Source organism: Oryctolagus cuniculus, chromosome 10, assembly GCF_964237555.1.
Source record: "Oryctolagus cuniculus chromosome 10, mOryCun1.1, whole genome shotgun sequence".
Lineage (NCBI taxonomy): Eukaryota > Metazoa > Chordata > Mammalia > Lagomorpha > Leporidae > Oryctolagus > Oryctolagus cuniculus.
In genome coordinates, this window is record NC_091441.1 from 36,301,524 (window position 1) to 36,589,881 (window position 288,358).

General features: G+C 37.1%; 1 pseudogene; it reads left to right on the plus strand.

Annotated features, from left to right (window-relative positions):
• Nucleotides 1-277,202: 277,202 nt before the first annotated feature.
• Nucleotides 277,203-278,030, plus strand: LOC100354530 (destrin pseudogene; annotated as a pseudogene).
• The last annotated feature ends 10,328 nt before the right edge of the window (nucleotides 278,031-288,358 follow it).

The window sequence follows — 288,358 nt, forward strand, 5'->3', positions numbered from 1 at the left end:
CCTATTACCTAAGACAAGAGTGCTTATGTCATGCACTATAAATATTTTGTGTGTGACTGATACTATAAGCTTTTAACTCTACAAAGTCTTTGCTGCCAGCCAAATCTTTCTAGATATTCATGTATGGAAAAAGAGTCTACCATTATGAATGACATGGCTTAGTCAAGTACTATCACTGTTTCCTTCTATTTCCTGTATACTCAGCAGTTGTTATCAGAAATCTGCAGAGACAATCCAGATCTCATGTTACCATTCATTTTCTGGGTTCTATTCAAAGGAAGGAGATTTTTTTTTCAACATTCATTAATATATCTTGCCTCTCATGGACTCCAGAGAAAAATGTTTGGATCTATTTCCCAGAAATAACTGAGAGTTAAATTTCTTTAGCTCCTAGTACAAAATCTTGCTCTCCAAAATCTCAAACTACATTCCTCTAGTCAAAATATGGACAGGATCCCATGCCTATCTCTTTGTTCTGCTATTTCCTTACAAAATTGTCTTAGTGCTGGTTATCATTCTTAGTCATGTGCAAATTAATTCATCTTAGAGACACAAGTTCCTCATATTAGTGATATGCTAATCTTTTTATCTACATCATTGCAATAATAATTTAAAATCCAAAGAAAAATTTTCTGTTGTACAGTAAAAACATTAGTCACTTTTACTTAAACAAAGTAAAAACACTGATTTCAACTATGTGTTGGTTAAAATCTTTTGGGGGGCAGTTTCTAAATCTCCTATAATGTGATGGAGTTTAGCCCCCTGATTTGAATCCAAAATTTATAATACTTGTCTATTATCGTGTCTGATAATGACTGCTGCTGATCACGACACACAGCACAGTATTTTTTGCTTTCTAGCCTCTTAAAAAAGAGTATCTTACAACTTTTTTCTGTAAGCCATGTTATATGCTCATGTTTTCCACTTGAATCTATACAACATACATTGTACTTCATCTCATGTACACACTATCTGCTTTATGTAGATTTTTATAATTCTGTGTCCATTTCTTATTTTCAGTGTCTTTTACTCTTCTAGTACTAAGTAAATGATAATAATTGTGATCAAACTCGTCACCTAAATACGGATGACTGTGAGGAAAAAATGACATGAGGCCTAAGATATAAAAGTTTATCCTGTTTTTGACATAAGCGTCAAGGCAAACCAAGAGTTGCCCTTGCGACAGATAATTAGGAAAAGCTGTCAAGCCTGCAGCTTAATCCTATGTACATCTGCTCCAAGTCAGCTCTGAAAACGGTGGGATCTAAGAAGACAATCTTTTGTAATTAGCCAAGGCCACTATAATCCATAAAAACATCTGATCAAATTGATTTCCAGTCCATCAAGTGATATCTGTCAACAGCAACCTTACTGATCATCCTAGAGCTGTGACTACCTCATGTAAACTTCTAAGGTCATTTAGAGGTTTTTGCTTTTTAAATATAAAATCATTTTCACTTTTTGACAGACTGACTTTTCACGTAGGGTAGTAAGGAAGAGGAGGAGTGAGAAAAAATGAAATGAAAGAAGCATTCACAAACCATTAATATCAGAGATGCAGAAATCTGCAAACCCGCAAACTGTCTTCTGGAAAAATGATGTTCTGCTAAGGCATAAGCAAAGATATGCCTACTTTATAAAAAGAGAAAATTACATCACCTCTGCTTCTGATCTGGGGATCTTGACTTCATTGCTAGGGTATGTATTGTGTGATATCCAACCATGTATCTCTGGATATTTGTGCTGCTTCCATCTCCTTGATTAAACTGATTAATTCTCTTTATACTCTAGTCTCTAGAAAGTCCCAAATACAGATGCTGAAACAGTCTTCCATAATCTCAGTTTTTTCAGAATGGATTGAATCATGGCCTTTGCCTTCCTCTTTCTTGCCTGCCTTGTCTTTTCTAACCCTTTGACTATGCCAATGTTCTGTTCACATCACTTTAGCTTTGCATTGTTCCTATTTGACCAAATGGACACACATAATGCCTCTCAGGAAATATTTTCCTCATTTATTTCAAAATTCCTGTTCTGAATCTGCTTAAAACATCATTTGGGGAAGATGTTTGGCCTAACGGTATGTTACTAATTAGGATGACCACATCCCCGGCAGAGTGTCTGGTTGCACGTTCCTGTTCCAGCTCCTGATTCCAAAATCCTGCTACTGTACACCCTGGAAGGGAGCAATGTGGCTCAGGTAGTTAAGTTCCTGATGCCCACGTGGAAGTTCTGGATTGAGCTTCTGTCTACTGTCTTTGTGATGCTCCCTCATGGCATCTTGCTCAGGACACTGAGGAGTAAATCAGTGGATAGAAGCTGTCTCTCTCTCTCCATCTTTTTTGCTCTCTGTATCTCTGTCTCTCAAATAAATAAATAGAATTTTTAAATTAAAAAAAACCCTCCATTTTCTTCCTCTGAATTCCAATTGGACATGATCTTTTTGCTTTGTGTATGTATGTATGTTTTTTTTTAAATCGTCAGTTTGCTTTACTTTTTTTCTGTTTCCTGGACGCTTATTTCCCTGGTATTGGCCATCATTGCTTCTTGAAACTGTGCTGAGACATTTGAGTGCTTTCTCTTTTACCTGTTTTTTCAAGATCTCTTTGTAAGACCATCCTCTAAGTGAAGGATACTTCCACAATAATTCAAACACTTAATTTTCTGTTTTCCTTTCTGCATTATCCACATGACTCCTACTTTTCTAAGTTCATGACTCATTTTGTGTCTTCAGCAGCTTGAACTTTGTCCCACATGTTCAATTGCCTAAAAGCATCTCCTCTTAAAAGACCTCATATTCCCACACATCTCAACATATTCAAAACTGAATTAATCTTTTCTCCACAATTGGATTCCCTTTTCAAATTGCTTCATTTCAGTAAGGCAATTGTCCTTGGCTGATATCCTTTCCTTGTCCATATTCAATTTGTCACTAAGCTACTTAATTTCTTCTTTAAATTTTTGTCATACAATTATTATTCCTCTTCTTTTACTGTCGTGACCATAGTAAAGTTTAACATCACCTGCTTCCCCGAATTTAAAAGTTATGTTAGATTTCTTTAGTAGTATGTAATTCATGTACCATAAAATTTACCATTTTAAAGTCTACTTTTGTGGGTCCTAGTATTTTCATAAAGTTGTGAAACCATCACCATTATCTAGAAACATTATTCATCACCCCCAAAAGAAGCCCCATACTGATTAGTAATCATGCTATATTCTGTTCCCCTTTGCCTCACCCCTCAGCTGTTCACAGCCATTAATCTACTTCCTGCCTCTACGGATTCACCTATTCTTGACATTTTGCAGTAATATAACTATACAGTACGTGGTCTTTTTTGTCCTTCAACTAGCAATCTTTTCAATGTCCATATATGTTGTAGCATGCACATCTATACTTTTTACTGTTGATGAATATTAGAGTGTATGAATGAATCATGTTTTATTGATCATTGATCAGTTCAAAAACATTTGGGTTGTTAAAACTCCCAGGATGAAAACATGAAGCTTACCATAACCAGTAAAGACATGTTGATGGAATGAGTGTGAAGACTAGCATTTGTATTTGGAAGTACAGTTAACTGGGTTTGTTTGTGTATTGAAAAAGAGGGATGAGAAAAAGAAGATTAATCCAAGAAGATTCCAGATGGTTCCTCCATCCCTAGAATGGCGAATTTACTGAATGGCATAGAAAAAAATGTGCCTAGTGGAAAATACCTGGAGTCTGTGTCTTTGTTTTTTGGTGATAAACACTTATTGTCTACATTTTCCTTGGGAAAGTTTGTGCATATAAAAGGTCAGTTGAATATTTATATATGAATGTCAAAATACGCAACTAATACTGAACATATTGCAATGTCTCCTAAAGACACTCTCTTGTGATGTGGTTTTTGTCTCAGTTGTACATGTCACTATTTACCTCATCATACAAACTAACAAACTAGGACTCATGCTTGACTATGGTCTTTCTCCTAAATCTACTCAGACTCCGATTCACTATGTTCTTGTGATAGTCACCAAATTCTGACAATTTTACCACAAAAATGCTTGGTATAATAATGCATTTCACTCATATTCATGCCTTTACCCCTATTATTTCTTACATATACTTAGTCTATAATACATATGTCTCTGGGTCTCCAGATGTGCCCCTTAAATATGCCATCAGAACTACTTCTGGCATTGCCCTGATAATACATAACTCTGACCTTTCTTGACAGAAATTTTCTTATAGTCCCCAAGCCTACTTCCCCAAATAAACTGCTTCACAGTGATATATATAGCACAGATAGCACTTTGTAGACACCATATTATTATATATTTATATTTTGTTTTCTTTTTCATTATCCAAGATAAAAATAAAAATTGAAGCCTATTTTCTAGAATTTGACTTATAGTAGGTTTTAATAAATGAAAAATTAAAATGAACAAATTGTGCAGATTATGTTAGAATGAGGCAAACTAAATTCTTCAAAGTTTTATTTCTGATTTATGCAAAAATAGAAATAATACCATGTTCTGGACTGGAAAGACACCTCATAAAACAACTGAGTGTCTGAACTCCATTACTTTAAATCTAAACCCAATAATACCTATTGAACTGTCGTTTAATAGAGCAGCTAATAATATAAGCAATTACAAAGTATCTAATAATTTAGTGATTAAAGTGAAAATGTTTTCATGTTTTCTTATCTTCACATTAATTGTGGAAATGCAAAGGGGAAAAGCTTTAACAGAGAATTATCTGCTTTAATAAAAAATACACATAAGAACAAAAGTGTGAAAATTATTAGGAGAGAAATATCACATACAGAGCTCCAAATCACATTTTAATGAAGCAAGCAACCTTTCCAAAGACAAATTTACCCTGAGTCATTTAGAAACCTGGTTATTACATTTAGTTGATATATTATTTAATTTGCTTTCAGGCTGAAAATTAAACACTTCAAGCATCAAGGTTGCTGATCTTGAGGCTGTCAGATTTTAAATTTGGAAAACCTTTAGGTAATAGCAAGATTTGTAATGCAAAGTGTTATAAAACACAGCAAAAGCCGAAAGGATTTCAAGTTTACTATTTAGACTGATTTTTGTGCTTCTCAGTTCCTGGACTTTGTAACCTTGATCATTTGGGTTAAAGTGTTTGTTAGTCTTCCCACTCTACAATGGGACATATAAAAGATCTTACTGTCCAATAAATTCTTCCTAGATTTCCAAACTAGTGTAGTGTATAATACATCAGTATGTTGATACTCATATTCTATTCTACTTCTCAAACAAGACTCTGTTAATTCATGTGTTAATGTCCTTTAGAGTTAATCACATCCCACTTGTGTCAAGAATCCAATTAATTAACTTGATCACCGTTTAAAAAATCATGTCCCTCTGTTCGTTATGGATGTGAATTTTTGGTTTCTTGTTTATCTAATGTGTCTTCTTGGACTTACATCATTACTAATTCCCAATTTTTTCTTCCAGATTATAAATGTGGTATTCATTATGTTGTAGATATCTTTGGGCACATCCATAGCAAAGCTTGTCAAGTCTCATAACATTGAATTTCCCATCTCATTGTTCTTCTCTCTTGAGGAATTCTTTGGTACCAAAGGAACTCTATTTGAGGTAATAAATTTCCAAAAAAAACTCTTGTTGAATGGAGCACCATGGTGTTGTGACTTAGAAATCACATAAATATCAAAGATCTGTATGAGAACAAGGCAAAAACCATAGGCTGTGAATAGATAACATATTTCTTCAGCATTTTCCCATATCCTTATTCTGAGCTCTACCCCTCCCCTTTAGGAATTCTCTCTTTTTTTTCAGGGCCTTGATGTTGACATGCTCTTCCCATCCCACTGCACCCTCAATGTTGTCTTTTTCTCAGCCACATTCTTAGAATGATTTCCAAAGATGCTGAACTCTCCTTTATATCTTTCTTGCTTCAAAAATTCCTTACAGGACCATTTATTTTCTTTAGATCTTTATACACACATACATGTCCAAATGCAAGGTATAGTGTATTATCTCTACGAAATAATTTACCTTTTAATAAGAGTCTGAAAGACTCAATGTGATAGCAAAGCCTTGAAATATATAAATATATAAATATATATATATAAATAAATAAATATATAAATTCTAATTGGAGAAAGTCCAGATACTGTGTTTGGTTAGCAGAATAAATAATTTTCAACTAAAAAGGAAATATAATACCCCAAATATGTGGCATATTGTATTTGTTTACTGGCTATGGACAACATTTTGGAGATTTTAGGGTCTTCTTTATAATGGAACAAAAAGCTTTTCCAAAGCAATACCAAGTTACCTTTGCTGCTCTTCATTCAGATAAGGAATAAAATGATTGGGGTGCAGGATGGCAGAAGGCAACAGGAGAATAAATACGTTTGGCACTCCTGTCTACATTTGATGATGTAGAAACCCATCTCCCGCTAGGTAAGTAGTGTAGCTGTTGAACCCAAATGCAGGCATTCATATATTTTTACAGTTTAGAACTTGTGAATGCTTGTACTTTTACCTTTTAAAAAAATTGAAAATTCAGTATGTCTTCAGTTATATAAGAATGTTCATTTAAAGATGTATTGATAAGTGTATGTTTTAGTATAAAAGTATATGGATATCCATTTGGTTATAAAAATCATTAGATTGTTCCCATTAGTTTAGTAAGGAAGACATTCATTCTTCACTTTATATTTATAAAGAAAATACCAACAATCTATTCTAATAATTGTCCTTGACCGTCAATTCAGGGTCTTTCACTTTGGAAATACCTCACTTGTCGGCTAACTTGAGTCAATACAGAACATAGAGCTCTTTGGCATAATTTCAGCATTGTCACACCATGTCATATCCAATAATCACAATAAATCATTAATCACTATATTGTCTTGTCAACATCTGGATTAGTGCCTTCAACATGATAGTATACACATCCTATTATTTGATTTTGGCCATAAAATAAAATCGTATAATCTCTGAAGTCATTAGGAAGACAACTCAGAATGGTTTAACTTAGTTATACAGATATTTCTTTATGGTATCTCTCTATTTTAATTTTTACTTACATGTTTTCATTTATTTAAAAGGCAGACACATCACACAGGCAAAAACAGAGAGATTTTCTCTTCTCTGGGTCATCCCAAATGACTTCAATATTTAGGGATGGATCATGCCAAAACCAGTTGCCCAGAACTCAATCTGAATTTTCATATTGTGTCAGAGAACCATCTATCTGAGTCATCACCTGCTGCCTCCAAGGCATGTATTAGCAGAAATTTGGAATGGAAAGCAGAACTGGTACTCAAATCTACACACTCGAATATGGAATGCATGCATCTCAAGCAGTGTCTTAATCGTTGAGCAAAACATCCACCCCAAGAGTGTAATTTTAATACTCCTTTTAAGAAGATGGTCTAATTTAATACTGAGTTTTACCAGTTTATGGTTGACAGAGTTTTGTCTTTACCCCAGAGATTTTTCATTATCTAGAATTCCTTAAAGCTCATCAGCTTTGAAGACTCATTGAAAACTGCACAGTAATCTGGAATCTAACTTTATGATTTGGGCAATACATATGCATTAAAGAGTCAGAAAACTGAAGGAGGCATAATACATATGAATAGAAGTTACATGTGGTATGTAATATTAACTTTGTACAATGTTAATAAATTTTTCCAGAGAGTTGTTATATTTTCTAGATGAAACAGCTACAGAGCCAAGAATTAGTTATCTGCATGAGGTAATACTGATAGTATGATTTCATACCTGTGGCTGTCAGACTGACTTGGACCTGTGCTTCAATATTGGAGAACTTAACCTCTTAACCCTGGGGTTCAGTTTCCTCTTTCCATGTTTCTTATACTTTTGTGTTTATTTGTTGACACTTTCTGGAGTCAGAAACAATCTGAAAGGTTTTACATTTTTTTATTTACTAGCATCAGATCACTGGCTTCAGTGTTTGAACCAATCACTTCCTTATATATTTGGGAAGAAGGGACTTTCTCCTCTCCCCTGACACACAATAAAGCTGTAGTTTATAAGCTGTTGTATGCATATGTCATTACACACACACGTATATATACATATATATTGAGAGGCAGAAAAAAAATTCATGGAAAATTGGATTAAAAGATGTTTATTTTAGGAAACAGGCGTTTAGCCTAGTGCTATAGATACCTGTGTCGCACATCAGAGTACTGGATTTCATTCCCAGGTTTGATTTCCAACTCTTTCTGACATCAGCTTACTGAGGATACACATTCCAGGAAGCAGCAATAAAGGCATAAGGAGTTGGGTCCCTTCCACTCACCTGAGAGACATGGGTTGAATTATTTGCTCCACTTCAATCTGAGCTCAGCATTGGTTCTTGTGAGTATTTGGAGAGTGAACCAGTAGATAAATTCTCCCTCTCACAATGTAGTTCTAGTTCTAGCTCTAGCTCTAGCTCTAGCTCTATTTCTCTCTGCCTCTCAATGATTGTCAGCTTTTCAAATACATACATTTTTTTTAAAATATTTATTTTGGTGCAATAATTTTTGAAATTAGTTCATACTAGAAGTCTTCAAAAATTCATGGTAATTGTGAATTATGAACAATGGATTCATGGATTCTAAAAATTCTTGCACAAAAGTAAACATCTTTTAATCCCATTTTCCAACAGACTAACTTTGGAGCCTTCTTGCATATATATTCTTCCCCTTCTTGTGTTTACATTATTTTTGTTTGCTGTTTTTTTTTTTTTCTTGTATCTCTCTCTAATCTTGATTTCTTGATTTTGCCTTTAGTCTTCCAGGCTAAACATATGGATCTAAGATTTTCTTTTAATGTTTGTTCTGTGTGATAGCCCTGTCTTTCACCTAACAAAGCTCTTTCCTACCCTATTTTGGGGAAATATCCTTGTTCATTGACATCTTGTTATTATTCATTTAATTATATTTGAAACACATTAGTTATTTAGTGAATGAACAATAAACTGCACATACTTACATTCTAATATTTTACAGGCTTTAATTTATGTAAAGATCTGTGAAACCATCACTACCATTATAGTAACAGACTCTCAACATTTTACTCATTCCCATTTATAATCCATGCATTCACAAGCTCATCCCTCTACAGCCCATCCTCAGGCAAACTCTGACCAATTTTTTGTCACGATAGATCAGTTTTCCTGTTCTAGAATTTCATAGGAATAAAATAATACATCTTTCATCTGATTTCTTTTACTATGTATCATAATTTTGAAATCCATCCGTGTTACTGCACATATCAATAGTTTCCTTACTTTTACTGCTGAATATCATTCTATTATATGAATAGACCAGAGTTTATTTATTTATTCACTGTTGATGGACATTTGCATTATTTCCAGTTTGAAGCTAATGCAAATAAAACTGCCATAACTACTAGAGCACAAACCTTTGCGTAGCTATTACTTTCATTTTTTCTAGGATAGGAATGGCTGAATCATAGAGTAGATATATGCATGAAAATTGAAGAAACTTCAAAAATGTTTTCCAATGGACTTATATACCTTTATTTTTGCACCAGTTTGTGTAACAGTACCAATTACTGCATATCCTATAATTCATTAGGAGGATTTACAAGCACAGAATTTAATTTTAAATTAATTGTATCAGAGTTTATTAATCCCATTTGATTGGGCATTTATTTTAGCAGAGATTGTATAAATTTTTTTTGGAAAAATAATTCCCTCTATTGAATCATTATCTTCAGCTTTGGATTAGACTTGGAGTCTCATGTCACTCCATCATCCAAGTGACATTTTTCTCTTTCTCCATATGCTCCAGTCCCTGATTTCATAGGATGTCTGTACATATGCAGGCTGGTTCTTGAGATGAAAGTTCACATAACGTCTTTTTAAAATTTGATTTTAAAGATTTATTTATTGATTTATTTGAAAGAGTTACAGAAGGGGTTGGGGAGACATAAAGATCTTCCATCTACTGGTTCACTCCCCAGATGATTGAAATGGCCAGGCTCAGCCAGGCTGAAGCAAGGAGCCAGGTGCATCTTCCAGGTCTCCTGCATGGATGTTAGGGGCCCAAACACTTGGGCCATCTTCTGCTACTTCTCCCAGGCCATTAGCAAGGAGCTAGATTGGAATTGAAGCAGCCAGGAATTGCACCGGTACCCATATGGGATCAGGTGACAACTTTACCCACTCTGCCACATTGCTGATCCATCACATAGCATCATAAGCTGCTTCTTATTCAGTCTGTGAATCATGTGACACAATGGGCATTTCCTAGAATAAAAATGTAATCTCCTCCACCTACCTATGTCTAAGTTTTTGAATGTTTCAGACTTTTTTTATCAGATTTATAGTTCTTTTGTACAATTTTTCCTAAGTTTATTTCATTCAAGCCGTCTCTGTATAGATACTATAAAATTGTTGCTCTTCTTTGATCTCTTCTCTGAGAATCAGATTCACATATCCAATGCACATTCAACTTCTCCATGTGGCTATCTCACAGACATTTTAATTAAATCTCAGTAATTCATCTTTAGCATTTCTCTTTTTTCTCAGTCTTTGCCCAGTCAATCAGAAAAAAGGTATGGGCTCTGCCTCTAAACAGAATCAAGAACCTGTCCATTTTTATTTCCTTATTTCTCACCAAGTCTAATTTTACCCTATGACACCACCAATTCTCAATTGGATTATTAAAAGTAACTCTTATTTGGGCTTACCTTTCCTATTATTGCCATTCATTGGATATGTACAATAGCCTTTCTGCTTCCACTTTTCCCCATATAATATAATGGCTAAATGGTAACCATGGTGTTCTTTTAAAACATCAGATCACATTCTTAGATTTAATGCTTTAATGACTAACATATCCTCATTGACACTGCAAACTTTTCACTTGCTATTCTGTTGTCTTCTCCTTTTTTTTTTTTCTGCCTAAATTTATCTCAGCTATAATTGATAATGTCTCTTTTGGTGGTCTCCCCACAGGTAAATGGAGAAAAATATTTTTTCTATTTTTTCCTTCTATATCTAATTATTAAAACAGTGACTGACACAGTAAACATTGTTAATTAGAATAATGGTTGAGCAATATTTTCTTACTGACTTGAGTCTATTTGCTAAATTCAAAGCCTGTCACTAACCATCATGTTACTTCACTCCTTACTACACTTTAAAGGCATAGCGACATCCTGGTGCTTCTGTCTTCTTTTTCCTTGTTTTTTTTTTTTTTTTCTTTTTCTTCTTCTCTTCCTTTCAGTGTTCCTATGAATAGTAGATTTGTTGCAAAGATATCCCCAATTTTTTACCCTGTCTCTAAGTTTTTCCCTCTTTGACTTTTTAGCTCTTTCCATCAGAATATGTTTTCTGAGTCTTTCTCCAGTCTTGTACTTTAAATTTGAGGTAAATTTGTATAGTTCTGGTCAACAGTAGAAAGAAGTAATACTCTACCATATGAAAAAGGCTGAACCAGTTTGCCAGAGGATGTGCGACTGAAGATAGAATCCTATTGCTCCATTTGAGCCATCCTGAGCCAGCACAGGGTCACCTGATTGTCAGACCTATCAGTGCTCAGTTGAGGTTAAGAGAAAAAAAATGAGGCAAAGATGACAGGAAAAATATCTGCCATTATACCCACCTACAGCTTTTTGATTATGAGTTAATGTTTATTGTGTTACACTCCTGTGTTTTAGGATGCAGTTTTGCATAATAATAACCAGATGATATACTCTTATTTCCTCTTCTTTCTTCCAATTAAAATGACTCAAATGGCAATTTTATAAGCAGAGTGGTGTATTTCTATATAAAGTTGCATTTTAAATATGTAAATTTCTAACAAATTGTACTTTTTCATGTATGTTGGAATCTCATTTTTTTTATTCTCAGGCTTTATGAATTTTTCTCCCAAGTTCCATGATATATGGCATTAGATCTCTTATTCACCCAACACAAGGTTCAATTCATAACTTTATGAGTGCTTGACATATGATTATAGAAGGCATGGAAAAGTGTTCTTAAAAATACATATATTTTCTAAATTATAGTTATCTCCCAAATTATTTTTACAAATCATCACTCATGTTTTAATGGCTCATGAGATATTTTCCAATGTGTTTCACTGCGCTTCATCAATGAAGGAGACAGACAAGGTCCCAGATCTCAGGAAATTTAGAGAGCACTATGGAAGAAAGTTTTAAATACATGTGATCAGAATTATGAGGATATGCATCTCTATTTTCTTTTATAATCATTTCTCTCATATGGTACACCATTGTATACAGTAATTTAGACAAATTTCTTCTGACTTCTAAATATAACAGTTTGTAATAATTTTTGATTACCTTGTTTTGTATACCTCAGATTGGTATTCCAATAGGATATCTCTGTACATTTGTTCTATAATTGAACTTTCCAAACAAACAAAAGCATATATCAGACCCTGTGCTGAGTGCTGTCAGCTTATATGAGTGTATGGACTACCCTTTCTCCTCAATAATAAATACTCTATTTTCTTCATATACATTTCTACTTGTGCCTAGAGCTACCCTGCAACTGAGAATTCCAGAAAGAAGTAGCTGGAGTAACCTCAGGCCATCCTGCTCACAGAATATTCTGTATGTGTGCTTATATATGTGCAGGGAGGAGGTCTAGGGCTGGCAGATGGGATGATTTTGCTTCCTGCAGGCTTCTTCCAGCATCTGAGTTAAGACAACAGTTCCATTTCCTCGCACTAGAGAATTTCACTGACCACCTCTGGCAATGCCTGATGCTAAGAAGGGGATGGTGTTGTTCTAGTGTTGAAGGGGAATTTTACCCTTAAGAAAGTGCACTGCCTGAAGGAAAAGCTGAGTGAGGATTGCATGGAAAGGAAAGAGTGAGTGAAATCATTTTTGACCTTGATATCTGAGCTACAAATTTCCCCTAAATTTTATTTGATTCAATTGTTTAGTATTTCAAAGTGACTTTCTCAAATAGTGTATCTGGCTTTAATTTTAAGGACAGCAAATGATCACAATCCTTTTCTTAATGTTTTGTAATCCTACTATTTTTGATAATGCATTGGCATTTATAAAAAATGGATCAAAACTTCTGTGATTTATGAGATGTAACAAAATACCATGGTGTAAAGCTTTCCTATATAATTAATAAGACTGTTTTGTTTTTAAAAATCAAGGAACTGATATTAAAACTGTTCTCTCTTTTATAAAGTGACTACTTCCTGAGTTCAGTGCATGGACTGCACCATTAACTCAATAGTTCTGTGTTCTACTATAAGCTCATCATTTCTGCATTCACTGTCAATTAAAAGCTCCAGCAAGTTACAGAGTTATTTTTGTTTTTAATATACAGTTAGAACATTGGGACAATATCCTGCAGGATATCATTGGTTAAACATAATGTACCAGACACTTTCACAGAATCCAAGGAAGCCAGGTGAAATACCACAGTGTGTGGCATTAGTATAATAATAAGAAAAGATCTATTGATGAAGGAAAAGGCATTGTCATGTAACTCCTCTACCAACTCCAAGTAACAGCATAAAGACAGGTGCCTGTTGCTTTGGTGACGGAGTGGGAATAGTCTTGAATTTTTACATGGAAAGTACCAAGCCTGATTATGTCAAAACCTAGAGTCACAAGGGGTCCTAAAGACTTTGCCCCCAGGCCACGCTGTGCAGAATGAGTCTTTGGACCCTTTATAGCCAAAGGCCTTGGGACTGTTCCACAACAATTTCTCCAGCCACTGGCAGATAATGAAGCAACGCTCTAGCCACTGGGGAGTGGGGCAAGAAAGTGAACTCAGGGATTTACTTTAATGCTCAGAGCCAGACTGTGGTAGTGAGACATAGCATCAGATATTTCCCAAAGGTCTCTATCTCTAGAGTAGCACTTAGAGATGCAACCTCTAGGTCTACCTCACTCTCAAGTGAAGATTTGAGCACTTGTGTGATGGACTTGTTTTGACTTTGTCACCACCAGCCTCAGGCAGGCCAGGCCTATACCCCTGAGAGTGTAGAGGGACTGGTGACTGTGAGGCTTACGTGTGACTCAGATGAATGTCAACCTGCATGACTAAAGAATGGCCTCCGCCACCCTCTCCTCGGCCCTCAGCAGTCTCCAGAGATTCTCACAACTGGGGAGGAGGACAGTAAAATTATGTTAGGATTTTGGTTTGAAGCCAGTACCCGTACTAGTGCAATAAGACCCAGCACTAGAAAGGGACCAGTAGTCTTTATTGCCAGACCAGTATTTGTATATAGTCTCTAGTCCTACGTTACCATCAGATGGAGACATTTGCCCTTGCAGGGAAGACACATGTTTCAGTCCACATCACCTCCATCCTCTCTCTGGATTGGTTTGAATCCACATGATGCCAAGAGACCATACAGCTGTGAGATTCAGGAACAGCACAGGTAGGATCAGCACAAGTGGCCAAAGGAATACCTTCACCACCCTACCTCAACCATGCACAGACAATAAACACGAGGATTGCAACCACTGGAGAGTAGGTTACCAAACTGAACACAGAGCTGCCTTTTGGATCTGTTGAAACCATAACTAAGCAGATATGAATTATACCTGGCCAGTGCTTGTGAATGGAATTCCTGTACCTGCCCCATTCCAAGAAGAAAATCATGGCACTAGTGAATTTAACTTATATCTGGGCTATCATCACATGTGGTTGGGTTCAGAGGCCTCAGGCTACAAATCTACCTTAGCATCAGAAAGCCCAAAGCAAAAGTATATCTGGGCCCTACTCAGTGCTATCTGGGTGTCAGCGGAGCGTGGACTCTGGGTTTGATCTTGCATGTTGATGCAGGTGGCTAAAGGACTTCTGCAATCCTCTGCAAATTTTCATAGTGGGTATTTGGCAGAGCCATTTGTCCACCTCAGGTAGAATATCACAGACCAATTAATTGATTGAGAAAAGAAAAGTTAAGTGGATGGCAAGACATCACATAGAAATCGAGAACTGGCATTATGGAGTCTCATGGGCTCCCACCAGGTTTGAACTGGCACTACTGCTATTCTAATCATGATCCCATCAATGCTAATGGGAAAAGCCCTGCCAGGACTCCTGGATGGTGCCGTGCAACCCCACTCTCAATGAACTGAGTCAGTGCCCTTGTGACTCTGGATCCTGCTCTACAGGTTGCTACAAAGACCCAGTGAAACACTGTTGAGTGTGATACCGCCACTATCATCAATTTCTGTGGACAAAGATATATAAGACTACATTAATATAGGGGCACAGGAAGCATGAAAAAGCAAGACAATATCATGTCCCAAAGGAACTAAGTAATACTTTGAAACAGACAATAAAAAAAGGATATTGATGAAATGTCTGATGAAGAATTCAAAAACAATGATAACACAAATCTTCAAAGAGATGTAAAAGAATACAGAAAAACAGTCGAGAGGGACCAGAAAATCAGCGTATGATATGAATGAGCAATTTAGTAGAGATAGACATCTTGTAAAAGAAACAAATATAAGCTTGGAAATGAATAATTAAATATATCAAATAAAAATACAGTTGAAATCCTCAACACCAAATGCCAATGCCATCAAAGAGAAGCATATATTAACTTTAAGATAAGTCTTTAGACATATTCCAGTACGACAAAAATAAATACACATAAAGAAGAATGAAGACAACCTCCAAGATCTTTTGTATAACATTACATGAAAAAATTTTAATTATAGGGAATCCTGAAGGAAAATAAAGAAATTGAGGCTTATAAAAACTACTCAATGAAATCATGGCTGAAAACATCTCCAATCCGGAGAAAGATAAGGACATCCAGGTACAGGAGGCCCATTGGGTCACAATTACATATAACCAAAAATATCTTCACCATGACACATTATTGTCAAATTCTGAGTACTATATACAGAGATAATTATAAAATTGGCAAAGAAAAAGTACTAGGTCACTTACAAGGGAACTCTTTTTCAATTGTATCAGACAATTCAACAGAAATCTTTCAGGCTAGGATGTAATAAAATAGTATATTCTATGTTCCAAAAGAAAGTAACTGTCAATCAAGAAAACTACCTAGCAAAGTTGTCTTTCAGATACAAATAGGTGAAGACTGTTCCAAACAAACAAAACTGAGGCAATTCATCATTCCCAGACCTGTCTCAGAAAAATTAAGGGAGTCCTACAAACTGAAGCAAAATAAAGATAACAGTAATCATGAAAAGATGTGAGAGTTTAAAATCCACTAGAAGTAGAACACAGTACTGAAAGTTTTAGTGAAGACTATTAAGCAAGAGAAAGTGATAAAAGGCATCCAGAGCTAGTGTCTTGGTAACAGCTTAAGCCACATTGTGATCTCATATCAGAGTGTGAGTTTGAGTCCAGGCAGCTCTACTTCTGATTCACTCTCCTGCTACTGTGCCTTGGAAAGCAGTGTAAAATGACCAGAGTATTGCACCCCTGAAACCCAAATAGAAGATCAGAATGGAGTTCCTAGCTCCAAGTTGCAGCCTGGCCCAGACCTGGTTGTTGTGGCCTTTTGAAGAATGAAACAGCAGATGATTATGTGAAACTAAGAAGATTCAGCACAGCAAAGTAAACAATCATCAAAGTGAATAGATAACTGACACAGTAGAAAAAATATTTTGAAACTATCCCTCTGATAAAGGACTAATATCCAGAATATATAAAAAACACAGAACAGCTCACCAGCAAAAAAAAAAAAAAAAAAAAAAAAAAAATTTAGTATGAGCCGATTACCCTGATCTGATCAGTTCATATTGTAAATATGATGGAAAACTCACTCTGTAGCCCAATAAGTATGTACAATTATTGTTAATAATTTAAGAAAAAATGAAAAAGGCCAAATGATTTGAGAGGACATTTCTCAAAAGAAACACAAATAACCAACAAACCCATGGAAAGAATCCTCAAAATTACTAGTCATTTGGAAATTACAATTCAAAATTATATCACTCCAGTTAGGGTGACTATTCTTAAAAAGACAAAAAGTGCAAATTTCACTCAGCATGATGTGTTCCAGATTCCTCCATTTTGTTGCAAATGACTGGATTTCGTTGTTTCTTACTGCGGTATAGTATTCTAAAGAGTACATATCCCATAATTTCTTTATCCAGTCTACCGTTGATGGGCATTTAGGTTGGTTCCAGGTCTTAGCTATTGTGAATTGAGCTGCAATAAACATTAGGCTGCAGACCTCTTTTTTGTTTGCCAATTTAAATTCCTTTGGGTAAATTCCAAGGAGTGGGATGGCTGGGTCGAACGGTAGGGTTATCTTCAGGTTTCTGAGGAATCTCCAGACTGACTTCCATAGTGGCTTGACCAGTTTGCATTCCCACCAACAGTGGGTTAGTGTCCCTTTTTCCCCACATCCTCGCCAGCATCTGTTGTTGGTAGATTTCTGCATGTGAGCCATTCTAACCGGGGTGAGGTGAAACCTCATTGTGGTTTTGATTTGCATTTCCCTGATTGCTAATGACCTTGAACATTTTTTCATGTGCCTGTTGGCCATTTGGATTTCCTCTTTTGAAAAATGTCTATTGAGGTCCTTGGCCCATCTCTTAAGTGGGTTGTTGGTTTTGTTTTTGTTGAACATGGTGGTGGGAATGGGAGAGGGAAGAGATGTATAATTTGGGACATGCTCAGGCTGACTTGCCCCAAGTGGTGGAGTTGGAAGCATACCAGGGGATTCCAATTCAATCCCATCGAGGTGGCATGTACCAATGCCATCTCACTGTTCCAGGTGATCAGTTTCAGTTCACAGTTGGTCATGGTGGAGGGACTGGGAGTCAAAGGGAGCACATAGACAAGTCTAGTACCTGCTAACGCTAACCGGTGGAGTAAATAAAGGGGAGAGTGATCCAACATGGGAAGTGAGATACTCAGCAGACTCATAGAATGGCAGATGTCCTAAATAGCACTCTGGCCTCAGAATCAGCCCTAAAGGCATTCGGAGCTGGCTGAAAAGCTCATGAGAGTATTTAAAGCATGGAAAGCCAAGACACTCTGGCAAAAGATCTCTGCGAGTGAGATGCCAGTGGAAAGAACAGGTCATCAAAGAAGGAGGTACCTTTCTCTGAAGGGAGGAGAGAACCTCCACTTTGACTATGACCTTGTCTAAACAAGATAAGAGTCGGAGAACTCAGAGGGCTTCCATAGCCTTGGAAACTCATGACTGGAGCATAGGGAGATTACTGATGCCATAGACAGGAGTGTCAATTGGTAAAGTCAACAACAGGAGTCACTGTGCACTTACTCCTCATGTAGGATCTCTGTCCTTAATGTGCTGTACATTGAGATTTAATGCTATAACAAGTACTCAAACAATATATTTCACTTTGTGTTTCTATGGGGGTGCAAACTGTTGAAATCTTTACTTAATGCATACTGAACTGATCTTCTGTAAAAAAAAAAAAAAGAAATTATCAATTCCCAACTTGACTCTCACTGGGATTAAACATGACAATAGGTCTGATCTGATTTCATCATCATCATTTTAAAAAAAATCATCTATTATTTTTCACTTAATGTTTCTGTGTTAGAGCAAACTGTTGAAATCCTTACTTAATGTATACTAAGCTGATCTTCTGTATATTAAGATAATCAAAAATGAATCTTGATGTGAATGGAAGGGGAGAGGGAGTGGGAAAGGGGAGGGTTGTGGGTGGGAGGGACGGTATTGGGGGGAAGCCATTGTAATCCATAAGTCGTACTTTGGAAATTTATATGCATTAAATAAAAGTTTAAAAAAAAAAGACAAAAAGTGGCAAATGATGAAGACATGAAGAAAAGAGAGCCTTTATATGCTGTCAGTGGGAAAGCAAATTGATCCAATCATCCCACTTCTGGGTATATATTAAAAGGAAATGAAATCAGCATAAGAAAAGATAACTGTACTCCTATGTTCTTTGTGGTGTTATCTAGAACATCTAACATATATAATCAAACTGGTTGTCAATGGCTGAATGGGTTAAAATGTGGTATACATAGACAATGGAATATTATTTAGTCATAAAAAGAGTGAAATTGTGACATTTGCACCAAAATAAATTGAGGTAGACATCATTTTGTTAAATGAAATAAGCTGTATATAGTTTCTCTTGTATGTGGACTATAAAATCAAAGAGGCAATTTGAACTTGGAGTAGTAGTTACTGGAGTTTGGGAAAGGTAGGTGGAGGGAAAACTGGTAGGTGGAGGGATGTTGGACAAACAGTACCAAAACACAGAGAGGAGGAACAAGTTATAGTTTTCTTCAGCACAGTTGGATGACTTTAGTTCAAAATAATATATATATATATTTTTTTTTGACAGGCAGAGTGGACAGTGAGAGAGAGAAACAGAGAGAAAGGTCTTCCTTTGCCGTTGGTTCACCCTCCAATGGCCGCCATGGCCGGTGCGCTGCGACCGGCGCCCCACGCTGATCCAATGGCAGGAGCCAGGTGCTTCTCCTGGTCTCCCATGGGGTGCAGGGCCCAATCACTTGGGCCATCCTCCACTGCACTCCTGGGCCACAGCAGAGAGCTGGCCTGGAAGAGGGGCAACCGGGACAGAATCCGGTGCCCCGACTGGGACTAGAACCCTGTGTGCCGGCGCCGCAAGGCGGAGGATTAGCCTAGTGAGCCACGGCGCTGGCCCAAAATAATATATTATTGATTTCGTACAAAACTGGAAGAGAAAAGCTAGTAAGAAAGATACCAATACAAAGAAAATACATGGAAATGTGAAGGTTCATAGCCTGATTTGATTGGTTTACACTGTTTATTTATGTGGAAAGTGCACAGAATCTCATAAGAATGTACAAGTATTGCATAGTAATTCAAAAAATTTAAATAAAATAATTTTGCTCAAATTCATCCATTCTTAAAATACATCACTCAAATGATCCCTTACATCTCATTTTTGAATAGAGAGATGGAGGGAGAGAGGGGAAAGAAATAGAAAGAGAAGGATAGAGCAAGAGAGAGGGAGGGAGGGAGAGAGAGAGAGAGAGAGAGAGAAAGAGAGATTGTATTTTGTTGGTCCTTAGATAAATCCCCCTGCCTCATCATATTGTTTCTGAATTAGGATATATCTTGCAATAGATGACTGCTAGATTTAATGAAATACAGAACATATACAATTTTGTGTGGTTTGTTCCTAAAAGGTGTGTTGTGATATTCTGAAGGCATATATTTTTTTCCTTTAATTTAATAATCTGACCATGTTTATCCATTCATATTTTTAGAAGACAATTTACTGGTTCTGCTACTTGGTGGGGGATAGAAAAATTACTTCAATCTAACATTTTAAAAACTTCCAATAACAGATGCAAAATATGAAAATAAGTGCACTCAATATTTTTGGTTTTTTAATTCATAGAAGTTGTGCCCTTGGGTTATTTTGTTAGTTTTTTTTTTTTTTAGAAAACTTTTATAAATAAGGGTGTCAATTTTTAAATCAACAACAGAAGTTTTTTTTTTTTTAATTCCTTTTCATAGCCCACTTTTCTTCTGAGAAATAGGCTGTTTTGGTACAGCTGTGTTTCTTCTTTTCTGTAGGATTAAAAATAAAATGCAAAAATTCTATTTATGTCTCACCAGTTTTGGGTGGTTATTAGGGTTCATTAAAATTATCAATTCCCCCATATCATAAATAATTTAAAATGTACAGTCATTGTTATTGTCTATCACTTTTCCCTGCTCCACCTTATATTCCCACACAAATGTAATACTTTTTCCACTGGTTTCCCTCTCTGCCAGCCTCCTTGCTTCTCTGCTTCCCTCCATGTTTGCCCCTTCCCTTTCCTTTGGGTGTGAATCCAGTTTTTGTGTTAAATATAATCAAACTATATTGGTGAGACCTAGGTTTTGTGTGCATCTTTTTGTAATTTACAATATTATGGGAAATTTTAGGTTTCCCAGGCTTCTGATTCCTGTTAAATCATGGGTTCTACCATCTAAGATTGTGGCTTGTTATGTTGAAAGAATAGAATACATGTGAAACAATGATTATCTCATTAAAAAGAAGAAAATCTATGGAAATAATATTCTTTTGTATTTTATAATTTTAAGCATTTCTCATGTACTTCCTTTCTTCAACCCAGGATGTCGTCATGGACTTGAATTGTAATCTTAGTCAATCTGTATTTATCAGGCTTGCCTTTCCTGTGTAGTCTGGATTAGCTTGAAACCCAAGAAAGTGTAAAAGAGGGTTAAGTATTGGAAGTGAGGTAGCAATCATATTTCTTTCACAGTCAAACGTTTGCATAGGTGCTCTTGCTCTAGTAATGCTTTAGGTCATACATTCCTTTATCTTTGGGTTTAAATTACTAGTGTGGAATGCATCTTCGTCCACAGCTCCTTCTACTTTTAGATTTTGCTTTACCTTTTCTGATTCCTAGGTCCAGTGCATTTTTAGCTCACTGAAAAAGGGCACCAGGTTCCCCTGCAAGTAACATACATCATCAAGGTAGAAGACATGGACTTGGTGGATTCCACCACCAACTGGAGTACCACTGATTCCTATGATTCCCAATTTATCCTTGCTCTTCCTAATTTTATAATTTTCCTTTCCAAATTCTGACATCAGGCTCCAGAACTACCGGCATAAGTAACAGGTTTATATACACTGACTAATCTGCTTCCACATTTGTAGAATTAAATATTATGATAAATTCCCTTTCTGTATCAGTCCTGGCACCCTATTCCTATTTTTTTTTTCTGACTGATTCTTCACTGACAGAGATATATTAATAGAACAAATTAGTACAGGAATAAATGGAGTCTCAGGAACGTTATGTAGGTAGTTAAGTGACACACATGGACAAAACCCAGGTTGATATCAGCTTAAGCACTACAATAATTTAATGAGTTAAGAGATCAGGGTGGGATAGAATTACTGTAGGTGTTGGAGTCCTTGCTTGTATTCTCAGAAGTAGAGTGAGAGGATAGTTACATAAAGAAGAATTCAATCACAAATCTAATTCTTACTTTGGAGCTTCCGTGTTCAATATCTCTAACAAATTCTCTTTGTTCCCTTGCATCACTGACACCATCTTGCTTTCCTTTAACTATATTACTGAAGGCAAATCTAAACTAGTAGATTTTTATTTTCTTCTTCTAAGGGGCAATTCTTTCTTGTGATATTTTCTATGAAATCAACTTATCCTCCATATTTACTTATTGCTTATGCCTGTGGTTGTCACTAGACAGATTATTTTGGCTTTGGATCATCAGTTTGGATATAACACTCAAAGATAGGGAGTTTATTAGATAAGCAAAACTAAGACATTTATTATCTAGTTCCTCTATCACATATAGTTAGATAGAGTTTCAAATTCAAACAGGCCACATAAAAAATTCTTTCTTTACAAAAGAGAAAGAAAAGTAGTGTATTTCTTTGAAGACAATGCTTTTATTTTTTAATGTATTTCCAGTTTAATATTATACAAAATTGTTGGTCTTGGATTCTAATAATTCTAAATCCATTTATATAGTTTGACATAAATTTGCTATTAGTATTTCAGTAGCTGTTTATTTTGGTTGTTAAAATAAATATTACTGTGAGAGGCCAGAGCCACACCATGACAGGCTTCTCACAAGACAAAAAAACTGACTAGGCCCAGGATGTGCCTGGTGTGAGAAGATGAATCCTGACACCGGGCAGTGCTTGGTCTGGTCCGCAGGACCAGGTGGAGGCAACCAATAAGGTGGGTCGTCCTTGGTCCTGCAGGGCCAGGGGAAGGAAGGAACGCGGACGTAATACTTGTTTGCCTTGGAACTATAAAAACCCCAAGAACAAAGAGAAGGGGATCTTGGTCTCCCAGCACTACAACGAGCAGAAGGTCAGGCCCCAGCATGCTGGACCTACAAATAAAGTCCCTTTGTTCTTTGCATTACGGTGAGTCTCGCTGGTTCTTTCTATCTGGGCAATTCGGAACACAACATCTGGGGGCTTGTCCGGGATATGCCTGGTTGGAGAGGCCTGCGAGAAGTGGCCCCTCACCATAGTGGGACTTTATTTGTAGGGTAACACACCAAGGCCCAGTCTTTTCATAAGAGGGCCACAGACTCTAGGAGAAGTCTGGAAGGCGTAATAGGTAACACACCAAGGCCCAGTCTTTTCGTAAGGCAGCCACAGACTCTAGGAAGAGTCTGGAAGGTGTGAGAGGTAACACGCCGAGACCCAGTCTTTTTGTAAGAGGGCTACAGACTCTAGGAGGAGTCTGGAAGGCGTAAGGGGGAGACTGGTGTATGGCCAGAAGCGGATGCACTGGGGGCCTCAGTCTGGCAGCAGGGAGACATCCCTGCTGGCCAAGAACCCCAAGGTAAGGGTGTGCGCACTGTTGACTTTAAATTGTTTGGACTAAGATAAAGTGGGTCACTCCCACAGAGCAATATTTATCTATAGCATAGTTTACGGTCGTCAGTGAGAATTTGTCTCCTTTTCTACAGTCCAGAACATATTATTGTCTTGTCTTTGTGTGTCTCTGTGTTGTTGTTTCTCTTCATGGCTTTAACTTTCAGAGAGTGGCAAGGAATCATGGGCCAGCAGGTAAGTACACCACTATGCCTTTAGCAAGTGTTAAAAAAACCCCTGTATGTTCAAACAAAAGTGGCCTTTTGAGCTTTGACCTGTAGGACTCTGTGGGGCGGGGCGGGGGGGGGGTGAATGGCTTGTGGAGGATTGGAAGGTACACCTCCCAACTCATTCCTTGGAATCCTAACTCCTGGAGCTGTACCCATCCCCCACCTCAGACTGACTCTCCATGGCCAACCAAATGGGGCAAGTGGACAGATCTCCTAAACTTCAGGACCAGGTAAGTCACCCCATGTGCTCTGTACTCAGGCCCGCCTTTGTGCAAAAGGGGAGGCTTCTTTTGCCCCCCCCACCCCATGAGGTACCTGTCTGGTGTCTGTAATGGAAGAGAGAGTGCATGTAGTGTGAATGTGTTTGTGGCTCCTCGGCCCTGTGGCTACGGAGTCTGAATGAGCCCTAACCTTTGACTCTGTGTTCTCTGCAAAGAGAGTGGCTAGGCGGGGGAAGCAATCACAGTCCAGATCAGTGCCTGTTCTGGAGGTCTTTGTCTCTTGTTTTGCATGACTAAGGGAGACACATTATAGGAAAATTCCATTCAAAACCAACTGTTCTAAAACTGTATGATAAAAACTTTAAAAGGGTTGCAAACATAAAATTGTGTTCTAAGTAAAAGAGGGATATTTTAGACTTTTAACTCTCTTTGGTTTGTGGTATGTTATCTCCTCCCCTTTGCTGGGAGTGGGGGAAAGATGCCTACCAGGGGGCATGGGGCAGTGATACTTGAAAGACTCCTAAATCAAGTTATCAGTCTCTAGTGAGCTTTTAACCCATGACACCCCAGGCCCCTGGCCACAGTCACTCTTGGGACCCGTCTGTAGCTGTCGGAACAATTCTGTTTCAGAGACGGTACCAAGTACCTGACTGCTGACTGGGTATGGCTTGGGACATTTGTTTGGTGAAATTCTAGGCTCAACAAAACTTATAGTCTAGGGAGACATACTTGATAAATAACAATCTCATACATAAAATTGCCAGAGTTATGGCTTTTATGATAATTTGGTAAAATGTAACTAGACATCAAGTTTTAAAAATTTAAACTTAAAACCAAAAAGGCCACTACTTTAAAAAAATGTTTTTGCTGTGTAATCTGCCAGGCTTGTTTTGTTACTGGGTTTAACAGGTCCAGCAAGGTAACAATGGGTAATCAGAGCTTTATTATGGCCTCTAAGGTGGACCTTACAGGGTTAAAAATTTTTGGTTTAATTTAAAAGAGTCTATAAAGTAAATGGCCTACTTTTAATGTAAAATAACTATCAAAGGTCACTTCCCATCTAAAATAAGGGCAGAGTCCTCACCGTCACTGCTGCGGCTGTGGCTCTTCAGGGAAACCTGTATAGGGTACAGAGAAAAGAGTGGCCATGGGCCACTGGGCCCAGCCAATTAGATGGCCTGGGGGCCCAATGCGTTCAGTGCCAGGCATTGTGGAGGGCAGCAGGGGGCCTGTGATAGTCACTGCCTCTCCCTCTCACCAGGGAGCCCAAGCCAACTGCTGGTCCAGCAGGGGGAAAATGCCCAGGTCCTTAAGGTTGCAGCTCTGCTGGGCTGCCAGGGTGCTGGAGCCCAGCACAACAGCTCCCGAGGTCACTGAAGGTATACCTGGTGACAACCAGAAAGGCAGAGCACCCAGATGAGTTCCTATATAAATTCTTGGTTATAAATTGCATTAATTCAACCTCCTTGGGTATGGTCCTGTGCTAACAGACAAGAACAGAGCAAAATTCTTGTGACCACTTGGTCACAATTGCAGCCAATTGGGGTGTGAACCAGTGGATTCAAGACCTCTCTCTCTCTCTCTCTGCCTCTTCTCTCTGTATAACTCTTTCAAATAAATAAATAAATCTTTAAAAAGAAAAAGAAAAAGATTGCTAGATGCCATATAGATGGTCACTCATTTGGTAAATATTTTGAAACGTTTCTGTGTATGAAGAGTTTTCCTACATTGCAGAGACATAATGGTAGGTCATTAATGATTCATTGTCCTAGCACCTGATATTGGAGAGGAATAACTAAACACTTTTGTTGTGCAACGTGTTTAGATTATGATTAGATATGAATAAAGTAAAAGCCTAAGGAAAGGACCATCTATATCACTCAAAGGGGCCAGGAAGGTAAGTGGGGATTGTTTGTATGAGATGTTTTTAAAGATTTACATAATTACCTGAGAGGCCTAGTTACAGAGAAGGAGAGGGAGAGATGGGGCGGGGGCGGGGGTGGGGATACAGAGAGAGAGGTCTTCCATCTGCTAATTCACTCCCCAAATGGCCATAATGGTCAGAGCTGGGCCAATCCAAAGCCAGGAGTCAGGAGCTTCTTCCATGTTTTCCTCATTGGTGCAGGGGCCCAAGAACGTGGGCCATCTTCTGCCGCTTTCCCACGTGTACTCCCAGGGAGCTGGATTGGAAGAGGAGCATCCAGGATTTGAATAAATGCCCATATGGCATGATGGGGCGTCAGGTTAAGGCTTAATCTGCTACACCACAGTGCCAACCACTGTATGGGATTTTAAAAAAATATTTATTTATTTATTTGAGAGACAAAGGCAGAGTTAATAACAGAGACAGAGAGAAACAGAGAGAGAGAGAAAGAGAGAGAGGTCTTACATCCATTGGTTCACTCTTCAAATGGTTGCAACAGCCAGAACAGGGCCTATCTGAAGGCAAGAGCCAGGAGCTGCTTCTGGGTCTCCCATGTGGATTCAGGGGCCCAAGCACTTGGGCCATCTTCTCCTGCTTTCCCAGGCTACCAGGACAGAGTTGAATCAAAAATGGAGCAGTCAGTACTCAAACTGTGCTCATATAGGATGCTGGCACGGCAGGCAGATGCTTAACCTACAGCACCAACTCCTGTATGGAATCTTAATACAGAGAGCATGATTTATATATCAAGCCAGGTGGGATTACAATGTGAGAAATATTTGTCTTTCCAAGAAAAAGGAAGTTCAACTCACATACTGTGCTTAAAACTGGGACATTCCTAAGGAAAAAAAAAAGAATATAAATTTAGATAAATGAGAAATGGCAAAAACATGACTTATTTTTAAACATTCTGATCTTGTAGCAAAATATTAAAAAGGTAAATGGTAGAAAACAGCCTTATTATCAAATTAACGTATATTTTCCCTTTAACTTTGTTTCCATTATGTAAACAAGAATGCACAGCTGAAAACTATTGCAATATATTACTATGAAATTTATTCATTTTCTTCAAAAGAAAATCATACATTTAAAAACATCATAATCATCCTTTAAAAACTGTTTTAAAAAAATTAGTTACTTTTTGAAAAGGCAGAGATAAAGAGAGAAAGGTAGAGGCAGACATACCCAAGAAAGATCTGTCCAGGGGTTTACTCTCCAAATGTCCTTAACAGCTGGTATTTGGCCAGATCAAAGCTGGGAACTCAGAACTCAAGCCAAGCCTCCCATATCAATAGTAGGGGCCCAACTACTTGAGCTATCACCATTGCCTCCCAAGATGTGCGTTAACAGGAAACTGGGAATGAAAACAACTAGAGCTGAACCTGGGCATTCTGGTACAGAATGGGGAAGAGGGAAGCATATGAAGCAACATCTAAAAGACTACACCAAATACATGTTACTCACTGTTGAAATATCAGAGTCATTTCATCTTCTAATCTTGAATCTAAAATACAAAATTCTGGAAAGAATGATAGGTTTCTCATATTTTAGCAGGGGCTACATTTTTCATAAGGAGATTCCTAACCTCACTTTTCCCAGAATTTAATGACATATGTGCAATGGTGGCAAAGGAAATCTAAAATGAATTTGCTGGGAGGTGGTCCTGCAAACTTAGAAGAATGGTATTGGTGAATAATTGTTCACATTCCTAGTTTTTCTGCTTCCCACCACTACTCATAGTGTCACAAGAATGTGCTGATTGAGATCTGAGTTATGTGAAGCATATCAAAGGGCAACTGTTACATACAACAAAACAAAATAAAAAACCATGCTGCCTATATTTGAAAGGACTCTACCATCTGGTGATGTGGAGGTATATGGAAGAATACTGAACAGTAAGACTTTCTTGGTGTGCATTGCTAATTGCAATAAGAGTTTTACATTCTTTGGCAGTAGCTGTACAATCAAAGCACAGTATATCACTTGAGATTCATTTTTAGGCAACAGACTTTGCACGTATGTCCTTAAATATATATGCTCATACTACACACATACTCATAGCAGTGAAACCCACTCTTTATGAATCACATGAAGTTAATGGTAGAAATGACAGAAGAATGGCATCCAAGCCTTTGCAAAGACCCGAGGTTAGAAACAGGAATTTATTTAAAGACACCAAATTTGTTCTTCAGAAAATCCCTCAGTTCTTTGGCTTTGCCTTACTACAAATCAGGAAGGGAGGGAGGGAGGAAAAGAGGCAGAGAGGGGAAGGGAAGGAGGCACTAAAAGAGAAATCTTTTATTTTTTTCATCTCCCTTTTCCATTTGACCTTGTAGAGTTGCAGAAGTTAAATGGAGCACAGGTTGGGAACATCCATTGTTCTCATCCCAGCTGCTCTGAACTCATAGAGCACATTGTCAGTGAAATGGAAAAGAAATTAGCAGCTCATTTTGTGCAATGTGAACTTTCTCTCTCGGTCTTGCTCATGCTTGATGGGCACACTCTCTTTGATAAATCAGTCCTTATGCCTTATTGCCATGCAAGAACTGGAAGTAAGAAATGTCAACAGTGCTCCCCCTCTTTGCGTTAGAGCTAATCAAGTTTTTCATCTGCCGAGGTAGTAGTTAACTTTTATTCAGATGTCTCTTTTGAGGGGATCAGGTTGAGAGGATAATTAGGAAGATAATGCAAGATAGATTACTTAAATGCCCTAAACAAGTAGGCATTGAAATAGTTATACGAGTATGTTATATATGTTAGCAGTGACTGGTGAACTGCTGACTGCATGCCTTTGTGAGGAAACTGTACCTTCCTGAACACTTCTAGATTCCTTGCACACTGCAATCAATTAGCAATTAAAGGTAGATTCAAAGAGTTTTAAAGAATTAGTCCATTCTGAGACCTTTATGGGAAAACTTAATGTGGTCATGTTTGTTATAAATTGGCACAGGTCTTATCTGTAGCAAGATCTATGTCCCGGACACTATCCTAGGCTCTAGCCCCCACTGCCATTGCTAGAAGCCAGCTCACAAGATGGCCCAACCACAGGTGTCAGCTCCACACGCACTCTAATGGGATTTGCTGCTCCTATTGCCCTGTCCTTGCAAAGGTATAATAGGACCTGTTTCTCGCCCATGTGCCCTCTCTCCTGATCTTTTTCTCTCTAACTCTATCACCCGGCCCATTGGGCTTCCCTCATCCACCAATAAACCTTTCCTCTAACTCCGGTGTTTGATGTGTTTTGTGATGGCCTTACAATGTTTTTAACCAGTCCTGGAAAGGAAAAAAAAAAGTCAGCAGGAGCTGAAAGTGCAGATGTGGCATCATTGGAGCATCTAGAGTTGAGGACAGACTCAGTATCTGCTGAGTAGCCAGCAGTTCCAGGACAGTAAAGGCTGTTTTAAGGTCATAGAAATCACTGTTGAAATGCAGCGCATTGGCAATAGCAAATATTCAGGGAAAATTGGTGCTCAACAGAGACTGAAGGTCAGCATTTCTAGGAAAATTTTTTGAAAGTGAATATGTCCCTTTATAAATTTGCATTTCATGAATAATGCCATGGAAAAGGTGACCTCCTCTGGCAATCCAATATAGGGCCACTGTTCTTAATCACTCTTTTGTAAGTCTCAAAGTGCATACCCTTTAAATGATGCGAAAAGATGAGCTTTCTGCAACTATGCCAAAATATGTTTTGGGCTCACTGGTGAGACACTTGAGTGTTTGGGAAAAAAATAAGTGGTATGTCAGCTTTAATGACTCCAGAACTTGAGAGAACTGTATATGTGGGGAGCAATCCGGACTAGACTAAGTTACTGGAATTAAGACTTATTCTATGCATCTGCTCTCCTCTGTGGGGAGCAGCTCGGACTAGACTGTTACTGGAATTAAGACTTATTCTATGCATCTGCTCTCCTACAATATGGCGCTGGGAGAGGAGAAAACAGCTTCTACCCAGCTGCCTCCAGTTCAACTAATAAACTGTAGGACTTGCTCCTGATTGGAGGAGAGCAGCGTACTCGGCGTGTGGGCAGCCGAGTTGGGATTGGCGGAGAAGGACTATAAAGGAGGAGAGAGACGGCATGCACCAGGAACATCTATGGGAAACATCTAAGGGGAACACCTGTGCAGCCCCCAGAGAGCCGGCCGGCGGTGTGCCGCTCCCCTGCGGAAGTGGGGAATGCGGCCAGGGGGAACTGCCCTTCCACGGAGGTGGAAGGGATAGTAGCCAACCCGGGAAGAACCAGCAGCAAACCCGGGGAGGGCCGAGCAGATGAAAGAACAGCGCAGGGTTCTGTGTTGCTCCTCCACGAAGAGGGGGAGCGACATAATGGTGCCGTGACTCGGATATGAAGCCTAGGCAGGACTCTGTGTTGCTCCTCCACGAAGAGGGGGAGCGACATGTATAAACTTTTTTTTTTTCATTTTTTTCTTCACTGTGTCAGTAGGAGTAGATATGTAGAAGATTTTTCTTCATCAACAACACCACAACCCTCATTTATAGCAGTTAGAAATTGCATTTGAACGCATGTGATAGAGACCTAACTAGAAAATATAAAGACCTAAATAGAAAATATAATAGAAAATATAAATATAAAATATATAGAGACCTATATAGAAAATATAAAGGTAGATTTTCACACTAAATCATGCATCCATGATCCTTACATCTGTATTTTGCCTATATTTCCTATTGTTTCCCATTTGTAAACCCAAAGATAAGTGATGATGGCTCAGTCTTCATGTCCATATTTAAGGGACAAAGCAGGAAATACAGGAGACTTATGCGTTACAAAATGGCAAGTCTTAAGCCAAACACTAAATGTGTTTCTTGCTAAGAGCATATAATTATATAAAATATTAGCAATCATATAAAGTGTTAAGGAAAGTGCTGAATATAGTTAATTAATAAAAAAGAATATTTGTAACATTAGTAAAGACAAAATTTCAGCAAAAAGACATATAGAATAAACAAATCTTCTAGTTTATAAAATAGTTCTTGGCATACAGATATATATATATATATATTAAGTGAAAATATTGGAACATATCTTTACTTATTTATTAACCCTTTTGAAGAATGCCTACTAGCTACTAGTAGCGATGTTAAAGACTTCATGAGATTAATGATGTATTTTGGAAAAAGGACACTAAGATCAATGAAATACCAATGCATCAAGAAGGTATAACAATTATAAACAAATGTAATTAACAACACATCACTAAAAATATGAAGGAGAAACTAATAGAATAAAAAAAGAGAAATAGGCTATTCATAATCATTATATAATTCAACTTATTTTTTAAAATAATTGTTGATATAAATATTTAGAAAATTAACAAAGTTCTAAAAGACTTGAATCATAATTTGATCACTATAGATTATTTCATCCAACAAGATAAAATATATATTCTTTTCAAATACTATCCAGAACAGATCAAACCTTAGACCATATGATAAACATTAACAAATATGTAAGGATTAAAATGATGACAGGGATTTTCTTCAACCATAATGAACAAAAATTAGAAATAAAAAGAGAAGGAAATAGAAAAGTTTCTAAATATTTAGAAAAGTAAACTACTAACTTGTGAGCAAGCAATGGGTCAAATAAGATATTACAAGGGACAAACTCTTGAAAGTATTTTAAATCTAATCGTATTAGAATTTATAGAATTTAGCAAACCCATTCAATGAAAACACATTTAGAACTGCAAAGGTGTGTAAAAGAAAAATTCTCAAATCAGTTGCACAGGCTTTCATTTGTCAAACTAGAAAAAGGAAATTAACTTATCCAAAAGGAATGATAAGGAAGAAAATGATGAAGTTCTAAGTAGAAATCTTTGAAACACCAAAATGATACAGAAGATATATGAAACCAAAGTTGTTTGTGTAACAACTAAAATTTCATGAGGCAGAAAGAGTGAAGGCACAAATAACAAAAATCAGTAAGGAAAAAGGAGACACCACTAAGGGTCCTACAGAAACTAAAAAGATTTTAAGGAAGTGACATGAGCAACTTTGTGTCAACCAAGTTGATAATTTGGGCGAAATTAAGAATTTTCTAAAGACTTAGATAATAAAGTTGGCTCAAAAGGGACAGAAAATCTGAACAGACAAAAAAAGAAACTAAAGACATTTCAACACTAATTCAAAGTCTTTCCTTAGGCAAAGAACCCACAACTAAAATCCTAGGATAAATTCTATAAAATGTTTAAAGGAGAAATTATACCAATCTCTGACAGGTTTTTCAGGAAACAGAGAAGTATAAAAAATGTACCAACATATTCCAGAAGACCAATGCTACTATAGAAAAAAAGGCCATAAAAATCCATAGAAGAAATTAAAAAAAAAAAAAAAAGAATCTTGTTTTTAATTGAAAAGCAAGGCAAGGTGAGGAGGAGAAACAGGAGACAAAGAAAGGGGTCTTTTATACATTCTTTCACTCTCCAAATGTCCGTAACTGCCAGGTTTGTGAAAGGATGAAGCCAGGAGACAGAAATGCTGCTCAGGGTCTCCCAAAAGGGTTACAGGGTTCCAAGTATTTGATCCATCATCTGCTGCCTTCTCAGGTGCCTTAGCAAGAAGCTGGATCAAAGAAGCAGAGTAGCCAGGACTCAACTCAGTACTCTTTTATAGGATACCAGTGTTGCAAGGATTGACTTAATACACTGGTGCTTCAATTTTTGATATTTAGGTTGAGATTCATTCTTTCATTCTATTTATTTATGTTTATGGACATCTGACTGATTTCATTGAAAAAGAATATCCTACTTCTAATGAATTTTCTGTATCTATGTAAAAATATAAATTGATGGGTTTGTGGCTATGTTTAGGGATTTTTTAAAGCCTTCATTGATCTTTATGTCCTCTTCCAAGAATAGCACAGTGTTTGTAGTATTGTAACTATAATGTAGGTATAAAAGTTTGGTAGAGTGATTCCTCTGATTTATTTCTTTTTTCAAAGTGATGTTGATGGTAGTTCCTTTGCCTTTCCATATATATTTTAGAATGAGCTTATTTATTTTAAAAATTATACTGGGATTTGATAGAAATTATAATAAGCATAAAGATGAAGGAGACAGTATTTAGTTTAACAGTTAGGATGCCCACATCACATATCAGAGTACCTGGATTGTATTCCTGACTCCAGCTGGTGATTCCTGGCTCCTGCTGTTGTGTTCCCCAGAGGCAGCAGTGATGGCTCAAGTAACTAGGATTCTGTCAGTGATACTGGAGATCTGGATTGCATTCTAACTCATGGCTTTGGCTGAATCAATTCCTAATTGTTGCTGGCATTTGGCGAGTTAACCAGTGGATGGGGATGCACTCCCTCCTCCTCCCCTTCTTTTTCTGTCTCTCTGCCACCCTCTCTCCCTCCTTTTCTTTCTTCAACTGTGTCTTTCAAAAATAAACATAAAAAGGAAAGAAAATCTTAGAAATAAATGTATGAAGAGTTGTTATTTTTAATTGTTAAATCCCTTCATTTATTTAATTCTTTCATCTGTATTTTGTAGTTTTCAGTATACAAGTCCCCCTTATGTTTTCTTAAATCTATACCTGTGTGTTTCATATTGCTTTTAGGAATTGAAATGGAAATTTACTATATTAGGATCCTACATATTCCTTGATTATTTGTAGAAACTCTATTAATTTTTCTGTCTAGATCCTGTATCATATAATTTTGTTGAACTCATTTATTAGTTCTGAAGGTTTTTTTAAAATTATTTAAAATACTCTATAAGGGTTATCATGTCAAATGCAAATGCAGACAACTCATTTCAAATGTGTGTGTTATTTATTTCTATTTCTGCCTTATTGCACCTGATAGGACATTTAACACACATTTTTTTTAATTTGTTCTGCCTACTGATAAAGTAGATTGCATTGACATTTTTATTTTCTGAATACTGAACAAGTCATGTATCCTTGAATCCCTGGAAAAAACACTACTTAGTTGTGATATATTACTGCATGAAATTAAATCATATTTTGTTGAGGACATTTATGATAATTTTTATGAGGGATCTTGATTTATAACTTTTTCATTATTTATTTTCTTTATCTTATTTTAGTATTAGAATAATATCACTTTCATTAAAAGAAGCTAAATAGCTTACCTTTTCTCTTTTCTGGAATTGATTGTGTGCAATCACTACGAATTCTTTAAATATTTGATGGAATTCTTTAGCGAAGTAATCTGTACTTTGGGATCCATCTTTTAAGAGTTTCACTTTTTGCATTATTCTAATTATTTGTCTTGTATTAGGTGAATTCTTATAGTTTATGCTCTTCATGAAATTGGTGTACTTAATCTAAGTTGTCAGGTTTTTATTTTGTTCAAGGTTTTCCTTTGTCATCCTTTAGCTGTCTTTATCGCTCTCAATGAAGAGCCTTCCTAATTTCTTATATCAGTAGTTTGTGTTAGCATTTTCTTCTCAGTCAGTCTTGCTAAGTTAGTAAAATTTAATGGATCTTTTCAAAAAGCTAGCTTTGCTGTGTTTATTTTCTGTATTATTTTTGTTTGAAATTCATTGATTTGTGCTGTTTATTTCTTTGCTTTTGTTTGGCTTGGATTTATTTTGCTCATTTTCAATTTGTTAATGTAGAATATTTCATTATTTATTTGAAATCTGTTTTTTTTAATTTAAATGTTGTGTTTTAAGTATCTGCTTTAGCAATTTTTTAAAGAGATTTATTTATTTGTTTGAAAGTCAGAGTTACACACAAAGAGAAGGAAGGCTGAGAGAGAGAGAGAGGTTTTCCATTTGCTGGTTCACTCCCCAGCTGGGCACCAGGAACCAGGAGCTTCTTCCAGGTCTCCCACACAGCACAGGGGTCAAGGATTTGGGCCATCTTCCGCTACTTTCCCAGGCCATAGCTGAGAGCTGGATTGGAAGTGGAGTAGCTGGGCCTTGAACCAGAGCCTATACGGGATGCCTGCACTGCAGGCAGTGGATTTACCCACTATGCCACAGGGCTGGGTACAGTGTGTCTTTTTTTGTTGTTGTTTGTTTGTTTTAATATTCTTATTTATTTATTTGAAAGAAAGATTTACAGACATTGAGAGAGAGAGACAGAGAGAAAGAGAAAGGCCTTCCATTTGCTAGTTTTCTCTCCAAATGGCCGCAATCGCTGGAGCTGAGCTGATCTGAAACCAGGAGCCAGGAGCTTCTTCAGGGTCTCCCTCACAGGTGCAGGATCCCAAGCACTGGGGCCATCTTCTACTGCTTTCCCTGGCCATAGCAGAGAGCTGAATTTGACGAGGAGCAGCCAGTACTCAAACCGGTGCCGATTTGAGATGCGGTTGCTGCAGGTGGAGGATTAACTTACTGCACCATAGTGCTGGCCTCAACTTAGTTTTTTTTTAACTCACTTCTATATGATTCAAGATGTCACAGTTTAATATTATTCAATTAAATCGATTTTTATCTCACTTAATGCTTACTCTTTGGTCCATAAATTATTAGAAGTATGTTATTCAATTTCAATAAATTTAAAATTTTATTATTATTTTCCTGCTATTGATTTTGTTATTTTCACTTATATAAACAGAACACATGTCATGTAGCACGTAATATACACTCCACACTGTCACCATCCTCCTTATTTCATTTATTTTTTCTTCAATTTTTACAATGTCATACTTTCAGTTTAATTTATAATCACATGCTCGATCCTTCACTAAATAAAGATTTCAAAAAAAAACTATTTTGCAGTAGTATAGACAAGGATGATAAACAATAACCAAATCTAAAGATGTCAATTTGACTCATTTATGTTACTTCTTTTGTTTTATTTTATTGTTGTTGATTTCATGTTTGATCCTTTTGTGATAGGAACTCACAGTGTATAGTTTCATTATTTTAGATATCCTGAGGTTCCTTTAACAGCCAAAATATGGAAAAGTTTGTTCAGCTAGCAAAATTATAAACTATTAGTTTAAACCTTAATATAAACTATAATAGCAACTTAAGTAAGGGAACACATGAACAATGTAGACTAATGTGAAGAATATAAAAATAAATAAGTAATTTGTCCTGAAACTGAATAATAATGAATTCTGATTTTTTTTTCTGAATGATTTGGATAATCTTATTTTTATTTCAAAATGACTACAGCAAAGAGATTCAATTACTAGAATTTTTAGTGGTAATGTCAATTTTTCTTTGTTAACATCCATTCTCTTTCCCTAATAGAATCCTAATTTTCCTGCTGGGACAGCATCTATTTCCAACCTTGATTTAATTATCTGTATATGGAGTTCAGTGAAGAAGCAGATCAGTGATCAAGTTTTTAATCACCTTGTCTGAGAGCTTCATTTTTGAGCAAATGCATTGAAAGATTGTGGAATGACTAGGGACAATTCATATCTGAAGTTGTAGTTAAATTTTTCCTTATGTATCATTTGCATTGTTAAGCAGTTGCCCCAATTGTCTTTTCCTATGTTTTAGTTCTTGCTTATTGTCATTTTAAAATTTTTAGGCTCTTTTTTCCATTTTGATGAATAGATACTCAAATCTCCACTTATTTTCATGAAACTGGACTGATATCTATATCCTTCCACCGTAGCCCCAAATTTAATTTCAAAGGAAATAGTTATAGTCATTGCATTCAAAACCTATTTGACTAAGACAATAAAAGGAATATTTAACCATTGGAGTTGCTGATAGATAGCATGTTCTAGTGTTTAGAAGTTCAAATTCTGTCATTTTCTACTTGAGAGATCTTATTAACATTACAGAGGCTTATGATCTGCCAGTTTCTCATTTTTTCAATTGGGAATATTAACATTATCTATCTTGATGTGTTGTTATGAAGATAGCATGAATTAATAACATTAAAGAGTTTGGAACAGTGCCTATCTCATATAAAAATTCATAAATATATCAATAACCTGTTTCTATCAGTTCCTAGTAATAAGCCTCTCAAGAGCTATATAATTTCAGGAGGTATATCAATATTGGAAGAGGGTCAAAAGAAGTCTAATCATTACTGTGGGAAATGTGTTGAGGAGTGAAATACAAAAAACTTAATTTATCATTAAATGGAAATCTTTAAAAACAGACTTAACTGAGTTAAATTTGAAGATAATCTGCAAATGTCTTTAGGTCATAAGAGAACAATGTTTCAATAGAAATTGAACGCTAACTGTAGAGGCTTAGGAAATACTTGCATGCATCAATCCTTACCCATAATTCAAAATTATGCTTAAATCTACCTTCACGTTTCAACATTTGCCAACAACTCTCTTCTTGACCTTAGTTAACACAATAGTCTGGCAATTAAAAATGGTCTGCAGAAACTCCCGAAAAATTTCCTTTCTCTTTGTCCTCTTTTTTATTTACTTTACTAGATGTGGACTTCATTCCCTTTTCTATAACTCTATTATTATTCCTCTAATCCTGGCCTTTGTCATTCTCCTATTGACTTAGTAATAGTGTATCTTCCCACTTCAGATTTGACCTGTCTTCCCCAAGGACTAAGTTTTATTTCTCCCCATTTTTCAACCTGTTATTCATTCTGTTGCTGAAATACTGCATTTTAAAATCTACAATTGCCACATATTCTCCAAAACTTTTTCTGATACTTGTCTCCTACTAAGAACTTATTGTTGTCTTAAACAGCACTCTGGCCTCACAATCAGCCCTTAAGGCACGCAGATCTGACTGAAAAGCCCATGAGAGTATTTCAGGCATGGAAAGCCAAAACACTCTGAAAAAAAAAAAAAAAAAAAAGACCTAAATGAAAGATCTCCGCGAGTGAGATCCCAGTGGAAAGAACAGGTCTTCAAAGAAGGAGGTACCTTTCTCTGAAGGGAGGAGAGAACTTCCACTTTGACTACGACCTTGTCTAAATATCATCAGAGTTGGTGAACTCAGAGGGCTTCCATAGCCTTGGCAGCTCATGACAAGAGCCTAGGGTGATTACTGATGCCATAAACAAGAGTGTCAATTTGTTAAGTCAACAACAGGAGTCACTGTGCACTTACTCCTCATGTAGGATCTCTGTCCTTAGTGTGCTGTACATTGTGATTTAATGCTATAACTAATACTCAAACAGTATTTTTCACTTTGTGTTTCTGTGTGGGTGAAAACTGTTGAAATCTTTACTTAATGTATGCTAAACTGATCTTCTGTATATAAAGAGAATTGAAAATGAATCTTGATGTGAATGGAAGGGGGGAGGGAGAGGGAAAGGGGAGGGTTGCGGGTGGGAGGGACGTTATGGGGGGGAAGCCATTGTAATCCATAAGCTGTACTTTGGAAATTTATATTCATTAAATAAAAGTTAAAAAAGAACCTATTGTTAGCTTCAATGTATTCTATTTACCACTTAAGAAGACCTATTGCAGACTGAAGATTCAAGTTTTCTTACCATTTTTATGATATTTTGATTTTATTTTCCTTTTATAGGATTTTTAAAGTGCTTGCAAAATTTATTTCAGGTATACAAATTTCACGTATTTCATTTATACAAATTTAGAAACATAGTGATACTTTCAGCTCCACCCTCTCTCCTGCCCACACTCTCACTTTTCTTCTTCCTTCCTCTTATCCCTCTCTTAAGTTTAACAATGACCTACTTTCAGTTCACTTTAACTCATAAGTTTAGCCCTACATTAAGTAAAGAGTTCAAAAAATAGTAAGAAGAAAAAAAATACTGTTCCTCAACAGCAGAGACTAGGGCTATAAACAATCATATATTCTCAAAATGCTTTTCTACAAGCACAGGATATGTTTTATTACTATTTGCATCCCTCATATTTTAGCACTATATTTTTTACATAGTTGTACTGCCTGAATACACTCTAAGTTGAAATAAGTTGTTACCCAATTGTTGTTTACTTTTGTATCTTCCAATTTTTTCTTCCTTGAGAAAGTAGATTAGACCATTTTTTTTTATTCCCTCTATAGCACCTTGGAAAATATTGTGCGTAATGTTTCACTCAATTATAAAATTGAATTGAGCAGAATTGGAAATATTAGGAAAGGGAAGAATAGATATCCAAATTATTTTTCTTTTATTTTTGTTGCTTATTTACTGCAAATTTCAGGTAACTCACCAAAACACACAGTATTTAATTTTTCTTGCCTCATGTGTGTCAGTAATGATACTTGCATCTCTGGTATAAATGGAAATAATTTTTAAGTGCTTGGAGAATGCTTCTGAAGAATGTTGTTAATCATCAGTAAGAACAGAGAAAAAGGTTTGTTAAGTACTGATATATGCATGATTCTCTGAAGAACAAGAGAAGAAGATAGGTTCCTTACTCTCTTGGAGCTGGCCAAAAAAACCAAAACAATAAAAGCAAAAATCATCAGATCATAAAGGGTCCAGAGCTTGCAAACTGCTGGACTTGAAACAGAGGGCAGTATGTGTGTGTGTGCATGTGAGTGTATGAACATGTGTGCATGTGTGTATGTATATGCACAGTGGAGTGCTGGCAGAAGGATATAGGAGACACAATGTGGAGAAGCAACAGAAGAAATGGTTTACTGTGATGTATGTATAGCCTACTAGTGACTCATTTTTTTAGATTTAATTATTTATTTGAAAGGTAGAGTTACAGAGAGGCAGAGGTAGAGAGAGTAAAAGAGAGAGGTCTTCCCTCCTCTGATTCACTCTCCAGATGGCTGAAATGGCTGAAGCTGCACCGATCTGAAGCCAGGAGCCAGGAGCTTCCTCTTGGTATCCCACACAGGTGCAGGGGGGCAAGCAGTTGGACCATCTTCCATTGCTTTCCTAGGCCATAGGAGAGAGCTGGATCAGAAGTGGAACATCAGGGACTCAAATGGGTGCCCAAATGGGTGCTCATATGGCACTACAGGTGGCAGCTCTACCTGCTATGCCACAGTGCCAGCCTCTGATTATTATTATTATTATTATTATTATTATATTAAATTCAGCATGTTTGTTTAAGGGAAGGAGAGTGCCCTTAATCACCAGAAAGCTGAACTGGAAGAGTTATCTGGGAGTAATAATGGTACAAATAATTCTGGCTTGAATGAGATTATAGTGTAACATATTCCATGTTCCTATGAGCTAATCAGATTTTTTGCTATCCCACCTCATGATATGGGCAAATCTTTGGGATTCTCAGGAAAATAAAAAAAAAAAAACAGAGAAACTGAGTGTTTAAGCAGAATTATCACATAATTAATTGATTGCAAGGAACAAAACAACAACGAAAAACCATACTGAGTAGTTTGATAGAATGTTCAGATTTTGACCAGCCATGCTGGTCGTGTGTGGATACATAGCCACTGCTCTGATTCCTATTAATCCTGAGCCTAAGATAGTACACAGTGGTGTTAGTCCCAGAAAAAATTGAGTGGGACTATTTAGCCCCTGGCTGCAATGGGCAGCTCAGGTCTAAAGTGGCTGCTTTTTGAGTCTGTATTCCAGGGGGCTGGCAGGACCCAGGGCATTTCACAACTGAATCACTTTGACCCAAAGTCATTTGTTCAATCATGGCTGACAAAAGGTAACAGAGACTTTCTACTGTTCGGAAAACAAATGGATCTCTTGGCTGTTTTCATAAAGATCGACGGGGACTTAAAATAGCCTGAGGTTAATATTATAAATCTTTCTAAAAGAGATTTTCAGAACATATTCTTTATCCCAGCATTGGATCAATCTCACAAAATGACATATTTTCAAACTACAGTAAAGAAAAACAACTTATTCTTAGAAAAGTTGAAAACATTAAGAAATCTTTTCCTTTCTTGGCTTTTTGTTTGTTTTGTTTATTCTTTTATTCTTGAACATAAACCAAAGAAAGAACTTGGAAAAAAATTTGTGCTGAATACAGATTGACCTTTCAACAGCTTTGTGTCTATTCACCTAATTTTTACTGGTGTCCAGAGAGTTCTTGAATGCCCACAGTGGATATGAACCTGTGATAGGCTGGTGTGAGATACAGACTTTTAACAATGCATAGGACAGTAAAATCAAGCATAAAACCAGGATAGGATAAAAGAATCCTATTCCTGCTCCAGATAATCATGAAGATTTGCTAAAAATTAAAATTCAGTGGGAATGTTGACCAGTAAATATTTCTGACACCATCATATACATGCTAATTACATAAGAGGAGAGTTAATAAAAATTAACTTTGATCTTTAGATGAAAGTGTATTTTGAGAAGATAAGAAAGAATCTAAATTAAATTTGAAGCAATAAATATCAAAGCAAGGATATTAGGAAAAAATAAACACTATGGGCAAATAGAGGGGACTACAGCACATTTGTACCATTTCTTGATAGATTTTACCTATTCTATTTTATAAAATACTAAAACTGGGCCTTTCCTTTCCTTTTCAAAACGTATTCATGTCTTCTCTTGTGTTAAAAATTTTCGGAAAAACAATGGCCTAATTTTCAGTTGCAGTAGCCTCACTTATTGGTATAGCTACAAAGTATGAACCTTTAGGCTATCCTCTGAATGTCAGTCAGCCGGGTATTTAGCCTTGGCCATATCCTTCTTCTTGCCAAGTCTCCCAATGTAAATTTGCTGATTATTCCTTTTTGTGTGTGTGTTCAGAAAGGACAAGTGGGTTAATTTCTTCCCATCTGAACTGTAGTGTGGACTGAAATCATTTCCTTTGTGGTTGGAAGATAATCATAGAAGCTAGGTTATTTTAGAATGTCTTGCCTTTAGATTGTCTGGCTAAGGACTTCCATCATGAAAGAAGTCTTGAGGGTGTCTTCACAAGCCCTTATAAACTGGCCATAAGACTTTTATAGGGAAGATAGTTCCCCATGCTGCTTGCTTTAAAACAAGTCAAGCATGACCAAGAAAACTCTCTATGAAAAGTATACAATAAAATAAAGGCATTTTTAGTTATAGTGGTGAAAGTGAAGAGCTCTACTAAGACAGTGGTTCTTATCCAGAAAATGTAAACTTTAGAAAAAATTTTAAAAGTAAACATCAAATTTGATGATTTTTTAGATTTCTGATACAAAATGAGCACAATATATATGCACATATACATAAGGGCATGCATTTATAAAAATTGATTGGTGCAAAAATTCTTATCAAGTAATATATAAAGTTCAGCAAAAGTTTTAGAGTAGTTACCTGCAGTGTAAGGGTATGTGTTGGAGACTGCTGGAGCTCAGTAAAAATGCATTCAAGAGAAATTTGTTTTAATGATATTAGTCATATTTATAGATTCATTAAAGGTGTGAAGGGGTCATTTGGATTTATAATACTTTAGTACTTTTATCTGGTAAATTAGGTAAGAATAATATTCAATTTGAAGGTTATAGACTCTCTTTTTTAAATAATCTGTGGGAGTTGTTTTTTCTCTTCTTGCTATTGCTTTCTATATCTGTATAGTGTCTAATTTAGGGTCAACTGAATGAGTTTTTCATCAAATTGTTATTGACTGTAACACAACTCGAGGAGAAGTTGCTTTCCTCTCCTTCGCTTCTTTGGAAATATGGTCATCAGTAGATAAGTCAGATCTTGGTTTCCAATTCTGGCTCTCATCTACCACTTTTTGAATGTGAGGCTTCGGAGTCTCAATTTTATCATCTGTAAAATGAGAGAATGGAGTAAAGTTATCTCTCAAATCATCTTTAATCTTTAAACAGAAAAATTTATTAAAGAGAATAAGAAGGCAAAGACATATGATACTGAAGAATGATTGAATACTCATGCTCCACAGTCTGGTAAGGATACACACTATTTGTCATTCTCAGATCATGCATGACAGAAGATGTACTGGAGAGGTAGCCAGAGGCTTAGGCTTGTTCCTTGTTTGTAATGTAATTTTTATTTGGTGCCAGGTGGGTGCACTATTTGCCAGGCATTCCTACATCAGATATACAACCTTGTGCACCAAGACAAAGGGCTTAGTTGGAATGTTTTCATTCAGTGAACAATTATAATGTGTTTGTTTGTTTGTTTGTTTGATAGGCAGAGTGGACAGTGAGAGAGAGAGAGAGAGAGAGAGAGAGAGAGAGAGAAAGGTCTTCCTTTTGCCGTTGGTTCACCCTCCAATGGCTGCTGCGGCCGGAAATTACAATGTATTTGTAATAAGTGATAAAAACCTTCCCTGAATGTAAGGCACTGCAGTAAAGCACAATGTGTGTTACACGCCTCATACAACAATGCAAAGCTATTCTCCTTCACTTACCAGTTGTTATGGAGCAAAGACAGTGGAAAAAGAATTGGGACAGCATTAAAAGAATGACCCAAGTCTCCATCAAAAGCTCAAATGTTAAATATATTGCAGTTTTCAACTCTAGGTGGAAGTTGAGACTTATGGAACTTTGTGGAATAAAAGGAAAGGACATAGGATCAATAATTTGAGAAAATGTTCTTGATCGCTAGAGTCTCTTGGGCAATCACTCTTCTTGGATGCATTAGAAACTCTAGTTCTTAGTTGATTTCCAAAGGGCTTTCTCAAAGCCAAGGTTTATAGATCCGGATGATTCTTTTAGCCATGTATTTTGCTTTCTTTGGCAACTTTTCTCTCAAGAGAGGGATACTCAGAGCCATGCCCCTAAAGCTGGAGAGAACAGAAGAGCTGCATTCCTACAGATGGGTCATCCTGGTAACAGTCTGCTAGATTTTCTTCACCATGTATCTCTAACGCCACAGTAAATTTTGCTTTATGCTATTCTCAAGTGTAAACTCAGAGACAAAAGACTTTTGGAAGAACTTTCTCAGTTCCACTAGGTATTTGCCATTCAACATAATTTCTGCTTGCCAGAAAGCTATATACTCTTTTGTGACTTCAACTTTGTTCAATACTTGAAAAAAAATCTCTCAGCCAAAGCCATATTTTGTTTTCTTCACTCAAAATTTGCAGCATCATTTGTGATAGGAGCTGTTGTGTGTTCAGTGAAGGCAGGTCATCTCTCATCCAGAAAGAGAAAATCAATTTTAATTCTTTAAAGAAGAACAGCAAGTGATATTTATTATTTATATTTTTCAAAGGTTCATTAAGCACTTTTTTCTCTTTTCCTCTACTTAGGGCCCTGAAAACATTCAGAAAGCAAATATCTGTGGACTGGGCTATGCAAATGCCTTTGACAATATGAGAATTATTCTAAACTAAGAATTGGGTAACAGAAAGGCTATCTGACTTTCTACTGTTGAGTTAATTGGCAGTCTGTAGATCATACCTTTTATCTGAATCTGTATTGTGACATATTTTGTGTAGTAAAGTTTAGCTTTCACATAGAGGGATATTTTGTTCCAAACAAAATATCTTTGAAATTTTACTTGTAGCAATGAAACTCTATGTATATTAGTCACTTAATTATATTCAATAGTAGAAACTGTTAAGAAGTAAGCATTCTATATGTGTTTGAATAAATGACTTATTACATAATCAGTGTTCTGGGGAATGTGGGGTTTTGGTGCTCTCAGTTAACCTAAAGATATTATCTTTTATTTTTAAACTATAGTTGATTTTCCATTATTTGGCTTTCTTTTCTTTTAAAGACTAATTCTTCATCAAATGAACACATAATAGTAAAATACAAAAACTGTGAAGGCATGCACTTACAGGACTAGGAGGCACCAAAGATACTAAGATAGTTGATGCTCCCATTCTGAGGTCAGCTATAGTCTAATATATTCCAGAAAAACTATAAAAGTTTCAGATAAAATATGGTATCTTGCTGTTAAGTGGTAAAGTGTATTTTCCACTTAGCAGAGTAATAATATTGATGAAGGAACAAATGTGTCCAGAGGTGACAGCAGGATGAGTGTACCAATTATTAAACAAATAAGTGCTGATATTGAGTTTCTAGCACAAATATACATGTAGCATAATTAATACTTATTGGAATAGTGTATAATAGTTAGATAAATGATTCCTAGATAGTGTATAAGCACACTGTCTAAGAACACAATTTAGAGTCAAACACCCTAAAGATGGAGTCTATATTCAGAGACTTTCTATCCCTGAAATATCGGGAAAGTAAACTTAACCTTTACAACTTCAACTCTAAACTGGGATAGCAACAGTTCATCTTCTGGGGTTATAATGAGAATACATACATGTGTCTATTTATTTAATTTATATGGTTATAGTACTTGGGAAAAGTCCTAAAAAGTAAGATAAATGTTCAACTATTCAAATGTTCAACTAACATTGTTTTGTTTTCATAATTTTTTATTATTGTTAATAGTTCTAACAGTTACAACCTATAATGGAGACAACTTATAATTTTTAGCTTTGAAATTTATAGAATATTTATGAACAAGAAGTTATGTCATAGACAACTACAAATGTGATAAGTAGTTTTGGGCAATTAACGAAAATGTTCTCTGAACTTAAGTGATCCATTAACTGTTTCTCTAGGTATAAATTTACTATCTCCTAGTAGCTTAGTTCTCAACTACATGCTCTATGGATTTCTAAAAAACCCATTTTAGCTGAGGAGGTACACTTACACACGTTAAATCTGTGAGACTCTTAACCTGGAGTCCCCAAGTTTCCCAAGAAATTCAGTGGGGAATGAATTCGAATGAAGGAAGAATTTTGTCTTTCCCTTTTCTAACACCTAGCTTTCATTTTCTTCAATTATGAATGTAGAATACAATCCATATTGGTGTTAACATTATCTTTTGTTTTTAACTTTAGTTGATTTTCCATTATTTGACTCTTCTTTTCTTGGAAAGGGTATTTAATTCTTCATCAAATGAACAAATAATAGTAAAATACAAAAATTGCGAAGACATGCACTTATAGGACTAGGAGACACTAAGGATACTAAGATAGTCAATGCTCACATTCTGAGGTCAGCTGTCAACAGTAGATACCACCAACATTTTCATATAACATTGCTGTTACTGCAGATACCTTGCAATACCATTTAAACTTATTTGAAATGCTGATGAATTGCATTTATATGTGAGATAGTCATACATAGTACTATGTCACAAATCTGACATTTATATTTGTTGTAATCGTTTTTTAATTTTGACATCAAGTGTAATCTTATGTATTATATCACTTAATATCATTATTCTGAGAAAGACTTATAACCTTTATCTTATTGCTAATAAGCTTTATGGCAAAAAATAGATTAAGAATCTTAGGAATAAAGCCATGAATTTGGATCAATAAAAAACATAATTATTGCTTAATTGAATTGGGCAAATGAATAGATATGTTAAGTAGCTGTAAAAAGAAATCAGACTTCCTGGGTGTTAAAAAAAAATGCTCACCTAACAATTTTCAGGATAACCTGGAAAGAAATGAATTAGAATTACAATAATTAGTAATGTTTCTAGCAAAAGGTTCTTCACACTAGTTTCATAATATACATTTAAAAAGAGAATTTTAGATTGGATTCTAAACTTTCTTTTGTAACTGTAAATAGCTAAAAGTATGTAAAACTGTAAATTTTGTTTTAAGTAAAAATATTTTTAAATAAAACTATTGCAATACTCTGAAATTATTAAAAATGAAATCAAAATTAAAAAGGTGATATACTATTGTTTATTTAACATTTTATATAAATATGGGTGTTTTATAGCTGAAAATTTTATACCTGTTGTTTATAATTTTAAATTTAGATTTCTATTCCTCTTTACTCTCAGAATGGTATTTTCTAAGAATTGTACAATCAACACTATTTATTAATATTTTATTGATCAACTTATCTTTTCTTCAAATAAAATATTACATAAATTAAATTTTAAAAATTTTCTCTAAACAAAGAGCTCTGAGTGTTAAAAATACTTATGAAATGAATGATCATTAGAGTCATTATTATTAAGCAATGAATCAGTTGGAAATTCTTTATACATATTTCAGTTGAAGAACTCCATTCCAAACAGAAGGATATGATATTATAGGGTCTAGAGAAGTTTGAAACAGGAGTACTAGGAAAACCTCAGGATCTCAATATGTGTTCATTTATGGAGGTAACCTGAGCCATTCTAGAGGTAGGGCAGAAACATGTGCTACCCTGAACAAAATAAATCAGAAGCCAGAGAAGTTGAAGCATTGAGGTATCGGTTTTACCAAAAGATGCTAATTCATTTCAGTGACTGATGAGTACAATAGTCATACCTCATGGATTAAGGTCAAAAACATTGTCATTGATTTGTCAACTACTTGCACATAATACATGCACTGTTTTCATTTTTCAAGGAATTCTACACTATGATATTATCATCATGTTATAAGTAAGAATAAACAGAAAGTTAGAATAATTTATCCAAGAAAGCAGTTGGTGACTAAAGTGAACTTCAATGGCAATATTACCCAAAGCTAATGCCATGATGACGGCAATGTGAGTATGAGATTGGATTCACTCACTTCTAGGTCTCCAATTGCTAGTGCTCATAAAATGCTAGTCTAAGGAAATCTTCACAAGCATATGATGCTGAGTGAGGTCAATTAAAAGAGAAATTATTGTATGCTGGCTGCATTGGAGAAGGCTTCTGGAAGATTCAGAACTGGACACACATTGTCTAAAATGCATATAAGTAAGTAAATGAAATATATAAGGGTGATTCAGATAAAGTAGAAAAATAAGAAAAGCATAAAACAGAAATTACCTTCCTTTTCTAAGTTTCATTGAGAGTACTGATGTGGCTAAAGAAGGAGTGAATACCTAAGTGAGAGATCCAGATCATATATGACAGGCTAAAAAAGATTACAGAAAGTCTTGAAAGTCAGACACATATTTTGTAATTGAAATCTTAATGATCTTTGCTATAGATACTGAGAAATGTTTTTAAAATGACCTTAAAGAATAGCTCTTTCAAAATTTTGTTTTTCACACTGATTCTCAGAACCATATATAGTGATTTCATCAATTATCAATATTTTACATATATATATATATACACAAAGTATATGAATAATTTTTTGGTTCTTGAAATAGTGTGTTTATTTTTTTAAAAAAGATTTGTTTATTTATTTAAAAGACAGAGTTACAGAGAGGCAGAGGCAGAGGCAGAGGCAGAGAGAGAAAGAGAGAGAGGTCTTCCATCTTCTGGATCATTTTCCAAATGGTTTCAATAGCTGGAGCTGAGCTCCGAAGCAAGGAGCCAGGAGTTTCTTCCAGGTCTCCCAGGCTGGTGAAGGACCCTAAGGACTTGCACCATCTCCTACTGCTTTCCCAGGCCATAGCAGATTGCTGGATCCGAAGTGGAGCAGCCAGGACTCGAATCAGGGCTCCTATGAGAGGCCAGTATTGCAGGTAGCGGCTTTACATGTTACACCATGGAGCAGGTCCCAGTGGGTCTATTGTTTTATCTTTTAGCAACTGAATAACTGAAATTAATCAAGGGATTTAAGGTAAAACAAAAATGAAATGGTTTCAGTGTAAAAGAAGTCGTGAATTGAAGAGAAAACAGTTAAGGAAGATTATAAGAGATCTCACAAAAACACCCAGATCCAAGAGAAGAAAGAACTCCAACAAAAGTCAAGATCTATATATATGAAATATATGAAACTTGTATAACTTAAATTTAAAAAAAAAGAAAAGAAAAAGCTAATAGGTAGGCAGAGCTTAGAGGAGTGATGGGGGAACTCAGCAAAAGGCCAAAATGATTACTACTCCAAAGAGATTTATTATTAATCTTTTTCTGTCTGTGTGTCTGCCTATCTATCTCATCTATCATGTATCTACCAGCTCTATCATCTATCTATCTTCTCTCTATATATTTAATCATCTATCTTTTTTTTAAAGTTCTGAAACTTCCAAAATTAATACCAGGAGAAATACCTTTGTAGTCTGATTTTTGGTGGATCCTCTTAATTTTGTTGTTTTACAATATGAAAATTATAAATATTTATATTTTAAAATACTCAATACTCATGTTCCATTTGTGTTACCTTTCTGCAAAACAAAATATAGCAGAGAAGAAAATAACCTCAGTGGTGATTCTCTCTCCCATGTTAGGCATACCCAAAGATCTTGTCCTTGTGAGTACTACTCCTATTACATGGTATATGATATCAATCAATAATTGAACAGTTAGTTTGCACTAGCCGTATGCATATCATTTAATTCTTCAAGTTCACTGCAAATTAGGTGTACTTATAGTATTCTTATTAAATGACAATAATTTCTTTTTTTTCTTTTTCTTTTTTGACAGAGTGGACAGTGAGAGAGAGAGACAGAGAGAAAGGTCTTCGTTTTGCCGTTGGTTCACCCTCCAATGGCCGCTGCGGCTGGCGCGCTGCGGCCGGCGCACCGCACTGATCTGATGGCAGGAGCCAGGTACTTATCCTGGTCTCCCATGGGGTGCAGGGCCCAAGCACTTGGCCCATCCTCCACTGCACTCCCTGGCCACAGCAGAGAGCTGGCCTGGAAGAGGGGCAACCGGGACAGAATCTGGCGCCCCGACCGGGACTAGAACCCGGCATGCCGTCGCCGCAAGGCAGAGGAATAGCCTAGTGAGCCGTGGCGCCGGCAAATGACAATAATTAATCAGGCTGAAGAAATACATAAGGTTTGTAGTGGGACTGAGATTGAATCAATGCCAGCAACTTTCTATGAAACCAAAACAATATAAGATGACCCAACTCTCTTTGTATACAATGCATTAAACCTAATATAATGAAGGCTTGTGTTGTGACAGTGTGTTAGATCACTGTTTACAATGCCAGCATCCCATGTCAGAGCAAAAATTCTAGTTCTGGCTACTTCTCCTCCAGCTTCCTGCTAATATGCCCGGGAAGGGGACAAATGATGGTCCAAGTTCTTGGTCCCCTGTCGTCCACATTAGAGACCAGGCTTCAAACTGGCTGAGCCCTGATTGTTTCAGCCATCTGGGGAGGGAGTGAACCAGTGGATGGAAGATCTCTTCCCTTCTCATTGTGTCTGCCCCTCCCTTTGTCATTCTGCCTTTCCAATAAACATACAATGGAAATTCTACAGAAGGAAGAATGATGTCATGGATAAGCATGGAAGGTTCAAATGTGCAAGAAACCACTCATGATCCTTGCAGCTAACAGCTGAAGGAGACGCCAGCTTTGGAGAGCAAGGTGAGAGTAGACTGCAGTATCCCATGCCGCTGGTGATACTGCTGGAAGGACAGCTTTTGTGGACCATACTGTGTTTGAGTTTGGCCTGAAGCCCTAATGGAGAGCAAGGTACCTGCCCAATCCAATGATAAAAAAGGCACATTTCTTTCCCTCTAACCTCCATGAGAGTGCCTGTCAATCAGTAGGGATTCTCCACATTTTGATGTCAATAACAGCTGTGGAGGATCTTGTTCAGATGTATTTATTGAGAGATTTTTACCAGAAGGAAAAAAATGAGATCCCCACTAACTTTGAGTCTGACATGGAGGGCTGACAGGGGGCTATGCACCCATGTAGGACTGTGAGGTGATCCCAGCCTCTGAATATATCACATACTTGTAGGCTCAACTCACCAAGGCAGAGCACCCACAGGCAACTGGCTCTGGGAATGTCTTTGCTCTGTCGTGTACAGGAGAGGCTATTGAGGTGAAACAGATCCTCTGTACCCTTTGATTGTGGAAGACTTGTGTGATGAGACTGTGGGAATTCTGCAACAGCATGATAAGCCTTAGGGTGTAGCTTGTTCTCTGGGCAATCACTGTTTCTGGTGCCAGAGGCTCAGAACTCCTGGATTTCCTGGGGTGGGCTATTTCAGCAGTATGCGTGCTCACACTGAGGACAGCACAGATCCTTTGTGCAGTTCATGCAGCAATATGGGTGAGTGTTGAACTCACTGTGTGCTAACACAAGGTATTGATCACCTAGAAAGAGAGGAGGTGAGGGTGCAATTATGCTAACAGAAGTGATCATACCTTACCCATTACTGACAATAGAGATCTACCATGCCCATCTTGGGTGTCATCATGGATACTCACACCACCCTGGAGCACTGATAAGAGCTTCCTAGTCACATCCAGCACACACCTCTGTGTATTCACTAAAAGCAGACACGCTGTTAAGCCACAGAGGCATAGTTCAAAAACAAAACCATCAGAGGAGAAAACCGACAAGTATCTCCACATTGACTAAAAATAAATGCAGACATTCAAGAAACAAGAATAAGGAAGACAACATGATTCCTCCAAAGGAACACACCAACATTGCAATATTAGAATGTGAAAATGAATAGATTAATGAAATGCCTGAAAAGAAATTCAAAAGATTGGCTATAGGATTATTCAGAGGCAATGAGAAGGAAATTCATCAGTTAAAGACATGCATACATGATATCTTAGAAATTTTTTCCCAAAAGATTGAAATTTTGAAGAAAAATCAAACTGAAATAAGAAATGAAGAATTTAATATGTGAAATAAAATATACAGTGAAAACCCTTAACAGGACTTGGTGAGGCAGGAGAAAGAATATCTGAGCTAGAAGATGTCGCTCCCCCTCTTCATGGAGGAACGACACTAAACCCTGCCTAGGCTTCATATCCGAGTCACGGCACCATTATGTCGCTCCCCCTCTTCGTGGAGGAACGACACAGGACCCTGCGCTGTTCTTTCATCTGCTCGGCCCTTCCCAGGTTTGTTGCTGGTTCTTCCCGGGTTGGCTGCTGGTCCTTCCCGGGTTGGCTGCTGGTCCTTCCACCTCCGTGGAAGGGCAGTTCCCCCTGGCCACATTCCCCACTTCCGCAGGGGAGCGGCACACCGCCGGCCGGCTCTCTCGGGGGCTGCACAGGTGTTCCCCTTAGATGTTCCCCTTAGATGTTCCTGGTGCATGCCGTCTCTCTCCTCCTTTATAGTCCTCCTCCGCCAATCCCAACTCGGCTGCCCACACGCCGAGTACGCTGCTCTCCTCCAATCAGGAGCAGGATCAGCTCCTGGAGGTCATCACTCAGGTTGGCAAGAGGCAGCTGCGTAGAAGCTGTTTTCTTCTCTCCCAGCGCCATATTGTGGGAGAGCAGATGCATAGAATAAGTCTTAATTCCAGTAACTCAGTCCAGTCCGGGTTGCTCCCCACAAGAAGACAATTTTTTTTACCTATCTTAAACAAAAACAAGAAATTAGAAAAATTAAAAACAATATTCTATCAAATTACCCAATATACATGTCTAAGGATTTCCTGAAGGTGTGGAAGGAGAGGATAGACTAGAAGGCCTATTAGGTGAAATAATTACAGAAAACTTCCCTAATGAGGAAAAGAAATAGACTTTCTACTACATGAGACACACAGAAATTTGAATAGATATGACCAGAAATGATCTTTACCACAACATATTGTAGTCAAACTTTCTTTAATTTTCAATTAAAATGTAGAGAAAAGATACTATATTGTCTGTGAGAGAAATGCCAGATTACTTCCAGTGGATCCAATTAGACTCACAGCTGATTTCTCACCAGAAACCCTACAGTTTAAGAGAGAATAGAGATGCATAGTTAAGTCTTAAAAGAAAAAAAAGGCTGCCAACCAAGAATACTGTACCCTGAAAAGCTCTAACTTATGAATGAAGGTGAAATAAAAACCTTCCATAACAAATAGAAATTGAAAGAATTTGTCACCACTCTTTCAGTCTTACAAATGATGCATGCTTAATGATATGCTGACAAAGAAACAGAAAGATAATCATCATTATAAAAGAATGTGAAGGCAGAAAATCTTCCACAAAAGGTACAAAGGAAATCCAAAGCAAAAAATTGGATTATTTATGGAAAATGGAATGGCCAAGCTGTTACTTATCAATAGTAACCTTAATGCAAATGGCCTAAATTCTCTAATTAAAAGATATAGACTGGCTGAGTGAATTAAAAAACAAGAATCAGTAACTTCTGCTTACAAAAAAACATAACTCACCAACAAAGATACACACTGACTGAAAATGAAAGGATGGAGAAAGATAATATCAAATATCTAATATCAAACAAATTAGACTTTAATGCAAAAACTTTAATGCAAAAAACAAGAGACAAAGCAAGGCACTATATAATGATTTAGAGATCAATGAAACAGGAAGGTGTGACTATAATAAAAGTATATGCATCCAATGCCAGGGTGGCTGGCTATTTAAAATAAATGTCAATGGATCTAAAGAGAGACATAGACTCCAATACAAAGTAATGCAGGACTTCAACACCCCACTTTCATCAATACACAAATTGACTCTACAGAAAATTAACAAACAACAGAGCTAAACTACACTATGGACCTAATTGATCTAACTATATCTGCACAACCTTTCATCCCACAGCTGCAGATTAAACATTCTGTTAATCATGGAACTTTCCCTAGGATAGACCATTTGTTAGACCATAAAACAAGTTTCAGCAAATTAAAAAAATTAAAATCACACCATGCATTTTTTCTGACCACAATGGAATGAAGCTAGAAATTAACAACTCAAGAATCTCTAGTAAACACCTGTAGATAGAATAGCATGCTGCTGAACAAACAGTGGGCCATAGAAGAAATCAAAAAGGAAATAAAAAAATTTTCTGGAAACTAATGAAGATGACAATAGAATGTACCAAAGCTTATGGAATACAGCAAAAGCAGTGTTTAAGAGAGCAGTTTATAGCAATGGGTACCTACAATAAGAAATTGGAAAGGCAGCAAACAAATGACTTATCAGTGCATCTCAAAGACCTAGGAAAACAAAACCAACCAAACCCAAAATTAGTAGAAGGATAGAAATAATTAAAATTCAAGAGAAAATAAAAAAAGAAGCCAAAAAATAAAATATCAGTGAAATGAAGAGACGTATTTTAGAAAAAATAAATAAAATTGATACACTATTGGTACAATTAAACAAAAAAGAGAACACCTATATTAATAAAGAAAATTAGAGATAAATATGGAGATGTAATAATGGATACCACAGAAATAAAAATGATCATGAGGAATTACTACAAAAAGCTATATGCCAACAAATTGGAAAATGTAGAAGAAATGGGTAGATTTCTGGAGACATACAATCTACCAAAATTGAATCATGAAGACAGAAAAAAAAGCCAAAATAACCTAATAACCAAGACAGAGATTAAGGAGCCAGCACGGTGGGTTAAGCCATGGTCTACATAACATATGTCTGCCAATTTAAGTCCCAGGTGCTCCACTTCTGATCCAGTCCCCTGCTAATGCACCCAGAAAAGCATCAGATTATGACCCAAGTACTTGGACCCCTGCACGGATGTGGGAGATCTGGAAGAAGCTCCTGGCTCTTGGCATTAAGCTGACATAGGACTGAATGGTGCAGCCATTTCAGGGGTGTGGGGGATGAACCAGCAGATGGAACTCTCTCTCTCTCTTTCTCTCTCTCTCTCTCTCTCTCTCTCTCTCTGTAACTCTGAGTTTCAAATAAATAGAATCATAAAAAAAGAAGGGGAGGGCCAGCGCCGCAGATCACTTGGCTAATCCTCTGCCTGCGGCGCCAGCACCAAGGGTTCTAGTCCCGGTTGGGGCACTGGATTCTGTCCTGGTTGCTCCTCTTCCAGTCCAGCTCTCTGCTGTGGTCCTGGAAGGCAGCGGAGGATGGCCCAAGTGCTTGGGCCCTGCACATGCATGGGAGACCAGTAGGAAGTACCTGGCTCCTGGCTTCAGTCTGCGCAGCACGCTGACCATAGCAGCTATCTGGGGGGTGAACCAACGGAATGAAGACCTTTCTCTCTGTCTCTCTCTCTCGCTGTCAAAAAAAAAAAAAAAAAAAAAAAAAGAAGGGGATTGAGTCATTATTAAAAACTCTCCCAACAAAGAAAAGCCCAGGACCAGGGAAATCATCAGAAGATGGCCTGGAAAATTGCAAGTTAGGGAGTGACATTCTACACAGGGCTAGGGAGAAACAGTGAGAAGTGTAGTAGGTATACATTCAACAGAGGTTAGAAAAGAAAACCACCCAGGAAGCCCCACAGAAGGAAGGGAACCATCTTGAGCTGGCACAGTGAGTGTTGGCACATACCTAGAGAGCTTGAAAAACCAAAGCCATGGACAGCCAGAGCTGGCAGCATTTTTGAGACAGGGCAGGGGCCAGGACACATGGCAGCAGCCCATGGGTATAGCATAGTGCAGTCTGGTTGAGAACCCAGGGAGATGGCGATTGCTGGCAGGCACCTGAGGTCCAAGTGGAAATGCGGAGAGGCGATATATTCAAACCAATCTCTCCCAAACAAAACCCATGGCCCAGCTGAGAGATATTGGATGCCATCTTAAATAAGGAGTACAACTAGGGAAACCTGCAGGAACACACATAACAGCCTACTGAGAGAGTGCCTGAACACAGCACTGGCGCAGTGGTGGGCAGGTGTTAAACCAGTGTCTGTAACCTGTAATTCAGAGCAAGGAATGCAGGGAACAGCCCACAGCCCCAGTTTTCTCAGAGATAGAAAGGGAAGTGGCTGGGCAACTACCAGAAACAAAGGTCCGCCCATACCAATAGCATCTGGGAAAACCTTAGGTACTGGGACCTTGGGGCCTACGTGACTATATAAAAAGCTGTAGGGCATAGCTGGGAATCCTTACCAAGGAAACCTGCCCTACTCTAGAGCATTGACCATAGCCCTAGGCCACACCCACCACACACCTCCTGGTATTTACTGAAAGGCAGACATTCCAGGAAGCTGCAGAAGCATAGCCTCCAAAATAAAAGTCAATAGAAGAAAAAAATTAAAACACAAATCCAAAAATGTAAAAAAAAAGGAACAAAATTCAAATAACAAGAATAATGAAGTCATCATGAACTCCCCCAGAGGAATACAACAACATTTCAATATCAGAATGTGAAGATGAAAAGATCAAGGAAATGCCAGAAAAGGAATTTAGAAAATAAATCAGGGGATTATTAAAAAATAATCAGAAGTAAATCCACAAACTAAAGAAAACTGTACAAGATATGAATGAAAATTGTTTTCAAGAGATCGAGAATATAAAGAAAAATCAAAATGAAATTTTAGAAATGAGGAATTCAATGAACCAAATAAAAAAATGCAGTTGAAGATTTTAATAGCAGACTTAATAGGTAGAAGAAAGAATATCCAAACTACAAGACAAATCTTTGGAAATTTAACACTCATACAAAAAAAAAAAAAAGAAGAAAACAGAAAACTTTAAACAGTGTTGGAGACTTGGGATACTATCAAATGAATGAAAAAACAAACATACAGGTCTTAGGAGTACCTGAAGTAATGGAAAGACAGAAAAGAATAGAAAACTATTTAGTGAAATAATTACAGAAATCTTCCCCAATTTGGAGAAAGAAAGGGATGTTAAAAATAAAGGAAGCATGTAGAACTCCTAACAGACATGACCAGAAAAGATCTTCGTTTTGACATATTGTAGTCAAACTCTCCACAATAAAACATAAAGATTCTAAAATGGGCACAAGAAAAATGCCACATTACTTTAAGAGGATCACCAATTAGACTCACAGCTGACTTCTCATCGGAAACACTACAGACTAGAAGGGAACAGCAAGATATAGTCCAAGCCTAATAGAAAAAAAAAACTGTCAAACCAGAATACTGTACACCTCAAGCTTGCGTTTATGAAAGAAGGTGAAATAAAGGCCTTCCATAAAAAAACAGAAATTGAAAGAAATTGTTGACACTCATCCAGCCTTACAAAAGATACTTAAGGATGTGTTACACACAGAAACACAAAGATAGCCACCACCATGAAAGAATGAGAAGGGAGAAAAATCACCAGTAGAAGTACAAAAATATTCCAAGGTAAACAATAGGAATAATTGTAGAAAAACAGGAAGACCAAGTAGTCACTTATCAATAGTTACCTTGAATGCAAATATCCTCAATTCTCCAGTTAAAAGATACAGATTTTCTGAAGGGACTGAAAAAACCAAAACAATGCAAAAGTTGTACTTTGTAAATTTACATTTATTAAATAAAAAAGAAAAATAATACTCTGAAAAAGAGATGAATAGACACTATGTAATGATTAAAGAATCAATCCAACAGGCAGCTATGACTGTAAATACCTATATGCACCCAATTACAGGGCATTTGGCTATTTAAAAAAATGTTAATAGACCTAAAGGGAGACATAGACTCAAATACAATAATAAAGGGAGAATTCAGTACTTCAATTTCAGTAATGGACAGATTAACCAGACAGAAAAACAGCAAGGAAACGAGAGTTAATTGACACTATAGACCAAATGTACCTAACATATCCTCAAAATCTTTCACCCCAATGTGGCAGACTAAACATTCTTCTCATCAGTGCATGGAACTTTTTCTAGGATAGATCATATTTTAGGTCACAAAGCAAGTCTCATCAATTTAAAAAAAAAATCAAAATCATTCCATGCACCTTCTCTGACCACAGTGGTATAAAGCTAGAAATCAACAACTCAAAAATCTCTAAAACACACAGAGACTGCACAACTTGCTTCTGAATGAACAATGGGTCATAAAAGAAATCAAGAGAGAGATAAAAATTATTTCTGGAAACAAATGAAGATGAGAATACTTCATATCAAAACCTGTGAAGATATAGTAAAAAAGTGTTAAGAAGGAAGTGCATAGCAATCAGTGCCTGCATGAAGAAACTGGAAATGTACCAAATAAATGAGCTATCAGTTCTTCTCAAGAACCTAGACTATAAACAAGAAACCGAACCCAAAAAGGAAATAAATAATTAAAATTAGGAAAAAGGAAAGAAAGGAAAAAAGGAAAGAAATAAACAAAATTGAAACAAAAAATAATGAGAAATAAGTGAAATAAAAAGCTGTATTTTAAAAAAATAAACAAAATGAATACACCATTTATGCAACTAACCCAAAGAAAGAGAGAGAAGACACAAATCAACAAAATCAGAGATGAAAAAGGAAATGTAATGACAGACACCACAGAAATAAAAAAAGTCATCAGAATTTTATTGCAGAGAGCTGTATGCCAACAAACCAGGAAGACTAGAAGAAATGGATAGATTCTTGGACACATACAACCTACTAATATTGAGCCATGAAGACATAGAAAACCTAAACAGACCCGTAACCAAGATGGAAACTGATCAATAATAAAGACCATCCCAACAAAGAAAAGCCCAGGACTAGAAGGCTTCATTGCTGAATTCTACCAGACATTTAAAGAAGAACAAACTCCAATTCTTCTCAAACTAATCAAAACAACTGACAAGGAGAGAATCCTCCCAAATTCTTTCTATGAATCCAGGATACCTTAATTTCTAAACGTGAAAATGATAAAACAGAGAAAGAGAACTTCAAAACAAATTCCCTGATGAACATAAACATAAAAGTCCTCAACAAAATAGTAGCCAACCAAATCCAACAACACATCAAAAAGATCATTCACCTAGTCCAATTGGGATTTATCCCTGGTATGCAAGGATGGTTCAACATTCACAAATCAATCAATATGATACACCACATTAACAAATTGAAGAACAAAAACCATGTTTAGGTCGATAGATGCAGAGAAACCATTTGATAAGATACAATACCTTTTCATGATGAATACTTTAAGAAATTGGGTATAGAAGGAACATTCCTCAATTTATAACAAATGCACAGCCAGAATCCTATTGAATGAGGATTAGTTGGAAGCATTCCCAGTGAGATCCTGAACAAGACATGGATGCCAACTCTCACCATTGCTTTCAATATAGTCCTACAAGTATTAGCCACAGCCATTAGGCAAGGAAAAGAAATCAAAGGGATACAAATTGGGAATGAGGAAATCAAATTATCCCTATTTGCAGATGACATGAGTCTATGTACAAAGAATCCAAAAGACTCCACCAACAGACTATTGGAATTCATAGAAGAGTTTGCAAAAGTAGCAGGATATGAAATCAATACACAAAAATCATTAGCTTCTTTATACACAGACAATGGCATGCCTGAAAAAGAACTTATAAGATCATCCCATTCACAATAGCTACCAAAAAAAATCCAATACATTAGATTAAATTTACCCAAGGATATCAAAAATCTCTATGATGAGAATTACAAAACATTAAAGAAATAAATAGAAAAAGACACAAAAAATGGAAAAATCTTCCATGTTCATAGATTGAAAGTATCAATATCATCAAAATGTCCATACTACTGAAAACAATCTACAGATTGATCATATAGATAGGATTAAGTGCTAAAGGAATCAAATATATAAAATACATTTCTCATAATAATGATAGATAGAATTAAAAAGTAGAAAATGTTCCAACATGGAAGCAGTCCACACAGCTGACTCATAAAATGTCAATAGATTTACATGATACTCTGACCTCAGAATCAGTCCTTAAGGCATTGATGTCTGGCTGAAAAATCCATGAGAGCATTTTAGGAATGGAAATCCAAGATACCATGGCAAAAATGCTCTACATGAAGGACCTCTGTGGGTGAGACCCCAGTGGAAAGAAGTGGTCATCAAAAAAGATGTCCTTTTCTCTGAAGGGAGAAGAGAACTTCCACTTTGCTTATGACCTTGTCTAAATATTGAAGGAATTTCTAGATTCAAAGGGCTTCCATAGCCTAGGTAGCTTATGTCAAGAGCCATGGGGGATAATTGATGTCATACATGAAAGTATTAATTGTTAAATTAACAACAGGAGCCACTGTGCACTAACTTCCTATGCAGGACCTCTGTCCTCAAAGAGTTGTATTATTAGGGTTAATAGTAAAATTTGATCTCAAAGATTCACTTCACTTTAGTGTACTAAGTGAAGAATATCCTTATGCCTCGTAAGTTTTAGATAAGCTTAAGTGCCCAACTCCATTTGTATTTCCTTAGGTGCTTCTTTCTTCAATTAATAATAAAACTAAATTTGTTCTCAAAGAAACAAAATGTATATTATTCCCAAAAATTGAAAGAAAAAATAGGAAAGGAAACTGGAGAAAGAGTGAGAGTGAGGGAGGAGGGGAGAATAGGTTGGGAAGTGTCATTATGTACTTAAATTTTTTTTCTCTGAGATACATGAAATTTGTTCCATTTATATAAATAAAAAATTAATAATAAAACAGAAAATTTAAAAAAGAAGACCATGATGAAGCACCTGGCTCTTGCACCTGGCTTCAGTTTGGCCCAGCTCTGGCCATTGCAGCCACTTGAGCAGTGAACCAGCAGATGGAAGATCTTTCTCTCTGTCTCTCCCTCTCACTGCCTGTAACTCTATCTCTCAAGTAAATAATAATAAAATCTTGAAAAGAAAGAAAAGTCCAGGACTAGATGGTTTCACTGACGAATTCTTCCAGACTTTTAAGGAACTAATTCCAATTATCCTTAAGCTATTAAAAAGAGTTTAAAAGCCTCCCAACTCCTTCTTTGAGTCCAGCATCTCAATCATTCCTAAACCAGAAAAAGTACAACAAAGAGTAAGAAGTTTAGTCCAATAACCTTGATGAACATAGTTGCAAAAATCCTCAATAAAACAATAGGTAATCAAACTCAACAACACATTGAAAGATCATTCACCCACACCAAGTGGGATTTATCCCTGGTATTCAGAGATGGTTCAACATTCACAAATCAAAAAATGTGATACATAACATTAATAACTAAAGAATAAAAATCATATGATTATCTCAATAGATGCAGAGAAAGTATTTGATAAAATATAATGTAGTATAATGATATAAAGCTTAATTGAATTGGATTTAGAAGGAAAATTCCATAACGCAAAAAAGACAATTTTTGACAAATCCACAGCCAGCATCTCACTGAATGGGAAAAATTCGGAAGCATTTTGACTTAGATCTGGAACCAGAGAAGGATGCCCACTTTCACCATTGCTAGTCAATATCATCCTGGAAGTTTCAGCCAGAGCCATTAGGCAATAAAAAATCAAAGGGATACAAATTTGAATGCAGGAAGTCAAATTATCCCTAACTACACATAACATGATTATACAGGGGAACCCAAAGACTCAACTAGGTAATGATTGCAACTCATAAAAGAATTTGGTAAAGTAGTAGACATAAAATTAACACACAAAAGTCAATAGCCATTTTATACACAGACAATGCCATGGCTGAGAAAGAACTTTGAAATTCAATCCCACTCACAATTGCTACAAAAAAGTTAAATACCTTGGAATAAATTTAACCAAGCATGTCAAAAATTTCTATGATGAAATTACAAAATATTAAAGAAAGAAATAGAAGAAGACACAAAAGATTGTAAAAAAACATCCAAATTCATGGATTTGAAAGTTAGTATTATCAAAATGACCATTCTACCAAAAGCAATGTATAGATTCAATGTTATCCCAATCAACTTATCAGCTACAGTCCACTCAGGTCTGGAAAAAATGATGCTAAAATTTATATGGCAACAAAAGAGATCCAGAATTATTAAAGCAATCTTATACAACAAAAATAAAGCCTGAGGAATCACATTACCAAATTTCAAGACATACTATAGGGCAGTTATAATCAAAATACCTGACACTTGCACAAATTTAGATATGTAAAGCAGGGGAAATTAATAGAAAGTCCAGGAATCAATCCCTGCTTCTGCACAAATTAACCTTTGATAAAGGAGCTAAAATAAGTTCTTGGAGAAAGGACATTCTCTTGAACAAATTATGTTGGGAAAATTGGATCCCCAGAAGCAGAAGGATGAAATAAGATCTATACCTTGTATATTATACAAAATTCAGCTAAAACTGGATCAAGGACTTAACTCTACAATCTGATTCCTTCAAATTATTAGAGGAGAATACTGGGGAAACTTTGCAAGACATTGGCATAGTAAAAGACTTCTTGGAAAAGACTCAAGAAGCATAGGAAATCAAAGCCAACATAGGCAAATGAGATGACATCAAGCTTAGAAGCTTCTGCACTGCAAAGGAAAACTAAACAAAGTGAATGGCAGAAAATATTTGCAAACTATGCAACTGATAAAGTATTAATATACAGAATCTAAATAGCTCAAGAACCTCAATGACAAAATGAACATTCCAGTTAAGAAATGGGCAAAGACTTGAGCAAGGACTTTTCCAAAGGGGAAATTCAAATGGCCAACAGACAAAAAGAAAAATGCTCAGGATCACTAGCCATCAGGGAAATACAAATCAAAACTATAATGAGGTTTAAGCTCACTCCAGTAGAATAGCTTTCATACCAAAACCAACAAACTAAATGGTGGCAAGAATATGGGGAAAAAGGTACACTAATCCACTTTGGTGGGAATGTAAACTAGCACAGCCATTGTGGAAGGTAGTATGGGGATATTTCAGGAAGCTGAAAATCAATAGATAATATGACCCAACCATTCCACTCATGGGAATTTATCCAAAGGAAATGAAATCAGCATATGAAACAGTGATCGGTATCCCACGTTTACTGCAGCTCAATTCACAATAGCTAAGATATGGAAACAACCCATATGCCCATCAAATGATGATTAGATAAAGAAATTATGGTATATATACACTATGTAATTTTCCTCAGTGGTAAAAAAAAAATAATGAAATTTGGTCTTTTGCCATAAAATGGATACAACAGGAAACCATTATACTTAGTGAAATAATCCAATCCCCAAAATACAAAAGGCATGTTTTTTCCTTGATATGTGGTTGCTAAGAGAGTATCAAAATGTAATGTATAGGAGTGAAATTGACATTTTGAGATTCAATGATTTTTTGCAGCACTTGTGTCTACTGTTGGGAACCAGTCTTTTTTCTTCTTACTGTTTGTTGAACTCTTTACTTAATGTAGGGTTAATCTTATGAGAATAAAGTAAACTGAAGATAGAACATTGTAAAAATTAAGAGAGGGAATAAGTGAGGATAGAGGAGGAAGGGTGGGACCATGGTTAGGAAGGAAGGTAGGGTGAGAAGTATGACTATGTTCCTAAATCTGTAGATATTTGAAATACATGAAATTTGTTTACCTTAAATAAAAAAACACTTAAAATGGAAAGAAAAATATAAATCTATCTTTATTTAAACAAAATATATTCTTTTAGTGTTATGCCATTGCTATCCTCCCCAGTTTCTCTGTCATTTCTAGCAGGGATGAAAAGAAACACAACAAATACATATTAGTGAATATCAATCAAGTAGTTACCTCTATGAATGTTTACTTGTGCTTCCATATTGTGAAATGAAAATTGTGTCCTGTTATAATTTTAAGATATAAACTTTAAGTTTTCTAAGGGCCAGGTTTATTATATACTGTTTTTGTTGCCTTTCCAGTCTTTAATCACTCTGCAGACCCAAGCTGACAAAGCTGTTTTCAACCATGGCCATTTGGACCTAGAAGGGTTGTTGCTCTAGGTATGAGCCTGTCCTTGATGTGCTATTGTCAGCATATCCATCTAATTGACAGCATCTTCAACTTTGCACAATTCTTGGATTGGCTTCCTTTTCCACCAAAATTCCTTTCTATTTTCAGAGTTGACTTAGGAAAGAGGGAGTGTTCTTATAAATATTTGGACCACCCTCGATTTGTCAAGCTGTATCTAACACTTATTACATTCTGCCTTGTATTAAAGCTATCCATTAGTTCTGTGCTAGTTGATTAGTTTTCTATATGCAACACTGTCAGCATTCTGAAGATGTCAATTCTGCCTGAGTAATTTAGTTAATAGCTCCCCAGGTATACAGTAATCATTCAAATCCACCCCTCAAACCATGATATCACAAACTTCCTGGGTATCTTTGCCCTGAAGTTTTCTTTCTCTCCCACATCTGTTTTTGATGTACTTTTTTCAGGTAAATCATCTCTTCCCAAGCTCCTCCGCTTGTTTCAGATTAACCAGACATCATTGACATGATAGCTGTACTCAGTCCACTACCTCTGAAAGCCGGTACTCAGACAAAAGAAATTAAATCTCTGAATAACACAGTATATAGTACTTTATACAATCAGAATCATATTTCTGAAGCCACTTCCACTACCACAGGTTTTTCCCTTATTATTTTCTCTGAAGAATCTCCATTTGTTTCACGTTGTCTAACTCCAAACTCACCCATTTTCCTCTCCTTCACTTCAACTGTTCCTTCTCATCTCTATCCCCAGGCATAATAATCTCTTTAATCATAGGGCATGCCGTGAAAAAAATCTCTAAAGTTTTAAAATTGTCAATAAATATGAATTAATTAGAAATTAAGAAATTCAAATTTGCCTAAAAATAATATTTTAAAGCAATGTTTTTTCCCTTTTGTTTCATTATCTGCTTTTCTTACCCTTTCCCTATTTGTCCTGCCACAAATAAATGAAGTATTCTAGAATTACAATCTAGATCTCGAAAGATTGTTTTCTTCTTGTTCAGCAATAATATGATGATGAAATTTTGGAAACAAACAGCAAAATATTTACAGTTAATTACATTATAATGTAACTACATTATAAAATACGGTGTATCTGTAAAAACTGTTTTAAATAATATTCAACTGTATTAAGTTGTTCATTAACAGTCAGGGCTATGCTGATCAAGCCACCGTTTCCCATAGTGTCCACTTCACTCCAACAGGTTTCCCTCTTGGTGTTCAGTCAGTCGTCACCGATCAGGGAGAACATATGGTATTTGTCCCTTTGGGACTGGCTTATTTCACTCAGCATGATGTGTTCCAGATTCCTCCATTTTGTTGCAAATGACTGGATTTCGTTGTTTCTTACTGCGGTATAGTATTCTAAAGAGTACATATCCCATAATTTCTTTATCCAGTCTATCGTTGATGGGCATTTAGGTTGGTTCCAGGTCTTAGCTATTGTGAATTGAGCTGCAATAAACATTAGGGTGCAGAACTCTTTTTTGTTTGCCAATTTAAATTCCTTTGGGTAAATTCCAAGGAGTGGGATGGCTGGGTTGAACGGTAGGGTTATCTTCAGGTTTCTGAGGAATCTCCAGACTGACTTCCATAGTGGCTTGACAACTTAATACATTATCCCTCTTAGTAGTTTTTTTATCTGTTCTACTTAATATGACTGGTTTAGATCTGTAATTGATGCACAGTTATTCTTAAGTGTTGAAAATTAACTGAGATGTGATCCCTGTTGAACATGGTGGTGGGAATGGGAGAGGGAAGAGATGTATAATTTGGGACATGCTCAGGCTGACTTGCCCCAAGTGGTGGAGTTGGAAGCATACCAGGGGATTCCAATTCAATCCCATCGAGGTGGCATGTACCAATGCCATCTCACTGTTCCAGGTGATCAGTTTCAGTTCACAGTTGGTCATGGTGGAGGGACTGGGAGTCAAAGGGAGCACATAGACAAGTCTAGTACCTGCTAATGCTAACCGATGGAGTAAATAAAGGGGAGAGTGATCCAACATGGGAAGTGAGATACTCAGCAGACTCATAGAATGGCAGATGTCCTAAATAGCACTCTGGCCTCAGAATCAGCCCTAAAGGCATTCGGAGCTGGCTGAAAAGCTCATGAGAGTATTTCAGGCATGGAAAGCCAAGACACTCTGGCAAAAGATCTCTGTGAGTGAGATCCCAGTGGAAAGAACAGGTCATCAAAGAAGGAGGTACCTTTCTCTGAAGGGAGGAGAGAACCTCCACTTTAACTATGACCTTGTCTAAACAAGATAAGAGTCGGAGAACTCAGAGGGCTTCCATAGCCTTGGAAACTCATGACTGGAGCATAGGGAGATTACTGATGCCATAGACAGGAGTGTCAATTGGTAAAGTCAACAACAGGAGTCACTGTGCACTTACTCCTCATGTAGGATCTCTATCCTTAATGTGCTGTACATTGAGATTTAATGCTATAACGAGTACTCAAACAATATATTTCACTTTGTGTTTCTATGGGGGTGCAAACTGTTGAAATCCTTACTTAATGCATACTAAACTGATCCTCTGTAAAAAAAAAAAAAAAAAAAAAAAAAAAAAAAAAGAAATTATCAATTCCCAACTTGACTCTCACTGGGATTAAACATAACAATAGGTCTGCTCTGATTTCATCATCATTTAAAAAAAATCATCTATTATTTTTCACTTTATGTTTCTGTGTGGGAGCAAACTGTTGAAATCCATACTTGATGTATAGTAAGCTGATCTTCTGTATATTAAGATAATCGAAAATGAATCTTGATGTGAATGCAAGGGGAGAGGGAGTGGGAAAGGGGAGGGTTGTGGTTGGGAGGGACGGTATGGGGGGGAAGCCATTGTAATCCATAAGCCGTACTTTGGAAATTTATATGCATTAAATAAAAGTTAAAAAAAATATTCAACTGTATATTATTTCTATCATATAACATACTTATATTTTACAAACACACATATATAGAGGCAACTTAAATTTTAGATGAGTGAAATATCCATCTAAATAATATGAAATAAACATTTAAAATATTAATAGGGGCCAATACTGTGGCAAAGTGGGTAAAGCTGCTGACTGCAGTGCCAACATCCCATAATAGGTACCAGTTTGAGTCCTGGTTGTTCCACTTCCAATTAAGCTCTCGGCTATGGCCTGGGAAAGCAGTAGAAAATGATTCAAGTGCTGGAGTCCCTGTGCCCACATGAAAGACCTCGAAGAAGCTCCTGGCTCCTGGCTTTGGATCGGCACAGCTCTGGCCATTGCGGCCATCTGGGGAGTGAACCAGTGGAATGAAGACCTCTCTCTCTGCCTCTGCCTCTCTGTAACTCTGCCTTTCAAATAAATAAATAAATCTTTAAAAAAATTAATAAAACATAATGTGCATGTAAGGTAAACAATATCTGTTCACTAAAAAAATTCGTACCAATTTAGACTTCTATCCATATCATTAAAAGTGTAAATTGTCTAAACACTTGCCAAGCTTATTTACCTCCAAACCTTAAAGTTTGATAGTTAAACTGGACCTTGATCTTTAAGGAACCTTTTCTATAATGTTCTGATTAATCAAATATGATACTTAGAAACCATGGAATAGAAAAACAAAACTGCACTCGAAGCATAAAATGCTTATTTGTTGCAAACTGTAAATTAGATAGATAGCCACGAGGACATTGATTCCTTTATGAAATAGCTCAGACAGTATGCTGGTGTGTAACTTACAATTCTCTTTTCCTGGAGTTTAGAGTAGTAGAGTTTTAATAGGGAATTGAAGTGGCACAGGCTTGAAAGATAAATTTCATGACAGAATTTCCAAATGTCAAGGCTAATTCACTGGTTATCCTGATTCAGATCAATTATATGATATGATTAATTTCAGGCATTATGATGCTTATGCAGTATTGTGTATTTTCTTTCTCTCTCATTATTTTACATACTTACTTCCCACCTCACCCTGAACACATATTTGTCTCATACTTCTTGAGTTACAGAACAGAGTTCATCCTATACAAGCAAGTCCATTCAAATATACTAATTGATTGCATCCATCCTTCTCTCTTCCCTCGTGGAAGAACTTCTCTCTCCCTTGCACCTTGGGGTGCATTCACTGCCTCATTGGATAGAGGAGGTTGTCTCTTGGTTTGGTTACAATAATACTACCTCTTAACTGTTTTCTAACACATAAATAGCTTTAAACAAGTTCCCCAGTGAGGTATCATTGTAATTGAAAAACAGGTTCCAGCTTTTAGCTTTCCATTTTGAAGTTAAAAACAAAACACATCCTGGCCTCCCCAAAATAATAACAAAGTAATAATAATAACCCGTATCTTTTATAGTATATAGATAGGTTCATAAATTCCTTCTAAAAATGTTCTCAGTAATCCTTATTTCTGTATATTAGAAATTCAGTCTCAAGGTTGGCCTTTTGTATGTATGGTAATCTCCCTTTTTGAAAATGAGAATGAGAATAGAGGATGCTCTTCTATTTAATTTTCATCTAGTACTTTGTTATAAAATTTCCCTTAGTTTTATTTATCATGTGAAAATGTGCTAATTTCCAGCAAGACAGCTAATTTTTTTTACCCATGTTCAGAAAATCAACAGTGAGGGAAATATAATGCATTTGACAGCCTCATAATTTTATTAAAACTATTTCTTCATAGATTTTCTTGGAGTACCTGAAACCATACTGAAACAAAACAAATAATTATTGTGAAGAAAGGAACTATTATTAAAATAATAAGACTGACAGAGTTCCACAATAAAGGAGAGGTTCTGAGTTCTTTCTGTGTTGGAGCTAATGTCCATATGAGAAATGGGGAAAGTATTAGATACATTGGAATAAAGTCATGCTTCCTGGCTATCTTGACTCTCAGAAGCTGGAAAACCACCACAGAAGGTATTTGATACAGTATGGAGAAGTTCTTCCAAAATGATAATTAAGGATTTTTCTTTTGAAATTCAGAAAATGGTTTGCAGTGGACTTTTATTTAGTATTTCCAGAGTAGCAATGAAATTTTTCGTGTATGTGTCTTTTGGAACCAGAAAAGGAATTGCATGACTAAGGAAAACCTCTGAGCCCAGTGAACAGAATTAATATATATTTTTATCACCCTCAATTTCTAACAGATTGCAAGAAATGACTGGATGAAAAGTCAGTGCATCTCTGAAGAACAGAGAAAAGCCATATGAGGCCCTGGTGAATTATTAGATATGGTTGAGTAGAACCGATTTCACACAGCCCTTAAAATGTATTCCTTTAGCAGGATTTCTAGCAGATTCTATAAATATAATGCATAAAGTGAGCCAAGAAGATTCATCCAAAATAAGACAAGGTAAGTACAGGGTGGTGAATAATTATATCCACTTGAAAAATAATTTAGATTAAACACATATTGTCTTTCTTTCCCTCCCCACCTGTGCTGAAAAACCTAGAGAATATTGGTTGACATAGTTGCATAGGTGATATTAGAATCGGTCCATATCTTAGTATATTTAACAAGTGAGTCACACCTAGGTGATGCTTATGCTCTTAACTTCACCTAAATGCTGTGGGCTTATAATATAGTTTTGAGTACAGTAAAAATAACCTATTCTTAAACTCTTCATTGTTGCAAATCCCAGTCAGGGCCTGAAAATCCTTTATCTTCAACCTTTGGCTTGACCTCTAGAACATTAGCATTTCTTATCAGAAGAATAAGTTCTGATCAGTTATTTACCTTGAATCTTAAAATCTGCATTTTTTAATGATTACTCTCTTGCTTGCCTGCTGTTCCTGACACTGTCCTTAAATCAAATTCTGGAACTACAGGGATGAGGCTTGTTCTCATAGTTGGCATCTTAATTTTATCTTTATATTTATCTTTATATTCTCAATTGAGATCACAGAGATTCCACTTTTTCAAAGTGAATTATATAATTAATTTCAGTTAATTTGATATCCTGCTATATACACTCCTGTGAAGCTGCTAAATTTTATCCAAAATAAACAATTTTCATTATGTATATAATTTATTCCACATACTTCCTCACCTGCCTCTAATTTTCTTTTAATTCCTTTCATTTATGTAACTTTTTATCTTCTATTCACCCTATCCTCGTTTTTTTTTGCTTCATTTTCTGCTATATTTATTATTATTATTCATTATTTGGATACAAGCTTTGAAAATCTACTATATCATGTCCCCTTCTATGCACTCCTGCCTTGAGTGCAGCTGTACCATTTTGAGCTATAAAAATATCTATTTAATAAAAAGCAGCAATCTCACTATTGAGGCCAAACCACTAAGATTACAAGGTCAGAATGGATATATCCCAATAGTATCACTAAACCTACCTTTGGTTCTTATTATAGAAGAACATACAACATTTACTTATCTTAGTCAACCTTAAATTTTATATTAACTTCATTCACATATATTCTATGTGATATAATAATCAATAAATAGCGTTAAATAAATTAATGGATATGGTCTAGTTCATTGCTAGGCATCAGTACAAATGACTTTTTTCTGTAAACTTCTCAACATTTTGTTTTATGGCATTTTGCACAGAATTATTGTTGGATATTCTATGCATATGTGCAAACTCATCAAAATGAATAATAAGCTGTTCAGAGGCAGATGATGGGACTTACTCTTTTTTATCTCTATGAGTTTCATGATCAGTGTATAGTAGGAATGTGATGATGATTACAATGATGATGATGATGATGATGATGTTAAAGACAATGTTAATAAAACACCTGTAGTGAGAAAAATTTAATTCCACTATCAACTGCTCACTTGCTATTTTCTATTACTTTACATAAAAGTTACCATGATAAACGTTGGTGCTCATTAACACAATCACAATAGCAGTGGACCTTAAATTTGTCACTACTTCAGTGCATGTTGAAGAGTTTTTAGATCGAGGTCTCTGATGAGTACCAGTGTTTACATGAGCTAAAGATCACAAATGTGCCCTTGTTAGCTTACAAAACCATCTAGTGGTTTTCAGGGAGCCGAATGTTAGCCTGAGCTAGATTTATTACTAGCATGATCTGTTCATTCACAATTAAAATATTTTTACTCTCAATTTTGCTAGCAGAAATATGGTATTTTTGAAACTTTATTTAAGACCATTTTGACATAAATAGAGTAGAAATAAAATATAATGAATCTAGAAATTTAGGGAAGGATGAGGGCTTCCTTACTGGAAAGTGCTAGAGAAGCCAGAATTTTTTTATAATCACTGCCTGTTGAAAAATATAGCTTATTTTCTTTATCACTTTATTCACTTACCAGGTATTATATACAAATCCTTCATCATTAATAGTTCTTAACCAAGTTAAAGAGTTAACATAGCCTTTGATGAGTAGCCAGAAAGCAGAGAATTTTTGTGAAACTCACTTTCTAAGTATCAGTTCATTAAAGATAAACCATACTAAAGTCAGTAAATTTGAAGAGAGGAAAAGATTGTGGGTTATGAGTGCCTCTTTCACTTTTTCTGTTAATTGCTTTTCTTTTTTTTCTTTTTTTTTTTTTTAAGATTTATTTGCTTATTTGAAAGAGAGAGGAGAGAGAAAGACAGAGATCTTCCATCTGCTGGTTCATTCCCCAATTGATCACAATTGCCAGAGCTGCACCGATCCGAAGCAAGGAGCCAGGAGCATCTTCTGGGTCTCCCAGGCTGGTGCAGGGGCCCAAGGACTTGGGCCATCTCCTACTGCTTTCCCAGGCCATAGCAGAGAGCTGGATCGGAAGTGGAGCCGCTGGGACTCAAACCAGCGCCCATATAGGATGCCGGCACTGCAGGCGGCGGCTTTATCCGTTATGCCACAGCGCTGACCCCTAGTTGTTTTTCTAAAGCATGCGTTAGACCTATTCACTCTGAACTAAACATGATCAATATAGCTTCTGCTGTTTCCCAGATAAGTTTGCCATAAGTGAATATTAAAATTGTGATATAAAGTCATTTAAAGTTAAGAGGCTGTTGTGTTCATTAGAGGAGACTCAAGATGAAATTCTGAAAATTGGTCAGTTTGGATCAAAGTTTTAGCTCACCAATCAACTCAAGTTGATATCTTCAGTATGAAGTAGCAATTTCTCCTTTTAAGCACTTCTTTTATTATTATTTTCATGTCGTTTAAATAAAAGGCACAGTTTTTTCTTACCCGTCAGAAGAGCCCAGCTTTGTTCTTTTCTATCCCTTCCTATCAACTTTTTCTTGTGATTTATAAGGGATATGACTTTTTCCGCTTCCTTAAAATAAAAAAAAAAATTCTAAGTCATTGTAACTTGACATTTTATTTTGAACCTTTAAGAAACAAAGATGTACAAGTGAACCTCAGATATTATAAAGCAAACCACATATGCACTGATGGTAATACTGTTAGTTTGTCCTACCTTTTTAAAAAGCAAAATACAAAAACTAAAAGAAAATATAAGACAGATTTTTGAGCCTCAGAACAGTGCTGGGTGTTAGAATCAAAAAACAAGCTAGTCTAAGATTTCAGGTGAGGAAACTGAGACTCACAAAAGAACTTTTTTAAAGCCTTGGAAATAGTAAGTGCTGCAGCTAGGAAATCATCATGACTTCTCATTCTGAAACTCCTGCTGGTCCCACACAAGCTTCCACTCAACTTTAATGAAATACTGAAGAAATGGCCCCCAAATACCTTTGAAATAACAACTTCAGCTTGCATTTTGCATGCAGAGTGTATAAGAGTCGAGAATAGTCTGCTTTTTTCTTTCACAAACAGAAGCTGTTGGTAGTCTATAACACTTCCAAAAACCCAACAGGCACTTATATTACAGTGGTGTGAGTATATATTTTTGCGACCCTTAGAATTCATATTCATCCCCAATCTTCTTATACCTGACCCTATAAGTGTGGTTCTGCATCTCTTCCTATTTCTTAGGAATTTTCTCCAGACAGAAGAAAAGGACTTGTCAGTGGGATCAAAAGAACAAATTGAAAGGATGGACCTTAATATATATTTGTAGCACTCTCTAATACCATGCAAATTCTATGTGATATAAATATGTTATATATAATATTAATTATATAGAAAATAGTAGTAACATGCTCATTATCATATTTTAATAATTTAATTCACTTAGTAATAGAAGCCAGTTTTTGGGAAGAAGAAAAGAATGTTATTTCTATTACATGTAAATTTTTGGTCAATAGTTATTTAAGATTAATTGCCATTAACTGTGTATAGTTTTATTAAAAAGAGTTCTTTTATCAGTGTTATAGACAGAGTTCATAAGTGATGAGATGAAAACACTTAGGGAGAGGTAAATTTTCCATTTTATTAGTATTCAAGATGCTTTCTCAGTTCCTGTTCACAATAGATATGTACTATATTTATGTGCAACCAGTACAATCATACAATTTTCAAAGAAAAAGATTGTCTTCGTGCACAACCTCTTTTGTAAAGTTTAGTCATGGTGGTTCCCTGTTGAAATATATCCTTGCTGAAATATTTTAGGAAAAGTTCTTTAAACCATGCAATTTCTACGCCCTTTGCCTTCATGAGTACTTTCTCTGACTCTGACACTCCACTCCTATTCTGCCTATGCTTCCCTATAAACACAAACCTGTTACTGAGGTCAGTGCTTCAGAAGTGGGCTGATCTGTACAAGATACACCGGAAGTATGCTTACTAAGTCAATGAAATCCATACATTAATAAAATTAATTAGGTATATTTGCATTACATGGTTTCCTATTTACTAGCAGCAACTTTAAAATCACAGATCTTTTCACAGGGGTGAATTTCATGCTAGGTTCTTGCTATTCAAAATGTTATCAAACTAAAAACTACAAAAGGTATCCCAATTTTGCTGTATCTTATTGGTGATAGAACATCATTTCAATAGGAAGAATAATATTGGATCCAGAGTTAGCTATGGATTATATATTTTTCTTGGTTTTGTATAATCACAACTTTGATAAACTTACATTTTTATCATCCTTTAAATTTTTGATGCCTGTACTGTAGAGTCAATATCAGAATTGTGGAAACAAAATGTAGAAAATATTCTAGGTAGACAAATAATTGTTATATAACATTTTATTTTATTTATTTTTATTGAGAGAGAGAATGAGCAACAACTCCCATCCATTGGTTTGCTCCACAAATGCCTTTAATGGTCAGCATTGTGCCAGGCTAATGCTGGGAGATGGGACTCAATTCAGCCTACCATGTAGTGGCAGAAAAACCATTTAACTAGGATGTTATATAAGATTTTGAGAGAAATTTAGTAAAAGTAAATCAGCCTAGACCTTAAGAGTTCATTTATTTCAGTGAAATATGTTATAAAATGCTTACAGTGACAGTGTTGACATGACAAATTCAAACTGATTCAACATTTCTTTAGTAATGTTCCACATAATATTAATATAATAAAAAACCAAAAATCTCTCATTTCCAATGTCCATCTTTCAAAATATTTCATTTTGACAATAGATTTAGCAGTATAGGCTAAAAGTAAGTGACATGAATTTGCTTACAGTTTGTCATATTGTACTTTTGGTTTGTTGATTATTTTTAGAGACATTTTCTTTTATTTCAAGACTTTTAAAAATGGATAAATGATTCCATGGTATATGATATATAGAATTTTCAGGAGAACTTTTTTTTTTAAATTATGAGGTTTAACTAGATCAGATGTTGAAAGACATTCCATATCCATGGGTCAAACTTTTCCTGTAGTCAAGAATATGAAAACAAACTCCCTGGCAGGAAAGGTTTTCCATATAATCCTTAAGTTTTTGTCATTAAAATATTTTGAAATTCTGTTTTCTATAAGCATTAGCAAGTTATTTTTGGTGTCTTTATTTTCTTTCTTCTAGTATTAGTTTATTTAGTGTTAATCACCCAATCAAGCAACCAACTAACCAATGAATCAAAGCAATAATAGTAGCTTATCATTTTGGGGAGTTTATTCATGGGATATATTGTAAGCTCACTTGTGCAACATTTCTGTCCTATTTTCTGTCCTGTATTGTGATGAAGTGAGGGTATACAGGAAGTTGAAGAGGTTCAGGAAGGGAATAAGCAGGAGAGTCAAGTAGATCTTCATGTCCCTTCATTCCGATCATTATTAAGTCCAAGGTGCTTAATAAGACCCTAAGTTTAAGCCTTCTGAGTCTAAATGCAATGGATGCAGAGCTCTCTGTTCTTTCAAGAATTAAGGTAGAATCCAAACAGGAGGTACATGACTTGCACAATAGTGTTCCAAATATGCAGCAGAAAAGAGATCCATAAGAAGTCAAGAAGCTCAAAAGAGTGGAAAAAGACATGACAAAGAGTTGGGAAGAGAAAGACCATGAAGAACTAATTAAGAAGCAGAATTTAGCATCATCTCTGACATATACAAATGTATATAGCACTTCAAGTACTTTTGGACTAGATTCTTTTAGGGGTAGAAATTCTTGGCTTTATATGAAACTTGGCTACTTGTACTGGCATTAAAAATAGATTCATCTGCACTATTATCTTTTTTTTAACTCACTCATTTTTTCTGTTTCATAGTGCTACCCATTCTGCCAAGAAAATTTGCTCTCAATTACTCATATATCATAACACTTAAACATTAGTTTCACTTGCCTCTGGTTAATAACTCACCTTATATTCAGACATCCATCAACATAAAATCAGCATAACAACATTTATGAATCCCTTTATCATCAGCACATTCTAAATGCTTATGCAATTCACTCTTTGGATTCATATAGGAACTTGCTTAATAGCCCTTAAAGTTACTATAAACCTATCCTATCGTAGGAATATTATTCATGTTTTCACAGTGAGCACATTTTTGGTAATTGTTAAAGTTTCAAACCACTGGGATATAGATATAGTTATCTTTGTAATCTGAAAAATCTTTTTTTTGAATAGTTATGAAATCCTCAGAATCTTCAGCTAGCTTCTCTCTAGTATGAATTCTTCATATCCATCTTTACTACAGATTTGATTGTGAAGAAAGAAAGAAAGAAAGAAAGAAAGAAAGAAAGAAAGAAAGAAAGAAAGAAAGAAAGAAAGAAAGAAGAAAGAAAGAAAGGAAGGAAGGAAGGAAGGAAGGAAGGAAGGAAGGAAGGAAGGAAGGAAGAGTTTTCAAGGCAAAAAAATTCTGAATGTCTCAGTATTTGATTTGACATAACAATGGAGCAGGTGATTCTGTTCCAACTTAAGGTTAATTCATGAGTACACACAAAACCTCATCTCGGTTGCCCCATGATGGAGACATTGAGTGATATTGCTGAGAGCTGAACAGGTTTTTAGATAGCCAAAAACTCTAAATGAACACTATATGTGGATAAAAGTATGCTTTTGAAATGAGTAAGTGGACATAGAAAGGGAATATAGGTGCTTGCAAATGCCAAATTTTCTCTACTTTATTGTACTCAAGCCTATCCTTGAATGATGCTGGTTATTTTCCCTGAAATTCAGCAACGATGCATATGGAAATGGTTGAAGCAATTTAAAAATAATTCCATTCATTAAATATTGTGATAAATATGACAAATTTAGATGTCATTTTTTTTCTGCCTAGAACTAGCATTTTCACTTTATCTGGACTATTCACAGAGTAAGACATCATTTAACAAAGTCTGAGCCCTATAATGAAGTTGTAATGTTTCAATTTCAGCTCAGTCTATATCTTCAAAGTGACATATAGCAATTCTTTGGGAAGAAACGAAACACCACATAAGATGATCACATCTTTCCCTCCATTCACTGAACACAAAATTGTAAAATAATTGTTGCTTATCCACACCATACATACCTGGATTTACTACTATAGAAAACATAAATACCCCTAAATAACTCTCATCTGGCATGCAAATAATACATTACTATAATCAGTAAAATAAATTTAGTGAATTATCATAATTTATTATGATGACTTTAGTCTGATTTCAAATCATTTGTCTTAACGTTTCTTCCTTTGATAATTAGATGATTTTATAGCCTAATGATAGCCTGTTACATGAAAAGTTTTCTGCTAATTTCTGAAGATATAACGGGATCCCAGTGCCACAGGTGGAGGATTAACCTACTGGGCCATGGCACTGGCCCCGTTTCTTATTTTTCAGGTCTATTTTCCAATCCTCTTCTTTTTCTTTTAAAGATTTATTTTATTTATTTGAAAGATAAGGTTATAGAAAGAGGTAGAGACAGAGAGAGAGAGAGAGGTCTTCCATCCATTAATTCACTCCCCAAAGGGCCACAGTGGTCAGAGCTGAGTTGATCCAAAGCCAGGGGTCAGGAGCTTCTTCCAGGCCTCCCATATGAGCTCAGGGGCCCAAAGACTTGGGCCATCCTCTGCTGCTCTCCAAGTGCATTAGCAAGTAGCTGGAACAGAAATAGAGCTGCTGGGACTCAAACCTGAGCCCATAAGTGGTGCTAGCACTGCAGGCTGGGGATCTAACCCTCTGTGCCACAGCACTGGAACTCCAGTGCTCTTTGATTAATGTAGAGAAGCAAGTATTCTTTGCCTCAGAATATACTGTGTGAGCAAACAGATTTTTCACTTTAAAGTCAGTAGGCTTCCAGTGTTTAAAGATTATGTTTTCACAGAAAATTCTGTAACTCGATCAAGGTTGCAAATCTTTAAGACTCATGATAAATGAAACTCACCCCAACAAAGTACTTTAATCTTTTTGCCTGACGAGACACTTAATCTAAAATTTGTCTGTAAGTGAAGAAAATTGTTGATTTCTGATTATTTGAAGTTGAAAGACTTGGTCAGTGAGCAGAGTGGCCTCTGCCAAGGCCCAGTGGAAGGAAAAAACAGTGAAACTCTAAGAAGTGAGTTGCCCTGGGCTAAGTAGTAGATTCTCTAATCATAAGATAAGGAGAAAGGAGAGACTAGGATAGGAGCTGGTTCCAGAAATGCAGGTTCTCGCTAACTCTTTGACAAACAAAACCCTACCATATATAAGGTAAAGCCAAGTAGTTAAGAGCTATCTGTTATTTTGTGAACATCTTTTAATAGAACACAATATAGGCATGCACAGGCAATAACATACAGGGAATTTAACCACGCAGCAGTGATTTTTGGAACTTAGTCCTAAATGAACTTGACCTTTTTTTTCTTAATGAATTCCAGTTATTTGTGATGGAATACAAGCCAGAAAGGAAGACATAGATGTAAGACCTGGCTTTGAAGAGTTACTCTTAACAGCCTTATTGTATGACAGCAAGAAGCAATGCTAGGTTAGTTTTATTAGGTCCCTTCTTTTTATCGTGGCTTGTGTTATGGGGAAGCAAGGTGGCTAAGTCTACAAAAGCGAATAAATTCCATTTAGTAACTCTTGAGAGAAGTCAAATATTAATTAAAGTGCTCTAATTATATGTGTGCCCCACCTTGCAAAGCACATCACAGCAGTTACAAAACTAGATAACCAGAATGATATACAAATGTAGGAGAAATGAGTTGCTTTGGAGTCTTGTTTAACAACCAAATTACAGCTGTGGATATTGGGTTCCAAAGTATCCCAGAAAGGGATCAATTTTTTAGTGACAGGAGGAAGAAGTCATCCAGTGAGGTCTGAGTTTGGCATCTTTGAAGGTGCGAAAAAGCGGAGCTTAGCATGAGACTATTCTTATCAGGATGAAATAAAGCAAGTTATAGAGAAATGAATGAGCACAGCATATGCTGAGTGACAGTGAAATGACAGCAAAATATATATTACACAGAGAAGTTGTTTATGCATAATTGTTAAAGGGACAGAGCATAAAGAAATTTATGACAAAAGTTGCCTGTATCTAAAGCATCTCATCAAAATGAACATTGTATTTTAAATAGTATAGCATCTATCACTCATACTACACACTGCATGTGATTTACCATTATTGGCCAGGTACACATGAAAGTGTACCAGGGTGGTATTTATTGCATTCATTGGACCAAGCCCCAGTTCCTCTATTTAAACAGAATAAAGTCCACTGTTAACTTCAATAATTCAGAACACAACAGACCCTGTTCGGAACCATTGCTTTTCATGTTTCTAGAGGCTCTCGCCCTCCTGGTGCTATACATGTAGGACACTCCTAGGTTGAGCACTACACAGAATGTGTGGCAATAGAGGGTGCCTCTGATGGTAACAAATCTTTATTATGTGTGTACGTGTGTACGTGTGTGTGTGTGTGTGTGTATAAGTATATGGGTTGCCAAAGGAAGATGTCCGGGATTTCTTGGGCAAAGCATTTTCCTGGGCTCTTTTTTTTAAAAAAAGATTTATTTATTCATTTGAAAGGCAGAGTTACAGAGAGGCAGAGGCAGAGGTGCAGAGAGATAGAGAGAGAGGAGAGAGAGAGAGAGAGTTATTCTGCCTTCTAATTTTCACTCATCCTGCATCCACTGGTTCACTCCCCAGATGGCTGCAATGGCAGGAGCTTCACTGATCCTAAGCCAGGAGCCAGGGCCTCTTCAGTGTCTCCCTCGTGGGTACAGGGGCCCAAGGACTCAGACCATCTTGCACTGTCTTCTGAGGCCATAGCGGAGAGCTGGGGCTTGTTTTCAGACAGTGCTTTGTGTGGCTGTGTGGGTGCAAATTGTGGGAGTCTTTGCTTGGTGCTGAGTTGGTCTTCTGTGTGTAGAGTTGATTGAAAACGAGTCTTGAGGGGCAATGGGATAGGGGAGGGAGTGGGAGGTGGGATGGGAATGGGGTGGGGAGAGTGGGTAGAGGGGGGAAGAGCCCTTATATTCCTAGGGTTGTACCTGTGAAATCTGTATTCATTAAATGAAATCTTTCTTTAAAAAAAAAGAAAAGAAAAAGGAGTAGAACAACTGGGAATTGAACAGGCACCCATATGGGATGCCAGCACTACAAGCAAATGGTTTACATGCTACGCTACAGCGCTGGCCCCAATTTCCTGGGCTCTTTCGAGATGTTGTTTTATGTTATTTTCCTAAAAAGCTTGTTGAGAATATATATATCTGCATGTAGGAGATGAAAACCTAATATTAATGTCACTTCTTCTCAAAAGTCAGTTTTGTACTTAGTGAAACTGGGTTTCATACCCAGATCTATTTTGATTATTGCTATATCAGGAATTTAGTATATAAGTGTGTAGGTTTGTGTATTTCATCAGGAGGTGGGATGTAAATATTATATGCATAACACTGTTTCTTTAAAATGGAACTTGTTTTCCTGGAACTTATCTAGCAGAAACAGAGAGAAATTACATAAGAGACTGAAAAAAAAATAAAAAAAGCAAGTTATAACTTATTAACTGATGAGCCTTTGCAACATTAGATAGTTTGAGATTTTGCTTCCAAGGATAGAGGGACTATAGTATCAAACATTAATTCATTTATACAATCACTGATTTAGTAAGTATTATATTAATTTGTTGTACTAAGGTGAGAAAGTGATTATTTTAAAAAAATCTTTGTTTTGCAGATTTCAACACAGAGCTAGAACTTTGCTAAGTCGTTCGCATGAGAGCATTCTATGAAGTATTTTTTTTTTAAATTTATTTATTTATTTGAAAGTCAGAGTTACACAGAGATAGGGGAGGCAGAGAGAGAGAAGTCTTCCATCTGATGGTTAACTCCCCAGATGGCTGCAACGGCCGGAGCTGCGTTGATCTGAAGCCAGGAGCCAGGAGCTTCTTCCAGGTCTCCCACGTGGGTGCAGGGGCCCAAGGACTTGGACCATCTTCTACTGTTTTCCCAGGCTATAGCAGAGAGCTGGATCGGAAGAGGAGCAGCCGGGACTCGAACCGGCGCCCATATGGGATGCTGGTGCTTCAGGCCAGGGCGTTAACCTGCTGTGCCACAGCACCGGCCCTGACCTATGAAGTCTTGAAGTATCACAGAAGTGATATTTCTAAGTCCTATTCTGAGTGTCTATTTTGTTTTTGTCTTCTATTTTTACTTTCTTTTCTTTCTTATTAGCATAATGCTCATATAGATATCAGATGAATGTGGTACTAAGGTTGATTCTTCTTAAAAGGTGAAATTTTTTTAAAAGATTTATTTACTGGAGCTGGCCTTGTGGCACAGTGAGTTAAGCCTCCATCTGAGAACCTAGCATCCTATATGAGCACCAGTTAAAGCTATAGCTACTCCACTAACAATTCAGCTCCCTGCTAATGTGCCTGGGAAGGCAGCAGAACATGGCTCCAGTGAACCATTTAATCTCCTTTCTTTCTGTCTCTGTCCCTGTCTCTCTCTCTCTCTCTCTCTCTCTCTCCAAATGTATAAAATAATACAAGAGAGTTTCTAAGGCTATAGTCTTAAAAAAGGATATCTCTAAGTCACATTAGATATGTGTTTAGTAAGATGAATAAAAATAGATTCATTATTCACGGTTTGGCTGTATATCTTTTATAAACAATAATTTTTACAAACTACATGTATACATATACACAAAGATGAATCTCATATATATATATATATATATATATTTGTTGTTGCTGTTGGTATTTTGCACTTGAACACAAACTTGAAGGATTCCAACTCATTGTCTTCTGACCATAGTTTATCTCCCAATCATCAGTGTTCCATCTGAGTTAAAAAATAGAAGAAAGAAAGCAAATGAACAGTGTTCTTGTTTCAATGTTACCCCCACAGGAAACAATTCTCCACAAACTATTTGGAGTTCTGGGTTTATAAACTTGCCTGCAAGACTTAGATTTCTTTGATCCTAAGGCCCAAGAATATAACAGAGAAAATAAGCAATTTGGTGCACAGGACTGCTGGCATAAATGTGAATTAGAGCTTTGTGATGTGTGGAACACTGGGTCTTTTTACATTTATCCCCATTATTTTATGCTGGAATCACCTTATCCAGTGACACACTCATCTAATCACTCCTGCAGTATACATCTTCCTAAATATCCCCTGGCCTGAAACACAGAAATATTGTCATGATCACATCTGATTTTACAGTTTTTTTTCAATGTAAACTTTTACTAACTTCAAAGAGAATTTGCAGTATGAATGTTACAGTAATTATTCATTTCTGGGCCATGGGCATTATTTCACCAAGACAGTACTTTTCCAGACTGATGGACATTATTTTTATAGTTGCTCATAGAAAAATGAAATCACTTACTACAATTTGATTTTTATGTTGCTGTGGCTCAATAGAGGTTAGTGTCAGCCACCTTGCTTTTAGAACTGAGCTAATCTGAAACAGTTTACAAAAACTCGTGATCTTACAAAGGGAAAAAAAAAGAAATATAAATGTGGGGTTTGAATATAAGACAATAAGCACTCTAAAATATGCAAACTATGGATAATGAAATCTGCTTTTTTAAAGTTGAATTTACAAAACATATGTCTAATATGACTTAGAGATACAATATTTAAAAACTATTTCTTAGAAGCTCCCTTATCTATCTATGAAATGCTCATTCCTGATATTAAATTAGTCAATCCTGGCAATTGAAGTTTATGAAAATGATGTGATAATATAGGCAATGGTTCTGGAAAAGGTTATGGTCACAGGAAAATGTTCCTCCAGAGAGTGCAGGGATCTGTAATTGGTGTCCGGGACAGGGTTTACTGGGATAGGATGAATGGCTTTGTTTACTCCTCCAGCGTTTAGCATGAAAACCTTAAATTGCTGTAGCACATAATCAGTACTGTACAGCACATAATCACATTACCAATGAGTACACCATCAAATATTATTTTTCATCTATGTGATATACACATTCTTCAAGTAGATTGAATAGTCTTTGAGGCTTACAAGCAGAGTTGAAGTTAACTATGTGTCTGGTACAAAACACTATACCTCAGTGAGTCTGTAAAATAAGTTTTTGTAAGAATTAAATAGAACCTTAGAAAATATCTAGTGTATGCTAAGTGGGAAATGAATAGTTTATCTTTTTCATATGAAGCTCCATGGATGACTAGCAGAATAGCTGAGTCACAGAGAATTTGAATCATAGGTGTTAGAGCAGACTGGGTTCAAATTTGGGTTCTGCCACTTACTACAGTTAAGAGTGGACATCATATCTGTGTATGTTTCATCAACTATGAAGTGGGGGCTATAAGGTTTCCTCTCTTATAAGATTTGTGTGGAAATTCATTTAATAGTGGGTATTAAATGTATTAAATGACAATTGCAACTTGCCATAGAAAGGCTTATAAAGGAATTCCTCCCCAGAAACCAAAAGTACAATAGTGGATGCCAGAGCTTGAGGATTTGGGGAAACAGGGAGATGTTAATGAAAGGCTACGGACTTTTATTGACAAGATGAAAAAGTTCAAAGATTTAATATAAAGTATGGGTGGTGACAAATGTGTTAATTCATTTGATAATTATAATCATTATGCAAAACCTGTGTGTTTTAAGTCATCACAATTTGTACCTGGAATATATGCATTGTTAGTTAAAAATTTAAAACATAAAGGGGAGAGAGAGAGAGAGAGAGAGAGAGAGAGATGATTACATCGATTACATGTCCTGGGTTTAGGTGCCAGAGTTTGTGGTTGATGGGAGGAGATCCATTCCACATGCTTCAGGCACATTGAGTAAAGAAGGAAAACCTCAGGAGTTCAATTGAACAAGGATTCTTAACTGGAGAAAAAAAATGTTAGTCAATTCTTTTGGAAAACAATTGAGAATTTGAGATTTTTTTAACTTTTATTTAATAAATATAAATTTCCAAAGTACAGCTTTTGGATTGCAGTGGCTTCCCCCCACCCCATATCTTCCCTCCCACCCGCAACCCTCCCATCTCCCGCTCCCTCCCCCATTCCATTCACATCAAGATTCATTTTCAATTATCTTTATATACAGAAGATCAATTTAGTATATACTAAGATTTCAATAGTTTGCACCCACACAGAAACACAAACTGCAAAGTACTGTTTGAGTACCAGTTATACCATTAATTCACATAGTACAGAGATCCTACATGGGGAGTAAGTGCAGAATTTGAGATTTTATAAAGAAAAGTGATTACCTTTGTGTTTATTGTTAGAAATAAGCTCTGGTTCAGGTTTCCACTGAGTTACCGCTACATGCCAAGGAAGACTGGGCTGCATACAGCCGGGATACCCAAGTGAAGATCTTCGGACACAAAAAAAGTGCAGGCTTATTTCTTACAATATGTTTGTGGCAAAATAGGCCTGACATAAACTTCTGGGTACAAGGACTACCAGATTAAGGGCAAAGTAGGATTTCTATCACCTAGACTCAGATTTCACCATGCTAGATAAAAGAAATACAACAAAATAGATACTTCCAAATTTGGGAGCATGAGTCAAATGAAACTGAAGTTGCTTTTGGATTAAATACATAAATAAAAACAATGCACTGGAATGGAAAGAATGGAACAAGTCACAAAACTCTCTAACTTCCATTTAGTATTGCCATATATTGTAGGATGTTCAATGGAACTGAAGGTGGATATCTTTTAAAGGATGTCTGTCAAGATAATGTGGGAAATGTAGACATGTGAAATGGGAAAGCAACAGGATTCAGGTCAAATTCAGGATATTAAATCCCTATTTGCTATATCTTCTGCAGACAAAAATGGAACACATGTCTTCCTTCTGCCACTCCCTTTACCAGCTGCTCTAAGGATTTCTTCTAAATAGATTATCCTGTAAGTATATGGTCACCCTATGATGTGTGATGTTTGCATTTCTATTGGGGATCCTAAGAAAAAAAGAAACCATCTAATACACAAAGGAGCATCGAATAATGGTAAATTTTGGAGCAAGACGTGGTCATTAGGGAGAAAGATGCTCCTTCCATATAGATCAGCTTCAATGCAGGCCAGATACTTCTTTTGTCATGTCCACCTTTGCATGAAAGAAGAGCATTTAGGTCACTTCAGCCTGGAACATTAAAACAAATGCTGATAGTTCAAGGTTAATAGATGCATAAAACAAAAGTAATTCCATGTCAAAGCTGAGATGACAGGCGATTTGACTTGAGGCAGGCTTACAATCACTCTTTTACACGTGCTCCGTGCTGAGACCAGGCAAAGGCGTTATGTTTCTGACATTTACTTGTCAGGAAGCTATGACAACAGAGATTGTTTCTATCTCTGCTACTCCCAGATGTTAACCTTCCAGCTTTAGTTTGTAATTGGGGTTCTGTGGAGCTTTAACATTTTCTATTGATTCAATAGAAGCGATAACATTTCCAATCATAAGACAGCATTATAGAAATATCAGGCAATTCACATATCAGAATGTTTGATAGCTGGGCTCACCACATTAATTTCTGTCACCTTTGCCAGGAACCCTTTATCCTCTTTTTAATACTGAAGGACACTTGGGAGTAGTTGCTGCCACTTTTATTGTTCAATAAAGTAGACAAAAGTTTCAATTAACAACCAAGGGGCCTCTAGGAAATTGTGAATGAGAATATATTTTACTATATTTCTTTTTTCTAATGTGCCATTTGTGACTTTGGGGCTATACTTCACTCAGTACACACAGACACACACACATACATACACATACACACACACACTCCTCTTAGCTGGTTTGATTTATATTAAAGCATTCAGCCAAGTAAAGCCAAAGTGGGCAAGTGATGGTATTCAGAGAAATTTGAAATAAGAAGAAAAGCTCAGGTCGGTGTAACTGGAGGGATGATTTCTATGTTTGCGGGATCATGAGGGAGGAGGTCCACTGGCTCTGTCCCTGCTTTTGACCCTAAGCAGAAGTACCAAAAAATCTTCTTCCACTATGCAATTAATATCTCTTGAAGAAAGAAAATAGTGTTTATTATTTATTCACCTACAGTCTCATTTATTTACTAAATATGTATATATGAAGGCTTAAAAATTTTATTAACAATAGTTTGATGATAATGAATAGGAAAGATATTGATGTAGAAAGTAAAATTAAATATATGACAATAGTACGGTTTTATTAGATGACTTGCTAGGTCTCCAGGAATACAGCCTTTGCCCCCTTTATGAATAGTCTCTACCATGCTTTTACAATTCCATGAATATTTTTGATTCCTTGCATTTCCTTTTGTAATTCCTCTCAATACCAACTAATCAGCACACGTGGTGTCAATGTCCCATCTTTTTTATCTGTCCACCCATATCTGCACTTCATGGAAAAGCTCATGTTTACTTCAATGATGGTGATCTATTCGGTTATCCTCTCAGTATCTCTGTATCTTGAATTGTATTGTGACCCTTAATTTTAAGAAGATATAGATTCATCTGAGAATTGGATAAACTTTTATCATAACAGTGTCTATTTGCTTTTATGAATTCATATATTGAAACTTTATAATTGATATTAAATGAAGACCCTTATGAAAAAAAGTAATTGACTCCTATACAGGCTCAACAAGTGACTTGTCATTTTAGTCTATTGGCATCTGTGCCATCCAACACAGAGGTAGATGTCAATCTGCTCTTGCTGACTCCACAAAAACAAAACCAACAACCCACTTAAGAGATGGGCCAAGGACTTCAATAGACATTTTTCAAAAGAGGAAATCCAAATGGCCAACAGGCACATGAAAAAATGTTCAAGGTCACTAGCAATCAGGGAAATGCAAATCAAAAGCACAATGAGGTTTCACCTCACCCCGGTTAGAATGGCTCACATACAGAAATCTACCAACAACAGATGCTGACGAGGATGTGGGGAAAAAGGGACACTAACCCACTGTTGGTGGGAATGCAAACTGGTCAAGCCACTATGGAAATCAGTCTGGAGATTCCTCAGAAACCTGAATATAACCCTACCGTTCGACCCAGCCATCCCACTCCTTGGAATTTACCCAAAGGAGTTTAAATTGATAAAGAAAAAAGCGGTCTGCACCCTAATGTTTATTGCAGCACAATTCACAATAGCCAAGACCTGGAACCAACCTAAATGCCCATCAATGGTAGACTGGATAAAGAAATTATGGGATATGTATTCTTTAGAATACTATACCGCAGTAAGAAACAACGAAATCCAGTCATTTGCAACAAAATGGAGGAATCTGGAACACATCATGCTGAGTGAAGTAAGCCAGTCCCAAAGGGACAAATACCATATGTTCTCCCTGATCGGTGACAACTGACTGAACACCAAAAAGGAAACCTCCTGAAGTGAAATGGACACTATGAGAAATGGTGACTTGATCAGCATAGCCCTGACTGCTAATGGACAACTTAATACATTATCCCTCATAGTATTTTTTTTTTGTCTGTTCTACTTAATATGACTGGTTTAATTCTGTAATTATCACACAGTTATTCTTAAGTGTTGAAAATTAACTGAAATGTGATCCCTGTTAAACATAAAAGTGGGAATAAGAGAGGGAAGAGATGTATAATTTGGGGCATGCTCGGGCTGACTTGCCCCAATTGGTAGAGTTGGAAACATACTAGGGGATTCCAATTCAATCCCATCAAGGTGGCATGTGCCAATGCCATCTCACTATTCCAAGTGATCAATTTCAGTTCACAATTGATCATAATGAAAGGACTAAGAGTCAAAGGGAGCACATAAACAAGTCTAGTATCTGCTAACACTAACCGATAGAATAAATAAAGGGGAGAGTGATCCAACATGGGAAGTGAGATACTCAGCAGACTCATAGAATGGCGGATGTCCTAAATAGCACTCTGGCCTCAGAATCAGCCCTAAAGGCACTCGGATCTGGCTGAAAAGCCCATGAGAGTATTTCAGGCATGGAAAGCCAAGACACTCTGGCAAAAAGATCTCTGTGAGTGAGATCCCAGTGGAAAGAACAGGTCTTCAAAGAGGGAGGTGCCTTTCTCTGAAGGGAGGAGAGAACCTCCACTTTGACTATGACCTTGTCTAAACAAGATAAGAGTCGGAGAACTCAAGGGGCTTCCATAGCCTTGGAAACTCATGACTGGTGCATAGGGAGATTACTGATGCCATAAACAGGAGTGTCAATTGGTAAAGTCAACAACAGGAGTCACTGTGCACTTACTCCTCATGTAGGATCTCTGTCCTTAATGTGCTGTACACTGAGGCTTAATGCTATAACGAGTACTCAAACAGTATATTTCACTTTGTGTTTCTATGGGGGTGCAAACGATTGAAATCTTTACTTAATGTACACTAAACTGATCTTCTGTTAAAAAAAAAAAAAAAAGAAACTATCAATTCCCAACTTGACTCTCACTGGGATTAAACATGACAATAGGTCTGATCTGATTTCATCATCATTTAAAAAAAATCATCTATTATTTTTCACTTTATGTTTCTGTGTGGGAACAAACTGTTGAAATCCTTACTTAAGGTATACTAAGCTGATCTTCTGTATACTAAGATAATCGAAAATGAATCTTGATGTGAATGGAAGGGGAGAGGGAGTGGGAAAGGGGAGGGTTGTGGGTGGGAGGGACGGTATGGGGGGGAAAGCCATTGTAACCCATGAGACGTACTTTGGAAATTTATATTCATTAAATAAAAGATTAAAAAAAATCTGCTCTTGCTTATAGTTATTTAAACTATTAACAAAATATTGTATAGAAAGGAGCACACACAATTCAATAGTCTAACTCTACCCAGTGTACCTTATTCAACTAAGAAGTGTCATTTAAATATATTTTTCTCTTTTTAAATATTTATTTATTTGAGAAATAGATAACTTCCTTTTGTTGGTTCACTGCCCAGTGACCCACAGTGAATGGGAACAAGATGCCAGGAGCTCAATTCAGGGCTCTCATGTGGGTGTCAAAAACTCAATCACTTGACACGATGTGGGACTGCTGCATCCCAGGATTTCCACTAGGAGGAAGCTGGAGCAAGGAATTGAAATCAAGCATTGAACCCAGATTCCAAAGCAGGACACGGGCATTCTGACAGCTTTACCACTAAGCCAAATGCTCATCCTACCCCTCTTTTTGACATTATTACTCAAATATTAATCAATAAAGATAATTTCCTTTCATTTAATTAACATATTCCTTTTCTTATATTTGATACAGAGAATATTAGCAAATATTTTGTGGTAGTCTAGGTGTTATCTTATTGATAGATTAATCATAGAAGTAAAGTTTAAGAGTTTTCAGAGGGCTCATAACAAACTACTTTTTAACAGAATTCTGCACAGAATCATATGTTCAATAAATGTCTATAGAAATAACCAGAATGCTGAAAGGATTTTGTGATATATCAATATAGATAGGCCATAGCCTAACAGATGGAAAAGCTATGTGTCTTATCCCATTCAATAGCAATTATAGAGACAAAGACCCTCCTACTTTTTGCTGTTTTCCGTTGAACTCTTTTACTTCCACCAGGGAGAGAGCTCCTCAACCTCAGAGATTGTGTCATGCAAAAGACAGACATTTCCCTCAGTCACAGTGTAGAAGCCAGGCAACAGTTTTTTTTTAAAAACCAAACAAATATGCAATTTGTCAGACTGCAGACAGAGTGTTTCTGCCTTCAGATTCAAAATGGTTTTCATTTATTCATGTAAAAAAGAAGCATTTCAGTTATAGTTGTAATATTTACTTATCTGGTTTCCTCATGATGGATAACAAATGTATCCAGAACCTCCATGCATCAAAAAGATGCCACTTCATAAAATGGCAATACAATTCCATATTACAATAAAAACAGATACAATTCAAAATGCCTCAAATAGTTCCAAAAGCAATTATGGCATTTCAGAAGTAAACATTACTTACAAATTCATAACCACCCATCAACATTATTTCACTAGGGTAAGTTAAGGAAGCATCTGCTACAATTTATGCATTTTGAATCTTTCTTATTTTTCAGAGCCAACTATGAAAAGAGTGCTTCCAGCAAGCACTGCAGTCCAGATTGGAGTCACAGTTTGCCATTTACCTAGGAATGTATACCCCTTTTAAGCTTTAGAGCAATCCTTTTACTGTAATAAAGGTACAAAATTCACACTTTAATCCAAAGGAACTAGATCTGACCAGTACCATCTGCAGGAGAATATTGTGGAAGATTAGCAGTCTTATTTCTTTGCCTAAAAGAATAGCAGAATAAGCTCCTTTTAAAAGCTGAAAAGAGTCATTCTTCATCCCCTGTCTAGAATAATGCTGAATTATTTCTCAACTACAAGTAGTGTTTCATAAATCACAAAGAGAATAAATCTTATTAAATCAGTTGTAGATTACAAAAACCTAAAGGCAAGGTCCATTCTCCAAAGGACAGTGCTGTCCTCAGTGATTTTTGTATCCTTTTACTTACTTAAGGAGAGACACTTTCTTTGAGATCTACTTAACTAAAATAAGAGATTTTTCTTCTATGTTCATTTTATACAGTCAAAAGGCAAATAACCATGGTAGTCGAATTGATCCTTTGCATGTCTACATTTTTTTTTTTTTTGACAGGCAGAGTGGACAGTGAGAGAGAGAGACAGGGAGAAAGGTCTTCCTTTGCCGTTGGTTCACCCTCCAATGGCCGCCGCGGCTGGCACACCACGCTGTTCCGATGGCAGGAGCCAGGTGCTTCTCCTGGTCTCCCATAGGGTGCAGGGCCCAAGCACTTGGGCCATTCTCCACTGCACTTCTGGGCCATAGCAGAGAGCTGGCCTGGAAGAAGAGCAACTGGGACAGAATCTGGCACCCCAACCCGGACTAGAACCCGGTGTGCTGGCGCCGCAAGGCGTAGGATTAGCCTAGTGAGCTGCGGCGCCGACTATTGCATGTCTACATCTTAGAAATTTCAGCATCTTATACATACATGTACACTAATGACTATTATATAATGTCTCACACGTGCAAGTACATAATTCTTATAATTTTAATAAACTGTCCTATAAATTATATAAGTTCACAAGATTAAAGTTAAAGCAACGATAGCATTTGATGTCTTCTAAACATTTTGCAAAACAAAAATATTTAAACTTAAAATAATGTAACAGATTAAAATATATTCTTGAATAATCAAAATCTCATACATGTATAGCTCTGTGTAGCTCTTAATTTGATGCAGTATTATATTCAAAAATTCTAGCTTTAGGTTTTATAAAAAATAAACTCACTTTTGCATGTCATGGAACAAAATATGAATGCCAAAGTTATGATTCTCTTAGCAGTGTGAACTTTGCACATTACAAATAACACATTCAACAAGGTAGATATTTTATAGTCTGCCTAGTGATGAAAAATTCAATATGCATATATTTATGTATTGAATAGATTTATAGCCAACACACCCACTGCCACTTGGCCTCAGCTCACTTTCACGTCCTTGAAAAGAACACATTTCACACATTTTAAAAAACATTTAGAAGATTTAAAAGCATTTTCCAATGTCACAAAGCAACAGCAAATAGTGTATGCATCTCTAATAAGTTAGTCTAGAAATATGGAATATGAAATGTGCAATGGGGTGTTTTCTATTCAGAACTGAAAGGCTTTCTAACTTTATTGACTCACACTAAGGTAATGACTAGCTTCAGAAGTTTCAGGCTGGGTGGGCTTCATTTTGTCCAAGCTGGTACCTGCATTTAGGAAGTTAAGTTTCACAGAGAGTGTTCCTCCCTCGTAGGAAATGGGTTACAGGGATCATTTTTCAAAGCACAGAGTACACTATTCTGCAACATTTTGAAATGGTTATACAAAAATATAACAGATCATCATGGTTGGAGATGTTCTCCACCATTGGCGCTAGCACCTGGGAAAACATGGTGGTAAGAAAAATGTTAACATTTCTCTCTTTGCCTATCCTAACAGGTTTTAACCCCACATGCTTGTCCACTCTTTGCTGCTTTGTTATATTCCCTTATTCCATTTTCAATAAAAAGAAAATGCCTCTTTCCTTCATGTATTAAACACACATATACAAGCACCACCTATGGTTGTGTTAGGACTTTGCAAACACGATTATAAACAGGATGGATACAGTTTTGCTCTTAAGGTTTACTGTAGATTGAAGAATACACCCAGAAACTCAAGACTAAGGAGTGTAATGCACCTGATGGCAAGAAATATACAAAGTCTTAAATGTTCTTAATGAAACACCAAACACACAGCTAGGGAATGAGAGAAGAATTTCTTGGAGAAGTTAAATTGAAGATGAGAACTAGAAATGAGAATAAAATAAGAGTAACAACAATCCAGAGGAATTCTTAAAGTCACTATGAACTGGTTTAATCTTTCTTTTTTTAACTTTTATTTAATAAATAGAAATTTCTGGCCGGCGCTGCGGCTCACTAGGCTAATCCTCCGCCTAGCGGCACCGGCACACCGGGTTCTAGTCCTGGTCGGGGCGCCGGATTCTGTCCCGGCTGCCCCTCTTCCAGGCCAGCTCTCTGCTGTGGCCAGGGAGTGCAGTGGAGGATGGCCCAAGTGTTTGGGTCCTGCACCCCATGGGACACCAAGAGAAGCACCTGGCTCCTGCCATCGGATCAGTGCGGTGCACCGGCTGCAGCACGCCGGCCGCGGTGGCCATTGGAGGGTGAACCAACGGCAAAGGAAAACCTTTCTCTCTGTCTCTCTCTCTCACTGTCCACTCTGCCTGTCATATATATATACATATATATATATATATATAAATTTACAAAGTACAGCTTTTGGATTACAGTGGCTTCCCCCCACCCCATAACTTCCCTCCCACCCGCAACCCTCCCATCTCCCGCTCCCTCTCCCATCCCATTCACATCAAGATTCATTTTCAATTATCTCTATATACAGAAGATCAATTGAGTATATATTAAGTAAAGATTTCCACAGTTTGCACTGACACAGAAATGCAAACTGTAACATACTGTTTGATTATTAGTTATACCATTGATTCACATAGTACAACACATTAAGGGCAGAGATCCTACATGAGAAGAAAGAGCACAGTGACTCCTTTTGTTGAATTAACAATTGACACATTGTTTATGGTGTCAGTAATCAGGCAAGGCTCTTGTCATGAGTTGCCAAGGCTATGGAAGCCTTTTGTGTTCACCAACTCCGATCTTATTTAGACAAGGTCATAGTCAAAGTGGAAGTTCTCTCCTCCCTTCAGAGTAAGTTACCTCCTTCTTTGATGACCCGTTCTTTCCACTGGGATTTCACTCGCGGAGATCTTTCATTTAGGTCTTTTTTTTTCCAGAGTGTCTTGGCTTTTCATGCCTGAAACACTCTCATGGGCTTTTTAGCCAGGTCCGTATGCCTTAAGGACTGATTCTGAGGCCAGTGTGCTCTTAGGGCATCTGCTATTCTATGGGTCGGCTGTGTATCCCACTTCCCATGTTGGATTGTTCTCTCCCTTTTTTATTCTATCAGCTAGTTTAGCAGACACTAGTCTTGTTTATGTGATTCCTTTGAATCTTAATCCTATCATTATGATCCATTATGGATGGCATTGGTACATGCCACCTTGATGGGATTGAAATGGAGTCCCCTGGCATGTATCTAACTCTACCATTTGGGGCAAGTCTGATTGAGCATGTGCAACCTGTACATCTCATCCCTCTTTTATTCCCACTCTTACATTTAAAAGGATCACTTTTCAGTTAAATTTAAACACCTAAGAATAATTGTGTGTTAATTAAAGAGTTCAACCAATAGTATTAAATAGTACAAAGAAAATATTAAATGGGATAAAATATTAAGTTGTTCCTTGACAGTCAGGACAAGGGCTGATCAAGTCATTGTTTCTCCTAGTGTCCATTTCAGTTCAACAGATTTGCTTTTTGGTGCTCAGTTCGTTTTCACCAATCAGGGAGAACATATGATATTTGTCACTTTGGGAATAGCTTATTTCACTCAGCATGGTGTTTTCCAGATTCCTCCCTTTTGTTGCAGATGACCGGATTTCATTTTTTTTTTTTACTGCTGTATAGTATTCTATAGAGCACATGTCCCATAATTTCTTTATCTAGTCTATTGTTGATGGGCATTTAGGTTGATTCTGTGTCTTAGCTATTGTGAATTTGCTGCAATAAACATTAAGGTGCAGACAGCTTGTTTGTTTGCCAATTTAATTTCCTTTGGGTAAATTTCAAGGAGTGGGATGGCTGGGTTGTATGGTAGGGTTATATTCAGGTTTCTGAGGAATCTCCAAACTGACTTCCATAGTGGCTTAACCAGTTTGCATTCCCACCAACAGTGGGTTAGTGTCCCTTTTTCCCCACATCCTCTCCAGCATCTGTTGTTGGTAGATTTCTGAATGTATGCCATTCTAACCAGGGTGAGGTGAAACCTCATTGTGGTTTTTTTTTTTTTCTTTATTAATGTTTATTTAGTTGGATCAGTAACTACCTCATATTAAAGTTCTTATTTCATTGTATTGTGATGCCTTATTTACTTTTTTTAAACTTTTATTTAATGAATATAAATTTCCAAAGTACATTGTGGTTTTGATTTGCATTTCCCTGAAGGCTAGTGATCCTGAACATTTTCTCATGTGTCTGTTGGCCATTTGGATTTCCTCTTTTGAAAAATGTCTATTGAGGTCCTTGGCCCATCTCTTAAGTGGTGTGTTGTGGAGTTTCTTGATCTCTGTTGATTCTGGCTGTTAATCCTTTGTCAATTGCATAATTTGCAATTTTTTTTCCCATTCTATCGGTTGCCTCTTTACTTTCCTGACTGTTTCTTTGGCAGTACAAAACATCTCAATTTGATGCAATCCCAAATGTTAATTTTGGCTTTGACAGCTTGTGCTTATGGGGTCTTTTCTAAGAAGTCTTTGCCTTTGCCTATATCTTGCAGTGTTTCTCTGATGTTCTCTAATAATTTGATGGTGTTGGGTCATAGATTTAGGTCTTTAATCCATGTTGGGCAGATTTTTGTGTAAGGTGTATGGGAGGGGTCTTGCTTCATGCTTCTGCACGTGGAAATCCAGTTTTCCCAACACCATTTATTGAATAGACTGTCCTTGCTCCAGGAATTGGTTTTAGATCCTTGATCAAATATAAGTTGGCTGTAGATGTTTGGGTTGATTTCTGGTGTTTCTATTCTGTTCCATTGGTCTATCCATCTGTTTCTGTACTAGTACCATGCTGTTTTGATTACAACTGCCCTGTAGTATGTCCTGAAATCTAGTATTGTGATGCCTTCTGCTTTGTTTTTGTTGTACAAGATTGATTTAGCTATTTGAGGTCACCTGTGCCTCCATATGAATTTCAGCATAATTTTTTTCCAGATCTGAGAAGAATGTCTTTGGTATTTTGATTGGTATTGCATTGAATCTATAAATTGCTTTTGGGAGAATGGATATTTTGATGATATTGATTCTCCCAATCCATGAGCATGGAAGATTTTTCCATTTTTTGGTATCCCTTTCTATTTCTTTCTTTAAGATTTTGTAATTGTCATCGTAGAGATCTTTAACGTTCTTGGTTAAGTTTATTCCAAGGTGTTTGATTGTTTTTGTAGCTATTGTGCATGGGATTGATCTTAGAAGTTCTTTCCCAGCTGTGGCTGCTATAATCTTAAACTTTCCCATTATAGAGTTTTATTCTTCTTTCACACCCTGTCTTAATTTTATTTATTACTCTTCATTTTTATATACATGCATTAATATTGATAGGGAATATTCTACGATGTTTCTTGGTAAAACATTATCTAGCTTTTCTGGAAATCTTTAGTGCTGCAGCAGTCACAGGTGGTAAAAGCTACCTAGTACTGGAAATTACAAGGTGTTTGCACTTATTGAGTTGTAACATACTTTAGGCACTTTGTATACACTAACAGGTTAAATCATATTAATCCTGTGAAATTTGTATCATCTCTAAATTTTACAAATAACACACTCAGAATTATTGAGTAACTTCTTCAATAATACAGAAGTATTACTGGGAGACCGAGGCAAAGAGAATAGGATTTTTCAAACTCTAAGCATTTTATACATACATGTATACTAATTTCTTAACTTGCTGGAGATATTCAGAAGTGCTTCTTGAAGACCCTAAACTAGCCAAAAAGATGAGGAAAGTAGCACAGGACAGTAAAGAACATAAATTAAAAATTGATGATCCCATTCATTTTTTAACCAGGCCCAGCCTTGTTTAGAATGACCATCTTTCTATGTGATTATCTTGTCTAGATTTCTTGTGATTATACTCGTCTAGATTACCACAGAAGTAGGGTCTTCATATTTTTTACTTGCTAATCTCTTTAATTAATAAGGCATTAATCCCTTAGCTGTAAGGTAAAATTTTAAATATAGTATCTCAGATATTAAGAAAGAAAGAGAAAGAAAGAACAAAGGAAGGGGAAGGGTGAGGGAAGAAGGCAGAGGGAGGGGAAGGGTGAGAGGGACAAAGGGAATATCATTATATTCTTGAAATTGTATCTATGCACTATATTGAATTGGTTCTTTTTGTATTAATATTACATTAACATCAAAATTAAGTATCAGCAAAAAACATTGATGCTCATGGCTTTTATGGAAAAAGAGTAGAACAATGTTTTTAGAAGCAGAAGACCATGTATCACAGCTTCAAACTTCATCCAAAAGGATGCCCTGAAAATCCCCCTATCCAACATGTAACACAGCAGTCATACAATAGAAAAAAATGCCCTCTGCTCAAAAATTCTTGAAAAAACATGGGTTAAACAAACTTATCCATATTTCTTTCCTGAATGTAAACTTAGAATATTTAATACATTTTTGTGTGTCATTAACCTTTAACACAAGTACTTGTATGCTGCATTACTAATATGCATTAGTCCACAGATGACTTTTTTCCTTGGTTCTACCAAACCTGCATTATGAAATTATTGCTTCCTCTACACTCGTACACCCCAAGAGAGGAGGATATCCAGATGATGCCATTGTCAAAGGGGAGGTGATATTTGACTATTAAAAAAATTAATTAGATGCGGCCAATGCTGTAGCATAGTGGGTAAAGCCACCTCCTGCAGTGCCAGGCATCCCATATAGGCACCGGTTCTAGTCCCGGCTGTTCCACTTCTAATCAAGCTCTCTGCTATGGCCTGAGAAAGCAGTAGACGATGGCCCATGTCATTGGGCCCCTGCAACCACGTGGGAGGCCTGGTAGAAGCTCCTGGCCCCCAGCTTCGGATCAGCACTGTTCTGGCCATTGTGGCCATCTGGGGAGTGTACCAGCAGATGAAAAACCTCTCTCTCTCTCTCTCTCTCTCCTCTGCTTCTCTGTAACTCTGCCTTTGAAATAAACAAATAAAATCTTTAAAAAAATAATAATTAAAGCATGTTTCTTTGTGGTAATGGATATGGAGCACTTTCAATATCCTATTAATAATGGTGATAAGGTACTTTGTTAGGAGAGACGTTGTCCGTGGGGGAAGCTGTAAACAAGAAATATACATTTCAGTATATAAGAACACTCTATACTGTTTTTGCAACTTGCCAATCTAAAATTATTTCAAAATAAGATTTTAAAAATGTAAAAGAGAAGAAAACAATATTTTTTGGGGAAAAATGTTTGTCATATATCTAAAGCAGGCAGCTCTAAGTTGCCAGTTGTAGACCTGTCTCAGGTAGGGTGACCTTCCGTCATCCAGGGAGGCCAAGGTTTATTTCATGCTGTCTTGTTGAGGAACAACTAAAATAAAAACCTGAAAGGAGACAAATCATGAATTCAAAATCCATGCAACTCTTTGCATCTCAATCTGGTAGAGGTAGAGGAAGAAGAGCTGGCTAGAGCGACCCTTATAATTGTTATGAAGTAAATGAAGGTGGGGAACTGCAGAAGAACCTTACAGAGAAGCTTTTAAATGCTTCTAGTGCTTAATAAAGAATTATTTATGCTGTCACAGAAATGGAGAACTGTCATTTTCTTAGTGGAAGTCACATCCATAGTGTATCACTTAAACAGAGTCAGGTTATTAACAAAAATAGATTAATGTCAACATAATATATATTTAATTATGATAATTTCCAGATTATCTGATTTTTATACGAGATATTATTTTTCTTAAGTTTTCTTTCCTCTTCAAAATATTTCCCACTGAGAAACGAACAAGAACTGAAAGTCTTCAGGTCTTCTTCCAGTTGTCTTAGATTTGGTGACAATTTCAATTTCTCCAGAGCAGAAACAACAGCGTGAGTCTGGAGAGAGGTTCTAGTGCCATTATAATGGATCACTGATTTTGCACCATGGAGGTAGGACCAACACAGGGCAGATTGATTTGGGATCATGATCAGCAGCACCCTTCTCTTATTTTTGTTGTCTTGGCCTTTGTTTACACTTTCTTCTTCAGGTTCAGTTTCATAAATTCTCCAGTGAATTCCTTTCCAAGGTGAAATTGCACACACCTCCATAAGAGTGGCAGAAATACAAATTTTCCTAACTCTAAATTCTAAATTGTAAGAAATATTGTTCTAATGTACTACTCCATCTATAATATAAATGCTAACAAATTTTAAACCATTGGATTATTTTCTTTAATGAAGAGTTTTATAGTGAGAATTCAAAGGAATAATAGAAATGCTGATTTTTAAAATTTTCACAATTTCATTGATAAAAATTTTGAATCACAAAGTTAAACACAGAGTCACTGAGTAGAAAGCCTACTTTTTTTTTTTTAAGCATGATCTTAAATCATAAAGCTGTGCAGAGGATGAGATAAGATATACAAATAGACTTCACAAAGATTGTGGAAAATAGAATTAAAAGATAAGCTTGACTTGGGGCAATAATTTTGAAATTCATGCATATCTTTTCATTAATATGCAGTTTCCATGAACTTTTTGAAGATCATGTATATGCATTCTGTTTCCATTTATAATGATGCCTAATGACTTTTTTATTTTTACTTTTTTAACAGATTCAACATAGTTTGTAGAATCAGTTTAAGACTATCATAATATTACCTTCCTCTCTCTCTCTCTCTCTCTGTCTCTCTTTCTTTCTGAAATGCTAATTATTTTGATGAGCACAAAGAGCAAATTCCATTAAAAGCTCCTGAAAATAGCTGCTTCTTTAATTTTAGCTTTTTTTTTATGGGTTCTTTTAAGATCAAATTCATGCTACATTCCAGGATTTAATTTTTTGTGTAAATGGTTTCACACAAAATGTCCTCCCAAGTTCTTATTTTTGAATGGACTCTATGTGAGAGACTGAATCAATATTTATTGTGTATTTCACATCTACATATTTGTATTGAATAGATGGAACAGTCAAATGGAGAAATTGATGACTATTACTTTGGGAGATGGAGCCTGTATTATTTGAAAATTGGTTTAGTGTATATGTGTGATATATGGCTGTTTAAAAATGGTTCAAATGAAAAATGCTCAAGCTGACTTACCTCAAATGGTAGAGTTAGAAACATACCCGGGGATTCCAATTCAATCCTATCAAGGTGGCACGTACCAATGCCATCTCACTAGTCCCAGTGATCAATTTCTGTTCACAATTGATCATAATGATAGGACTAAGAACCAAAGGGATCACAGAAACAAGAATAGTGTCTACAAATACGAGCTGATAGAATAAAAAAGGGAGAGAACGATCCAACATGGGAAGTGAGATACACAGCAGACCCATAGAATGGCAGATGTCCTAAACAGCACTCTGGCCTCAGAATCAGCCCTTAAGGCATCTGTCCTGGCTGAAAAGCCCATGAGAGTATTTCAGGCATGGAAAGCCAAGACACTCTAGGGGAAAAAAAATGACCTAAATGAAAGATCTCTATGAGTGAGATCCCAGTGGAAAGAACGGGTCATCAAAGAAGGAGGTACCTTTCTCTGAAGGGAGGAGAGAACTTCCACTTTGATCATGGCCTTGTCTAAATATGATCAGAGTCGGTGAACTCAGAGGGCTTCCATAGTCTTGGCAGCTCATGACAAGAGTCTAGAGTGATTACTGATGCCATAAACAAGAGTGTCAATTTGTTAAGTCAACAACAGGAGTCACTGTGCACTTACTCCTCATGTAGGATCTCTGTCCTTAGTGTGCTGTACATTGAGATTTAATGCTATAACTAGTACTCAAACAGCATTTTTCACTTTATGTTTCTGTGTGGGAGCAAACTGTTGAAATCTTTACTTAATGTATGCTAAACTGATCTTCTGTATATAAAGAGAATCGAAAATGACTCTTGATGTGAATGGAAGGGGAGAGGGAGTGGGAAAGAGGAGGGTTGCGGGTGGGAGGGATGTTATGTGGGGGAAGCCATTGTAATCCGTAAGCTGTATTTTGGAAATTCATATTCATTAAATAAAAGTTAAAAATAAAAAAAAAACTCACTAGGTTTTTTTGTTAAAGAAAATCTGCAGAATGAGAGTATGTCTACACAAAATATATGTTCTATGTATAAACAAATCCGAAATAACAGAAAATTTGGTGTTTTTAATAAAAATGAGCTGTTCAATGAAAATATAATTTAATCAGTACTGGGAAGAGAGGATCGGGAAGGTGGGATAATTAATAGGCATTAGAATGGGCACTGGAATAAGATAACTGTGGATTGACTCCTTGTTCAACCACTTTCTATATGTGGGAGTATGAAGAGTCTTTTTTTCTGTAAGTTTGAATTACTTATCTGTTGGAAAGATAAAATTCAATTATTATTTCAAAAGAAACCAATATTTGGTACATAGGAATTGATTAACATTGGTGTTGCTCATTATAGTCCTATTAGTGCACTAATTTACTAGCTATATTATTACTGTGTTTAGGATTAATTTATTGCTTTTGTTCTCCCTGTAACTTTTAAAAATATTTATTTGTTTATTTGAAAGATAGAATTGCAAAGAGAGAGGGAAAGACAGAGACAAGAGGGAGATTTTCCATTGTTGGTTCAGTCCCCAAGTGATTACAACAGCTGAGACTGAGCCAAGTTGAAGTCAGTAGTCTGGAACTCTATCTGGGTTACATACATGGAATCTATATGGGATGCTAGTATTACAGGCAGAAACAATGCACTGTGCTACAAGGACACCCCATGATTATTTTAACACAAGCAGAGCTCTCCAAATGACAAGGTATTTATGTAGATTTCTATTCATAATTTTTAAGAATTTCTTTTGCTTTTATCATCTTTAGCACACTTCACAAAATAAAAATTCTTGGACACCTACTAGATATTGGGCTTTCTGACAGGAAAGACACATGTCTTTCACTAAATAAAGAGAATGACCATTTGGAAAAAAACAACATATTTTGAAAAGTGTGATAACTGCGTAATCTCTGGGGATAAGGGAAAGAATAAGAGGCAGTTCTGTCTAGAGTGATTAGAAAGGATTCTGAGGGGAAATAACTTAAGTTGATCATTAAAATATGAAGATGAGATGTGCCCCAGAGTGACAACAGAGGAAATGGGAATTCAGGCTGGTAAAACAATTTGTGATTCCCTGAAGTTTAGTAAAGCCAGTCTTGTTTAAAACATTCTACATTGCTATTACTTGTTGGAGTAACTGTGCAAGATCAGAAAGCAGTAGCTCATGTTGTCAGAGTATTAAGCAGAGATCAGTTTATACTAGGAATAATGAGTCATGATGAAAATATCAGCCATATTCAATAAAAATAAAAAGTGAATAAAAAGTTACTTACAAACTGAGTCAGTGACAACTGAGGGTGGTGGTACAGAGAACCCATTTAAAAAAAAAATGTGTTGAGGGGCAGGCAGTTAGCCCAGTAGGTAAGATGCCCAAGTCTCACATTGGAGCATTTAGGTTTAGTGCCTGGCTCTACCTCCTGACTCCAACTTCTTGATAAGGCAGACTTTAAGAGGTAGTAGTGATGGCTCAAATTATCAGGACAACCACAGGAGGAGGCTTGGATTGTGTTCCTGACCCTAACTTCAGGCTGGCCCAACCCTAAGCATTGCAGGCATTTGGGAAGTGAATCAGTGGATATGAGCTGTGTTTTCCCATATGTCTATCTTTGTCTCTCTGCCTCTCAAAGAAAGCCAATAAAAATGAAAACAGTTGTGTGAAGGGAGAAATAGTTCAAGTTAAAGAGGAAAAAAAATTATGAAACCATTACAAGAATCATGATAAGACCAAGAATGGGGTAACAATGGAATGATAAGGGAAAAAATTTGAGAGAAAAAGTACAGGAGAATATAAATATGCTAAAATGATTGACTTAGTAAGAGAAATTTGGGAGCTTGTGAAATAGGGTGTGTACATGGCCATCAGTTCACAATCAGGGGAACAGGAGGGGCTGACTTTTGACTCCATGGTTCATGGTAGGAATCTCACCTATGGTTTGAGAGGCAGAGCTCTCCACTTGCTGATGCTCTGTAAGGTATTGGTTGTAAGCTCTGAGGCCTAGAAAGGGATCAAGACTAGAGATGTAGCTCTAGGATACACTATGAATAAATGGAACCATACTGGGAAATAATGGAGCCAAGCAAAGAAGGAATGAAGTTGACATTGTTAACATCACTAAAGCAGACGATATAAGGGAAACTAAGGCCAGCATGCCACTACTCATGAAAGTCAAAGGTTAAAACAAGAATTTCCAAAGGTCTGGTCATTGGGAATCCAGTTGCACAGGAGGTGAGGGGAGGTAAAGTGTAAAATGTGCCCATTGGATTGGTAAGTGAGACCTCTATGAAGGCAGTTTCAAGAGAAGGGGAGTAAGCAAAATTCAGATTGATGCATGAAAGGGCCTAAGATTGCTGATATCTCTCATGTATAAAGCTATAACTTAATATCAAGAGTGGTACTTGCAGAGCTGACTGGCTGTGGCCACAAGTCTGATGTAGCAACTGCTCTGCTAGACTCAGCAAACTTACCTCACTGGTCATCATAACAGCAAATCGTCAACCAGAGCATAACTGCGTTGTGCCATTTTTTAAGGAGAACTGGAGAACAAAGGTAAATTTTCTGACTTCCACTATCAACCAAATATGTGAATCTGTGGTGACTTAAATATGAGCTGTCCACTTGGAAATAGTTGAGCTGGAAAAATTTAAGTCTACAGCTACAATCCCAGTTGTAAAGTTCAAATCTGAACAAAGTTTGTCTTTCCAACTTTCCAAACTGTTCTGTTGGACTAGAAGGGTAAAGTACATTATCTCCTGCTATTTCATTTTTATTAAAACTGTTTGAACTTGGAAATGAGGCCTGATGGTCCCATTTTCAGAAGGCTGAAGGTCACTGGGTGTTTCTGTTCAAAAAGAGAAAACAATGTGTAACCCCTCTGGCACCATAATCGAAAGAAATAGTGTGGTGATTACAGCCCTGCGCTGAGCTGGCGGCTGCTACAAATACTGGAACCAAATTTGATAGGATCCTGTATTACCTTATAACAGAGTATCATTCCTTACAGTTCCAAGGTCAATGTCTCTTTCTCAAATAACATTTCGGACCTATAATTGTTCATCTACATGCCAGCAATTATGGAGGAATTGATCAGCCAGTAATTAATGCCATGCTATTACACTTTTTAATTTGTAGATTATGCAGCTGCAAGCGTTCTCACATTTTTAATTTGTATATTATACAGCCACAAATGTTTACAATGCCCTTTTTAATCTCCTTACACTACCACTACCATTATTCACTATAGATTAATGATACCCCGGATACTGGGGTTTATTTCATTTACCACTCTTACCAGGAGAGCAGTTAACATTACTGTGCTCTATTACTTAATGTCTTACTGCAGCTGCTAGTGAGCGTTGGTTACCCTTTAAAATATTACCAGTCAGTTATTTTTTCTTATTTTTTTAGCTCTCTTGTCACCAACAATATGACTCTGTGGTAATATTATACTTTATTTCTAAGTTTATTTCAACTATTGCTAGAAGAGATATTTAAACAATTCATTTCAAACAGGACAACTGACCTGAACTCCTCTTTATGCATCTTTGTCGTAGTACCTATTTGAGATTGTAGCTAATACAATCTCTCCCTTCCTTCCTTCCTTCCTTCCTTCCTTCCTTCCTTCCCTCCTTCCCTCCTTCCCTCCTTCCCTCCTTCCCTCCTTCCCTCCTTCCCTCCTTCCCTCCCTCCTTCCCTCCCTTCCTCCCTCCTTTACTCTCTTCCTTCTTTTCTCTTTTCCTCTATTTTATATTTTAATTTTTTTATTTATTTGATGGGCAGAACAGTAGCCAGAGAAAATCAGAGAGAAAGAGAGAGAGAGAGAGAGAGATTGTATATGCTGATTCATTCCCTGAATGGCTACAATAGCCAGGGTTGAATCACGCTGAAATCAGGAGCCTGGAATTCAATCCAGATTCCTTTCCTGACTGGCAGGGACCCAAATACTTGAGCCATTATTTACTATATCCTGGGGTGTGCACTAGCAGGAAGCTTGAACAAAAACAGAGGCAAGACTGAAATCCAGGCAGTCTGATGTGGGATACAGACATTCCAAACAGTGGCTTAACTCAATACAAAACAACATCCATCCAGAAATTTTTTTTTCTTTTTCTTCATCTACTTTTTTCTCTATACCTATGAGCCAGATGAATTATGAAAAAAAACACTTAATAGTACTGTACTCTTTTTTAAGTGGCCAGAAATAAATATTCTGAAAAATAAGTTTTAACATTATAAAGTGACACAGTGGCTTCTGGCTGGGGTTAAGGTAGCATGCATCTCCCTTGTTTTTCTCTAAGGTGATCTGCAGCTTCAAAGGGAGGGCTGTGTCTATATCATTGATATGACATTGTGATAACTTCAGAAGTATCGCTATTCTAAGCCAGCAAGATGTACAATATCTACACCACTATAGAATTCTTTGGAACAAATTAGATGTGCAGCATACATAAAAGTAAAACACTGAGTATTTATCATTGAAGTGCTCCTTCTGTGTAGTAGGGATAAGTAAATGTGCAAAAATTGATAATAGTTCATACATAACCAAACTACAGAAATGAAATGATGATGAGACCTCAGAGAAGAGTGTGATAAGACATGTGATAAATGGACAAAACATTTTATAACCAATTAAAGGATTGAATTTTCAGAAGAGTGAGTAGAATACAGGAGAAAACAACTTGATCTGTGCTCCAGAGAAGGAGGCATCGCTGGACTAAGAACAGAGAGAAATACCTTTACCTTCAGAGAATGCAAAATGAACAGATACTTCAAGTGATCAGCATTTATTATATATTTGAGGGGCAGTAAATAGATAAATGCAGCTCCAAGAAGAAGATATTTGGTGAGTAAATGTAAGACATAAATCCAGAGGGGAGAACTAGTCATGTAATAAGGTCCTAGAACACTAACGTCAGAACCTAGGTCTTCATTCTGTGCAAAGAGTCTGTGTGGAGTGTTTCTGATTGGATTTTTGTTTTGTTTTTGCTCTTGTTTAGGTGTTTAATGTGTCAAAAAATTTTAAAAAAGTATCTTTCAGGAGACTAAATTGTAGAGATGGACATCAGTATCATTGAGACTGCTGGTAAATTGATTGGAGTGTGAGATGACAAAGATGAGGGCACTGACCATAGTTACCTAACAGTTTCTAGACACTTGGGCTGTTCCTTGTTTCTTTTTCTTTATTCTGCTCTCCAATCCCTTGCCACCTCTTTCTTTGTTCAAATTTTGAAAATCACCCTCACTATTGTTTAAGATTTTATTTTATTTGAGAAGGCAGAGTTACACAGAGAGAAAAGGAGAGAGAGAGAGAGAGAGAGAGGGAGGGGGAGAGAGAGAGAGGGAGGGAGGGGGAGAGAGAGAGAGGAAGGGAGGGAGGGAGAGAGAGAATATCTTCTGTCTACTGGTTTATTCCACCAGTGACTGCAGTGCCTGGGGCTGAACCAGGTGGAAACCGAGAGCTTGTTCTGGGTCTCCCAGGCAAATTCAGGGGCCCAAGCCCTTGGGCCATTCTCCAGTGCTTTGCCAAGTGCAACAGAAGAGAGCTCAATTGGTAGTGGAGCAGCCAGGAATCCAATTAATGTCCATAGGGGAAGCCAGCACTGCAGGTGGTGACTTTACCCACTGTGCCACAATGCCAGCCATTCCTTTCCCCCTTTTTTTCATGTTTCATTTTGCTTTTAATTAATTTTTAAAAGATTCAGTATGATTTGTAGAATCTAATTACATGATTTTCCCTTCCTTCCTCCCTCTTTCCTTGTTTCTACCTTTATTTCAGTGTTTGCTTAAAGTTTTTGAGATAGCATAGTTTACATTTACATTGCAGTGAAAAGGCTTGCTAGTTCACCATATCAAAACTTGAATCTTTCATCAGTTTTGTTCATTAGATTTATTATTTTTGTGTTTCAATGTAATTTTATGTATGTATATTTCTTGTGTCTTATATTAGTTTATAATCCTCATAATAATCATGGGCCAAGCACTACATTGAGCATTTTACAAATTATTTACTTTTATTTACTTTTATTTTTATTTATTTTATTTACTTTTATTTTTTAAAGATTTATTTATTTCACTTGAAAGTCAGAGAGTTAACACAGTGAGAGAAAGAGACGCAGAGAGAGGGAAGTCTTCCACCTGCTGATTTACTTCCCAGTTGGCTGCAATGGCCAGAGCTGCACTGATCTGAAGCCAGGAGCCAGGTCTCCCACATGGGTTCAGGGTCTCAAGGACTTGGGCCATCTTGTACTGCTTTCCCAGGCCATAGCAGAGAGCTGGATCAGAAGTGGAGTAGCTAGGATACGCACCAGCTCCCCTATGGGATGCTGGCATAGCAGGCGGTGGCTTTACCCACTATGCCACAGTGCTGGCCTCTTCATTAGAAGAGCCCAGACCCTGTCTCACACTGAAATGCTCTCAGGCACAAATCCAGTGTTTCTGCATCTGTTTAGTTCTGCTGATTTAATTTGAAATGATGAAGAAAGCATGCCTATCATTGCAAAGGAGGAGAGACCCTGAGCCCACCAGCCAACCTCCATGCCCAAAGCTAATTCTGCACCCCACCCTTTTCTAGGCCTTCAAATCTACTTTATCACCTATAGTTGGATATCCCTAAAAGGGTCCAAATTTTGTCCCCATAACTTCCATTTGCTAGTCCTCACATCTCACTTTAGACTATGACATGTATTATCTTAGGATCTCAGTTCTAATACAACATAATTGCAACAACACATGTAAAATAAGTTACAGTAGTGACAATTATTAACAAAATAGACAAACTATTCAGAGATAAAGGTATGAGAACACAATTAGATGGTGTGTTCTGATGAACATCTCTTAAAAGATGTATTTAGCAGGAATCTGATTGATAAGGAGTCATTCAGAATTCAGGACAAGCACATTCTAGGCAGATAGAGAGGTTAAAGTTTTATAACAAAATGAGGTTTAACCATTTATTTACTTATTTTTAAAGAATTATTTTATTTATGTAAAAGGGAGAATGACAAAAAAAGGAGAGACAGAGAAGGGATCTTTCAATCACTGGTTCATTCCCCCCAAATGGCCACAATGGTCAGGGCTGCGCCTGAGCCAGGCTGAAGTTAGGAGTCTGCAATCCCATCTAGGTCTTCCACACGGTAGCAGGGGACCTGGTACTTGGCCCATCTTCTGCTGCTTTCTCAGTTGCATTAACAGGGTACTGGATTGGAAGTGAAGCAGCTGAGAGGGAAACCAGTGCAATATGGGATGCCAGCAACGTTGATAGTGGCTTAAGTCCCACAACGCTGACTCAGTGTTTAACACTTTGAAGAGGAAGTAAAAACTTTACAGGTCTAGGGAAAACCCAACAAGTGACAATGAAACAATGACTTCCCTCTCTAGGTTGCATTAGAATCTCTTGTAGGACTTGTTAGAATATAAATTCCTGGGGCTCACTCCATGGATGTAGACCTGGAGAGATAATGCTCTCAGATGACACCACTCCTGCTGCATGGCACAGCACCTGGGTTTGAAGTCAGAGAAGCTAGCAAGAGGCTAAGGAAGGAGTTGTGTTTTACCCAATTTATTCGAAAGTTCTCAGACTTTAGAGGGCCATGAGTTTATTTCAGATTTTAAAGGTGTTTCCAATTAGTTTTGAACAAATATGCTGCATGACAAAATGTGGAAGGAGATAGAGCATTCGGGAGGCTATGGCTTTGGTCTTGGCAAGGATGATTGTGGTTTAAATAAATATAGTGGTGGTGGAACTACACAAAATAGCAGAAATAGAAATACATTCTGGATGGTGATATGACAAGAATTGTGATTTAGCAGAGTGTGAGAAAGGAAATAAACTCGAAAGCTTAGGCTTACAACCAGATCCAGTTTCCTTAGGGACAGTCATTACATTACATTTATATTTCCTTTATATTGCCATAGTGCCTGGCAGATGGTTTGGATATTGTAGAGACTCAGTAAATTGGAAGATTGAATCAAACATAACTCAAGCAATTTTATACTAACAGATTGTTACATATAGTGTTTGATATATTTTTAAATGTAAATAAATAAAATAGTCTAGAATTTGAAGACATGGTAATTGTTAACAGTTATAGTTTTGATAGAGTACATAAAGTGGGATTAGGGAGTATATTAACTTAAGTAGATAATAAATATTCATTACATCTACCTCTGAGGAAACTACCCTGTGGGTAACTGCTTCATTCCCACTGGGGAAGGACTGGTGGTGGGAGAGTGAAGGTTATCAGGTAAACCTGAAATATCTGACCCAGAACAAATGGAATGGTGGGCTCACTTTTTGCATCTCTTCCTTGTGGAGCCATATTTGTTCTTATACTTCAAGTAACCATTAAGTTCAGTGCAACAAATTAACCAGTAAGTAAAAGAAAGAAATAGATTGTGTATAGAATATCTAGAAGTGTTTACTTATGATGAGAGCTATGGCTGCAGGTATGGGGATCTCAAGAACAGATTATGTGAATCTGTAGAGAGTTACAGCTTCTCAACACCATGTGATGGTTTCGTGATTTCCCCTCCATCTCTTCTGTTACAGGCTTAACAGCTGTGTGGGGTTTGGTGAAGTGTACCCTCCGCTAACATTGTTCTCAGCAAGTAATATTTATAAGTAAAATATTATAATACTAATCTAGTTAAGGAACAAAGCCATTTGGGAAAGTTCAAGAAATTATCATTTTTAAACCTTTTCTTTAAAAATGTTAGATAACTCCTTTAGTTATCCAAGAGAGGTAGACAAACTAATGTCTTGTAAACACATAACTGTAATAGTAATTAAATTTTATCTCATTGCCATGATATCCTCTCACCTCTCCTACTGCCTCTCACTTCTATCAAACTGATCTGAAATTTATAACTCCAAATTTTGCTGTTTTCTCCTTATCACAGTAAAAGGAAATTAGCCCCTGGTAATGCCAAAGACTGGAAAACTTCATTCACTCCAGACTGACAGAGACACAGAGACACAGGTCATCTTTTTATCATTGAAATCAGTTTATGGAAAATTTTTTCACCCGCCCCCCCAAATTAGAGTTTCTCTGGTTTGAACATGTGAAGTTTTCAATTAGAATTCATACCAAGAATGGGATTCTTATAATATCCCTGAGCCCCTTAAATTGGTTTCCCTCTCACCCTCTCCCATCACCTCCTTTCCTATTGAGATTAAGGAATGTATAAAATACAACCTGTTACTGCCAGGAGGGATTACTACTATATATTATCACTCACAGCTCATTAACCTCGAAGCCCTGCTAACTAAGAAAATCCTCTCTAATGAGGTTTCCCTTGACTGCACTAAAGAACAAAAGGTCTAAAAGTTTTGCCTATTACCAATGTTCCTCAAATTATTGCACTGTAATTAAAATGTAACTTTGAGGCCAAAGAAGGGAAAAAAGGATTTAAATTTGGATTAAACTCTAAAAAAGTCCTTGTAGAGAACTTCTGCTTTGTCTTTTGGTAGCCTCTAAACCATGGAGAATCATGTAGTTCAAGAGAGATGATTTTTCAATATACCTAGATTTTACCTACATCATTCTGGACAGGTATACATAGATCCAGAAGATTCATAAACACATTTATAATATCTGCTTTGACAAAAAGTTGATTTCCCACTTTAATAATCTAAATGTACCCCTTCTCTTGATAAAATAATACCCTAGATAACAGTACACATCTATTTTCCTTAGCTGAGAGATACCTGGTAACTGGAATTGAGATTAGTAAATTGATGAGTCCTAATGTATTTCTTATTCAGAGCCCTAGAGTCAGGGTTATTTTTACGGTTGTATCACACGAATCTTAAGGAGTAGACATGCAGATAAAACAAACAGAAGGAGCTGCATCCCCAGGAGAAATTTATAATCTGGTGAAGTAGCTAGAATTAAGTATCCTCACCTCTGAGCTTTGGGTTTTTAAATGCCCAAAATGCAAATAATAATTACCTCTTTTAGCTTCCTTGGAAGCCTGATTTATGTGTGTAGCATGTCCTCAGAGGAACAGACTAAAGAGTTAGGGACTCTGAGGCTGAAAAATGAAGGCCGAGAGGGGAATACAACTATAGCTTCCAAAATAGTGAAGGAATCAGCTTGAGGGAATACAACCTTGACCACTGAATCCTGGAAGACTAATTAATAAGCCAAGGCTTTCATGAAACTTAAGCAATTTCTATTTAAGACATTAAAGATAACTCTTATTCCATGAAGGAAGGGTAAACGCATAGCATTCCTGAAGCAAAAATCATGATAATTTGAAAAAAAAAAAACAAACTACATTTGTAACATGTTTTCTTAATAAGATAAAGGCTACTAAAGCACCTAGGACACGTACCTGAACTTTACATTGAGAGCAAGAGGAAAAACCTATCACCCACTCCATAGTGCAGCAATAAAATTCTGAGTCATAAATAACATGGGATTTACTCATAGTGGTGCTTTTCCTGTCTTCCTTGAAAGTGCAGAAATGATCTATTGAAAGACAATGCAACACAATAGATGTTTCCACCGTGTGCCCAAGAAAAGGTGAAAAATCAAATATGTGGTGGATATGCTAAGCTGTTATCATGAACTCCTCTGCCTTTATACTCACAGTTTGATATTTTTTTAAAAAAATTGAATTATGAATTTTTTATTATTTTGGCTACAAGGAAAATTAAAATCCACTCTTCTCTACTGTCAAAGAACTCAAAAGTCATTGTATTTTGTGAAAAACAACTGTATTGCAAGCCTTAAAACATTCATAGCAGTGTTGTTTTAGCACTAATTTGCATTAATCTGAGAAACTGATTTACCCACACTGGGATGAAATGTCTTTGTGCTGTACCAGCATAATAATGCACACCTTACTCTATCACCAAATAATTTTTAAACTAAAATACTAAACACAATAAAAGCTCCTTGAAAAGTAAGCCACTTTCTACAAGCACTATACAATTGTTAGTTATGTTTATTAGCAATACAATTATCATAATTCAGAAAAGTTCCCTTTTCTTTTCTTCCTTTTTTTTTTTTTTGACAGGCAGAGTTAGTGAGAGAGAGAGAGAAAGGGAGGGAGGTCTTCATTTTTCCATTGGTCCACCCCCCAAGTGGCCTCTATGGCACAACGCGCTGCGCGGATCCGAAGACAGGAGCCAGGTGCTTCCTCCTGGTCTCCCATGCGGGTGCAGGTCCCAAAGACCTGGGCCATCCTCCACTGCCCTCCCTGGCCACAGCAGAGAGCTGGAGTGGAAGAGGAGCAACTGGGACAGAATCCGGCACCCCAACCAGGACTAGAACCCAGCGTGCCAGCGCCGCAAGCAGAGGATTAGCCTATTGAGCCACGGCCGGGGTGGGGGGTGCTGGCCAGTACCCTTTGCTTATGTAGACATGATATTAAAAAATAAATGCACGGGGCAGGCCTTTGGCTAAGCCCTTCAGTTGCCTCTAAGGTGCCAATATCCCATATCAGGAGTCGCTGGTGAGTTCCAGTTCCAATCTAACTTACTGCTTAACGCACACCTTGAGAGTTCAGAGATGATGGCTAAACTATTTGAATCACTGCCACCCATGTGGGAGATCCAGTTACCGTACATCAGCCTGGCTCAGTTATGGTTTTTTGTGGACATATATCAAGTGAACGTATGAATGGAAGATCTGTCTCTGTCTCTGTGTGTCTTTTTTCCTGTCTCTCTCTGACTTTGAAATAAGCAAGACATCTTTTTGTGCTGTCTCAACACTATTGGCAAATGAACTAAATTCTCATGGCACATTTGGCCTTTACTAAGAACTATTTTCAATTGACTTTATACACATATGATTAACTCTATGTTAAGAGTTCAACAAATAGTATGAAGAAGGAAAAAAAGATGAAAAAACAAAACAAAACAAAACAAAACAAAACATCCGAAATTGCAGTTCTAGGAATCATGGAATAATTGGCTAGAACGTCTGAAAACTACATTGGCACAAGAATGTTGTGGAGCATTTCAACACCTCTCTACCAGCAGGAATTGAAGGACTTTTTAAGCATAGCATATTTGGAACAACCATTTTGCCACTGGACACTAGAATACAGTGTGAACACATGGGACTGGGAAAGGTGGGGCTTCTCCATCAGGAACTTCAAGTGTGCCTTTATCAGCTTACCCAGACCTGTGACTTGAATGGTCCTGTGATGCTACTCATGGCTTCAGCTCCATAGCAGTCCTTAATTTCCTGCAGAAATAGTCAATCACCCAAAAATAATTAGAATACAATATAAGAAAGTATGTAATTGAGTACTTGTCCTTGTAGAACAAATTTCAGGGTGTTAGTAAAAGGAGAAATTTTGAGCTTTAGTGATTTGTATTAGAGTGATAGACAGAGTTAACTGGCTTCCAATTACAGCTGTTTCTTTTTTCTTTTTTTTAAACTTTTATTTAATAAATATAAATTTTGAAAGTACAACTTTTGGATTATAGTGTCTTTTCCCCCCATAACCTCCCTCCCACCCGCAACCCTCCCATCTCCCACTCCCTCTACCATCCCATTCTTCATCAAGATTCATTTTCAATTATCTTTATATACAAAACATCAACTTGGTATATACTAAGTAAAGTATTCAACAGTTTGTACCCACACAGATACACAAAATATAAAGTACTGTTTGAGTACTAGTTATACCATTAATTTGCATAGTACACCACATTAAGGAAGAGATCCTACATGGAGGGCAAGTGTACAGTGACTCTTGTTGTTGATTTAACAATTGACACTTTTATTTATGGCATCAGCAATCTCCCGAGGCTCTTGTCATGAGCTGCCAAGGCTATGGAAGCCTCTTGAGTTCACCAACTCCAACCTTATTTAGACAAGGCTGTAGTCAAAGTAGAAGTTCTCTCCTCCCTTCAGAGAAAGGTATCTACTTCTTTGATAGCCCTTTCTTCCTGCTGGGATCTCACTCACAGAGATCTTTTCTTTAGATTATTTTTTTTTGCCACAGTATCTTGGCTTTCCATGCCTGAGAAACTCTCATGGGCTTTTTAGCCAGATCCCAATTCCTTAAGTGCTGATTCTGAAGCCCGAGTGCTGTTTAGGGTATCTGCCATTCTATGAGTCTGCTGTGTATCCCACTTCCCATGTTGGATTGTTCTCTCCATTTTAATTCTATCAGTTAGTATTAGCAGACACTAGTCTTGTTTATGTGATCCCTTTGACTCTTAGACCTATCAGTATGATCAATTGTGAACTTAAACTGATCACTTTGACTAGTAAGATGGCCTTGGTACATGCCACCTTTATGGGATTGAATTGGAATCCCCTGGTATGTTTCTAACTCTACCATTTGGGGCAAGTCCGATTGAGCATGTCCCAAATTGTACATCTCTTCCCTCTCTTATTCCCACTCTTACATTTAACAGGGATCACTTTCCAGTTAAATTTAAACACCTAAGAATAATAGTGTGTTAATTAAAGAGCTCAACCCGTGGTAATAAGTAGAACAAAAATACTAAAAGGGATAAAGTATTAAGTTGTTCCTCGACAGTCAGGACAAGGGCTGATCAAGTCCTTGTTTCTCATAGTGTCTGTTTCATTTCTACAGGTTTCCTTTTAGGTGCTTAGTTAGTTGTCACAGATAAGGGAGATCATATGATATTTGTTTTTGGGATTGGCTTCTTTCACTCAGCATGATGTTCTCCAGATTCCTCCATTTTGTTGCAAATGACTGGATTTCTTTCATTTTTTTTTAACTGCTGTATCATATTCTATAGAGTACATATCCCATGATTTCTTTATCCTGTCTACTACTGATGGGCATTTAGGTTGATTCCATGTCTTAGTCCTTAGCTCTTAGCTCTTTTATTTGCCAATTTAATTTCCTTTGGGTAAATTTCAAGGAGTGGGATGGCTGGGTCTTGTGGTAGGGTTTCCTCAGGTTTCTGAGGAATCTCCAAACTGACTTCCATAGTGGCTTTACCAGTTTGCATTCCCACCAACAGTGGGTTAGTGTCCCTTTTCCCCCAAATCCTCGCAAGCATCTTTTGTTAATTCATTTCTGTATGTGAGTCATTCTAACCGGGGTGAGGTGAAACCTCATTGTGGTTTTGATTTGCATTTCCTTAATGGCTAGTGATCCTGAACATTTTTTCATGTGTCTGTTGGACATTTGGATTTCCTCTTTTGAAAAATGTCTATTGAGGTCCTTGGCCCATCTCTTAGTGGGTTGTTTGTTTTGTTGTTGTGGAGTTTCTGGATCTCTTTGTAGATTCTGGTTATTAATCCTTTATCAATTACAAAATTTGGAAATATTTTTCCCATTCTGTTAGTTGCCTCTTTACTTTCCTGGCTGTTTCTTTATCTATACAAAACATCTCAATTTGATGTAATCCCAATTGTTATTTCTGGCTTTCATTGCTTGTGCCTCTGTGGTCTTTTCCAAGAAGTCTTTGCCTATTCCTTTATCTTGCAGGATTTCTCTAATGTCCTCAAATAATTTGATGATGTCGGGTCAAAGATTTAGATCTTTAATCCATGCTGAGTGGAGTGGATTTTTGTGTAAGGTGTAAGGGAGGGATCTTGCTTCATGCTTCTGCATGTGGAAACCAATTTTCCCAGCACCATTCGTTGAATAGACTGTCCTTGCTTCAAGAATTGGTTTTAGATCATTGATCAAATATAAGTTTGTTGTTCATGTTTAGATTGATTTCTGGTGTTTCTATTCTGTTCCATTGGTCTATCCATCTGTTTCTGTACCACTACCATCCTATTTCAATTATAACTGCCCTGTAGTAAGTCTTGCAATCTGGTATTGTGATGCTTCCAGCTTTGTTTTTGTTGTACAAGATTTCTTTAGCTATTTGAGTTCTCCAGTGCCTCCATATGAATTTTAGCATAATTTTTTCTAGATCTGAGAAGAATGTCTTTGGTATTTTTATTGGTATCGCATTGAATCTAAAAATTGCTTTTGGAAGAATGATATTGATTCTTCCAATTCATGAGCATGCAAGATTTTTCCATTTTTTGGTATTCTCTTATATTTCTTTCTTTAAGATTTTGTAATTGTCATCGTAGAGATCTTTAACATCCTTGGTTAAGTTTATTCCAAGTTATTTGATTGTTTTTGTAGCTATTGTGAATGGGATTGATCTTTGCAGTTCTTTCTCAGCTGTGGCATTTTCTGTGCATACAAAAGCAGTTGATTTTTGTGCATTGATTTTATATCTTGCTAACTTGCCAAACTCTTTTATGAGTTCCAATAGTCTCTTAGTAGAGTTCTTTGGATTCCCTAAATAAAGAACCATATCATCTGCAAGGAGAGATAGTTTGACTTCTTCCTTGCCATTTTGTATCCCTTTAATTTCTTTTTCTTTCCTAATGGCTCTGGCTAAAACTTTCAGTAGTATATTGACTAGCAATTGTGAGAGTGAGCATCCCTGTGTGGTACCAGATCTCAGTGGAATTGCTTCCAACATTTCCCCATTCAATATGATTCTGGCCATTGGTTTTTCATAAATTGCCTCGATTGTGTTGAGGAATGTTCCTTCTGTACCCAATTTGCTTAGAGTTTTCATCATGAAAGGGTGTTGTACAATTTATCAAGTGCTTTCTCTGCACCTATTGAGATAATCATATGGTTATTTTTCTGCAGTTTGTTTATGCGGTGCATCACCTTGATTGATTTGCTAACACTGAACCATCCCTGCATACCAGGGTAAATCCCACTTGGTCTGGGTGGATGATCTTTCTGATGTCTTGTTGCATTCTATGGGCCATAATTTTATTGAGAAATTTTGCGTCTATGTTCATCAGGGAAACTGGTCTGTAATTCTTTCTATACTGTATCTTTTTCAGGTTTACGATAGAAAGAATTTGGGAGGATCCCCTCTCAATTGTTTTGAATAGTTTGAGAAAAATTGGAGTCAGTTCTTGTTTAAATGTCTGGTAGAATTCAGTAGTGAATCCATCCGGTCCTAGGCTTTTCTTTGTTGAAAGGGCCTTTATTACTGATTCAATTTCTGACTTGGTTATGGGTCTGTTTAGATTTTCTGTGTGTTCATGATTCAATTTAGGTAGGTTGTGTGTGTTCAGGAATCTATCCATTTCCAATAGATTTCCCTGTTTGCTGGCATACAACTCTTCTTAGTAGTTTCTGATGTCTCTTTTTACTTCTGTGGTGTTATTTGTTACATTCCCTTTTTCATCTCTGATTTTATTGATTTGGGTTTTCCCTCCTTTTTTTTTTTTTTTTTACTTAGTTGGGCCAATGGTGTGTCAATTTTGTTTATTTTTTCAAAAAACCAGCTCTTCATTTGGCTGATCTTTTATAATGTTTTTTTGAATTAAATTCTGTTGATTTCTGTTCTAATTTTAATTATTTCTCTTCTCCTACTAGTTTTTTTGTTTGGTTTGCTGTATTTCTTCCACATCCTTGAGATGCATTGATAGCACATTTATTTGGTACCTTTCCAATTTCTTTATGTAGGCACATATTGCTATAAACTTTCCTCTTAACACTGCTTTTCGTGTATCCCATAAGTTTTGGTATGTTGTGTTGTTATTCTCATTTACTTACAGAAAGTTTTTGATTTCTCTTTTGATTTCTTCTATGACCCACTGTTCATTAAGTAGCATGTTGTTTAGTCTTCATGTGTTTGCATATGTTCTTCAGATTCCTGAGTTTCTAATTTCCAGCTTCATTCCATTGTGGTATGAGAAGATGCATGGAATGATATTGATTCTTTTGAATTTGCTGAGATTTGCTTCATGGCCTAGTATGTGGTCAATCCTAGAGTAAGTTCCATGCACTGATGAGAAGAATATAAATTCTTTAAGTGTAGGATTGAAAGTTCTGTAGATATCTGTTAGATCCATTTGGTCTATAGTGTCGATTAAATCTGCTGTTTCCTTATCGATTTTCTTTCTGGTTGCTCTGTCTTTTGCTGAAAGTGGAGTATTGAAGTCCCCAATACTATTGTATTTGAGTCTAAGTTTCCCTTTAAGTTTCTTAACACACCTTTTAAATAACACGGTGCCCAATAATTAGTTGCATATACGTTTTTAATAGCTACATACTCCTGTTGAATTGATCCCTTAATCATTAAATAGTGTCCCTCTTTGTTTCTCTTAAGAGTTTTGTGTTAAAGTTTATTTTGTCTTATTTGGTTGAGCCAGCTCTTTTTTGGTTTCTGTTAGCATGGAATATGTTTTTCCAACCTTTCACTTTCAGTATGCATGCACCTTTGTTGGAGAGATGTTTTTCTTGGAGGCAGCAAACAGATGGGTTTTGTTTTTTAATCCATTCAGCCAGTTTTTGTCTTTTAACTGGAGAGTTGAAGCCATTAACATTCAATGTGACTATTGATAAGTGGTGGCTTTGTCCTGCCATTTTTCCAAAGATATTTCCAATATATACTTTGAACTTCCTGTGATCTATTTTCTTCCTTTACCTTATTTCATATTGAGGACTGTGTTTCTGTGTGTAACATATCTTTAAGCATCTTTCAGTTTCTGTTTCCTATGAAAGGTTTTTATTTCACCTTCATTCACAAATGAGAGCTTTGAAGAAAATGATATTCTGGGATGGCAGTTTTTTTCTCTTAGTATTTGGGCTATATCTTGCCATTCCCTCCTACTCTGCTTAGGGTTTCTGATAAGTCTGCGGTGAGTCTAATTGGAGATTCTCAGAATAATCTGGCGTTTCTCTCTTGCACATTTTAGAATCTTTTCTTTATGTTTCACTGTGGTGAGTTTGATTACAATGTGTCATGGTGAAGAACTCTTCTGGTTATGTTTATTGGGAGTTCTGTGTGCTTCCTGTACTTGGAGGCCTCTTTCTTTCTCCAAACCTTGGAATTTTTCTGCTAGTATCTCACTAAAAATGCCTTCTAAACCTTTCTCTCTCTCCATGCCTTCAGGAACTCCTAGAACCCAAATGTTAGTTTTTTTTTTTTTTTAATAACATCCTGTAGATTCCCAACAATAATTTTTAGATTTCTAATTTCCTCTTTTTGTTTTTGGTTTGGCTGTATACTTTACTGTGCTCTGTTGTCTAACTCCAATATTCTCTCTTCTGCCTGACTGACTTTGTTTTAAGGCTCTCAACTGTGTTTTTATTTGTTGTATTGAATTCTTCATTTCATTTTGGTTTCTCTTCAATATCTCAATTTCATGTTCTATTAAATTCTTCATTTCATTTTGATTCCTCCTTCAGATTTCATTTTCATGAGAGAGATCTTCTTTTATGTTCTGCGTGGATTTCAGTAGTTCATGCATTTGTGGTTACTTCTAAATATTCATATCATAAATGTTTGAGTTCCATTTCTTGCATTTCTTTTACCTCATCATCTTCATAATCTTGTATTGATGTGTCATTTTCTTTTGGGAGTGTCACATTGTCTACCTTGTTCTTGTTTCCTCGGTTGTTGCGTTTGTTGTTTGGCATTTGCAATTGGACTGTCTGCATTCAGTGATGCTCTAGAGGCTTGTGGTGGGTGTGGCCAGAGAGCTCTGTTCAGTTCTTCAGGGCTATGAGTGTGCCTAAGGTGACAGCCCCAGGTATGGCGTGGTAAATCTTCTCTCTCTCTCTCTCTCTCTCTCTCTATTTTAATCAGAAGGGAAGTAATTCTGCTCAACTGGCTCTTCTCAATGGTGATCAATGCCTGAGCGCTAGCCTCAGTGGGTATGATGTTCATCTGCTCTATCCCAAGGACCACACAAAGGATCTGTGCATTGCTCAGTGTAAGCTCAGATTCCCCTGCAATGTATCTTACCAGGTAGCCAGGGCTGCCTGAGCTTGTGGTGTCTCCCACCGAGACTACTCACATCTCAGCCACACCATGAGTTCTCCCACACACCCTCAGTTTTTTTTGTTGTTGTTTTTCTCACAGTCACAGCTCATAAGCGCCACACATTCACTAGGTCTTAGTCTCCTGTTATTACTCCCCACCAGAGTCAGTTTTTTTTTTTGTTTGGCTGATTGCTGGGCACAGCCCCGAGCTAGCATAGATATTATGCATGTCCAAAATGGTGCCTGTTCTATTGACTCGCAGGCTTTTGTAAGGTGATTGGAGACAGAGAATCCTGTCTGTACTGTCTCTTTCATTTTTTTCTCCTCTAGTGGGGCTGGTGTACTTTCCCCCATGGGGCTTCAAGCCTCATTCCCTCTAGGCTCTTCCTGCCACTTTTCCACCAGTGTCTTGGGCTACTGTGGCTTTGTCTCAGCTCTCTTTCTAGCACTGCTGCGGAGGCTCTCAGAAACTGTGTGTGCCCTCCACATATATCCACTGTTACCCTCTAATTATGGAAGAGTTTCCTCCGCCTTTTGTTCCCTAATTCTTCCCTGAGACTACACTATCTTCTCTTTTATTAATCTGCCTTCTCCCGGACTATCAGTAAGCTCCCTACCTATTCTGCCATCTTTACTCAACCCCCTTATTTTTTTTTCCATGGAAAAGAGTTGTGGCATCCAGAAGATAACCAATTGAATATATTCCTTTTTCCTAGACTGCATAGTTGACCATGTACTTAGCTGTTTTAGTTAATATTTAAGACATCCTCAATAGTTCCAGAGTTGTCCAATTGTTTGATCAGTAGTAACCTTAGTGTATTGTCTGGATTAATGCACTTCTGATTATACATATTTAAATATATCTATATATGTGTATATATATATACATATGCATCATATGTAATCTTTGTGCATTTTGTAATGTTTCTGGTGTTTCTTATAATTACCTATTTTGAAGTCATGCTCTTTGGTTGATGAAATGTCAGAACACACACACATCCATACATATACCACATACATTATTAACTGAGAATAGTCTTCAGAAAGCTACTATAACTTGAAAGTGGATGTTGAGTTTACCAGTTGGTACAAATTACTATTATTTTTCTCTCTGTTAGATGTTTGTTCAGTGGCACAAAGAATATGAAACCAAGTGCTTGGGGAAACTTCAAACACTTCCCTAATGGTCCTCTGCAGTTTTATACAGTCACCCAAAGAGCAGGCAGATATTTCATTCTTTTGCTGTGGTAATGCTGGGTTAGTCTCCAGAAAATGCATCATTTATGGAGATCTCAAACTCACCAAGCCAAGCAGGTTTTTGATGGTTCTATTCTTTCTACTCCACAAATAGCAGAAGGCTGGATGCTTTCAACTAGAGGGAATGAATATTCTCAAATAAAATGAGAGCTATATTTCTCTACCTACTCATGCACATATACACTTACATACATTCATATTTTAATTGACTTTCATTTTGTACATTTTCCCAACAAAGACCAGGTTAAACCGTAAACATTTGTGAAGAGGACAACTGCTCATATACTAAAAAGACCATAAAACATAATTTCACTTCCAACTTCACTCTAAAAGATACATGGCTCATTCTTTTCTGTACTACTTATCCATGTTATTTGCTCTGATATCTTCTGAAATGTGGCAACATGTCCTATCCTATCAGTTTAACTCATAGCTTCCTTGAAATCTTGAATTGAGATACAACAGGCATGAAACATTTTCAGCTTTGACTCTTAGAGTCAGGACTATATGATCAAATGCTCTTACTAAGGTAGAAAATATGGACTGCAACAAAGATTTAGCAGTTAATGATTTTATAGAAATGGCCTATGTACTTGTATATGAAAAAAATAAAATTATTAAATGCATAGATTACTCCAAAATATAGTGGCTTAAAATATGCACTTATGGGCAGCCAGCACAGTGGTATAGTGGGTAAAGCTACCGTCTGCAGTGCTGGCATCCCATGTAGGCTTTGGTTCGAGTCCTGGCTGCTCCACTTCTGACCCAGCTCTATGCTATAGCCTGAAAGTCAATAGAAGATGTCCCAAGTCCTTGGACCTCTGCATCCATGTGGGAGACCCAGAAGAAGATCCTGGATCCTGGCTTCAGATCAGTACAATTCAACTTGAGGTTTACCTGAAACTTAAAATGTCTAGAAACAAGTAGATTATGTTCCTTTTTTGGCAGTTTCCTTCCTCGTGAGTTTGTTTGGTACACACATTTGGGTATAGGAAGTTAGAAGAGGTGATTTGTTCAGTGGAGTAGAGAAAGAAATAAACATGAAAGAGGGAGAGATGAGTAATGATTTCCCTTGACTGACAAAAGTTACCACTAGAGCTGGCATTGTTGTGCAGTGGATTAGGCCACCACTTTTGACACCAGCAATCCATATCAGAGTGTCCTAGTTACTCTGTTTCTGACCCAACTTCTTGATAATGCACCTGGGAAGGAGTGGAGGGTGGTTCAAGCACTTGGGCCCTTGGCACCCAAGTGGGAGACCAGGATGGAGTAGCTGACTCCTGGTTTTAGCCTGCCAGCACTGGCTGTTGCAGCCATTTGGGGAACAAACTAGAGAATGGAAATTTTTTTTCCTTTGGCCCCTTCCTCTCTCCCTGTCATGCTCCTTTGAAATAAATAAATAAATAAATATTATTTTTAAAAAAGTTACCACCTCATGGATGCTTGGTATGAACAGACATTGTGACCAGTGATATAATAAAAAAGAACATTTCAAAATCAGAAGCATTCCTGAAAACAGTCACTACTCTGGTATCTCCAGCCTATGTATCATAGAAATAAGTGTCAGAGTGATACATCACAGGCTATGAAATTTTTCTTGTAATTTGAGAAGTGAGGTTTTCAAATGTCATCTCTGTTACAGTTAATTCAGAATGATACATTGATTAGAGAAGAGGCAATTAAACACTGTTCTTTCAACATCTTTTAGCAAAAGTCTTAGATGTGTTATTTAATTTCTGATTCAGTATATTGGAACGATAATTTCAATGTTCACATAGTAGTTATGAGAAAGTATTGCTGTGGAAGTTTCAGATTTGGAACTGTTTGAAAAGGCTTCCAAATCCAAGTGGTAAAGTTAATCTTTCTATAGGTCCACTTTGTTCAAAATGAGTGAGAAGCATTATTTTCTATAATGCCATTGTTCATCATCCATCTGGAATGTGCTGGCATCTTAAAACTTATTAAGCGGAAAGAAAGTCATTAATAATGCCTGGTAAAAAAAATAACTGGGTACTTACCAGGTAGCTCAACTTAAGCATGTGACAGAAATCTCATGAAAAAACTTTTTGAGTAGTGGGTAAATTGAGGGAATCTATACTCCTGGCTTGATATAGAAACTTCTTTCTGTCTATTTGTTTCTATTGCAAATTTATCACAACATTTCCAATTATGTACCTAAGCTAAGGCTTTAGCATGTTTTCAAACATGCCTTATGATTATTTGCTAAAATATTTTTATTCCATATCATGTTTATTGAATTTTTTATCTGTGCTAAAATATACAGCTGAACAATTGCACCTTTTTGGTTTCCATTTGATTGTTATTCAAATTCTAAACTTTAGTCAAAAGTCTCAAAGCCATTTTATTGAGCATAATGAGAAAGAGAAAATATGAATTATTCTTGAAAGAAGAAATATCAGGAGCCAAGGTACGTTTGACTGGATAAACAGATATAACTGAGAGGTAAACCACCTAGTTTAGGATGATTAAAGACAAAGGTGTAATGAGATAATTGTGTTACCCATGTCCTATTATAATGATGTATGATATTTATTTCATTAATCTTAGAATAATCATGTGGACTTACTATTCTTGAATTTGTTCATATACTAGAAATAGAACATTAAAACATTCATTTTCCTAAGTAGAAAGAATATATCAAACCATTCAACTACTTTTTTTGTTCTTTCAAACATTGTCCTGATATTATCTGAGCATTCCCTGGCAATGTCATTTTCCAGAGATGTTTTGGAAGCCTATCCCTCCAAAATTGTTTGATGTGATGTCAGTTGGAACTTCCAGTGACTTTGATGGCCATTTGCTATCTGATAAGGCATGCACAATTTTACTAATAGAAACATCCTTCTAGGAGACCAGGATTATGGCCCCAGTTATATTGGAAATAGCTAGACAGACTTCTAATCATTGTGATGAATCTGCAAGAGTTGGAGGGGGAAAACTGTCCATAGATATGGAAACAGTTACTTTTGAACCAAGAGAACACCTTTCTGTGTAAGTGGCTGGGATAAAGTATGTTACCAAAAGTAGAAGTGTCTTAAAACTTGCTAGGGTAAAACCTTGAAACAAACTGATAAAGAACTTTGTGTAAGAAATTAATATAGTTTTTCAACAACATCAATAAATTTGGAAAATTTGTTGGAAAATTATTGACAGTGTCTCCTGTTGCTGAAATCATAAGCCTAATTGACTTCTTAACATTTGGTAAGGTTAAAATCAAATAGACACCTTACAACAGATCTCTCTGTATTCCAAACCAATTTGTCATCCTTTATATTTAATTGGTAAATATATCAATTCTTACATTACTATTGGCAGAGGTCACCAACAATGTGAATGGATTAGTTCTATTTGTGAATACATACAGAATTGAAGTGCAATGAGGAATCCATCAATACTTTCCATTGTCTTAGGTTTGCAATACAAATTAGAATAAGAAAATATACAATTCTGAAAGAATCATTTGTGTATTTCATGAAGGGCAGCAATATAAAGGGCCAGAAAATAAATATATAAATATGGTTATGTGAGACTTACGAGCTTCATCTCAAATATTTAAATTTGTTGTACTGGTACAAAAGTAGCCAAAGATAATAGGTAAATAAATTAGCATAGCCTTGTTTCAGAAAAACTTTATTTGTGGACACTGAACTTTGAGTTTCATATCATTCTAAAGTGTCATGTATTATTATTCTGATTTTTAATGATCTAAAATGTAAAAGTACACTTAGATTTTGAGCTCCATTAGCGGCTAACTAGGCTAATCCTCCACTTGTGGCACCGGCACACCGGTATCTAGTCCGGGTCGGGGTGCCGAATTCTGTCCCGGTCACTCCTCTTCCTGTCCAGCTCTCTGCTGTGGCCCGGGAGTGCAGTGGAGGACGGCCCAAGTCCCTGTGCCCTGAACCCGCATGGGAGACCAAGAGGAAGCACCTGGCTCCTGGCTTCAGATCAGCGTGGTGTGCCAGCTGCAGCAGCAGCAATTGGGAGGTGAAGCAACAGAAAAGGAAGTCCTTTCTCTCTGTCTCTCTCTCACTGTCCACTCTGCCTGTCAAAAAAATAGTAAGCAGCTTTGCTTACTGGACCATAGTTTAAAAACCCAACCATATTCTAATGCAGTGTATTAAATATTTTTTCTGGAGCTCATATGGTAATTTTTAAGTGAACAGCCACTTTGGGTACATTAAATATTAGTAAAAGAGAAGATGCCTGGATGTACAGAAAAGTAATTTTGGAGATAGAAATGTATTTAAGAACCACAAGTTTGACACCAGGAAGGCCCTTAAGTACTTAACACAACCATCCCCATCTCCAAAGAAGGTTAGAGATTACCTGACTTTTCCAAGGATCATTATCATAGTAGTTTACTCCAAGATGAGTGCTCCGGGCTTGCTTCTGTTTACTGTTCTGTCACATGCTTCATAACAAACACATCAATTCTCTTAACCCTCCACATCAAAAACTAAGATAGATCCTTTGATTCCAGTAGAGTTCTTGTTTGGTATCCAACATCGTATCATTTTTTCAGTAGGATATTTTGTAGAATGAGCACATTGCTTAGTTTCTATCTCATAAAATCTATTTGATGAGTAAGTATTCATCAAGGGAATCTTCTTTTGAATTCCTTTTTCTCCTGTTTATGACCTGTACTATTCAATTGGAAAAACTTTCTGATTTTGCCATATTATGAACCTTGTAATGATGATAACACAAAAGCACATACCTATCACAATGTTGGGCACACAGCAAATGCTCAACAAATTTATCTTTGTTTCCAACTTGACAGTAGTGTATCCCAAGTATTCAACAATGTGTAGTCTGCACTTCTAGTGAGAACAATGGAAAAAAAACATTCTTCTTGTTTAGCTTAAACATTTTAAGACATATTGCACAAGTGCATGATGAGGGTGTGTGTTAACAGAAAAAAAGATATAAAAACACTGTCTGATGAAAGTGTGACTTCTTCTCATTTTTTCTATGGACCAATGAGAATAATCCTTGAAAGAGAATATACAATTGATTTTACAGAATCCATTTAATTTTTTTGTAGTCCTAACCTCACATCTTTATAATATAATCATAAAAGAGGTTATTGTCGTCCCTTGCAATGCTGCAATTCATTATAAACATACACTGGATCACAGTAGGCTGATGCATTGAGTACTTGAAAAAATTTAGCAAAAGTAGACTTTCCAGATCCATAGAGGTTTTTGAGTTGGGGTTTACTACAGAGTATGTCAGTGTTTCAGCATTTCTGTATCTGTTTTTTGCTTTTTTCTACAAAGAGGACAGAGTTCAGGGAAGGTCATGGTCTTATTTTCTTTTGGAGCATTTTTCCCAATCTAAATATATTTCTGGATTAGAGTGGGTCAAGAATCTCATATAATTTCTAGATTTGAGAAACTAAGGTTCCAGACAAAAAAGAAACAACTAACATCTGAAAATAAAGCTCTGGTCAAGCTAATTACTTCTAAACAAGGAAAGCATATTATTCTATGCTCCTCTACAGTTTTTTTCTTGGCTGTACAATTAACATGTGGTACTATGAGATGAACAGAGAGTAAAAGTTAACAGAGACTTATTAGAATATATTAGAAATGAAAAAAATATATGATTTTTTAAAAGTATATGGTAAATGCAAATGTGAAATTTGTAAGAGTTGAAGGAAATTGAAAAAATTTATCCTGCCATCTTTTAGGGAATAAATATGGGTAAATTAAGAAAACCAATTAAGACATAAAAATAGCAAGCTTGATGGTTTCAAGGCAAGATATAGCAGATCAAAAGTTTTAGGAAGAGACAGAAAGATCTCTTAGCTTGCAGCAAAGAACAGCACACAAGGTTTGTCAGCCTTAGCAGAAACTAATAGGAGGTGAAAGCATAAAAAAAGAAATGATAAGAGAAAAAGAATATGGAGCTTCAAAGTCCATATTTTTCTTAGTTAATGGAGAGCCAGAAAGAGAAGGAGATAAAGAGCAAAAGGCATATTTAGAGTAATTTTTGAGAAATGCTCACAAATTGAATAAAATAGAAAATTCTAAGTGTTATAATGTAAGACCTTTTTTCCTTCTTTTTAAAAGCTAAGACTATTTTTGAAAGAGAGAAAACATTTTGAGTATAAAAATAAATTCTAAATCCTCACCATTTAATAGATATACAATACGTAACCCAAACCACCACTTCTACTTCCAGCTAACAGAGTGTGTAAACTGGATCAGTTAATTTGAAATATTTGTGCTTGAAACTATATTGGTATTTTTAAATTCTCCATGGTAGATTATTTTGAATGTAAATTTTAGAATGTACATTCTCCATGCATGTTTTGATACTGATCCATTTAAAGGTTTGTGTCCCTTGACCTTAAAACTAGATAGTTTCTATGACTGTGTGACCCATAAAATATAGCAGAAGTCATGTGTTAGTTTCTTAGTTCAATGTTGAAATAATAGGTAGATTCTACTTTCTGTCTTGGAACACTGAGTACTGAAGACCTGATCTACCAATTAAAAAGTCCAACTCCCCTACAGAAGAGAATACTTGGAGATTCCCTGAGACTGTTTGAAGAGGGAGAAAGGCCCAGATTAACCCATCCTTCCAAACATCCCCATCCAAGTATCAAGCACATGAATGGAACCATTAGGTACTCATCCAGCTGATCTTGCATTGATCATTGAACATTGGAATTGACTTGCATGTCAATTGAGTCCAGCTTCAGTTCCTGAGCAAAAAATAAGAAAATAAAATCTGAGGCCATTGCAGCCAGTTGGGGAGTGAACCAGAGGATGGTCCATCCCCTGCTCCCACTCACCCAGTCTCCCTCTCTCTCTGTAACTCAGCATTTCAAATAAAAATAAATCAATATTTATAAGAATAAAAGCTTTTCATAGCTAGTGTATGTTCTTCAACACTTCCTTCAGATACACTTCAGATTACGCTACAAAATAAGGTCCAGTTACTTAACAATATGAACCCTAGTGCTAGGGAAAGCACAGTGCATTTCTAAAACCTAAAGAAATATGATTATCAAGGGCCAAGCAATCTTCCGTGAATATCTGTAATTATCATTAGCAATAAGAAACTTTTATTTTAAATACCCACTTCTTAAAATGAATGCAAGGAACCAGTGCTGTGGTATAGCTGGCGAAGCCACCGCCTCCAGTCCCCACATACCATAGGGGATCCTGTTCAAGTCCCAGATGCTCTACTTCTGATCCAGCTTTCTGCTATGGACTGAGAAGGAAGTGGAAGATGGCCTAAGTCTTTTGGGCCCCTGCATCCACTTGGGGAGACCCAGAGGAAGCTCCAGGTGCCTGGGTTCCAATAGGTGCAGTTCTGGCTGCTGTAGCCAACTGGGGGAGTGAACCAGTGGATGGAGAACCCCAGTGGATGGAGGACCTCTCTCTCTCTCTCTCTTTCTCTCTCTCTCACTCTTCCTCTATGTGTAATTCTGACTTTCAAATAAGTAAATAAATCTTTTTTTTATATTTTTTTTGACAGGCAGAGTGGACAGTGAGAGAGACAGAGAGAAAGGTCTTCCTTTTCCGTTGGTTCACCCCACAATGGCCGCTGCGGCCGGCGCACCACGCTGATCTGAAGGCAGGAGCCAGGTGCTTCTCCTGGTCTCCCATGGGGGTGCAGGGCCCAAGGACTTGGGCCATCCTCCACTGCACTCCCTGGCCACAGCAGAGAGCTGGACTGGAAGAGGAGCAACCGGGACTAGAACCCCGGGTGCCAGCGCTGCTGGCGGAGGATTAGCCTATTGAGCCACGGCGCCGGCTGAGTAAGTAAATAAATCTTTTAAAATAAAGAATGCAATTAGATTTCTTGTTAATTTTCATTTCTGTTTTCTGAATCCTGCAGTTCAGATACTCATAAGGAAATTAATATCAGACACTACATCAAAAATAAAATGTCTGTCTATTCTTTAAATTCTCAGTTACAGTACATAAGAATTATCCATGGTTACATGCCCAATCTACCAACACTTTTCATGAATCTCACAGACCTCTAGTTTGTTTACCAGAAGTGTGTTTAATGAGATCTACTCCAAGAATATATTTTATCATCTGTCAAAGGAAAGGGTATCAAGAAGAGAGACAATTTTTCCTACAGCCAAAAGCTTTTGACACCAGGATTGCTTATAACACTGTTCCTTCTTGGAAATTTGAGTGTTGTTTTTGTTTTTACTTTCTTTTTCTTTTGATAATGATTATGCCTTCTGAATTTATAGGTCCATCAACTTCTGCTGCACCCTGTATCAATGGAATCTATTATGTTATAAAAATCATGTTTTCAGAAGTATGATAACTACCTAATATGTATTTTCAATTTAGTTCTGCCTTTTACTAGGAATTAACACTATGAATCTTTTTGATCATCTTACTACTGTTTGTATCTATTATATCTTATAGGCTGCATAACTATCATAATCTGCATAGTATCAATGTCTCATTTAGTTCCCTTCTTTCTAATTTGGGTGTCTATGTTATTTATGAAAAAAAATTGTCCACTTTTCTAACCAACTTTGTTGACACTCCTGCTTGTTATTCTAGAGAGAGTACATTCATAGTGTCCTGTACCTCACATAACAGTTCAAGTTGCTTATTCTTAAAGGTGAAACCTAACGGCTTATGGGGCCAGCGCTGTAGCATAGAGAGTAAAGCTGCTGCTTGCAGTACTGGCTTCCACTATGGGCACCGTTTGAATCTTGGCTGCTCCACTTCTGATCCAGCTCTCTACGATGGCCTGGGAAAGTATTGGAAGATGGCCTAAGTCCTTGGGCTCCTGCACCTGTGTGGGAGACCTGGAAGAAGCTCCTGACTCCTGGCTTTGGATTGGCTTAGCTCCGGAAATTGCAGCCATTTCAGGAGTGAACGAGAAGTTGAAAGAACTCTCTCTCTTCCTCTCTCTTTGCCTCTGCCTCTCATAACTCTGCCTTTCAAATAAATAAATCTTAAAAATAAGAAACCTTAATGGCATACAACCTATTGGCAATTTTTGAAATGAATCATTACCTTGTGCAAGGCTCATCTCTGCTCCACAGGACATCAGTTGAGGTAGTTTAACTGAAGCTGAAGTAGCCACTTACAAATAGTTATACACATGGATCAAAAACTGGGGCTGGGATCTTGGTTCTTCTGCAAATAGGTTGCTCAGTGGGGTTGCTGGAGCTTTCTTGAAGCCCAGTGGTTGTTCTCCAAGTTCTATAATCTAAAAGAGAAAATATCTGGAAAACATATATTTAAGAGATATAATGAAAACATTATACATACAGTAGGACACACATAGTGGTCACTGACTCAGAGCATTTCTAAAACCTAGCTAGGAACATGCTAGAGTTCATCTATTATTCCTCAATTTCACTATCTTCAAATGACTTGCCGTGACTCTGCTCTGTATAATGAATTACCCTTTAATTTCCACCAAAAGACCTCAGTTTTTAGCTGAGTAGTTTCTTAAACTTTTGGTGTAGTAAGTTAAGAATCTAACTATTTCTTACCATTTTATATTACTTATATGCATTTCAATCCATGATAGTGTAATAATTTATTTTTATTTTATTTTATTTTTTTTATTTTTTTTAACTTTTATTTAATGCATATAAATTTCCAAAGTACGACTTATGGATTACAATGGCTTCCCCCCCATACCGTCCCTCCCACCCACAACCCTCCCCTTTCCCACTCCCTCTCCCCTTCCATTCACATCAAGATTCATTTTTGATTATCTTAATATACAGAAGATCAGCTTAGTATACATCAAGTATGGATTTCAACAGTTTGCTCCCACACAGAAACATAAAGTGAAAAATAATAGATGATTTTTTTTAAATGATGATGAAATCAGAGCAGACCTATTGTCATGTTTAATCCCAGTGAGAGTCAAGTTTTAAAAAAAAAAAAGAAGATAGTGTAATAATTTAAAAACAATGATAGAATTTCTGTGGATCAATTGGATAATCCAGTCTATAGAACAAAATCTTACTCAGTACTAATCTTTTCAAGGTACTAGTGTCTATACTTTGGGCTCCAAGGATGCTACTATGTAACAGCATCTTTAAACTATGTAGGACACCTTTTGCCTAACTACATGGCATAATCTTGGGAAACCACAAGACCTAGTAATCATATCCTTAAATATATTTGAAGCTACTTCTGCTCGCCCAAAAAGGTTTTCAGTCATATAATGGAGATTCTTGTTATGAGATCATGCTATTCTTGTATGCCACTAAATTTAATCTTTTCAATTTATTTCTTACTTTGCTGTCCTATTTTCTGGTAGTTTCTAGAAATGAGATGCAATCAATATCAAACCCTTAAACGTATGGTTTCTTTATGTTTCCTCTGAATTCTGCTCAATAACTAAACAACTCCTTTATTTTCTCCTCATATTTTATTATAGAAAGCTAGGAAAAGGAAAAGAAACCTTTTACATTCTGTACTGAAAAATCTATCCAGTTAAATCTACGAGTTCATTAAGTCTCTTCTTCAGTTCCCGTGTGTTCACAGACAAAACTGTGGTGACATACCTTTCATGGCTTCATAGGGGGCACCCCCTTCCTCTAGCTGCCATTCCACATGTTTTAATTTTTTGTTACATAAGCACTCCACCTCTAGGAAGTATTTCTATCCTGGCTGTTTGTTGCTGAGTAAGAAACACTTTAAAAAACTGAAAATGTCAAACAACAGGCTTCTATGCCACAACACAGAACTGATGAAAAGCTTTTAAATACAATCAAATTCAATGGGAAAAGTAAACATAAACAGAACTGATATACCATGGCAGTATTCACTTGGAATTCACTGGGCTCTTTTATGAATAACAGTATATTCAAATAGCCTTATATCACAACCCTTCCCATTTCTATTTTTAAGAATAAATGGACTGGTTTGTGGTGTGGTGGGTAAGGCCACTGCCTTTCACTTTGGAATTCCATATGGGCAATGGTTTGAATCCTCGACACTCCACTTTCAATCCAGCTACCTGCTAATGACTTGGAAAAACAGCATAATACAGCCCCAAGTCCACGTAGAAGACGCAGAAGGAACTCCTGGAACCTGGCTTCAGCCTGACCCAGCCCAGGCCATGAAACCATCTGGAGTGAACCAGCAGATGGAAGATCTCTCTCTCTCTCTCTCTCTCTCTGTGTGTGTGTCTATCTCTATCTCTATCTCTATCTCTATCTCTATCTCTATCTCTATCTCTATCATCTCTATCTCTCTTTCTGTAACAATTTCTAATAAATAGATAAATCTTTAAAAATGAATAAATATAATATGAGGATACTGAGTTAATTTTCAACATAAAATATAGTTACTGAAAATAAGTTACTCAAGGTGCTTGATTAGAACTAAACCAGATGAATCTAAATATTCTTATTTAATTTTATGTACATACACATATAGACAAAACAATTGAATGTAGAGTAATGATGGTGTGTGAATGATGTGTGAATATATTGGAAGAAAAATTTTGTTTATTTCCTATACTATTCTCATACTCAGATGCTCATTCACTTAACTGGACTGCAGTGTATCTCACACAAATCTACATTCCTTCTTCAGGGGTTGTATTACACCTTGATTTTATCATTATTTCTTTCTACAATCCTCAATTTCACCTACATTTAAGAGTCAGTGGGCAGGCACTGTGGCTCAATAGGCTAATCCTCCGCCTGTGGCACCTGCACACCGGGTTCTAGTCCTGGTCAGGGTGCCGGATTTTGTCCCAGTTGCTCCTCTTCCAGTCCAGCTCTCTGCTGTGGCCCAGGAATACAGTGGAGGATGGACCAATTGCTTGGCCCTGCACCGGCATGGGAGACCAGGAGGTAGCACCTGGCTGAGAGGTTAGTGATCAGCTCATGTCCAAGTTCCTATTTGATCAGTGGTGTTTCTGAGCCTCCTTTGATTGATTAGTCTGTGATGCGTACTCTTTATGGAATTTTTATGATGGTCAAGTGGGCTTCAGCTGGTCTAAGGGGTTTATATGCAAGCCCCAGATCTGGAAGTTCCCTGCCTGGACCTGGAGTTTCCCTACACAAACCCATCCAGGCAATCCTGGCCCATGGGGTTTTACCTATTTGAGAAGCAAATGGCTGTTTTTTTTATCATTATTAGATTGAATTAATTTTGATAAAGGACTGGTAAGGACACCTTGAGCTCAGGGAGACAGATGGGAAGATGGGTTCTGCTTTTGCATTACAGGTGTTTATTTTCAATAATATTATTTTATTGATATTTTAATTCCCTTTAATTATTATGAGTAAACATTTTAAATATGTTTATCAATAGTCTCCATTCTGTCACATAGAAGGCACAAACATCATATTTTATGACCATAGTGGAGAGAAAACAAATTCTTTTTTCTTTGGCATTTTTTCCCATTTTCGGGTTTTTACTAGAAGTCATATTTGTGCATTTAGAAATAATCTTAAAATAAAAATGTAGCCTCACTAGATTCTGATTCTGGGCTCCTTCTTCTTTTCCACTCTGATCACATGGATTCCTGCCCTTTGCTTCACAAACTTCTTTGCAAAGATCCAATGGGGAAATATACATGAGCATGAAGCTGTAGACAGCAAGATTTTAAAAATACATTAGATATGATAAATGTTTAAGTATATTTTTATTTAAGGTAGACAAATTTTATTTAAGTAGGTTTAGGAACATGGTGTTACTTCTCACCATAAGCCCTCTCGTGCACCTGCTCTCACCCTTTCTCTTCATTCCTCTCTTATTCCCTCTCTTATTTTTTTTTTATTTATTTGACAAGTAGAGTTGTAGACAGAAAGAGAGACATAGAGAAAGGTCTTCCTTCCATTGGTTCACCCCCGAAATGGTCGCTACGGCCGCCGCTGCACAGATCCGAAGCCAGGAGATTCTTCCTCATCTCCCATGAGGGTACAGGGGCCCAAACACTTGGGCCATCCTCCACTGCCCTCCTTGGCCACAGCAGAGAGATGGACTGGACAAGGAGCAATCAGGACTAGAATCCAGTGCCCATATGGGATGCCGGCGCCTCAGGCTGAGGATTAACCAAGTGAGCCACGGCGACCCTCGTTCTCTTAATTTTTACAACAATATGTTTTCAGTTTGCTTTATACTCATAAGATTAACACTACACCAAGTAAAGAGTTCAGCAAATAAAAGGAAAAAAAAAACACTGTGCCTCAACTGTAGGGACAGAGACTATGAAAAATCACTGAAATGCAAAACATCAGTTTCACTTCTATACATTGCATTTTTGGCAATCTGTTACCACAGATCAGGGAAAATATATGGAGTTTGTCATTTGGGGAATGACTAATTTCACTAAGTATAATGGTTTCAGTTTCATACAATGTGTTGCAAAAGACAAGATTTCATTCTTTTTTATGGCTGTGTATTATTCCATCATATATATTCATATATATATTCACGAAGGCTGTAGTAGTTAAAGTTCCTACAAACAGTGGATTAGTGTACCATTTTCTGCATATCCTTACCAGCATTTATTGTTTTTAAATTTTTGGATGATAGGTATTCTAACTGCAGTGAGGTAAAACCTCATTCTGGTTTTAATTTGCATTTCTCAGAGTCTGTTGGTCATTCGAATTTCCTCTCTTGAAAACCACCTGTTCAAGTCCTTTGCCCATTTCCTAACTGTATTGTTTGTTTTGTTGTTGTTGAGTTTTTTGAGCTCTTTAAAGATTCTGGATATTAATACTTTATCAGTTCCATTGTTTGCAAATGTTTTCTCCCATTCTGTACATTGCCTCTTGACTTTACTGAGTGTTTCCTTTGCAGTGAAGCTTCTCAGCTTGATATCTGTGCTTCATTGATCCTTTCCAAGAAGTCTTTGGCTATGACAATTTCCTGCAGAGTTTCCCCGGTGTTCTCCTCCAGTAATTTGATGGAATCAAGTTGTAGATTTAGATCCTTGATCCATTTTTAGTTGATATTTGTATAAGGTGTAAGGTATATGAGTTATTTTGTTCTTCTGCACCCAGAAATCCAATTTTACCAGCACCATTTGTTGAAGAGACTGCCCTTGCTCCAGGGATTGATTTTAGATCCTTTGTCAAAGATTAGTTGGTTTGAGATATGTGGAATAATTTCTGGAGATTCTATCTTTTCCATTGATCTATATGTCTATTTTTGTGCCAGTATCAGGCTGTTTTGATTATAATTACCATGTTGTATGTCTTAAAATCTGGTATTATCATACCTCTGGCTTTAGTTTTGCTGCATAAACTTGCTTTAACTATTTGGAGTCTATGGTGTTTAGCATTTAGCATTTTTTCTATATCTGAGAAGAATGCCATTGGTATTTGATTGAGAATGTATTGAATCTGTAAATTGCTTCAGGTAGTACATGCATTATGATATTCTTCTCATTCATGAACATGGAATATTTTTCCATTTTTTGCATTTCTATTTCTTTCTTTAATGTTTTATAATTTTCATTGCAAAGGTGTTCCACCTCCTTGGTTAAATATATTCCAAGGTATTTAAATTTTGTAGCAATTTTGAACGTGATTTATCTTAGAATTTCTTTCTTTGCCATGGCACTGTTTGTGTATACAAAGACTATTGTTTTTTTGTGTGTTAATTTTATTTCTTGCCACTTTACAAAACTCTTTTATGAGTTCCAATAGTCATTTAGTGGATTCTTTTGGTTCTGCTCTATATAGAATCATGTCATCTGTAAATAGAGATAATTTGACTTGTACCTTTCTAATTTGTATTCTTTTGATATCTTTTTCTTGCCTAATGGCTCTGACTGAAACTTCCAGGACTATATTTAATAGCAATGGTGATAGCAGGCATCCTTTTCTGGTTCTGGGTATTAGTAGAAATGCTTCCAGCTATTCCCCATTCAGTATGATGCTGGCTGTGAGTTTGTCAAAAATCGCTTTGATATGTTAAGCAATGTCCCTTCTACACCCAATTAACTTAAGGTTTTCATCATGAAAGGGTGTTGTATTTCATCAAATACTTTCTCTGCATCTATTGAGATAATCATGTTTTTTATTCTTCAGTTTGTTAAAGTGATGTATCCCATTTATTGATTTGTCTCTATTGAACCATCCCTGCATAGCAGTGATAAATCCCACCTGATCCAGGTGAATGATCTTTCTGATGTGTTGTTGGTTTCAATTAGCCAGTATTTTTTGAAGATTTTTGGGCCTGCATTCATCTGGGATATTGGTCTATAATTCTCTTTCTCTGTTGTATCTTTCTGCGGCTTAGGAATTATATGATGTTGGTATCACAGAAGGGGGTTGGGAAGATTTCTGCCATTTTAATTGTCTCATAATTGGAGTTAGTTCTTCTTTAAGCATCTGAAACAATACAGCAAAGAAACCATCTGGTCCTGGGCATTTCGTTGTTGGAAAGGTCTATGTTACTGATTCAATCTCCATCTTGCTTGTTGATTTGTTTAGGTATTCTGTGTCTTCATGTTTCAATCTTGGTATATTGCATGTATCCAGAAATCTATTAATTTCTTTTAGATTTTCCAATTTGTTGTCATTTAGCTGTTTGTAGTAATACCTAATGGTTCTTTTTATTTGTGTGGTATCCATTGTTACAAATCCTTTTTCATTTCTGATTTTTTTTTAATTTGGGTTGTCTTCTTTTTTGGCTAGTTTGGCCAATGGTGTAGCAATTTTATTTTTTATTCAAAAAATAAGCTCTTTATTTCTCTGGTCTTTGTATTTTTATTTTAATTTTGTTTATTTCTTCTACAATTTTAAGTATTTCTTTCCTCAACTAATTTTGGTTTGGATTTTTTACTGTTTTTCTTTGCACTTGAGATTCAATGATATCTCATTCATTTGGTGTCTTTACAATTTCTTGATGTAGTCACCAATTTCTATAAGCTTATCTCTTAAAAGATTATACCCCATAGGTTTTGCTATGTTGTGTTTCCATCTTCATTCTTTTCCAGATTTTTTTATTTCCCTTTTTGATTTATTTCTATGACCCAATGTTCAATCAGCAGCATGTTGTGCAGACTCCATATGGTTGCATAATTTCTAGAGATTCTTGAATTATTAATTCCCAGCTTAATTCCATGGCTGTCAGAAAAGATGTGTCATACTATTTCAATTTTTTTTAATTTGCTGAAACTTACTTTATGGGCTAGGATATGGCCAATCCTAGAGCAAGTTCCATGCATTAATTAAAAGAATGTGTATTCTGCAACTGTGGGATGAAAAGTTCTGTAGATTTCAGTTAGGTCCATTAGGTCCATAGTGTGTATTAACTATTGTTTCTCTGTTGATTTTCTGTGTAGTTGATCTGTCCATTGGTGAACATGGGGTTTGAAATCCCCCATTACAAGTGTATTGGTGTCTATGTCTCACTTTAGATCCATTAACATTTTTTTTAAATAGCCAGGCACCAAGACATTAAGTGTATATACATTTATTTTACCTACATCGTCCTGTTGAATTGAACCCTTAATCATTATATAGTGCCTTTCTTTGTCTGTTTTAACAGTTTTTATGTTGAAGTCTATTTTGTCTGATATTAGAATGGTTACACCTGCTCTTTTTTGCTTTCTGTTAGTATGGAATATCTTTTTCTATCCTTTCATTTTCAATCTGCATTTTTCCTTTTTGGTGAAATGTGTTTCTTATAGGGAGAAAAAGATGGGTCTTGTTTTTTAATCTATTTATCCAGTTTTTATCTGTTAATTTCTGAATTTAGGCCATTTGCATTCAAGGTTATAATTAAGTAACAAATTGGCCCTGCCATTTTAAAAAAATATTTGTATGGTTTACTATGGATTTCCTTTGTATTTTTACTGGGAGATTTTCTGCCTTCACATTCTTTCATAATGATGACTATCTGTGTATCTGTGTGCATCACTTTCTAAAACATTCTTTGTAAGTCTAGATAAGTTATGACAAATTCAGTCATTTTATGTTTGTTATAGGAGGTCATTATTTCACCTTCATTTATAAATGAGAGCTTTTCAGGGGACAATATCCTGGGTTGACAGTGTTTTTCCTTCTAAGACTTGTACTATGAACCTACATTATCTCCTAGCTTGTAATTTTCTGATAATAAATCAGCTGTGAGTCTAATTGGAGATACTCTCATAGTGATTTGACATTTCTCTCGTGCACATTTTAAATTTTTTTTTATGATTTACTTGAAATTTTGACTACAATGTGTCATGTTGAAGGTCTTCTCTGGTAATATCTAGTAAGTTTTTTGTGCCTTGTGTACTAGGATGCCTTTTTCTTTTTCCAAATTAGTTAAGTTTTCTGTAATCATTTCACTGAATAGGCCTTCTAATCCATTCTCTCTTTCCACACCTTCATGAACTCCCAAGACCCATATGTTGGGTTGTTTGATAATATCTCATAAATCTAGAATATTGATTTAATTTTTCTAATTTATTGTCTTTTTGGTCTGATTGAAAAATTGCCAAAGATTTGTTTTCTATCTTGGATATCTTTCTTCTGCCTCAACATGTCTGTTGTTATGGTATTCCACTGTATTTTCATTTGACATGTTGAGTTCTTCATTTCTAATGTTTCAGTTTGATTTCTCTTCAAAATCTTGATCTCATGGAAAAATTTTTCTTCCATGTCATGTACTGATTTTTTTGACATATAAATTTGCTTACCTTTGCTTCTGGGTAATCCTATGAACAATCTTTGGATTTCTTTTTCAGGTATTTTATCAATCATTTCATCTTCACATTCTAATACTGAAATATTGTTTGTTCCTTTTGGGATTCATGTTGTCTTCCTTATTCTTTCTTGAATTCCTGAATTTATTTTAAGGATTAGTGACAAACTTGTTGATTTTTTTGATGGCTTTTACCTTTAAACTATATCTCTGTGTCTTAATGGCGTGTCTACTCCTTTAGTGAATACATAGAAACATATTCTGGGTGTGTCCAGGGAGCACTAGTCAGTGCTCCAGGGTGGGGTGTATAACCAGGGTTATACCAAAGTTGGGCATAGTATATCTCCTCTATGTTAGCATGGGAGAGCATATCATCACCTCTGTTGGTATAACCACACCCTTATGTCTTCTCCTTCAAAGTGATCAAAGCCTCGAGCTAGCCCACAGCAGGTGCAATACTCATCTGTGCTGCCATATGAAGTGCAAAAAGGATCTGTGCAGTCCTCATCTTATGCATAGATCCCACTACAATAGCCCACTCTAAGCAATCAGAGAGCTCTGAGCCTCTGGTACCACACAGAGTGATTACCCAGAGACCCAGTCACACCCTGCACCCTATCTTCCAGTCGCAGAGTTCTTACAGTCTCAGCACAAAAGGCTCCTGTCATCATGGCATACACAGGATCTGCTCTACCCCACTAGCCTGTACTGTTCATGGAGAGAGCATAAACATTCCCATAGCCAAATGCTTGTGGGTAATCTGCCTTGGGGATTTTTGCCCCAGAGCTGTGTATGTTGAGAAGCTGGGGGCACCTGACAGTCCTACATGGGTGCCCCGCACTCTATCATCCTCCCAGCCATACTTAAAGTCAATGAGCAACATAGATTTCTCCCTCTAATAAAATCCCCAAGTCACAAATGCACACAAGATCTGGTGCAGCCACTACTATTGTCGAATGAAGCCTTCTCCCCACTAGTTGTTGGAGACTGTTATGAGGGAACAGGTTAGAAAGAAATGTGCCTGTTTTGGGCTGGATTAGGTGGGCACCCATGTCGTGTTAGGGATCCAGGCCGGACAATGGCACGGGCTGCTACTGTCTGCTTTCACCTTGCTCTCCTAAGCTGGGGCTTTCTCCTGCTCTCAGCTGCAGGTATCTTATGTTGTGTCCACACTCTTTGTTGCATGTTAGCAGCTTCCATGCTAATTCATGACATCCATCTTCCTTTAGAATTTTCAATGCAGATTTATTTTCAACTCTCCCCTGGGAATATACTTCCTCCACTTTTTTGCTGTTATTTTCTCCTAGCGTAAAGCAGTATGTTCTTGCCCTATTGAGCCATCTTGGAATCTCTAAAAATCTAAATATTAAATGAATAAAGTAAAATTATAGAAATATAAGTAGGAAGAAAATTGTTATAGAATCTTCATTTTGGTTTTTTGTGATACAAGCATATTTAAAAATCACTAGCTTTGGATTTGGCTCTGTAGTGAAGAAGTTACTGGTCCCAGTCCTAGCTGCTCCACTTCTGATCAGACTTCCTACTGATGTGTCTGGGAAGCAGTAGAAGATGATCCAAGTTCTTGGGTCTCTGCACTCATATGAGAGACTCAGAGCAAGTTCTTGCTCCTGGATTAGGTCTGGTCCAGCACTGGCTGTTGAAAGCATTTGGGCAGTAAACTAGTAGATGGAAGATCTCTCTCTCTCTTCCCATCTCATCCTCTTTCCCTCTCTCTTTCTTTCTCTCTCTCTCTCTCTCTCTCTCTCTCTATATATATATATATATATATATATATATCTATATATATATATATATATATATATCTCAAAAGCATTATCTTGAACATGTTTTATAAAAAAGAAATTCCCTCAGGTTTTGAAAGAAAATGGATCTCAAGAAATCAAGCAGGAATGAGCAAAATAATTCCAAGGTTGATAATAAGTACAGCTGTGAAAAAACTCGAAGATGCTACCAAAAGGCAGGATTACCTAAACTCTAGGGCAGAAATCTTTGACATCTGGATAGGAAGTTCTCTTCTTCATCTGGGAGGCTAATAAGCATCAGACTCTTTGATGGTGTTGAGGAATTACCAAGTATGAAACACAATAAATGAATCAGAGAGAACCACCCATAGATGACACTCATTACTGGTGCAGCACAGGAGGGCAGGCCTTCTGAGACAAGCTGGTCTTTCCTGAGGCTTTTAGCGTGAGAATTACTGAGCTCTCAACAGTACATTGTTCTTTGCAGCCACAAAATGCCAACAGCCTAGATTCCACATGGCATCAGTGGGACTGCTGTTATTCCCCAGCTGTGTAATATCTATTCACCTGAACTATGTTTCCTCACAAGTTATGTAATTCTAATTAAAATTAAACTTTCAAGTTTCATTGGTAGACATTCTCTGTATGGGGAAAGAAAACACAATTCTAGAGAAAAACTGGAAACAGTTTCCATTACAAGTAGGATGTTCTAATTAGGGATGGAAGAGATGCAGCAGTGGTCAACACAGGAAAAACAAATAGAGCCCATGTCTTTATTCACTGGAAGGCTCAGCTAGACACCTGGCTCCAGGAATTTCAGTAATTTTTGCTTGATTGAATTTATGTTTGGACCAAATTCAGACACAACTGTCATCTTCAAATTTCTTATAACTTGGCACCTACAATATTGAAGTATTAATTATTTTCATCAACTTTCATTGTTCTTTTCAATATTTACAAGTAAAAACCTAAGATAGTGGTACAAAAGAAATTAGAAAAGTCCCAAATTTTATACTAAGTCTTAGAAGAAATTGATTCTTAATGAGTATTAGGTAGTGATGTGCTAAAGTCAATTTTTACCAGCTGGTAAGAACGGATCATACGTAACTCTTCCAAGTAGGCAACTTGATTTGATGCCGATAGCCTGTATCAGCCAAAGAGGGGGTACTTACACTACAGGAATTGGCAAGTGCCACATCAGGGTTTTTTCCAGTTATTAAATGTTTACCAGCCTACAAGTGATAGGAGATGGCAGCTGGAAGCTATCAGATTTATTAATCTCTCAAAACTTCAAATACTTCAAATCAAATTAAGATCATTGATGCAAAGACAACTTAGACCAATTAGTAACCTGAAGACTGTTCAATTCAGGAGATTCTACTATTCTTAAGACATCAAAAATATACAAATAAAATAAAAGCAAAACAGTGAGTCATTACATGATTATAAGGGAAAAAACAATACTTACCTTTACATTGTATTCTATTCCCCCATATAGCAATTTTCAAAGTACAAATAACAATAACATCTTTCTTGCCACAAAGTAGCATTTGTTCCATCTAAAGTTATCAATGTCCACATTTTACAGGTGAGGAAACTAGGTGAAGTAAAGCATACAGTTGTACAGCAGATTTATAACAGAAACAACTGTAACATTTTTGAGTTGATTTCCCTAGTATTTGGTGCTGACAAAGGAGCTGTCTATAATCATTCAAATGTTTTCCTAAAGGGCAGCAACTTTCATTTAATATTATTCTTGGCTTATTTTATTCTCATCGGTGTGTGTGAAGAGATGCGCCACAGCCCCGAGCTCACTCCTCTTCTACTGCACATGCTAAGCTTCATTGAGGTTCCGCACTGGTTCTCCACCAGATGTTCAATGTTACCTCCCTACTGAAGGTTGTGACAAAACCCCAGAGAGTAAAACGATGGCAATCTGTCAGCCAGTCATCATTACATATTTTTTTTCATTTTCCATTATTTCCCACCTTATGTCACTGTTTTAGTGTGCAAATTGCTCATTGTTTATTTCTGCTCATTTTTTTCCATCAGTATTTTTAATTTTAATGACATTCAACTGCTGAGAGTATTCTTCAGAGCAAAGCTACATGTTTCTTCCTTGAAGAGAAAGACAACAAGGACACATCTATTACAGGGAGAAATCCAGAGGTACAGGGTGTTTTGGCATCAGCAGCAGGAAGTGTGATGGATGCCCTGATTTACATTTTAATCCCATCAGATTGTTGCTGAAAATTATGATAGAGTGTTATTTACCCACTAAAACTCTCACAATTTAATTGAAAAAGACTGAATTTGAATCATCCTGCAAGCATCTGGTTGCAAGCAACTAGAATTTTGGTTGTGTACTTAGAAGTATATAATGTTAAACTATTCCTACATTTTTGTTTCCTTTTTCAGCATGGCTTCTCCTTCCAAATCTAATATAGTAAGCCAACAAGTTTTGTTAACATCCAAAATTATATTAAAGCTAATATAAGTATAGGACCAACAACTCCGACCTTATCAACCAAGGCCCTACTCTCAAAGCTTATGGCTTTGCCCCAACAATGCTACAAATAAAAATATTTATATGGGCCAGCGACGTGGCTCAATAAGCTAATCCTCCACCTAGCGACGCCAGCACACCGGGTTCTAGTCCTGGTTGGGACGCTGGATTCTGTCCCAGTTGCCCCTCTTCCAGGCCAGCTCTCTGCTGTGGCCCGGGAGGGCAGTGGAGGATGGCCCAAGTGCTTGGGCTCTGTACCCCATGGGAGACCAGGAGAAGCACCTGGCTCCTGCCTTTGGATCAGCGCGGTGCGCCTGCTGCAGCGTGCTAGCCGTGGCGGCCATTGGAGGGTGAACCAATGGCAAAAAAAGGAAGACCTTTCTCTCTGTCTCTCTCTCTCACTATCCATTCTGCCTGTCAAAAAAAAATTTATTTGAAATTTGATACTGGATACACTAGAGATAGAAGCAAAATGACAATGGAATAAGAGAAAAAGGAGTAATTACTTTTTGGCAAGAATAGAAAGCATCACAGAATTAATGATATTTATGTTTGGACATTGAATTATAAAAGCATAGTCTCTATGTACATTAAGAGAGATGCTGTGGTATGAACTATGTAAAATGATGTACCCAATAATAATAAAAGTGGTATATATTAATAAAACTATTTAAATAAAAAATAACACGACTAAATGGCACAGGGGGAGTCAGGGATTTGGACTAATGGGTAAGACCCCTTCCACGTGTACTACCAGAGTGCCTTGGTTTTATACCCAGCTCTGCTCCTATCTTCCTGCTAATTCAGACTTTGAGAGGGAATGGTGATGATTCAAATGACTGTGTCCTATCACCTGCATGGGAGAACTGGAATGAGTTTCAGGCTCCCTGCTAGATACTCACCCCAGCTGTAGCAGACATATGGAAAACAAACCAGTAGATGAGACTTCCCTCTGTCTCTCTCTTTCTCTATCTCTCTTTCTCTCAGAAAAAGAAATAAGTAAATATATTCTTAAAAGTCACATAGAGAGAATACACATTTGATAAAAAACAGTATGTAGTAGATTTGGTACCATGGAAGAAGGATTAAAATTTAGTAAATGTTACAAAGGACTTCAGATTCTGAGCTAACTTTTCAGAAATGTATCTACTAAGTGTTATGGCTCCATTGGAATTTCTTTAAAAATTCACTTTCCTTGTTCTTTATGAGCTCTACAAAAGATTTTATTTTAATTTCATTCTGATTCTTATTGTCAATAATAAGTGAAAAGAGAACATACCCTTAGTTAATTCATAAATAGAAAATTTCTGTTCAGTTCATTTATTCCACAGATATTTTTCAGTTGCTTCCATTGTACCTCAGAGTCTACTAGTTATGACATTTAGTGGGTGACAGCACAGGAAACATTCATGATAGGGCTATTCTTTGCAACAGAGTCAAAACTCTATTGTGGCTGTTCCTCTGGTAGTGTACAGTGACTTTGGCTTAAATACTTAGGGCATTAGAAAAACACTGGCGATTTTAAAAAGATGATCTTTTTGAGTACCTATCTGATTCTAGTCAGCATCTGTGAAAACACCTTCCTGTTGCCATGTCAACAACTATTGTGACCAATTTTCAAAAATCCACTGATCAGGAAAGGTATTGAATACTACCAATGTATTATCAGGTAGATATAACTGTCTACCATTATTTTTTTGCATAGCCATTAGAAAACAGACACTAGGATTGTTATTAATTTGGCAATGCAACCCTGTAAATTACATGATATTATTACCTCCATTTTGTGCATCAAAATGCCAAGCCTCTTAGTGCGTAGGTTAAATTGATTATTACTGCTATGAATTCAAACCCAAATTTATCGTGACTCAAATCAAACCCTATAATGTATGTGTTCATTTATCTCAGACTGTTTATTTGTTCATGTACTAGGTAGTAAATCAAACAGACCATGAAATGGGATGAGAGTAGGTCTTGCAGTTTATAGCTACACAAGTACTAGTAATCAAACAATTAGTAAATTTGTGCTAATCCACCCCTAAAATAAAGACATTAAATGAATCTAAGTGATGTAATTGTTACATATTTTTTCAGGAAATTATACATAATTTTTCCAAGCTAATCAAATATGGTACAAAATATCTCCCTTTTGATATGAAATCTGTATCTGAAATGTTCTTAGATTCATACACCTTTGATGAAATCAAAGTAGTTCTTATATTATTCTTAAAAAATTAAACTTATTCCTGCTAATTAAGTGAATAAATTTATTAATGAATAATGTTTTCTTTAAGAGCACAGATACCAATTTATTGCACTGAATCAATTATATACACAGAATTGAAGAAACAGAAGAAGTTGTATGCTTTAGAAAACAGGAAAATACTACACAAATGCAACATTATTGTTTGGATGCTATAAAGAACACATAGCTTCACGCACTTATATAGTATTCTTTTCATTTGCAATAGATACAAATAGTTCATAGATATATAGAGAAGTGATAGACACAGAAATAGTTGGTAGATATTCAAAAGATGGTAAATCTAGCAAGTAAAATATCAAAGGATGCTTTTCATGTCCTATTGTCAACAGTTGTTCAACTAATCTTAATCTTTTGCTATAAACACTGTACTTTTCAATAGGATTTTAGTTGAAGCCTTACTCACAGCTGTCTGTCTCAGTTCCTTAAAGCTCTATCACCATCAGAGTAAATTGGATATTACTAATTCAGGATGGGAACTTGAAAATGGCAGTTTGAATGTAAATGCAAATTCAATCTGCCAAGGAGATGCTTCGGATTACCCTTGTACTACAGACAAGGTTTATCTTTTGTGGGTACCGCAAACATTAAAAATGGAAAGTATAAATTTAAGCCAGGTGTATTATAATCTGTGATCATTATAAATAAGAAAATTAGACATCCCAGAAATCAAAATGAAACATTCTCATAAGGCCCATTACTTCAGCTCCTGTTGGCTTTTTCTTTACCCATTCATATTTGCTCATCTGTGGTTATACATCATAGCTACCCCCAACCAACAGCTCACAACCTAAAAGAAAAAGTTAAATATGTAGATTTTTAAATAGACTTCAGGTCTCTACCTTTAAAAAGAACTATAAATGAGAATAGGGCAAAGAGTCAATGGTTCCAACCCATGAGATAGATACCTGACATTGACTCTGTGTTGCCTGCTAGTAGTTCTTCAGTGAAAGTTGCTTCCTTTTATCCTCAGAGATATTCTTAACGATGAAAATCAGGTTACGCTAATTCCATTTCATGATCATCCTAGGAAAGGACACAAAGTGTTATTCTTGGTGCTGGACTCTTCAGATTCACTCGCATGCATTAACCTTCATGGTATTTGTTGAGTTATTCGACTCTTTGTATATCATGAATAATTTCATTAAACATTAAGGATTTACCCACACTGTATTTTTGTGTATTTTTAAATATTTACAATTTGTAATACTGAATAAATATGTAGTAGGTGGGTTTCTAGGATTTAATATTGCTTAAACCTGTCAAGTATTATAACCTTTTGGGGCTTATATAATATTCAGCCCCTTAATTCAGCGTCAGAGCTGTTATCATATGTTGATGGGAAAATAACAGCCATGTTGGGGCTCTCCAGTTACTAATAATTCCTATTTTGATTTGATTAGCATATAAATGTTCCTAGATTTATGCAGTGTCAGGGGAAAATGTATTAATATACTCCTCAGGGTTCTCTCTTTCTCTCATTTTAATCAGGCAAGAGAGAAAGAATCTTGTCATGCATGAAGACTAACTTGCTTTTCTTCAAATCCTTGACTTAAGAAGTTCCCAGAAAAATATTTGGTAAAACATGACATCAAAGGAGACTTTAATTTTCAGTTTATGTGGGGACCATTGATGAAATAGATCCTTTCTTCTGTTTAAGTTTCTTCGGACGTTTATATAGCGATGGAAGTGTAATTCAGAGACATCTTGATAAGCCCTGGCCTGATCACCTAACAATCATCTTCTTGAAGAATTCCTAAACAATGGCAGCTCTGTCAACCACAGTTCTAAAATAGGTTTCCACACACTTCACTAATATACTGGAAAAACAAACAACAACCAACAAACCCAAGTGCATTTATTTTGATTGTAGTGCTATCAAGAGTGTTCCTAGTGACCAAATGGTACGTTGTGGGATCACAAAGGCATTGCTACAGGCAGTGTTGTTAAGACAACCCCTAAAAGAATCTTAGCATTCATTGTGTTGATGAGATTGGAAATGCGATTGGAAAGGAAAAAGTAAAGATAAAGGAACTGTAGATGAATATTAAAACTCAATGAGATTAAAACACATCAAGCAAAAGTCAATTTTCTCTAGCCTATTAGTGAGCACTCTAGCTCTCAGCACTGACTCTGCTTTGAAAGAAATTTACGAAAGAGGAACTTAAACAAAATACACAAATTGTGAGTAAAATGATCTCATGAGGTGTTCATGAGCCTACCTAGGGATGAATAAGTCTATTCTGAATACATGGGACTGAATATATTTGGACTTTTATGGTTTACTGCAATTCAGTAAAAGCTTTACTCATAATGATAAACACAGAGGCATGTGAATCGACATATTGACTGTAGCCACACTTTGAATGAGACAGGTAAGGCAGAAGGAATAATAAAAATTAATCTGGATGACCTGGAGGAAGTGTATGCTTCTACTTTGGATGAAAAATACAAGGCAAAAAAAAAAAAAAAAAAACCAGGATAGTAATCAAAATTAGTTTTGAAAGATTTTCCTGAAAGAACAGAAGAGTTATTTATAAGCTATGTTTAGAAACAAAAGATTATGTAAGTTTTCTCATACAGTTTTCTCTCTCTTATCATCTTTATATTTTATTTGTATTTTGATGGCTGACCATTTACAAAATTGTCTTCTTCTGAACATAATTCTAAGATCAAATTTTGAGGATTAAAATTTTTTATTCCAAAATATCTCAATTTAAGCTTTATCTTTTTCATTACCTTTCAGCACATATTTCATTTACCATTCAAGCAGGTATTTGCTACATATCTCCTTACAAAATTACCTATTTCACTTTCTTCTTGTAATTTTGAGCATATATTCTTTAAAAATCTTAACTGTTTCTACCAAAAGAACTTAATTGATTAATAAAGATACTTTCATTTAATTTTTCTTATCAGTATCACTTAAAAATGCAATTTTCTAAATTACTTAATAGAATAGACAGAATTCTGTGAATATTTTGTGAGTATTTTTGAGTTTGTTTATGATATGTACAATATTTATCATTTATTTGAACTACTTGTTATTTGCCTTTATTTGCCAAAGAAAATACATATTTCTTGATTTCAGACTACAGAAGATGTCATGGGAAATTTTCTTCCAAGATTCCTAAAATCTACAAATTGCCAACTTATTCTTCTATATAAGGCAAAATTAGGACTAAATTCAGAATTCACCAAGAATCTCTTTGCTTTTCTGGAAACTTGTCAGGGCACAACCTATAAATTAAACAGAAGGTAGGCATATAACAAATATTTGCTACATAGAGTTATGAAAATGCTTAATAAAAAAGAAAGTGAAGAATTTTTTTTTAAGACCAGACTTAAATTATACATCAGAAAATAGCCTAGATTAGTCTGAGAACCATTGCAAGCTAACATCAAAATGCCCTGTGTGCTCCTCAACAGATGTTGTAAATTGCAGAAAGTATTTTTATTGGTAAAGCATTATGTAGGAATAAAGGGTAAAGTGAATTATTAGAGGAATAACAGACCAGGTATTATTTGATTAAAGAGAATAAGGTGAGAGCCAGCGCTGTGGCACAGCGGGTAAAGCCTCCACCTTCGGTGCTGGCATCCCATATGGGCGCTGGTTCATGTCCTGGCTGTTCTACTTCTGATCCAGCTCTCGGCTATGACCTGGGAAAGCAGTGGAAGAGGACCCAAATCCTTGGGCTCCTGTACCAGCGTGGGAGACCAGGAAGAAGCTCCAGGCTCCTGGTTTCAGATCAGCACAGCTATAGCCATTGCAGCCATTTGGGGAGTGTATCAGCGGATGGAAGACTTCCTCTCTCTCTCTCTCTCTCTGCCTCTGACTCTATGCAACTCTGCCTTTCAAATACATAAATAAATCTTAAAAAAAAAAAAAAAAACAGGGTGGTCACTCAAAGACTTTTATGTAGGGTTATCATAAGAAGGACAGGACAAAGCCAAGAAATTTTGTGTCAATGGGCAGTGGAGCTCATGAATATAAAGGGCCTAATTGTCATACAACAGGGCTAGAAATTCTAAGTTGATTGCAGTGAGACCAATATGGTCTAAAGCCTAGTTGATTTTGGAAATAAAAACAGTTTCAATAAAATTGTATGGTACCTAGAATTAATTAGGTTCACAACAATGCGCTATGCTCCATGTGATGGGACTCCTTACAAGTAGTGAGAAAAATTCATCTTGAAGGATTAGCAATGGAGGCATCCTCATGAAAAAATATTCAATCATTTCATCAATTGTTTGAAACAGCCAGGATCATTAGCTCGGTCACTAGATTTATTCTATACTCCAGGGAAACTGCATATGAAGTGGAGGGTGACACTCTTGAATGGACTGAAGCGTATGTATGAATGTACACACAGGTATAAAAAGATATCTAAAGACAATATATTCATGGAAACAGAAAAGTAAGAGAGAAATTTTTCTTAAAAAGAAGACAAATGATTTTAAATAAGCAAAATTAAGCATGAGATGTGGTAGACTCACTGAGTGGTAAGAAAGGACAAAACATATATTGATGGCCGGCACCACGGCTCACTAGGCCAATCCTCTGCTTGTGGTGCTGGCACCCCGGGGGGAACCGGTGCCAAATTCTGTCCTGGTTGCTCCTCTTCCAGTCCAACTCTGTGCCCGGGAAGGCAGTGGAGGATGGCCCAAGTGCTTGGGCCCTGCACTCACATGGGAGACCAGGGGGAGGCACCTGGCTCCTGGCTTTGGATCGGCACAGTGCTCCGGCCATAGCAGCCAGAGGGGGTGAACCAACTGAAGAAAGACCTTTCTCTCTGTCTCTCTCTCTGTCTAGCTCTGTCTGTCAAAAAAATAAATAAAAAAGAAAAAAAAAAGAAAGGACAAAACATATATTGATGAAGAATAAATAATTAAACAAAATAATCAATTAGCTATCATTCCAACATACTATCATGGACATTAAAAAGCAAAAAAAAAAAAAAAGTCCTCAATAAATTGGTTGAAAACTACAGCAAATTTAAATGAGTCTATTCAATTATTGTATAGAAAAAGAGAAAACACAAATTAAGAAGTTGGTAAACAAGATCAAAGAATACTTTCAAAATGTAGCAAGTTAAAATAGAGAGATGGGAAACATGATAAAAACGATATATACTTAAATGCTAATTTAAGAAGTTTGGAAAGAAAAGAGTCAAATAATAGTTGAATACATTAAGATATAAGTAGAACAATTTAAAGAGACCACCACACTCACCTAGGAATAAACAGAAAATGGAAAGAATTCTATTATACTCACATTTAATTTAATTAATTAATTTATTTTTTATTGATATTGACAGGTAGAGTTATAGACAGTTATAGAGAGAGACAGAGAGCAAGGTCTTTCTTGCATTGGTTCACTCCCCAAACGGTGCTATGCCGATCCACAACCAGGAGCCAGGAGTTTCTTCCTGGTTTCCCATGAAGGTGCAGGGGCCCAAACACCCGGGCCACAGCAGAGAGCTAGACTGGACATGGAGCCACAGCAGAGAGCTAGACTGGACATGGAGCCACAGTAGAGAGCTAGACTGGACAAGGAGCAATCGGGACTAGAACCTGGTGCCCATATGGGATGCTGGCGCCTCAGGCAGAGGATTAACCAAGTGAGCCACAGTGCGGGCCCTTATTTTATTTTTAAAGATTGATTTTATTTTTATGTACTTGAAAGGTAGAGTGCCAGAGAGGACAAAGACAAGTCCATTTTGCATCCATTGGTTCACTCCAATAAATAGTCACAATAACCAGGATGAAGCCATGGTACTGGAACTCCATCTCGGTTTCCTTCATGGGTGACAGTGGACCAAGGACTTGGACCAGCTCCTTCTAGCTTTCCAGGTTAATTAGCAGGGAACTGGATGGAAGCAGAGCCGGGATTGAAACCAGCACTCTTATATGGGATGTTGGTGCTGCAAGTAGCATCACAAAACTGACTCATAGTGACATTCTAAAACACCCAGGCCAAAGGATTTTATATATATATGTACATATAATTATATATAACTATATATAATATATATGAATGTGTGAAAACAAACCATATACTCATAAAATTTGAAAGTTATTGTTTTTTGTCAGTAACATTGGATATAAGATGGTAATCAAAAATTTTCAAAAATGCTAAAAGAAAAAATTTAAATCTAGATACCAATATCCTCTATTTTGACAAATATAATGATAAAATCAAGATGCATAAAAAAGTCAAGAACTGGAAATATTGCCATTTTCTCTAATTCATTGTAAGTATTTTTTTTAACTTTTATTTAGTGAATATAAATTTCCAAAGTACGGCTTATGGATTACAATGGCTTCCCCCCCATAACGTCCCTCCCACCCGCAACCCTCCCCTTTCCCACTCCCTCTCCCCTTCCATTCATATGAGGATTCATTTTCGATTCTCTTTATATACAGAAGATCAGTTTAGCATACACTAAGTAAAGATTTCAACAGTTTGCTCCCACACAGAAACATAAAGTGAAAAATAATAGATGATTTTTTAAATGATGATGAAATCAGATCAGACCTATTGTCATGTTTAATCCCAGTGAGAGTCAAGTTGGGAATTGATAATTTCTTCTTCTTTTTTTTTTTTTTTTTTTTACAGAAGATCAGTTTAGTGTACATTAAGTAAAAATTTCAACAGTTTGCACCCCCATAGAAACACAAAGTGAAATATACTGTTTGAGTACTCGTTATAGCATTAAGTCTCAAGTATTTTTTAAAAAAATTTATCTGAAGGCAGAGTTACACAGAGAGGAGAGAAGGAGAGAGAGGGAGAGAGAGAGAGAGAAAGACAGAGAGACAGAGACAGAGAGACAGAGGGAGAGAGGGATCCTCCATCCACTTAGTCACTCCCAAATGACCACAACTGCAAGAGCTGGGCCAGGTGGAATCCAGGAACCAGGAGCTTTCTCCTGGTCTCTCACATGGGTACAGGGGCCCAAGCATTCAGATCATCTTCTGCTGCTTTCCCGTCATTCAAACCATGAAGTAAGAAGTACTACAAACCCCAAGAGGGGTAAGTGAGTTTGGTAAATATGCTAAAACTACTGAAATCCCAAAAAACATATGAGAGCTAGAAAGAGAAAGAGAGCAAGATTACCATAAATGATACAGGAGAAATGTTAGATGAACGACGTTAGAATAAAAAACTTTCAAACAATGAGGAACACAGTGTCATTGAGGTAACTAAAATTTAGAGGTCACTTGTTGGAACAAGTGATGAAAACCGATACAAGAAGTCTGTTCTCATTAGATTCACAAATATTAAAATCAAAGCAAAACAAAAACAACAAAAACCAGACCAGAACACAGAATGTTATCTTTCATACTCTGAAAAAAATAGCTTCCAACTTTGAATTTTATCTACAATCTTAATATCCCTCTAAAATGACGGTGAACTAAAGGTTTTTTAAGACAAAAAATGAGAAGTATAATAAACATTAAGGTATACATCGAGGAGCTGATGCAGTGGTGCAGTAGGTTATTCCTCCTCCTGCGGAGCCAGTATCCCATGTGGGTGCTGATTCTAGTCTTGGTTGCTCCTCTTCCAGTCCAGGTCTCTGCTGTGGCCTGGGATAGCAGTGGAGGATGGCCCAAGTGCTTGGGCCCCTGCACCCTCATGGGAGACCAGGAGGAAGCACCTGGCTCCTGGCTTTGAATCGGCACAGCTCCAGCTGTTGAGGCCATTTGGGAAGTGAACCAACGGAAGGAAGACCTTTCTCTCTGTCTCTCTCTCTCTCTCTCGCTGTCTGTAACTCTACCTCTCAAGTAAATAAATAAAATATTAAAAAAAAAGATATACATTGAAAATAATATTTTATTCTTTCAATAAAAAGATTCAATATATCTAGTGAAATATTATTTACTACTAAAGTTTGTATTTCATTATTTTTTAAAATTAGTTTTAATGATTCAATATAGTTCATAGATACAGTTCTAAGCATATAATGATATTCCCTTCCTCCTTTCCTCCCTCCCTTCCAAACTCCCTCCCTCACAACAACTTTAAGAAATACAGTTGATACAATATAAGGCCACTTAATGATCTAAGCAGTAACAAAATGAGTCATTAATATTTTCAAAAGAGAAGATCACCATACCAAATATGACTATTTCTACAATGTGCACTTATTTTAAAATTAATATCTACGTACATATGTCTGGTATACAATATGCTGCTTTGCTATACAATTTAGTTTAGAAATGTGTGAATGAATCTAATGAACATCTCTCTTACCTCATATATTTATCATGTTATGATATGACCATTTAAAATCTACTCTCAGAAATTTTCAAGTATGTAATATTATTAAATATAGTCATAATATAATACAGCGGATCTCTTGAACTAACTCCATTCCATACACCAACTTGCCCCTAATAACCACCCTTTGATACTCAGTTTCTATAAGTTTAAACTTTTTTAGATTCTACACTTAAGTATGATTATTCACTAGTTGTCATTTTGTACCTGGTTTATTTCAGTTAGCATAATGTCCACAAAGTTCTTTCACATTGTTGCCATGGACAGAATTATCTTCTTTTTCAAGGCTGAATATTATTCCATTGTATTTATATACCTCATCTCTCTTATCCATTTGTTCATTATTGGACACTAAAAACCTGATGTTTGAAATAAGAAAAGCAAACCCAAAATCAAGTTGGGGAACTTTACACCCTTCTCTCTGTGATTCAGAGAACAAGTCAGCAGAAATCAGCAAGGATATAGATAATCTGACAGACACTATAAATTACACAATTTAGCTGGCATTTATAAGACACTTCCCCACAAAGGAGCAGAATACACACTCTTCAAGTTCACAGGGAACCCTCACTAAGATAAGATAAACAACATGCTAGGCCAATATCATTAATCACAACAGATTTAAAAGATTAGAAACCTTTAGTATGCTGGCAACATAGATCTTGGCTTCTAAACACCACTCTCCAGATAAAGGAACTAGGGAAACCTGGGACATTTTTAGCATTTACCTGCTCCAAATATTAAGGGAGTACAAATGACAAAAGGAGGGGTGCTTCAAGAGGACACACACAAGGCAATTTGTAAGAACTGTAATGAAAGCAATGACAGTGGCTCACTAGGCTAATCCTCTGCCTACAGTGCCGGCAGCCCAGGTTCTAGTCCCGGTCGGGGCGCTGGTTCTGTCCTGGTTGCCCCTCTTCCAGGCCAGCCCTCTGCTGTGTCCCGGGAGTGCAGTGGAGGATGGCCCAAGTGCTTGGGCCCTGCACCCCCATGGGAGACCAGGAGAAGCACCTAGCTCCTGGCTTCGGATCAACGTGGTGCGCCAGCCATAGCATGCCTGCCAGAGTGGCCATTGTGGGGTAAACCAACGGAAGGAAGAGCTATCCCTCTGTCTCTCTCTCTCACTGTCCACTCTGCCTATCAAAAAAAAAAAAAAAAAAAAAAAAAAAAGAAAGAAAAGAAAAAAAAGGAAAAAAAAGAAAACAATGATTGTTTGAACAAAACTAATACAGAGGGGCAGGTGTTTGGTAAAGTGATTAATATAATGCTTGGGTCAACTGCATCCCATATCTGAGGGCCTGGTCTTGAGTCCTGGTTCTGCTTCTGACTCCAGGTTCTTTCTAATGTACACCATGGGGGCCGGTGCTGTGGCTCACTAGACTAATCCTCTGCTTTCCGGCGCCGTCACACCAGGTTCTAGTCCCGGTTGGGGCGCCGGATTCTGTCCCGGTTGCCCCTCTTCCAGGCCAGCTCTCTGCTGTGGCCAGGGAGTGCAGTGGAGGATGGCCCAAGTCCTTGGGCCCTGCACCCCATGGGAGACCAGGAGAAACACCTGGCTCCTGCCTTCGGATCAGCGCGGTGCGCAGGCTGCAGCGCGCCGGCCGCGGCGGCCTTTGGAGGGTGAACCAATGGCAAAGGAAGACCTTTCTCTCTGTCTCTCTCTCTCACTGTTCACTCTGCCTGTCAATAATAATAATAATAATAATAATAATGTACACAATGGGAAGCAGCAGGTGACAGCTCAAGAATCTGAGTCCCTATCTCCTATGTGGGAGTCCCAGAATGAGTTCTGGGTTCCTAGTTTTTACCTGACCCAGTGCTGGCTTTTGCAAGAATTTAAGGAGTAAGCCAGTAGATGGAAGATTACTCTCTCTCCCTCTCTCTGTTCCTGTCTCTACCTACCTAAAATAAAATAAATTTTAAAAATTATGAATAATAAGCACAGACAATAATGGATAGCTCAAAATTAAAAATACACATAGATATTGATATAAATAGATGATTCAATAATTAAATAATAATTAGTTTAGGATAATCTCCCTCCAGGAAAATTTCAATAAATTGATGTAGAATGCATGACAGAAACAGAATATCATCATTAGGACACCAGACTAATAATTACTTCAGGCAAGCTTCACTGATGAAAGCTAAAATTAGTGGGTAAAACTTAAAAGAGCAATAGGAAATTTGCATATCCTTAAAGTGACTTCCCATAATATTTATTAATAAGTGAGGTGGTTTTAACATATGTTCCCCAAACTCTTTTTGATACTATGCTCTCCAGGAGGTGGAGCTTCGTGTCTATCCTCTTTACTTTTGCCTGAACTTAATATCTCACTTGCAAAGAAAACAAAAGATAAAAATAGTAGCTTAATGTGGAACCATATAGCAAACACCACCATAACCAAGTGATCAAGATTAACTTCACCGCTAATATGACATTTTAATATAATGTTCTCTCTGATACTACGCAATGAGAAGGGTTTTCACCTCTTTGATCACCTTGGCAAAATCTATAGTCCAGAATCTAATGAAGAGAAAAACGTAACACAAAGTCAAATTTAAGAACATTCTTCTACAAAACACCTTACCAATATTTAAAATTGTCAAGTTCATGATGAACAAGGAAACTGAGAAACTGTCAAAGATTCAAGGAGACTAAAGAGACGTGGCAGCTGTATGATATTTTGAACTAGATCCTGCAACAGAAAAAGTTATATCAGTAGGTAAAGTGGTGAGTTATTTTAAAATTGTATACCATAACTAATTTATTTTTGATAAATACATCATTTACTTTTAAGATTTATTTATTTATTTTAAAGTCAGCGTTACACAGAAAGAAATGGAGAGGAAGAAAGAGAGAGGTCCTCCATCCACTGATTCACTGCCCAACTGGCTGAAACAACTGGAGCTGCGCCCATCCAAAGCCAGGAGCCAAGAATTTCTTCTGGGTCTCCCATATGGGAGCAGGGGCCCAAGGACTTGGGCCATCTTCCATGCTTTCCCAGACCATACAAAGAGCTGATCAGAAGTGGAGCAGCCAGGACTCGAACTGGTGCCCATATTGGATGCCAGTACTATAGGCAGCAGCTTTACTGGCTACACCACAGCACTGGCCCCTGATAAATACATCGGAATATGTAATATCAGAATACGATGGATATGCAAACGCACTATTATTTTGCAACTCCATGTAATTAATTTTTTAAAAAATCCAGAGTTTAATAAAATAGTTATCGATTTCTTTAGGATTAAAAAAAATAAAATTATAGTAATAGAAAAACGGAGGCCCGCATTGTGGCACAGCAGTTTAAGCTGCTGTTAGTAGCACCTGCATCCCATATGGGCGCTGGTTCCAGTCCTGGATGTTTTATTTCTGATCGAACTCCCTGATAATACGCATAGGAAAGCAGCAGAAGATCTACCAAATTCTTGGGTCCCTGCACCTCTGTGGCAGATCCAGAAGAAACTCTTGGCTCCTGACATCTGCATGGCTCAGCCCCAGCCCGGTCCTGGCCCTTGCGACCATTTGGAGAATGAACCAGAGGATGGAAGATCTCTCTCTTGCTCCCCTCCTCTCTCTGTAATTCTGACTTATAAATAAATATTTAAAGAAAAGAAAGATAACTTTAATAATGGCTGAAAAAACTAAGTGTTGGTAATAAATATAGAGAATGAAAAATTCTATACCTTCTAATAATTTTTAATTCTGACTGAATAAGTTAGGCTATCTATCCTGGAAACTTGCTGCTAGATATATATACCTAACATATATCAACAGATATGAGAACATATTGGACACAAAATGGTAAACTAAAAATTGTACATAGTCAATAAAAACCAAAATTGATAATGCCAAACCTCCAAACAGTAACATAAATGAGTTGAGCTATATTCACACAAGGAACAACTGTAGATAAAAAAATCAAGTAAGCTTCACAGTATGTGCGTAGCTTATAGATATGTTAGTATATCATAGATACAAATGAATATATACATATATATATTATACCTAGTGATTTGAATTACAAAACTGTTGTTATTTAAATCAGAATAGAGGGAAGCTGGTAAAAATGGGAAGGGAAGGCTCTAGGAGGTAAAAGATGTGAAGTTCTCAGAAGCAGGTAATGTCTCATTTCTTTATCAATGTGGTGGTTACATAGGTGTGTTTACTTAGTAATAAGTTATTAAGCTGTCCATTTTTGACCATAGAGTTTTTTGTACGTGTTTCATATTTTCTTAAATATGTTTTAAAAATATATGATCTGAATATAAGATTAATAGGAATCAAATGCATGACTGTCAACCCATCAGTGGGAAAAGCAATGTGCAAATAATACAGGCAGGCCTTGCTTTGGTAGCATATAATATACATAAATGTCAGTTACTATGGTTTAGTTAGCTAAAATGAGACACTATGGCAAGATTCAAATTGCATTCACCATATATGCATATTAACTGTGAGTAACTTCATAAAGCAGAAACTTCACTACTAGTTCATCATGCACAAATGATTACATAACTAATAAATGCATATCATGGTCACTGGCATCGTGTTACCTCTTTCAAAGTCCGCATGAGGATTGGTTATTGCACATCTGTTACTCAGTTTATGAACGAAAAACAAACATGTGGTTATATTTTCTCCTCATCTCCCAGTGTTAAGCTATGTGTCAATTTAAAGAAAAAAAAAGTATAATTGAATAATTGGTCAACAGATGAAAATGCAACAAAGAATTGAAAAGTGATAATGCTGGGAGAGAAATTCTAGCTGAACATAAATGAAACGAAAGAAGAAAAGGCTTGCCATGGGAATGGTGACACGTGTACCAGTGAGACATACTAATTATGCAAAAGATGTCAGTAAAGACAAACACTAACATGAAGTAAAAAATGGTGTGACAAAAAGATTGATGATATTTCATAGGAAGTGAAGTCAGTAAAAAAAAATAATAATACCAAAGGAACTCTAGGAGATATTTCAGGATGTTAGAACACAAAGTATAAGATATTAGGAGCCAAAGAAAAAACAAAATTACTCATTCAATTATATTAAACTTACATAGTGAAAAGCCAAGCACTGTTCAAACTACTATTGACTTTTCTATTAAATAAATAAAATATTTTAATTCTCAGTGTTTCCAATGCTCTAACTTACTGTGTACTAAACAATTCTCGGTATAACTATGTTTTTTAACTTATCTATATATTTTCAACTGACAAAAGAGTTTAATTTAAAAAAAGTACAAGGGGAACAGAATAATTGTGATAGTTTCCTTTAGTTATTAGTATTGCTTTACACACAGATAGGTGTTGTGGTGTAGGGGATTAAGCCACAGCCTGAAATGCTAGCATCCAACATGGGTGCTGGTTGTGGTCTCAGGAGCTCCAGTTCCAATCCAGCTTCCTGCTAATGTGCCAGGGAAAGTGGTGGAGGATGGCTCAAGTGCTTGGGCCCCTGCCACTTACATGGGAGACCCAGATGGAACTCCAGGCTACTGCCTTTAGCCTGCCCAGTCCTGACCTTTGCAGCTATTGGGAGATAAACCAGTAGATGCAAAATCTCTTTCTCTGTATCTTCCTCTCTCTCTGAACTATGATTTTCAAATAAAGAAAATAAATTTTAAAATTAAGGCTTTCTTTCATTGTTTAATCTTGCATAGTTATTTTGGCTGTATGATTTTCCATTGTTCAAAACACACCTATATGAGGTACATAAAATAAAAAAATTCTGAAAAGGCAATAAAGAGAAAAAAAAATCATCAAAGCCTAAATATGTGTATACGATAATGACAAAAATGTAAATGAGTTAAATTCTTTTCTAAATTCAGAGGGCCACATATTAATAATGAAAAGGTATTGTATTATATATACAGGCCACATAAAAAAGGCATCATGAAAAAATAATGACAACTTTAAAATATCTTTAAATGAAATTACTTGTAAATAGCCAATTAAGCAAAACTGAAATATACAATCACTATCATTTAAGTTAGATATTTTCCCACAATTCAATTATTTATTTTATTCATTCATATACTTCTATAAGATGCTGCTATTTGTTTTCTTTCTTTCTTTCTTTCTTTCTTTCTTTCTTTCTTTGAATGTCAGAGTTACACAGACAGAAGGAGAGGCAGAGAGAGAAGGGAGAGAGAAGTCTTCCATCCGCTGTTTTACTTCCCAATTGGCCGCAACAGCCATAGCTGCAGCGATCCAAAGCCAGGAGCCAGGAGCTTCTTCCAAGTCTCCCACATGGGTGCAGGGGTTCAAGGCCTTGGGTCATCTTCTATTGCTTTCCCATGCCATAGCAGAAAGCTGGATTGGAAGTGAAGTGGCTGGGTCTTGAACAGGTGCCCATATGCGATGCTGGCACTGTGGGCAGCGGCTTTACCCACTATGCCACAGCACCAGTTCCGATTTGTTTCTAGTATACATCCTCTTCTTGTCCTTGGAAATCAAATCAAACTTCCAGCTGGTTACATTGTCAACAAGCTACAGATGACATTTTCAAATCAGTTTGCAGACGATATGATTATTTAGGGGATCCAAAGAACTCTACTAAGAGACTATTGGAACTCATAGAAGAGTTTGGCAAAGTAACAGGATATAAAATCAATGCACAAAAAACAACAGCCTTTCTATACACAGGCAATGCCACGGCTGAGAAAGATCTGCTAAGATCAATCCCATTCACAATAGCTACAAAAACAATCAAATACCTTGGAATAAACTTAACTAAGGATGTTAAAGATCTCTATGGTGAGAATTACAAAATCTTAAAAAAGAAATAGAAGAGGATACCAAAAAAATGGAAAAATCTTCCATGCTCATGGATTGGAAGAATCAACATCATCAAAATGTCCATTCTCCCAAAAGCAATTTATAGATTCAATCAATACCAATGAATATACCAAAGACATTCTTCACACATGTAGGAAAAATGATGCTGAAATTCTTATGGAGACGCAAGAGACCTCGAATAGCTAAAGCAATTTTGTACAACAAAAACAAAGCTGGAGGCATCACAATAACAGACTTCAGGGCATACTACAGGGCAATTGTAATCAAAACAGCACGGTACTAGTACAGAAACAGATGGATAGAACAATGGAATAGAATAGAAACACCAGAAATCAACCCAAACATCTACAGCCAACTTATATTTGATCAAGGATCTAAAACCAATTCCTGGAGCAAGGACAGTCTATTCAATAAATGGTGCTCTGAAAACTGGATTTCCACGTGCAGAAGCAAGAAGCAAGACCCTTCCCATACACCTTACACAAAAATCCACTCAACATGGATTAAAGACCTAAATCTATGACCCGACACCATCAAATTATTAGAGAATGTTGGAGAAATGCTGCAAGATATCGGCACTGGCAAAGACTTCTTGGAAAAGGTCCCGGAGGCACAGGCAGTCAAAACCAAAAGTAACTATTGGGATTGCATCAAATTGTGTCATGCTCTTTTAAAACACAAAGTCACGTAATCAGGTATAGCTGCAAACTGATTTGAAAATGTCATCTGTAGCTTGTTGACAATGTAACCAGCTGGAAGTTTGATTTGATTTCCAAGGACAAGAAGAGGATGTATACTAGAAACAAATCGGAACTGGTGCTGTGGCATAGTGGGTAAAGCCGCTGCCCACAGTGCCAGCATCGCATATGGGCACCTGTTCAAGACCCAGCCACTTCACTTCCAATCCAGCTTTCTGCTATGGCATGGGAAAGCAATAGAAGATGACCCAAGGCCTTGAACCCCTGCACCCATGTGGGAGACTTGGAAGAAGCTCCTGGCTCCTGGCTTTGGATCGCTGCAGCTATGGCTGTTGCGGCCAATTGGGAATTATGGGATATGTACTCTGTAGAATACTATACAGCAGTAAAAAACAATGAAATCCAGTCATTTGCAACAAAATGGAGGAATATGGAAAACATGATGAGTGAAATAAGCCAGTCCAAAAGGGACAAATATTGTATGTTCTCCCTGATAGGTGACAACTGACCGAGCACCAAAAAGGAAAACCTGTTGGATTGAAAGGGACAATATGAGAAACGGTGACTTGATCAGCCCTTGCCCTGACTGTTGATGAACATCTTAATGCTTTATCCCTTTTAGTATTTTTTTCTGTTTGTTCTACTTAATACTATTGGTTGAACTCTGTAATTAATACACAATTATTCTTAAGTGTTTAAACTTAAATGAAAAGTGATCCCTGTTAAATATAAGAGTGGAATAAGAGAGGAAAGAGATGTACAATTTAGGACATGCTCAATCGGACTTGCCCCAAATGGTAGAGTTAGAAACATACCAGGAGATTACAATTCAATCCCATCAAGGTGGCATGTACCAAGGCCATCTAACTAGTCCAAATGATCAATTTCTGTTAACAATAGATCATAATGATAGGACTAAGAGTCAAAGAGATCACATAAACAAGAATAGTGTCTGCTAATACAAACTGATAGAATTAAAAAGGAGAGAACGTTCCAACATGGGAAGCAGGATACACAGCAGAATCATAGAACAGCGGATGTCCTAAAAAGCACTCTGGCCTCAGAATCAGCCCTTAAGGCATTCGGATCCGGCTGAAAAGCCCATGAGAGTATTTCAGACATGGAAAGCCAAGACACTCTGGCAAAAAAAAAAAAAAAATACCAAATGAAAGATCTCCGTGAGTGAGTTCCCAGTGGAAAGGACGGGGCCATCAAACAAGGAAAATCCTTTCTCTGAAGGGAGGAGAGAATTTCCACTTTGACTATGACCCTGTCGGAATAAGATCAAAGTCTGCAAACTCAAAAGGCTTCCATAGCCTTGGCAACTCATGACGAGAGCCTAGGGTGATTACTGATGCCATAAACAAGAGTGTCAATTTGTTAAGTCAACAACAGGAGTCACTGTGCACTTACTCCTCATGTAGGATCTCTGTCCTTAGTGTGCTGTACATTGAGATTTAATGCTACAACTAGTACTCAAACAGTATTGTTCACTTTGTGTTTCTGTGTGGGTGCAAACTGTTGAAATCTTTACTTAATATATCCTAAACTGATCTTCTGTATATAAAGAGAATTGAGGCCGGCGCCATGGCTCAATAGACTAATCCTCCACCTTGCGGCGCCGGCACACCAGGTTCTAGTCCCTGTTGGGGCACCGGATTCTCTCCCGGTTGACTCCCTCCCAGGCCAGCTCTCTGCTGTGGCCAGGGAGTGCAGTGGAGGTTGGCCCAAGTGCTTGGGCCCTGCACCCCATGGGAGACCAGGAGAAGCACCTGGCTCCTGCCTTCGGAGTAGCACGGTGCGCCGGCCGCAGCATGCCGCCCGTGGCAGCCATTGGAGGGTGAACCAGTGGCAAAGGAAGACCTTTGTCTCTGTCTCTCTCGCTCTCACTGTCCACTCTGGCTGTAAAAAAAAAAAAAAAAAAAAAAAAAGATAGAATTGAAAATGAATCTTGATGTGAATGGAAGGGGAGAGAGAGCGGGGGGTGGGAGGGAAGTTATGGTGGGGGGGAAGTCATTGTAATTCATAAGCTGTACTTTGGAAATTATATTCATTAAATAAAATTTAAAGAAAAAAAGAGCATGACACATAGAGCTATATGTCACCTTAGGAAGCTTCCTTTAAAAGAACCCCCTCCTCTGGCTTTCCACTATCTGCTAACTGCAGCAGGACTCATTCTGGACCAGTATGTTTGAGACTATATTGTGAGTCGCTGAACAGAGTCCTCTAGGAGTTCCCAGTACTCTTTATCACATGGAGCTGCCGTATAACCCCACGCCACTTTCTTCTGAAAGAATTAACTCTTGTTTAAGCCACTGCTTTTGAAACTTTTTCTCCCTTGATTCCAAAACGAATCCTAACTGATATATGTTGTTTTATAATTGTTTCTTGCTTTATTATATTTTCCAGATTAATAATACTGAGGCCTCCTCAAGTGGCTCTTGTACCTCTCAGAGGGGGACAAAACTCATACTTTTTCCATATTAATAATCAGGGAAAATCCTTTAAACTGAAAGATTAATCACTATTCTGTTCCCCAAATGCCCAAAGACAAGTCTTCAAACTGTAACGTAGCTGTGAAATAACCAGGTTTGTGAATCATTTAGTTTACCTTTATCTGTGAAGTTTTTCAGCACTATTCTTCTGGTAATGTTAAACAGTAATGTGTGCAAGTATGACTTCCTTTGTTTCTCAAGGTATTTTAAATCCACATAGCAAATATTTAACTGCATACCAAGTTCAATGTTAAGGACTCAAATGGCTATTTATGTCTATGTTTCAATATTGATATGCCAGCTTTTATTGATTTGTATGCTGTGCTTATCACTATGACATTAATTCTTACTAATACTAATGCAGCTTACCATAAATCTAATTAAGATTCACAAAGATAAAAATGAGGTTGTGACAATTCTTATTTTTCCTTAAACCAGATTGTCCGTTCCCAGTTGTTGGACTTACCTTATTCATGTTAGAACTGTTGCTTTTCATTAACTGAAAGTAATGTGTTGCATTGATAGAATGTTGCCCGAGCAAATCAGATGATATTTTTACAATTCATTTGCAAAAAATTGAGAAAAATGCGTGTATGAAAATAATCAAAGAGTATTAATAATAACAACTAAATGTGAGAGTTTGCTTTTGTATCTGAGAATTTTAAAATATAGAATTATGTTAGCTGTAAATCTGTTTGAGTACTCAACAGAGGCAGCTTTAACTTTTACATTTTTTAAGAAACTGTCACTTAGTTACATGATATGATTCTAGAAATCAAAATATACTGTCAGTGCATTTTTATATCCAATCAAATCACCAGATACAGGTTATTTTTAAACGACAAGTGATGAAGTCTTGTGGTCAATTTTTCCTAAATTAAAATTTCTAAATATATGACCAATGGAACAAATATTACATAAAACATTTTCTTTGCCTCTCAGTAGCATTTTATTTAAATCATTTCCAGTCAGGTAAAATTTGTATACAAAATCTCATAGATTCCTATCAGCTGTCCACTTCTGATCCAGCTCTCTGCTTATAACCTGGGAAAGCAGTGGAAGATGGCTCAAGTCCTTGGGCCTCTTCACCTATGAGGGAGAGCTGGAAGAAGCTCCTGGCTTTGGATCAGCCCAGTTCTGGTCGTTATGACCATTTGGGGAGTGAACCAGCAGATTCAAGGCCTTTCTTTTTTTCCCTCTCTCTGTGACTCTGCCTCTCAAATAAGTAAGATTCCCCCCCCCAAAAAAAAAACCCTGTTGAATTATTAAGCAATATCTGTCATAAAAGCTATCCTATCATATTCATAGAGCACTTAAATACTTTTGAAAATATCTGAAATAGCCACCAAACTATTTTTCTAATTAATTTGGTTTTTTTTTGTTATATTATTTTAAAAATTTTCTTTAGTTAGCTTTTATTACTTGAAAGGCAGACAGAAAGACGGAGAGACAGAGACAGACAGATGGAACGAGATCTTGCATTTGCTGGTTCATCTGCCCCAAATGCCCACAAAGGCCAGGTCTCAGTCATACCAAAGATGCAAGCCTGAAATTTGATGTATGTCTCCCACATCGGTGACAAGGATTCAAGTACTGTGTCCTCACCTGCTGACTCTTTGCTTGTGTATTATCAGGTAGCTGGAAAAAGATGTGGAGCCTGAATTCAACACGAGGCACTCTTATAAGGAGTGTGGATGTTCCAAGCAGCCTCTTAACTGCTTTGGCAACTCTTCACCCCTATTATACTGATATAATAGTCAACACATAAGCAGAGTATCAAAATAAAAAAAAAAAATGAAAAGCGTGTAAGGTACGAAGAATATCATGTATCCCTCCCAATCTTTTCCCGTGTCATCTAATTTCACTTCAGTAAAGCAAGCACTATTAGCAGTTTCACATGTCATGACAAAAACATATTGTGCGTTTACAGGTATACATGTAAAACACCTCTATCTTTAGCAAGTTATGTGTACTACCTAGAACTTTATTATTCTAAGTAATAAATCTTATAGATTTTTCTCAATAATTACATGGAGAGATACTTCATTCTAAATAAACATGGTTTCACTGTTTGAAAATAACATTTGAAACAATTCCAATCTTCTGCTATTATCGACAATATGCAAAGATTTTGTGTATGAATTATATTTCATTCGTATGTAAAGAAATCTGGAGGGTAAATAGAATTACATTTACTAGTTCAAAGAATGTATTTGTTTTCTTTTTTTTTTAAAGATTAGATGTTGTCCAATTGTGCTCCATAAACTATGAATTTGTTATATCCACTGCCTTATAATTTCACCAAAACTTAAGTAATAAAGCACTGTTCTCTCTTTTTATAATAGGATGGCTAGTACAGTTTTATTTGAAAGGCAGTGAGGGAGAGGGAGAGAGGGAGAGAGAGAGAGAGAGAAACAAATCTTCCATCTGCAATTTTACTCCCAAATGGCCACAAGGGCTGGAGCTGGGCAGATTGGAAGCCAGGAGCCAGGAGCTTCTTCTGGATCTCCAATATGGGTGCAAGGGCCTAAGGACTTGGGCCATTTTCCACTGCTTTCCTAGGCCAATAGCAGGGACCTGTATAGGAAATAGAGCAGCTGGAATTTGAATTGGTACCTCTATGGGCTGCTGGCACTACCAGCAAAGGCTTTACGTGATACACCATAGTGCCAGCCCCTTAATGTGAATTTAACTGTCTATTTCCTTTGTATAGTTTTGTTACTAAATATTTTAATAATTGATTTAAGGAACCAATTAATATATTAAAAGCTGTTCATTTTGTTTTCAAAACACAATTGCAAATATTTTTGAATATTTTTACTTATAGGTAATTTATTTAGAAAAGTTTTTTTTATTTAATATCACTGAATTCTATTTATTTTTTATGTGTCTTAAGAGATAGTACTTCCAAAGTGCTCTCAAACCCCAAGAACATATTTGAAAAGCTATTTTGTTTCTCTAAGACTTCTATAACTGAAGCCAGGAGCCAGGAGCTTCATCTGGGTCTCTCATGTGGGTGCAAGAGCCGAAACACTTGGGCCATCCTCTATGGCTTTCCCACGCACATTAGCAGGGAGCTGGATCAGAAGTGAAGCAGATGGGACTTGAACTGGAGCTCATATTTGACCCGCCACCAGCCTCAATGATTTTTAAATTTTATGCATTACATTTATTTCATTTTCTAGTAGTTATCTTGATAACTGCTGCACTATTTTTAACTGTGATTATGTTACATTCACTGATTATATAGGAAGATTGGCGTGGTTACCTGGTGGAGCATATTTACCAGGAACACACTGGCATCATACCCTGATTCTTTTCTTTTACACAGAAGCTTTATGAATCTGCTTTGCTTTTCCTCTACAATCTTTTAAAGACATGTTATTGCTATTTGTTCCTTAAAGACTTGGTTAAATTCTTCTTTGGAACCTCAAGTCTATTTTTCTTGTTTGTTTTGTTTTGTTTCAAGCGTAGGAGTTGGTAATGGGTGTAGTTAATCACTTGACTATTTTCTGTTTTATCCTGTGGCAATTGGTCTGTTAGATTTTATTTTCTGGGTTCAGCTTTAATAATTTTATATTTGTCATGAAAACAATCCATCGTATGCACATTTTCAACAGATCCCAGCTAAGGAGCCTACTGAGCTGCAGCAGTTAGAAGCCTGCCAGTATCCCTCAGGAATTTTCTATCAGCATCTGCTGTCCTTTTTCATGAGGCCTTTGTTTGAGCTCTGGAAGAAAGCCTGGGAATACCTGGGAATTAAGTAGTTAACAGTTGCTAGGAGCAGCTTCCAATGACTGATAGAAGTTGGTATAGATATACTTATATATCCTGATTTCCTCACCTGAAGACTAATGGAAATCTGATTTTGTATGTTAAACTCATTCTCAGATTAAGCTCCAGTTCCCAACCCATAGTGATAAGTATTGATGACAATCTTTCATTGTTTCGTCTTTGTGATTTTTTTCCCCTGTACTCCTAAGTGTTCTGAGCAACACACACTCAAATGCACACACACACGCACACACACACAACTATATTCTCATAAAATTCTTTGTCTGAGATCCTGTTCTAGGCAGACCAAGCTAGTATATGTGCTGCCGAGGCAAGCATGGTAGACCAAACACCCACAGCTTAACGTTCATATCTTCTTAACTGTATGTCTGATTGTTTCCCTGAATTTGCTTTAGTGTTTAAGAATAGCAGCTTTCTATTCCTTATTTTTGTCATTTCAGCACAGCATTTATTTTTTTTTCTTTTCTTTTATTTTTATTTTTGACAGGCAGAGTGGACAGTGAGAGAGAGAGACAGAGAGAAAATTCTTCCTTTTGCCGTTGGTTCACCCTCCAATGGCCGCTGCGGCCCGCGTGCTGCGGCCGGTGCACCACGCTGATCCGATGGCAGGAGCCAGGTACTTATCCTGGTCTCCCATGGGGTGCAGGACCCAAGCACTTGGGCCATCCTCCACTGCAATCCCGGGCCACAGCAGAGAGCTGGCCTGGAAGAGGGGCAACTGGGACAGAATCTGGCGCCCCGACGGAGACTAGAACCCGGTGTGCCGGCTCCGCAAGGCGGAGGATTAGCCTAGTAAGCCGCGGCACTGGCCCTAGCACAGCATTTATTTTAATACTTCTCCACTAGAGGAACACCCTCTCCCAGAAGTACTGAAAATGTGTAAGACTTCTGGATTGTCACAAAGATCAAAGAAGGTGGTGTTTACTCCCCTAAACTGTAAATGTTAAATATCCTTTATTTAGCCTCATAAAAAAATGAACCCCTGCCCAACACACCAACAGCAACTCCAATAAAAAGTTCAGGTAATTAGGTCTTCTAATTAATCAAAATGCTTTATCAATTTTCTAATTGACAAATTTGCGTTTTAATAGATGATCATTACTTATTCCTGTACTTACAAATTTATTTTGTTTTTCTATTTGTAACATATCATTGGATTCATCAGACTTTTTTGTATTTTAAATAATCAATTCAATTTCTACTTAAATATTCATGTCTATTAACCTTTCCTTAGCTATATCTTACAGTTATTTGTAATGTAATATGTTTATTATATCTCTTTCTAGTTATCATAAATTCATTTTTTATTTCATAGTCACAAAAATGTTTATTTTTCAGAAATCTTAATGTTATAGTTTTTTTTTTCATTGTTTCCTTTATTATGGTCCTGTATTAACGCCTAGCCTTATTGGGTTGCAGTCATAGAGTAAATTCTGTATTAGTTCCAGTTTTGAGAATTTCTCATTTATTTGTGGTTTAACATGGATCAGTTGCAAAACACAGTTAGATATAAGAAATAAATTCTAGCTTTTCACAGAAATACATGGAGTAAATATAGTTCTCAAAACTATACAGTTTATGAGGAAGTAGAAGAGAGCATGTTAAAGGATCACAACATTAAAAATTATAAGAAAACTGAAATACTAATTACCTGATTTGTTTCAATACACACTACACACTACACACAGTTTTTAAAATGTTACCTAATATGCCATAAAAGTGTATAAGAACTACAAGAACTACACGTTAACCCCCCAAAATTTTAAAAAAGTAATAAAATATAAAAACATCCCATTACATTTTTTCCATTTTCAAAATCCAGTTTGCTGTTACTGTTAAAAGTAATATATATATGTATATACGTATGTATATGAAATACTGTTCAAAATATAGGAAAGAACTTCAAAAACTTTTAGAAAATTGGGATCAAAAGATAGAAAGTTTAAAAAGATGATCTTCCTCAACAATGTGCATCAAATTTAAGCCACATTTGTGGCAATCATACTGACCATTGAATACATTTCTAAAGAGCTGAGGGTCCTTGAGATTTATCCATATCAACACAGTGTTTGTTTGTTTGTTTGTTTGTTTTTCATTATTGCTTGAAGAAAAATGGGTGCTCTACAAAGATTTTATTTTTAATGAGGAAACAAAAAAATTCAGAGGAAGCCAAGCCAGAACTAAAGTGGACACCTATTGACCTCCTATTGAAACTTCATTGTTGAGAGGGGTGTGTAGAGGCTTTGTTGTAGTGGACAAGGACACTGACAAAAGCTTCATAGACATTGTTCTGCTAAAGCTTTAGTATCTTTCTCAAGATACTCTCAGAGCAAGCATAGGTCAGTACACTTCAGAAAATAAACAAGCAAATTTCCTTGAAAATCTTAAAAATATAGCTGTTTCTATGACTTTTACTCCCAATCAGTCCTTTTTAGTCTTTTTTTTTTTTTTTTTTTGGGCAGGACACCTTTCATTTCTTGGTAGCCTTCATTTGCTTTTTCTTTGTCTTCTGACCACACTAGTAAAGCCATGTTTCATCTGCTCTTCCAATTGTTCCAAGAACTACCTCAGGTTCTTGATTCCACTAGTTTAAAATTTCTAGGCACTGTTCTTACCTACAGTTCATCTGGGCACAAGAGTTTTTACACCCATCAAGCAGAAAACTTGTTCCACTTTAATTTTTCAATCAGAATGTATAGCTGAACACATGCAGTTGCTTATGGTGTTAGCTATGATTTCTGCCCTTAATTATTAATTTCTTCAAATAAGACACACACACACACACTCACTCATACATATATATAATATATATAAAAATATGCATGAATATTGATATGTGAAGTCTAAATTCTTTTTATGTTGTTGAGAGTGTGTTCACTCGGATCAATTTGATAGTTTGAATTTTGATTAAGATATAAACTTTTAATATAATTTTTAAAATGTATGTATTTTAATTAAAATTAGTATACATTTGTCATTTACAGCATGATATTTTTATAAACTGTGGGATGCCTAATTTGTCCTAATTATAATATGTATCACATTACATTCTAGTGTTTTTGGTGAGAACACTTTAAATATAATCTTGTAGAAAATTTCTGAAATATAATAAATTGCTATTAGCTATAGTAAGGAGATAATACAGTAGATCTCTTTTTAAAAAAAGAGTTTATTTATTTATTTGAGTGGTAGAGTTACAGAGAGAGAGAGAGAGAGAGAGAGAGAGAGAGGTCTTCCATCTGCTGGTTCACTCCCCAAATGGCTGCAATAGCCAGCAGAGCCAATACAAAGCCTGGAGTCAGGAGCTTCTTCTGGGTCTCTCATGATGGAGCAGGGGCCCAAGGACTTGGGTCATCCTCTAGAGCTTTCCCAGGCCATAGCAGAAAGCTGAATCAGAAGTGGAGCAGCGGGGACTAGAACCGGCGCCCATTTGGGATTCTGGTGCTGCAGGCAGAGGCTTAGCCCACTGCACCACAGCGCTGCCCCCAAAAATCTCTTGAATTTTTCTTTTCCTATCTAAGTGAAATTTTATATCTTTTGACAAACATCACACCATCACCAGTAGTGCCAAAATCCTAGTGATTACTATTCTACCATTTGTTTCTATGACTTAAACCTTTTTAGATTTCACGTAAAGGAAAGATTGTGTAACAGTTGCCCTTCATCCATGCCTCTCTTAATTCACTCAATACAATGTCCTCCTGATTCATCCATGTCTTCAAAATGACTGAATTTCAATCTTTTTAAAGGCTGAATAGTATTCCATTGTATACAAATACTAGTTTTTTTTTTTTTAAATGCATTCATATATACTTCACTGGATTCTATAGATTGGTTAATGTGAATAGTATTGCAGTAAACATGAGAGTGCACATATTGCTTTTATGCATACATTTCCTTCAGGTATATACACAATAGTGAGCTTGCTGGGTAATATTGTAGTGCTAATTTTAACCTTTCACAAACGCACTATATGTTTTCCCACAATGTTTATACCATTGCATTCTCATCAACAATATGTGGTGGTATACTTTTCTCCACATCTTTGACAACACTTAATATCTTTCTTCTTTTTTTACTATATTTAAATGGAAATGACATAATGCAGTGGACTACTCCAGCTTCGGTTTTCCAATATTTCAGTTTCCTTATATGTGAAATGATGGTGATGTGTCACTATGGTGATGTATCACTATCGCCCATGATCTCTGTCACAGTATTCTTATTAATATACTGTGTGGTTGCTCATACAACCATCATAAGCAGAAAAGGGTGGGTTTTTTATAGAATCTCTTCTGTCAGTATTCTACAACCGATAGTCCAGACCTCTGATAGTATAGCCTCAACATCCTGTATAGAGCACCAGTCTATCCCCCTGCTCTGCATTCCTCTGCACTGCCTTTGATAGGATTTCATTCTCGCATGGTTTATCACACTAAGTTTCTATGTTGACTCCTGGTTTCAAAAAACTTTTCCACTTTGCCTTCATGATAATACCTGGGATACCTTGCAAAAGCAGAGATCCAACCATGTCCTGTGATCCTAAATTCCCTAAATGTCGCCTTCCCAGGATAAATCTCAAATTGCTTCCATCAGTCACTATAAAAATAGAATAACCTGGCCTCTCAACATCTCTGTAGTCTCATCTCCTCCCAATGACTGTGTACACGTCTTTGTTCAAATGAAAAATCAACCACTTATAATCAGACAATGAATGATCCTCTTCCATACATATGTTAAGTTCAAAATTATGTCTTCCCTCCCTACTCTTTTCCTTTTGTTTTCTAACATCAAACTGGGATAAAAACCAAATAAACATGGGGGAAAACAATTCAATTTAGGTGCTAGAAAGATTCTCCTGACCACTGAGCTGAGGTACATGACCTTGATTTTCACTTCTTGTTTACTTGATATTTCTTTTTATCTTACCTCTGATTACACAGAATAAGCGGTTTTCTTTCCTTGGTAGAATGTAATTCTCACAAAGACAAGAGTTACCTCTTTACCCCTTTGTACATTCAGCACATGACACAATACTTTGCAAACTAGAAATACAAATTTGTGAATCAATTAATATATGTGAAAATATTTCATGAACAAAGACTTCAGAATATAAATCTATATTTTTATTAATACTCACAAGTTAAATATTAGAATATTTAACTTATCCTCCTCCTATATATAAGAACTTTCTCCTGAATCATAATTCTGATGGTACACAAAACTAGGTTCTAGTTAAATAATGTAATATATTGAGAACTAATTTTATCTTTGCAACTTACACACTTTTTTTATTAGTATCCATGAATGACAATAACATCACCTGTAATGTGAAAGTATGAAGTCTTACTTCACAAAGCTTTCATTGGAATTAAAACTATGTATTAGTGGGTATATGTGTATATATTTGTAGGCATATAAGGGTCGATATATTTTTATCTGTATATTATTTGAAATGTAGTATGTAGGCATTGACTAAACTATAGATATTGTTGTTATCTTACCATTTAAATTGAATTTAGAAAAATAAGTAAGAAAGTTTCTTCATATCTGAGTGGTGATTTTATATCTCATGTATAGTTGTAGCTTGGGGCAGTATTCATAAAACAGAAATATGTAAGTCCCAATATTCTGTGCTACCAGATGAGGCACATTTTATTTTCCTTAAGACATAAGGAAAAGGAAAATTCTGTGGAGAGCTGAAGCATCCATATTGCTTATTGATATACATGCTACTCTCTCATATGCAGAAACAGGTCTAGGCATGGGTTTATTTTTATAAATGAACTTGATAAATAATTGAATATGAAACTGCCCCCACTAGTCTGTCCTTGCACTCCTAGTGCATTAAGAATTCATGCCACTCTTGACCTGTAAGCTTCTACTCTTATTTAGCAGCCCTGGGTAGTGGAGGAAACTTGTCGCTAAGCTGAATTCTATGGTGTTTTTCTGATGTGAAAAATGTTAACCTGAGGGGAGCCTTTGGACTCATTTTCATAAGTGATCTAAACACATTTGGAGATGAGGGTAGGGGGTGGGCAACAGATTATTTGATTCTCAGCATGGCAAAATCACCCTTGTTGTCATTGCCCACTGGCTCAGAAGAAATCAGCTTCCTAAAAATGTTACTTGTTCTGCATTTTTCTGGGCTGATTTGTGCTCATAACGGTTCCTGGGGGATCATCCGTGAGGTTCAACTCTCCACCGATTAATCAGGCAGGACAGACCGCTAGGTACAGGGCTGGTCTTTTCCCTCATCTCCTTGTTCCAGGAATCTTCTCATTCTCTCTCTATTTGCACTCATGTTGAGTTGTGTGCCAGTAAGAATGCCAGCTAGCTTTTAATGCAATTGATAAAACTTTGAGGTGAGGGAGTTATCAGATCCTTTGCTATTTAATTATTTAATATCTGAGAACCAGCTACTAACATATAAGAAGTGAGAAACCTGAATTGGTATTCAGAAACTAGATTTCATTGTCTTATAAATAGGCTTTAGAGATCAATTCAACTATAGTTTCTTAGTATGAGCAGTGTATTGTCATTCAGTCCTTCAAACTACTGGGATCTCATGGAAAGCCATGAGGTTAACTATATTGTAACTTACAATTATAAAGAAATAGTTGCATAAGGAGTGAGACAAGGATAATATTTCATAATGATAAATATGGCTGTGGATATTATAAATGACAGAGGACAAAGCAGCTTCATTGCCAGACAGAATGGTCCAGATCATTCCACCCTTTTTGTAAAGGATAAAAGCAAAATTTCCTTTTCTCATAGTCCAGAAAGAAGTCAGTCCTCTTGCTGCAGCAGTTTATGTCATTTATCCTTGTCTTCCATCCATAAAGAATTTTCCACTTGCTAAATGAATTACCTTAAAAAGCCTAAAATAACACAATAGAGCAAAATTGTCCAAAGTCCATTTGAACAGCAATGATATTAATTTCTAAATCGTTGCTGAGATTGTTGAAGATCAAGCTTCACCCTAGGGCAGGGCTGTTTAACAAGTGATCAAGCAAGGGTAGGGCCTTAGGCATTCAATTCTACTCTCAAGACCTGCAGAGATGATCACTGGTCATGGGCTTCCTGCTGACCTCTGCTGCTGTTTGCCTGAACATCTCTCAGTCCTCACCCTCTATCCATATCTGTTTTTGTTTTTAAACTAAGAGAAGACTATTTTTTCAAGCTCTCATCTATTTAGAAAACACCTGAAATTTCACTCTGCCAGGCCCAATTAACGATAACTTTGATAGAAAGGTAGAGAGGAGCATATCAAAAACCTATCCCCTGCCCTTCATAACCAGCATTATATTCTTTTTGTATATTTGTCATTTTTAGATTATACATATAAGTGATAAGATGCTGTATTTTTCTTTCATTTGGGCTTCCTTCACATCACAATCCCTCCAAATCATTCAGATTGTCACAACGGCAGGATCTCCTTTCTTTTTTTTTTTTTTTTTTTTTTTTTTTGACAGGCAGAGTGGACAGTCAGAGAGAGAGAGACAGAGAGAGAGAAAGGTCTTCATTTGCCGTTGGTTCACCCTCCAACGGCTGCTGTGGCCGGCGCGCTGCGGCCGGCGCACCACGCTGGTCCAATGGCAGGAGCCAGGTACTTATCCTGGTCTCCCATGGGGTGCAGGGCCCAAGGAATTGGGCCATCCTCCACTGCACTCCCTGGCCACAGCAGAGAGCTGGCCTGGAAGAGGGGCAACCGGGACAGAATCCGGCGCCCCGACCAGGACTAGAACCCGGTGTGCCGGCGCCACAAGGCGGAGGATTAGCCTAGTGAGCCGCGGCGCCGGCAGGATCTCCTTTCTTAAGGCTGAATAGTAATTCATTCTCTCATAACACTTTATTAACATAAATAATATTTATATAAAATAATAAAACTGCAATATCTTTATGCATCTGTTGACAAACACTCTGGTTGTTTACATATCTTTGTTATTGTGAATAATGCTCAATGAACACAAGAGTGCAGATATCTCTACAAAACGCTGATTTAATTTATTTATTTTGGGTACACACTCAAAAGTTTGATTGTTGCTTCCTATGGTAATTTTATTTACAATTTTGGGGGAGATATCCATTGTGTTTTTCATCATTGTCATACCAATTTACATTCCAATTGATGGTATATAGCAATTCTCTTTTCTCTATATGCTGACCAGCATTTATCTTTTATTTTTTTATGAATACTTTCACAACATATGTGAGGTAATATCTGATTGTGTCTTTGATTTACATTTCCCTTTTCATATACCTAGACTCCATTTCTATGTCTTTCTTGGAAAAGTATTAGTTCCAGTATTTTGTCCATTTTTAAATCAATTTGATCATTTATTTTACCACAGACTTATGTAAATTCCTTACATTGTTTGAGTATTAACTGATTATCAGATGCATTATTTGCAAATGTTGTCTTCCAATTTGTGGACTGTATTCTCAGTTTGTTGATAGTTTCCTTTGCTATTCAGAAGCTTTTTTGCTTGCTAGAGTACCACCTGTTTGTTTTTCTTTTTGTCATCTGAGCATTTGATCTGATATCTAAAAAATCATTGTTGAGTCCAATGAGAAATACCTTTCCCTTTTGTCTTGTTCTAGGAGTTTTACAGAATAAACTTATTCTCCCCTGTCTAAACTAATTTTACCAGGATGTAGCTAAATGGTTTATATTCATGATCACAATGAATACACAAACTCTGTGGCTTAGTTATTAAAATTAACTGTATTTAATAGTGGGAAAGTAAGAAAAAAACACAAAACCCTAAGGTTGAGAAACTTGAAGTACTTGCCCAAGGTTACACAGTTAGTGCACAGCAGAACAGGGACAAAAATCCAAGTCTACCTGATTTAAAACCCACTCTTCCTACCGCGTCACACTGCCTCTTCTGATAAGATGTTGCCAAGATGCTTGCCAACAACTCTGGCAAACTATCACTTTGGCTTTCTCTCTCTCTCCTCTCTACATCCTCCTGTGCCTCCATAAGGACAAAATACCCATATATTTTTGGGCTTTTTCCCAAATAATGTGGGTGAGGCCAAAGAAAATTGAAAATGCATTGTCTGGTCTCTGGGATTATGTATTTTCTTGGTAAAGAAATATAATAGCAGTATTTAAAAAATGACAATAAATGTGATTATGGCTTGGGATTAACTTGGTTTGAGATAATGCCCCATTTTTACTTAAAGTTGATGGAATATTAAGCAGAATTCCTCTATAACAAAAATAGTATATATCAATATCCAAAATGCAAACTTATAATTTTGCTTTTATCATCAAAAATCTCTGAAATGTTGTATCCTTTGAATTTCATGGGGTGCTTTACTTCTGCAGAAATTCATTGAAGAAAAGGAAATTTGAGCAGCAACTTACAGTTAAAATCATAGCACATTCAAAGTAAATATGTTAAAGAAATGCTGATCACCCTGGTAGACTGAACTGATGAAATCAGGATGCTCAATGAATACAAATACAGGAAATGAATCATGGCCAACAAATATAATACAAATCAACAAGCAGAATTAATGATGCAGAGTTGGTACAGCAAGCTAAAAGTGATAGAATGCTAGGGACACAAAATAATAAAATGGAGAAACACTGTAAAGTGTCTGCAAGTAAAATACAATTTGAAAATTGAGCTCTGGAGAAAGAGAAATACAACAGTGCTACAACTGAAGAGAACAATCAAGGGAAGCATTAATGAGAAACTAACATACCTAAGATTTACAAAAAGCTACACAGCTTCAAACATGCCAATTAGGATTCTAACACAGAGGTATGACATGTGAAGGAAAGAGGGATACAAGTCTAATTAGTGTTAATAAATTAGATCTGATTCTTCTGTATGAATCTTAGGGCTCCAAATTCTCCTTATTGTTTTTGAGAAAATACTCTGAACACTGTACTAGACGATTGCTCCCCCGCCCCCACCAACTCAGGAGTAAATATCTTGTTCACTCAGCTAAAGAATATAGTTGTGCCCTAGCAACTTCATCAGGGGATTGCCTTAAAGACAGCCATTTTGCCCAAAATCATCCTCCATTCATGGGCTGAGCTATGCCCAATGTCTGAGCCTAGGAATAAGCCCTGGAGCCTAACTCAGGAAAAATCTGTAAGGCTATTCTATTTTCAGAACCTCTCACTGAGCAGGTGAGTCTCCTTCTGTGAACACATACTTTGTATCCATCCTTTGCCCAATGTTACCTTCTTGTCTCCCATAAGTGCTGATTCCAAGACCACTCTGAATAAGCCACCTGTAGCATACTTAGAGAAAACTCAACCCAGAGGGATTTACAAAGGTGCAAGCAAGCTTACATTTAATTTTTATGTTAAGATTGAATATTGAAGGAAAAGAATAAGAAGAAGAAGGGGAGGGGAGACGGAAGGGAAAGAAGAAAAGAAGGGTAAATAAGATAAAGTATTGAAATCCCAGGACAATGCACTGCATTGATTTTGGCGTGAGTTTACACTATCTGTTCAATGAGAAAACCAAAACCAATAAATTCATAAAAATTATTCTATGATAAACAAAACTTCTAGATCTGAGTGAAGACTGGTAAGAAATGTCTGCCAAGAAACTTCCATGTATACTAGTGCATATAGGACTTTCAAAGAAGAAACCACATCACTGAATACAGACACACAATCAAAAATTCAGTATTCTGTAGAGACATAAATATTGACAACATTGAATTTTCTCTGAGTTTTGCATTCCCAGAAAACAGAAATGGTCAAAGGCATGCCCTTGTTTCTGAGTTCTGAGAAATCACTCAATGGAAAGCACTACCTTGCTTGCATAGTCACAGATTAAGACTCTTTGTTCTTCCTCATGATTCCAACAAGCCTTCTCCCTTGCTTAGAGAAGTTACTCAACTGCAAAGTCTGTTATGATTACCTGAATAAAATATGTGTTGAACTATCTGGTGAATTTTATTTTTCACACTTGCCCTCAGATCATCATTTACTTAGCCCTAGTAATGAGGCTTGTTGGAATACTTCTCCTATACTTGGGAAGAGACAGGACTCCACAGTGAGCCCAGTTCTTCATCCTATAGCTCAGACTCTTCTGTGACATAAGGAATTGATTATGATTACTCTGACGACTGACTTTATTTGTGGTGCCACTGTCTTTTGGATTGTCTAAAGCAGCAGTTCTAGGCTAAAGTGCTTCATCTTCAATAGACGCTGTCTCAGAGCACTATGAAAACCATGAAACATAGCTGTAGGTGCAGACTTCTAATGGTATCACTGACACAAGTTTGAATGAAATTCACATGAAAGTGAATTGAGTCAGGATGTCCAAAAATTTAGCCAAGAGGCATATGGGTTTATGACATTATAATGCAAGATATGGGAGGACAAGAATCCATTACATGCAACTGAATAGTCTAATAACAGATGATAATTTGTTGTTGTTTGGTGTATTGTGGGTGTTTTAAGATTCTCTTTTTCACTATTCCAGGAACCCTTTTATCTTTTCTCTAAGATATCTCTTCAGAAATTGTCTATAGTTCATAACAAATTAGTAGATTATACTTTGGCAAACTAAACAATTTAAAAATGATATTTTTCTTTTTGCCTGATCAATTAGGAATCTTCAGAATATATAAAGCAGTATGTATCAAATATTTAAAGAAATTGTACTTTTCAAATGAAAGAAGAGTGTGAAATAATAAAAATATACATAATTAAAATAATGCATTATATGTAAATATTATTTAATTGTTAATATCTAATAGTCTGTGCCTTAAATCATTTCCTGACTGCTAGAGTGCACCTGGGCCTTACACAAAAATGTATTTCTTTTAAAGAATTCATATCCATGGGGTCAAAACTCAGTAATTGTTATATGAGAATTGGGAGAAAAATGCCCCATGTTTTGAAATATTCAACAATGCCTTTCTAGAGGTCCCCAGTGTGCTGAACTCCCACTGCCCACAGTGGTGATCAGCTTGTTACTATATACTGTATTGGCTTCTTTCCTGTATTCCTCTACTAGGTTGACATAAAGTATCACAGACTGGATGGGTGAAAAAACAGGTATTCATTTTTTTCAAAACTCTATAAACTGCAATCTGAGATCAAGATGTCAGCAGGTTTGATTTCTTCTAAGGCCACTCTCCTTTCCTTGTGTGTGACTGTCTTCTTTCAGAGTCTTCACATGGTCTTCCCTCTGTTTTAGTCTGTTACAGGCTGAGCTATGTACTCCGAAAGTCATATGTCAAATCTTAATCCCCACTATCTCAGAATGTGACTGCATTTGGAGAAACAACGTTTGAAAAGTCAGTTAAAATGAAGCTGTTAGAATGGGCTCTAATTCAGTCTGACTGGTGTCCTTACTAGAAGAGGAAATTTGGATTCAAAAAGAGACACCAAGCGTGTGTGCACACTGGGGAAAGACCATGTGTGGACACAGTGAGAGGGAGGCCATCTGCAAGCCAGGAAGACAGGACTCAAGAGAAGCCAAATCTGCCAACACCTTGATTATGCACTTGTAGTCTTCTGAAGTGTGAGAAAATAAATTCCTTTGGTCAAAACCACTTAGGCTGTGGAATTTTATTATGACAGCCATAGCAAATAGTAACATCTGTGTCATATTCTCCTTGTCTTATGAGGGCGCCAATCAGATTGGATTAAGCTCAACAAAATGAACTCATTTTAATTGCTTCTTTAAAGATGGTACCTACATAGACAGGCATTTGCTTGGCATTTGAGATATCTGTGTCTGACATTAAAGCACCTGGGTTTGATTTCTGGCTCCAGCTCCTAAGTCTAACTTCCTACAAATATAGCACCTGGGAGGCAACAGATGATGACTCAGGTAGTTAGATTCCTGACACCCCCTTGAGAAATCTAGATTGTGTTCTGGCTCCTGTCTTCAGCTCTAGCTCTAGCCTGGCCCTAATAATTGCAGGCATTTGGGGAGTGAATCATCAGATGGATGTCTCTTTCTTTCTCCTTCTGTCTTTTTATCTTTCTTTCCTTCTCTGTCTCTGCTTCTCAAATACATATTTTTTTTAAAAAAAAAGCTCTTATAGGATTTCAACATCATATATTAATTTGTGGGGGACCTAATTCGGTTATAACACTCCTCTTACAAATCTCATGACTCCTCCATGCTATTTGTTCTTCTCTGGTATTACTCCCTAATAAAATATTGTGATTAACTGTCCCAGACTACTTTTGAGGAGTGTGTCAACAAAAGTAACTAGTTAAAACACCTTGAAAAAATATGGGAAAAAATTGATAACATGTTATAAAACTTGTAGAAATTGGGGGTTTAAAGAAAGGAGAAAACTAGTTGATAATCAGTTGTTAGGGTCGTGCAGGGTGTCCCAGAGGGTTAAACTACCACTTGGGACAATCAGATCCATATCAGCTTGCCTAGGTTTGTGTCCTGCTTCCATTTCCAATCGAGCTTCCTGATAATGTATATCCTGGGAGGTAGTAGGTGATGGTTTTATGTACTTGGGCTCCTGAAAAGAATGTAAGAGACCTCGACAATGTTCTGGGATGCTGGCTTCAGCATGGTCCAGCCCCAGATATTGTGGGCATTTGGGGAGTGAACCAACTCTCTCTTTATCTGATGCTCTTCATTTCAAATAACTAGAAATAAACAAATAAACAGGAAAATAAAGTTATTTAGAACTCTTGAAGAGAAATACATGAGCTAGGTTCTCTTTATATTAATAAAAATAAAGAATATAAAAATTCAAGTTCAAGCCAGTTCAAATTCTGGCTACTCGAGATCAAACTTCCTGCTAATATGCCTGGGAAGACAGGGGCTGAAGATCCAAGTACCTGGGTCCCTGCCACTCACATAGGAGATATGGATGGAGTTCTAAGCTCCTGACTTCAGCCTGATCCAGCCCAGGCTCTGCTGGGGGCATTTGGAGAGTAAATCAGCAAATGGAATATCAATCATTTTCTTTCTCCCTCTTTTTTTCTGTGTGTGTGTGTGTGTGTGTGCACATGCATATTACTTTGTCTTTCAAGCAAACAGATAAATAAACAAATCTCCTAGAAAAAAATTTGTATTCATTGTATTAAATGAAAGCGTTTACATTTTATCAGTTTTCTGTATTTCTCAAGATCATTTTATCTGTTAGCATATTGGATGTATCTTTTCTCAATTTAACTGTAGTTTTTTGTATCAAACTAGATATGCAATAATAAAGGATACAACGTATTATGTAGTATGTGTGAAAATATCTACAAATAATTTTTCCATATATTAGACTTCAATGAGGCAATACATTTTAAAATGGAAATAATAAAAATAACAAATATAAAAATGGAAATAATTAAATTGCAAACATGTTTCCTCTAAGCCCAAATATATTAAACCCTGTGGGAAGTGGGGCAGGCACTAAGCTAGTAGTTAAAAAGTTCATATTCTGCATTACAGTACCTGGATTCAACAGCTGGCTCCAGCTCCTGACTCCAGCTTCCTGGTAAAGCAGATCCTGGAGGCAGCACTAATGGTTAGTCATTGAGTTCCTGTCACGCACGTAAGAGACCTGGATTGAGTTCTTTTCTCCTGGCTTTGCCTCAGTCCAGCACTAGCTGTTGTGGGCATTTGGTGAGTGAACCAGTGGATTTTCTTTCTCCCTGTGTCTGTCTGGATCTGTCTGTATATTACGAATAAAAATAAAAAGTAGATATTATGAATAGAAAAATACAAAGCTCAAATCTAATAAGTATATAAATATGATATTTTTTAAAAAAAACTATTTAAATAATAAAAAACAGAGAACATGTAAGCCAGAGAAAGTATAGAAAATTTGATTAAATGGAAAATGAAAGTTTTTACAAAAAGTTATTGGTAATTCATTTACACAGCTTTACTTTCATTTTCAATAATCAAGATGAATATTCCCTAGGAACATGTAAGTAACCAAGAATGATACTTGGAAAAATAATCTAAACTGACAATTTACCAGAAAATACTTATGTTTTGGAATAGTCTGTTTTCTGTTTGTTTTGATATGTTTTCCATTTCAGAGGCAGAGATGGAGAGAAAACTCCTATCTGCTGTTTCACTCCTCAAATGCCTAAGAGCCTCAAAGCTGGGATCCCCACAATGGACCCAAGTCTTGTGGGAGGCAGGAATGCAGTCACTTGGGCCATCATGACCATCTCCAAGGGGCTGCATTAGCAGGAAACTGTAATCAGGAGCCAGAGTTAAATATCAAGTTCAAGCAATCTGATTTAGGATGTGAGCATCCTAAGCAGGGTCTTAACTACTAGGCCAAAAACTCACCCTCTACACAGTGATTTGTGGGACTATACTATGAAACAAATCTCCAAAAGCAAGTTTCACTGGCCCAGTCTATCAAGCTTATAAACATCAGATGAAACAAAAATGAGGAAAATGAGAACTTGGAAATTCTTAAATAAAACAAATATGCCATAGATACACAAACAGTATCAAGAACTAATTCAAGGGTCACCATTTTGGCTTAGAGGGTGAAATCAAGCCCACAATGCCAGTATCCCATATGGGTGCTGGTTTGTGTCCTGGCTGCCCCACTTCCAATCCACCTCCTTGGTAAGGGCCTAGGAAAAGCAGTAGAAGAGGGACTGAATGCTTGAGCTTCTGTCACCCATGTGAGAGACCTGGATGTGGCTTCTAGCTTTGTCCTGGCCCAGCTCCCATTGTTGTGGTCATCTGAGCAGTGAATGAGCAGATGGAAAATCTCTTTCTCTCTCTGTTTTTCCTCTGTCTCCATGAGTCTCACTTTCAAAATAAATAAATATTTTTTTTTTTTTTTTTTTGACAGGCAGAGTGGACAGTGAGAGAGAGAGACAGAGAGAAAGGTCTTCCTTTGCCGTTAGATCACCCTCCAATGGCCACCGCTGCAGCCGGCGCACCGCGCTGATCCGATGGCAGGAGCCAGGATCCAGGTGCTTTTCCTGGTCTCCCATGGGGTGCAGGGCCCAAGCACCTGGGCCATCCTCCACTGCACTCCCTGGCCATAGCAGAGAGCTGGCCTGGAAGAGGGGCAACCGGGACAGAATCCGGCGCCCCAACCGGGACTAGAACCCGGTGTGCCGGCGCCGCAAGGTGGAGGATTAGCCTATTGAGCCACGGCACCGGCCTCAAAATAAATAAATATTTTTAAAGGGATTTAATTCAATACAGAATTGCTAATAACTCAAACACTAATATATTACAAAATATTTAAAAATAGAAACAAAATGGAATCCATTTTGAGAAAATGAGTTTGGTTCAATAAATGTAAAATTTTCCCATATAAGGAAATTAAATAACATACTTTATCATATTAACAGGTTTATTGATAAAAATAATATTGTCATTACCACATTTTTTATAAAGGATTTGACAAAAATGAAGTAATTGTGGGTCTCACCAACAAAGTATCTTATCAAACTATCCAGACAAAACTCTTAAGAAATGTACAGACTTATATGAGGAAAACTTTCAAACACTGTTGGTACAAATTAAATTATTCAAAAAATAAAAAGTTGTTTTTTAAACATGAGTCAATATTTTCCAAAAGGACTAATTATTTTACTAGTTTATGAGTTAAAATTTTTCTCTATTTATTAAAAAATCCTACCTTCTTGGGCCCCGAACCTATATGAAGCTCTTGGCTCTTGGCTTCAGCCTGGCACAGTCCTGGCTGTTGCAGCCATTTGCAGAGTGTACTAGCAGGTAGAAGATCTCTCTTTCTTTGTGTCTCACCTTCTCTCTCTTTCTGTAACTCTACATTTCAAATAAATAAATAAATCTTTTTTTTAAAAAAAGCAAAAAATTCAAAGAAGTAGACTTGAATGTATTTAATAATCTGATTTATGAAAAAAATCTGAATTGAAAGACAACTCACAACATACACACAAAAATTTTTATATATATAATGTATATAAATACATATTTATATTTAAAATGTAAAAGCAAACAATGAACTCTGTAGAATATATAAGAAAAAATCTTTATCTTATCGAACAATGATTCTTTAACTGCAAGATCCAATGTAAAATTCATTTGTTTGAAAATATTTAATTTATTCAAAATTTAAACCTGCATTTCCAAAGATATAATTACATAAGTGAAAGACAAGTCAGATTGAAAAATAAACAATTGTAAATAATAAATATAATAAAAGAATGTGTGTCTAGAATTTGAATTTAAATAGACAATTGAATGGATATTTCAGAAAGAAAATAGACAAAAGATTAATAATTTGAAAAGTCACAGTATTAGTCATTAAGAAAAGGTACACTTACACTAAATGAGATACTACCTCTCAATCACTATAATAATAATAATCAAAACTACTCAAACAGCAAGCATGGATAAGGAAGGGCAGACATTGTAAGCTTCATACATTCTTGATAGGAATATAAAACAGCACAAGCACCTTGGATGGCAATTTAGAAGTTTTTAACACATTGCATAAATTTACCATACAACTATCAATTCCATCCCTAACTGTCTAGCATAGAAAATGAAAACATAAGCTTAAAAGCTAGAAATTTTTTAAAATGATTTATTGTATGTATTGGAAACAGGAAGAGTGAGAGAGGGAGAGAGAAAGAGATCAATCTGTCTCCTAGTTCATTCCCCAAATGGCCACAATGGCTAGGGCTGGGCCATACCAAAGTCCTGAGCCAGGAGCTTCTTTTGGATCTCCCTCCTAAGTTGCAGGGGCCCAAGCACTTGAGCCATTATCCACTGCTTCCCCAAGCACATTAGTAGGGAGTTGGATCAGAAGCAGAGTAGCTGGGACTCTTAACCAGAATCCATATGGATGCTGGCATCACAGGTACCAGCTTTGCCTGCTGCACCACAACTAGCCCCAAAAGACATTATTCAAAACAGCCAAAACTGAAAATAATGTCATCAATTAAATAGATCAAGACAAAGCATATGCACATGAAAGGATGATGTTAAGCAATAAAAAGATGGAGAGTACTAAAACATGCTACAACATGATGAACCTCAAAAACCTGCAAGTCTGGGACCAGAAAACTCTTTCTCTAAAGGTCCATATAGTAACCTCTTTAGGCTTTGCATTCTATACCATTTCCACTGCCAGCTACTCAACTTTGTCCTCGTAGAAAAAAAAAAATAGCCATAGATGTCATATAAACTAAAGGGTGTAATTGTAGCCAATATAGCTTTATTTAAAAAAACAGGACTCAAGCAGGATTTGACCAGTGGGATGCAGTGTGCTAATTTCTAAGCCAATAAGAAGCCAGATTCACAAGGCCACACTGTATTTACAAGGCCACACTCCTGCAGGAGATGTCCAGAAACAGTGTATTTGGAAACAGAAATTGACATGAAAACCATGCAGTTTATTTTTTAGTGTAGTAATGTTCTAAACTTGGATTTGGGGGATGGCTATGCAAAGTTGTGAATTTACTAAAAACTCCTGAGTTGCAAACTTATAAAACTGATTAATTTTATGGTGTAAAAATTATACCTCATGACAATGTTTTTTTAAAAAAGAGACCTAAAGTTAATATGACAAAATATTTGCATTTGTTAAATATGTGTAGTAGATCTATGGTTGTAATATCATTTGGAACACTTCTATATTATTAAAATATGTCATAATTAAAATGTGCAAAGGCAATTATGTTAGGTTCCAATTCTTTAGTTTGAACAAAGTAAAGTAAGATTCAGAGATGTTACATTATTCATTTAGAATTACATAACTAGTTAATGCAGACACAAGACTCCAATTCAGGTCTCCTTACAGTCATTTCATTCACACTGAATTTGATTCCATTATTTTAAAATTAGAGGCAACATGGAATATTCTGTTTTCTGCTCCCTATCTCTTTTCCTAATTTTTTCATGTTGATCTGATCCATAATAAACTAAGTCACAGAAACAATAAAGTAAACACTTAGCTCAGATGGGTAAATACAAACATTAGATGAGAAAATTGCTTTGCTTGGGGGCATTTTTGGTATTTGATAACTAAAATGTCAACTTTTTAAAGAATTTATTTATTTACTTACTTATTTAAATCACAGAGCAACAGAGCGAGGAAGAGACACAGGAGAGAGAGAGAGAAAGAGAGAGAAAAAGAGAGGAAGAGAAGAGATATCATCCATCTGCTGTCTCACACCTAATTGGCCTCAACAGCCAGGTCTGGCCAAGCTGAAGGCAGATGCCAGGAGTTCCATCATCCTGGTCTCCCACACGAGTATCAAGGGCTCATATACTCGGGCCATTTTCTGCTGCTTTCCTGTTAGTATGAGAAGGATACTGAATCAGAAGCAGAGTAGCTGAAATTTGAACATGCACTTTGGTATGGGATGAGGATATCCCAAAAGCATCTTGACTCTGTACCACAACACTAGCCCCTGAAATGCTGGTACATTGAAAATGTTGAATAACGTCTTCTTAATCGCATCTAAAGATTTTTGGTCATCTTTCCGGAAACACATAGTGACAGCTTGGGCATTAATACAAAAAGCCAGGGCCACAGGGTTAACATCCTTTCTTAAGCACAGATGATATTCAGGATATAGAAATTAATTTTTGGAAAATTTGTCAACTTGTTATAAAATGTTAATGCATATTTTTCTGTAAGATTCTTTCAGTTTTAAATTATGTCACTACAATCACCCCCCGCCAAAGCTTAAAGAGGAGAACCTTAATTCATCATGTTTACTTATGGTTTTAAAGTTGTAGAATTATTTAAATGCTAGGATATGCCAGAACAGTAAAATAAAATGTTGATGGAAAGTTCAGTACACATGTTGGTTATTTATTATTATTTATATTGATTGCATTCCATTTATATATGTTTGCCTTTGACATTTCTTTAAATTGGGGAATGCCATTTGTGTGATTTCTTTCTGTGTTGATTGATATAGTTCGTTTCCTTCCTTGGTTCTAGGATACTGATTTCATTTCTCATGAAAGATACCACAGACCATTAAGTTTAGCAATTTGTATCCCCAAAGTTTTGTTCCCAAATTTTTTTTAATTCTTTAAGATATTTGCTTGCAAGATTTTTATGCATGTATTAATCTTTAGAATATGGAGCATTTAGGAAAATATGAATCAATTTTTGTGGACCTCAGCAATTATTTCTCCAGTGACTATGTTTAGAACCACGCAAAGAGAATGAAATTTGTAGCATATTTGAAGCAATTTCACATCCCGCAGTTCTCATCCTTCCCTATTAGAAAGCAAACATAGAAAACAAAATGAAACAAAACAAAAACATTAAAATCAAATAAACATAAATCATGGAAATGTGTGCAGGTGGTCAAGAGGAAGCATTTTACATTTTATAGAAGAGACCAAAGCTTATTTAGTTCCAAGCTGAGTTAATTGGGATAAAATGCTGCTATTCATGCTATTCTATTAGGTTGGATTTGAAGTTATTACTGCAGGAGATTAGGGCAGAGTGTACTACAAAGCCAGCCAAATTTCATCTAAGTTGTTTATTTTCACTTCTCTCTTTAAACTGTGTATGCACATGTATAGAAAATAGCCTACTGCATATGAGATTTCACATTGGTTTTAAATTACTCTTATTTGCTATGGCTACTTAGTAGCTTGGATTACTGAATCTTTGTGACTTAGACCTCTGTCCTAGCAACACTTTATTAAAGCTAGAGAGCATTCCTTTGAGTCTTTCATTCAAAATAGGCACCAGAAATTTGGCTTCTTTTTACATAGAATATAAGCTTTAGAATATTGGGTCAAGTTAACTGGCAGTTGCTTTAAAAGAAATGTTAAACAAATACACACAGAAACTATTTTCCATATTGAATTTTAATTATCTAATGGGAAAAAGTATTAAATTCTGGATACCACATGAAGATTTTTTTGAATAATTTCAAACAGGGTTTTGCAAATTTATAAATCTTGGAAATGCTTTTCACAAGCTTATTTTTCCCTTTAAGATAATGCCTAATTCTTACAGGAGTAGTCGCTGGCTAAATATGATAGGGAAGTTGGTAGAGAATGATCCTAGGCATTTCAAGCACCAACAGTGTACGTCTCACAACATTTGTCTGCTTAATTACATCAAAACATAGGGCATGATTTAATGGCCTCTATTTTTTTTAACAGTCTTAATTCTAATCTTAGCAAACACTAACAGAAATTGTTATTACATTGCAAGCACTATTTGATGCTTTTATATATATATATATGTATATATATATATATATATATATGAAGTTATATTGCTTAACTTTCAATGACTTTAAGAATTAGATGCTCCTTGACTTATGATAGGTTCTGCACTGATAAACTTACCATATGTTGAAAACATTGCAAATCAAAAATGCACTTAATACACAGAACCTACTGAACATCATAGCTTGGCAACACACTATACAGTAGAGTGTTGGTTGTTTAACTCCATGGTGTCACGGTTGGCTGGGAACTGTGCTCACTGCCACTGCCTAGCATTGCAAGACAGTGTCACACCACATATTGCTAACACAGGATGAGATCAAAATTCAAAAGTTGAAGTACAGTTTCTACTGAATGCATAAAGTTTTGAGAACAATAAAGGGTCTAAAAATTACAAGTGAAATCAACGTTAGTGTGGGACTATCTAGGTTTTATTCTTACTCTACACATAGGGATCTAAGAAAAGTAACATAATTTGCCTAAAGTAATCTAATTTTAGATGGAGACAGGACAAGCATAGGCTTTCTCCTTAATTTCCCTCTTAAAAAAGTTAAAATTGCTATGAAAAAGAACATCTGAGTGCTGTGGCTCAGTAGGTTAGCCCCTCCACTTGCAGCACCAGCATCCCATATGGGCACCAGTTCTAGTCCCGATTGCTCCTCTTCTGATCCAGCTCTCTGCTGTGGCCTGGGAAAGCATTAGAAGATAGCTCAAGTACTTTGGACCCAGCACCCACATGGGAGATCCAAAAGAAGCTCCTGGCTCCTGGTTTCAGATGATCCCAGCCCCAGCCAATGTGGCCATCTGAGGAGTGAACCATCGAATAGAAGATCCTTGTCTCTCTGTCCCTCCCTCTCACTGTCTGTAACTCTACCTCTCAAATAAATAAATAAAGTCTTTCAAAAAGGAAAAAGAAAAAGAATATCTGGAAGTACTATGTTGTTAGCACTGAGGACAACATTGAAAGAGGCATTTAAACAGCATTTGAGACATTGTAGGACTTTTATGCTGAGTTATATATACCCTTCCATTTTCACAGAATTTTTTTCTTAAAAAATAACATTCTGAGAGGCATCCACAGTGATGTTTTATTTTGTTTAGAAACAATAGTTGCATCACATTAATCCTCTCATGTAGAAGTGATTCTTTTTTGGGAAAGCATCCTCTACAAGACTGTCCTCCATCCTCCAATTTTAATCCTAACACACACACACACACACACATCACACCACACCACACTACTACAAAACATTTCTGTCAAAGGATGTGTGGGTACTTGTGTCAGAGTCTCCAGCAAACTTATGTGCTTCATAAAGACTTTTGAAAACAATCCCACTTCACTTTGATCACAAGATCTTTAACCTGCAATTTATCACTGAAATAAAAGTCCAGGAGGACTGTGAGAGAGACTTTCTCTAACTCATGCCTGAAGGCTGCCCTGTTCCTGCCATCTGCATCAGCAGGCCAAATAGTCAACATGTACAAATCCAAATTCTTTGACCTCTGGTTAATCAGGAAAGAAGCCTGGGTAATGAGAGCAGATTAATGCAGATTTGGAGTTAAGACTGCATGGACACTGAGCTTCTCACACTGGTCAACAAAACAATAAAACGATTTCAAGGGTGGTGGGGTCAGTACTTTCTGCTGATCTCTGTAGCCCTCTGCTTCCAGCCCAAACCCATCATATTATATAAACACCATTTTTCATTGTAAAATTCCCAGCCCTTCTACAGCACAACTCTGCAGTGTTTGACTCTGTGACCTACTCTTAAAGTGACTCTTAGGGGTTGAACTCATGCTGTGTATAGAGAACAGTTTTTTTCCCCTTATTTGTTAAACTTATTTCAGCCATTAACCTCCTCCATAACCCTTTGATCTCCCCCTTCCACTGGTTTCAGCATCAGAGACAAATAACTGACCTGTTGTCTGCAATAAGACAAATAGGAAACCCTACAGTGAAGCCTTCTTTAACAATTTCCCTAGGTGGGGAAAATCTATCTTGACCACAGCCTTGCCTTAATGCTCTTCCTAAGGGTTAATCCAAACACACTGAACTGCCCAGCTTCTTTGCAAGCCACTCCATCATTTTCCACAGTGAGTGAAATTATCATTTACTTAGTGGTGTGGGTCATATAGTCTAGTCTTAACTGAGTTTTCTGAGTTTTATTAAACTTAAATGAAGTCATATTTTTCAGCCAAAATCCCTGACTGAGAAGAAGCCAACGAGAGTAAAGGGTGTGGAGCGAGAGCAGGCAGGGCCCCAATAATTCCACTCAAAGATGAGTCAATGGCAGGAGACCACCCTGCTCGGGTCACTGGGTGCCAACATGCCCACTTACATATGGGTTAGTGGCAGGAGAACATGCTGTTGGTTTAGTCACTGGGTACCAACATGTCCACTCACATGTGAGTCAACAGCAGGAGGCCATGATGTGGGGATCATTCAGTGGGTTCTAAATCTTCCTTTCTTAACCTTAAATTAATATAAACATTCTTTGAAAGTGTACATACAAGGCATTCTGCAAAAGCACAAATCATTTTCAAAATTTATAAAGGCTACTGTGCAATCTCTGTTGGTAGGAATAGTGGTAAGGTCATTCCCTGGTCATTAGACAAATATTTACTACTTTGATGAAAGAAAAAGAAATAGAATATTTATAGAAGTTTTGAATCACTGTAGGCATTAGTTACTTTTCAAATTAGTAAGATGCACTAGAATCATTGATTCTCAAACTATGGAGCCCAGAACAAGCAACAAGGTTGACATCAACTGGAAACTTGCTAAAAATACACATTCCAAACCCTTTCTAGGTGTATTGATGAAGAAATATTGGAAGTATTTTTATGACTATACTTAGGAATTGCTTTTGCTACTGGCAAACCTCTGAGTTTCATCTCCCTTGGTCAACTCACTGTGTCAACACCTTAACTACCTTCAAAGCAACTCCCTGATGACCTGTATTTGAGAAAGCCTTTAACTATTGCTCTCATCCAATCAAAACCTCCAGATTATCAGATTTTCAAGGGAATCATGGTAAGACAATAAATTTTATTTGATTTTGTGTATGAGGATGTGGGTGGAAGGGTTGTGGGTATATGTAAATGGGCATTATGCTGATATGTCTCTGATGATGTGAAAAATGTACTATACAGAATACAGAGCATAAAATTGCAATCACCTATTCTGTTTCTTACACATTCAACACTCAAACAATTTGGATTTTAAAATTTACTTTTATGCCTATATATATTCTGGAGTTAGCCTTGGTAATTACCAGATGTTAGGCTCTGAGGATCACAGAGATACTTCTCATTTCCTTGTGGTTCTGTAAACCATCTGGCATCCTTGAGCCAGGAAACCACAATCTCACAACTACCTTTAAGGGTACTTCAGGGTGGATGATGAGGTTGAGCTATTTATAAGCCCCATCCTTCTTGGCTTGGGATGAGCTTTATGAGCCTGTTTCCAATTAGATTGTTGTTTAATAACATCATTTGAGAACTCCAGAAATTGAGTATTGAAGTTTAGAAAATAACTTAAAGGTTTTTATAATTTTCATAATGTAGTTATTGTTAACCTCGTCACAGTAAGAAGGACTTAGTAGCCATTCAACACTTGAAAAGTTCATTCCTTGAACTTAGGTATTGAATATACATTAATTTGCTCTGACAAAAACAAAAAAATTCAAAAAACCAGATAACAGTGTATTTAAAAAGAATTTAGCACTTTGTTCTCTCTCATCTCTCAGATGCTATTGCTGCCTGATTTACACTTTTTATATCTTCTTAAATATTGCATATTTCTCCTAAAGGCCTTGAACTTCTAGACTTCTAGTTTCCCCCCTCTCATTGTAGTACATGGCTCAGTCTCCTTCCATGGTCAATTTTTTTTCATAGTTTTCAGGTTTCATCTAGATCTTTCTTTACCCTCTCCTCTGCTTATTTTCTATCAGAATGTTTAGGTCTTCCCTTCATCCTTCAGTGTCACTTTTTTCTTATGAATTTCTTCATGGAGGAGGACTTATGAACCCTACTTTTTGTGGCATGTGGCTCTCAGTGAGGACATACCCAGAGAATGGGAACCTTGCAGCAGCAGTTCTGTAGGGAAGTCTATGTTAGACAGGAATGTCATGGAAGCTCTCCTTTGTAGGAAGGCAATTGAGCAGAGACCTCATTATAGAGAAGGCATCAACCACAATGAAATCTTGGTTGGGAAAAACCATAAAGTCAAAGGAGCTGAGGAAATAAGCCTCTTATGTTAAAGGAAAAGCCAAAGAGCTAATCAGGAGCAAGACAGCAATAGAAGGTAAAGAGTGAAGGAGTGGTAGAAGTCGAGGTCCCCAACTCAGGCCAAGGAAGTAGTTTGTATTTTGTACTAAGTGTCTGGGAAAACTGCCACGAAATTTGAAGCAGTGATATGACTTTAATTAAAGGATAACTTGGGTTATAGTGCAGAATGGATGGCAAAGAGATAATAGAGGATAAAGTGGGACCAGTTAGGGGTATGATGCAAACTTGCTGGCTAGGCACAATGATGGCCTGGCTAGTTTGATAACAGTGGAAATAAAAGGGGCCAGATTCAGCACATATTTGGAGACAGAGTTGCTCTGCCCTGTTGATAGATTAGCTGCACTTCACTAAAACAACTGAATTAGCCTTTTAAAGAAGACCTGAAATGCTTTAACTCAGATGAATGCATTGCTAATGGTGCAATTCTATTGAGGGGCATATTAGGACAGGTGTCCTTTATAATCCCTCAAATAACACCCATAGGTGGATTTAGTGCACTGTTTAATGCTCAGTAACTCACTTAACCAAATCCAGCCTTTCCCTCATCTGCATGGCAAACAAAGGCTAATTGTGCTTGCTACAGGACTGGAATTTATTGAGAAATAAATAACAAAAAGCCAAATTACAGAAAAATAGGGATAGAGAAAAAGAAGACAAATGATTTTTTTTTTTTGTGCACGAGGTTGCTGTGTCATTTTAAGACTAAGAGGTCCTATTTTCTTTGATCACTATATTCCTATGCTCTGTCTACAAACCATGAACTAGATTTAGTTGGCAAGAAGCTTGCCCAGGAAGAGGCAAATCCTGTTAACTTCAGTTGACCTTCATATCACTTTCAAAACAACCACAATAACAACAGCAGTTGCAGTAGCAGCAGCTATAAAATCCCCTGGCCTGACTCTGTCTCCTTTTTATTTTACTCCCCTCCTATGGCAGTGAACACAGAGGACAAATCTGTCATTAACTATTTGCAAATGATCAGTTACCCAGTGCAGCTGTTTGTTCACCAGATCGCCATGCCAAGCACAGCTGCTCAGATGCGCCAGGCCAGTTTGGCTGGGCCACTCCCCACCCACCTCCAACTGCCCCCAAAGTGCCTCAGGAAGGCCAGGACAGGCTGAACCCCACGCTGGCAGGATGGGCTATGATTTTTCACTCGCAAAGGATCTTCACGCTTCCCCTTCCCCAAGCCTGCTTGGACCACATGGAGGGAGTGACTAAGAGGTACTTGACCAGCAGCCTGAACTCCCCTGGATGCTGTTGGTCTGAGGACTGAGGGGGTGATAACTGCATTGAGGTTTCCGGCCAGTTCCTAAGACAGACAGGCTAACTGCTGCCTGGGTCCTCTGGTAGCGTGTTTAAAAGCAAGCAGCTTTGTGCTTTCACTTATTAATTTTCACCAGCTTCTAAAGGTCAACGACCTGGCAAGCCGAGATTCACAAATAACAGGTGCAGAGACTCTGCCGTCTGCCTCCATGGGACATCGCTCTGTCACTTTTATTTACTGAATCAATCCACCAGTGTCCAGCAGGAAAACACCAGCTAAATGGCCATTAATTGTGGGCTGATGTGCAGATGAAACAAATCTCCAAAGGGACTGTAAACCTTTGTTCCTTCACCTCCTCTTGCTCTTGCTATGGGATTAGCAGTAAATCATTCAGCAGCCTCATCTCCTTATTATAAATTTACCATTAGGGTCGTCCCAGGTGAACTAGCACCAACCTCTCTGTCTCTTCTCCCACATTCTACCCTCCCTCCTTCCTTTCTTTCTCTTCCTTCTCCTCTTTTCTTTCATTGTCTTAAATTTTTCATCTCTTCATTCACCAACTTTATGTCTCTCCTTTTTTTTTTCTCACACACATATATTCAGTCTCAAATGCAATGGCCTTTTATTAAAGTTACTTCAGATGGGATCGCAGTCTGTCTTTGCCATGCCTTATATATGTATACCTAGACAGAGAGACTGGATACAGCTTGGATTCTTATGGAAGGAAAAAAGGACAGAAAAAGTTCTCTTTAAAGGGAATCTTTTCTCTCCTCCTCCTTTTCGTCATTATTCTTCAGAAAAGCTCTTTAACTCCTCAGAGTCCAAAAGGAGCTTAATTAAAGAGTAAAAGGGAATTTGAAAGTAAGTAATAGACAAAGAAGAGATACAATGGAGCTGAGCTCTGTCGAGGAGTCTGGGGAAGGCACTTTTAGATTTTTGTATTGTCTCTGGGACTTGCACAGCCCTGACAAGGCCCATAGGTCTAGTCACTGGTGCATTTAATTTGAGGGGCTTTAGCAAGGCGGCTCCCAATTCCAAAGTGAATCCTCAAACTGGTCTCTACAATGAATGCAAATCCATAATGAATTTCATTGAATTTTACATCTTTGTATTAAGCATACTCTTTTCACCTGCCCTTTATAAACAATGTATGTTTTATGTTAATCAGTCATCCACACATTAACATAAAGACTTTTTCTTCGGTTGTAGAATTGAAAAAGCAGGGGGAATACTGATAGAATGGATGAGAGGGCAATGGTTAAGGAAAGCCCCAGAGAAGACATATCTTCAGCTGAGAAATTGTGCAGAGAGGGAGGGTGGAAGGGCAAGAAGAGTAACCTTTCCATATTTCATATCAGGGCTAAGAGAGAGCCTGGGAGAATGTTCTAATAAATCCAGTCTCTAGAGTTGGGGAAGGGGTACAAATCATATTTGCTCAGTGATCACTGTGATTAAAGTCCAATTACAGATGGACAGAAGCCCATCCCCGGTGAGTTATTCAACAGATTTTTCTAGATGCATGCATAGCACAGTTCATGGGACAGAGGAGGAAGTAAAACTAACTTGCACATGTGTAGTAAAATATTGATGGTAGGTAATAATCACAGACAGGATTCCAGGGTATCTGAAGAACAACCAGATTTTTAAAATTTGCCTTGAAAATATCTACTTAATTTTGTTTCTCTAATAATGTCTATAAATCATTTTGCAAAGGAAACAGTAGTACAGATGTAATAAAGAAATAGTCTCTAAACCTGGACAGTCTGAGAATTGTATCCTACCTTTTTCACAAATTAGTATAAGACCTTGAGAATTTTGAGCTTTCAATAATTTATTCAACAAATATTGAGAACATATGGTTTCTAGAACAATAACAGGGGACTGGAATTGGCATTGACTCTATCTCCCAGACATTAACAGCTGAAGGGAAAATTCTGACTATGAAATGCTAGGAGGAACATGCCAATTGGTTTTTGACCTCCTGGAGAGGTGGGTGGTTAGCAATATTTCCTGCTATTGTATTGTGGGTATACATAAATCGAATTCTGAGTGCCCAAATTTTGTTCCCTTCACCCTCAGAGTGACTGAAAGGGGATAAATTTGGGTGGAGACTCAAGACATTTGCTGCTATTTTACCCAGTTTATTTTACGCCAGTGTGACCATTATAATTATGATGTGAAATAGTTTGGAAACAACAATTAAGAAAAACTTCACTGAGAAAATGATGATTGTGCTAAAATCAAAGTGATAAGTAAAAATTTCCAGCTCAGGATAGGCATCAAGACTGTGCTCTCTGGACAGTCTGTTTATTAGGCTCAGAGCTGATGGATTTGAGTTTCTCCAAAGATGTTGGAAAATCAGCATGATAGGAATGTGGAGAAAGGTGAAGCTGTGTATGAAAGGAGAAGAAACTTCCAAATTCTGAGGACCCAGGTTCTTACAGGGGCCACATCCAGGAGACTGGGATCAGTGCAAAAAGTGTTTAAAACAAGGGCATCTGGCAACGACTGAATGGTCTGCAGGTCTGCAGTCTCATAGCCAGTGTGCATCTTGGGTATCATTTGTGTGCCACTACCAAATCAGCTGCAAAGCAACTGTGAGAAATCTAGTAATTCAAACAGTATCTTTTATCTCCAGTTTTCTCATCTCTAAAATCAGAGATTTTGGGGGCCACCAGCATCCCATACCAGAGTGTTAGTTCCACTCCACTCCCAATACAGCTCTCTGTTAAAGCACCTGGGAAGATAGTGGAGGATTGCCTAAATTTTTTGGCCCCTTCCACCCATATGGGAGACCTAGATGGAGTTCCAGGGTCCTGACTTTGGCCTGGATCAGTCCCAGCCATTGCAACCATTTGAAGAGAGAACCAGTGGACAAAATGTATTATTGCAGGAGTCTGTGGTTCTAATTGCTTGGATTTGTGCTTCATCCCCAAGAAATATTACAGATATTTCTTTTCACCAAATTTCTGAAATAGTACAGTTCTTTTTTTTCCACTACTTTTTTTTTTTTTTTTTTTTTGACAGGCAGATTTAGAGAGAGAGAGAGACAGAGAGAAAGGTCTTCCTTTGCTGTTGGTTCACCCTCCAATGGCCGGCGCGGCCGGCGCACCGCGCTGATCCGATGGCAGGAGCCAGGTACTTCTCCTGGTCTCCCATGGGGTGTGGGGCCCAAGCACTTGGGCCATCCTCCATTGCCTTCCTGGGCCACAGCAGAGAGCTGGACTGGAAGAGGAGCAACCGGGACAGAACCGGTGCCCCAACCGGAACTAGAACCCGCAGTGCCAGCCCCACAGGCAGAGGATTACCCTAGTGGCGCCGGCCCCCTCCACTACTTTTTTTGTCTTGCATCCCAAATAATGAGGAGCACAGACAGGAAGTGTGAGCAAAGTGAAGGAAGTTTATTAAGTGAAAGAATATGAAAATGAAGGAGAAAGTTTCTGGCAGTACTGAGAGGGGTCCCTGAAAGAATCATTAAGGGCTGATTGCCTAGGGGTATTTATAGGTTGTAAAAGGGAAGTTCTTGTGCTTGGTCAGGGGAAATGACAGAGGCATTGAGAAGTCTCTAGTCTCTCTAGTCGGTTGTTTGACTTCTCTCAGATCCTCCCAAACTCACCTCCAGATTGTGGGGAGAACTCCCCCACCCCCTCTCCATTCCTATCTACCTAGCCAGGAATCCATCTTTTTATGAGTATCTGTCTATCTCTTCCTCTCTCTCTCTCTTTGTCACTCTTTCAAATAAATAAATTGCTCATACATGCATGCATACTGGCAATTAAAAATTGTCATATATATCTTGATAATTGTTAACTGGAATCTTGTAGCTATAAAATGTGGTTCATGAGAACAGACAAATATCTAGATTTCAGTTGAAGATTTGTCTGTAGAATTTTTCATGCCCCTTAAAATACAGAAATAGAGAGACAAATTCCAAATAGGTAAGTTCTCCCTCCTTGTGTTTAAAAATTGTGTTAGTGGCAAGCCTCTGGCACAACGCTGAAGTTGCCACTTGAAACAGTTGTAACCCCTATTAGAGTGCCTGATTCAAGTCCCAGTCACTCTACTTTGCAATCCAGCTTCCTGCTAACACATGCTCTGGTAGACAGAGAAATCCAGACTGAATTCTGAGCTCCTGGCTTTAGCCTGGTCCAGACCTAGCTATAATGGGGGTTCTGGGAACAAAACAGTGGATGGAAAATCTCTCTTCATTGTTTCTCTGTTTCTACTTTCAAATAACATGAAAAAAAGATAATTTTTTTAAAAAAAAATTAATTTCCTTAATTAGAACAAATGAAAGAACTGTAGGCAGGTAAAAAAGCTGAACACTCTGGCGCTGCGGCTCACTAGGCTAATCCTCCGCCTTGCGGCGCTGGCACACCGGGTTCTAGTCCCTGTCAGGGCACTGGATTCTATCCCGGTTGCCCCTCTTCCAGTACAGCTCTCTGCTATGGCCCAGGAGTGCAGTGGAGGATGGCCCAAGTGCTTGGGCCCTGCACCCCATGGGAGACCAGGATAAGTACCTGGCTCCTGCCATCCGATCAGCGCAGTGCGCTGGCTGCGGCAGCCATTGGAGGGTGAACCAACGGCAAAGGAAGACCTTTCTCTCTGTCTCTCTCTCTCACTGTCCACTCTGCGTGTCAAAAAGAAAAAAAAAAAAAAGCTGAACACCCAAGGACTAGGATAGAAATTCTTGGCTGGCTTCCAGGAACAGCAGCCAGTCCTTTGGACTACGTATATTTGTGTGGAGTCCATGTGGTATAGACCTAAGTCCTGATCAGTGATTATATAAGTCAGTTGGATATCTATGGAGCTGAATTTCTGATATACATGATTTTAGAAGAACTCATTGAGAATTTAAAGAAATCAAGCATGAGGGAGACAAAATACATTGGCAAATGTTTCTGTAACTTGTTTGATCATTCTAAAGTGAAGGCATCTCAGTAATTAGGTAGCTTATATCCAAAAAGTCCTCAACATCTTTGGTGGTAGTATAATTTTATTTTCATGTTACTAAAGGCACCATAAATTTGTGTTAGCATTCTTACTACAGACAAAAAATTCATCTTCCATCTTGCTCCATGTTAGAAGCAGTTATATTTAACAGAAAAACCTACTTGGGTAGCTGTGGAGACCATGAATTTATCTGATAGTTAATTTCCAAAACAAACTGTTAAGTACATTTCAAATGCCATCTCTAGTGCTAGATGAAGCCAGATACAACAAGAAAATTGTCTGTTCTTAAGAAATTTGTAAATATATGAGCCTTTTCATGGTAATTAGTCCTTATAAGAACATGAAAACGGGGATTCTAGCCAGTCTCAGAAGCCAGAAAGAACCCTGAGAAGCAAGTGTTTAAGCTGAGACCTCTAATAAAAGCCAATAAGCCCTGTCTGATAATTTAGTAAACTTTCAACAACAGGAGTTGAGGAGCCAATGAATCTTGAACTTTTGTCTTCATTTTGAGAATGTCATGTAAGATGTAAGCTTTACTAAGTTAACAGTGAGAACTTTCCTCACAGCACTTTGTGAAAAATCTCTTGGGTATCTCCATGATGTCTTTCAGTCTCAGCACCAATAAGGGACTGGACATGAATATTCTTTAAACCTTTGATCATTTCAAGAGGGTACGATGGGATAGGAGGAGTCTTTCATGCTGGAAATTCTTATGTCATTGTCCAATGTAATACATAACACACCTGTCATCTTCACAGGAAAAAGTCCTGTTGCTTTTAGAAATTCAGCCCTAAGGGTCTCTCCTGTGATATGTGACCTAAAAGACAGACAACTAGGGGAATTCTTTGAGGTAAGGAATTCTAGGTTTTATTTCTTTCGAATATAACCACCTCCAGAGCTGAGGAAGGAGTTGCTATTTAATTAGAGAGATTAAACTAGGAATGTATTTTCTCCTAACAAAAGAAAAAGCCTGGGGCTCAGGGGAGTTCTGGGTGTCTATACTTGGCCCAGAAGGCAGGATTTTCTTCTTTAAAATGACTCAACCCTATGTCTGAATCCGGGCTGTCTATATTCACCTGGTTTTATTCGTCCTTAGAACTCACTGTCCAGTGGCCAGGAAATAGTATGAACTGTTCTTTATCTGTCCCCTTTGATTCGGTTTACCTTATACTAAAAAGAACTCTGGACTTCTTAATAGAACAACCTATTTATGTAAACCACAGTGGAAAAACAAACAAACAAAAAGGGACTACTTATTTTTGTGGGATTTGAGGACTTCATAGAGGGGTTTTGATCTGAGAAATGGATTTGCCTTTGATATTTTGCTTTTCCACTTTTGTGGAGGGGACCAATAGGGACTTTAATAAGGCTGAGAAGCCTTGGTTGAAACTAACACTTGCCAATGGTTATGTCAATGGCTTTGCAGTGTCTCTAACAGATCAGGGAGAAATACTTGCATCCAGAACAGGAGAATGCCATGTTTCAGCCTTTGTTTTCTTGACAATATTCTTGGCAATATTCAGTTCACTGAGTTAGCGCATGCATCCATATTGTTAGTATGAACGAGACTTTTTATTGACTGGGATTTCAGAGTGAACCAGATGGCCTAAAAGAAGCTCAAATGACAGCAAATGTAGTTGTACTGGCTACTATCTTAATGCCTTAGACAAATTTAATCCCTTTTCTGTGACCAACCAGCCTCCAATAATAAGCCCAACATTCAACACTGCATTTCAACCACAAATCCAATATTCATACTATTCAAAAACCCCTAACAAGGTAACTCCACCCAGACTCTTTAACCCTTAATTTTACTTTACCTGATAGCTCTATCCAGATAAAATATTTCTATTATTTTAATTCACTTTTTAAAAATGTAAGACTTCCCAGAAAGGCTATGACTATCTTGATGTTGGGCTCCATTTTAGTTATCTGAATAGCCCATGGAGCACGATAGTTTCCTTTACTTAATGAAGTACTCAATATTTACTTGATTTATGCACTTATTTATGCACTTATTTACTTATTTATGCACTTATATGTTTAAGGGTCCTTAATTCTGAACTCAGTAATACAATGTACATGCCTTGGTATCCTTTCATGAACTTTGTGTTTCAGGGAGTTTATAAAATTATTTATTACCTCATTTATCCATTCTCTTTTAAAAAGATTTAATTTACTTGAAAGGCAGAGTTACAGAGAGGCAGAGACAGAGGCAGAGGAAGAGGCAGGGGAGGGAGAGAGAGAGAGAGAGAGAGAGAGAGAGAGAGAGTTAGTTCTTACTTTCTTTCATAGGCTGGTTCACTCCCCAGATGGCCACATTGGCTGGAGCTGTGCTGATCTGAAGCCAGGAGCCTGGAACTTCCTCCAAGTCTCCTACAAGACTGCAGGGGCCCAAGGACTTGGGCCATATTCTCCTGATTCCCAGGCCATTGCAGAGAGCTTGATTGGAAGTGGAGCAGCCAGACTGGAACCGGCGCTCATATGGGATGCCAGCACTACAGGCGGCAGCTATAACCATTATGCCACACTGCTGGCCCCTATTCATTAATTTTTTGAGCGCATAATCCAGACTATCCCATTATTCTCTTCTTCCCCCTCATAGCATTGTGTTTTTGTTCTCTAGTCCAGTTCCTTAGGAACCAGCCATTGTGACTTTTCTCCTCCCAGGTTAAAAAAAAAAAAAAAAAAGAAAAGAAAAAAGAAAAAAAAGTAGAGCTAAAAACATAGGCTAAATAAGACCTTTTAAAGATCACATACATTCATTGTACTGTGGAGCTACAAGAAGTGTTATTTCCTATCAGAAATCATTCATATCTCGTGTTGGACTATTTGGAGTTTATAGATTTTAGACTTGAAGAGATTTATTTACAGGTTGATTAATCCCACTTCCTATTTTTGCTTTTTATTTCATCTCCAATAAAACTTTCAGGCTCAGGGCTGGCCAGTGGCATAATAGGTTAAGCCTCTGCCAGCAGCGCTGGCATCCCATAGGGGTGCAGGTTAAGGCCTGGACGCTCCACTTCTGATCCAGCTCCTTTCTGATGGCCTGGGAAAGCAGTGGAGAGTAATCTAGGTCCTTGGGAGACCTGGAAAAAGCTCCTGGCTTCTGGATCCTAGCTTCGTATCTGCCTAGCTCCAGCCATTGCAACCATCTGAGGAGTGAACCAGTGGATGGGAAACCTCTGTCCCTCTCTTTCTCTCTGTGGCCCTGCTTCTCTAATAAATAAATACATATTTATATAAAAAAACCCTTTCAGGCTCTATCTTAATGTTTCCAATGAAGGTCATGTCTTTTTAAGCCATGTTTATTAAAGTAACTTTCAGTTGTTATATTGATCCAAAGTCTATTCTCTTAAAATCTATTCTCTTAAAACTTTTTGGTTCTGGAAAAGTCATTAGAGTAATAATTAATGTAACAAGTTGGAAGATCTTATGGGAAAATAAAAACTCTTAGGACAATTTGCTGAGCTGATTTGATAAATCAGCATTCCTGTCAGCAGGCTGAGCTCTGACCCTATTTTTGCTTCTTTGTACCCCCTGGTAAAGGGTGGGGGCTAACAGTCGTTAGTGCAATTAGGGACTCTCTTGGCAAGTTTCTGCTCTGTTGCACCACTGGAAGCTCTAACTCACCCCTTTGGGTAATTAACTTGGCTGTTGGATCTTGGCCATTGACACGTTTTACTTTCCTAGTTGGTGTCAGTTAATCAACACTTACAGAGTGCCTGCTGAGACCAAACTCTATTCTAGGCTCAATGGAAACATTAGCCAACAGTGGCCATGGCAGTCACAGGCTTTTTTTTTTTTTTTCTTCCAGATGCTGGCATTAAACAAAAAGGAAAGAAGAAAATGGAAAGCAGCACTCAATTCCACCTTCTTAGTCACTTCTTACAAACTTCATGATGTACCCTTCTCAGGACAGCTATATTTCTCTTCTAGAAATTTTTGGAGCTTAGATTGCAAATGTTTGCAGAAATATTCTTTAAGATACAATCACACTATTTTTTCCCATTGTTAATATGCATATGGAACCGGATGTTCTGACTCTACAGAGAAAAGGCAGTCATCCAGTCATGTTTGTCTAAGACACTGAATTTGTCACTCAGCAGCAATCAAATCTGGACATGCTAAAGTAATTTATCCAAGGCCCATGGATCCATAGTATGTGTACAAATGGCTTATATTTCAAGGGTCCCCCAAATTAAATGCACGTGTATGTTAAATTTTCAGGAGTGTGGAGATCCAGGATTCATCAAATTCCAGGACATATGAGCTGCACCACCATGATAAAATTGAACTGGAGGAGCCCTTATTCTATTTCCAATGTTTGACTTGTTCATTTCTCTTACTGTGGCTTTATCTTTTACCCTGGGCTTAAAATGCAGAAAATAAAATGAAAACAAATCATGGTATTAAGGCTTTCTGTAGATTTATCTATTCATGGTTCTGTAAGCATATTGGAAAAAAATGTAAAAATGAGAGCCATTGAGATTTTCAAGACATATAAAATATCCAATGAGGTTAACTTAATTGTGGCTATATAGTCAGCATTGGTCAACAGGTATCCTATTATCAGTATTATCAGTATTAATCTTTGAATGGAGGAAAAAGCAGAAGCATAAATAAAATAAACAAAAAGCAGTTGTACTTAAAGTCAGTGACACAAAGTGTCACCAATCAAAGGTTTATTTGATTAAGTTTTTCCTGTTTGTTTATTTTTATTTATTTTATTTCTGAAGACTGTAATTTGCCCTGGGAGTTAAGAAGAAAAACAGAAATAGAGGAGAAGAGACATTGAGAAGAGAAAGGGGAGAAAGAGAGAGAGAAAGAAAGAGCGAGAGATATCCAGCAGTTAAAAGGCTTCTGAGTTCAACAAATGCGTCCTTAAATCATAATGGAACAGGGGTTAAATCCCGCCTAAAACCTGTGGAACATAATTTCTTGTTAGCAGCATTGGGAAAGGAAGTGTGGCAAGGACTGCAGAGCTTTCTTTAGAAAACAAATGGAAAAACAGGGCTTTAGAAAGGCAGGTTTGAAGACCAGAGTGGAGCAGGGAGGGAGGAAGTGATGGAGGCCTCAATGGGTCTGGGGATTTAGGAAGGAGATTTAATAGAGTGAATAGCAGGTCGCAGCTGAATAAGTGAAAACCTGAAAGAGAGGCATCAGTAAAAACAGGCCGTGTTAGCGCACCGGCTGTGAACCAAGAGCTAACTCAAATGAAATAGTTTATTATTCCTCCTGTTATTGCTACTAATAATATTGTGTTTTCCCTCAAGAACTGAGTATTTTGAAAATCCGTATTAATCATGGAACCCAGTGTTTGCGCTTACCCAGTGGCAGCCTGCTGTGGAAGAAACTTTATTTGTGTCGCCTGTTTCCCCAGCCACTGAGGGGCTGGAGGAGGGCCCCTGGCTGAAACAAGGGTGGTGGCTGGGGAGGTTCCTCCTGGGACCGAGCTGACATGGCAGGCAAACAGCTCTTGGCTCTCCAGAGTAGGAACATTTCAACAGCAGTGAAAGGAGAGCAAAACAAGTTGTGAATACACAGGGAGCCAGCATTAAGTCCCGTAGTTAAGTCATGTCTTGGTACACCAGGATTCTAAATCAGAGAGACTTGGTTTGAGTCCTGATTCCACTCCACAGTGCAGAATCAGCATTCCTGCTAATGTTCGCCCTGGGAAGGAACTAGTGAGGGCTCAAGTACTCCAGTCCCAGCTATACTTGTGGCAAACCCAGAACGGATTTCAGGGGCTCTCAGCTTCTAGTCTGATAGAGGACCCCCTATCCCCAGTTGTGACAGACATTTTAAAATATGCATGTATTATTTATATAACATTTATATATATATAAAATTTATACTCTTATATATTATATTATGATATATGTTTTATAATATATATAATTTATTATATATAATACTATTTCTTATATAATATGCATTAAGTATATTGATATTGTATATGTATAAAATTATAAGTACTTTTGGTTAGAATGTCATTTTAAATGATCTCTCCTCAGAAGCTTAACTACTTCCTTTCTGGTTGTTATCATAAGCTATGCAGACCAATGGAGAAGGCCAGATTCCCCTGGCCACCTGGTAGTCCCACTGCCCCCACAGCCAAATCTTTGTAACTCAGTCAGGTCACAGTCTCCCCCTATTGCCTAGAATTGTTTTTATCCTAGGATCTATGCTATGAAGAGAGTCGGACCCAATCTGGGAGGCTTTCCCGCTCCTTCCAGGATATGGGATAAATAGTAGTGAAGAAGAGGGGGAAATTAGAGCTGAGGCAAAATTCATGTTTTTTGTTTTGTTTTGTTTTGTTTTTTTGAAGGTTTACTTATTTACTTAAAAGGCAGAGTTTCAGAGAGGCAGAGGCAGAGAGAGACAAGAGATCTCCCATCTACTAGTTCACTCCCTAGATGGCCGCAATGGCCAGAGATGAGCCAATCAGAAGCCAGGAGCCAGGAGCCAGAAGCTTCTTCCGGGTCTCCCACACAGGTGCGAGTGTCCAAGGACTTGGGCCACCTTTCACTGACTTCCCAGGCCATAGCATAGAGCTGGGTCGGAAGTGGAGCAGCCAGGACTTGAGCCAGCACCTGTACGGGATGCTGGTACTGCAGGCATCAGTTTTTACCCCCTACACCACAGCACCAGTCCCAAAATTCATGTTTGAATTATTGCACCTTCCTTCTGATCCATAACTGAAACATTTTGCCAGTTTCTCCTTCAGGTTTATCTGTTTATTGGTAAAGGACTCCCAAGAGTTTAATGCTAAAGGGATTATGCTGGTATAAGCTCTCCAATGAATATTTGATTATTGCAGGAGATCCTACTTCAAAGCAAGCTGGTTATTTTGGACGGGATGACATGGCATAGTGGTCATTGCTTGAATAGAACCTTTAATCCACGTATCTAGGAGTGTTTGCCGCCCCCAACTTGACAGCTGTGAGACTTGAGGAAAGTCACCAAACTTCAGCTTCAGCTTCAGTTTATTTACTTGTAAAATTGGTTGTTACATAGAATAACGGCCTGATGTATGTCTGGTGCATAGACTAGAGCCAGAATCATGTCTCAATACATTCACTATCACAGCATTATTTTTTACACCATGTTCCAGGTTATTATTTGAAATGTTTACACACTTCTTATTTTATCTAAACAATGTCATGTGGTATATATTATCATTATCACTGTGTTTACACATTAGTGATGGCAAATGAAAAAAATAAACAGCAACAAAACAGAACAAAAATTAGAGAGTTTCCCTGAGGAATATTTGGCAATAGCAGAACATTGCAATGAGAATACACATGCCTCAGGAAATACGGGCATATTCAAAGAAGTTGATTCAAGCAAAGGTCTTAAAGACAAAAATTGAGGAGGACTGCATCAGATAATTATGAAGCTATAACCTTTGGTCACATTGATTACTAGCAAGAGTGACCTTAGTCTAACGTTGAACAGAGAGTTGTGGGACAGATGTCCTTGTAGAAATACTTTTCATTTTTTGTATAAAGCTGTGGTAGCCTCTGTGTAATACAGTTCTGGCAGGGTTTTTGATTGCTACTATCAGACAATTGTAAGTATGGGCAATGGGCATACTAATAGCTTCATTATTATTGGTAGTAGTAGTAGCAGCAGCAGCAGCAGTATTGTCAGGATTGACCTAAGCCATATTTTGAATCTGAAAAAATTCAAAGTAAAACCCCAATCCAACATTTGGACTTAGATTTCCAGGCCCTGTATGTTATGGTTAGAATTTGGTTGTCCTTGGCCGGTGCCACGTCTCACTAGGCTAATCCTCCGCCTGCGGGGCCGGCACGTTGGGTTCTAGTCCTGGTCAGGGCGCCAGATTCTGTCCCGGTTGCTTCTCTTGCAGTCCAGCTCTCTGCTGGGGCCCGGGAGTGCAGTGGAGGATGGCCCAGGTTCTGGGGCCCTGCAACCACATGGGAGACCAGGAGGAAGCACCTGGCTCCTGGCTTCGGATCGGCACAGCGCGCTGGCTGTAGTGGCCACTTTGGGGGTGATCCAACGGAAAAAGAAAGACGTTTCTCTCTGTCTCTCTCTCTCAATGTCTACTCTGCCTGTCCAAAAAAAAAAAAAAAAAAAAAAAAACAAAAAAAAAAAACAAAAACAAAACAAAAAAAAGAATTTGGTTGTCCTCCAGAAATCATGAGTTTAATTCCTGCTGTGAGGTATCATGAGGCTGGAAACAACCTGACAATGGTGTTTTGAGGCTAGACCTTTGGGAACTGATTAATATTAGATAAGGTCATTAAGGTAAAGCCCTATAATTTAACCATGCTGATGGTATAAGAAGAGGGAAAGAGACCATACGTGTGTGCATTGTGACATATGCTCCCTGCTTCTTGCCCTCTGATACTGTGTGTTCCCTGAGGATTCTGACAGAAAACAAGTCATCACCAGATGAGGCCTCTAGACCACACACCTTCAGAACCATGAGTCAAGATTAGTCTCTTTTCTTTATAACGTAGCCTGCCTAAGATATTTGGTCATAGTAATTAAAAAAAAAAAACAGACTGATACAATGTGCCTACTCTAACGTGTATGTATTTTAAATACAAAGAAGGTAAGTTATAGTATTAAAACTTCTGTCATGATGACAAATGACTGAAGATATTTTAGGTAGCTGATAAAAGTTTAGATAGCTGATAATAATCACTTTTTCTTTGTTGTTACTTCTTTTTTATTATTCTATTGCCAGACACTTTATGGAACCATTATATTTCATTTTATTATAAAAAGAGCCATACAAGGCATCTTTAATCATCATTAACATCTAAAAGACAAAGCAGCTCAGTTATAATTTTTTGGTTAAACCTGTATAGTGACCAAATTAGTAAGTGACAAAATTTGAATTCAGAACACAATTTCTCACAAAAGTGTCACTTGCAGAACATGATGACCTCTGTATATTAAAATGAAAATCACTGAATGAATACAATATTAAGAGACAGTTGGGATTGTTGATAAATAAAGTGTCTTGGAAAAAGGCACTCGATAAGACATTTTATAAAATTTAATGCTGAATGAAAAATAGTGACAGCAGTTCAGATCTGGGTCGTTTCCTTATTTCTGCATCACAAATATCATCACCATAGTTTCACTGTCTTAATAATATTCAGGCCGGTGCCGTGGCTCAATAGGCTAATCCTCCGCCTGCGGCACCAGCACACCGGGTTCTAGTCATGGACAGAGCGCGGGATTCTTCCTCCTCTTCCAGTCCAGCTCTCAGCTGTGGTCCGGGAGTGCAGTGGAGGATGGCCCAGGTCCTTGGGCCCTGCACCCGCATGGGAGACCAGGAAAAGCACCTGGCCACAGAGCTCCGGCTGCAGCGGCCATTGCGGGGTGAACCAACGGAAAAGGAAGACCTTTCTTTCTGTCTCTCTCTCTCTCACTGTCCATTCTGCCTGTCAAAATAAAAATATGCATATGAGCATGGCCCTTTGTATACAGTCTCATCTTCACTGCATTTTTCCTCCACTACATATCTTTGAGCTTTTTGGTATTTTTCTCATTTAAGATATAAGAAACTGAGACACAATAAGGGTAAAGGACTTGTCAAAGCTAATTACGATGTGATCAAAATGTCTTTGTTACTCCCTCCATTCTCCAACATTTATTCCAGTCCAATTCTGAGAAATATGGCAAAAAATAAACAATTTCTCTGTCATACCTCTCTACTAGTAACTTCCAATTAGTGGCTGAGAATTAAATTGTGTGTATATGGATGTGAAAGATAAATCATATGGCAGAATAATAAAATAATAATGTGTTGTAATTCTCTTTTTATGTTAATGTTTTCATCAAGCAAATATGCTCTGGGCAATTGCTGTGAACCAAGCAGTGTTTGGTTGCAGAAATCAAGAGATGTGATGGGCATGGTCTTTGATATCAAATATTTGAAAGACCACAAATAAAGCAGATATAGGGACAAATCACAGAGACACCTTATTGTAACAGTGGTGTGAAGCTGCGCTGTGAAACCACTAGTGATGAAAAATGAATACTGTCTTAGAAATATAGGGACATTTCAGAGAGGACAAGAAACTATATGAGTTTTGGAATTTACCAATATTCACTGGGCAGAAAAGAGATGGAAAGACCTGTAGTTACTATTAATAACATGTGCAAAGAAAGGCAGGCATACATGACTATTACTCAGTCCATCTTTCTTGATCAGCAAGTGTTCAGTGATAGTGGTGTCTGGAACCACATTCCCATAGTCAATCCTATTTGGGAAGAGTGAGAGTCCGAGTATCATGAGAATCCTCAGTTCTATTCCTTACTTGCCACTAATTATTAGTCCTTCAGTCCTGGAGAATCACTTTATTTCCTAAGATCTTGATTTTCTAATTTGTAGAACACCAAAGGAAAAACAGGGAGTTGGCTGACAGACAGATCTTTTGCTATTAGTGTATATTCCTCCAAATCATGACAGAGGCATCTTTTTCCCCTCACTAGATTCTGTGGGTGAACATATGATCATTTGGTGCAGGTGTTGTTGTAATTGTGATAAATTGAACAAACACTGAATGCTCTGTGGCCTTCAAAACTCCTCCTGCCACCTGTGTGGTGGGCTGCCCTTCTAACAGTGGATGAAGAAACCACCCACCCACTGACCTACTTCTGCTGGTATTTCAAATATGAAATATTATGAAACTTTAATAGACCAATACATTTTTCAAAATAGAGAGAATATACCAAATATACACACAGAAACACACACATATAAATTTAGGAATTAATTCTTCTCCTCTGATGATAAAAATTTCAGGATCCATAGCAACTGCTTTTTATTATGGTATCCCTGAGGTACACTTCTGAACTGCTTGGATTTTGCTGGTTAGGCCTTTTAGCATGCAAAAAATCAAGGTAACAAAGATTCATTGAGTTTATCTTAAGAAAACTTAAGAAAACTTGATCTAGAATTGTGAGTAAAATTCTCAGGAACTCAATAGCTGTTGTGGAGAGTTACCTTCCATTTCTTTCTCATGTATAATAATATCTATCTTTTCCATATCTTTCATTTTTGTTTTCTTATTATCCTTTCTACCGTTGCTTTCTTCCTGTTATTCTTTCTTATAAATGTACCTTTTGTATGATCATCAAGATGTATAGTTCTAATTCAACTTGATCACTTGCAGATTCAAACCCTGTCATCTGGTGTTCAATCTCATGTCCCATCATTTAAATAAATGAGAAAATGTTCCATGATATATATATATATATAATATATATATATATATATATATATATATTTGTCATCTGCCATGTGATTTTAAGAAAGTCAACTGGAGTACTTGTTAATTTCTTTTTTCCAAGCCAATTGCCAGAGCCAGTAATAATATAGAAGGAGGAATCTGTCCGGGGTAAGAAGGATCAAATTATGATGTAAAGCTAACTGGAGAATTACAGTCTCTAAGGTAAGAAACAACTTATGGCAAGTGAAAAAAATAAAGAGCCAAAAGCACACTAGGCAATTGAAAGTTGATAATCAATCTATACTGATGTATCTCAATAAGACCACAGAGAAAATTTTAAGAATTATTGAGATAACTAGATGATTAATTTTAGGGTAATTCACTGGTATTGTCCATGTCCTATTTATCTTTGTGTTAGCCATGGTGGGAAAATAAATGGAGGATATTGCTCTTTATTCAGCAATTATGCGCTGTGCATTTATTCTATACAAGTCATGGCTTTCCCCAAATAAGCACACTTATCATTTGAGATTGTCCTCAAATAACAGATTTCAGATAAGTGTGAAAGATATTAATTATTTGAGGGCAATATCATGATTGTAGAAATTCAGGAATAAAAAAAGAAGTTTTCCTTGCATTTAATAACCTTATTTATCTTCTGCCTTCTTCCTACCATACTCCCTTCCCACTATGTTATTTCCACTACTACTAGCATCATCACCATCCATTGTCATATAAGATCATTGCATAGAAGAGGAAAAGTATGACCAAATAAATGCACTTTGCCATTTGGTGATTTGGCTTCCATTGTTTATTCATCTGGAACCTGTCTCTGGTTACATTTAGATTTCAAAATTAAATGGACAAATACCATATGTTCAACCTGATAGGTGACAACTAACTGAGCACCAAAAAGGAAACCTGTTAAAGTGAAATGAACACTATGAGAAACAGTGACTTGATCAGTCCTCGCCCTGACTGTTGATGAACAACTTAATACGTTATCCCTCTTAGTATTTTTTTTTTTGTTTGTTCTACTTAATACTTTTGGTTGAATACTGTAATCAATACACAATTATTCTTAAGTGCTGAAACTTAACTGAAAAGTGATCACTGTTAAATATAAGAGTGGGAATAAGAGAGGCAAGAGATGTGCAATTCGGAACATGCTCAAGCTGACTTACCTCAAACGGTAGAGTTAGAAACATACCAGGGGATTCCAATTCAATCCTATCAAGGTGCCATGTACCAATGCCATCTCACTAGTCCCAGTGATCAATTTCTATTCACAATTGATCATAATGATAGGACTAAGAACCAAAGGGATCACATAAACAAGACTAGTGTCTGCAAATACTAGCTGATAGAATAAAAAAGGGAGAGAATGATCCAACATGGGAAGTGAGATACACAGCAGACCCATAGAATGGCAGATGTCTTAAACAGCACTCTGGCTTCAGAATCAGCCCTTAAGGCATGCAGGTCCGGCTGAAAAGCCCATGAGAGTATTTCAGGCATGGAAAGCCAAAACACTCTGGGGGGAAAAAAAAACCTAATGAAAGATCTTCGCAAGTGAGATCCCAGTGGAAAGAACGGGTCTTCAAAGAAGGAGGTACCTTTCTCTGAAGGGAGGCGAGAACTTCCACTTTGACCATGGCCTTGTCTAAATATGATCAGAGTCGGTGAACTCAGGGGGCTTCCATAGCCTTGGCAGCTCATGACAAGAGCCTAGGGTGATTACTGATGCCATAAACAAGAGTGTCAATTTGTTAAGTCAACAACAGGAGTCACTGTGCACTTACTCCTCATGTAGGATCTCTGTCCTTAGTGTGCTGTACATTGAGATTTAATGCTATAACTAGTACTCAAACAGTATTTTTCTCTTTATGTTTCTGTGTGGGAGCAAACTGTTGAAATCTTTACTTAATGTATGCTAAACTGATCTTCTGTATATAAAGAGAATCGAAAATGAATCTTGATGTGAATGGAAGGGGAGAGGGAATGTTAAAGGGGAGGGTTGTGGGTGGGAGGGACGTTATGGGGGGGAAGCCATTGTAATCCATAAGCTGTATTTTGGAAATTTATATTCATTAAATAAAAGTTAAACATAAAAAAATCTAAACCATCTTAAAAGTTTCCACTTAATAACCCAACAAAGGACAGGGCTGCATTTGAAATTATACATCTGCAAATGAAGGTATTTTTATTCAGTCTTTACTCACAGAAAAAAATAGAAAACAACTTTTTAAAAAGAGAGTTTTCTACAGTGATTGTAATAGACTGGTCCAGATCACTCAGCTAGTGTGTGTTATTTTTTTTTTTAAAGAAAAGATTCTAGTCTTTCTTTTTTTTGTCAAAGATTTATTTATGTATTTGAAAGTCAGAGTTACACATAGAGAGGAGAAGTAGAGAGAGAGAGGGAGAGAGAGAGAGGTCTTCCATCTGCTGGTTCACTCCCCAGTTGGACGCAACGGCCGGAACTGTGGTGATCCAAAGCCAGGAACCAGGAGCTTCTTCAGGGTCTCCCATGTGGGCGCAGAGGGCCAAAGAATTGGGCCATTCTCCACTGCTTTCCCAGGCCATAGCAGAGAGCTGGATTGGAAGTGGAGCAGCCAGGACTAGAACTAGCGCCCATATGGGGTGCCAACGCTTCAGGCCAGGGCGTTAACCTGCTGAGCCACAGCACCGGCTACTCAGCTAGTGTTTTTAGAGAAAGAATTGTTATTTTGCATGAGTGCATATGATAGTTCAGGGAAAGTGCTGTAGAGCAGGAACCTGGAGATTGAAAAAAGCTACACAAGCAGAGAAAAAGGAATAGATAATTCTAAGCAGGTAGAACATGAAAGGAAACACAGATTTCTTGAGAATTTATAAGAGGTATAAAAAGTTGAATTTTACCAAAGTGATAAGAACAAGTAAGGTGAAGTAGCAGCAAGGTTAATAGAAGTCATGACATTTTTGAGTCAGAAGGAACAATGCTATTGAGTTCCCCATCAAAAAGATGAATATGAAAGCAAAGTATGAGATGAATGTTACTGAAGAGTAATTGTCAGTAAAGACACCAGTTTAGAAAACCACTGGAAGGATACAAGTCAATGCAAGTGATGAATGTTATTCATACAATTAAGGAGAAAAGTAGGGAAGAAATGACAGATGTTTTATGAAACTATTGAATTGGAAACCATGTCAATGTTGTGGACAAGAAAAAAGAATAATCAAAATGGTACAAAGAAGACGACCATTAATTAGAAAGAGAAGTCCAAAGGAAGAAAGGATTTTCAGGTAAAATTATATAATCAGTCTTAAATGTAATGAATGGAAAAGGTATGTGAAACACTTCAGATAAGAGTTCTTGCAGGATATTAGAAATGTGAAATGCAAGTAAGAAAAAAAGTCTAAGTTTGCAGTAATTCTTATGGAGGTGATCTTTAAAGTTCTAATATGGGATTATATTTTTTATATAGTCACAGCAGGAGGATCCAAAGTGTGTGTGGATTGTCTTTAAGAAATACCTTTATTAGTGTATAGGAAGAAAGAAAAGGAGCCAGAGACAAAGAAGCATCATTTCAGAGAGGAGAAAAAAAAAATGGCTATGTAATGCGGTAGGTCTTTAAGGACACCAAGGGACTGAAAATGCTAGAGAATAAGAAAAAAGAAAAATAAATAAATCTGAGAGATCATAACCCTCAAAAACATCCATGAATGTCTTGAATAGTAGGAACAAAAGTCAGATAGATAGAAAGTAAGAGCTATGTCGCCAATAATCAATGTAATGCATAATTTGATCAGCCCACCACCTGTTAAGGGTTGAGGAACCTAACAGTATCAGGAGTCTGTGATTTCATTCACTTTGCATATCTGATTTAAGTTAAATTTAGGTTCATATCCTTTTAAATGATGGAAAACAGCAGTACAACACTGATGCACTGAAAGTTGTACCAAGAAAAAAATTGGCTAGGCTCTGGGATAAAATGTAATGTACACTATGTCTCACAGAAGTCAATTATTCACATTACTAGAATTTTGGGTCTTTAATGGGAATTTTCAAGCATCCATTAAGTATTTTTGAGACAAAATATGTTCACTTATTAATTTTTGATTGTTTTTAAGAGATATCTCTTTTTTCTTCATTGGTATTCTGATCTTCTGTTCTAACCACATTCCAGTACCAATAGATCATTGGTTGAAAAGTAGGAGTGATGAAGATTGTGATGGTAAATGGTGCTAGTTCTAGGGCCCCCAACTACATTTCAGGTGCTTGAGGAAAATACTTAGGCATGCTGCTCTCATCTCTTACTTGGAGAAGATGAAGGCATCCTTTTTCCACAAGCTTGTATTTTGTAGGACACTCTCCCTTCAAGTTTATTAACCTTCAACAAGAATGACATTATAGTATTACTATTTAGCACTTCTCATTCTCAAAGTACTTGGCAAATATTAGCCAATTAGCTCTTCAAACACTCATGAGAGTTCTCTAAGTATGTATTAGTGTCCTTATTACCTTGTCACAAATGGAATCCAGTCACCTACATAAATTTTCTAAGGAAGTAGAGGGCGTTACTTGAAAAGCCAAAAATCTAATGCAGAAATAAAGTTTTGATGCTGTTATCTGGCCCCAATACCATGTTAACCTTTCTTTTTTTAAGATTTATTTATTTATTTGAAAGAGTTACACAGAGAGAGAAGGAGAGAGAGGGAGTGGGAGAGGGAGAGAAAGAGAGGACTTCTATCAGCTGGTTCACTTCCCAGTTGGTTGCAATGGCTGGAACTATGCTGATCCAAAGCCAGGAGCTTGATCTCCCACATGGGTACAGGGACCCAAGTTCTTAGACCATCTTCTACTGCTTTCCCAGGCCATAACAGAGTGCTGGATCAAAAGCGGAGCAGCCAGGACTCGAACTGGTGCCCATATAGGATGCCGACACTGCAGGCGGTGACTTTACCCTCTATACCACAGCAACAGTTCCTATGTTACCCTTTCTAAAGAAGACATTTTACTAAGTGATATGAATTTTGACATATAACAAAATAACTTTATTTTATTTCATAAATATCTACTAAGTCCCCTCTTCTATCCCCAATAGTGTATATATCCAACATACAGGGTGAAAATTATCTTGACATGTTATTTTATAACTTTAGTTTCTAACTTTTGACTGATTATTTAGGTATTACTGAGGCTCATATGGAAGAGTAACCTCCTCAGAGGCCATGAATGCCCTCTACTTACTGACTGTGTCTTATCTCCACAGAGTTTTACTTTAGTTTTGATTCAATAAAGTTTCAATGAAGAAAGAGTTTATTGTGAAAGATGGTTTAACTCTCAATCCTTAGTATACCTTATTTTTAACTCTAACACTTAATGCATAAACATTTGTATAGATTTTCAAGATGACTTCTTTAATATTTCTGACCAAAGTTAACTTTATTAATGTCCTTTCTCAAATTAGCTTCAAAATTTCCATCCCATGATTTTTTCAGCCTCTTCTTCAGTTTTAGTTTTATGTCTCTTAGTTTGACTTTAACCTCAACTAAATAAGATCACTTAGCTCTTTTACATGTCAGTTCTTTATTCCATTTTTCTCTGACAATGGTGCTGTCTCTCTGCAGGTTGCTGGGCCTCAGATCTTATATTTTTTGCTTCTTGAGTCTTTCCCCAAGCTTCAACAAAAAGGAAAAGAAACATATCATATCACATTGAAAGCTGCAATTTGTGCCATCCCATTTTCCCCTGTTATTCCCAAGACTACCTACTCAATATGAGCACATAGTAGGCTCCTGGCTTGCATACAAAATGCTTTACCATCATTGGGGAAACAAATCCTGTATATAACTCAATGTGAATAATCATATTATTCTAGCAGATATAGCCAATAGGGTGAAGGAATGAACTTTTTTAGGAGCTAACCAAACTTAATGGGTTGTATTAGCTGGTATCTGAAAAACCCTCACCTTTCCATATCTCTTGCCTGATGGAGTTTATGTCTGCCAACACTTGTAGATTTCCAGGCCAGCAACAGAGTATTCTACTGTTAGAGAAGAGATAGAATTAAAAGACCTAAGCAATAAAACAAGCACAAAAGTAATCCACCACCATTGTTACAAAGACACAAACATGGAAACTACTGTTTCAGAAAAGTACCTAGTTGTATTTTTAGCTGGACTCTGCACATGAGAAAGGGAATTATCCTGTGTTATGGTGGGCTAACAATGATGCATACAGTTCCTGTGGATGTGAATGAGATCAAACTTCTAGTACAATTTCTCCTCTATTTATTATTTTCAATATTTGATTTTCAGGTTGCCTTAGTTTGGTTTATTTTATTTTATTTCATTTCAGATTTTCATTATTTGTTTAAACTGTATTTCAATTATTGTTGTGGATCTTCTACCTTAAGGAATCTTATTTTACTATAAGGTCTTGGTAGACCAATATGCCTAAGGTAACTGAATCTTTGTTGATTGAATACTCTATTGGGATTGAAGATTAGTGCTTGTAACATCAATTCACATCTCTGCTGAAACAGAGAAAGTGTCAGTTGGGCCAGTGGTGTGTTCATGTTAGAATGTGATTTCTTTCTTTTTCTCCTATTTCTGTATTTTTGTAAGCTCCATTTATTGAAATTTTGTGGAGAAGCAATATCAAGTTGGAAATGGTGCTTATTTGATTATTTGCTACTGTCTTGCTAATCAGATGGCTATGTGTGTATTCATAAGCCTTTAATGTATTGCCTGGTCTCTTGTATAGGTGTATTCTACTTTATTAGTCCTCTTCCAGACATTGAAGTGTATCTTCTTCAAGAGAATAAAAAAACTATTGCAGGACGTAACAGAAAATTTACACTAAATGGACCCACAAGCATTGTAGATTAACAATATTTTTATGAAATATTCAAATAAATGATATCAGAGGAAACTTCATTATGTAAGCCTCAATATTTACTCATTCATTTCGCTAGGATATATAATAAAGGTAGTATATAAACAGAATCTTGTATTTAGAAAATGCTTTGGAAGAAGATCTATATATAATAGAAAATTTTAAATAACATGTAGAAAATATCTTGACTATATTCAATGGGATAGATAACTGAGTAGCTAATGAATGTAAGGGACAGAAGACGTCAGCATGTGTTGGCTTAAAAAAAATGATGAGAGGATAAGGATAGAACACATCTCCTAAAGAATTTGAATAAGAGCCTATTCCCTTTTTCCCTTTACCCTACTATTTCATCTCTCATAATACTCTGTATTTATTCATATTGCTCAGACTGATATCTTCATAGGTTTCCCACTGTATTGCTATTATATATAGATATGTGTGCTTATAAATGGGTGTAAATTATGTTCATTCCTTTAATACTAACCTGGAAGCGAAGAGGGCTGCTGTTATTGTGGGTTATTATTCCTGCACAAGAGATGACAGGAAAGGCTGAAACTATTTGGAGCTCAGTCTGAATTGCAGTTTTAAGCACATCTGATGTAGTGCATGTCTGGAGGTGGCATTTCTAACCTTTTTATCAACTGGGTTCCATGGATCAGAATAAATGATAACAATAGCTCACCGCCTTCTGCTGGACAGATTTGCTACTTGAAAAACGATCAGGGCCTATTAAGAGAAGCCACACCGCCCTAATGGGGAGCAGATCACAGGCCAGGTCTCTGTGCGCCTGTCTCTCTCTGTGTGAGGGGACATGACCTTGCCTGTCTTTATCCCTGGGATCAGTTGAATGATAGACTTCTTTTCTTTCCCAGAATTGTTACAGCAAGAGAAGAGGAAGGATTGCAGATTTTTTTTTCTTCTTTTCTTGCAGAAAAGAGACATGGCCCATTTTAACATCACTATTATCTATGTGTCTGTCCACGAAAGCCTTATTTGTAAAGGCCCTGTGGTTTCACAATGATGACAAGCCCTTACCAATGCCACTCTCCCTATCCACCGAGTACCTGGGGCTCCATTTTCCTATTTGGAAGAGTAATACATTTACTAACTGCTCCGAACTGAACTTTCCTTTCATTGACCCACCCCTTAAATGTTGCCCTGGTCTTCCCGTTCATGAATCAGATCTAGCACCCCCTTTTATGCCCATGTATTATAGTTCTCCTTCAAGACATAATTTAAATTTTGTATTCTCTCTAAAGCTATTCTCACTCATTCTGATGCAAAATACTACCTCTTTCTTTTGAACTACTATATATTATTCTCAAGAGCCTGTATAGGCACTGAAATCTCTTCTGCCATTTTCAATTATTTGTGGTATAAGAATCAAGACCTGATCTTATTAAATTTTATTTAATTTCCCTTCATTAATTCTGTAATTAATACACAGTTATTCTTAAGTGTTGAAATTTAACTGAAATGTGATCCCTGTTAAACATGAGTGGGAATAAGAGAGGGAAGAGATGTACAATTTGGGACATGCTCAAGCTGACTTGCCCCAAATGGTAGAGTTAGAAACATACCAGGGGACTTCAATTTAATCCCATTCCCAGTGTCTCATTTTATTTCCCTCATAATTACCTAAGTTTATATGTTTCATCTGTAACCTTAAAACTCTATGTATACATTAAATTTTTAGAATGTTATTTGTGAGTTTATGAATTTTTCTAAAAAGTGTACAAATTGTACTGTCTGAGGGGACTTTGAAAAGTTCATAGAGAATGCACATTTCCTTTTAATTTCATTTTCAACAAGCTTATTTACTTAATTTTTGTCTATATAGGTGAACAAATTTCATGTAATTCATATAACAAAGATTTAATAACATAATACTTCCCATCCTACCCTTCCTCCCACCCATACTCTCACCCCACTGTCTTCCTTCCTTTCTTATTTTTTCTTTTAATTTTAGCAATGATATGCTTTCAGTGTATTTTATAATCACAAACTTAGCCAATTTTTTGAAGTTCTTTTGTATAATAGTTCTTATTTTCTTTCCCAAATATTTCTCTATATTAAAACTATAAAAAGTACCTTGATGATAGATAGATAGACAGAAAATAGATAGAGTATATAGATAAGGAAAACCTCATAGATTCATTTTCATAGCACTAGTAGAAACAAAATGGGAGAAGAGAGTAATCAAATCATATTGTCTTATTCACTGCAGACTCCTCATTTTAACCTTAAAGAAACAAACAAACAAAAAAATAATGGGAAAATCTTTGTCCAGGAAAGATCAATGTTTTCAGAAAAGTTACACAATGCAGCAAATAACACATGAGTTATGCTTTTGGCCCACTTTAACTAAAAGGCATTTAAAAATTTGTTTTATTTATTAATTTTTTGAGAGGTATGAAGATAAAGAGAGAGACAAAACACAGAGAGACAGCTTCTGTCCTTTGGCTCATTCCCCAAATGCCTGCAACAGCCAGGGTTGGCCCAGTCCAAAGTCAGGAGCCCAAAACTCAATCGGGATCTCCCACTTAGTGACCCAAGTACTTCAGCAATCACCTGTGGCCCCCAAGGCTGCACCAGAACAGGAAGTTGGAATCAGAAACAGAGCTGAGACTCACACCCTTACAGAGAGAGACAGGCACAGAGAGACTTGGTGTGTGATTTGCTCCCCATTAGGATGGTGCAGTTTCTCTTAATTGTACAGAGTTTTTCTTATCTTCTTGGATAGGTTTTTGGACAACTTGACATGTGTCCACAGACATGTCAAGTATAGATGCTTCTTCCATCATCATAGGCTAAAGAAATGTTAAAGTTCTAAGCATTTCAGAAGTGAGGCTGCTTCAAATACGTGCATTATTTTCACATAGAGTGAGTTCAAGGTTATGTTATAACTTTTGTAAACTCTAAGCAGTTTTTCTTTTGAGAACCTCTTCTTTTATTAAAAAAATTCTAAAGATGAAAAATTATCCAATCAACCAATAATATATGACAGGTGCTAGAGTTGTGGTGCACACAGTTAAGCCGCTGCCTCTGATGCTGGCATCCCACATAAGCACCAGGTAGTGTCCTGGCTGGTCAACTTCTTTTTATTTTATTTTATTTTATTTTTTTATTTTATTGACAGGCAGAGTGGACACTGAGAGAGAGAGACAGAGAGAGAAAGGTCTTCCTTTGCCATTGGTTCACCCTCCAATGACCGCCGCAGCCGGCGCGCTGCGGCCGCCGCACCGCGCTGATCCAATGGCAGGAGCCAGATGCTTCCTCCTGGTCTCCCATGAGGTGCAGGGCCCAAGGACTTGGGCCATCCTCCACTGCACTCCCTGGCCACAGCAGAGAGCTGGCCTGGAAGAGGGGCAACCAGGACAGAATCCAGCGCCCCGACCGGGACTAGAACCAAGGTGTGCCGGCGCCGCAAGGCAGAGGATTAGCCTAGTGAGCCGCGGCGCCGGCCCTGGCTGGTCAATTCTAATCCAGCTTCCTGCTAATGCACCTGAGAAAGCAACAGAAGGTTGCTCAAGTGCTTGGGCCCCTGCCACTCACATGGGTGACCCAGATGGAGTTTCAAAATCCTGGCTTCAACCTGGACCAGTCCTGGTTGTTGTGGCTATTTGGGGAGTGAACCAGCTGATTCTGTGTGTGTGTGTGTGTGTGTGTGTCTCCCCTCTCTATGTAGCTCTGCCTTTCAAATAAAGAAGTCACAAACTTGTCATAATGATGAATGTAGTAATGCATGCTGAATTTAGTATTACATATTTATTATTATTATAGTCATTTATCTAAATATTTTAAAATAAATTAAAATTAGATCATTTTCTTGGTCCTTAAGTCATCATCGACTCAAGGCATTGTGCCTAATATACCCTATGGATTACACCAGCCCTGAGTGAAATGAAGGTGATTTATACACTACTCTAAAAATGTCAACATTTTAGCCACACTATGCAGACTGTAAAACATTTGAGCACTAATTCACTTGCTGCTTATTAAAAATTTTTGTAACAGGCATTAAGAGAACCATTTCAGAATTCTTGACACTGAAATTCTACCACTGCTTTTTCTTAAAGGTCTAATGCAATTGCCCCTCCTCCAATACACACCCCAAACTCTTTTTTTTTTTTTTTTTTTTTTTGGACAGGCAGAGTTAGACAGAGAGATAGAGAGAGACAGAGAGAAAGGTTTTCCTTCTGTTGGTTCACCCCTCAAATGGCCGCTACGGCAGGCACGCTGTGCTGATTCGAAGCCAGGAGAAATGTGCTTCCTCCTGGTCTTCCATGGGGGTGCAGGGCCCAAGCACTTGAGCCATCTTCCACTGTCTTCCCGGGACACAGCAGAGAGCTGGACTGGAAGAGGAGCAACTGGGACAGAATCTGGCACCCCAACCGGGACTAGAACTCAGGGTGCTGGCACCGCAGGCAGAGGATTAGCCAAGTGAGCCACGGCGCCAGCCACCCCAAACTCTTGCTGTACAGGATCAGTGTGAGGTTGAAACTTTTCTCTAGTTTATGCTTGACTATCTCATCGTATTACAATTGAGACAAATTGTATCCTCCCTTTGAAAAAGAAACACAGGATCTGTGTCCTCCCTTTCATTTGCTTTATACAACATAAACAAATGAAGCCAAGCATGAGAATTACTTATGAACAAATTTTTAAAAAATTGTTTTATTAATTTTTTTGAAAAGTATGGAAAGGGGCTGGCGCTGTGGCGCAGCAGGTTAATGCCCTGGCCTGAAGCGCCGGCATCCCATATGGGCACCGCTTCTAGTCCCAGCTGCTCCTCTTCCAATTCACTTCTCTGTGATGGAATGGGAAAGAAGTAGAAAATGGCGCAGGTCCTTGGGCCCCTGCACTGGAGTTGGAGACCCTGAAGAATCTCCTGGTTCCTGGCTTCAGATCGGCGCAGCTCCGACCGGAGCTGCCATCTGGGGAGTGAATCATTGGATGGAAGACCTCTCTCTCCGTCTCTCCTCTCTCTGTGTAACTTTGACTTTCAAATAAATAAATAAATCTTTTAAAAAAGCATGGAGAGAGAGACAGACAGAGATAATTTCTGTCCTTTGACTCATTTGCCAAATGCCTACAACAGCCAGGGTTGGCCCAGTCTGAAGTCAGGAGCCCAAATTCAAGCTGGATCTCCCACCTTAGTTACAGTGACCCAAGGACTTCAGCAATCCCCTGTGGCCTCCCAGAGTGCACCAGAGCAGGGAGCTGGAATCCGAAACAGAGCTGGAATGCAAACTCAAGCATTCCCATACAGAACGTTTATGTTCCAAAAGGTGTCTTAAACCACTGCACCAATTACCACTTCCAAACCTATCCTTTTATTCTTAACAACTATCATTACTTCCTCCATCTCCACACTTGATCTTAGCCAAAAGGCCGAGAAGCGATTACTCCCTCCATCTCTACCCCAATCAACAGAAACCAAAATTAGAACTTTATTTAGAGGAATTGACTTTTGAAAAAATCAAATGTACCTCAAAGCTTAAAATATAAGATTGGCCTTTTAACATATTGTATTTTGAGACAAAAGTTGTTTTTGTGAAATATCTAAACTCTATGAATTTTGTTCCTGAGTAAAATGCAGTCAAAAGCAGTTTCAACATTTCTAGGAACATACAAGTGAATTCTTGCCGCTGAAAACTGTTCTCTTGTCTTTGTGGAGGAAACTACATGCAGTAGAGCCTCTGGCCTCTGTAATGCACAGCACCATTCATCTGTCAAGCTCTTTCATTTGAAAATAATGAGCAGCCCAGAGTTTGAAAAACTAAATCTATTAAGAATATTTATGCAGGAGAACTATCACTAAACACCTCCATTCACTCATGTAATGAGATTGGCATCACGATAAAATTCTTGTCTTGTAAGATAATGATCTTATGGCTTTTTCTGGCTCTTAAACCAAAGATAATTGGGTTAATCTCTGCAGGAAGTCCATCTGTTTCCAGTAAACCATTTTAATTGTGGATGACTTTATTTCAGAAATGTGGAAGAGGTCTTGCCATACGCTTCCTGATCCTGGGAAATTCAAGAATGGATGTCAAGATACAAAATGTGGGTGTGAGAAAAATAGAAGTGTCACAGAATTGCCTATATGCAAAGAGCATGATACTGTTAATATTTTATATTAACTGAATGCTTTTCATTAAAGATTTAAATATTATGTTTTTGTCCTAAATACTAATACAGTATTTCTGAGACAAAGAGAAAAATATTCATGTTGTGCAGCAACATGAGATTGTGCATAGGCAGAGTAATAGAACCTAGACCATAAAATTGTGTTAGCACACTATACATATATATATACATATATATGTACATATATCACTATGTAGGGGCCATTTAACCATATGTAGCAATATATTGTGATTATATTTGCTTTTCTTAAGGTTTGCTTGCTTTTTTATTTATTTGAAAAACAGAACAGAGAGGAGGGAGATATTACAGTCTCGTGTTTTCAATTTATGAATCTATTTGTTCAAAAGGTTTTGTAAGATATTGAAGACAAAGAATAGGCATATGCCCTCTCTTCTACAGCCCCAAAATAGTAGGCATATATTTGTCACTTAATATACTTTAGAATATCTTTTCCTTAACAGTTAATTAATTCTTATTTGTTTCAGATAAAAATAATCCTTTTAAAAATGTAATAAATTTACATTACAGAGAACTTTGTAAAACATATTTGCATCATTTTTGTGTTTGCTTTCCACATATATGCTGAAACACTGCTGAATGCAAGAGATTCTCTCTATGACAGCATTTTCTCCCTTTCAGAGTCCGGATCTTCACTATGGATTCAAATCTCAGCTCTGTAACTTAGTAGCGTCAGCAACCTGGTAGCATTATCTTGATGACCAGAAGAATTCGTTGCATATAGGTGACATTCTGTGTGTTGGTAGACATTGCCATGGGCTTTGTTATCACTTAGAGTTATGACTGTAGGGAGCACCATGCTTGTGTACAGGCTTTTGGCTGTAGACAAATTGTCATGATGCCCCTCCTTCTGTTAATCTTTGTCCAATTAGGACAAAGCCAAATCAAGAAATACATGTCTGAGCTCCTGGGCTGCATCACTAGCCCATTATATTTTCCAAGAAATAGATTTTGTTCTGATAAAACATCTTCACATCTCATGTTTTAGAGTAAGATGAGATTCTTTGTTCTATATTCCTGACTTCATAGTTTTGAAAGTAATATCTAAAAGGATGATTTGCTTGCTATCATACCAATAAGAGCAAGATTTTACACAGAAAGAAGAAAATGTATACAAGCCATAATTTTTTGCTTCATTCATTAAATATATGTTTATTGACTATCTGCCATATGGTAGGCACTATACTGGGAGCAAAATCAGAAATGTCTCTGCTATCCTTTGTCACTTACAGTCTGGATAAGGATATAGCAGTGGAAATAGAGAAAAATCAGTGGATTCAGATAATATTTAGTAAGAGACCATTTGAGAAGGGAATTGTGGTGCAGTGGGTTAAGCCACCATTTGGGACACTTGCACTCCATATGAGAATGCTGGCTTGATTCCTGGTTACCCTGCTTCTAATACAGCTACCCACTAATGCACCTGGGAAACAACAGCTGATGGTTTAGGTATCTTACTTCCTGTTACTCCCAAAGGAGACCTGGATGGAGTTCTTGGTTCCTGGTTTCAACCTGAACTAGCACTGGCTGTTGTGGACATTTAAGGAGTAAATGGATGAAAGATTCTATCTATCTCTCACTCTCTGTTACTCTGCCTCTCAAATAAATAATCTTTTATAACAGAAACTATGTGCTATCCTTAAATGAGCTCCCCATCTATTTAATGGGCATGAAATAAATATAAAGCATAACAAGGCTAATTATAATTATTTTAAGGCTATGTACATACCACACAGAATAAACAGATGCCAGTTTGATAGAATTGTAACTGATGGCTGGATAAACAAGATGTAGCTCTAATGAGAATATGGCACATAGAATATGTGACAATGAAATAATGAGATAAAGTAGCATAATCACATATTAAACCCAGGGATTTAGAGATGATACTTAACAGTCACAGGAGACCTGAGAGGAAAAGATGAATGGGAGATGCAGGGAAACAACAAAAAGGGGACAAGACTGAGCTTACGCTGGTGTGGATGTAGGATTTCTTTGGAGGAAAAGGAAGAACTCATCCCAACAAGGACAAAGTCAGAATGTTAAGAAAATGCCAAATCCATCTACAGCCACAGTAAAACTTCAGACATAGATGGAAACTTTCTCAAGGAAAGAGAGGCAATGTTTCCACATATATTTAGACAATAATAAATAGAGAAAGAGCAGAAAATCAATTTCGTGAAAGGCAATCCTTCCTTCAACTTATCCCAATACATCCTAAAGTAGTCGGGGCAGACACTGATTTTCCCTGCAATGACTCCATGGGGATCAGCAAAAATCTTTTAATTTCGAGCAATGTCCCCTGCTTAATGTGAAGATGAGCTCCAAGTTTTAAACTAAGTTTAATGTACTTGAAGATCTAGAACAAATAGCCAGAAAATAAATGTGTTCTGTAACATGCAGGAAACTCAGATCTGACTGTCAGGGAGCTGAATGTACTTCAGACTACCAAGAAAAATTGCATTAGTATCTGGAGCAACTAGTATCAGTAGGTGAAGGAGATAAGTAATGAGGCAGAAAAAGAACAAGAAGAAGGCTGGATTTACAAAGCAATCCATGGTGAGGCAAGATATTGATTTGAAATTACAGTTGATTATACTGGTAGGGGGCAAAGAAGACAGCGTTTTCTCAGATGTTGTGAACAAGTGACATTTCAAAGTACTTTCATGTATTTGAACTCAGACCTCTTCTTGGGCCTTGTGCTGGCACAGAGAGAGGTAATTGCATGAGGTCACTTCTCTTTGTTTAGGGGAATAGAAACCCTCGTTTGCATTTGCATTTGAGGCTTGAACGATGGTGGATGAAGGTTTATTATCTAAAGACCATAACATTTTCTTTGGTTTTAACTACAAATTTCCCCATACTTTATGTAGCTTCTGTATCAAAAAATCCTATTAGTCAGTTAGAAATTATTTCCCGGGACATGCATTTTACTGGGCATTAAACCCTGTTTGTAATGCTGGCACCCCATATTAGAATGCTCATTTGAGTCCTGACTGCTCTTCTTTCAGCACAACACCCTGGTAATGTGCCTACGAAGGCAGTGGAGAATGGTCCCAAGTGCTTGGGCCCCTGCCATGCATGTGGCAGAGTAGGATAGAATTCAAGGCTCCTAGTTTCGGCCTGGTGTAGACCTAGATGTTAAAGCCATTAGGGAAGTGAATGAGTAAATGGAGAACCTCTCTCTCACTGTGTGTGTGTGGGTGGGTGGGGGTCCTGTCCTATGTCACTCTTCTTTAAAATATATAAACAAATAATATGTAAATAAATATCGCTTTAAAAAATGACTTCCTTAGGATATTTTGGAGGAAACAACACACCATTTGGGCAGATTACTAAGGCTACTACCAGATAATCAAGACCAGAATGCAATATTATAAGTCAAATGCATGGTAAGACAGTATTATAGGACTTAAAATCCCTGTGGGCTGATGGGATCAGAGGTGAGGTGTTACAGACCAAGTTGATCATGAGCAGGCTATTGAGGGATGAGTGGCAATCTAGAGGCACAAGGGAGATGAAATACTTTCAGAAGGGGCAAGTTCAGGAGCAAGGGAAGGAACCTCATTTTTCCTGTTGAACAGTGAGAATGATGGTTTGTGGGAGCCGCACAGTTGTTTCTAGAGAGTCCTAGGTGGAATGGGAGAATGAGGCTCCACAAAAAGGAAGCTAATAGGCTATGAAGCAAGTGTGACTTTGTCATCAAGTAGGTATATGAGGCCTCAATGATTTTGGAAGAAACTAGAGTTAATAAAAGGAAATGTGTCTTAATAAGTCTAACCAATGGGAAGGGAGGACTAAAATAGAAGAGCAGAAATCTAAAGAACAAAGTTAGCTACTCCAGCAATATTTCTGGCCTGAGGGAGTAATGACCTGATTTGTGGTAGACCAAGCTGAGTTGGAAGAAGGAGCAAAGAGTTGGATGTATAAGAACACCAGGGACCTTCCCTCCCCTGGTGTATCCAGGCTCTTGTGGTAGATGGGCTCAATACCATGGTCAGGGGTTCAGAACTCTGAAATAAAAGCTGAAATGAATGCAAGAAGGAGGCAGGGGCCACTACCCAGCAGATTTTCGGTGCTGCATGATGGACTGGGCCTCTGCAGTTGTGCCATGCTGAGTACCTGGAGATAAAGCCACTTGAATGTAGACAGGCCTGGTGAAGAGGCCAAGGATCACTCAGTGGTGGCTGAAGTGTGTAGATCTGTAGTCCTGTAGTTACATGAAGGACAATGCTCATTGTAATTCCCTAGCGCTTAATTTGTTTTGATCTAAGCTGGCTGTGAAAGGCTATTTTCTCATGGGAACACCTAACGCTTAGGCAGCCCTACTCTATGAAGCTGTCTTTCATTATTTAAGCACATATCCATTTAAGGGTATTGATTCCGTGGAGATAGATACTGGTAGGTTTTAGTTAATGAGATTCCTTCCTGAAGGATAGCTCTGGCTATCAAAGGGCCTAACATTCAGGAAGACTGCAATTGTTCTCAAGCATGGCTGTATTTTAGAGCCATTTCAGGACATTTTAAAAACATGATGATGTATGTATATGTGTGTGTGGTGCAGGATAAGGGTCCACTCAGAGATTTAATTGAGGGGGCAGCCTCATTTTTAACTGCACAGGTGATTCAAAAGGGTCTGCAAACAGTTCTGATTCACATTTGTTTCAACATGAGTTATTCATATTAGATTTCTCTGGGCACTTGTCACAAAGGAAGATATCTGGGACTAGTGTTGTGGTGCAGTGGGTTAAGCCACCACACACTTGCGATGCCAGCATCCCATATGGGCACTGATTGAAATCCCTGGTGTTCTATTTCCCATCCTGCTCCCTAATAATGTGCCTGGGAATCAGAAATTTGCCTAAATTCCTGGGCTCCTTGTACCTACATGGGAATCCACATAGAATTCCAGGCTCTTCGGCTTTGGTTCCAGGCCTGGTCTTGTCCTGCTCTCTGCAGCCCTTTGTGTGTATGTATGTGTGTAGAGGGAGTGAACCAGCAGATGGGAAGATTCTCCTTGTGTCTCTGTGTCTTTCTGTAACTTTGTCTTTCATATAAATAAAAATAAATCTTTAATTAACAAAGGAAGGCCCCTCTGCATTTCTTGAGGCAGAATCAGTAGTTTGCATCTCTGAAAAGCAATGCATTTTAAAAACTATTAGCTGAGATGGATGCAGATTTCCCAGAACCTTTTTTTTTTTTTTTTTTGACAGGCAGAGTGGACAGTGAGAGAGAGAGACAGAGAGAAATGTCTTCCTTTGCCTTTGGTTCACCCTCCAATGGCCGCCGCAGCCGGCACGCTGCGGCCGGCGCACCGCGCTGATCCGATGGCAGGAGCCAGGAGCCAGGTGCTTTTCATGGTCTCCCATGGGGTGCAGGGCCCAAGCACCTGGGCCATCCTCCACTGCACTCCCTGGCCACAGCAGAGAGCTGGCCTGGAAGAGGGGCAACCGGGACAGAATCCGGCGCCCCGACCGGGACTAGAACCCCGTGTGCCGGCGCCGCTAGGTGGAGGATTAGCCTAGTGAGCCGCGGCGCCGGCTAGAACCTCTTGATGGTTCTAAGGAAGGTTGGAAGGGAGCCCTTAGGATAACATATTCCTCTGAGTGTTTACTGCGGCATTCTGAGCAGCAAAGGCAGCTTTAAATCTCTTATCTGAAAAAAATATAGTGACACTGGGTCTGGAGGTTTTATCATGAGCAGAGAAGCTGGTTCTTAGAGTTAGAGAAACTTTTTTTTTTTAAGCTGACACATCTTTTAAATAAATGATGACTGAAATCCTTGCAATTCTGATGTTGTTAGTGAAGCTAATACTAGAGAGTTAAGTCTGGCTAATGGTCACCTACAGATATTTTCTGAACAACTCGCATACGGAGGACACAGAGAGAGGCACTGGGGACACCACATGTGTAAAGCACATTAGCATCCTATAGGACATTAGAGTCACATTAGCACAGAAAGCCAAATAGAGTAAATGTAAAAATGCAATCGTTCTAACTTTGCATTTCTCCATTTCACATATGGAAACTGAAGTCAAGAAATGATTTATTTAGTTTTTGCTCCCATGCTTGACATGTCACTTGATGCTATAACACAGGCAAATATAACATTTCTAGGACTCGGGCAACAAAACACATGATCATTCTGAGTAATCACATGGTTTTAAAAAGTATATGGGGCCAGCGCTGTGGTGCAGCGGGTTAAAGCCCTAGCCTGTGGTGCCGGCATCCCATATGGGCGCCTCTTCTAGTCCCAGCTGCTCCTCTTCCAATCCAGCTCTCTGCTACGGCCTTGAAAAGCAGCAAAAGATGCTCAAGTCCTTGGGCCCCTGCACCCATGTAGAATACCTGGAAGAAGCTCCTGGCACCTTTCTTCAGATCAGCCCAGCTCCTGGCTTCGGATCAGCCCAGCTCTGACTGTTGTGGCCAGTTGGGGAGTGAACCAAAGGATGGAAGACCTCTCACTCTCTCTGCCTCTCTTTCCCTCTCTGTGTAAACCTGTCTTTCAAATAAATAATAAATAAATCTTTTTAAAAAGTATAGATCTTATTCCAAAAAAGAGAAAATAATCAAATAATTATAGCTAGTAGATTCAGAAGCCTCTGGGTGTACATGCACCCAAGAAATCTTGTAACTCATAACTTGTATCATTTTGAAATGTGTTCATTTTATCAGAATTACATGCATGTAATTTTTCTGTCATGGAATCAAGTTTTTGATTCACTCATTTTTGGATTTTTAATCCACTGTTTCTATGCCAGGAATTTAAAACTCGGCTGTCTTATATTTGTCAGACCTCATTTTCTTAGCTTGTACTTTTTAGCATGCTTCAACCACTTCCTCCTCCCCTCATAGTTAGTAAACAATCTCCTACATTCATGAAGCCACTTAATGATCAAATATTTTATATTTACTGCCAACTGGAATCTAAATCATTGTCATTATCATTAACCAACTGCTCTGAAGTGTGAACCAGTCCAGTGCATATACTGAGCAGGAAAAACTATTCCCATTCATGGCCAGTGGATGATGACCAGATGAGCTCATTGCAAAGAAGGACAAGATGTTGGGCACTAGCCATACAACCAACAGGAGTTGGTGTCTGCCTTTGTAATTGTGCCGCCAAGGAGTTGATATGGATTTAAGGATAATATTTAACCAAAATTAACTCATTACCAGAAAATACTACCGTTCATTTTGAATTGATTTTTCTAGTCTGGGATGACTACATAGCCCTGTCTAAAAACTGGCCAATCATATAAAATTCTATTCTCAGGAAATAAATAGGATATAACTATCCATTGTTCATTGTGGATTATATTTATAAAAAGTTATTAAATGGCCTGGATAAAAAATATCTTCATGGTTTCTGGTGGTGGTGATTTGTTTTATATTTTATACTTGATTTAGGGTTGAATTAGTTACTGCTGTGAATATTTTTTATAAATGTGCATAACACACATACACACACACACGCACACAAAGTTTCTTTATTCATTTCCACAAGATATATCTCGTTACTCAGCTCAGTAGAGACTTACTGAGACCCAGTAGGCACTGAGTCAGGTGATGAGTACTGACAGGTGCAGGACCTGGAAGCCATGAACATCACATGAACAAAACACAGGAAACAATAGGACTTACCTTTCCAAGGCACTGACATATCAGTAAAATGATGTATATCTTGCAACTCAGTTTTTATTTTAGCATTACTGTTGAGAAAGCAGTGTCTCATAGTTAAAAGATTTTTGTCTGTCTACTAAGCATGGGCCTGTGTAGCAGAATACCATGGACCAATCAGCTTCAACAGCAAACATTTATTTATAACAATTCTGATCCTGGAAGTCTACAACCAAAGTGCTAGCAGATTCAACTCCCCATGCCTGATTTGCAGATGGTTGTCTTCCAGCATGCTGCCTGTTCCATCTTGGGTTAGTCATGACTTCCTGTTTCTCAGCAGTCATATACTTCAAGTTTGTTTGCTTTGCCTATCTCATGGAGTTGTGGGTAAAGATCCAACATTAAAGATTCTTCAAATTAATTCATAAAAGATATACGCTATAGGGGCTGGCGCTGTGGTTTACTTGGTTAATCCTCCATCTGCGGCGCTTGTGTCCCATATGGGTGCCAGGTTCTAGTCCCGGTTGCTCCTCCTCCAATCCAACTCTGCTGTGGCCCAGGAGTGCAGTGGAGGTGGAGAATGGCCCAAGTGCTTGGGCCCTGCACCCACATGGGAGACTGGGTGGAAGCACCTGGCTCCTGGCTTTAGATTGGCGTAGCGCCGGCCATGGTGGCCATTTGGGGAGTGAACAAACGGAAGGAAGACCTTTCTCTCTGTCTGTCTCTCTCTCTCTCACTGTCTATAACTCTACCTGTCAAAAAAAAGATATATCCTATAAATAAATACAGAAATTCATATTAAATATTTTAAATGATGAAAGTAAGACGTGCATTTTAACATAGTGTATAAAGCAGCCACCTGTAGCATCTCACAACAGTAGCAGCTTAATTGTCCCAGCTGGTCCATTTCCAATTCAGATCACTAATAATGGCCTAGAAAAAGTTGTGGAAGATAAGCCTAGCATTTGGGCCCCTGATAGCCATGTGACAAAGCCGGATGAATTTCTTGGTTTCATACTTTGGCTTGGCTCAGCCCTGGTTGTTGTGGCCACTTGGGGAGTGAACAAGTGGGTGGAAGATCTCTCTCTCTCTCTCTCTCTCTCTCCTCTTCACTCTGTAAATCTCAAATAATTTTTTCTTGTTTTTTAAAAAGTATAAAGTATGAGTGCTGATGGACACATATCTACAGTGGACAAGTGAACAATCTCAACCTCCATCCTATATTTCTTCACTTTAAAATATAAAGTAGCTTTGCTACACACCAAAATTGATACTAGGCCCAGAATAGTAATTTTATTTTCTGTCTAGTGACTGAGATACAGGCATCAGAGTCAATAACAGTGAAAAGCCAATTTTTTTCTTTTTTTCTCCTCACTCACTACGTTATGTTTTTCACAGGGAAGACCAAAGGCTATTTTGATTACTCTTTTTAGTAGTTAGAGTAACTGTGGGACTAAATGAATAACTGGCTAATACCCTCCACCATCCCCAAGTCTCAGTTCCAGTTTGCTGAAGAAACGGTTTTCTTTTGGACATTAGAAAACTAAATATTGAAAACTCTCTTGCTTTCAGAATAAGAACTAGGGAAGACACTGCGATCTGTCCAGGGTATATGTCTCAACCCAAAATTGGTTTCAGATGTCAGGACTTACAACCTCAGTCACTCATTAATAGCTTATGAATATGCTTACTACTTTTCTAGTGAAGCTTCCTGGAAAGATGAGAGCAGGTCTCCAAAGCTGGAGTGAAAAGGGCTGGAGTTAGCAAGAATATGGGATGGGTTAGGGGTAAGACTGTCCCAAGGATTTATATGTGAGAGTAGGGGTCTGCATGATTTTAACCTTCTGTGTGCCTGAGGGAACACTCAAATTTCTTACCAGCTTACCCAGATGTGAAGTAGAAGAGGATGGGGCAGGTTTTAAAAATTGTTAGTAGTCAAAGATCAAGACAATGCAATCAGATGCTGTGTTACAGAAAAGTCAGTTCTCATCCAAAGAAGTCTGGAAACATAATCATCACAGCAAGTTACAGGAGAAAATTTACAATAACAAAGACCAAAAATGCAGTTAATTTCAAGTAGTTAAATTTGATTAATTTTTGAAAATATATTACAAATAATAAGTAATATGAGGACTTTGAAGACGACCAAATTGTGAAGTAGTATGGTCAAAATATATGTCAGAAAGTGAATGAATGAGACAGGGCTTGACACATGGTTGCATTTGACTAGGCCAAGAGCATAAGGGGTGAATATTAAGGAAAATATCCTTCTAAATTTTTATTGAAAATGTATTTCTCTTTTTTCCTTAAGTTCTAAGTAAATGTATTACACATGCACACACACACACATAGAAAAAAACTAAGCTGTGAACAAAGCTTATGATAGAATATATGGCCTACTGTGTATGGAATGTTCAGACATAGACAAAGAAAACTATATTTAGCTTTTGAATTGAATATTTATTATTTTTATGATCACTTCTTTTTCTTCTTCATTCATTTTCCCTTTGCACATTTGTTTGGAAATTCTCACAGATAGGTGGGAAGGTGATAGGCATAGATGTCCAAACCATAAAGCAGCTTTCCCTGGGGTCAAAGCAAATCGCTGCATAAATCAACATACATGAGAATTTCACAGTCTCTCAGCCTCAGGAGGACTTTTGAAAACTGACATGCTGGAGCTTTTCAAGTCGCCTTTGTACAATTTGCAGGGTATTCTCAGCATTACTCCCTCCCTACTTCCTACAAAAATGTTAGAAAACTTCAGAAAGCAGCTTTTGCCTTTGAAACTTCGGATATTTTTTCCACCCATGGTTTTGTTTTTGAACCTCAACTGCCACAAGCAGCCTTATAAACTGGAATGCCAGAGCCCAGGGATAGCACACTCTCAGTTGGCCAAATATGAAGGAAAATTTGCTGAAGAAATCTCCTGGTAGGGTCCCCCTACTATACAGTGAGGATTTGGAAAGGTCTCAGAAGTTTTTCCTCTTCACTCAGAAACTGGGCCCACAGAGCCCTGAACAATTTGTACAACACAATAAAAGGATTCAAGATAAAAACTCTATATACCCTCCGGCAGAGTTTTTTGCATTCATACACAATTTCAGTGGGCATTCTATAACTCGGTGAAGAGGATGGAGCTGCAAAGAGATTCTTGTTTTGTTTTTTGAGAGAGATGCAATACCATTTTTTAGGTATGAAGTTTAAAATCATATGTGTGTGTGTTTTAATTCCTAGTTTAATTTATTTTATTTAGCTTGGATGATCATTGGAACAGAGATGGAGTTAGCACCCTGTTGATGGGAAAGCACTTCATTCCCAACTGAGAATCCTTACTCTTTAGGATTCACAAAGCACCCAATCTTTTTCCCTATCCACTGTTGAGGTTCTTTAACACATATTTGCTGGTACTCAATATTTGCTATTATATATTGTGAGAATATGAAATGGAATGTTTTGTTTGTTCATTTGTTTTCAGAAAGTTCACAGTCTGATGTGGAAAAAAGGTATGTGAACAGATCATTGTAAAGTACTGTGATAAATGTAGTTAGTGTAGGAGTAGAGTAAGAGGAGAAAGCCTGCTAAGAAAGAAAATTTACCAGAGATACCTGTCACTCACACAGGTCAGGTAGAAATATTATTGCCTCAGGATTCACAAACAATGGTATTTGTTCCCTGTTTATTCACAAGGTAGAGATACACATGGATACAACAACATTATGTATGTATAAAGCAGTGGAGAAGTAAATACAAACTTAGTCTTGTAAAAATATAGTAACACATTTCTCCTGTCAAACACTAAACTTGACATTATATTTATAGTTATTATTAATCTTGTTTCACAAGAAAGTTTATTGGATGTAATTACAAATCACATTAAGAACAGAACACTTTGAATTCCAGTTTTCTTATTTTTTGATAAATATTCATTTTACAACTTTAAAAATAATTTTTTATTTAATTTATTTGAGATTCAAAAAGACACAGATGAAAGGACAGACCAAGAGAGATCTCTCATCTACTGGTTCACTCCTTAAATGCCCACAATATCCAGAGTTGGACTTGGCCAAAGCCAGGAGCTGGGAATTCAATCTGGGTCTCCCATGTGGGTGGCAATTACTCAACTATTTTGTTGTCAATGCTGCATTCCAAGGTGTGCATTAGCAGGAAGCTAGAATATGGAATGGAGATGGGACTTGAATCAACTGAGACACTCTCATGTGAGTTATGATCATTTCAAGAGACATATTAATCACTAGACCAAACAATTTCCTCTATTTTTGCAACTTCAACTTCAGTCAGGAAGATTTAGTAGAGCAGAAGCATGACAGGCAGGCTTTGGACAGAGGCTATAGGCTCTGTTTCTGCAGCTGCCTGTCTAGGTTGGATGTTCTCCTCATATGGATGTTATCGATAAGAATGCATGCCCCAGTCGCATCAGAACAGTTGCACTGGCATTGGCTAGGAAGTTTCTGACACTAGTTGACCCAATAATAAACACTACTCTATCTTGAGCATTTTCATGGATGGTACCAGAGCATGGAAACAATACTGAATATGATGCCTTAGTATTTAGTTAAGAGTATCATTTAGTGTGAAAATAAGCATTCCCTCATGGGGGAGTGGTTGGATGGGCATTTGACTTGGTGCTTAAGAAATCCACTTGGTACTACTGCAACCTATATGGGAGTACATAGATTAGAGTCCTGGTTCCACTTGCAATTCAAGATTTCTGCTAATAAGCTCCCTGAAAAACAGCAGATAAAGAATTTTTAAGTAATTGAGTTTCTGTCACTAATTCCAGGCTCCTGGCTTCCACCTGGCCCAGTTCTGGCTGTTGCCAGCATTTGGAGAATGGACCAGTGTATGAGCAATCTCTGTCTCTCTATACCTATGTGTCTCACTCTGTCTTTCAAATAAATAAAATAAACAAACAAATAAATAAAAATGTTAAATATACTTTTGTATTGGCTCTTGGAAACATTTGTTTGTTCATTTAAAATAATAAGCACCCACTACACATTTCATGGCTTGCCATCAATTCATTAAATGCATAGATTTTTGGTCTTGTTGAGTTTAAAATTAGTAGGAGGAAAAAAGTCTTTAAGCAAATAATTATCTTTTTAAATTTTTTTTATTTTTATTTTTTTGACAGGCCGAGTGGACAGTGAGAGAGAGCGACAGAGAGAAAGGTCTTCCTTTGCCGTTGGTTCACCCTCCAATGGCTGCCACGGCCAGCGGCTGCGGCCGGCGCACCATGCTGATCCGAAGCCAGGAGCCAGGTACTTATCCTGGTCTCCCATGGGGTGCAGGGCCCAAGCACCTGGGCCATCCTCCACTGCACTCCCTGGCCACAGCAGAGAGCTGGCCTGGAAGGGGGGCAACCGGGACAGAATCCGGTGCCCTGACCGGGACTAGAACCCGGTGTGCCTGCGCCGCAAGGTGGAGGATTAGCCTAGTGAGCTGCGGCACCGGCTGCAAATAATTATCTTAAGACATACCTAAAGGCCGGCGCCGCGACTCACTAGGCTAATCCTCTGCCTGCGTTGTTGGTACTGAGAGTTCTGGTCCTGGTTGGGGCGCCGGTTCTGTCCCAGTTGCTCTTCTTCCAGTCCAGCTCTCTGCTGTGGCCCGGCAAGACAGTGGAGGATGGCCCAAGTGCTTGGGCCCTGCACCCGCATGGGAGACCAGCGGGAAGCACCTGGCTCCTGGCTTCGGATCAGCACAGCGTGCCAGCCATACCAGCCATTTGGTGGGTGAACCAATGGAAGGAAGACCTTTCTCTCTGTCGCTCTCTCTCACTGTCTAACTCAGCCTGTCAAAAAAAAATACCTAAAAACATCTAGTAAGATGTTCTAATAGTAGTTGCTAGGTAAAGGCTAACTCTTGAACATACTTGAAATAATTTTCTGAAAGATAGTTTGTCTAAATTTTCTAAGCATATGTTTCTCTCTGCAGAATGGAGATACAGTATTAGCAGTATGAACTGTATTATTATTATTATTGATAGTGATTATTATTAGTGACATTACTTTCCCTGATAATCAAAAATAAATATTCCTGAAGGTTATAAATTGTTACTTTAAAGCTTGTGATGATTGTGGTTTTAAAATTTGCTGTTCAGTGAATTAACTGATTTCTTTTAATAATGTAGTACATTATTATGGGATCACCAGAAGATAATTTTACAAGGATAAAAAAACCATTTTTGAATGAACTATGCATATGTATATTTAATAAATGTTGAAAGCAAAATGTTTCATTATAGTTTAGCAATTTTGATATTGTTATTTTTATTTCTTTTGTTTTAAATTTTGATGACTCAACAAGTAATTGTTGTTCTATGTAGGGAAGACAAAATAAGCTAATAGCAGTTAATGGGTTTCAGACAAAAGGCAACTAATGTATTCATGTGGTTCAGACAGAACTGAGAACTTTAAGAAACTCTCACTCATGCCCTTTAGCATTAATTTGTGGCAAAAAAATCCACATATGGAAATGAAATTAGAAATTGCATGATAGAATTGTATGATAGAGAAGGTCAATGCTGCAATGAAACTAGATTATATAGCAAACATTACAGATATCAAGAAATCAAATAAAGGAAATAATATCAAAGAATTAAGCCCACTTGTCAAAAATAAGAACTTTATTTTTTTTTTTTTTTTTTTTTTTTTTGACAGACAGAGTGGACAGTGAGAGAGAGAGACAGAGAGAAAGGTCTTCCTTTTGCCGTTGGTTCACCCTCCAATGGCCGCCGCGGCCGGCGCGCTGCGGCCGGCGCACCGCGCTGATCCGGTGGCAGGAGCCAGGAGCCAGGTGCTTTTCCTGGTCTCCCATGGGGTGCAGGGCCCAAGCACCTGGGCCATCCTCCACTGCACTCCCTGGCCACAGCAGAGGGCTGGCCTGGAAGAGGGGCAACCGGGACAGAATCCGGCGCCCCGACCGGGACTAGAACCCAGTGTGCCGGCGCCGCTAGGCGGAGGATTAGCCTAGTGAGCCGCGGCGCCGGCCTAAAAATAAGAACTTTAAATTCTCTTTGCATGTCAAAATTCCTTTTACCTAGAAGCACATCTGACCACCTCTGATAAGAGGTGTGGGGCCAGCTGTGGCATAGTTGGCTATGCCTCCACCTGCAGAGCTGACATCATACATAGGTACTGGTTCTAGCCCTGGTTGCTCCTCTTCCAATCCAGCTCTCTTCTGTGGCCTGGGAAGGACACTGTGGTGTAGCACATAAAGCCGCCACCTGGAGTGCCAGAATCACATTTGACTAACATTTGACTTACATTTGACTCTACTGGATTTTATCATTTTCCCTCTTCCATTATGCTTAAAACAAGCAAATATTGTTTTAAATGAGTGATTAAAATAACTCATAAAATTTTATTAATTTCTTAATAGCATCATTACATGAGACTATGTGGTCCTCTAGTTGATTTCTTTAAAGAAAATCAGAAAGACATCATAGATACTACAGTAAAGTTACTGATTTCCAAAGGCTGGCACTGTGGCTTAGCAGGTTGAGGTCGCTACCTGCAATGCTGGCATCTCTTATGGGTACCAGTATGAGTACCAGAGATTCTTCTTCCAAACCAGCTCCCTGCTAATGCACTTGAAAAGCATCAAAGATGGCCTGAATCCTTGGGCCCCTGCACCCATATGGGTGACCCAAAGGAAGCTCCTGACTCCTGACTGGCCTGGTGCAGGCCAGGTCATTACAGCCATTTGAGAAGTGAACCAGCAGATGGAAGATTTCTCTATTTCTCCCTCTCTCTGTAACTCTGCCTTTAAATACAAAATAAAACTTAATCTTTTTTTTTACTGATTAAACTCAAAATCTTGATATTTTATTTATAAATTGGTTTACTTCTCAGCTATTTTTCCTAACACTTTCACAATCTTCACTGTTTTCATGAGAATATTTATTTTCATACTAGTCATTTTAAAATTTTTTATTTTTAATATGCCCCCACTTCAATTTTAAAATAAATCAATATTTAATAATAGTGGTAAAAGTGCATATTTTTGCCCGGTTCCAAATCTTAGTGGGAATGTTTCTAGCTTCTCTCTGTTCAATTTTATGTTGGCTATGTGTTTGTCACACACTGCTTTTATTGTGTTGTTATTGTTCTATACCCAATTTTTAAAGATTTTTATCATGAAAGGATGTTGCATTTTATCTAACATTATTGTCTCCTTTATAAATTTTTCAATTTTTTTTAGATTTACAGGAATAAAATGAAGAACTAAATTTGATATGACATACAAGCTTATGGTTTATATCATATTGCAGATACCCATGTATAATATGACTTTCGTTTATGCATTACTAATTAACTGTTTAAGAGACAGAGAGACAAACAGACACAGAAAGACTGATCTTCCACAAATTAATTCACTCTCTAAATGCCTGCAATGGCCAAGGCTGGGACAGGCTGAAAGCAAGAACTGAGAACTCAGTCCAGGTCTCCCGTGTAGATGATAGGAATCCCCATACTTGAGCCATCACCCACTGTCTACTAGCGTGCTGATTAAAAGGAAGTAGAGAGTGGAGACAAGATTGGAAAACATGTACTCTGATAAGAGGTGTGGGGCTAGCTGTGGCATAGTTGGCTATGCCTCCACCTGCAGAGCTGACATTATACATGGGTACTGGTTCTAGTCCTGGTTACTCCTCTTCCAATCCAGCTCTCTTCTGTGGCCTGGGAAAGCAGTAGAAGATGGCCCAACTGGCACTGTGGTGTAGCGCATAAAGCTGCCGCCTGGAGTGCCAGAATCACATATGGCTGGCTGGTTTGAGTCCTGGCTGCTCCACTTCTGATCCAGCTCTCTGCTATTGCCTGGGAAAGCAGTAGAAGATGGCCCAAGTGCTTGGGCCCCTGCAGCCACATGGGAGACCCAGAAGAAGTTCCTGGATCCTGGCTTTGGCTTGGCACAGTCCAGACTGTTGCAGCCATCTTGTGAGTGAATCAGTGGATGGAAGACCTCTCTCTCTCTCCCTCTCCCTCCCTCCCTCTCTCTGTCTGTCTCTCTTTCTCTGCCTCTCTGTAATTTTGCCTTTTCAATAAATAAATAATTCTAAAAAAAAGGATGGCCAAGTGTCTGGGCTCCTGTACCTGCGTGGGAGACCCAGAAGAAATTCAGGGTTTCTGGCTTCAGATTGGTTCAGGTCCTGCCATTGTAGCCATATGTCTCTCCTTCTCTCTCTCTGTAACTCTAACTCTCAAATCAATAAATAAAAATGTGTACTACAGTGTTTACTATGCTATAGCGGCCAACAGGGACACTTTAAAATATCTTACTAAAGTAATTAAGAGAGTCCCAGTAACATCTATTAGCTCTTCCATGATCTACCATCTCAAAGTAGTTCACAGTGTCACCACTAAATCACATCACTTTGTAAGGCTGGGTTTTCCATGGATTCTGTGATTAAAAAGCCAGTACTACCTCACTGTTAGGAAGCCACAGAAATGAGGGTAGTGTTGAATCCGAGCTGACTGAGGTTTGAGAAGCTCTGCTATGACTAACAGGTGTAAACATTCGATTAGTATTTATGTTGGCTATGTAAAAATAAAATGGATTTTATATTTTAAAATTGTTATTTGAAAGGCAGAAGGAGAGAGAAAGGCACACAGAGAGATAGGGAACTAGAGAAAGATCTTCCACTTGCTGGTTCATATCCACAATAGCCAGAGCTTGGTTAGTCTAAACCAAGGAGAATGGAACTCTATCTATGTCCTCCTCATGGGTGGCAGGGGCACAAATATTTGAGCCATTATCTTCTGCCTCCCGTGGTGTGTATTTACAGGAAAATGGATCAGAAGCAGAGTATCTGGGACTCAAACCAGGTACTCAGATATGGAATGTTGGCACTCCAAACTGCAGCCAGCGCACTGCGGCCGGCGTGTCGCGCTGATCTGAAGCCAGGAGCCAGGTGCTTCTCCTGGTCTCCCATGCAGGCGCAGGGCCCAAGGACTTGGGCCATCCTTCACTGCACTCCTGGGCCACAGCAGAGAGCTGGCCTGGAAGAGGGGCAACCGGGACAGAATCCAGCACCCCGACCGGGACTAGAACCGGTGTGCCAGCACCACAGGCAGAGGATTAGCCTATTGAGCCGTAGTGCTGGCCTGCAGTTTAACTTCTAAGCCAAACTCCTGTCTCTAAAATATTACTTCAGTTGATTAATGTGCACTCTTTTTACATAGTTAATTGCTTGTTTTCCAGTTGGTTTTTTAAATGTTTGATAAAGGGATGTACTTTGGCAGAGCAGTTAAGACATTGCTTGTGATACCCACATCCCATACCATAGTACCTGGGTTCAAGTCCCTGCTCTTCTTTCAATTCCAGCTTCCTGCTAATGCACTGTAGGAAGTAGAAGGCAATGGATCAAATCACTGGGTCTCTGCCATACATGTGGGAGACATGGACTGAAGCTTGGGCTTCCAGCATTGGCCTTGCCCAGCCCTGATCATTGCAGACATTTGGAGAATTAATTAGTATATGGAAGAACTCTCTCTGTCTCACCAGCTTTTGAAGAAGAAGACAAAGACGAAGAAAAAGAAGAAGAATAAAAAGAAAGGAAGGGGAAAAAGAAGAAATAAAGAAAAAATATTTTATGATTATATTTGTTTATGGAATACAGTGGTGTATTTCTCTACATGTATACATTGCATACTGATCAAATTAGGGTAATAGCATTTTCTTTTCTTTACCATGTCTTCATTTAAAGTCTTCCGACTTCTACCTTCTACTGTGCTATGGAACACCAGATCTTATTCCTTCTAGTTCATTGTGTTTTGCTTTCATTTTCCAATCCTTCTCTAACCCCCTTCCCAATCCTTCCCAGTCTCTAATAATCACTGAACTACATTCAGATTTATTTTTTCAGTCACTATTTTTTTTGAGTCACTAAGTTTTTAAAATTAAATATCTCTCATTATTGGACCTAACATTTAAAAAAGTGCACTATTTAAGTATTTTTGTGATAGATGCACTGTAATAAAAATTACTGAGATAACAGATTGTCATTATTATGAATGATTTGAGGTCTCTGGCCTAGCATGTGTAATAATTTTTAAATTATTAATGAGTGATAGCTATTAAAATTTTTTATGGAGCCAGCACTGTTGCATAGTGGGCTAGGCTGCCGCTTGCAATGCTAGCATCCCATGTGGGTGCCATCCCATATGGCTGCAATGCTTGCATCCAATTTGGTCCCTGCACACACATGGGAGACCCAGAAGAAGTAGTTCCAGGCTCCTGGCTTCAGATTGGCTCAGTTCTGGCCATTGCAGCCTTCTGGGGATTGAACCAGCAGATGGAAGAGCTTTCTCATTGTTTCTCCCTTTCTCTGTCTGTAACTCTACCTCTGAAATAAATAAATCTTTAAAATTTATTTATTAAGATGAATTGAATTTCTAGTGTCTTTATTCATGTAAGATAATTCAGTTGGGTATAAAATTTTTAAATTGTAAACTTTCCCTCTCAATATACTACAAATTTATTTCCACTGTTTTAAAATACTGAAATAGGAAGTGCAGTTAGAAGTTAAATGAATATAGTTTTGAAAAATTGTTCAGTGTTAGTAAAGTTAATTTTAAATCTGAACAGAAAGATATTCACAGAATGAAGTCTATAAAATACTTAAATTAATTTCATTACTAACAGAAGTCCCATTCAATAAAGCAAGCATTCTTAAGCTAGAATTTATTGTTCCATTGAAATACAGCATGTTTTTAGATGTCGTGCATAGAACATTTCTGGAAAAGAAAAATGATGTTCAACAGTTTCTCAAGGAGTTCCATAATGAATCCAGCCCTTCCATCCCAATTATTCTTTCCACCAAGATCTAAAGTTTTATAGCTGTTTAATCAATGGATATACATTTTGTTTTATCTGCCTCATTATATTTTTGGTTAACTACTTTAATTTTGCATTTTCTTTATTAAAAACTTATTGTGATAAGAAAATTTTATAAAAGCCATGTGGGTTTTTTATATAAATTTAATTCTTTGATTTCACACAGGATGAAAATCAATATGGAAAAGAATACATCACAATATAATATTCTGGTAAGCTTAAACACTGTTTTATATTTTCATGTTTCAAATGCAGTACATAATGATTATTTATGACCGAGATATTTAGTAAGTATGACCACCAATGAGAAATTTTCAATAGAATCACAGTGAGAAAGATCCCATAGACAAAGATCATGAAAGACGAGCAATGTGCTATTCCTCTCCTTAATCTTTAAAGCCACTTGCCATCCTACGTACATAAGGGACAGTTTGTAATTCTAGAAATGGTGATGCTTCTAAAACAGCATGCTGGATTCATTTATATTTATTTAAATTAGTCATCTGGGTTCCCAAAGGTCTGTATTTTAATTTCATTTTGACTTTCAAGCATCACCGAAGCAAACATGAAAAGTAATATACAGCCAAAACCATAGCATCTCATCTCATTTCTAGATTGAATTTGGGAATTTGCAAGAGAAATTATCTTGATAGAGAGGAATGCTCAGGATTTGTTGAGAATGCTTGTGAAAGCCAAGAACCTTTTCAGGAATTGAACCTAATGATTTGTTGATAACAAAGTCAAGAAACCAGGTAAATATCAAATGATTATCACCTGGTTTTGGGTTTTGCTGCAAACATTTTGCAGAGCTCTAACTGTGATGTGCATTAGTCACGCTACTGGAGCAGAAAATCAATAAAACGAGGTTCCAAAAATAAAATATTCTTTTGGAATGTGGCTCTGAACTAATTAGCAATGAGTCATTTAAAAAGACTTACCTGTCATTATGGGGGAAAAGCAAGTATTTACAAAAATCAGTTCTCTAGCACTTTTTTTTTGAGATTCAGAGAGCAAAAAAGACTAAAACTTTGATTCCCAGTGTGACTTTTATTTTGACAATAAATAACACAGAAGTCATGCAATGAAATGAGAAACTTAATCATTTTTCCGTCATGCTATATGTCAAAATAGAGGGAAAATGATAACTCATAAATAAAAGGCAACTCTATTTTTTTTTGTAATTTGAATGCTTTAAAGGAAAGTATTTATTTGTTAATGACTTTGGGTCACATACCAAACAGGGCGGAAGCAGTTCACAGTGGCTTGGTTTTGTACTTTGTATGAAGTTAAATTTTAAATAGACAAAAATAATCTTTTAATCAAATAATCATTGTATGTATCATTTTAAAAGTAAAATTCAGCATTATAAATATGTAATCTTCCATCAAATATTTCTGTCACCATCTAAATAGAGTTGTTTATATATATGTACAATTATATATATATAAATATATATATTTATAAATTCTAATGTTCCATAGTTAATGGAAAACTTAAGCAAATATCTATTCCTTTCTAATCAATCGCTCAGTCTCTCTTATCATAAAAGTCAAGTATCAAACTGATCAAATAATACGGTTCAACATGAGCCCCCTTCCCATCTAGTTTTCTCCCATTTCCTCTCTCTTTCCCTTTGTCGTTTTCTTCTCTTCCTCTGATCATACGTTTATACATTTTTTGGGGGAAAGTCTTCTATTTTGATTATTCAGTGTAACTTTGGGAGCCTGACACTACTGTTGCTGATAACACTGGTCATAACATTCAACCACACATGTGTTTAAGCACATTTATTGAACTATACCCATGTTACAGAGTCACTCAACTCTTGCCTCAAGCTCAGAGAGCCAAAGGGAGAAACAAAGTGAAAGTCCTGAGTCAGGTATTCAGTCAGTGAGAAAAAAACTAGGAAAATGAACTAAGAGGATGAGTCAGAGATGGAGCAGAGGTAGAGCACAATAGGACAGAGCAGACAGTAGAGAAAATGTCCAAATTCTGAAGATATTTCCAATATATTTGTAAGTATCCTTTGCATCTTGAGACTCCACAGTGAACAGGGCTCCAGATCTTCATGACTATGCTTAGTGGAAACAGTGGCAAATCAGCTTATAATAGAGTGAAAGAATATTCTGACTAATTTTTAAAATGAGTTTTAAAGGAACTCTAAGCCCTAGAATTGAAACATTAAGAATTTCCTATCCAGCTTAATTTAATTGAATGTAGTGAAGAACCAGAGAATCTAGAGAGGAAGCTGAGAAGATAATGTTATTAGGAGCAAGGGGGCAATGAATATGTGGAACATGAATTGTACGTGATGAAGTACTGCAAATGAACTGATAAGTGGGAGAAAGTACATGGAATATATTTGATTTTTAAATTATCATTTCATATAGGATTTTATAAAGTTTGCTTATGAATTACTTTAATTCTATCCAGGACTAAAAGAAACAAACGTCATTTCAACCAAGAATAAACTAAGAAAAAAGATAGACTAATGACAAATGGTAATATATGCATTTGGGAAAGGTGCCAATGTTAAATCCTGCATTATTTAATATTTTAATGAATTAGAAATACATGAGATTGTGGTTCAAATTAAATTGGGGTGATTCTAATTCCTCAGGGACCAGATAAATCTTCTCTGTTCACAATTCTGAGAATTCCTTTCAGCTTTGTTGCTTAGTGTCTGTGATTTCTTTCTAAATTGCTATGCCTTATGTGGAGGTAGAGAGGGAAGCAAGATGGATGAAGCCACTCAGCAACCTCTGGTCAGGGTTCATGAACTCCATATGAGTCTCATTTTCTTATTTGTTGGTGATTTTGCACAAATCACGCAGATTTCTATGTTCAATATTTTCTTATATAATATGAGACAAAAATATCTTTTTATAAAAAGCCTTTGATTATCATAAGTAAAAATGTGTCCACCTTATTTCTCTAACATACATCAAGAGAATCACCAGCAGGTAGAGACTTTCAATAATATTAGTTTCCTCCTTTTAATATATGTGAACCCAAATGCTCATTTTCCAGATAGAGAAATGACAGCTTAGAGAAATGAAGGCAATTGTTTAAGTAAATATGCAGGCATAATTAGTTCTAGAAGCAAGTCTACAGAATATAAAATATCCTAGTTCCTAGGCCAGCAGTCTTTCTAGCTTACCAGCTATTTATTTTAACGACATCATTTATGTATTTATTTTGAAGGCAGTACAATTGAGAAAGAGAAAGAGATGGGGAGATGGGATATAGTTAGAGAGAAGAGAGAGAGAGAGAGAGAGAGAGAGATCTGCCATTTACTGGGTCACTCCCAAAATGACTGCAGTAGTCAAGGCTGGGCCAAGCCAAAGCCAGGAGCCAGAACTCCAAATGGGTCTTCAACATGAGTGGCAGGTGACCATGCCCTTGGGCCATTTTCCACTGTCTTCTCCATCACATTAGTAGGAAGGCTGATCATAAGCAGAGCAGCTCATAGTATGCTGGCATCACAAGCTTCAGCTTTAGCCACTGGGTCACAATGCCCATCCCATCTTATCACTGAACCTTTAATTTTTACTTCATAAACTAAAACTTTTATTTTCTAAAAAGCTAGTGTTGGACTAAGGCATTATGGTTTTCTCAACTTAGTTTTACCATTCACAGGGAAAAGCCATGGATTGGTTCATTAATACCCATCTTCTGGATGGGCTCAACAATACTCATTGAGCAATTTAAATTAGAACAGAGTCATTGGTCTTGAGGTTAAATAAAAAAAATCATTGTATCTGTAAAAAAAAAAAGAGTGAAAGGAGGTTGAGGATTATTAGTAGACATTCAGGGATGATCTGTGAGGCAGCATAAAGGTGCTTTATATCACTGAACTTTGAGTGGCAGGAAGAAAGGAAATATAAAACAGAGTAAAAATATATTTGAAAAACTAATTGTTTAACTTTCCAGATTTTGTGGTAGATATAAATGTAGATATTTACAAAGTTCACTTAAATCCAAACAGGATGAATGAAAATTGACTATAGCCTCCACATGCCATAGTCAATTGGTTGAAAACAAAATACAGCTAATTGAAATTTGAAATTATCAAGGGGCTGGTGTCATGGCTCACTTGGCTAATCTTCAACCTGTGGCGCTGGCACTCTGGGTTCTAGTCCCGGTTGGGGTGCTGGTTCTGTCCTGATTTCTCCTCTTCCAGTCCAGCTCTCTACTGTGGCCCGGGAAGGCAGTGGAGGACGGCCCAAATGCTTGGGCCCTGCACCCGTTTGGGAGACCAGGAGGAAGCACCTGGCTCCCGGCTTCAGATTGGCACAGCACGCCGGCCGAGCGGCCATTTGGGGGGTGAACCAATGGAAGGAAGACCTTTCTCTGTTTCTCTCTCACTGTCTAACTCTGTCTGTCAAAAAAAATTATCAAAGAATATGAATGACTACTGTAAAGAATAAGAATTGTTTAATGAGATGTTATGGTGATCAAAGAGGGTGAAACATTAATTGTAGAGTGCCTAAGGAATACAATACTAAATATCAATTCTATATCAAGGAAATAATCTTTGAGATTTAAAGCAGAATTAAAATTTTTTAGGTAAAAGAAAATTAAAACAGTTTAGTGATAGCAAACTGATCAGGAGAAATGCACAAAGGAATACCTTGGAGTGATGGGAAATGGTACTGGAAAAGAATCTGGATCTTCAGGAGGAAAAATAGTATAAATATGTAAGTATATATCAGCTAATATTAATTTCTATAAAGTAAAAGCCAGCAAACAGGGAAATCTATCAGAAATGGATAGATTCCTGGACACAAGCAATCTACCTAAATTGAACCAGGAAGACATAGAAAACCTAAACAGACCCATAATGGAGAAAGAAATTGAAACAGTAATAAAGGCGCTCCCAACAAAGAAAAGCCCAGGACCAGATAGATTCACTGCTGAATTCTACCAGACGTTTAAAGAAGAACTAACTCCATTTCTTCTCAAATAATTCAGAACAATCAAAAAACAGGGAATCCACCCAAATACTTCCTATGAAGTCAGCATCACCTTAATCCTAAAGCCAGAGAAAGTTGCAGCATTGAAAGAAAATTGCAGACCAATATCCCTGATGAACATAGATGGAAAAATCCTCAATAAAATTCTGGCCAATAGAAAATAACAGCACATCAGAAAAATCTTCCAGCCAGACCAAGTGGGATTTATCCCTGGTATGCAGGGATGGTTCAATGTTCATAAATCAATCAATGTGATATGCCACATTAACAAACTGCAAAAGAAAAACCACACAATTATCTCAACAGATTCAGAGAAAGCATTCGATAAAATTCAACACCCTTTCATGATGAAAACTCTAAGCAAATTGGATATAGAAAGAACATTCCTCAATACAATCAAAGCAATCTATGAAAAACCCATGGCCAGCATTCTATTGAATGGGGAAAAGTTGGAAACATCTCCACTGAGATCTGGTACCAGACAGGGATGCCCACTCTCACCACTGCTATTCAACATAGTTCTGGAAGTTCTAGCCAGAGCTATTAGGCAAGAAATAGAAATTAAAGGGATACGGATTGGGACAGAAGAAGTCAAACTATCCCTCTTTCCAGATAATATGATTCTTTATTTAGGGGGTCCAAAGAACTCTAATAAGAGACTATTGGGATTCATAGAAGACTTTGGCAAAGTAGGAGGATATAAAATCAATGCACAAAAATCAACAGCCTTTGTATACACAGGCAATGCCACAGCTGAGAATGAACTGTTAAGATCAATCCCTATGACCTGACACCATGAAATTATTAGAGAGTATTGGAGAAACCCTGCAAGATGTTGGCACCGGCAAAGACTTCTAGGAAAAGACACTGGAGGCACATTCAGTCAAAGCCAAAATTAACAATTGGGATTGCATAAAATTGGGAAGTTTCTGTACTTCAAAAGAAACAGTCAGGACAGTGAAGAGACAACCGACAGAATGGGAAAAAATATATGAAAACTATGCTACAGATAAAGAATTAATAACCAGAATCTACAAAGAGATCAAGAAATTACAACAACAAAACAAACAACCCACTTAAGAGATGGGCCAAAGACCCCAATAGACATTTTTCAAAAGAGGAAATCCAAATGGCCAACAGACACATGAGAAAATGTTCGGGATCACTAGCAATCAGGGAAATGCAAATCAAAACCACAATGAGGTTCCACCTCACCCCAGTTAGAATGGCTCACATTCAGAAATCTACCAACAACACATGCTGGAGAGGATGTGGGGAAAAAGGGACACTAACCCACTGTTGGTGGGAATGCAAACTGGTAAAGCCACTATGGAAGTCAGTCTGGAGATTCTTCAGAAACCTGAATATAACCCTACCATTCAACCCAGCCATCCCACACCTTGGAATTTACCCAAAGGAAATGAAATTGGCAAACAAAAAAAAACGGTCTGCACCTTAATGTTTATTGCAGCTCAATTCACAATAGCTAAGATTGGAACCAACCTAAATGCCCATCAACAGTAGACTGGATAAAGAAATTATGGGACATGTACTCTATCGAATACTATACAGCAGTCAAAAACAATGAAATCCGGTCATTTGCAACAAAATGGAGGAATCTGGAACACATCATGCTGAGTGAAATAAGCCAGTCCCAAAGGGAGAAATATCATATGTTCTCCCTGATCGGTGACAACTCACCGAGCACCAAAAAGGAAACCTGTTAGAGTGAAATGGTCACTATGAGAAACATGACTTGATCAGCCCTTGCCCTGACTGTTGATGAACAACTTAATACTTTATACCTTTTAGTATTTTTTTTGGTTGTTCTACTTAATACTATTGGTTCAATTCTGTAATTAATACACAGTTATTCTTAAGTGTTGAAATTTAACTGAAAAGTGATCCCTGTTAAATAAAAGTGGGAATAAGAGAGGGAAGAGATGTACAATTTAGGAGATGCTCAATCATACTTGCCTGAAATGGTAAAGTTAGAAACATGTCAGGGGACTCCAATTCCATTCCATTAAGGTGGCATGTACCAATGCCATCACACTAGTCCAAATGATCAATTTCTGTTCACAATTGATCATAATGATAGGACTAAGAGTCAAAGGGATCACACAAACAAGACTAGTGTCTGAAAATACTAGCCAATAGAATAAAAAAAAAGGGAGAGAACAATCCGACATGGGAAGTGGAATACACAGCAGACTCACAGAATTGCGCATGTCCTAAACAGCACTCTGGCCTCAGAATTAGCCCTTAAGGCATGCGGATCCGGCTGAAAAGCCCATGAGAATATTTCTTTTTTTTCTTTATTTTTATTTTTATTTTTTTATTTAGTAAATATAAATTTCCAAAGTACAGTTTATGGATTACAATGGCTTCCCCCTCCCTGATAATTGCCCTCCCACTCGCACCCCTCCCATCTCCCACTCCCTCTCTTATTCCATTCACATCAAGATTCGTTTTCAACTCTCTTTATATACAGAAGATAGATTTAGTATATATTAAGTAAAGATTTCATCAGTTTGCACCCACACTGAAACACAAAGTGTAAAATACTGTTTCAGTACTAGTTATAGCATTACTTCACATTGGACAAAATATTAAGGACAGATCCCACATGAGAAGTAAGTACACAGTGACTCCCGTTGTTGACTTAACAATTTGACACTCTTGTTTATGGCATCAGTAATCTCCCTAGGCTCTAGTCATGAAATGCCAAGGCTATGGAAACCTTTTGAGTTCGCCGACTTTGATCTTATTCTGACAGGGTCATAGTCAAAGTGGAAGTTCTCTCCTCCCTTCAGAGAAAGGTACCTCCTTCTTTGATGGCCCCATTCTTTCCACTGGGATCTCATTCAAAGAGATCTTTCATTGAGGTCTTTTTTTTTTTTTTCCAGACTGTCTTGGCTTTCCATGCCTAACCTTATATGAATATGATCAGAGTCGGTGAACTCAAAAAGGCTTCCATAGCTTTGGCAACTCATGACAAGAGCCTAGGGTGATTACTGACTCCATAAATAAGAGTTTCAGTTTGTTAAGTCAACAACAGGAGTCACTGTGCACTTACTCCTCATGTAGGATCTCTGTTCTTAGTGTGCTCTACATTGTGATTTAATGCTATAACTAGTACTGAAACAGTATTTTTCACTTTGTGTTTCTGTGTGGGTGCAAACTGTTAAAAGCTTTACTTAATATATTTTAAATTGATCTTCTCTATATAAAGATAATTGAAAATGAAACTTGATGTGAATGAAGGGGAGAGAGAGTGGGAGAGGGGAGGGTTGCGGGTGGGAGGGAGGTTATGGGGGGAACAGCCATTGTAATCCATATGCTGTACTTTGGAAATTTGTAGTCATTAAATAAAAGTTAAAAAATTATTGTCTAGGTTTGTTTATAATGATTTGAAAATAATGTATTTATTTGCATGATTTCAAATTTTTAGCATCAAATATAAACATCGTTTAATTCTAATTTCAAAAAATTATTTGGATTGCCCTTGTATATGATTATTAGGGCATACATAATGTCAGAGGGCATTAAGTGAAATTACATGATGATGTTTCTACATTTTAATTAAAATGGTTAAAAGTAACTCCAAATGTTCTGAGAAATGTTAAAGATAAATATTGTAACTTCCCAAACAGACACCAAAACAAGAAAAGAGGCAATAATTGCCTTAAAAAAAGAAAAGAGGCAATAATTGCATTAAAGTAGAATTCTAAAAAATAAAATAATAACAATTAAGGCAGAAAATGGGGGAAGTAACAATAAATCCAACTAATAGAAAATAACACAAAAGAATAGACTTTAATATGGTCATATTAATAATTATATTTCCAATGATGTGGATGAATCCCTCTTCCAAAAGGCAGCCTTTATCAACAAGGAGGAAAGGAAGTAACATTATTCGGCAAAGATTCACTGGAAAGAGAAGAGATGGGACTGGGGAGGGAGTGGTTATTGCAAAGGAAATGGACAGAGCCATTGAGGAACCCCTGACCTCACTGGCACCACTCAACCCACTGGTTACCTTGTAATTTGCCAGATCCTCTTTTGTATTGTGAAACAAAACATGAAAAGCACAGTTTCATATGGGCAATCTATTGATATAAAATAACATAAGTAAAATGGAATAAAAATTAAGAATTGAGCTCTGGAATTTGACATTTTTACTTTTCCAAATTTCTCTTTGCCCCTCTCTAAAATGGTAACATAATAGTATATATTCTTGAGGACTGTTATGTAAACTTAAGTATATATAATGTGATTAATTTAATAATAAGCTAATTAAGAAGATCTAATAAGTCTTTTAATCAATATCATTTTCATTATCATCATCATCAATACATTCACCATTAATACCTTCATCATCATTATCATCATTTTTGGGGCCATGATTACTGTCACATGGAGCTTGTGCCTACTTTCAAATTTTCAGGTTCAGAGTTTATGAGTATAAAGTTTTCTCTTGGGTTTCTGCAAAAACACTCTCTACCCTTTCAAGAATCCTCAATTTTAGTTTAAGAAGTTTCAACGAGCTTTGATTTCTTGGTATGATAAAAGTCATGTATAAAAACATCGTTTTCTTTTCCACATGTACCCTTAAGTAAAATCTGCAGGTGTGTTCTCTTTGTTTCCTGAACATAGCGTGCTCATTCTAATGGGTTCTTATGCTGACTCTTCCCTTCTCATGAACCCTGGCTCCTTCACTTTCTTTTTATCAATACAAATATGATTCAAAGACTAACTGAAACAAATTTGCAAGTAGGTCCATAATCTGACTTCATTCACTCTCATGAGCCATCCAGTTTTCTGAAATGTTTTGCTAGTAAGTATACCTGAATCCTTATTTAATTTTACCACTTGTGCACCCTTTTAATTGTTCTTTAGCTGTTGTGCTTTATCATATCTTATATTTCAAAAAGAATAAAAGTCCTTGAAGGTCATAATCAAGTTTTGAATTGATTATAAAATTATAATTTCCAATCCATAAAATACGGCATGTTAAAAAGAGTTAGTGGTTAACAGATATTTACTAGCAAATTACCTAGGCACTATCACTATCTCTCACCTACATAAGATCCATTACAAAACAAAGATATATTAATCAACGAGGGAGAGCAATGAGAGAAGAAAAAATGTAGTCAGGGATGTATAAACTATGAAGGAAATGAATATTCTGTTCATCTATTCCCCTGCCTTGGGAAAAATAATTACTTAAATGTCTCCAAAAGCTGATTAAAACAGTAATCACCCCACAGGTATCTGTACATATTCTTCTTGCTTATATTTTCTTGTTTCTTTTCACAGACAAAATGTAAGATACATGTTGGGGAACAATCTTTGGGATTTATTTACTGATTTAATAATTTGAAACAATGTATCTAAAAGATCACTTTAAATAAACTCAAAAAACCTGGATTTTATGTAATTTTACAGGGCCACTGAATTATTATGTGAGCTTAAGCAAGTCAATTAAGTTCACAGGGTCTCAGTTTCCATATCTGGGGAAAAAAAGTCATGAGATCTAACTGGATACTTACTGTACATTTTTAATATTTGCTCTGGGAAATGAAATTAGATGTTAAGATAAAATCATTTCTGGCTCAATCTTTCTATAAAAAGATCTAAGACTACCTTATCATTTAAGAAGGAAGAATGATATTTCTGCAATCAAATATTTTAAATGAACTTAGTGTCTTAATTAGGAAAATTTTTCCACACTTAAGAGAACTGCAGTTCAGTCCATTTTTACTTATTTGGCACAATCTGAGAAGTCCACGTTGTTTTTAATATTAATTAATTTAGGAAAGCAAATTAAGTGGCATTTTTCCAAAATAAGAAAATGAATGGTAATGACAGATTTCAGGAATGCTAAATTTCTTTGCTGTTCCATTTAAAATCCATTAACTTTTCAAATGCCACCTTTCAATACAATGATTATCATGTCAGTGAAATCCAAGGAGTTCTACTTGAGAAGTTACATGGACTAAAAGTGTTCAAGGTCATCTGTGCCCTCATCACGTACACTAATTTTTAGAAATGGCAAGTTTTAGTGATGGTAAAGAATGAGGTATGTGGACTACAATTCATGACCATCGTAGGTGGTACACCTACCATTTTCAAACTTTTTGACTTTCACTTTCTTGGCACTATATTCTAGTCCATTCAGAAATGAGCTACAACCATTATAGTATTTATATATGCAAGACGGTATGTAAATAGATATTAATATAATCATTTATGTGGGACAACATAACTAAACCGTCCACACATGTTAGAGATGATTTTTTGAAGAGAAACACTAACATGACAGATCACCAAATACAAAGAATTATTGTTTTCTATATACATCAATTCAGTGAGAAATGAGAGTTGGCATATATAAAAAATATGTCAATCTTACTTAAAAGCAGAATTTTTAAATTATTTTGTAATCCATCTACCCAACACATCTACCATAACATTCAAAACATTTATATTCAAAACATTTATAACATCACAAGAATAAAAACAATATTCTCACAAATTGAAGATGGATGGTTACAATAAAAAAGAGCTTATTATTCATTAGTTAGTTTTTTCCCTATTTTTACAATTAAAGCTTGACTGTTCATTGCCTTTACTTAATACCTATTAATGATACACTAATTTATCATTGATAGAATTAATTTTGGAATTAATTTTTCTTGGATGTGCAGATCAAAATCCTAGGTATATCTTCAACTACTGTTTCTTTTGAAGGATGCTCAAATACATTAGCAAATGCTTTATGATATATCTCGAAGATATATTTAACTCTTTTTGAGTGTATTCACCTCTATGTCTGTCACTTCTATTTTAAAACACCATAGACTTTCCTTGGAATTCAGTCTCAGTCTACTGCTTGTTATACTTGGTTATAATCAGTCTGTTTTCCCAGATTTTGTTTTTCTTGTCCCACAGCCAGAATGACTCTTTAAAAATATACATCATTTTCCTGTTGATCGTTCCTTACAGATTCCGAACACAATTAGAATAAAATCCAAATCCTCACTGAACCCTCTATTAACCTGGCATTTGGCCCACGTTTTCTATGTCTTTCTCATTCTCTCATTCCTCTCCAACTTCAATGGGTTTGCCTTTCTTAAGACCATGATTCTCTTAACTCTATGCCTTCACATTTTCCTCTTATTCTATTTCCTCTCCTTATACCTCTTAATATCTCTCAATCTCTGTTTCATTCTTGCTTTTATTTCATTCAGGTCTTTGTTCAACTATTATTTTCTCAGGGAAGACTGATTGAGTAATTATTTTTAAATAGTTAGTTATTCCATCTACCTGTATCTTATTTTATTGATTTCTTTTTCTTTTTTTAACTTTTATTTAATGACTATAAATTTCCAAAGTACAGTTTATGGATTACAATGGCTTCCCACCCATAACGTCCCTCCCACCCACAACCCTCCCCTTTCCCACTCCCTCTCCCCTGCTATTCACATCAAGATTCATTTTCGATTCTCTTTATATACAGAAGATCAGTTTAACATACATTAAGTAAAGATTTCAACAGTTTGCTCCCACACAGAAACATAAAGTGAAAAATACTGTTTGAGTACTAGTTATAGCATTAAATCTCAATGTACAGCACACTAAGGACAGAGATTCTACATGAGGAGTAAGTGCACAGTGACTCCTGTTGTTGACTTAACAAATTGACACTCTGGTTTATGACATCAGTAATCACCCTAGGCTCTTGTCATGAGCTGCCAAGGCTATGGAAGCCCTCTGAGTTCACCGACGACTCTGATCATATTTAGACAAGGCCATGGTCAAAGTGGAAGTTCTCTCCTCCCTTCAGAGAAAGGTACCTCCTTCTTTGATGACCCATTCTTTCCACTGGGATCTCACTTGTGGAGATCTTTCATTTAGGTGTTTTTTTTTTTTTTTTTTTTTTTTTTTTTTTTTTTTTTTTTCCCAGAATGTCTTGGCTTTCCATGCCTGAAATACTCTCATGGGCTTTTCAGCCAGATCCGCATGCCTTAAGGGCTGATTCTGAGGCCAGAGTGCTGTTTAGGACATCTGCCATTCTATGGGTCTGCTGTGTATCTCACTTCCCATGTTGGATCATTCTCTCCCTTTTTTATTCTATCAGCTAGTATTTGCAGACACTAGTCTTGTTTATGTGGTCCCTTTGGTTCTTAGTCCTATCATTATGATCAATTGTGAACAGAAATTGATCACCGGGACTAGTGAGATGGCATTGGTACATGGCACCTTGATAGGATTGAATTAGAATCCTCTGGTATGTTTCTAACTCTACCGTTTGAGGTAAGTCAGCTTGAGCATGTCCCGAATTGCACACTTCTTCCCTCTCTTATTCCCACTCTTATATTTAACAGCGATCACTTTTCAGCTAAGTTTCAGCTCTTAAGAATAATTGTGTATTGATTACAGTATTCAACCAAAAGTATTAATTAGAACAAACAAAAAAAATACTAAGAGGGATAACATATTAAGTTGTTCATCAACAGTCATGGTGAGGGCTGATCAAGTCACCATTTCTCAGAGTGGCCATTTCACTTTAACAGGTTTCCTTTTTGGTGCTCAGTTAGTTGTCACCTATGAGGGAGAACATGTGGTATTTGTCCCTTTGGGATTGGCTTATTTCACTCAGCATAATGTTTTCCAAATTCCTAACAGGGATCACTTTTCAGTTCAAATTTAAACACCTAAGAATAATTGTGTGTTAAACAATCATTTATATGTTTAAGGTTTTCAGAAAGTTTTCTGATTCTTTTATTTTCCTGGTCTTTAATCCTATGTCAGTCATTTTGCATTCTCTTTTTTTTTTCAGTTTTAATCTGATAAAAAGAGGATGTGGTAGTTCTTCTTAGTAGAAATATCTGAATAACCAGTCATCTTCATTTCAGTGCATAGTCTACATGCATATAAGCCTTTGGAAGGTATATGAAAGTCATCACTTCTAAATTTGATCTTATTTAAATCACTCTTTCCTTATCAGTGTGCTACAATATTTTGTAACAGCAGAGGTTATTTATTTAAGTTTAAAATGGCATTTAATCAGTTGTTTAGATGTGTAGATTCTCCTAACTTCCTTAGAAACAACAAAAATCAAGCAACAAACCAAAAGTCAGAAATACAATGGAAAAGAAAGATTTAAATTTTTGCATTACAATTGAACACTTATTTTACCTAGTCCAACAGTTGATAAATGGGGATTGGTTTACTAGAATTAGAATTATAGTTAAGTGCCACACATGCTGGATTCCTGAAAAAAAAAAAATCTATGTCCACTAGCAAGAAGATATGAAGAAAATTCATAATTTAAGAAATCTGCAACCATAGAGCAGAAAGGCAAGATTTGTGTCAAATAGAAAGATGTTCAGATGTTATCTCCAGGACCTACTATTCTGAGGGTCCATCTTGCTCTTCTCCTTTTGCTATAACCTTTTCGTATCACTTCAGAGGATGTAGTTCCTGATAATTAGCATAGTTAGCACTGTGGGAAAGAAACATAAAGTGTATCACCCCAAGAAATATGTAGTCCTATAAGTAGTGTTAGAGGACATGGAAGGATATAAAGAACCCAACGTTAATACATGCAAGAGATACTAATTTTTCATTAAGCGATTGATTCCAGCTGCTAGAAAATATAGCAGTGCCATTAGAATATGATTATTCTGCCTCCCAAATAGAATTACCATATAAGAATATTTGTTATAATTTGAGAATATGGTATGCAATTGTTCATATCACAGCTGCTCAAGGTGTGAATAAAATGAGGGAGCCAATAAAAATAAAATGATCAGTGGAACATCAGAGACTGAGTTGAACCTGGAGTTCTGTTTCAATCTGTCAGCAATGAGATAGTGTCTCACCCCCCACTTTGGAAAAAAGGTTAAACACATTCAGCTAAAACTAAATGTTTAAATAAGACCCAGAATGGCTTGATATTATACAAGTCAGCTATAAAACCAATTTCAAAATGATTTCAATAAAATAACTTTTCATAATATCAAGAACAAGAACATTTTCAAACTGAAAAAAATTTCAGCACCAAGACAACAAAGATGTTAACATATTAGAAAAATTTTAAAGTAGCTATATACAAACAACTCAATTAACAATCATGAACATGTAGGAAACAAATGAAAATATATAATGATTCAGCACAGAAATAAAAGATACATGCAAGAACCAAATAGAAATTTTTTTAACTGAAAAAATATAGTATGTGTAACAAAAAACTGAGTTATTGGGTTTGGGTAAGTAGGAAAATGGGAGCTATAGAGAAAAAAATATTGGAAGAAACAGCAATAAAATAAGCCTGGACAATAAAAAGAAGTTAGATTTAATACTGTCAACAAACTGGAACAATTTCATAGGTTACATTACTCGTAAGCTATCAACATTTTAGAATAAGTATGAGAAAGAAGATGAAGATGAAGAAGTGGAAATAAAAAAAAAAGGCTGAAAATTCAAATTTGGCAAGAGACTTAAACCTGCAACTCAAGAAAATGAAGAAATCTCAAACAAGATAAACCCAAAAAAATCCTAGCTAAGATACGTTATAATTGAATTTCTAAAAACTAGATATGAAAGACTTTGCACAAAGCCAGAGGCATCACAATACCAGATTATAAGACATATTACAAGGCAGTTATAATTCAAACAGCCTGGTGCTGGGAAAAAAATAGACATGTAGACCAATGGAACAGAATAAATGCTCCAGAAATTAATCCATACATCTATAACCATGTAATCTTTGACAAAGAAGCTAAAATCAATCCCTGGAGAAAAAACAGTCTCTTCAACATATAGTGCAGGGAAAACTGGATCTCCACCTGCAGAAGCATGAACAAGATTCCCAAATTACACCTTATACAAAAATCAACTCAATATGGATGAAGGATCTAAATCTATAACCAGATGCCATCAAATCATTATAGAATATTGGGGAAAGTCTGCAAAATATTGTAATAGGCAAAGACTTCTAGGAAAGACCCCAAAAGCACAGGCAATCAAAGCTGAAATTGACAAATGGTATTACATCAAGCTGAGAAGCTTCTGCACTTCAAAAGAAACACTTAGCCGACCAGCGCCGCGGCTCACTAGGCTAATCCTCCGCCTTGCGGTGCCAGCACACCGGGTTCTAGTCCTGGTCGGGGCACCAGATTCTGTCCCGGTTGCCCCTCTTCCAGGCCAGCTCTCTGCTGTGGCCAGGGAGTGCAGTGGAGGATGGCCCGAGTACTTGGGCCCTGCACTCCATGGGAGACCAGGATAAGTACCTGGCTCCTGCAATCGGATCAGCAGGGTGCGCTGGCCACAGCACGCCGGACGCGGCGGCCATTGGAGGGTGAACCAATGGCAAAAGGAAGACCTTTCTCTCTCTGTCTCTCTCTGACTGTCCACTCTGCCTGTCAAAAAAAAAAAAAAAAAAAAAAAAAGAAACACTTAGCAAAGTGAGAGTTAACTGACAGAATGGGAGGAAATATTTGCAAGCTATGCAACTGATAAAGGATTAATATCCAGAATCTGTAAACAGCTAAAGAAACTCCACAATAGCAAAACAAACAATCCATTTAAGAAATGGGCAAAGGAGTTGAACAGGAATTTTTCAAAAGAAGAAAATAGTGGCCAAAGATGAAAGAAAACATGCTCAGGATCACTAGCCATCAGTGAAACATAAATAAAAACCATAATGACATTTCTCCTCTCCCAAGCTAGAATGATTCTCATGAAGAAATTAAAAAAAATAAATGCTGATGAGGATATGGAGAAAAATGTACCCTAATCCACTGTTTGTGGGAATGTAAACTGGTGCAGGCATTGTAGAAGACACTATGGAATTACCTCAGAAAGTTAGAAATAGATCTACCATATGACTCAACAATTCCACTCCTGGGAGTTTACTCAAGGGAAATGAAATCAGCATATGAAAGAGATATCTGCACCCCATATTTGTTCCAGCTCAATTCACAATAGCTAAGATATGAAATCAACCCAGATGTCCATCAACTGTGGACTGGATAAAGAAATTATGGTATATATACACTATGGAGTACTTTTTTTTTTGACAGGGCAGAGTGGACAGTGAGAGAGAGACAGAGAGAAGGGTCTTCCTTTGCCGTTGGTTCACCCTCCAATGGCCACTGCAGTCAGCATGCTGCTGCCAGCGCACCATGCTGATCCGAAGCCAGGAGCCAGGTGCTTCTCCTGCTCTCCCATGCAGGCGCAGGGCCCAAGGACTTGGGCCATCCTTCACTGCACTCCTGGGCCACAGCAGAGAGCTGGCCTGGAAGAGGGGCAACCGGGACAGAATCTGGTGCCCCAACCGGAACTAGAACCCGGTGTACTCGCACCACAGGCAGAGGATTAGCCTATTGGACCGTGGTGCCGGCCCACTATGGAGTACTACTCAGCTGTAAAAATAAAATGAAATCCTGTCATTTGCAACAAAATGGATGCAACTGGAAACCATTATACTGAAAAATATTTATATTATAAACCATTATTGTGAAATTAGACAGTCCCAAAAAGACAAATGCCATATGCATTCCCTGATCTGTAGTAACCAATAGAGTATCTAAAACGTGTAGCAGTGAAATTGACATTTTGAGATTTGATGGTTGTTGACACATATTGTCTCTATTGTTGAGGAATAGTGCTTTGTTTTGTGTGTTTCTTTTTCCCTCATACTATTTGTTGAACTCTTTACCTACTGTCAGGTTAATTATTTTGAATTTTTTTAGAAAAATTTTATTTAAGAAGTATAAATTTTGAAAGTATAACTTTTGGATTACAGAATTTTCCCCCCATAATTTTATGAGAGAAAAGTAACCTGAAAATAGATCTTTTGAAAAATTAAGAATGGGAATAGGAGAGAGAGAAGGAAGAAGGGTAGAAGCATGGGCAGGAGGGAGGCTATAGTGGGAAGAATCACTATGTTCCTAAATCTGTATACATATTAAGTGCATGAAATTTATATACTTTAAATAAAATTAAAATGAAATAAAAACAAAAACTAAGCAAAAAAAAGAAAGAAACCAGAGAAAAAGATAATTATAAACTAATAGAAAAAAAGATGAATGACAACAGATTTCCCATAAGAAACTATTGAGTTCAAAGCAAGTGACAGAATATTTCTTAGGTATAGAAAAAAAAAAATCCAGGGCTGGCACCATGGCTCACTTGTTTAATCCTCCGCCTGTGGCGCCAGTATCCCATATTGGCACCATGTTCTAGTTCTGATTTCTCCTCTTCCAGTCCAGCTCGCTGCTGTGGCCCAGGAAGGCAGTGGAGGAAGGCCCAAGTGCATGGGCCCCTGCACCCACATGGGAGACCAGGGAGAAGCACCTGGCTACTGGCTTCGGATCAGGGCAGTGCTGGCCATAGCGGCCATTTGGGGAGTGAACCAATGGAAGAAAGATCTTTCTGTCTGTCTCTCTCTCTCTCTCTCACTATCTAACACTGTAAGGAAGATCTTCCTCTCTGATTCTCTTTCTCACTATCTAAGACTACCTGTCAATAAATTAAAAAAAGAAAAAAAATCCAATTTACTCAGATTCCTATATTTGATAAACATATCCTTCAAAGAAGAAGGGCAAAATCAAGATATTCTCAGAAAAAGAGAATTTGGTCACCAAAAGCTCTACTCTAAATGGCCAAAGGAATTTATTTAAAGAAAAGAAATGATATATTTAAAATAACACTGGAGTATGAGAAAGGAAGATGACCTTGGAAAGTAAAAATCTAGGTATGCACAATTGACTATTCTTTGCCTCTTGAATTTTGAAGGTTATATTTTAGGATTGAAATCAAAATTGCAATGTAACAATACCTGGTGTAAATGTAAATATATGTAGAAGATATATTTTAAACAATGGAAGATAAAGAGATGTAAAGGAGATAATATTTCTTTATTTTATGTGAATTGGTAAAACATGATAGAAAGAGCTGAAGCACTCTAGATAAATATGAAAAAAAGTTCCAGAAATTGTTCAGGTTATCCACATGAATACAGGAAAAATGGAACAGAAACAAACAAACAAAAATATTTAAAACGGAATATTTAAGTCCTAGCATATAAGTAATTACATTAAGTGAAAAAATCTCTAAACATGCCTATTAAAAGATAAACATTGAGAAAACAAAATAAAGAATAAAGTCTTATTTAGAAGGGTACTTCAAAAAGTTCACAGAAAATGAACTTAAAAGTAAATTTATTTTGGTGTGAAAACTTAAAATTCACAGGTACCTTTTTCATAATGTGCACTTTCAAGAAATGTTTGAATACCCATTATATATTATAAACTCACTTCAAATATAAAGGTAAACTGTGGAAAATATGCAAAATTTATTCAAAAGGAAGTAGGGGTGACATATTATTATTATTATTATTATTATTATTATATAAATTAAATTCTGAAATAAATTTCCAGGAACAGAGAGCATACCTTTATATAATAATATTTTCAATATGAAGAAGATTTAGCCAGCTTAATTATATATAAATCAACCAACATAGCTGTAATATATGTGAACATATACACATATATATTCATTCCACAATGAATATATTACATTTATATATAAATACATATTTGTGGAAATTTTGATATTTTTCTCTCATTCAATAGTTGAAAGAACTAATAGAGAATTAAAAGGTCTACAGAAAATAATGAAACCATCAACTCATAGTATTAAATTGGCATTTTTAGACTATTATACCAAGTTAATTCAGAATATATATTCTTTTGAAATGCTCACAGAATATGTTATCATAATAGACCATATTATCAGCCAGTAAGTAAAGCACAAAAAATTTAAAAGGTCAACTTTGAATGTATTTAAAGCTAAAGGAAGTTTGAATCAATGGATAAGCCAACATGATTTGAAATGGAAGTATAAAATACAAACACAAATTCATCCCCGATTATTTAAAACTGAGTGAAACTTATAACTCAAATCCCATCTTTTTTTGGTTATTATGTTTTTAAGTGCTTAAATACATGAGTCTCAATTCCATGTGGAAAGTAAGTGTGGTATTTCACAATTTTTGTAAAGAATATGGGTTTTCTATCAAAAAGGATGGGTTCTAATTCTGACAATACTGTTACTGGTCATTTTAAAAGTGCAGTGTTCATAAGCTTATTCTTTGCAATTTATATAATTAGAATAAGCACGTATAATTCAACATAGAATGTGAATGTGATAATTCAACATGCACAGAAAATGTTCAGTATGCATACTTACCACTCAACAAATGGTGGAGCTGATTCTAGAGTGTTCACAAAGCTGGAAAAGCAGTTAGTGAATTTTGAATTGTACCAGAAATTCTTGCCCTTCGATAAAGGACCAAGCAGATATCTCTAATATTTGGATACACATGTTATGGACATATCAGTGTTCCAATAAAAAGGATGTGACAAGATGTCATCCACCACTTCTTCAGAAGAGAATATTCAGTGTACTGGTTAACAAACTCTATTAGGTTAATTTTCTATCAGAAACATTCTTCAGCTTTTAAAAAAAATAATTTCCTTCACCAAATCTGGATTTAGAGTACCTGTAAATGCCTTTGTACTCTCTTGTGAATGTTTCTGAAAGCAACATACATTGGTTGAATACTGTAATCAATACAAAGATATTCTCAAGTGTTGAAACTTAACTGAAAAGTGATCGCTGTTAAATATAAGAGTGGGAATAAGAGAGGCAAGAGATGTGCAATTCGGAACATGCTCAAGCTGACTTCCCTCAAACGGTAGAGTTAGAAACATACCAGAGGATTCCAATTCAATCCCATCGAGGTGGCATGTACCAATGCCATCTCACTAGTCCCAGTGATCAATTTCTGTTCACAATTGATCATAATGATAGGACTAAGAACCAAAGGGATCACATAAACAAGACTAGTGTCTGCAAATACTAGCTGATAGAATAAAAAAGGGAGAGAATGATCCAACATGGGAAGTGAGATACACAGCAGACCCATAGAATGGCAGATGTCCTAAACAGCACTCTGGCCTCAGAATCAGCCCTTAAGGCACGCAGATCTGGCTGAAAAGCCCATGAGAGTATTTCAGGCATGGAAAGCCAAAACAATCTGGCAAAAAAAAAAAAAAAAAAAAAAAAAAACCTACATGAAAGATCTCTGCGAGTGAGATACCAGTGAAAAGAACAGGTCATCAAAGAAGGAGGTACCTTTCTCTGAAGGGAGGAGAGAACTTCCACTTTGACATGGCCTTGTCTAAAAATTATCAGAGTCAGTGAACTCAGGGGGCTTCCATAGCCTTGGCAGCTCATGACAAGAGCCTAGGGTGATTACTGATGCCATAAACAAGAGTGTCAATTTGTTAAGTCAACAACAGGAGTCACTGTGCACTTACTCCTCATGTAGAATCTCTATCCTTAATGTGCCGTACATTGTGGTTTAATGCTAGAACTAGTACTCAAACAGCATTTTTCACTTTGTGTTTCTATGTGGGTGCAAACTGTTGAAATCTTTACTTAATATATGCTAAACTGATCTTCTGTATATAAAGAGAATTGAAAATGAGTCTTGATGTGAATGGAAGGAGAGGGAAAGGGGAGGGTTGTGGGTGGGAGGGAAGTTATGGGGGGGGGGGGGAAGCCATTGTAATCCATAAACTGTACTTTGGAAATTTATAGTCATTAAATAAAAGTTAAAAAAAAGAAAGCAACATACAGTGTGGATATACAGAACAATGCATTTCACATCAGTTGGGAAGAAAAGTCTTCAGATGACAAAATCATTTTGTTTTTACAGTGCATCCTGGACTGAATGTTTCACTTAACATGTACTTTAAAATGGAACAACATAGACCTACACAATGTACCAACAGATCATTGCCCTGTGAGGTGATTTTCCTTCATGTTAGTGGAAAGGGACATGCTTGGAGAAGTGGGCATAAGAGAGTGAAGTTTAGGAAAGACAGGAAAGAATTTCTCAGCTTAGTGAAATTTAGAAATAGAGAGATGTGTGGATTCAAAGTGTTGACCATGGATGAAAGGGGCCAGGACAAAGGGTGAAAATAAAAAAAAAAATGAACTAGAGGGAATGTGTGGAAGCATTTGGTTATTACTTTCCAATGTATCAAAACTTTCTGTAATGTTTAATTCTTTAGATCAGCTCGCAGTTGGTCTACAGGAAATCAAAGATAAGTATAATATACATCATTTGTTGGGTTTGCTTTGATCACTCATGACATATTTTGGGGAAATGCTCTTTCCTTCATTAAACAAGTGATTAAAAAACATTTATTTTAAAATAATGTTTATTTTGATTTTCCAGCAAGATGGCGGAATAGGAAGGGAACACACTGAGAAGAGACAGTTTAATAAAAGTGGAGATACTGCAGGTTCAAGGAAGAGTTGGGGAAGAAACAGCAGAGGAAACTCTTCTGGAACTAGTGATTGATGGTGGACCTGTGTGGAGGGCATGCGGGCCCAAGGCTCGGGACACCAGCAGCAAAATCTACACACCAGCGCTGGAACACAAGGTGAGCTGAACCTCAATAGCCAGAGACATTGGTGGGAAAGCAGAAGGAGGAGCCTAGAGGGAAAGAAGCTTAAAGCCCCATGGGAGAAAGTTCACCAGGCTAACTAGAGTAGAGAGGAAAAAAAAAAGGGGACCTGTATGAACATGAGTTTCTCTCTCTCCACTCATCTCTCAAAAGCAAGCAAGACAAAAACCAGGCGCCATTTTGGTCATACGTAAAAGGTGCGTGAACTCAGGGCTGTGCCCACCCACAGCCAAGCAGAAAAACCTGACCCTGGGGGAGTGAAATAACAGGAGATTAGGACCTAGTGAATGTGTGGAGCTAATGAACTGAGACTGTGAAAAAAGAGATGGTGGGTGAGAGTACTCTCCAGAGATACTACAATTCTGTAAACTTGGCAACCCAGTGAGAGACTGCAGAATTTGAGCCCACACTGAGGGCAGTACAGATTCCCTATGTGGTCCTTGGGAAAGAGCAGGCAAATGTTATACCCACAGGAGCCAGAGATCGGAAGCTAACTACATTCAATTCTGCTCAGCTGTGCAGAATTACTTCCCTCTGAATCAAAAAGAGAGAGAGAGAGAGAGAGAGAGAGATTGACCACGCCTAACCTGGGAGCCTCACCTTTGGCACACCCTTAACCCCGAGGAACCAAAAAGAGCTCTCTGGCCACACCCATCTCAAGCCTCTAAGGCTCCATCAAAAGCAGACGTCCACTTAATACAGACATAGTATGACAAGAAAAAAGAAAAAAAAACACAACGAGGGAAGAAGAATCCAAAGAATATCTCCACAATGCCAAGCAACAAACACAGAAACCGAGGAAACAAGAAAAAGGAAGAAATTATGACGCCCCCAAATGAACAAGACACCCAAAGCCAAGATTATGAAGATGATGAGATGGAAGAAATGCAAGATATGGATTTCAAAAAATTTATAAGAACATTTAGAAGTTTTCAAAAGCAAATGCTTGAGCTACCTAAATCCTTACTGGACAGGATAGAAAATCTCTCCCATGAAAATGAAATCTTAAGGAGAAATCAAAATGAAATGAAGAAACTAGTAGAACAGGAAAGTGTGATAGTGACGAGAAATCATAATGAAATGAAGAACTCAATAGATTAAATGACAAACACATTAGAGAGCCTTAAAAACAGAGTCAGTGAAGCAGAAGAGAGAATATCATACTTAGAAGATAGAGCACAGGAAAGTATACAGTTAAACCAAAGAAAAGAAGAGGAAATTAAAAATCTAAAAAATATTGTGGGGAATCTTCAGGATAATATTAAAAAAAAAAAACCAACACTCGGGTTCTAGGAGTTCTGAAGGCATGGAGAGAGAGAAAGGATTAGAAGGCCTTTTTAGTGAGATACTTGCAGAGAACTTCCCGTGTTTGGAGAAGGACAGAGACATCCTAGTACAGGAAGCTCATAGAACTCCTAGTAAACATGACCAAAAGAGATCCTCACCACGACACGTTGTAATCAAACTCACCACAGTGAAACACAAAAAAAAGATTCTAAAATGTGCAAGAGAGAATCATCAGATTACTCTCAGAGGCTCTCCAATTAGAGTCACAGCAGACTTCTCATTAGAAACCCTATAGGCTACAAGGGAATGGCAAGACATAGCCCAGATACAAAGAGAAAAAAACTGCCAGCCCAGAATATTATATCCTGCAAAGCTCTCATTTGTGAATGAAGGTGAAATAAAGACCTTTCATAGCAAACAGAAATTGAAAGAATTGGTCGCCACTCGTCCAGCCCTGCTTAAAGATATGTTATACATAGAAACACGGTCATCAATATGAAAGAAGGTAAAGGAAGGAAACCTCACAGAAAAGATCACAGGAAGTTCAAAGCATATATGAGAAATATCTTTGGGAAATGGCAGGGCAAAGTTACTACTTATCAATAGTCACATTGAACGTTAATGGCCTCAACTGTCCAGTTAAAAGACACCGATTGGCTGATTGGGTAAAGGAACACAACCCATCTATTTGCTGCTTACAAGAAACACATCTCTCCAACAAAGATGCATACAGATTAAAAGTGAAAGGCTGGAAAGACATATATCATGCCAACAGAAATGAAAAAAATAGCAGGTGTAGCCATCTTAATATCAGACAAAATAAACTTTAACACAAAAACTGTTAAGAGAGACAAAGAGGGGCACTATATAATGATTAAGGGATCAATTCAACAGGAAGATATATCGATTATCAATGTATATGCACCTAATTACAGGGCACCAGTTTATTTAAAAGATTTGTTAAGGGACTTAAAGGCAGACTTAGACTCCAATACAATAGTACTGGGGGACTTCAATACTCCACTCTCAGAAACAGATAGATCAACAGGACAGAATATCAACAAGGATAGAGTAGATTTAAATGACACTATAGCCCAAATGGATCTAACAGATATCTACAGAACTTTTCATCCTACACATAAAGCATTTACATTCTTTTCAGCAGTTCATGGAACCTATTCTAGGAGTGACCACATACTAGGCCATAAAGCAAGTCTCAGCAAATTCAAAAGAATTAGAATCATATGATGCAGCTTCTCAGACCATAGGGGAAGGAAGTTGGAAATTAGCAACTCAGGAATCCCTAGAGCATATGCAAACACATGGAGATTAAACAATATGCTCCTGAATGAACAATGGGTCATAGAAGAAATCAAAAGAGAAATGAAAAACTTTCTGGAAGTAAATGAGAATAACAACACAACATACCAAAACTTAGGGATATAGAAAAAGCAAAGTTAACAGGAAAGTTTATAGCAATAGGTGCCTACATCAAGAAATTGGAAAGTCACCAAATAAATGAGCTTTCAGTTCATCTCAAGGATCTAGAAAAACTGCAGCAAACCAGACACAAAACTAGTAGGAGAAGAAAAATAATTAAAATCAGAGAAGAAATCAATAGGATTGAATCCTCAAAAAATTACAAAAAATCAGCCAAACGAGAAGTTGGTTTTTTGAAAAAATAAACAAAATTGACACCCCGTTGGCCCAACTAACAAAAAAAGAAGAGAAAACACCTAAATCAATAAAATCAGAGATGAAAAATGAAACATAACGACACCACAGAAATAAAAAGAATCATCATAAATTACTACAAGGACTTGTATGCCAGCAAACAGGGAAATCTATCACAAATGGATAGATTCCTGGACACATGCAGTCTACCTATATTGAACCAGGAAGACATAGAAAACCTAAACAGACCTATATCTGAGACAGAAATTGAAACAGTAATAAAGGCCCTCCCAACAAAGAAAAGCCCAGGACTAGATGCATGCACTGCTGAATTCTACCAGACATTTAAAGAAGAACTATCTCCATTTCTTCTCAAATAATTCAGAACAATCCAAAAACAGGGAATCTTCAATAACTATTCTATGAAGCCAGCATCACCTTAATTACTAAGACGGAAAAAGATGCAGCATTGAAAGAAAATTACAAACCAATATCCCTGATGAACATAGATGTAAAATCCTCAATAAAATTCTAGCCAATAGAATGCAACAACACAGTAGAAATATCATCCACCCAGACCAAGTGGGATTTATCCCAGGTTTGCAGGGATGGTTCAATGTGCGCAAAACAGTCAATGTGATACACCACATTAACACACTGCAGAAGAAAAACCATATGATTATTTCAATAGATACAGAGAAAGCATTTGATAAAATACAACACTCTTTCATTATGAAAACTCTAAGCAAACTGGGTATGGAAGGAGCATTACTCAAAACAATCAAAACAATTTATGAAAAACCCACAGCCAGCATCCTATTGAATGGAGAAAAGTCGGAAACATTTCCACTGAGATCTGGTACCAGACAGGGATGCCCACTCTCACCACTGCAATTCAATATAGTTCTGGAAGTTTAAGCCAGAGCCATCAGGCAAGAAAAAGAAATTAAAAGGTTACAAATTTGAAAGGAAGAAGTCAAACTATCCCTCTTTCCAGATGATTATGATTCTTTATTTAGGGGACCCAAAGAACTCTACTAAGAGACTATTGGAACTCACAGAAGAGTTTGGCAAAGGAACAGGATATAAAATCAATGCACAAAAATCAACAGCCTTTGTATACACAGGCAACCACAGCTGACAAAGAACTTCTAAGATCAATCCCATTCACAATAGCTACAAAAATAATCAAATACCTTGGAATAAACTTAACCAAGGACGTTAAAGATCCCTACGATGAATATTACAAAATCTTAAAGAAAGAAATAGTGGAGGATACCAAAAAATGGAAAAATCTGTCATGCTCATAGATTGGAAGAATCAGCATCATCAAAATGTCCATTCTCCCAAAAGCAATTTATAGATTCAATGTGATACCAATCAAAATACCAAAGACATTCTTCTCAGAACTAGAAAAAATGATGCTGAAAATCATATGGAGGCACAAGAGACCTCAAATAGCTAAAGCAATCTTGTACAACAAAAACAAAGCCGGAGGCATCACAATACCAGATTTCAGAACATACTACAGGGCAGTTGTAATCAAAACAGCATGGTACTGGTACAGAAACAGATGGATAGACCAATGGAACAGAATAGAAACACCAGAAATCAATCCAAACATCTACAGCCAACTTATATTTGATCCAGGATTTAAAACCAATCCCTGGAGTAAGGACAATCTATTCAATAAATGGTGCTGGGAAAACTGGATTTCCATGTGCAGAATCATGAAACAAGACCCCTATCTTTCACCTTACACAAAAATCCACTCAACATGGATTAAGGACTTAAATCTACATCCCGACACCATGAAATTATTAGAGAATATTGGAGAAACCCTGTAAGACATAGGTACCGGCAAAGACTTCTTGGAAAACACCCCAGAAGCACAGGCAGTCAAAGCCAAAATTAACATTTGGGATTGCATCAAATTGAGAAGTTTCTGTACTGCAAATGAAACAGTCAGGAGAGTGAAGAGGCAACCCACAGAATGGGAAAAAATATTTGCAAACTATGCAATAGATAAAGGGTTGATAACCATAATCTACAAAGAAATCAAATAACTTCACAACATCAAAACAAACAACCCACTTAAGAGATGGGCCAAGGACCTCAATAGACATTTTTCAAAAGAGGAAATCCAGATGGCCAATTTTCAAGATCACTAGCAATCAGGGAAATGCAAATCAAAACCAAAATGAGGTTTCACCTCACCCCGGTTAGAATGGCTCACATACAGAAATCTACCAACAACAGATGCTGGAGAGGATGTGGGGAAAAAGGGACACTAACCCACTGTTGGTGGGAATGCAAACTGGTCAAGCCACTATGGAAGTCAGTCTGGAGATTCCTCAGGAACCTGAATATAACTCTACCATACAACCCAGCCATCCCCCTCCTTGGAATTTACCCAAATGAAATGAAATTGGCAAACAAACAAGCTGTCTGTACCTTAATGTTTATTGCAGCTCAATTCACAATAGCTGATGAAGACTTGGAGTCAACCTAAATGCCCATCAACAGTAGACTGGATAAACAAGTTACGGGACACGTACTCTATAGAATACAATACAGCAGTCAAAAACAACGAAACCTGGTCATTTGCAACAAGATGGAGGAATCTGGAAAACATCATGCTGAGTGAATTAAGCCAGTTCCAAAGGGAGAAATATCATATGTTCTCTCTGATCTGTGACAACTAACCAACCACAAAAAAAGGAAAGTTGTAAAAGTGAAAGGGACACTATAAAAAACAGTGACTTGATCAACCCTTGTTCAATTTAATACTTTATCCCTTTTTTATTTTTTATTTTTATTTTTTTGACAGGCAGAGTGGACAATGAGAGAGAGAGACAGAGAGAAAGGTCTTCCTTTGCCGTTGCTTCACCCTCCCATGGCTGCTGCGGCCGGCGGGCTGCGGCCAGCACACTGCGCTGATCCGAAGCCAGGAGCCAGGTGCTTCTCCTGGTCTCCCATGGGGTGCAGGGCCCAAGCACTTGGGCCATCCTCCACTGCCCTCCCGGGCCACAGCAGAGAGATGGCCTGGAAGAGGGGCAACCGGGACAGAATCCGGCACCCTGACATGGGACTAGAACCCGGTGTGCCGGCGCTGCAAGGTGGAGGATTAGCCTAGTGAGCCACGGCGTCGGCCACTTTATCCCTTTTAGTATTTTGTTGTTGTTGTTCTAGTTAATACTATTGGTTGAACTCTAATTAGCACACAATATTCTTAGGTGTTGAAATTTAACTGAAAAGTGATCCCTGTTAAATATAAGAGTGGGATTAAGAGAGGGAGGAGATGTATTATTTGGGACATGCTCAATCAGACTTGCCCCAAATGGTAGATTTAGAAATGTGCCAGGGGATTCCAATACAATCCCGTCAAGGTGGCATGTACCAATGCCATTTCACTAGTCCCAGTGATCAATTTCTGTTCACAATTGATCACACTGATAGGTCTAAGAGTCAAAGGGATCACATAAACAAGACTAGTGTCTGCAAATACTAACTGATAGAATAAAAAAGGGAGAGTACAATCCGACATGGGAAGTGGGATACACAGCAGACTCACAGAATGGCAGATGTCCTAAACAGCACTCTGGCCTCAGAATCAGCCCTTAAGGTATTCAGATCTGACTGAAGAGCCCATGAGAGTATTTTAGGCATGGAAAGCCAAGACTCTCTGGCAAAAAAAAAAAAAAAAAAAAAAAAAAAAAAAAAAAAAAAAAAACAAACCTAAATGAAAGATCTCTGTAAGTGAGATCCCAGTGGAAAGAATGGGCCATCAAAGTAGGAGGTACCTTTCTCTGAAGGGAGGAGAGAACTTGCACTTTGACTATGACTTTGTCTAAATAAGATTAAATTCAGCAAACTCAGGAGGCTTACATAGCCTTGGAAACTCATGACTAGAGCCTAGGGAGATTTCTGACGCCATATACAAGAGTGTCAAATTGTTAAGTCAACAACCGGAGTCACTGTGTACTCACCCCTCATGTGAGATCTCTGTTGTTAATGTGTTGTCCAATGTGAATTAATTCTATAACTAGTAGTGAAACAGTATTTTACTCGTTATGTTTTGTGTGGGTGCAAACTTATAAAATATTTACTTAATATATACTAAATTGATCTTCTATATATAAAGATAATTGAAAATGAATTTTGGTGTGAATGGAATGGGAGAGGGAGTGGGAGATGGGAGGGGTGCGGGTAGGAGGGAAGTTATGGGGGGGTAAAAGCCATTGTAATCCATAAACTGTACTTTGGAAATTATATTTACTAAATAAAAGTTTAAAAAAAAAGAAAAAGAAAATAATGTTTATTTTGAAAGGCAAAGTTACAGAGAGATATAGATAGAAAGAGAAAGAGATCATTCATCAGCTGATTTATTCCCCCAATTTATTGTAACAACTGGGGATTGGGCATGCTGAAAGCAGGACCTCAGAACTACACTCGGATCCCCCATCTGGGTGACAGGGACCCAGATATGCAGGCTATCTGCTGTTGCTTTTCCAGGTGAATTAGCAGGATCAAAAGTGAGCAGGCTGGACTCAAATCACACTCTGATAAGGGCAACTGGCATTACAAGCTGCAGTTTAACCCTCTACACCATAATGACATCATGCAACCAAGTAATTTCAACAGGTGGCATAAACTCCCTTGCTTCACCCCAACCATGTACACAGTTGAGTGACAAAGATAAGGTACTCTAGTTCTTAGCCCTAGATGAAGAGGGAGTGGTGGTGGCAAACAAAACAATGTCAGACAATTGTAATTTATCTGTAAGTTATTTGAACTTGACTGTAACCACATTCTGGAAATAAGGACATGACATAAGAACTTTCAGTAGGCAAGGCTATATGATATAATTTTAATATTAACAAAGGAAACTCATACCATACTCCATCAGGATGAGAACTTGATTCTAAACAAATATGATTGAACCTGATGTGGAACATATGCGAGAAGTTTACCTACATTTTTCCTTCTATTGAGCTTTGATTTAAGTGGAGTTAATACTTCCATGTCCCATCAGCATAATGATTGGTTTCTCTATATTTACTTCTAGGAAGTAATATATTTTTAAGAATCACATAACCTCATCCTGATTTATACTTGACATGCTTTCCAGGAAAATAAATATAATGATGTTTGGCTTGTCCCAAGGAGAGGATGCCTCATCTTAAAGGTAGACCATAATGGACTCAAATATTTCCCTACATGGGCAAAGTTCTTCCTTTGAGTTTCCCAGGGTGATAAATTTTCATTCTTATCAGCTCTGACTTCTCTAATTAGTTGACTTGTGTTGGATTTCACAATCATTATTAGTGAATATTATTCCAAACTGAACTTTCTAAAATGATAGTTTAAAGAGACTGAGAAGGAGCTGTTGCTTAGCTTAATGATTAAGGTGCTCATGCCTCACATGAGAGTGCCAGGATTGAATTCTGAGCTCTGATGCTCTAACTGTAGCTTCTTACTCATGCAGATGCAGGGAGACAGCACTGATGGCTCAGTAATTGGCTTCTGGCCACGTAAGTGGGAGACATCAGACTCTCTGCTTCAGCTCCAGCCTGGCACTGGGCTGTACCCTGCTATTGAGGGATTTGGAGAATGAACCAAATCTGGGGGACCTCACCTACTCACGCATCAGTCTCTCTGCCTCTCTTACTCTGTCTTTCAAATAACTAAGTAAAGCATTTTTTTATAAGATGAGGAAGTATCTAATCAATCTGTCATCTAGAATTGAGATAGTGTTTACAACATTTCATTTTGTTTTCCTTTGTTTAATGCTGAAAACATTACAGTGAATACTATTGGGAATATCCTGTGTTGGGAAATGTACCCTGAGATTTAACTATGTCGGAATACAAATATTTCTTCCTTAACATACAGAAAAATAGTGCTTAATCTATAATTGTAACACTTAATACAGTGATCTTTTCAATTTAATAGAATATTTATTGTTATTTATTTAAAAATTGCTTTGTTAGTATATGAATTATATGATGCAATGTACTGAATAAATAAGGGGACTTAGGTACAGCTTGTTAGGGGCAGAATGAGGAGGAGCTTAGGAAATTTTATACTTATTTTGGTCTCTTCTGAAAACTTGCTGCCTCTCAACTGAAATATATATATATACACACACACACACAACACACACATCATACACACATATATTTGTTAAAAACTAATACTGTTTCTCACTTATTTCAAATTTCTCACAGAAATTGTCATAGGCCTGTTAATTCAATCTTGGAACACAGTTATTTCTCCCCCAGCCCCAGGGGATTGTAGGGATTGGCACATGCAATGTTAGTGTAGTTCTGGACCATAATCTTTCTGCTCATCTGGAGGACATCAATTTGTGGGTAAGCATTAGCTATCTCTGCAACAACTAAGGAAATGGAAAAATTTGAAACATCTTACCAAAGAAAGACTGTCTTGAAACACACAAAAGATATTAAGGAAGACTTCTAAAGGTTGTAAGCACTGGTTAAGACAGAACAATGGAGAAACCAAATGGGAGAATTTGGTAAGAGAGAAAGAATAAAAGAAAAAAATGCAAAGTGAAAATTTTCAATAGAAACCCTCATCATCTAAGGAATGAATTGAAAGAGAGGAAACTTCTCAGGTCCCATTCTACAGCAGTAATAAGAATTCACAAAGCAGAGGGACTGTTGATGGTTGTGGAAAAGCTATTTTATAAAGAACCTGAAATTACTTTCTCTTTCGATTCAACACATTGTTTCTCTATGTCACTTCCATGCCATTGTGTGCATTTGACCAAAGCTGTGGTTCTGAAGCCACTGGATTTGTAACTCTTGCCATGACTTCTCCCTCTGATTTAAGATCTCTTTACCTTTACACACCATTCTTAGCATGAATCCAATTAGGGAAACTATTCCTTAATAAAAAAGGATTGGGCTTGTTCTACAGCTTGGACTCTGTTAAGTGCTGATGGCATTTCTTTAGCATGTCTAACTAGAAAAAAAAAAAAAACTCTTCTTACAGAGGTGTTAGGAGAATTAATTAATGTTTATGAAGCACCTCCAATCCTTGGATGAAAGGACCCTGAAGAATTCGTTCATTTGAGTGTGATATTATTGCATCATCTCATCCTGTGGTGAAGCAGGGTGATAAAAATAGATCCCTGCAGCACTGTAACTCTACTTTAACACTATGAGGGGGGTGTTTAGGCATTTATTAAATATTCACAGGAAAAAATTAACCCTATGAAAATCTGTATATTGAGTAGTATTCATTAATAAGGAAATTTCCTAGTTCTATGTGCTTTATTTCATTGGTTGATATCCTGTTTCTTTCCAAAATATGGACCCCAAGGGCATATTCCTTTTCACTTTTTCAAAATTGGATTATAAGATAACAGTAACTGCTCATATACAAGTATAAATAATTAAGGTAGCATAAACTGATACTCTCTCTCTCTTTCTCTCTCTCAGATTTATTTATTTTATTTGAAAGACACAGTTACAGACAGGTAGAGGCAGAGAGTGAAGTCTTCCATCCTCAGGTTCACTCCCCTAAACGGCCGCAACAGCCGGAGCTGCGCTGATCCAAAGCCAGGAGCCTGGAGCTTCTTTCAGGTCTCCACAAAGGTGCAGGGGCCCAAGGACTTGGGCATTTTCAACTGCTTTCCCAGGCCATAGCAGAGAGCTGGATTGGAAGTGGAACACCTGGGACTTGAACCGGCACCCATATAGGATGCTGGCACTGCAGGTAGAGGCTTTTACCTGCTTAACCACAGTGCCAGCCCAAACTGATACTCTTAAAGCAAGTACCAGTTCATATTACAGAGTCCAAACTGCAAAGGAAAAGATCAGTTGAATGCAGGAATTCTCAAATTAAGGAATTAAAGGTATTTTCATTATGTAAGATGATTTTTCTATCCTTCCTGAATTCAGAGCATTTTGGTGCATTGCATATAAAACTGAGTCAGATAGAGATAGTGGTAGAAAATTAATTGGAAGTTAAAATTTTCCTCATCCTGGAACAATGCTTTTGACTAAAATACCCTTTCTTTCAAATCACAGAATCAGCATCTGTTTTGATTAGGGAAGTGTGTTTTCTCTTAGCACTTTTGCAAAGATAAAATAATTTATGTGAATTTATCAATACTAGTGAAAATTAAAATGATATTTATAAATTAGTTATTATGTCTCAGGGATTCTAAGATAATTTAAGCTGTTCATCAACACTATTTCACTCTCACGCTAACCTGAGAAATAGGTGCTGGTGTTTTAAGTGCATTCCAAATGAAAAAAATTAACATTCAGATGAGTGGGGTAACCTGCACTGGAGTCCCATAGTGGAAGGTTTGGAGGTGAGGTTCAAACACAGGCTATGGGACTCCATATCCCTGCACATACAGAGAGACAATGGGCAACATCAGGAAAGTCCACTCAGAGTTAGGAGTAAGAAGCACTTTTAAAGAGATGACTCTTGAAAGACACATATTTAAACAAATTGTTTAAAAAGGAATGCATTATTCTCTTCCCTTTAGTCAGTGGTCTACTTCTCTGCTTTGGAAATTGTCGGTCTCCATGAAGAAGGAGCATGGCTGTCTGCCAAATGAGAACTTCAGGGCTAACAGCAGGACAGACTGTGAGCCCGCAGACAAAAGAGGGCTGCTCAAGCTTGTTCTCTAGTTGGGTCTGTTCCATCTTAGCCAGACAGAATTGTGTCCTTGGAGCTCTATTTGAAGAACTCACAGTTGGCATTCTGTTATTCGATGTCTGGAGAAGTTTGGTTATCTCTCCACAAGGAATTCTAAGGCTGGACTTGTGACCTTGTCACAAAGACTAAGGCTTGTGCTTCCTCTGAAAAAGATAAACAGATGTGTCTCCCCTGGTTAAATGGGGTGTAAAACAGCACTTAGGCTTGTCACCGTTCCTCCCTGTCTCCATCAGCACTGCGCTACTGAATAGCATGCTCCCAACTCAAGCAGCTGCCTTCCAGGTAGGAGGTGACAGGCTCTTGGATGACAAGATGTGCTTTTAGATGTGCAGTAGTCAAAGTGCCTATATGAATCACCTGTAGGAGGATTTAGCCATGGCACTTTTATTTTCAGGATAATGAGTCAGAGGGATGGGCCCTCCTATGTGCCTGGCATCAAAAAAATGAGAATCTAGCAGTGATGTAACACCACAATAAATATTTGTTTTCTGAAGATATCTGGAAAACTTACTTGACTTTCGAATTATCGAAAGGTGGTAAGACAGTATGCAAGAATGCTTGTGTGGGAATCACCAGACTTGTAGGTAGCAACATCACCAACGTGATCAACATCAGAATGAAGTATTTGACCTCATGCACTCTCTTTCCTTCGGTTTTCACACCACCATAATAGGTGAAGTTATTCACTGATTCAGCTTCTAAACAGAAGCCCAAGGAGAGACTATCCTCACTTCTGGGTACCACTAACAGACTCACTGGGGAAGGACAATACCTTTATTTCAGTTGTTCATGGGTTTGGGGTTGATCAACACAATAGAAAGTCCTGGAGGTTATCTGGAAAACCCGATGTGTGAATGCAAACACTGCTCACAATTCTATGGCTCTCATTCCTTAAATTAAGTGTTACAAATATTTCCTTGATTGAATTTGCTAGAAAAATTCATAGATTTCTATTGTGATATGTGCTACAGAGTGATGGCAGTAGTCAAATGCTAACTAATGACTATTTTTTCAGTAGTTAAAATGCTAAGGTTAAAAATTCCTAAAATTCTCTGTTGGTATCTTATCAATGTTAAAGATTTGTACAATAATAGAAAAAGCCTTTGAAAATATTCTATTTTCTCAGGCATGATGGAAGTATACAAGAAGTGAAATGTATAATGTAGTCACTGAAATGAGGGAGCTTATAGTGTCAATGGGGGAGAAACATCACAATAATATTGAAAAATAAGAAGGGAAAAGTAAAAGAAACAATATATGCAATGTTTATCCTAGACCATAGGATAAATTTGGATTCTAAAGTATTAACAACATATCGATCAAGACTTGCCACCTGCTAACTCTGTGTCTTTATGTAAATTGCTTTATGCTAAGGATTTTTTTTTCATCTGTAGAGTGAGACAATAGCATCTACTTTTATGGGATTATTATAAGGAATAAGTGGAACAGTATAGGAAAATATTAACTTAGTACCTGCATAGTATACATCCAAAATATATTAGATATTGTTGACATTAGTGTTATTTTATTAATAAATATTTTATCACAAGTGAATTATAGATGTTCTTGTCCTATAATACTAATGCAAAATAAGGCTGGAAAAGTCTATTGACTTTACGTATGTCATTTAAAACTTAAGTTCAGATAATAGGAAATCATCTTTGATAAATTTCTCTACCTAATTCTGTATATTAATTCCAAGCCATGCCAATTTATACTCGTATATATTTCTATTTCAGATGCAAATACTGAAAAAGATACTGTGGTTTGTGAAATTTATCTTTTTTTAGGTCATTTATGTAATCTCTTTTTTTCTACAATGTCCATGTACTAACACATATTGTTTAAACCATGAGAAAACATACCAAAAATATTCCTGAGGCAGGCATTTGGAATAGTGGATAAGACATGGCTTGGGAAGCTCACAAACCACATTGTAGTGCCTGGTCTCTAGTCCTGGCTCCACTTCTGATTCCATCCTGCTAATGCCTTTACCATGGGAATCAGCTTGGAGGTTATGGGGTCCCTGCTTCCTACGTGAGAGACCCAGATTTGAGTTCTGGGCTCCTGGCTCTCACCTGAGTCAGCCCTGGCTTTTGCAGGCATTTGGGGGTGAGGGGTGTAAACCAGCATATAGAAGATATCTCTGTGTCTGTCCATGTCTTTCTTTTTTTTTCTTTCTTTTTTTTAACAGAAAAAAAAAAAAGCAATTTTAAGGAGAAGATTCTTTTAAAACATATTTAGTAAAATATGTTTTTCCAGAGTTACATTCCTTCCCCTCAGTCTTACTGCTCATATTTTAGTTCATGACTTCATCATCCTCAAACACTTTATAACAAAAACTCCTCAATAGATTGATTCTTGTAGAAAACACCAATGGCTCGGTCTCCCGGTCTCGCTTCCGTGAGGACTACGCTCCACAGACTCGGCACCCGTCCGGCTCCCACCCACCGCGTTCCTGCGACTGCCACCGCGAAGATGGCCTCAGGAGTACAAGTTGCTGATGAAGTATGTCGCATATTTTATGACATGAAAGTTCAGAAATGCTCCACACCAGAAGAAATCAAGAAGAGAAATAAGGCTGTCATTTTTTGTCTCAGTGCAGACAAAAAGTGCATCATTGTAGAAGAAGGCAAGGAGATCTTGGTTGGAGATGTTGGTGTGACCATAACCGATCCTTTCAAGCATTTTGTAGGAATGCTTCCTGAAAAAGATTGTCGCTATGCTTTGTATGATGCCAGCTTTGAAACCAAGGAATCCAGAAAAGAAGAGTTGATGTTTTTTTTGTGGACACCAGAACTAGCACCTCTGAAAAGTAAAATGATCTATGCAAGCTCCAAGGATGCAATCAAAAAGAAGTTCCAAGGGATAAAACATGAATGTCAAGCAAATGGGCCAGAAGACCTCAATCGGGGTTGCATTGCAGAGAAGCTAGGTGGATCCTTAATTGTAGCTTTTGAAGGATGCCCTGTGTAGCTCATCATTCAGTGCCACAAATGGAAAGCTTTCATGTGTAATGTTATCTTCTTCTTGCTATATAAGTAAAGCAAATATATTTAGGCCAGGGTCTTGCTGAGAGGGAGCTGTCTTGTAATCTTTTAGAGTAAACTAAATATTCTATAAACGTGCAATCATGGCCCTAAATAAATCTAGATCTGCAGTTCCAAAAAAAAAAAAAAAAAAAAAAAGAAAAAAAAAAAAAGAAAAGAAAACACCAAGGGCAACTCGTACTTAACTCTGTAATCCTATAGCACATGGGCCATGGATTGCAGCACAGAATACTATATCAGTTTCTCTCTCTCTCTCTTTTTCCTTCTCTCTGTGAATGGAAAAAATGAAAGAAAACCAAAAGTATTTTCCCAACAAGTTACAGTATCTTCCCCGAAGACTTCAGATAACAGTGCATATGTAAATCCAAAGCCCTACCTTTAAATTGAGTTTCGGTTTTGAAGTTCTCATTTTTTTTTTTAAGATAAAAATTTTCTCCCAATAGAAAGAAGGTGGGTAGTAATAATTTATTTTTCCTACCTATGTTTAAATTCCTTTGAAAATGAAATGAAATGAAAGAATTCAAAAGAATTATATTACATTAACTTTGAAGGGAGATACAATCAAGATTTCATGAGTTTTTCCTTATATAAAGCGCCTGTTACACTGCAGAGCGTTAGTGCCTGCAATGCTTTTCTGCCAAAATGCAGAACAGATGTAGGAGGGCACCTTGGGAACCATACATTACAGAGTGTGGCTGAGGACCTATTTTCACACCTCTCCTAGCCCTGTCTTCACCTGTTTATGCAGGAAACAGACCTGTGGATTTTTGTTCATCTGGTTTCACGCCAGTGGATTCCCAATGGCTCCAGACAACTGCTTTCTCATTTCAAGTTCTGTTCTTTTCCTCCCAGTTTTTGGCTGACAGTTGCTCATATTTGGCTGCTGGCAGGATGTCAGAGGCCTCTTTGCTACAGGTTGTCTTAGTTTAAGAAGTGCTGGAAAAAGAAAAGATTTTTAATAATGAGGATCAGAAATAAGAATACCACCATTTCAAAGAAAGTGACACTTCCACGGAGGAAACTTCAGAAAGAAAACAGGCATCTGGTTCCCCCAGGTTTCCAAATTTCTGCCATGTGTCTGTGAGTGCAGAGAGGGAAAGTTTACACCTGTAAACTCAAGGCATATGTCCATACCCATCAATTAGCAAAGCCATACACAGTAACAATATCTAAACAATGACCTGGAACTAATGATTTGTGTGTGATGTATTCAACCGAATAATCAAAGGCCCCAACAAGCTCAGGTAATATATATTAAGTTACAATAGTGGCGTTGAAATCTAATGACTGAAAGAAAATTTTCCATGAACTCCTACGAAGCAGAAAACTTCCAAACTTGGATGTGTTGGAGACTAGACTGAAGAGAAATTAGTAACTGTAAAAAGAATTATAGGCCAACATTCAACATGCCTACTCCTTCTATCTTTCCTAAAACAGGTTGGAACTGTCTTTTCTAAGGTGTGTCATTGAATGGTTCTGCTTCTCTCAATTTGTTATTATCCAGAGAGGTTCAAACAGGTGATTGAATGTCCACATCAACTGCTGGAGACTCTCTTTAGGTAAAAGGAATCTTAATGATGAGACAGCTGTGCTTCTCTCTCTTTGGATCCAGTAGAGTTAGAAGATCTCTGAGGAATATAAACAAACTAACAAAAACACTGCCAGGTATTTTAAGGCTCTATATGTGCCTCTGGATGATGTTTTAAGTTCTCCTCTGCACACATCTTCAGGCATTGCGGAGGGTTGGAAAAGGGAGAACAAGATAGCTTAAGAAATATCTTAGTTTTTTTAATGTTCATGTAGGGATAAGAACCTGATGAAATGTTAAAAGGTTAAAAGTCAGGGTCAGCATTATGGCACAGCAGGTAAAACTGGCACCTGCAATGCCAGCATCCGATATAAGTATCCATTCACATCCCAGCTGCTACACACCTGAGCCAGCTCCCTGCTAATCCCCGTCAAAAAGAAGCAGAAGATGACCCAAGTTCTTGGACCCCTGCAACCAGCGTGGGAGATCTGGATGGAGTTTCTGGCTCCTGGCTTTGGCTTTTTCTTGCCCCAGCCGTTACAACCCTTTGAGGATATGAATCTGCAGATGGAAGATCTCTCTCTCTGTCTCTTTCTCTCTCCTCTCCCTCTTCCTCTGTTTCTTCCTCTCCTTCTCCCTCTCCCTTTCCATTTCTCTCTTTGTTACTCTGGCTTTCAAATAAATAATAAAAAGAAGAGGATGCAATAACAGGTTAAATGATCTCCTAGGACCAAAGCCAATTGAGTAATGCCATTTTCCTCCTTTCCATTATCACACCAATATTTGTCTCAAGGAATGTGGCTTGGGAAGTTATACTGATACTGTCACTTATGACATTGCTGGGAACCATCCTCCAGATTCAGGCCATTTACAGCTTTAAAACCTGCTCTGATTACTAAACCTTGGAGGCAATCCTTTTGCAAAACAAAATACTTAATGTTCTATAGTCATGGATGTGTCTAGTGGATGGAAGTGTGGAAGAACTTCTCCTCTCAAAATGTTTCTCCTTAACACATTGAGTAATGTAAGTAGCAAATTAAAACAATCACTGAAAGAACAGCAAGTAATATAGACCAGAGATCTGCAAAATTATTTTTAAAAGGCCAAGAAGTAAATATTTTAGGCATTGCTTGTTACACAATTATCTAGGATATATAAATGGTTTTCTCTTGTAGCACAAAAGCAGACATAAATAATAAATAACAAATGACTAGGGCTGAGCTCAAATACAACTTTATTTAAAAACATATGGCCAGGGGCATCAGATTCTGTCCCAGTTGCCCCTCTTCCAGGCCAGCTCTCTGCTGTGGCCAGGGAGTGCAGTGGAGGATGGCCCAAGTCCTTGGGCCCTGCACCCCATGGGAGACCAGGAGAAGTACCTGGCTCCTGCCATTGGATCAGTGCAGTGCGCCAGCCGCAGCGCGCTGGCCGCAGCGACCGTTGGAGGGTGAACCTGCGGCAAAGGAAGACCTTTCTCTCTGTCTCTCTCTCTCACTGTCCTCTCTGCCTGTCAAAAAAAAATATATGGCCAAATAGATTTGGTATAAAGGCTAAAATATTTTGATCTCTCATCTAGACTCCTTTCCACAGTGAATTTTCAGTCTGGTTTCACAGGCACAGAAGCATGGAAAGAAATGATTGAAGGCCATCATATGAGGAAAAATAAATCCCCAATATAGATAATAGGATATGCAATATTTAGAGAAACAGATGAGATTTGGAAACAATAATTATATTTTACATATGACATTGTACAGAACACTTTGTTTATTTGAATTATGTGGTCTTGAAAATCATACTGTCACTATAGGTTCTCTTTATTAGCTAGATCTCCTTTCCTGGAAAGTATTTAACACTAACAAATGAAAATACTTTCATAGCAAGAAATAAGAAGAGAAAGGCTAGAAGATAGAGAAAATGGAACATTTTTGAAATTTAAGTCAATGATTAAATAAACTTTACAGTAGCTAATATGAAGGATGTAATTGCCATCTTCTTCATTTTACTCATTCTATATCAAGTCCTGACAGTCTCAGATGTGACGATTGCATTGTTTAAACAAAATATGTATGATGATTCTTGGGAATATTTTGGCTTTCTGTTTTCATTACTAGCAAACAGCTCTTTTCAAACTTAAAATCAGACTTATAACTCCAAGCAAATATTGTGGCCAGGCACATTTATTTTTGATAAAAAATGAATGTCAATTTAATTGCAAATGAGGTACTCTCCTTGGACTCCTGGCAAATTGCAATCCTGGCCCACAGTGCTGAAAGTTTGGGTTTTGTGCTGGATTTTCCTGACCTGGTTTAGAAAATAATGTCCTGAGTTTCACCCAGCAATATTTAAAAAGGCATCCTGTGCAGATGGTTTTACAGAGATGTGAATGAAAATGAGTTGAAGATGTCTCAAAGCAGCTGTAGTTTCTCATTCAGAGCAACCCAAGACATCAGAGATGCTGCGTGAAAGCAGAGAACTTGGCCATCTTCCTTATCAGGGAGCTATGTTCTTTATCAATGAAAAGAGTTTCTGTCTCTTAATGTGATCACAATGTGTCTCTTCGGGTCAAAGTTGAAGTACGTTTGGTCATGAAAAGCTTAAAACTTACATTCTGCCTTTCTCTATTTAACCTAACCACAAAAGATAAAAAAGATTTTAGACTCTGGTGAGCTGACTCATTCTAATTCTCTCTCTCTTCATGAACACTGAATTTATCATTTAAATGTTAAAAAGGGAAACCAGATGCTATAGTTATTAACTTTTGGAATCAACTATAATCTTCCTATTAAATTCTTCCATCCAGGTACGGGCAATTATTTGCTTGATCTAAAGGTGCAGAAAATGCAGGCACACAGGGTTTCAGAAAGTCCAGTTTAATAAGACAGGTGGGTAACTAATAATGTGGAAAATTACCTGCAGATTGAGGATATTGGGAATGACTAATGGCCAAAACTAAGCGAGTAAATTAGTTGCAAAATGATACCATTTGCAGTAGTTGTGTGAACGGGGGACGGGAAAGCACAGTGGCATGTGGCAGTGAGCAGAGTGGAGCAGAGTTTGAATGTGGCCCAGACTCGGGAAAGCATGCCATCAATTTACGCACACCACCCCTCCATGGCTGCCTCAGGCCTTTATTTATTTATTTTTTCTCATTTGGCATATCTGAGCAATGAATGTAAGGTTTGATCGTGCAGGCTCCAGAGTCTAGTTAGCTTGGTGAAGTCTAGCACAAAGTCATCACCAAGGTCAGAGCCACCAATTACAAAAGCTTGGATTTTCTTTACCAATCCAGGGGATTTCCAACAATGAAATATGACCATTATCTAGGCTTTGGAAAAATCAAAATTTAAGTTTAATATTTATTAATTGGTTTTAGACAATATTGCTGAACAAATAACAACATGAAACACCTTTTGTTTGAACGTATTTTGGAATGATACATACTGTGAAAACAGCTAGTACTTTATAATTGATAAATTTGTTTTATTTGCTGGTGTTTTCATGAAATAATTAAAATAAATAGTGTGTATTGCAGTGTAGGTTTGCATTAAGTAAGAATATGTTTACCTTGATTTGAATATTATATAATATATATCAATATATCATGTAGTAGTCCATAATTTGTAATGTTTATATATAAATCAATTTTTTTCTAAAAAAGCATGAATACAACATACAGCTCATTGATATTAGGTCTGTTTTAGAGCAGATTTACAGAGTTACCCCCTTTTCCTTTTCTCAAAACCTATTTGACATACTACCTAATACAAACAATTCAAAACTGGTAGCACAGTGCATGTCAATCTGTTGTCTGAATGTGTCCCAGTGAAAGACAATACAAGCAACTTTAAGCAATAAAAGTGTACTATTATTATTTATTCTATAAGCTGAATAAATATGAGATGTTCTTCCTACTGATAATCTGAAGCAAAAGCTAGTTTACTATTTAATTCTTTTTTTGCTAGCAATCAATTAGTCCAAGATTACCATGTCCAGCCTTCTGCAGTTTACTCTCAGATTTTCAAGAGAAGCACAAAGTGAGATGTCTGCCCACTAAATATTCATAAAATTGGCATGCTCCGTGGTGTAAGTTGTCACGAAGTGCTACATTGTATAATACATTTACATTTTTATATCACAAGGAAGGAGATTTAAACTCTCCATAGATAACATGATGATAGGAAATATGTAGTTTCCTCCTCTATACACTCATTATCAAACAACATGCTTTCTGTACTTTTTGTATAAAGAAATTTGCTTATATCCAGGCCACAGAATGTACACACATGCATTTCGGCTGCGTTATCCAACTAACTGGTTTAAGAATCTTTGTATGTTGACTTTATTAATAGACAGAGTACTCCTTTATCCAAATCAGTTGGCTTAACTATCCAATAAAAGTGCCAAGCAACTTCCCGAGGTTTTTGGTAATCGAATCACCTATAAACTTTTGTCAAGTGGCCTGATACCACAACTCAAAAGCTGTGGACAAACCCCCCTTTTCAATTCTCTCCCGTGGTGATTGATGATGCAGATGGACAAAAAGGAAGATTTGCCTTTTGCAGAAATCTGTATTTTGATATTTTTTTCAGCTGAAAAATGAAGCATAGTCCTAGAATACTGCAATCTGAAAGGACAAAAATTTCCATTTCGTCACAGGTAATTATGAGGAGCTCTACTTTGTAGGGAAATTATAACCATTTCAACAAGAATTTTATGAATCAAAACCGCAACTTCATTAGCAGTTCCCAAATTTGATATAATGACTTGAAAATGTACTTGCTATTACACTTTTATGTTGTGAAGTCAAGACTTTTTTTCTCTGCAGTGTATGCACTGTGGTGATGTCTGATGCACAGTTTAGAAAGGTGAAAATAATTCATAATTATAAAATGTTTTCAATTTATTAAATGACTTTAACATTCTTTAATTTATCAAGATTTTTTTCAAATTTCCAATGTTGAATTCACAATCTTCTTTTCGAAGAAATCCCTCCCTCTACTCTTTTCCAATCTGTAGCTATTTGTGGTTAAAATTTAGAAAGCACCTTGTTTAATTGGAAAGTTCTATTTATTCCACCTATGCAGTGTCTCTTTCTTATGAAACTTTACTTTCATCTACATTGTCATCTTTCTATCACCATAGAATACTCTGAATATTCTGTTTTGATTATTCACACATGAAGAAATCACTCAAGATGATCAATATTTGTATAACTTATTTGCTGTTGCAAATATGATCTTCCTTCTCAAAAACTGCATTCTCCTTGTTTGTAAAATAAATTCATATGATGATACAATCACTCAAAGTTGATGGAATCAATTTTTCAGGAATTATTCTTTCCTATTCCTCTATATCATTTGTTTCAGATGAAGTTTCATTTAATGTGTAGAAGTCCTTTCTATTTACTTCTGCATCCCTTTCTCTCTGCATCTATTTTGTGATGTGTTTTAGACTTACCACAGAACTAGTAGCTACCATAAAAAGTGGCCTAATTCCCTATGTAACACTGATTTCTCCAAACATGGACAGGAATTGTTCTAGTAACTACTGGTAAGTGAGATAGGGCCAAGGAACAGCAGGTTCTGCAATTGTCTGCTGCTTTTGTAACTTGGGCTGATATTATAAGCCAAATGAGATTCAGGAAAATATAATCATTGGGATGAGGTGTGTACTGCTGATGAGACATAGACAATTACCTTGACACTATCCCAGCTTTTTTATACTTATTGCTCCACTCCTTGAGTGGAAAGATATTTTAAGACATAAAACAAAACTTTACATTATGATGAGAAGTCAGTTTTACCCAAAGCGTAAAAAAATGTTTGTTTGCCCTAAAGAATGTGAGCGTACAGGATGTATGGTGTCGCTCCCCCTCTTCGTGGAGGAACGACACTAAGCCCTGCCTAGGCTTCATATCCGAGTCACGGCACCATTATGTCGCTCCCCCTCTTCGTGGAGGAACGACACAGGACCCTGTGCTGTTCTTTCGTCTGCTTGGCCCTCCCCGGGTTTGCTGCTGGTTCTTCCCGGGTTGGCTACCGTCCCTTCCACCTCCGTGGAAGGGCGGTTCCCCCTGCCACATTCCCCACTTCCGCGGGGGAGCGGCACACCGCCGGCCGGCTCTCTCGGGGGCTGCACAGGTGTTCCCCTTAGATGTTCCCAGTGCATGTTGTCTCTCTCCTCCTTTATAGTCCTCCTCCGCCAATCCTAACTCGGCTGCCCACACGCCGAGTACGCTGCTCTCCTCCAATCAGGAGCAGGATCAGCTCCTGGAGGTCATCACTCAAGTTGGCAAGAGGCAGCTGCGTAGAAGCTGTTTTCTCCTCTCCCAGCGCCATATTGTGGGAAAGCAGATGCATAGAATAAGTCTTAATTCCAGTAACTCAGTCCAGTCCGGGTTGCTCCCCACATATGGGAATTACTGGGTCAACTACAAGTGACCTGGCATGACTAAGCCAGGGCCCCTGCAAAGACTAGATTGAAAAAAAAAGAGGACATCACATCAATCATTGGTGACCCCACATGTTAGAGGATGGAAACTCCAACTGGAATAGAAGCATCTGATGAGTCCAGAAATGCTCTTAAAAAATTGTTTCTGCTATCAGTGAGCTCTCTATCAGCTACAGTTTTAATGCGTTTCTTTCCAAGATTTGACTGTGTGGGGCTGTTGTGGTCACTATATATGAACAACACGAACCTTATACAAAATGAACTTGGCTGTACAGACTAATGACACCACACACACACACACACACACACACACACTCCCAAAAGGCTATGAGAGGATTTATTCTGACATAGTAAAGGCCTCTAGAGAGAGCCTTAAAAGACTACAAGACAATTTGAAAATGGATCAAGCAATCAAAGAAACAAGGCTGATTTGTGTGTGTGTGTGTGTGTGTGTGTGTGTGTGTGTATATATATAATTTAGGGGATATTGGCTAGGTACTTGTTCAGAGGTTAAGTGATTTAAACTTTCTACCTGCATCAAAGAAGCAGCTAAGTTTTCAGGTTCTCATATCAGTGTGCCTATCTGGGGTATATATGGGAAAAGGGATGGGTGAGGTTTACTAGCTATCAGCAGCTCAACATCAGAGAATGAAGTGAAACTCTTTAGTGTAGGGGCATAACCATCTAGCAATGATGTATGATGGGTGGGAGGTTGCTGGTGGATATAGTCCAGTCAATGGATAAACATTTTCTCATGGACATTGTTGAAAATTGCTTATGAAAATAAAATATAAACTGACCTGTAATATCACTTCTATTATTTTTAAGTATCTACTGACAAAATACCCAATGAATGGTATCTGCACCCAACATGTTATAGCTCCCAAAACAGCCTACACAGTCAAACTGGTATATTGCTTGCACCTAAGGAAACAAAGAATCTCTATTTCTTTGACTACTCCAATATTTTTCTATTATTTCTAAGGCTGAGCACCCAGCATAAGTTCAAGGACTTACATGCCAACTCATGAGGAGAAATAGTAGTTTGGATCTTTCAAACCAAGCCAAAACATAAAATATTAGATGGTTTTAGTTTATGGACAGGAAGAGGGGAATGGAATTGGCATACACATCTGAAATAAGTCTTTCAGCCTTCCACAAAAGCATTTGCCTTTCATTCATGCAGAGATGATATTCCTCACTTCCAAAGTCTGATAAAACATTGACATTATTTTATAGTAATTTGTCACATTTTGTGCTGTATTTTCATGATTTCTCTTTTTTCTTTTTTTATTTATGATTTTTCTTTATTCTATCAACTTTTCTAATTTGAGATCATTGAAGATTTCCAGAAAAGTTACAAAACTTTTATAGAAATTTTTCCTGTGATCATCACTCAGTTTTCCCTAATGTTAATTACCATGGTACAGCATTCAAAACTATAAAATCAGTCTTTGTGCATTGCTATAAACTCAGGAATTACTTGGATTTCACCAGTTTTTTATTATTGCCATCTTTTTGTCTCAGATCTAATCCAGAAAACCACCTTTAATTTAATCAACATATTTCTGAGTCTACTCTGATCTGCAACAGTTTCTCTGTCTTTCCTTGTTTTTCCTGATCTCCACAGTCTGAGAAGACTGGACAGATGCTTTGTATTATGTCTCCCTATTTGAGTCTCTCTGTGTTTTAGGGATTTTGGGGTTTTGGGGGAGGAATAGAGCAAAGATAAGATGCTCTTCTTATCATATCCCAGCAGGGAGAGCTGCTTTTTTTCTTGCCTTTTACTTAGTTTTCTTTTAAAAATTGTTTTTACTTTTTTCTTCTGTATACTGTACTAAAGCTACTGGAGTTGAGTAAGAACATATTTATTTTTGAATCTTTCCATGCTGGTTAATAAAATGTTTTCTACATAGTAGCTATTCAATACAGGTTTATTAAATTAATGAAAAATAAAGAATAAGGCTTCATAATAACATTATTTGGAGGAAGATTAAGGTATGACCTACTTTATCTATTTTTAAAGATTTATTTATTTATTTGAAATGCAGAGTTAGAGAGAAGAGAGGGAGAGTCAGAGAGATATTGTTCATACACTGGTTTACTCCCCAAATGACTTTAATGGCAGGGACTGTGATGGGCTGAAGCCAGGGTCCAGGAACCCCACTGGGGTTTACCACAGGGGTGGCAGAGGCCCATGTATTTGGGCCATCTTTTGCTGCTTTCTTAGTCGCAATTAAATAAAAATGTGGAAGCAGAGGAGTCAAAACTTGAACCGAAGCTCCTCTGGAATTCTGATATTGCAGGCAGCAGCTTAACCCACTGTGCCACAAAGGCAGCCTGATGTCCTGCTTTAAATTAAAGTCAACAGAATGGAAGTCCATGCCCCAAAGTTGGTAATTAGCCTGGTTAATACAAGAAAATGGGTTTTCCTGACTTTCACATTTATGCAAAGACCAATGATTCAAATTGCATTATTTTTCTATGTAGCATGCCTAGTTCCTCAAAG